The sequence below is a fragment of the Mobula birostris genome, chromosome 22, assembly GCF_030028105.1.
Source record: "Mobula birostris isolate sMobBir1 chromosome 22, sMobBir1.hap1, whole genome shotgun sequence".
Lineage (NCBI taxonomy): Eukaryota > Metazoa > Chordata > Chondrichthyes > Myliobatiformes > Myliobatidae > Mobula > Mobula birostris.
This window is the reverse complement of record NC_092391.1, coordinates 24,904,251-25,152,738: the sequence shown is the minus strand read 5'-3', so window position 1 is coordinate 25,152,738 and position 248,488 is coordinate 24,904,251. Positions and strand designations below refer to the sequence as shown.

General features: G+C 39.0%; 5 protein-coding genes across 14 annotated transcripts; 2 read left to right on the top strand and 3 right to left on the bottom strand.

The window, feature by feature from the left end:
• The first annotated feature begins 6,961 nt into the window (after positions 1-6,961).
• LOC140186288 (uncharacterized) lies at positions 6,962-12,844 on the top strand. The gene is made up of 3 exons (XM_072240369.1): positions 6,962-7,019; positions 7,188-7,589; positions 12,281-12,844. The coding sequence occupies exons 1-3, from the start codon at positions 6,992-6,994 to the stop codon at positions 12,433-12,435; spliced, it is 585 nt and encodes a 194-aa protein (XP_072096470.1). The 5' UTR covers positions 6,962-6,991; the 3' UTR covers positions 12,436-12,844.
• Positions 12,845-13,746: 902 nt separating this feature from the next.
• On the bottom strand, positions 13,747-24,578 carry setb (SET nuclear proto-oncogene b). 2 transcript variants are annotated; one of them, XM_072240366.1, is made up of 8 exons: positions 24,304-24,578; positions 22,649-22,706; positions 21,377-21,519; positions 19,788-19,891; positions 18,788-18,901; positions 17,595-17,765; positions 16,831-16,977; positions 13,747-16,546 (listed from the first exon to the last, which is right to left on the bottom strand). In XM_072240366.1, the coding sequence occupies exons 1-8, from the start codon at positions 24,374-24,376 to the stop codon at positions 16,523-16,525; spliced, it is 834 nt and encodes a 277-aa protein (XP_072096467.1). In that variant the 5' UTR covers positions 24,377-24,578; the 3' UTR covers positions 13,747-16,522. The 2 variants fall into 2 exon arrangements, with proteins under 2 accessions (XP_072096467.1, XP_072096469.1); XM_072240368.1 differs by lacking the exon at positions 24,304-24,578 and adding an exon at positions 23,937-24,044.
• Positions 24,579-24,774: 196 nt separating this feature from the next.
• Positions 24,775-66,251, top strand: dync2i2 (dynein 2 intermediate chain 2). The gene is made up of 8 exons (XM_072240365.1): positions 24,775-25,242; positions 44,811-44,920; positions 49,657-49,814; positions 56,889-56,998; positions 58,043-58,207; positions 59,270-59,496; positions 62,488-62,645; positions 65,202-66,251. Exons 1-8 carry the CDS (start codon positions 24,907-24,909, stop codon positions 65,438-65,440), a joined length of 1,503 nt encoding a protein of 500 aa, XP_072096466.1. The 5' UTR covers positions 24,775-24,906; the 3' UTR covers positions 65,441-66,251.
• Positions 66,252-70,188: 3,937 nt separating this feature from the next.
• Positions 70,189-184,313, bottom strand: sptan1 (spectrin alpha, non-erythrocytic 1). Of its 7 annotated transcripts, none has more exons than XM_072240360.1 (58): positions 184,210-184,313; positions 162,302-162,378; positions 161,347-161,509; positions 159,914-160,039; positions 158,052-158,192; positions 153,805-153,951; positions 152,803-152,936; positions 152,192-152,336; positions 151,626-151,780; positions 150,415-150,550; positions 149,494-149,595; positions 145,542-145,679; positions 143,928-144,038; positions 143,756-143,833; positions 143,220-143,375; positions 142,665-142,869; positions 140,776-140,957; positions 137,950-138,193; positions 136,896-137,018; positions 135,142-135,359; positions 132,161-132,253; positions 131,809-131,943; positions 128,960-129,108; positions 125,964-126,162; positions 124,787-124,885; positions 122,595-122,633; positions 119,747-119,782; positions 117,601-117,648; positions 116,454-116,545; positions 115,141-115,285; positions 114,241-114,422; positions 113,403-113,502; positions 112,361-112,558; positions 109,574-109,720; positions 106,085-106,188; positions 105,064-105,226; positions 104,632-104,646; positions 103,777-103,908; positions 102,788-102,925; positions 96,878-96,982; positions 96,141-96,349; positions 95,827-95,947; positions 94,575-94,696; positions 92,666-92,798; positions 91,277-91,375; positions 90,672-90,831; positions 88,552-88,628; positions 87,060-87,269; positions 85,307-85,603; positions 84,118-84,230; positions 82,992-83,009; positions 82,039-82,101; positions 77,699-77,753; positions 73,869-74,065; positions 73,001-73,054; positions 72,772-72,918; positions 72,123-72,270; positions 70,189-70,497 (listed from the first exon to the last, which is right to left on the bottom strand). In XM_072240360.1, the coding sequence occupies exons 2-58, from the start codon at positions 162,373-162,375 to the stop codon at positions 70,372-70,374; spliced, it is 7,446 nt and encodes a 2,481-aa protein (XP_072096461.1). In that variant the 5' UTR covers positions 162,376-162,378; positions 184,210-184,313; the 3' UTR covers positions 70,189-70,371. The 7 variants fall into 7 exon arrangements, with proteins under 7 accessions (XP_072096461.1, XP_072096462.1, XP_072096459.1 ...); XM_072240361.1 differs by lacking the exon at positions 184,210-184,313 and adding an exon at positions 184,053-184,151; XM_072240358.1 differs by lacking the exon at positions 184,210-184,313 and adding an exon at positions 181,605-181,623.
• Positions 184,314-191,341: 7,028 nt separating this feature from the next.
• Positions 191,342-240,648, bottom strand: gle1 (GLE1 RNA export mediator). 3 transcript variants are annotated; one of them, XM_072240343.1, is made up of 16 exons: positions 240,481-240,648; positions 235,667-235,876; positions 233,626-233,739; positions 224,052-224,200; positions 221,020-221,080; positions 218,723-218,977; positions 216,566-216,779; positions 215,768-215,880; positions 214,548-214,617; positions 209,432-209,574; positions 207,659-207,849; positions 204,365-204,494; positions 201,782-201,886; positions 198,704-198,786; positions 194,708-194,786; positions 191,342-193,083 (listed from the first exon to the last, which is right to left on the bottom strand). In XM_072240343.1, exons 1-16 carry the CDS (start codon positions 240,577-240,579, stop codon positions 193,015-193,017), a joined length of 2,085 nt encoding a protein of 694 aa, XP_072096444.1. In that variant the 5' UTR covers positions 240,580-240,648; the 3' UTR covers positions 191,342-193,014. The 3 variants fall into 3 exon arrangements, with proteins under 3 accessions (XP_072096444.1, XP_072096446.1, XP_072096445.1); XM_072240345.1 differs by having other exon boundaries at positions 194,708-194,771; XM_072240344.1 differs by having other exon boundaries at positions 233,626-233,736.
• Positions 240,649-248,488: the final 7,840 nt, after the last annotated feature.

Below are 248,488 nucleotides of genomic sequence, written 5' to 3'. Positions count from 1 at the left end.
ACTTGTTACCAGACTATCTAATTTTAAATGGATGTCATCAAGGTATAATGCAAGCTGTTTTATTTTCTTTCCAGCATGAATATTTCCAGTATTTTCTGTTTTTTAAAGCCTATGCAGTCGTAATTGAACTGAAGTGAAATGATTCATTACCAAATTGATCTGGAAAAGATGTTAAAAGATCTACATGTTGGGCACACCTTTAAGGAAGGCAAACTGGAAGAGGAACACCGTCTTCAGGGAGTGAGCGTCACCATGAACCGGGAGCTCCTCCGGCATCTCAATAAAACATCCTATGGGATAAATTTACACTTTATGACCCATTCACTCACTATCGAACCAAAACACTGGATGATTATCAGCGCAGATGCCTCAACTCCCAAAGTTAAAGATGAGGCCAAAGGAGGTCATTATTCTGACTGGGGGCGGGGAATTGAAGTCCCAGTTCACAGTTTAATTCCCAGTCTCAGAGACTGGGAGCTACCGTCGGACCAAAGTGGCTGCTAGGGTCGATTTTCAACACCACGGCCGTTCCTGACCTGTTGGCTGTCTCCCGCCATCGTGCCTCAGGTACTGTCTGTTATCCAGCTGCTTCTTACATAATTTTCCCCCTTCAGGCGTTCATTTATTCACATACCAACCAGCTAATTTTTTTTTTGATAAACGTTTTTAAAACCCAGAGCCCGCTAACCGCCTAGCCAGTCCCGCCCAGATTTAAACAGGGGCATCCACGCTTTGTCCGCTCATTGGACAACTTAGTCCCGTGATGGTGTCAGTCATCTTGACCCCGACCAATCAGATTTACAGAAGGCGGCATAAAACGTACCGCCGATCGCATCGCGTTCGCCAGACTGACGCAATATATCGAGTGGTGGGATTGGCACCATTGGGATGGTCAAAATGTGTTTTCTTTTAAAACTTTAAGGACATACAGAGGAGACAAAATTATACCATAAGAACGAGAAGAGGCTAGAGGTATTCAACAGGTCAGGCAACATCCGTGAGGAGACAGTCAACGTTTTTTGGGCAAAGACCTTCCATCAGAATCAAAAACTGAGGATAACCCATAGCGGACTTTAAATTTTGAATGGGGGAGGAGTAGTGAAAATGGAGGAAATATTTGTGATAGATGCGTAGTGAAAATGGAGGAAATATTTGTGATAGATGCAGACCAAAGTTGTCAAGGCACAGTTTAAAAAAAAACAGAAAGGGGAGAGAAAAGGAAAAAAAAATATTGAAACTAAGTACTGTCTTGGCACAATGCTCAATATTAAGACCCTAGGGCTCAGGGGTTCTCAACCTGGTGTCCACGGACCCCTCAGTTTATGGTCCATGGCGTTAAAAAATGTTTGGAACCCCTGCTAGAGCTGTTGAAGGTCAAATACAAAGAAGTCAAATTGGGAGCAGGGTAGTTCCTGAAGGTCCCAGTATCACCTTGGGGACTGTATGGGGGGGGGGGTGTATAAAACAGGTCACCCAATCTGTGTTTGGTATCTCCAATGAAAAAGAGACCACATTGTGGTAGCGAATATGACACCGTAAATTTTAAGGAATACGGACAAATTTTCACTTTACATTCAAGGACATTGAATTTGAATTCCCAGGTAATGGGAAGGAAAGGCACAATAAATGTAGTTACTATATGTGCCAATATTACATGGAACAGTGTCTTAAAAAGGGGAGTAGTTTGTGGAGATGGGAGAGTTGACTTGGGAATCCTGCAGGAAACATAAGGGTACTGAGAGAAGATACGGTTGAAAATCCATCAACTATCTTAGAGAGGAAGCCACGGCTAAGGAAAAAGGAAATAATCATGTACAGGTAATTTTCCTATATCACATTTGGGATCTGAAATGTCAGAACTCTTGTTACCATAACCGTAGCTTGAGAACTCAGAAATATGACATTGATATCACCACCCTGAGTGAAACGAGAAAGGGTGGTGGTGGTGGCCAGTTCACAGAATAAGGTGTTGAGTACACCTTTTGGAAAGGCAAATGTCTTCATGGGATCTATAATCAACAATGGACTACACTGCAACAGAGCAAAGTATCCTGCGAGATAAGTGAGTGTTTCATGACCCTTTCACTCAAACCTACATGGAACCAAAGCACAATGATCATCAGTGCAATGCTCCAACCCCTAAAATTAAAAATGAAGCCAAAGAGGACTTCCATTCTGACCTTGGGGGGGGTGGGGGGAAGCCCCAAGGGCAGATTTTACTTTCAAGGATTGGAAAAGTTGCAACATTCTGGCAAGATGTAATTGGCAAGAACAGAGTAGAGAATGGTAACTCCAACAAGGTCCTGAGAAAGTCAAAGTTGAGTGTCTTGTAATATGTACAAGTAAATGTATCACGACTGCACTGAAAACTTACTTGCAGCTGTATTAGTCTTATAGGATCAGAGGCACAACATTCACAAGGAAAAACATAAATTATACAAGAAAAATTCCCCAGGCAAAGAGGAAAAATGAACATCAATAGAAAACATGGAAGAGTGACGTCGAGGCTGAAGGAATTAGACGATGGGGCACTCCTGGTCCACCACTGAGAAACTGGCTAAGAACAGAGGATAATGGAGACTTGAGGTCATCGATGACATATGCTCCACTGCGAGCTGAAGGCCCAAGAAGAAGAATACAAGAAAAAAAACAATCAGATAACAAAAAATCACCCAAGTCCATTGTAGAGTTGCTATTCTGAGGTAGTGATTAGGGTTGTATGAGTTGCTTCAAGTTGAAGGAAAGTAGATGTTCTTGAACCTGAGACTTCTGGCTTCTGTACATCCTGCCTGATGGTAGCTGTGAGAAGATGACATTGCCTGGATGGAAGAGATCTTTGTTGATAGATGTGGCCTTCTTAATGCAGTACTTCATGTAGATACTTCTGATAGTGGGTGACAATGCAGTATTGGGCTGTGACTACTGCTCTTTGCAGCATCCTACATTCCTGTGAGTTTGAATTTCTATACCAGAACATGATGCAACCAGTCAGGATACTTTAAAGATTACATAGACATTTGCTAATGTTCGGTGACATGCCAAACATCCTTAATCTTCTAAGTAAAGATACTGGCATGCCTTCCATTGAATTGCATCTATGCCCAAAGTTCAAAGTAAATTTGTTATCAAAGCACATATATGTCACCAAATACAACCTGAGATTTATTTTCTTGTGGGCATTCACAGTAAGTCCAAGAAACGCAACAGAATCAATGAAAGTACGTACCCAACAACACGGAAAAACAACCAATGTTCAAAAGACAACAAACTGCAAATACAAAAAGAAAGAAAAAAAGAATAATAAGTAAGTAAATAAATAAGCGATAAATATCAAGAACATGAGATGAAGATTCATTGAAAGTGAGTTCATAGGTTGTGGGAACAGTTCAATGACGGGGTGATTGAAGTTGTCCCCTCTGGTAAAAGAGCCTGATGTTTGAGGGATAATAACTGTTCCCGAACTTGGTGGTGTGTATCCTGAAGCTCCTGTACCTCTATCCCAATGGCAGCAGTGAAAAGAGAGCATGGCCTGGATGCTGGGTCCCTTGATGATGGATGCTCCATGTAGATGTACTCAATGGTGGGGAGGGCTTTACCAGTGATGGACTGGGCTGTATCCACTATTTTTTGTAGGCTTTTCCTTTCAGAGGCATTGGTGTTTCCATACCAGGCCATGATGCAGCCAATCAATATATTCTCCATCGTACATCTATAGAAGTTTGTAAAAGTTTTAGATGACATGCCAAATCTTTGCAAACTTGAAGGAAAGTAGAGGAGCTGCTGTGCATTCTTTGTAATGGCACTTATGTGCTGGACCCAGTACAGTTCATGGAAATGATAACACTGAGGAATTTAAAGTTGCTGACCCTCTCCACCTCTGATTCCCTGATGAGGACTGACTCATGGACCTTCGGTTTCCTCCTCCTGAAGTCAATAATCTTGCTGACGCTGAATTGAATTAAACTGAATTGAATTGAATTGACTTTATTTCTTACATCCTTCAGTAAGAGGTTGTTGTTGTGGCACCACTCAGTCAGATTTTCATTCTCCCTCCTATACAGTATGCTGATTCATCATCACCAATGACAGTGGTGTTGTCAGCAAACTTAAATATGGCATTGGAGCTGTGCTTAGCCTCACAGTATAAAGTGAGTAGAGCAGCCTTGTGGTGCACCTGTGCTAATAGAGATTCTGAAGGAGATCATGTTGCCAACCTGAACTGACCGTGGTCTGCAAATGAGGAAATCGAGGACCCAGTTGCCAAGAAGGTATTGAGGCCTAGGCCTTGAAGCTTATTGATTAATTTTGAGTGGATGATAGTATTGAATGCTGAACTGTAATCAATGAAGAGCGTCCTGATGTATGTATCTTAACTGTCCAGTGTTGAATGAAGAGCCAATCAAATGGCATCTGCTATGGATCTGTTGTGCTGGTAGGCAAATTGGAACAATCCCAGGTCACTTCTCAGGCAGGAGTTGCTATGTTTCATCATTAACCTCTCAAAGCACTTCATCACAGTGGATGTAAGTGCCACTGGATGATAGTCACTGAGGCAGGTTACCACGTATTTCTTAGGCACCAGTATAACTGAAGGGAGCTTGGAGCAGGTGGGTACCTCAGACTGCTGAAGTGAGAGGTTAAATTTATCAGTGAAAATGCAGCCAGCTGATCAGCACAGGTCTTCAGTACTTGGCCAGGTGCCCCATCTGGGCCAGATCCTTTCTGAGGGTTACTCTCCTGAAGGATGCTCTCACATCATTCTTGGAGACTGAAATCACAGGGGGTTGTGGGAGTTTGTGAAGGTGCCTCCATATTTTGACTGTCAAAGTGAGCATAAAAGGAATTGAGTGTATGTGGGAGTGAAACATTGTTGTCACCTATGTCGCTCAGTTTCACTTTGTCGGAGGTGTTAGCATTCAAACCCTGCCACAGCTGTCAAGCATCCTTCAGTAATTCAAATTTGGTCTGGAATTGCTACTTCGCATGCAAGATGGCTTTCTGGAGATTGTACCTGGACTTCTTGTATTTTATTTGGTTGCCAGACCTGAATCCCACTGATCTGGCCCTCAGCAGACTGTGGATCTCATGATTCATCAAGGGTTTCTGGTTGGGGAAGGCTCTGAATAATTTTGTGCAGACCCACTTGTCTATGACTGCCTTAATAAGGTCTGAGACAACCATGGCGTATTTATTCAGATCCACACGAGTTTCTGGCCCCATTCACCAACTTGAAGCAATCCTGTGGTTGCCTCCTGCAACCATCTTTTTGCTTCCTTACTTCTGAAACCTTGCTGTTTAGCCTCTGCCAGTATGCAGGAAGGAGGGAGACAGCCAAGAGATCAGGTTTCCCAAAATGCAGTCTAGAGATCAAACAGTTGGGTTTCCTACTGTAAATGTGGTCAGGATCACGGAGGAGAACTCTCTTGATAAGTAGAGCAATTGGCCACTATTATACGTTCCAGGTTGGAGGAACAAGAGTGTGACAAAACTGCTATGTTCAAGCACCAGAAAGAATTTATCATGAAACACAGGCCCCCAGCTTTTGCCTTCCCTGAATCAACAGTCCAATCCATCCTGTGTATCGAGAAGTCCTCGGGTCTGATCTCCAAATCCAGTATGTCCAGAGTTAGCCATGTCTGCATGAGATGCAGAACGCAGCAATCCCTCATTTCCTTCTGATGCAGCAATCTTGCCCTTATGTCCTCAATCTTGTTCTCCACCAACTGTACACTTGCTAAGGAGACACTGGGCAGAGGAAGTTTTATACCCCAGTGTGTTAGTCTGTCTTGGAGTTCTTCCCTCCTCACTCTCTCCTGGCCATGGTGGTGTACCTTCATCTGCTTAAAGATTCCCAGGATAGGTCATATGATATGTTAATTCCCAGGAACTTAAATGCTGCAAGTATGGTTTTGTAATAACCAGCACCTTTCATTAGGGAGTTCATGGTGTGAGCTCCTCAGTTCAAGTACTGACACCTGTTAGGTTCTAACATTATCCAAGCAAGAAGTATAAATATGTTTATAATATCTTTGCCATGACTGGTACGGATGACTGTTGGACAAAGCTGCTCTATTATATCCAAAATCTCAACAGAAAGGAAAATCAATGTCAATACAATCAATGTGTTAACCTCTTCTTATGTAATACCTCACACACAACCTGTCGAATCCCAGTCAACAGGAGCCACAGAATGACCACAGCCTTTTAACTGCTTGACATTCACCGTACTTGTGAGTTTCTTGACTTACAAACCTCTCACAAAACGTCTTGCCAGACTAGATGCAGGGAGGATTTTTTTTCCTGAGTAAATAGTCTGGGACCAGGGGACAAAATATGAATTTAAGGAGTAGTTCATCTAAGACTAAGAAATTACTTCCTTTAAGTGCAACGGTGAATTCTCTGGATGTTCGGTCATTATGTTCATTCAAAACAGTGATCGATAAATCAAAGGAACAGGAAGGAATATAGGTGTAGTGCTGGAAAATGTCTCTGGCATTGAAGAAGAACCCACATCTTCAATGCCAAGGAAGGCTTGTGGGAGTGGGAGAGGGATAAAGTTCTTCTGCTTCTATTTCTTCTGTTCTCTTGTCCCAACTCTGTTTTAGATACAGGAGCAATATTTCTGAAGAAGGCCAAGGCAGTTTTTTCCTCTGTCCTTTATCTCTCAGCTGAAATCATGATAAAATATATTTTTGATATTATTATACTGTTTATGCAACCTTGATGTGTGCAAAATGGGCGCCCGTTTTCTAAGTTATGAAAGCAGTTAATTGGCTGCAAACTGCAAGATAGAACTGCTAGTGGCTGTAAAAAAAAAGCTCCATATGAATGCCTGTTTCTCTTGAACTGTTCAAAGAAAACAACATATACAACCTTGGAAAGAGTGATATAATTATTGCCATGTGATTTTATCCCAAAAGCAGTAGGTGGATTGGAATCCTCCAACCAGTAGAGGGTGGAGGAGGTAATTGTCTGAGGCTTTTAAAATGCGATGTGTTTTCGCTTTAGGACACTTAAATGTAAGTTGTAAAAAGGCTACAGTTAGTGGGAGGAGAATTAAAACTATTTGCTGCAACGTAGGTCCTAGGGAAACTTTAAATAATTTGCTGCGAAGGCGATTCAAAATATTTATCTTAGAAAGAAGGATTTTCTTGTGGCAGCATTTACTGTTTTTTTTCCCCCATTAGGTGGGCCGAGGTGGGAAGCGGCCTGTAGGATGTGGCTGATGCTGGTGCCACTGCTGCTGGTGTCGGCCTCTGCCGTGAGCGGCCACAACGTCAGCGAAGGGAAGGAAGAGGACTCCAAAGACGAGCTCTTGCTCTGCAGGTCGTGCGGTTACGAGGTAGCTGCCAGTCGGGACCTTAAATTCGTGGCTAGTCCCTTGGCTTTGGCTCTGAAGAACGGCACATTGATCGGAGAGCACAGGGTTCCAGTGCAACTCTTTCAGAACCCACAGGGCTATCGTTTCCAGGTGCTCACTTTCAAGAGAGCCGTTGTCCACAAGCATTGGCCGGCAGATGAACAGTTTTCCTGGTTTCCAGGATACTCTTGGACATTAGCAACGTGTCCCAGATGTCACAGCCACTTAGGCAAGAAGCTTGTGTTTACTTATAGAGCTGTACAGCGCTTTAAAATTATGCAGTTATTAAAAATGTTTTACGTTAATTGGTAATTAATCGGTTGCCGTTATCAGTAGCTATTATTAACGCTATTAATTTTGCACCTGGGCGTACACTTGGTGGTAATGTTCGTTTCTAAATGCCCTTGAGAATGTGGTGTTTTTGTAGGGAGTTTCGGTTGATAGAATTTAAAGAAGCTCTGCCAAATACGAGACATGCTGCCGGAGGTATATGCTGTGCTAATTAAGCGGGTTGTTTCGTTTTGAATTCTGTCCAGTTGCTTGTGATTTCGAATTGCAAGTCTTCCATTAGATTCCTGGTTTTGTTTTAAGGTGTTAAAAGAACGATGAAGATTTGTTCCTGGCAGAACACTCAACATCTGAGCCCACGCTATTTTTCTTGTCCTGTTTAAATTTGTGGGGAATTTTGTTATTTTAGGATGGGATTTCGTTGGAGACAGAAACCATCTCATTCTGTCTATGTAAATATTTCTGAGAGGTAGTATTTGTAAACGTTGAGAGTTTCTAGAGGAGAGAAAGTGTTAGAATAAATGGGGGTTTCTCATTCTGAAAGCATGTTAGTGAAGTGCTTCAAAGATCATGCCTTGACCCACAGTTTATTTATTTTTTAATTTAATGACCCAGAGAAATTTTTCAGGTTTGCTGATGACGCTGTTAACATGCTGATATGATATTTCCATTCTGCAACAGGATACAGACTGAAAGTAAAAACTTGGCAAATTGAGGCTTCAAATGGAATTAAAAACAACTTATTTTGTAAATAAGTGAAATATAGGGAGATCTGGGTGGTTTTCTACATAAATATCAAAATGTTGACATGTAGTGTAGCAGGGAGTTGCAGTTGTACAGGGTGGGGCCACACCTGGAGATTTTGTCTATTTATTTAAATGATATATTTAAAGTAAATAAATATTATACTGGTGTTGAAAGCAGTCCTAAAAAATGTTTACTGGGCTAATTCCTGGATGGACGGGTTGTCCACTGCAAGTTATTTAAATAATTGTGTTTTGAAACATGAGGAATAACATTATTGAAAGACAATTCTAGGGTGGGCATAACAAGATCGATGAGAAATTTACATTAGTGCAAGGGTCTCAAGTGGGTATGATTATACAAAAAGGAGTTATTTAAAGGAATTTCTTGCAGATAGGTGAATCTCTTCCTCAACACTGGAGAGCTATGGAAGTAAGATCATTGATGTTAATTAAAGAGGAGTCAGATATATTTTTGAAAGACTGGGGAATAGCACTGAAGAGGAACTGACATTTGGAGCAACTAATTTTTACATAGACTATAGAACGGTATAGCACTGTACAGGCCCTTGGGCCCATGGTGTTGTGCTGATCCTTTTACCTAATCCAAGATCAATCTAACCCTTTCTTCCCATATAGTCCGCATTTCTCTTTCATTAATGTGCTTATCTAAGAGTCTTTTACTCACTAACCCATCTGGCGCACCCAGAAGAAAGCCATGTCAGTACAGGGAGATTGTACAAGTCCTTACAGACAGCACATTGTATTGAACTTCAATTGCTGGAGCTTTAAGGCATTACTTTAGCTGCTATGCTAAAATGCTGCTATTAATCATATTGAATAGGTGGGCGGGCAGGTTCTTTTTTTAGGAATGTAATTCACATAAAGTTGTCTTTTTTGAGACAGCCTTTGGGATGTGCTTATACTTTGTGGATTATAGATTGCTGATGATGCCAATGTAGGAACCACAGATAGGACGGGTGTTTTTTTTTTTGACATTGTGCTCTTCTGAGAGAAGGAGAATCACAGCCAGTAGAGTTCGTGCCTTGTAGGTCTGGTTACCCAAATCTCTGATGTGTTGAGTTTGCATGTTCTCCCTCTGATCTCATAGGTTTCCTTCCTCATGCCAGAGATGTGAGTTAGTAGGTTAATTGGTCATAGATGGGTTATATAATTAGAACATAGAAAACCTACAGCACAATACAGGCCCTTCGGCCCACAGTGCTGTGCCAAACGTACTTACTTTAGTAATTACATAGGGTTACCCATAGCCTTCTATTTTTCTAAGCTCCATGTACTGAGATTCTGACAGGCTGTATCACTGTCTAGTATTTTGGGGGGGGGGGCGCTACTGCACAGGACCGGAAGAAGCTGCAGAGGGTTGTAAATTTAGTCGGTTCTATCTTGGGTATTGGCTTACTAAGCACCCAGGACAAAAAAAAAGCTACTATTCCCGCTAGAATTATGCAGGTCAGGTCAGGTCAGGAATTCTCAAATTCATTGGCCTTTGACAACCAGTAAAATATGTTTTGTTGTCCAGGAAATAACTGCTCAAATTCCAAGTATGGGCTACAGGAACAGGAATTGCAGATATTACACTGAAAAATTACCCAGCTTTCTACAGGAGACGGAGATTGCTTCTAATTGATGGGAATGTGAGAATAGGTTATGAGGAAAGTTTTTGGGGAATGAAGTTGTTTTGTAAAGTGACAAATAGCTCCTATGTGGTAAGGAAATGAGGAAATATACTTGAATTAGGGATTCAAGGTTGTGGAAACTATCCTGTTTCTTATCCACTTTGGGCCACAGATTCGCAGGAGTGAATAAAGGTGTTGCCTTTTTTCAATAATCCTTTGAATGTATTCTTTAATTTCTTTTTGATTACTTGATAAACTTTTCCTGAGACAAGTCAAAATAGTCTATTTCAAGAGTAGTGCCAGATCTCTGAACTTGTGTAACTGGGGCCATGGTGATGGTGGGGGGGTTTGGTACTTATGTATTTAATTTAGAAACAGTGCAGAATAGGGCCTTCAAGTGGCACAATCAGCAAACCCCTATTTAACCCTAGATCAATTTGTGTTTTTTTGTGAATTGAGGATTTTGTGAAGAAAGTATTGGTAGTATCTTCTCATTGTCTTGAATTTTAAAAGTAATACATATCCCAAGTGTACTGTGTGAAAGGGTTCACAGTTGCCTGATTGAGTTTTGTACCAATTCTGGTCTTGACCTTAAAGTAACTGTTTTCTGAAATGGTTTGCAGTGTATGCTGTATTAAAGGTGATGGTGAATTTCATTGTTTGCCTTTTGGGGTATGGAAGATCTATGTTTATATCTGTAAGTTTTCAAGTTTGCTCATCTCACGTTTCAAGAACGATTTTGTCCAACACTGGCTGCTTGTATATTCTAAGTCTTTGCCCCTGTGAGAGGTAGTAATCCTTGTACCTGCCTAGGGTTAAACTCTGGAAATTCCTCCTCACCTTCTTTGACCCTAAATGAGTCCTGATAAGGGTTTCAGTCCAAAATGTCGACTGTTTATTCCTTTTACATGCTGCTTAGCCTGCTGAGTTCCCTTAGCATTTTGTGTTATTTGTAGTTTTTTTTTTTATGTAGGTCATCACAGAAAAGTACTGGCCCTTCTGCCCCTAATGTTGTGCTGACCTTTAACCTACTAAGATCAATCTAACCCTTCCCTCCTACATAGTCTTTCATGCTTCTATCATCCATGTTCCTACCTGTTTCTTATGTGCCCCTAACTTATTTGCCTCTACCACCACCCCTGACAGGGCATACTACTGACTACCAGCTACTCTGAATAAAACTAACTTCTGACCATTCACCTCTAATTTCCTCATCTAAAAAGTTATGCCTGGTTGTATTAGCCATATCTGCCTGGGAAAAGGTCTCTGGCTGTCCACAGAATATATCCCTCAAGTCACCTCACAACCTCCTTCATTCCAAAGAGAAAAGCCCTAGCTTGCTCAACCTATCTGCATAGGACATGCCCTTTAGTCCAGGCAACATCCTGGTAATCTCCTCTGCACCCTCTCCAGAGCTTCCACATCCTTCCTATAATGAGGTGAGCAGAACTGAACCCAATATTGTGTGATCTAACCAGGGTTTTAAAGAATGGGAATGTTATCTCGCAGCTCTTGAACTCAATCCCTCAACTAATAAAAATGAACACACCATAAACAAGCATCTCAACTTGTGTGGCAACGTTGAGGGATTTATGGACTGGACCTTAAAACCCTTCTATTGCTTCATGGCTAAAAATTATATTTTCCAAGATGAATCACTTCAAACTTTTCTGGGTTGAACTTCATCTGCCACTTCTCAGCTCAACTCAGATCCTGCTGCAACCTACAACCCTCTACCCTATCTACAACTCCACCAGCCTTTGTGTTAGCTGCAAATGTACTAACCACTTCAAATGCATCCTTTACATTTAAAAAAAAATCAGCAGGGGACCCAGAAGATCCCTGCGAACAACACTTGTCACCAACCTCCAAGCAGAATTTACTCATCTACCACCACCCTGTTTCTTCTACACAGCCAAGTTTCCCTAGATATCATACTTTGACTTTATAAATGAGCCTAAAGGGAACCTTACCAAATATCTTACTAGAATTCATATACACCACACAATTTGTTCTACCTTCGTCAATGTGTATTATATTCTCAAAGAATTCAGTCAGGCTCATAAGGCATCACCTGTCTTTCAAATTCATTGTTACCAAGCCACCTTTTATGTTTAGGCCTTGTCCTGGTTTAAACTTTTGTTTATGAAAATGCAAAACATTGGGGAACTCTGTTGTTGCTATTATATAATGTCTTTCTTGGAAAAAGGCTAAGACTAATCACATTTATGGACTGTTTTTGTTTTTATTAGGGTGGTCTTTTCAGCCTGATATCTGGCCTCTGTACATTACAGATGAAGAATTTGAAGAATCTGAAGAGACATTTATTGCCTTGATTATGGACAGACTTCTACAAGAGAACTTTGCTGCTACACTTCTCATGGTGCCCAAGTCTTATCAAAGATAAAATCAATGTTATTTTATAATAAATTTTAATTGTGGAGTAAATTACCTTTCACAGGGTGCATACTCATTATTCAAACATTGATTGTTCAAAATTATCAAAAGTACATATGTCATGTACAACCCTGAGATCCACTGTCTTATGGGCATTCATAGTTAATGCAAACAAAAATATAGAACATGCAGAGTCCTTGAAAGTGAGTCCAGTCCATAGCATATGGGAATAGGTCAGTGAAGCATTGACAACTTTTAATATAATAGCAATGTTTTAAAATCATTGTTTCTGCTTGCCTGCAGGCTCTGGCTTGGAAGTGACACCCTGTGGTGTACTGCTTTATCAAATTTCTATATTTTAAAAAGACTGTCTATTGCATGTGTTTAAGGCTATAAAATAAACAATTATCCTACCACTACCAATGATGGTGATTCAAAATCTTCTGAGTTGAAAATGCCTTCATTTTGTTTCCAATACAGTATCTCCAGTTTTGTCAAATTTTCACTTACTGTAACCTGACAAACACCCAAAAGTTAATGACAGGCAAATAACATTACTGATTTGAACACTTTCTGCATATTTATTAATGGCTTATTAGCTGCCATAGACTTGATTCTGCTTGTGACCTAATTTGAAAGTACATCAGAATCCTCGAGTCCAAAACAAGTCTTTCTAGTATTACCCTTTATTTGGTACTGCAGAGTTCAACTTACTGTTTTTGAATCAACACTAGATATTTAGATAAATTTCAAATGGTATAGTCCCACACCAGAAGTTAGGTAAAGAAGACAGCCAAGGATCAATTCTGGTGAGCCTTTATTCCCTCAAGTCTAGTAGATTTCTATACTATTCCAAGTATGCCTTCGAGGGATTGCCTTACTTGGAACATGGGATATTCAATGTTCAAAACTGAAACCTAAACAAAGTTAACAGGAAGAACATTGCTTGGTGGCACTACGCTGTAAGTTTCTATGATATTCTACATTTTACTCTTACTCTTGTCTTAAAGTCTACAGATTTCAAAATATGGCAGTACATGATTGTACTTTACATCTAAACCAATGCACACCAGTTTCAAGGCATGTGAGATCATTATATCACATTACTTGGGTTTATTTCCTTCATGAATGTGGAGAGATTCCTTGTTTTAACAGCAAAAGCCTATACATAGGCCAATTCCAAAGTAACCAGACTTCAGATACCTCATGAAACAGCAGATCATTACAGTCTAAATCACTCGAAATATTAAACTACTTATAATAGCAATGCTAAAAATCAGATGAATAATCCTTGATACAGTAAAGACAATGTACAGCACTGTGGCAAAACATGTATACAAAGTTTATTGATAACATGACAGATGAGAATCATTTGTTTTAAAAAAACAAGCTTTAAAGATGAAGTCACGACACCTCAGATTGCCACATGAAACAAACCCCAGTACATGGGTGTCTATAAACCAGAGGAACATTCCAAAATATTGTTTAAACACCTTCCTCTCCAGAACATTTAAGCAAAAAGATGGTGCAGCCATGTCCAATGCTAGGACAGATAATGTAAACAAAATTTCTGAAAAATCTAGACAACTCTAGATATCAGTAGATTGTATACCATCTATTATTAAAAGCCCTCAGGACCATCAACTTTTCAGCGCAAGGAACCATATACCTTATGCTTACATTGCTGGTGGTAGAATTATTATCCATTCCTTTAATTTTCCAAATGAAACCAAATGGTGTGATTGGTAACCACAATTATCCATCACCAGTGGAGTAGCAAGACTTCAACAGAAGGACTCTTGGGAATATGGATATCCTTGGTGGAAAAACATGCCAATGAATAATACTTAAGACATACAAAACACCAGCAGAAATCTGATTTGCACCCATGAAACTATCATTAGCTGCTCTGGTTATATTGTAGTCTAGTGGATTACTGAACAGATGTTATGAAGTTTGTTGCAGTACCAATGACTAAGGATATGTAATTTGCAGAATAAATATACAAAGCCAATTTAGGGCACCATTCTGGCTAGATTTAGAACAAGGCAGCATGTGTGCTGTAGCATTATATAATGGCCTATTTTCTAGCTGGTAATGCAAGTGATATTATTTCCCTCAAAAATTAACTGATGAGACTGAAAAATTCCTACTGAGAAAAATCAAATAGGTGGGATAGGATTAATGAAACAATACTTTGGCCACAATGAAAAATGCAATTTAACAAAACTGCATAAATCAGGATTTATGGAATTGGGACAAGTTTATGAAACACAGAACAGCTGTAATCAGAGGTCAACCTTTTCACTGCACAATAGCAATTCAAAATGGTTATAACTCAATACAAAGCAAACTTGACCAGGACAATGGAATAGCAACAGGAATAACAAGTAACTTGAGGTACTTGTATCCTGACTTTTAATAACTGAGCTCCCACTGTTGTAACACTAAAGGACAACTAATCCGAAAGAAAATCAAAATTGAATATTAGCACTTATCACCAGAAACAAAACAATTTAAGAGTGCATCAAATCCAGCGTACAATTTGAATTCAAAAAAATCAAGCCCAATTGAGGTTCAAATAATTATATACAATAATCTATAAACTGGAGCTAATTGCACAGTTGGCATAGTACCCATGGCAGATTCTAGATCAAGAAAACTGTCAGATGCATAACTATTGGCAAGACAACATACAACTTACAAATTTAACTACAAGACAAAAGAAAAATCTTGGAAGAGAAAGACCATTTATTAGCTAACTGTCCAATGCAAAATGTGGTAATCAAACTTGCAATGTAGCATTGGACCCAACTGATTGAAGGAAATGCCAAGTTGTAAACTGATTTGTTTTAGTTACAATCTCGTCTATTAAATACAGAAAAGGTATCTAAATACAAACATATGGGTTGTTTACACATTTTGAACATAAACCAGGCTAGAAACACTAAGTATACAATAGTAGGCCTGAATACATTAATTACCCTTTTTGAGCCTATATTGCATTAAAACAAATTGCAATTTAAATCAGTATCAAATTGCAATTAACACCAAAAAAATAGCACTGGGCCCATGACTTGTTTTCAACTTTGCTCATTTAGACTAAGACTTTCATTACTTGGCTGATTATAACAGAGTAGAGAATTAACGATGCAAAAATTAATTTAGAACCACCACTTTTGAAACAAGCAATTTTTATGGTATTCATTAGATACTACTTCAGATCTATAGAATTTCCTCAAACATTTAAAATAACTATTTATGACCGAAAACAAGCCCTCAAAACATTCCAGGTGAAAAGTAAACTCACCACACACATTTTGTGTACACATTTAGTTTTATTGTAACAAAGCAACTTGTACACTTTTAACGTTTAAAACTGAGCAATTTTCCTTTCCAGTGAAACAAAAAATTACATTAGAGAATGTAGATTCCAATAAGATTCTACAGGTTGTCACCATCTGCTGTGGGGCTCAAATCGATTAATATTTAAAAGTGTTGGCTTTGGTTGCACGGGATGTTGTAAAAATATACAATGCATCAACGTGCTAAGTACAGCCATGTCCTCAAAATACCCAACAAACCCACCCTTTAGAACCCAACCATCTGCATCTACCCCAGGCGCTTCAATCACACCCCAATTTGTTACAAGAGAGAAGGAAACAAGGACGATGGTAACTGCCATTTGTCCACATCACATGGAAACACAGTGTAATCTCTGGGCCAGAACTGGTAAGAAAAAAGCCTATTCAAAATTATCTATGGTCACAGCACAAAAGGTAGAGAGAAGTTCTGGGCTTCCAACAGAGGGAATTTGTCAGTGGTGGGGTTAAAATAAAAAGTAAAAAAAATACAAAGCACATTACTATGGAGGTCTGTGTGCTGATCATCTGGTTAGAGGACAATTCATCAGTTCATGGAAAATGGCAGAAAGAGATTGCCACTGTTGTTTGCGCATGTAACTCATCCCAATTGTGTATATGGTTTAAGGACCTCAGGAGAACAAGGAAACTGAGCACAAAAAGACAGCAACTTGCTCCCAGGGACTAAAGAAAAAAAAAAGTAGGGGGAGGTGGTGAATGTCAACAGCAAACAAATCAGTCATCTTCTCCTTCCTCCTCCTAAAAAGAAAAGGGACAAAGGTCAGTGACAATGTCTAAAATTATTTTCCAAGAACAATTGATAATTGAAAACCACAGGAATCATGCAACAATCAGTAGATATTTAATACTTTTATTTAGAAAATTGACCATAACCTACTTAAAGTTCCTACAAGATACGTTAGCAAGTAATCATATAATGGTTAAATGACACTCAAAATCTGGATTTTGTATTCATTACCCAAACTAGCCTGCCGTATAAAAATTATAGACTGTACATTTCAAACAGAAGCAACTGCTCTAACCTCTGCTTCTTCCCCTTCTTCCTCTTCCTCCTCATCTTCTTCTTCATCTTCATCACCCTCTTCATCAATGTCCTCCAAACCCTCCTCTTCTTCCTCATCTTCATCTTCTTCTTCACCGTCCCCTTCTTCATCTTCCATATCTGGAACCTGGGAACACATCATCATTGTCAATAATGGGGCAACACTGGATGACATGAAGCTACAAAGTGAAATAAAGCAAAGCTGTTGCAGCAAACTTAGATTTCAATAAGTGTATATACTGATAAACAATGAATATTCAAATACCAGCTTACTACTGACATGGGATGGCATTTAATCAGTAAATTCAATCACAAAGGAAACTGGAGAATTTAAGTTTTATCTAGAATATGAAACTAACATCAACTATGGCAACAATTCAGTAAAACAACCCAAACAGCTCTATCCAGGATATTCTTAGTCTGGCCTAGTTGAAAACCTAGATCCTCAACTAACTCAAACAGCTTTCAGCGCATTTAGATAATACAGCAAATGCCAGAATTACAATTGACTACATCCAGTGAATGAAACTAAATTAGCTTCAGAAAAATTAACATAATACCATCCCATGTTCCTAGATAGAAAGTAAATTTAAAATCAATCCAGTCAAAACCAGACCATTTTGGGCCACTTTTGATCAAAAACTAGAACTGAATTTCCTACAACTGCTGATAAAGCTAGACTTCTTAAACGATTAAGAGCAGCAATCAAAACATACAAACTGACAAAAAATAAAATGCACTCACTAAATAGTACTGCAAGGGGTTCGGCCAGATGTCATCCTTGATAACCTCTCCGAGTTCATCTGCACCAGCATCTGAGTGATCAGTAAACCAGGTGAAAAAGCTTTCTGGCTCTTCATGTTGCCGCTTCCTGCCCACTTTGGTTTGTGACTGGCTGGAGCGCTTTGTCAGGTCCTTAAAGGTAACATGAATATATTATAGACAACCCATTGCATTAAGGTCAGCAAGGGAATTTAAAATACAACACTGGCGATACGAAGGAGCTCAGTTATCTCATTATTCTCAAGTGAAAAATTAAGGATAAGTTTAATTCAGCACAATGACAAAGATGTAGAGAAAACCAAAGGGTTTCAACATGAATAATACCACTATATCATATTACAAGATCTGCTCTTAAGCTTTTGTCATGATCTATTATCTGGAAGGGGAAAGAAAAACTGCTGCCATATATTTAAAATCAATACTATAGAAGAGAATAAAAAGTCAAAGCTAAATTTAACAATCTTGAAGACAATTTTGTACCTCTCTAGCAACAATGCTAAAGATTTAAAAATAACTGCTTAGTAAACAGGGAAAAACAGAAAAAAAATCTTATAAGCACTCTACCTAGATACATCTTAGCAACATTAAAATTATAGAATGAAGCAATTACTGATCTAATTTTAAGCTGCTAACAGTAGGAATCCAAAGGCCAAAAGAGCCAATTCTATGCTGTATCTCAATAAATTAAAATTTATTGGACTGGACCTTAAACCGTGAAAATGACAAGTCACATCTCCTGTAGTCTCGGGTAGTATAGAAATGGGAAACATTTTTTAAGCCTGATATTTGCCTTAGACGGTGGCCAATTCCTGAAAATTTTACACTTTGGCTCCATAATACTTTATCTTTCATAAGTTTATTAAATAGTCAATTGTCCTCATCCTAACAGTCTTTCCCTTTAGTTGTAGATGGTAAATGGAACAAGTGTTCCACACCGCGCCCCCCCCCCGCCGCTTTTAAAAAAAAAGGACTTTGACATCATCTTGCAATTAATACAAATCTGGATACTTTCAAAGCCAATAATATGAAAATATTGATCTATTAAATTACTAAAGCATCCATGATAATACAGGAGCACTGTTTCCCTTTTTGCAAGTTTTCCCACCTTTTTTGGCACTGTATGCTGTTAGACTTTATCTATTGGTCAGCCTTACCTTTCCTGGTTTCCATTTGATTTCTGTTGATTTTGAAGATGGATCTCCATTTTCATTCAGATGAAACTCTTTGGACAGAACTTTATTATCAAAGTACGGGTTCTCATCAAAATACTGAAAACAAAAGCCATCTATTAGATTTCTTCCAATGTTAATACAAGAGAAAAATTTTGAACCAAAAGAAAACCGGGGCAAGAGTAAAACAAAAATCACCCTGCACAAAATGATAGCAACTACCCACGAGATGAGTCAAGATTACTTTAAGGAAAAGCTACACAAAAAATTCTAAATATTTGCATCAGCTTTATTGAAACTGCAATTTCACAAAATGTTAGCTGCAAATGCAAATTGGTTTTACTGGGAAAATGTCACATCAACACAGAAAAATCAAATCTGCTTGAACTTGCACAGAAATCATAATTATACATAGCAATTTAAATCTTCTTCCAGTTTTGAACTTACAACAGGCTAAATAACCACTACCTCACTTAGGTCAATTACCCAACTTTTCAGAGCACATAATTAAGCTGAACTTGTCCATCACAACAGTGAATGTGTACCATCACCCCCCCCCCACCCCAAATACCACCCTTTAGAGTTTGTGATTCAGAGCAATCAGACAAAACAGACTGGCCAGCAATGAATGTGAGGTACCAGTGTAGTATTAAACAGGATATCCATATCTCTGGGATCTCTTTGTATCATCCAAGCTCTAGGTATTAATTTATTCCTAACTATAAATCAAATATGGATTTATAACTCCATTCTATTTACAAGTTTAAGAAATATTCATTGGCCGCTAGAGAAATAAGGTTAAATGCATTAAGTACAGCATCTTACTATAAAACAGAGCATAACAATTACAATTGGTAGGTAAAAACACAACATCCACATAGATTGCGTGTTTAAACCATATGCTGTTTCCACACATTATAATAAAGATTTATGTACGTTATGATTATAAACTACAAGTTATTTTACAATTGATTGATATACTTACAAAATCTATTCTATAACCTGATTTGATATCTTCGAATTCTGTCACTTCCACTCTTGTCAGATAATGCAGTGCCTCTTCATCCTCTTCTCCCAGAAGTGCAGATACTGGAAACAAAATAGCAAATTTTAAGTTTAACCCAGTCATAGAATTTATTAATACTTAGTAATAAAGGTATAAAAAACACCATCAAAGGATTTCAGTTCAATGTGAAGTGTCAAAACACTAAGTGGCTCACTTATGAGAAAATAGCAGTATACGTAAGATGCTGAATTCAGAGCACAAAATAAAAAAGGAAACACATTAACATGCATCCATGGACAAAATAATTTGTACATGTCAAAATTCCTCTAATAATTAAGTCAGCAAGTCAGAGGTCCACAATCAACATTTTTCAAATACATCTCTTGGTTGTCACAGATCCTTATTCTACTCAACTACAGGAATTTCCCACAGTACAAATGGACATTGGTGAAAGGCAAATACATTTATTCATACAATTTCAAACACTGTTGGATAAGCAGTAACTGTATTACAAATAATTACATATTAACAATCTAGAGCAATAACGTGTTACATTAAAAACAAAATTAAACTACCCACTTTGCCAAAAAAAGCTGAATTGGGCATCAATTTTAGCTCCCCCCCCCCAACAAAAAGTCTTTGTGAATTAGAAAGGAAATATGATTCCCAGAGATCCTCCCCTTCAGGGATGCAATGGAGCAAGACAGAAGATAAAAATTTCAGCTGTGGAAACCCCCCACTTTGCTATACACCCCAATTTACATATAGACTCAAGCTGCCACCAAATTTTACCGCAGAATTATAAAAATTTTCACAGAATCCTGTCCATGAAGCAAGGTGTTTACTTTATGGGATTGCACCAGGCATTATCAATAATGAGAAAACAATCAATTTTATACAGATACCCACCACAGGAATATTTAGGTGGGTAAAAATTGAATAGGTGATGGATAGATCTACTCTAAATCTTCCCAAATGTTAAAACTGGAATTAAGTTTAGATTTAAAGCAGAAATGAACTTAACTTGTCTTTGTAATTACTACCACATTTAACCCAGTTGTAAAAACAATACATAACAAACTTGGAAAGAGTTGGCATCAAGTTATAATCATTTATTATATGATTCTATGCCAAAGGCCACAAAAAAGCTACAACCTAGCTTGGGAAACAATTTTTGACCACAGAAGCAGCATAATCCACTGAAGCTCTAGCCCCACACAAATACCAAATACTCAGTGCTTCAAATTGTAAGTGCAGTAAGCCACACCATTTTAATTACAATGTGCAATAAACAATGGCTCCCTCCAGGGGTCACCATTAAGGAGAGCCACCTCTTGGCAAGTAATAATAATTACAAAAGCTATAAAGTTCAGTTTATCAACATATCGTAGCCTTAAAGTATTACACTAATTAGACAGTTACAAAGACTATACTGCTCAGTTGAACATAGTACTTTCAGCAAAACATGAAAATTTCATTTTCACAAGACAACCCATCTTCAAATAAATGTCCTATTTAATGACCTTCCAGAGTTTGACCACCAAAATTCACTTCATTTTACTGCTTACCTTGTGGATGGTTGACAAACGTGGTCACCCAAAAATTGGGGATTTTGGCAATGAGTTCTGACCGCTTCTGGAAATATGGCTGGCGTAGCTTGTTGTATTTTTGCTCTACTTTCAAAATTTCCTCACTTGCCTGTTCATTCAGCCTAAGCAAAAATAGGTTTAAAAACAGTCACAATTATTAGTAGCCTATTGAATATTACATTTGAGGCAAAAAGTAAAAAAGACAAAGAGTTCAAGATATACAATTTACCACACTTCTGTTCACAATCCAGCATGCATTGCTAAAGGTCTCTCCAAAAAAAAAGTGAAGCCAGATGAACAATTAGTTGCCAAAATCATAAGTCAACATAAATTATACTGACCTCTTCCAAGACAGCAAATTATCCACTGAAATACAAGCTCTATAACTCTCCTCTCACTTACACCACTACTATTTCACCACTCCCCCCTTGTAACCTTTCAAATGAGTGCTAACTAATAATCCACAAACCTGATTGCCTACTTAAATTGAATATAGCCATATAACCCAAGTTTCTTCATATTGGATTTTTGCTCATTTTAAATAGTAATGTACCAATTTTCCAATTCAGCAAATTGAGAGATGCATTAAAAAATCTCAACTAAAATGCCAAGCAAACTCTAGAAGTATTTGGTTACAAAATGATGGGGTGTTATGTTTAGCTGCAGCCACAGAGTAATAATTAATTCACAACTACAGCGCAGGTCTGCACAAACTTTAGAAGTACAAACAAAATTCAATCAGGGCAAGTAGGGGACTACAGCGAGTTAGCTGTAATGGGCAACTTCAATAAATTTAAAGAGGGCAATTTTTATAAAAAGGGCAACATCAGTTTTTAAACAAGCCAAGCGAATATCTCCCAATAAACTAAAAGATCAAGGCACAATTTTGGATTTGGATCAGAAATTAACTATTCAGAGGGAATCCAAATGTGAAGCTGACCACCTGCAAATAGTGTCAGCATTGAAAAACTCAGAATATCCTTTATAAAACTAAAAATAACTTTAATAAGTACATCTACAATAGCAGCAATTTATTATCAATATGTACAGCAATTCTTTAAAAATCAGCAAAAAATTAAATAAGAGATTTTCTATTAATTTGATAGACTTGAAAGCAATTTTACAAAGTCTCATCATCAGAATCAAATTAAGCAGAGGAAATATTTTCAAACAATGATGCTGTCTGATGCTAAACCAGACATTTGCTCCATGGAGCTAAAATGCAAAGTTACAGAAATTATTTAACCTTACCTGTCTATTTCATTTTGTACTTCATCAATGTGTTCAATGGCTTCCTGTTGCTCTTTTTCTACAAGCAAAGTTTCATGTTTTAAAATTATTTAAATAAAAAAATCACAACATTAGCAAGTATTTTAAAAATCTTAATCGCTTAATAATTCTAAATGATGCAGCTACATGAAAAACTTCTCTGAAAAGCGTCATCTTAAAGCATGCTGCCTTTCAAATACAAGTCAATGCCACACTCAATCTTGTGCTGAAAGCAGTAAACTTCATTATGCATCAAAGGTCATGAACTTATGTTTAAAAAGAATTACATTAAATCTTAGAAAGCAATGGGCAAGCTTCAAAGGAACAAACACTCACTTAATGAACTTCGTAGAAAACATTCCAGAATTTAATAGAAAACCAGAAGTAAATTTAGTTAAATGGCTCTAGATTACCCTCAAGGAATATACTCAACGAGCTCTCTCTATTTATCACACTTCTCAACTAGAACCGGAAAAATTAGCGATAGAACATGGCATTCACAAATAGATGCCCGATTCACATTGCTCCAAAACTCCTCCTCCATCCTAATCGGACCTCAGCTATAACGAATCTAAACCAAGAAACGTCAACAATTCGCCAACGACCCACGTTTCAGTGCCGCTTCCCTTTGTGTTGAATGAACCCCTGCTAAATTACAGGCCGCGTGGTTCCTACCCAAAGGAAGTCACTACTTCGATGGCTCTACAGAACAAAATAAATCAATTGTAACGAAAAACTGCCGAAACATGCATATTATTTACGATAGGTTCATTTGTGCTATCACACGATTTTTACGATTTTGATTTATGTATTCAATTCCCCCGTTTCATAATGGTTGAAATAAAACTCTGGAAATAAATTTGACTTTTAGGCGGATTTTATTTCCGAGAATACGTCTCAGAAGCACACAAACCACCAATTTTAAAAGGAAAATATGCAAGTCTTAAAACCAAAGCGGAGCTCAATAAAATTAATCTCTACAAATACCCCATGTGTGGAGTTATGGTTTGAGTAGTATTGTGGCTTTCCATTTCCGGCGCTCGCGGTTCAAATCACCTTACTCCCAACGAGCAAGAAAAAGCTAATCCCTTTAACACCAGGCCGCGTGGTTAGGCCTCTGTTCCCCAGTCGCCAGTCTCCAACCCACCCCAAGTAATGCAGATACTAGCGGGAGGCAACAGTCGGAACATCGCTCGCAGCACATTGCCCTTGCCGCTCTTGCATTCGCGTGGAGGCGGGAGTGCGTGTGTGGAGAAATGGAGCAACTCACCTCCGGCTGATGAGCAGGCCGCGGCGGCTCCGTTTCTCTTTCCTGGTATCATGGCGGCCGCCTTACACAATGAGGGAGGAGGAGGAGAGATTCTGTCTTTTTTTCTCTCCCTCTGTACGCGAGTTCATAAACATGGCGCCGGAGTGAATGAGTTACCCTCCCGCGCTGTCTTTCAGCTCCTCTCCAGCCTGACCGAGAGGGGGAGCGTGGGACCGCCATTCCGCGCATATATACACACACACACATTAATATTATACATACTCAAACAGGCCTTCACTCAACTCACAGAAGGTTCCAAACACAACTTACACAGCTTTATACACAATACATACATTTAGCAAAAAAAAATCCTGTGTCTCGAAATTACCTGAGGTCTCGTCTGCTCCATCATGGTTCGAGTTCACCTCTTTTTTACTCATCTTTGTCGCTGGGACCGACATCTTGGAAGAAGGAAAGAGGGGGAAATAAAAAAAGGAGGAAAAAAAAGATGAAAAGCTCTGACTCGCGCTTTTTTTTTAATCTTCCCTTGGTTCGGTCTCTTTTCCCCCCTCGAAGGCTCAGTGGGTCTCGCGCCTCTACCACAGTAAAAAAACGCTCGAGCCCAATAGCTCCACACGCACGCGCGCGTACACACCACAAGCGCTCCAAACTACCACGCATGCGCAGTGCGCCGCCCTTGCGCCTACATACCCTTCAGCGTTGCCTTCCATTGGCCAGTCTTGGCGGCGGCCGTGGCGGCGCGAGGGGCCACGGTGACGTCAGGAGGCATTGGGCACCAATTGGACCAGGTCGTCATGGCGACAGGGCGCGCTGATTGGGTCGCGTCGAATATTAGCTCATGCTCTGTGTGACAGAGGGTTCTTTTTTGTGTGTGTGTGGGAGGCGGATGAGTCCTTAGCTCTGAACATTTCGGTTAAGAAATAAACTAAAATCGATTTAGATTCTATTTGGTTTTATAACTTAACGGACCATGTTCACCGATGAGGTACAAGAGGCCGTGTCAGTGGAGTCGCGCTGGAGAAAAGCTCCTGAGCTCTGTGACGCAGTTTGTCAAACAGTGGAGGTTCGGCGTGCCGAAGCCTCAGTGCAGATACGACGTAGCGCGGAGATCAGTACGCAGACAGAGCTGAACGACGGCCGAGAGCTCTCGGTCCTGGATCAGGACATCGAGCCATCGGTTGATTTTCCGCGTCTGGTTCGTTTTCTGCGGCAAGCGGAGCCGATATTGATCAGGGAATTAAAGAAGAACGTCCAAAGCCACGCGTTTGATGGGTTTGAAGTTAACTGGATAGACCAACCACAGACAGTGAGTTGGTGGGAATTTAAATATATCTCAGATATAGTGTTATCTTGCAATATAACTTGTAGCATGTAATTTTGAATTCATTTGTATGATATACACTTTCATATACATACAAATATCAATTCTCATACACCACTCGATGCGCTTAAATAAACGGACTCTATTTGCATGACAGCTGTTGCAAACTTTAACAAGCAAAGCATTTTCTTGGATCGAGACAGATGAAAACAAGAATGCGAAACGATGTTAATGAAACCCTGAATAAGTTATATAGCCTCCGTTTGAGGGGGACTTGCAAACTCGAGAATGCTAATGGATTGTATAATCTTTGACCTATATACCTGGCTTTTGTTTCGTAGTCCTTCATAAATTTAATGTAGTGATAGAACTTCATAAATTTCAATGAGCTTTAGATTTGAAATTAGTAATGGCTTGGATTCAAACGTTGTTTCGTACTTTCTATTCTCTTTCGGTTCCAGAAATACATCCCGACTTTGCTGCTACAAGTTACCCAGCCAGTGAAATAGTTCGTTAATTTCCCTGTAATATCGTGCAAAGTTTTAATCAAAGCCCTTATCCATTAAATTCCGGGAGCTATAACCCTACTTTGCATTAATTTCCGAGAGGGAAAGGTATCATGATTATTCATTAGTACCAGTGCTATTGGTGTGAAATGCACTTTTTCCACTGTCTGTTGATTAGTTTCATTTAGATGGGGAAATATAATCAAATTCATGTTGTCATTTCAATGTTGTGTAATATACTAGTGACACTCGTATTCGTATTCAGTGAATGTGTTCTTGTCCTTGATATGAATGTGCATAATGTGTGGATTAGAAAGTATTTTCTTATATATCACTGCTTGAATATCACAGAAATACACATCTTGAAAGTATTTCATATGTCTTTAATCAGTTATATTCCAGCAAGTCCCTGTATTTGACAGATTTCTGCCTTGTACTTATTGAATGGCTGGTATGAATTTAAGGAGTATTAAACCAACTTCTTCTTTGCCTTCTCAGATTAATGTAAAACAACTTGATGTAGTGATTAATATTTATTCTTGAATTGGCATTTGCTAAAGCAAATAATCTGATCAAATTTAATGTGTAATCTTATAACCATTGGGTTTAGTACTTTCTACATTCTGGTATTGATAACACAAGATAAATTTCATTGGCTGTAAAGAATTTTGGGTGGTGGAGGGTGTGGAAGGTGGATATGTTTTTTCTGGTCTAAATTTAGTAATTCTGACAAGGTATGCAGTGATCTGGGGGTTGAATTCTTGGATTACTGATTGAGAGGTTTGAATTAACAATCTGGACACTGTTCAAATCTCAAAATGGCTTCTGTAGAATTTGTGTTTCAAAATGATGCTGATTTTGGAAAAATAATTTATCTTTTAATGATCATGAAAACCATCAAATTGTTGAAAAATCTGACTGATCTTCTGTAGGAGAAGAAATCTGCCATCCCTATGTAGTTTAACTTCTGCCTGAGGTCAAACTATGATTAAGAATGACTCTGAAATGGACAAGTACAGGTCTCTTGCATTACCACTTCATTTACAGAAAAGGGGGAAAGTTTTATAGATAAACCACCTGGTATAGATCTAGGGATTAAATTTGGGTACAGCAAAGTTGCTTCCAGCTTGCTTGGCTTTGCAAAGCTCTCAAACATCTAGCAAGTTATGTCTAAATTGGGAAAGCTGTTAATCGGACTGGTCAGGCAGTAGGCTGACGTTGTTGCTCATAGGATCACGCAGATGATATCTTGCCGACAGGGTGCCATGATAATCCCTAGGTGCTGGCACTGTGGTATTTAAGACAAAACAAGGATGACCTGCAGACTCCAAATCAAGTACAAGCCTTCTTCTGATTATTATATATAATCTCAGCTGACAAGTCCGTCTCCATTTCCAGTAGATGTGCTTTGATTAGGGACATCAGTGTTCATCACCAAGAGTAGCTTGGAAGCACTAATCAAGTTTTGAAAGACATGGTTGCCAGAACGCGTGAAAAATATTACAGCATCCTCCCCATTCTTCTTATTGCCAGTGCATCTGTCCGTGATAACATTAGTAGAAGTGACCATGGTACAGTCTCTGTGAAGACAAAGTCTCATGACTTCTCAACAGAGACACCATTGTGCTGAATAAGATGCATAGAAAACAGATCTAGCACCTTGAACTGGAGTTCCATGAGGTGTGGCATCAAGAATATTCATTACTATAATGTATAACCCCCATGACTGGCATATCTCTTATCATTACTGTCCAGCCATGGATCAATGTGGAGTGCAGAAGGGCATGACAGGAGCAGCTGCAGGAATACCTACAGATGATGAAATGCCAATCTAATGAGGCTCAAGTATACTGAAGAGTTGCACTGCACTGGACTATGTGATCTTGCAACCGGTGGATGGGATCTAGTTATGAGTAGGTGTGGGCAATTAAATATGAGTAGGAAGAAAAGGCTTCAAGAACCTTATTGATGGTGGGGCTTTGTTTGAGCAAAAGGCAAGGTTGAAAATATTTCATCATGTTGCATAGATAATCCATGGTAGTTTTCTGTTGAGGACCCCACCAGCACAGAAACCAATCCTCAGCGCATTTATTTCTCTCTGTGATATCAAAAAAGACATCTGAAATCATTGACAGAGTGAAGGAGACAATATATTGCCTGTAATGCACCTGACCAAAAAGTAGTGGATATGGCCTAGTCCATCACAGATAAAGCTCTTCCCACCATTGAGCGCATCTACTTGAAGTGTTGTCACAGGAAAGCATTATCCATCATCAGGGACCCCCACCATCCATGCCATGTTCTCTTCACGCTGCTGCCATCAGGAAGAAGGTACGGGAGCCTCAGGACTCTCAGCACCAGGTCCAGGGACAGTTATTACCCCTCAACCATCAGGCTCCTGAACCAGAGAGGATAACTCCACTTGTCCCACAGTGGCAGAAGGAAAGAGGAAAAGGTAGAGTTCCGTTGCAGGTAGTGCCGCTATCTCTTAACTCCAGTGTTATTAATGTAGAGTTTGCACATTCTCCCTGGTGTCTGTGTGGGTTTCTCCCTGGGCTCTGCTTTCCTCACACATCTCAAATATGTGGGGCTCATAGGTTAATTGGCTGTTGTAAAGTACTTGTGTGGGTGGCTGGTTGGAGAACTGGTTATATTAATGGGTATGTGTAAAAGAATAGATTTGCAAGGAAATTATTGGAAAAATGAGATTCTCTGAGAGTCTGCATAGATCTGATGGGCAAAAAGTCTGTCTTTTGGGTCATAAATGAAGGGAACAAAGCAACAGGTGCCAAATGTGATTATTATTGGCACAAGCAATACTCATCTGATTTTCTGGTTGTTTTTATATTTCAAGCATTGTTATTCTTACTTCATGTATATGGCAAACTGTTGACCGACATCTTTTATAAACCTACTGATTTCTATGGTTACCTTGACTATATCTCTTCACACCCCATGTCTTTTATAAAAATGCTATTCCCTTTTCTCAGTTTCTTCGTCTCTGCCACATCTGTTCCCAGCAAGTGACTTTACGTTACAGGACATCAGAGATGTCCTCTTTCTTCAAAGAATAGGGTTTCCCTTCCTCCACCATTGCTGCCCTCACCCATATCTCCTCTATTTCCCAAACATCTGTGCTCACCTCATCTTCCAGTCGCCTTAACGGTGATGAGTTCCTCTTGTCCTTACCTACCACCCCTTGAGCCTCTGCATCCAACTCGTCATGCTCCACAACTTCCGCCATCTCCAAAGGGATGCTACCACCAAACATATCGTAACCTCCCTCCCCCTCCACTTTTCACAAGGATTACTCCCTTTAATGATTCCCTTGTCCATTCATCCCTCCCCACTAATCTCCCTCCAGCACATCACTGCAGGTGGCCAAAGTTCTGTACCTGTCCATTCACCTCCTCCCTCATCTCCATTAAGGGCCTCAATGGTCCTTCCAAGTGAGGCAATCGTTCACCTGCAAATTTGCTGGGGTCATCTATTGTGTCTGGTGCACCAAATGAGGCTTCCTCTGCATTACTGAGATCCATTGTAAATTGGGGAACCACTACGTCAAGCACATCCACTTTATTCACCAAAAGTGGAACGTCCTGGTGGCCTAACTCCAATTCTCTTTCCCCTTCCGATATGTTGGTCCATTGCCTCCCTATGTACCAAAATGAGGCTACTGTCAGGGTAGAGGATCAACTCCTTGTATTTTGTCTGGTCTAGCAACACATTGTATTCTGTCTGGATAGTCTCCAGCCTGATAGCATCTCCTCTTCTTCTGTTCCCCAATCTGGCCTCTTCCCCTGGGTCCCTTTCTCCTGTGGTCCACTCTTCTCTCATATCAGATTCCTTCCTTTCCAGCCCTTATCTTTCCTACCCACCCGACTACACCTATCACCTTCTAGCTAACCCTCTTCCCTTTACCCCATAGGCATCTTCCCACTTCCTTTCCAGTCCTGAAGAAGAGTCTTGGCCTGAAACGTCGACAATTTATTCATTTCTGTAGATGCTGCCTGACCTGCTGAGTCCTCCAGCATTTTTTGTGTGTTGCTTATGTCAAATTATGTTTGGTTTTTATACATTTAAATTTAAAAGGCAAATACATTGAATAGAGTTGAAGCAAAATGTTATTTAATTCACTGTAACTACTGGGAAAAGTAAGCCATACACTTTTGGATATCCTCAGCAATGTTGGATTTTCCCTTCCATTGATTTGGTTTAAATATAACAATGGCCCCACAATATAAGATAAGCAGAATACTTTTGAATGAAAGACCCACAAATACAAATTTCTTTGATGCTTTTGTTTATGAAAATCTGTTTGAAAATTTGATGGGCTGGGACGGCAATGAAAATTTACAAATTTTAACTTCCTTTTAACCCCAAACCACACTTTCTTGTGCTTAAAGTTACATAGGGTACATACAATTCCAGGATTAATTAGATTTTAAAGTTTTATTTCCACTAATTATCTTGTTAAGCACACAAATTCCCCAGTCACGATCCCCTCCATATTCGTCATTGTTGGATTGCTGTTGTATAATAGTGATCTGATAGAAACTAGTCTGGTAAACATTAGCAAATTCATTTGTGGTTGAAGTATCAAAATCTGGTTATCTATTGTTAACATTGTGCATATTTAATCTGATTGACTGTCAGAAGTAACTATAGTTGTCCTCCCTGCAAAAGAATTTGTGCAGTGATGTACTAAGATATCACACACTCAAACAGTACTTTCTGCCAAATCTATCAAAGCAGCAACGTCATTGTGTTTGGTTTTGCAATTTGTTTCCATGGATTGTTTTTTTTTGACACAGTCCCAAACAAATCTGAGGTCAATTTTCAAACATATTTGAACTCCCTGATAGTTATTTGAATGCAACTTCATTCCACTTGCCTCTTCAGTACAATGCAGAATCAGAATCTGGTTTATTACTGACATGTCATTGAATTTATTGTTTTGTGGCAGCAGTACATTGCAATATATAAAACAATTGCTATGAATTACAATAAGAAATTTGTATAAAATAGTGCAAAGAGAGAGAGCAAAACAGTGAGGTGATATTTATGGCCCATTGAGAAATCTGATGATGGAGGGGAAGAAGCTGTTTCTTTTTTTATTAAAAAAAAGTAAATAAATTTGGAATGTGCATCTTCATACTCCCGTACCTTCTCTTTGTTGGCATGTCCTGAATGGTGAGGGTCCCCAGCGAGGCACAAACTTTAGATGTCCTTAACGATGAGATGGTGGACTGTTCATTGGAGCCTCCATACCAATCGGTGATGCAACCTCTCGGAATGCTCCGCACTGTGCATCTGTAGATATTTGCTAGAGTCTTTGGTGATGTAACAAATCTCAAACTCCTAATGAGGCATAGCTGCTGCCTTTGTGATGACATCAATATATTAGGCCCAGGACAGATTTTCTGAGATGTTGGAGCCCAGGGCTTCAAACTTCTCACAACATGCTGGAGGAACTCAGCAGGTCGGGCAGCATCTGTGGAAACGATCAGTCAATGTTTCGGGCCGGAACCCTTCCTCAGGACTGAAGAGGGAAGGGGCAGAGGCCCTATAAACAAGGTGGGGGGAGGGTGGGAAGGAGAAGGCTGGTAGGTGTCAGGTGAAAAACCAGTAAGGGGAAAGGTAAAGGGGTGGGGGAGGGGAAGCAGGAAGATGATAGGCAGGAAAGGTGAAGAAGGAATAGAGGAAAACACGATGGGTAGCAGAAGGAGGTGGAACCATGAGGGAGGTGATAGGCAGCTGGGGGAGGGGACAGAGCGATAGGGGAAGAGAGAGGGAGGGAATTACCGGAAGTTGGAGAATTCTGTGTTCATACCAAAGGGCTGGAGACTACCCAGATGGTATATGAGGTGTTGCTCCTCCAACCTGATCTTCAAAATTCTCACTGCTTTTTTCACTGCTGACACATCAATGAGGGTTGGTGTATATTCTTCTGACCTCCCCTCACTGAAGTTCATGATCAATTGGTTGGTATCACACATCTTGTCATCATTGTCTGAGATTCTGCCAATAACAGTTGTATTATCATTTAGTTTATAGATGGTGTTTGACCTCTACTTAGCCACAAAGTCATGAGGGTAGATGGGTAGAGCATTGGGCTAAGCATGCATCCTTGAAGTGTGCCTGTATTGATTATCAGTGAGGAAGAGGTGTTTTTCTGATCTACACTGACTGTGGTCTCCTGAAAGGAAGTCAAGGATCCAGTTGCAGGGAGAGTACAAAGGCCCAGATTTTGAAGTTTGTTGGTTAGTACTGTGGGGTTGATAAGTGTTGAATGCTGAGCTGAAATAAATATATAGCAGCCTAACCTAGGTGTTGCTGCTGTCCGGGTGGTTCAAATCTGAGTGGAGAGCCAGTGAGATTGCATCTGATGTGCAGTTTATTTGGAGTAGTCATTGGATAAGTGGACTTGTAGTTAAATAAAGTCAAGTTCTTTATGGCTTCATCCGTGATCTTCTCAATGATTTATTTGAAACTCCATTAAGTCTGCACTTGCCTTATTTATTTCAAAAGTGGACCTAGAAGTTTACTTTTTTACCTCCCATTAATTCCTTGAGCAGCCTGGTTTGAAAACGAGGATGGGCATGTCCACACCATTGTTTCATTAAGTGAGCAACAAACTGTGCAAATGCAAATATAAATAACTGAGTATGAAATAGCAAGATAAAGAGTTCTTAATGTGAGACCACTGGTTGTGGGAACACCAGAAATAGAATGAGTGTGGTTATCTAGAAATAAAATGAGCGAGTCCTGAGGCATAAGGATATTATCTTTGCTCATTCCCACAGTCTCTTTCTCCCTGAAGGCAATGTTGGTATTGCAATCTCTGTGATAAAAAGACACTCACTTTTTCTCCACCACTTTTTCTAAGATGGGCTTTAAATGTTATATTTGCATGGTTATTAAGACTACTTGTTTTTACCTCTTTAACTTTGCTGCCTTGTCTTATTTCACCTGTTTCTGAAGTTCTTGACTATAAACCTGTTTGTTCCAATACATTCAACCCCTGTGTAAAATTACAGGCTTATGAATTAGGACCAGAAGTGGACCACTCAGTCTCTTGAGGCTGCTTTACTATTTAATAAGATTATGATTGATCTGATTATACCATGAACTCAGCATTCTCATCTACCCTTGGTACTTCTTAACTGTGTTATCAAAATACACCGTATGTATTAATAATTAATAATCACAGTAATACTCAGCTCTCACGTGTGGCTCCTCGTAGCTGTTTGCATGCGACAGCGGCCACACCCCGGGCAACGGCTTCGACAAGCCAGCTAAACCAGGTGAGGGTAGCCGACGGGTCTCAAACCCTCGGTGAGATAGGGAGTTGTCTATCCCAGCATGTGAAGACAGACTCCGGCGGATTGAGCGGACGAGACCAATGGAAGGTCCAACGGTCAAGAAAGCGGTCTCTGCAAGCGTCGCGGAACGTGTAGAGCAGGACAAGACACAGAAGATGTCCTGGTCATCCACTGCGCCTAATCCCATCTCCAGCCGTCTAGACTCTGTCTTGCCACTGGACCCAGATGGGAATTGGGAAGAGAGAGTGACGCTGACGCTGCGCAACTCTCCCTCGCTTAAATCCAAATCACGCGCTAGTCTCGACACCATCATTATGGTGTCGAGGTCCTCATCGATGTCAACGATGGACGAACAACTATGTACTTCTACCCAAAAATGTTCAAAGACTTGGCTTTCATCAATCTTTGGGGAAGAGTTCCAAACACCTCCAACCCTCTGAGGGGTGGAAAAAATGCCTCCTCTTTCTTATGAGCTATACCTCTCCTATTCCCCCAAGTTGAAACAGTGACTCCACTAACTCATTATTCTGCTACAAGAGAAAACATGCTCTTCATAGCCATCTCATTCAAGATTGCTTAGGATTGTATATGCTTAAATCAAGTACCTTCTCACCTATCGGAATTCCAAGGGAAACTAGCCCAGCCTATTCAAACTTCCCTCTAAGGACGACTTGCCCATTCCAGGTATTTGAATAAACTACTCAAAATTGCCTAGAAAACATTTGCATCCTTCCTTGGATAAGGAGATCAGTACTGTGTATGTTACTTCAAATGTACAGTATTCATGCTAATTGCTTATAAAACTAAAGCACCCTATATTGTTGTGAGGAGAGCTGGATATGGACATTTATTTTGTTGGCTTTCTTAATTGTGTACTTTCTGTACCTGTATATCAGCCTTCAGCAATCAAACACTAACACTTTCAGAATCCTCTGCACCTTTGAGATTTGCAATCCCTGGCGTTTCAATAAAGTGGTTTATTCTACTTCCAAAATGGACTGTTTCACGTTTTCCCAAATATTGCCCAGTCACCTAATCTATCTATATTCCTTGGATGTTTTTATCCAAGTTAGTTATGTAAGTTTAGTAAGTTGAGGCCCTAGCACAAATCGCCATGGCACACTCTATATCTTGCTAATCAGATAAAGACCCATTTATGCTGACTTCCTTGTTAGCGGGCCAATTTTCTATCCATGTCATGTTATTTCCTACACAATGAGCTTTTATTTTCTGCATTATCTTTGATGCAACACTTTATCAATATTTTTTCTGCAAATCCAAGTACTGTTCATCCAGCGGAGTCCCTGTATCCACAGCACATGCTATTTCTTCAAAGGACTCCAATAAACTGGTCAAAAAGATTTTCTTTTCATAAAGCCATTTGCTGCCTCTAATTTTTCCTTTCTGGTCATTTTTATTAATTCTGATGGGGTTTAAGCTTGGTAGAGGCTTGGGAGCCTTAGGATAGAACCAGAATGGAAAGCTAAGCTGGAAACCAAAAGCAAGGGTTTTGGTGAGGAGGTGATTCAGGAAGAAAAAGATTTTTGAAAAGGGCAAAGTTTACAAGCATAAGAGAGACTCAGGGAAAAATAATAAGACAATGAAGGTAAAATGGGGATGTAGAGCAGTGATCCCCAACCACTGGGCCGCGGACCGGTACCGGGCCGCGAGGAAACAATATGATTTGGCGATATGAAACGATATGAGTCAGATGCACCTTTCCTCATTCCCTGTCGCGCCCACTGTTGAACTTTAACGCATGTGAGGTCATCAGTGACCCAAGACGCAAATGACCCAAGATGTGCAAAGGAATGGGTCCGTGACCCATTTGTGAATGTTTCTGGTGAATCTTCCATGTCAGCACGAGAAAAAGATCAACTCCTCAAGCTTGCAAATGATGGTGGTCTGAAAAGTATGTTTGAAATAACATCCCTGCCGGCATTCTGGATCAGAGTCAAGGCTGAATATCCTGAGATAACCACGAAAGTACTGAAAACGTTGCTTCCATTTCCAAAATCATATTGCTGCGAAGCGGGGTTTTCTGCAATGAATGCAACGAAAACTAAATTGCGGAATAGACTGGACATAAGAAACCCCGTTCGAGTATCGCTGTCTCCCCTCAGCCCTCGATAGGACCGTCTCGTTTCAGGGAAACAAGCCCAGGGCTCCCACTGATTCAGCGATATTGGTGTGTTGCAATGATTTTATATCTTCATACGGGGAAAATATGTGCTGTGTGTTTAATATCCAAACATTACTTAAAATGTTATGATGCTATTGACTTATAAGTGACTTATAATTCAGTGGTCCCCAACCTGTGGGCCGTGAAGAATGCAGCGGTACAGCGGTAGCTGGAGCACACCCAGCACATCTTTAAGAAAAAAGCCAAAATAAACAAGCTAATTAATTAACAAACAACAAACAACAGGAATTCTGCAGATGCTGGAAATTCAAGCAACACACATAAAATTTGCTGGTGAACGCAGCAGGCCAGGCAGCATCTGTAGGAAGAGGTGCAGTCGACGTTTCAGGCCGAGACCCTTCATCAGGACTGATGAAGGGTTTCGGCCTGAAACACCGACTGCACCTCTTCCTAGAGATGTCGCCTGGCCTGCTGCGTTCACCAGCAACTTTTAAGCTAATTAATTAGGTGCCGCCCGACACGTAAATGTCGACCCAGATCAGAGGTGATTGCCGATGATCATGTGAGGAAAATTATGTGCTGTGTGTTTAATATTAAATTCGTTAGATAAACCCCTTTAGAAATGAAATTGAGTGTATTAGCCACTTATAAGTGACTTAAAGTTGACTTATCACCTATATTCTGAACACCCCCCACCCCCCGGTCGGCCGGCCCGCAAGAATATTGTCAATATTAAACTGGTCCACGGTGCAAAAAAGGTTGGGGACCCTGCTCTACACCAATTGTATCCAAACTCAGGACTGAGCCTAGGGCTCTGGTATCGTGAGATAGGGGCTTTATTAGCTACAACACTGTTCATGCCAGATTAGGTTAGCATGCTTATTTTTACTGGTGTGCATTTAAACAAAAATTACATATAGTTTAATTTGGTTTACTATGTATAATATGAGCGTGCAGTGTCTGGTACATAGGCTAGTCAGTGAACCATGTGAGAGCATGGTCTGATGGCACGACATTGCATGGGTTTCCTCTGGGTGCTCCAGTTTCCTCCCATAGTCCAAAGATGAATGGGTTGATAGGGTCATTGTAAATTGTCCAGCAATTAGACAAGGGTTATATTGAGGGCTGCTGGGTGGTGTGACTTGAAGGGCTGAAAGGGCCTATTCTGTGCTGCATCTCAATCAAACAAAATAAAGTAGTTAACCAAGCAACAGTAGAGGGAGCATAATGCTGCTAGGTGTATTGTATAGGCCTCTAACACATAGGAGAAATATAGAGTAGCAAATGTGCATACAGACCACTAAGAGCAAATGCTTCGGGTAATTATGGCAACTTTATTCCAGTTTATATTGGAATAATTAATAGTATTTGAGTCTGAGGGTGAAGAATTTCTAAAATGTGTTCAAGGTAATTTTTTGGAGTATTATTCATTCATTTTCTAGTAGACCAGTTTTCTAGTTGCTTTGTTGACTTTTTAAACTCTTGCAATGATTATTTTGTTTTTTGGCTAGCTTTAGTTTGCACTCTTAATTTTCCTTTCTTAATCTTTTAAGTAATTCTTTGATTTTTCTGTATTCAGTCTTTTGATCTATATCTGTCTTTGTGCAACTATATTTCTTTAGTTTAATACCGTAACTTTTTAAGTACTCTTGAAATGTTTCTCTTATTAGAATATTTGATTCTGAAAGATCACTTTCCATGACAGCCACAGCATTAAGATTGACCAATAAACATTCCTGCCCATTTCTAATATGTCCCAAATCTTGTACATTTTGAAAGCCTAAGCTTTCAGATTTGGCATGAACTCTTTCAGATTGAATCTGCAACTCCAATTCTTATGCAGCCCTTTTGGGTCGAGGATGATTTGCTTCCACTCAGGTTATGTGGGTTCTGGGGCAGCTGATGAGCCTTGTGTGGAGTTGGTAGATGTAACCTTAGGTGAAGGTGATGTTTTATCAAGTGAGTAGTTGGACTGTTTTGTAGTTATGCACTTATCCATCATCTTCACTTGGCCTCTGTGTGCTTCTTTTGAAGAAGTATGTGCTGCATTCCCAATTACATATTTTCTTTTTTTAAAAAAATATTTATTTATTTTTTTTGCTCAGTATAACAAAACTTTCAATTTCCAGGTACACTTACATTTACATTTCTTCCCATCACAGATATCAGGTATCAGAACACTTCCAACAAAATATAGACATCACCACAACATCCTATACAAACGCCCTTATTAGTATAGCAGACAGGTTTACATCTATGTACTGCAGAAAAGGTTGCCATGTTTTATGAAAACTATTTATTTTTGAGTGTACCATACATGTCCAAAAGTCCAAAGGAATGTATTCCATGATTAATTTATGCCAACCAGAAAGTCCAGGGGCCTTATCGGATATCCAACAGAGTAAAATGTTCTTCCGCGCACAAAAAGTCAGGATGTTCAAAAGTTTTTTCTGATGTGCATTAATGATACGACTGCTGGGTAAGCCTAAGAGAAAAGACACTGGGTCCATTTCAGGCTCCATCTTCAGAATCTTTTCCATTTCACCCAAAATATCACTCCAGTATGCCTGAAGTTTGGGACAAGTCCAAAAACAGTGGGTGAAAGTTCCAGTATTTACTTTACACTTAGAACACATTGGAGAAACCCCCGTCTTAAATTTTGAGAGACGATCTGGAGTCAGATAGGCTCTGTGCAGAATTTTGAGTTGCAATGCTTTAGTTCTATTACAAACTGAAATCTTCTTTGCATTATCACAGATGTCTTCCTATGTTTCAGCTGTAATTTCTACTCCCAGTTCTTCCTCCCAGACCCTTCCCAGCTGCTCAGCCTCTTCACAAGAACATTCTCTCAGGATACTGTAAAAAGTACTAATAGAGACTTCAGCCTTAGAACGAAACACCCTCTTTTCTATGTCAGAACTATAGAAATCAGTTAACAATGATGTGTTTTTCTGTATATAATCTCTTATGTGAAATAAATGGAAAAAGATCCTTGTTGGATATGTTAAATTTCTGTACTATTTGACTAAAAGACATCATCATTCCTTCATCAAACAAATCTCCTAGATGGAAAATACCCTTAGAAATCCAAAGTTTAAATCCAGAATCCATTATGCCAGGCTGAAAATCTGGACTGCCGGTTATTGGAGTGAAGGGTGATATTTCCGCTGCGTTGCCCTCAATTTGTCGCACCACCCTCCAAGCCCTGACTGTGTTAATTGTTATTGAATTGCGACAATATTCCTTAACTAGTTTCATCTTCTTGAGGAAAAGCAAATTAATAAGAGGGCATTTTGCTTGTGCTGGGGTCCCTGCAAACCCAGTCAACCACATAGGATAAAAAGGAACTTAATAGTTTTTGATGTCTGGAAAATCCAGACTCCCTAGACTACTAGGAAGCTGTAACTTAGACATTTTAATACAGGGTCTTCTGTTGTTCCAGATGAAAGAAACAAACCAGCCATTTATTTTTTTTAAGAATTTGTTGGGTGAAGATGACTGGAATCATTCGTATTGGGTAGAGCAGATGAGGAAGAATGTTCATTTTGAGCAAGGATATTCGGCCAAGCCAAGAAATGGGAAGAGTGCTCCATCGCTCAAGATTCTGTTTGATTTTGTCAAATAACTGTGTAAAGTTAGCTTTGAACAATTGATCAAACGTAGGTGTGATAAATATGCCTAAGTAAACAAAGCCTGTCTGTGACCATTTAAAGGGGAAAACACCCTAGGTGTCAGGTACCTGCTGCAGATTCCCCAGAGGCATAGCCTCTGATTTAGTAAAGTTGATTATATAACCTGAAAAGGTGCTAAATGAACTGATGCATTGTATAGGGTGGTGCACTGATATAGCAGGGTTTGTTAAGAAAATTAGAACATCATCCACATATAATGTAATTTTATGTGACTTTAGTCCTACGTCTGGAGCAGATATTTTGGAGACTCGCCGAATAGCCTCAGCCAATGGCTGGATCACTAGTGTGAAAAGTAGTGGTGATAAAGGGCAGCCCTGCCGGCTGCTCCTCAGAATACTAAAATTATCCCACCTAATACCATTAGTGAGAATCGCAGCCAAAGGGTCATTATAAAGAACCTTCACCCACTTAATAAAATTATTGCCCAAACCAAATCGTTCTAAAGTGAAAAAAAGATACGGCCATTCGACACAATCAAAGGCCTTTTCTGTATCTAAGGAAACCACCATGCCGTCCACTGCCTGTTGCTGACTTGCCTGAATCATATTAAGTAATCTTCTGATATTGTTAGATGATCTACGGCCTTTTACAAAACCCATTTGATCCTCTTTTATGATAAAAGGTGATACAGTTTTTAATTGCAATGCTAAGATTTTAGCTAAGATTTTAAACTCAACATTTAATAATGTAATAGGCCTGTAGGAGGCACAATCTTCAGGACTCTTTCCTTAAGAACTAGGGCAATATTAGCTTCTCTCAATGATGGTGCGAGGAGACCACAATCAAATGCATGATTGAACATGTTTAGCATAGGCTCTGATAATAACCCTGTGAACTCTTTATAGAATTCACTGGTGAGTCCATCTGGACCAGGGGCCGTCCCACTTTGGAGCTATCTCACAGCTTCCTGTATCTCATGTATAGATAACGGAGCATTGAGGAGGGACTCTTGTTTAGAAGAAATGCCTAGGAGATCTAAATTCCTGAAAGAGGACTCCATCCTAAATTGTCCATGATTACATTGGTCGGATTGATACAGTTTAGAATAAAAATTCTTAAACACAACATTAATCATTTTAGAATTACTAGTGAGGGCTCCTGTCCCATCCCTAATTGAAGCAATAGTCTGAGAGGCATTTTTCTTTCTAGCTAAATAAGCCAAATGCCTACCTGGTTTCTCACCATGTTCAAACAATTGTTGTTTAGCAAATGTCAATTTTCTTTTGGCTGCTTGTGTAAGTAAAGAGTTTAGTGTATAGCTTAGGGCTGTGATATTCTGTAACTTGGCTGCAGCAGGCTTATTAATATAATCCTTTTCAGCTGCCGCAAGCCTTGCTTGCACTAGATGCTGCTGTTCCGCAGCTTGTCGCTTCTTACTAGCAGAGTAGGAGATAATTAATCCCCTTGCGGTTTCCCAGAGCATCGATGGACTACTAGCTGATTTGGAAAATAGGAAAATTTTGGATACATAGGAAAATTTTGAATTCGGAAGTAAAGTAGTGTATATATTTATTATCCTTTAGAATAAAAGGATTCAGCCTCCAATGTCTAGATCGTGCTGAATTATCTTTGGGCTTAATATTTAAATATACCGCTGCATGGTCAGAAATAGCAATATTTCCAATTGTGCAGGATACAACTAAATCTAGGAGCATTTTGGTGGTTAGAAAAAGTCTATTCTGGTATAATACTTCTGTGGATTAGAAAAAAAAATGTGAAGTCTTTGTCTGAGGGATGTAACAACCTCCAGACATCCACAAGTCCTAGTTATCCACATAAGCCCATGATTTGTTTGGACTGTGAGGAGAGCAATGGGGGACCACTAGGCACTCTGTCCATCAATGAGTCCATGAGACAATTAAAATCCCCACCTACAATAATGTTTTGTATTGAAAAGCTTGTAAGTTTGGAAAAGGCATTTGTTAGGAATTTGAGAGGGTGAGCTGGAGAGCGGTAAGCATTGAGAATACCATATTCCTCTCCATATATTGAAGCCTTAACAATCACAAATCTCCCATACTTATCCTTAATGCAGTCTAATAACTTAAAAGGTAAGTTTTTCTTAATTAAAATGGGCACCCCCTACTCCTGGTATTAAAAGATGAAAAATAGACTTGATCAAATCCACTCTGCTGTAGTTTTAGATGTTCTTTATCACTTAAATGACTCCCGCAATAACCCTTTACTTTTTCAGGTTTAGTAGGATTTTCTTTCTCTTGATTGGTGAATGACTCCCCTTAACGTTCCAAGTGCACAATTTGAATATATTACTGGGGTCATAACCCTTTATAACAATCATGTGACTCCCGAGGAGAAGAAACCCAATTTAAGGTCAGCTGAGCAGCAATAAGTAAATTTTAAAAAACCCACAAAAAAAAGTGCCAACAATGCAAACAAGAGGACTTGCCCCACACTTAAAGAGGATATCTGAACCTTCTAGCACCCCATATTCTGCCCCACTGCCAATGTGGCATTTAACATAATCAAAAATGAAAACGGCATAATTTATCAATCCACCGATTTGTTACCGTCATATTTAATCTCCTTCAAGCTGCAGCAGCACTGCTAATTTAAACCAATAATGAAACTGTATCAATCAAAACAAACACATTACCCATCCTATAAGATACCTTGCCGTTGAGTAATGAAAAGGTAAAATAAAGCGACCATCGAGCATGTTATCGTCCATAACCAGGGCTACACAATATACTGTATATATTCTTTAGCCCAGTGTGTCCACAAAAGTTTTAGCTTTGCCAGGAGAATCAAGTATCTTGGTGATCCTGTTGTAGGTGATTTTCAGCACCGCTGGGTATAGCATAAGGTACTGGATTCCGGATTCTGTTAGCCGCTTCTTTACCTGGTCAAATTCCTTGCGCTTCTGAATAACAGCTGCCGAAAAATCTTGAAAAAACATAAGCCTGGATCCCTCATATATTAAAGCCTGGGCATCAGTCCCACGGTGCCTCGAAGTCTCCATCACTCTTTGCTAATCACCGAAATTGTAGAACTGCACGAGTCGAGGGCATTGGCTTGGGCCCGGTTTTGGTGCCAGCGTACGGTGAGTATTTTCCATTTTAATGCGTCCAGCCTTCGTTTCCAAATCAAGGAAATTAGGGAGCCAGCCCTCAAAAAAACTTCGCCGGTTGGCTGCCTTCTGAACCTTCAGGTAGACCAATGATTCGTATATTCTTTCTCCTGCCTCTGTTCTCAAGATCATCGATATGGTCAGACAGGCTTTGAACTTGCTTTTCTAGCGCCTGAACGCAGCTTTGGGGCTGATCAGCTACAGTCTCTACCGCGGAGACTCGGCCCTCAGCTTCGGTCGTTCTTGTATCAAGATTTTTAAGCTCCAATGTGTGGTTTTGGAGTGTTGGAGAGAGTGGAGCCAGCTTCTCATCCATTATTTTGGATATGTTCTCTGTAACTTGAATTACTTGACGAAAAGCAAGGTCCAACGTGTTAGCATAGCTAGCAGCAGCTAGATCCTCAGCCCCTGGTGAGCGCTGTGTGCAGTCCATCCTGCCGCCTTTTTAGTGCCTTTCGATGGCATAGGGTTGAAGCAGCTCAAAAAAAAAACTCATCAATGTTCATGTTATTAAATCCGACATTAGAGCATTTAAAAAAATTGAAACAGATAGGTTTATATGCGAAATTATCAGTGTTGCAGTGCTGAGCTCAGCAAAGCAGACTTTTCAGTGCGCCGCCATTCTTGAAACTCCACTTATTTTCTATTTTAAATGATCATGGGATAAGGATTCCCTTGAGTTGAACAAGAGAAAATCTGCAGCTGCTGGAAATCTGAAGAACACACACAAAATGCTGGAGGACCTCAGCAGGCCAGGCAGCATCTATGGAAAAAAGTATAGTCAACGCTTTGGGCTGAAACTCTTCCCGTTGACTGTACTTTTTTTTCCATATATGCTGCCTGGTCTGCTGAGATCCTCCAGCATTTTGTGTGTGTTTCCCATGAGTTCATGTTACGTTTTATTTGATGGGTCATTGAAAACATCTTTAAAATGTTTTCCTCTCTGAAATGTCTTGTGACAGTGCTTGGATGCCTGTTTTGGGAGTTGTGTGTCAGGCATGTGGCTAATGTGTGCTACCCATTTGAAGATCATTAGACCTTGAATGTTGTAGATGTTGGATTGGAAGAGGTGTTGATGTTAGTTGGCTTATTTTTTCCCTAATGAACTTGGATGAATTTGTGGAAATAGCATTGGGGTTATCATGGCGGAGCTATGATCTGCATGGTGTAGCTTGCCATGTTTCCAAAGTATATCAGCAGACAGTGGTGCTACTTGGTAGATTTCAAGCTTTGTGCTGGGTTTAAAGACCTGATGTTTGCGTACATGGCTGTGCACTCAGCACACAAGTTATGGAAACTTGTTGGAGGCAGTGAGATGCCATATTGCATTGAGCAAGATGGTGAAGTAGTTTGGAGCGACGCAGATTTGCTTGACCACAGTCTACACGTAAAAGATCTGTAGTAAACACAAAGAACCGTGGCTTGTATTTTATCATGCAGCAATCACAGATTAAAGATGAATTTCTGAGGACAGGCGGATTTGAGAAGGATTTGCCATGATATCTCTTGGTTCATAAGTGTTGAAGTCAGGTTGAGAAATGCTGTTCTTTGTTTGCTACTTTGAGTTGTTGTGCAGTGATAATGGTGTCTATAGTGTATCTTGAATGGAATCAGCACAGGTAGCAGCTGTGTGGCCACTGGCAGAAGCTGTCTGGTGATGATCCTTGCAATTGTGTTTCCTTTAGAAGGCAATGTAATTGTCCTCTACGATTATAGCAGTCTGATTTGTCTGCTTTACTGAAGATGGTCATGATTATGGCATTCCTTGGTTCTCCTGATGTGTGCTAATCTTTCCAGATGAGGAATATGAAATTAAGTTCATATCAGATGGTCCTATCCGTTAAGGTTTAGAACCTTGTTGTTTAGTTAACATTTGATCATCTTGACCTTTCATCATGCCGGTGTGGTGCAATACCGGGCTAAGTATGTGTAATAGTCCACAGTCAGGACATTTGCATCAAATACAGAGTCTTTTTCGAGGAGTTCCTTGGAAATGCTCTGCCCTGCCTTTGTTTCTCTTATCAAACCAGTCCCAGTGTTAATGCTGAGAATGATTCTGTGCCATATTTAAATCTCTTTAAATCCCAGTACCACCCTCTTTTGCATTGCAAAATTGTCTAATTTGTAATTTAATCCTTCTTGCATTCATCACACACCTTCCATTTTTGTTGTTTCATATCTACCCCACTGTCCCTCTGTATTCTTGATTTGTAATTTTTCCTTGCCCTGAAAGGTGAAATCTGTCCCTTGTCTCAGTGAAGCTATCTGGGTTCTTGAATGTAGCTAGCATTTTTTTTCATATTTGAGTCATTTATAATATTTTGGCTTTGTTGGATAACGCTCCTGGGAAGTCCCTTGTGAAATTTTGCTATTTTAAAGCTTCTGTATAAATTTGCTCCTGAGGTATAAAAGTGATTTAGAATATATGTTTTTTTGGCTCCTATGATAGGATTTCTATGAATCAAGTTTTAGAAGATGCAGTTCCACGCCATGATTTGAGCTCTAGTGTGGCAATAAGAGGCTGGGATACTGCAAAGTATCTGAATGATTTTCAAAATCAAAATAACTATTTTGCAAATACTTGTTTGTAGCTACCTCAGCCAGGATTCTGTTTTATTTATTAACCTCCTGTGAAGTATATTGGCTTTGGAAGGAATGCAAGGGAGATTTTCCAAAATGAAACTAGTTCAATCCTATAATTTGACTGACTAGTGCTGAGTACTGCAAGGTGCCTTAAAATTTGGAAATTTCCTTTTGGTGATTATAAGAGGAAGTTTAATGCTTTAATTTCTGTTCTAGGTTTCATGCTTATATACCCTGCATTATCCAGAAGCCTGTGAGCGACAGCTACATGTTACTGGTGTGTCCTGGAATGCTACTGGCTCTGTTATTGCTTGTTCATATGGCAGGTATTGTAACTATATTTATAATGTTCTTTATGTTGTGTTTTTTTTGTGCTGCATCGGATCCAGAGTAACAATTATTTTGTTCTCCTTTACACTTGTGTACTGGAAATGACATCAAACAATCTTGAATCTGGTTTTTCCCTACGTAGATAGATGTACAGTATTTGTCTTAACTGCTACTGTCCATTGTTACTTGTTTTCATTATTCTTTGGGTTAGGAGGATTCGCTTGTCTCTAATTGTTCTCTTTCCCACTATCAAATGATTAAAACTTCTCATAGTTTTAAGGAAACCGTTGGGTCCTTTGTTGACTCCCTCTTTTCAAGGAATTAGGGATGTAAGCCACCCATTCTTTCCTCATGTGGAATCTCATAATTCTAGCACTTTTTGTTTTCCTTCCCATCTCCATTGGTATACAACCATTTAATGATATAATGATCAGATTTGTAGAGAGGGCACTTACAATTTAGAACTGTGCAAATCTAAAGGATACAAGATTTCTCTATCCTTTAATCTGAGGCTCACGGGAAGCATTAAGTATAATGGGGGGGGGGAAGCTCTGAATTTGTTCATGACAGCAGCAGGAAGTTATGAGAGAAACTATCACATAAGTCTGTGTACCTTTTCATGTAAAAACATGCAAATTACCAAGAAATAGATTATTTTCATAATTAGTGAAGATATTTGTAATAGTTAATTTGAATGTTACTTTATTATTTATATATTTCCCTAAAGTTCTTGGAACTCTTCTGTGAGCAACATTTAATGGGTATCAAAAACTTATACTTTTAAAACATGTTTATCAACTAGAAACTGCAAGGAATATTTTTGTGTCAAAATAGCAGTGTGATAAATTATAGCTAGAGAATTAATAAATGACGGAGGCCACTTAATGAATCTCTCTAGATGCAATCAATTAATGTCATCCCATTGTTTCTTGAATGCCACTCGAAGTTTTGTGTTCTAGCTAGCCCAAGTGGAAGCCTTACTGGATCAAACTGAGCTAACTCTGAACATGAAGTTTCACAGCAAGGATCTTCTGATTACCATCTACAACTCACTCAATTGATAAATTAGCTCTCCATGTGAAACAACAGTTGGAAGAATCATTGAAAGTAGAAGTGCATATAATATATTCTAAATAGGGGACTTTAATTTCCATCAGCAAGAATGACTTAATAGCATCGCCATAGATTATTGTGAAGGATGAAGATGTCAGACTAGGACTGTGACAGGAGGTGAATGTATCAACACAAGTGAAAATGAAGTCAAGTAGGTGTACCCTTGATCTCATCTGTCTGTTACTGCAAGTGACCAAGGCACAGTCCTAGAGGAGATAATGCCCAGTAGGCCAGCTTAGGGTCAATTGCTGTATTTTGGCTTCTGTTTTCTTGTGACTGAGTGTGGCTTCAAGGTGCCTGAGAATCAAAGAGAAAACATTCCATTGGCTAGAATCACATGTTTCAAGGAATACAGTGTGCCCAGGAATCACTGCATGAGTTCCTTAAGAATTTTCTTGGAGCATCCACATTAAGCCTATTTATTTATGATGGGTCTTTTTTCCATCATAAATGGAGATGCTCGCTGAGGGTTTTATTATGTTCAATGCAACTTGCAGCTACTCAGCAAACAGAGCAGTTTCTATATGCTGCAAGATCTAAGCAAAGTTCAAGCATGGACTGATGTGACAAATAGCATTGATGTTAGAAAACTCCCAAATGATGGTCATCTCTAGCAAGAGAGAACTTGACCACCTATCTCAATATTCAATGAATTACCAAGACATTCTATACATACATCAAGAGCACAAGGATAACTGGGGAGAGGGTATAACCAATCAAGGATAAAGGGGGGAACATTTGTTTGGATGAGGAGGATGTGGGTGAGATCCTTAATGAGTGCATTAGTATTTACCAAGGAGAAGGATGTGGAGGATAGGGACATTAGTGCCGAGCATATTGATAATGCTATGACATTTGGAGATAAAGGAGGAAGTAGTGTTGGGATTCTTAAATAGCATTAGGATGGATGTGTTCCCTGATGGAATTGAGAGAGGTAAGAAAGGAGATTGTTGGGTGACCAATAACTTTGTGTCCTCTCTAGCCACAGGTGAGTTCCAGAGGACTGGTAAGTAGCTAATTATTCTATTATTCAGGAAGGAAACCAGGGATAATCCAGGAAAGCATATAGACCAGTGAGTCTGATGTCAGTGGTAAGGAAGTTACCGCAGAGAAATCTTAGGGATAGGATTTATCAGCATTTGGAAAACCATGGCCTAATTAGGGAGAGCCAGCATGGCTTTGTGTAGAGTATGTCGTGACGTAGTTAACTTGATTGCGTTTTATGACAAGATGATGAGCATGATTGAAGAAGGTAGAGCTGTGGATGTTGTCTACATGGATTTTAGTAAGTGTTTGGCAAAGTCCCTCATGAGAGGCTCATCCAGAAGACTAAGATGCTTGGAATCCATGATAAAAGAATAGCAGATAATAGTACATATAGAAAATGAAGGGTTTGGCAGGGAAGGGAAGACTTTAAAAAATGACATAAGGTATACACACAGTGGAGATGGTGGAGCATGGGGTACTGAGGGGAAAAACCTTGAGAGAAGTGGTGAGTTGAATGTACATGACTGAAATCCAGGCTGGGACCAAACAGGGAGACCTGAAAACAGAGTTGGAAGCCACGTGGCACAAGATGGCAATGATGACAAGTAGCAAGAAAGGACACATGGCTGGAGGTGGTGAACCTTGGTAAGGATGTTGTCAAAGGGGAGGAGAGCAGTATAAACAATTGAGAACTTGCAGATCTCCTGTTGAAGAGGCCAAAACTTCAAAGTGGACATACCTTGAAGAGAGTTCAGTTGAGTTGTAAAATCGAGGCCTAAGAGACTGCAGATGCCTGGAGCAAAAAAAAACCCAAACTGATGGAGAAACTCTGGGTTAAATAGCACCTATGGAGGCAAAGGTATTTTTGATGTTTCAAGTCATGAGTTGAAAACTAATCTCCAAATGTTTAACATTTAGTTTGAAATGGTAATCCGCGAGCAAAATAGATTTGGTTTTGCATAAACTACAATTATTGATTGTATCTTTATCACACTCTCATTGTTCTGGAATGGTTCACAAACAGTAAATTCCTTTTGAAGTATTGTTTTTTTTCTGGAAAAGGAGCAGTGAGTTTGCTTCTCAAAAGTGGAAAGGAGATTAAAAAAACAATTTATTTTTGGTGTTGGTTGAAGAAGTGATACTTAAGTAGTGCGATATGGAGAACGTATCTGCCTGTCTAAATTGTTCCTTGCGCTGTTATTGTACTCATAAATACTTACTGCTTCTTCTTAGGTGGCCCCTTGGGATTGAATATGACTTGCTTCCACTCTGGTTCTGTGGGATAACTGATGAGGCCAATGTAGCATCTGCAGACTCTATCACACTTGGGACAGGTGGTGCTTCTATGGGATAGATGGGTGGGTAGCTTACAAGTTGTTGTGCTGCTTCTGCAGCTTATGCTGGGTATCCGTGCACTCCTAATGTGTGGACCTGACGCTAGTAATATTCAAAAGTCTTGTCTCTGAATAGTCATGGGCTAAGGATTCCCAGGAGTTGGTAAAGATGTTGTTTATTCCACGTTTATTTCAGTGGTATTGAAGACATTAGTCATTGCATTAAGTGCCTTTATCACTGTGTTATGATTCAGTCTCAATGGATTTGCTCTTTAGTTGGGTTCAAGTCTTCTAGAAATATCTGAGAACGAAATCAATGTTGACGCCTGACTGTATTCTGACATAATGCATTATTATCAGAGGTGTTGTCTTTCAAATGAGATGTATTAAACTGCCTTTTAACTAGGTGTGAAGAAACAAGTTCATTGTCCTGCTTGCTTCAACTAACATCATTAAAATACTAGATCGTTTTTCTTTAGTTTTGGCCAAATTGTTCACCTTCATTACAACTGTGATTGTGCTTTAAGAGTAATTAGATGCCTGAACAGCACGTGGAAATCCTGAACATTTCTTAGAAAAATTGCTGTATGCAAGCAAGCTTGTTTTATTTCAACTTAATTTGTATATTAACAAGCAATAACAGTTATAAAGAAGTAGGATATTTTTATCTTTGTAGCAATTGTTTCAAATTTAAATAGCAAGAAGTAACAAATACTTCAAAAATAATTGAATAGCTGCTGTAATTGGGGAAAAATGCTACTTTTCATCAGTCATCTCATTTCATGTGTTGTATCATGTTGTTTGTCAGAATAATACCTGTTACGAATCGAACAAAGTCCCATCTCAGCTTGCTTTCTCACTCAGTATTGTAGATCAAGCTGATACTAAACAAATACATTGCTTAGAGTATTCTTCTTTGTACATTGTTCCGAAGTTCCCGGATGATTAATCCAAGTGAACATTATGGATCATGAGAACAATCCATTTCCATGTTACTGCTGATTTCTGTGTTGTCACAAGTGACTTCAACATATCTGCTTGGTACTCTACCGATCCAAATCATAAAGCAGAATAAGAGGGACTGGAGGACACCGCTATTAGATATGCAATACTTCATTTTTTTTGTGCAGTTCATTTGATATACTTTCTAATTTGTGACTGGGTCACCAATTGCCTTTGTATTGTTCCATCAAATATGATGAATATTTGAACCTGTAAGTTTGCATTCTACTTCTGGTGTTAAAGTTCTTTTTGAGCTGCCCAGAATAATAGTTAATGGATATTAAACTTAATTACAGGTTGCAGGATGGTGACTGGAGCACAGAGAAATCTTATGTGTGTACCTGGAATCTGGATCGTAGAGGATTAAACCCAAATCGACCAGACGTTGTGATTTATGTTTCCAGTGCTGTCATGTGTCTAGCATTCCACCCAACTGAGCCTTCGTTGATTGCTGGTATGAATTTAGGCTTTGATTTCTGAAGTTTGCATCTCTATCCTTTATAAGGAGGGGAAGTGAAGCTGGACAATTGACCTCCAAATCTCAGGTGTTATCACAAAATAATCTGCAGATGCTGGGGTCAAAGCAACACTCACAACACGCTGGAGGAACTCAGGAGGTCGGGCAGCATCCGTGGAAACGATGAGTCGACGTTTTGGGCCAGAACCCTTCGTCAGAACTGTAGAGGGAAGGGGCAGAGGCCCTATAAAGAAGGTGTGAGGAGGGTGGGAAGGAGAAGGCTGGTAGGTTCCAGGTGAAAAACCAGTAAGGGGAAAGATAAAGGGGTGGGGGAGGGGAAGCAGGGAGGTGATAGGCAGGAAAGGTGAAGAAGGAATAGGGGAAAGCACAATGGGTAGTAGAAGGATGCAGAACCATGAGGGAGGTGATAGGCAGTTGGAGGAGGGGGCAGAGTGACATAAGGATAGAGGAAGGGAGGGGGAAGGAATTACCGGAAGTTGGAGAATTCTATGATCATACCAAGGGGCTGGAGACTACCTAGATGGTTCCGCCGCCTCCTACTACCCATTGTGTTTTCCCCTATTCCTCCTTCACCTTTCCTGCCTATCACCTCCCTGCTTCCCCTCCCCCACCCCTTTATCTTTCCCCTTACTGGTTTTTCACCTGGAACCTACCAGCCTTCTCCTTCCCACACTCCCCCCACCTTCTTTATAGGGCCTCTGCCCCTTCCCTCTTCAGTCCTGACGAAGGATTCCGGCCCGAAATGTTGACTGATCTTTTCCACAGATGCTGCCCAACCTGCTGGGTTCCTCCAGTGTGTTGTGAATCTCAGGTGTTGAAATGTAGAATGACAAAAGGTTTACGTATATACAGAACCTTATGATGTCCCAAATCCATTGCAGACAATGATGTAATTTTTGAAGTGGATACACTATTATTTAACAGGTCGTCAAGTTCATGCAAGTAGAAATGTGTTCATAATTTCAGATTTATTGGTTTGGGTATATGTGGCCTGAGTGCTGGGGACAATTCCCCTATTCTGAAATACTTTAATAGCAAGGAATCGTAAGCTGAAAGACAGAAATACGTAAATAATACTTCACAGTCATAACTCAGTGTTTGTGCAGAATTGCTCAGTGAAACAATCTACATTATTATAAAAATTTTACGCAGGGCTGGAAATTATGAAGTTTGCCTGTGAACTCCTGAGGCCTGCGATAAAGTAAGGTAGGAATTGAAGTCTCAGGTGCTGTGCAAATCCCAGGTGTGAACTTTATTTAAAATGCATCAATCCCTAGTCACTTTATTGCTTATTGAGGCTTGTGATGGTTAATTGTCTGGTAGTAGTACTGTTAATGAAATCATTTGCTCACATTGACCATTATTGAATTTAGTTTGATTTCCATTGTTGATCAAAGTATATTCTATAATTATTGGATTTTGGCCGGTAATGCAAATTAATCAGAAGCTAAAATTATGTTCTGTGCTCTAGATCTTTTAGGTTGAAGGTTCATGTAATCATTATTTTTTAATTTGCTAAGTAAATTTTGACTTAACGTCTGTTTTCTATTAAATTTTGAATTATGTGGAGGTTTTACATCTGAAGCATTGTGTGCAATTAGTGTAAAATTTTCCAAAAGTACTTGTAATGAGGTGGAGCTAGTGGTTTGGTGCAAATGTAACAGGATAAATTGTAATGAGGCATTGGAAAAGGTATAAACGTATATTTTTGAGTAATTTATGGTTTAGAAAGTGGAACAATATTCTGAGATACTATAAGGATTGTTTTACTGTGCACAACCCAGAATTTGGGGCCCCCTTTTGAAGCTGAGATGAAGAGGAAATTCTTCTCTGAAATATTTCTAAATCTTTGGAATTATCTTCTCCAGACACTTGTATATTTGGGACTTTGTTAGGTAGATTTTTGGTCTATAATGACAAAGGGTGTCACAATTTGGTAGAATAGTATTGAGGGCAAAGATCAGATCATACCAATGATGGAACAGGTTTGAGTGGCTGCAAGGCTATCTATTATGTTTTCTTATTATATGTGTACAGAGTCATGAAGGGTAAAGGATGGATGTGCAAATTGTTGAAAGTACTAGATTGAGCCGATAGGCTGGTCCTGGACTTATTTCATAATTTACTGGCATAATTTACATGTTACTATTTAACTATTTATGGTTCTATTACTATTTGTTATTTATGGTGCAACTGTAACGAAAACCAATTTCCCCCGGGATCAATAAAGTATGACTATGACTATGCATGGATGTAGAACCAAGTGGTCTAAACCAGTATTATACTCTGCATGTGACAACTGTAACTTCAATCTTATCTTCCTTGGAGATTTTCTTGGCATGAAATGTTGCTACTCTCAGGAATCTATGGCACCATGAAAGACCCAGCTAATGTCACCAATAATAACCTCTTCCCAAGTCCTGAAATCCCAATCTGTTGATTTAATTGCATTCATTAAGAGGTATCTGTTGTCGTTTTTTACAGATATGCTCCTAAATCAAAATGTATCCCAGTTTCAGAAAAAGTGATTGTGAATGAGCACTTTCTTGAAGTGAATTTAAATTAAATAAAAATGTTGCTTAAAAATAGAAATGTGTATAATTTATTCCTTGATGTTGCTCAATACGTATAAGCTCAGATTTTGTGGTTAACCATGAGATGATGGCACTTGTTGCTGACTTTGTGGAAACTTGCCCACTAGGATGTAGTAATCTGAGAATTTCCTTTTCCTGTTGTTAGTCTTACTCCCATCGATGACTTCAATCAGGAAATTAAAAAGTTAAAAAAATTAATCTCCTACCATGTGTGTTGGTGTATTAACAATTTAGAGAAAAAACGATAAGCAAATTGGAAAAATTATGGGCAATTATTTAAAAAATAAAGAACAGGATTTAGAGATAATTAGCTGAGTGTTATTAAATTAAAATGTTTTTCAACTTGAATTAAGGCTGTGTAAACTTTCAAAACCTCAGTTGTGTCTCATTTTTGAGCTGTTTTATTATTGGGGAATTTTTAAATAGTCAAAATAACAAACAGTTGAAATTATCTTGAATTAATTGATTGATTAATTAATTAATTAAATGTACTGATGAATCTGTGTAGCTGTGACCTTTTTGGAAGAGCAGATAATCACTGAAAACAGCTTCTGGATTTTTATTTTACCTGTCCTGTGACTCTTGAATTTAATATCCAATTTTCCCTTTTTTTTATTGTGGCTGAGAGCCTTGTCTTTTGCGCAGTACATCCTTGTACTTATATAAAGCTAATGTAATGAAGCATAATTCAAAATAAATTTTGTGTCAAAATACATGTATGTCACCATATACAAACCCTGAGATTCATTTTCTTGTAGGCAATCACAGTAAATGCTAATAACACAATAGAATCAATGAAAGACCACACCCAACAGGGTGGACAACAGCCAATGTACAAATAAAAAAAGCTCAAATGCCTGATGGTTGAGGGGCAATGACTGTTCCTGAACCTGATGGTGCGGGTCCTGAGGCTCCTGTACGTTCTCCATGATAGCAACAGTGAAAGATGTCTGGTGGAGAGTACATTAACTGGTTACACCATGGCATGGTATGGGAACATCAGTGCCCTTGCAAAAGCCTACAAAAAGTAGTGGATATGGCCCAGTCTAGCATGGGTAAAGCCCTCCCACCATTGAGCACACCTTTTTTTTCTTTTGTATCTGTACAGTTTGTTGTTTTTGTTTTTTTTGCAGGTATGTTGTTGTCCATCCTGTGATTGCCACAAGAAAATGAATCTCAGGGTTGTATATGTACTCTGATAATAAATTTACTTCTAACACTGAAGGGAGCGGGGCTTGGATGGTCGGGGTGCTTGATGGATGCTGCTTTCCTGTGGCACTGTTCTATGGTGGGGAGGGCATTTTTCATACAAGGGCATTCATTAGTGTTTCCATACCAGACTATGATTCAACCAGTCAATATACTGTCCACCACACATATATGGAAGTTTTAGCATATATTGAAAATCATAGTGACATGGTCAGCAGTCTTGTTTTATAACCTTCTTAGTTATTAGAGTGATTAGTCTCTTCCACAGTCTTTTATTTCAAAAAACAGTCTTGTGGTATTTAGTATATTTTGCATATTGAAAATTCCGCAAAGCATTGGCAGTAATTATTTCAATATATTAATATTATTTTATTAATGTTATAGAAACATTAGTTACTTGATTTAGAGAGCTTGAAGACACAAAGTTTAAATATGGCATAATACCATACTGTGATTCAATTTGCAGTTCTTGTAGTACATCATTACTCCCACTAGAGGATGCTAGATGGAACAAAATGGCAAATGAGATCAAATGTTTTGTGAACTAAATAACACAGTTTGCATTTCCAGATAAAAATGTCACATCATATCTTTTTATTATGAAACCTGGGAATGGACAGCTTCAACGCTGTGTTAAACAGAATGGCAGACCACAGTACGTGTGCTTGCAACACTGTGTGTCCGACAGAGTGATCAGCAGCACTGGGGCTCCCTTTCTCTTCACCATTTACACCTCAGACTTCAACTACTGCACAGAGTCTTGTCATCTTCAGAAGTTTTGGGATGACTCTGCCATAGTTGGATGCATCAGCAAGGGAGATGAGGTTGAGTACAGGGCTATGGTAGGAAACTTTGTCACATGGTGTAAGCAGAATTATCTGCAGCTTGATGTGAAAAAGACTAAGGAGCTGGTGGTGGACCTGAGGAGAGCTAGGGGACTGGTGACCCCTGTTTCCATCCAGGGGGTAAGTGTGGACATGGTGGAGGATTACAAATACTTGGGAATACGAATTGACAATAAACTGGACTGGTCTAAGAACACTGAGGCTGTATACAAGAAGGGTCAGAGCCGTCTCTATTTCCTGAGGAGACTGAGGTCCTTTAACATCTGCCAGATGATGCTGAGGATGTTCTACGAGTCTGTGGTGGCCAGTGCTATCATGTTTGCTGTTGTGTGCTGGGGCAGCAGGCTGAGGGTAGCAGACACCAACAGAATCAAGAAACTCATTCGTAAGGCCAGTGATGTTGTGGGGATGGAACTGGACTCTCTCATGGTGGTGTCTGAAAAGAGGATGCTGTCTAAGTTGCATGCCATCTTGGTCAATGTCTCCCATCCACTACATATTGTACTGGGTGGGCACAGGAGTACATTCAGCCAGAGACTCATTCCTCCGAGATGCAGCACAGAGTGTCATAGGAAGTCATTCCTGCCTGTGGCCATTAAACTTTACAACTCCTCCCTTGGAGGGTCAGACACCCTGCGCCAATAGGCTGGTCCTGGACTTATTTCATAATTTACTGGCATAATTTACATATTACTATTTAACTATTTATGGTTCTATTGCTATTTATTATTTATGATGCAACTGTAACGAAAACCAATTTCCCCCGGGATCAATAAAGTATGGCTATGAATACAATGTTATTTAAAAAGGAAGATGGTAGCTAAATAATAAATGGGTCTCTTGGAGGACAACACTGAGGAATTAATAGAAAATAGAGAAATGGCAGAGATTCTAAATGGATCAGATTTCACAACAGAAATCAATTTTAAAACACCCCAATATTAATGAATAATTGAAGCTCTGGAGGGAGTCAGACAAAAAAAGTAGTAAGCAAATGTGATTGACAAATCCCCTGGTCCTGAATGCACGCATCCTTTGGTCTTGTAGTTACAGAGATGCTGCAATATTTATTTTAATCTGCCAAAGGTCCACGCTCACGTTCAATGAATTGGAAAGCTGAAAGTATAATGTCACTATTCAAGAAAGGAGGGAGAAAAGAAAAAAATAAAGGCCATATAACATTAAGGGGGAAATGCTGGAATCCATTGTTAAGTTGGTAATAAAAGGAAAATCAGAAGATAATGAAGCAAATTCAACATAATTTTGTGAAAGAGCAATTGTGTTTGACGAATTTGCTGGATGATTTTGAGGAAAGAGTAAAGGGGGAACCAGCAGATTTAATGCATTTAGATTTCATTTAGGCAGTTGACAAGATGCCGCATGGAAGTTACTACACAGTAGAAGAGAATGTGGGATTGTGGTAGTATGCCCTTATGGTTAAGGAACTGATTATCAAACAGGTGGGGGGGCAATAATGAGTCGTGTTAGGATTAGTAGTCAGTAACAAATATCACGGGGATCAGTGGTCAACTATTTATGATCTTTTTAAAGAGTTCGATGAAGGGGTCGAGTGTATTATAGCTGATGATACAAAGACAGTTATGAGGGACACACAAGGAGCGTGAAAAGTGATCTAGGTAAGTGAATGGGTAAGAAGCTTGCAGGTGGCATATAATGAGGGAAAATGTGTATGGCCAGTGCATGAATTACAAAGGTTTACACACAGGTACAAGTAATGAACAATGGTTATTTAATCTTAGCCTTTATTGAAAGTGGCAATGCAATGATTGTTTACAAACTTGCGAAGTTTACAGATTTTCTAAGTGCTGGTGATACAGCACCTGGAGTTATGCTTATAGTTTTCAGTTTCATATTTAGCGAAGGATACATTTGTATTGGAGACAGTACAATGAAGATTTGTTTGGTTGAATCCTGGGATGAGGGTGGTGGCATATGAAGAGATATTGGGCTGATGCACAGAAACTTAGAAGAATGAGAATCTGATTTAAGCATGTACTTGAAGGTTTGATGGATGGATATGAAGGATGTTTCCTCCATTGTAATTATCTAGAATGTGGAGAACAGTTTTGGAATAAGGGGTTGATTGTCAATTCAAGATGGAGATTAAAATGGAATTTCTTCTGAGGGGCTTGACTCCGGGGGGATTGTCTAGAGAGCTGTGGAGGTGGAATCATTGTGCATGTTGAGGTAGAGATTGATAGACATTTGAATAACAAAAGCAGGAGGCATGGGGGAAAACAGACTGTTTCCTCTGAGTCCATCTTAAATCCTCAATTTTTTGGCTGATGTATGAATGCTGCTTGATATTTTGTATTAATAAACTGTAATGTCATATGTGAGGAGAAAGATTATGTTCTAAGTTTATGTGCTGTTTTCTTTAGGTGGACTTTACAATGGAGAAGTTTTAGTATGGAACTGCAGTAAAACTGATGACCCTTTAATTGCTGGATCAGGAATGTCTGAAGATACTCATCGTGAGCCTGTTTATCAGGTAAAAGATGTAGTCTGAGTTGATTTTATTGTCCTTACCATGGTTGGTTTATTACTAATTTGACCATGTTGAAAATCTTCAGGGTGATTGAAGCTAATATTAAAATTCAGTATGTCACTCCTTCTACCCCACCATTTATGCCCTTGGCAAGTTATTTGTGTGATGGGAACTACAATGTGATGCATTTCATGTTTGCAAGATAATGACTTGTTTTAAGGAGCAACTTAAAACAAGAGGAAAAATGCAGAGTTGTAACGGAATGATTTTCTGTTTTTGCATGATTTATTGTTCAGCTACCATGAGTGTGGAGGAGAGAATGGGTAGGAGCAGAATTAGAGGAGCATAGTGATGAGATTGTATGTCTGTAAGCAACATGCTGAGTGAGGCCATGCAGTAATATGAAAATCAGGGTGACATTTTTAAGATTAAAACATTTCTGGACCTGAAACCTAGAAGGTCACTAAGCCACAGGGGCAATGGATGAAGGGGACTTTGTACAGGTTGATTACAATAGTTAGATGAGCTCAGGTTATGGAAGATGGACATAACAACAGTTATGGATGAAAGCATTGTCAATAGATAGGCTGCAAAAACAGAAAATCATTGTTCCTTATTTAATCCTCAACCCATTGCAGTTAGTATATCCTAGTCGTTTCTTTCTTGCTCTGTAGTCTGGTTTGATGCTCTTTCCTTGGTTTTACTTACTATGAGAACTATTTCTCATAGAAATAGTTTGTCAGCCCATAACGCTAGGGCTGAAGAATGCTTCATCTTGAAGAGACGACACTGGCTTTCTTTTAACTCCAGACTCCAGAAGACAATCAGTAGTGCCTATTGTCCAACTACACCTTGTGTGTATCACTGACTGGGTAACAGATTTGAGCGAGTAGAGTATGGGAGAGTCTCACTGCTTTTCATCTAATATTTAAACACCTAAAAGGAGAAGGAACTGTCACATTTTCCAAAGAAACAAATATAGCAGAAAGGGAATGACTAACCTGAGAGTTTTAAGTATAAAAAAATGTCTTTTCTCTTTTAAAACAGGTTCAGTGGAACCAGAGTTTGAGTCACAGTAACAGAATTCAAATTCTGAGTGCGAGTACTGATGGAAAGATTCTCATCTGGGGGATGGATGGCAAAGGTCAACTTGTAGTGCAGGATGGATTTGCTTTTATCGTTCAGCAGATGCCACGCAATGTCAAACTCAAGGTGAGCATTCTTTGTAGCTTGATGTTGTAATAGATGTCCGGGATAGGTCTGAAATTTGAGAACTACTTGCATTCATAGCTATAAGCCTTTCCATTATTCTAATGGAAATACACTGGTAAGGAAACCCAAGACATGCCAATGGCTATTGTCTAGCAAATATTTGCATTTCTTTTATAGTTAACTAGTGTTCAGATCAACATTTGTGAGTTGCTTCTTCATTTCTCTCTTTTAGCCATATGGTTGGCAAGCAGGGTCAAATTGTTTTCATGCTGGAATCCAATTGACTTTCCACAACTGACTGGGAAATCTCAGCCTTGCTAGTATAGGTGATCCAGGTTGTGAAGTTGCTGAAAGTGCGCAGCATTCCAGGCAGGATCCCTGGAGAGAGGATTATTGTTCCAGACAGATTAATTTTACCATGATGATTAGGTCACAGTTAAGACCAGGTGTGTGGGGGGGTTGGTGAGACTGTCCTATATCAAAGTCTACCTTTTGGAGACTATTTGATGAGAATTTTATGTGCATCAGGATCTCCTCTCTAAAAGATCAGGGAATTTTGCTAGCAAAGTTTAAATTTATTTTGAAATGGGCTGAATTTTCAGTGTGGAATGCAGCTTCACTGACTACTCAACAATTCTGGAATCTAAAAACAGAAGTACTGCAAGTGTGTAAAAATAAATAAATAAATTCAAATAAGTCAAATATTCTGGAAGTGGTCAGCAGATTAGGCACCATCATTGAAAAGAGAAACTGATGAGAGACCAAAGGTAGACTTTGATATTGGACAGTCTCACCAACCCCCCCATCATCCCCCACCCCCCAAAACACACACCTGGTCTTAACTATGACCTAATCATCATGGTAAAATTAATCTGTCTGGAACAATAATCCTCTCATGTTAAACTACTTTCATGCTCCTCTGACGTCATTTGATATGATGAGAACTTCCAGCATTCTGCAGTCAGTAATACTATACATAGAAGCTGGAATCGATTAGTTACACTTCCTGTGTGAAGTATTGCTTTGTCTTACAAACTTCTAATATCTCAACTCATTCCCCAGGTTCGTGGGAACACTACTTTTGGTGTGACTGCTCTCTCTTTCTCTCACCTGGACAAGACTGTATTCATTACTGGTGTGGAGGGTGGTTACGTGCTGAAATGTTCAACAGAGGTTCTGACTCGTGCAACGCTGAGCTCCGGTTCTGTTCCATTGAAAGCACCAGCCCAATTTACCTTCTCCCCCCACTGTGGTTCTGTGCATGCTGTTGCCTGCTCACCATTTCACAGGTGTGTATATGAACAATGAAAAGTGGGAGTAGATCAGGAGAAATATAAAAATTGGGAAAATCCCTCTGAAATCTCCCTGTTTAGATTATTAAACAATTCTAAGCGATAGCATGCTAATTAGGAGCAGGTGTCGGCTGTTTGGTCCCTTGAGTTTATTCTTCATTGCCTCCACTCATTGGAACCATCCAACCCCATGCTTAGCAAGAATCTGCTTTACAAATATTCAGTTACTCTGGTTGTAGTGCCCTATGAGTAAGTGGGTTCGGAAGAATTGTGACCCATTTAGAGAAAAATCATCTTGTCTTCATTTTTTTTCCAAACTGACCTGTTATTCTAAATTCTTCCATATCGAACCTGTCAAGACCTCTCTGGATATTATGAGCTTCACTCAAGTCACTTCTTAAGCTAGTGAACTCCAGAACAAACAGGTTTAGGCTTTCCTTCCTTTCCTGCCCATTTCACAGCTTGTGCTAATAATTATTTTTATCTGCTTACACAATATTCCAGATGTGTGTCATCAATATCCTGTATAAGGGAAGCATAATATCTATACTTTTCAATTCTATTCCCCTAACATTAATATAACAGTCTCTTAGTTTTTCTCATACTTGTCTTTTCCGAATCATGCATCAGGTCACCTTGAGCTCCAATCTCTCACCATTTATATTATACGCCCTTTAATTTCTTGTTCTACCAAAATGAATAACTATATACATATTTTCCCACATTATAGTTTGTTTGCCATTTATTTCCCTACTTATTTGACATGCCTACATCTCTTGCAACTTCCTTATGTCTTCTTCAGAACTTATTTTCCTACCTTTCAAATTGCAAGGACAAGCCAAAGAACAACAGGTCAGTGAGACTTATGTCAGTGGTGGCAAAGTTAGTGGAGGCATAGTGAAAGATTGGATGTGCTTGTATTTGAGAAGGGAAGGAGTAATTAGGGATAGTTGGAATGGCTTTGTGTGTGGGAAGTCGTGTCTCACAAATTTGCTTGAAGTGTCCAAGGGAATTGATGAGGGCAGGGTGGTGGGCATTGTCTCTGTGGCTTAGTGGAAGGAGTTGGAGGGTGGTAGTGGAGGGTTGTTTTTTAGACTGAAGACTGTGACCGGTAGTGTGCTGAAGGGATCTCTGTAAAGTCCACTGTTCATCATGTTAATGATTTAGATGAGATTGTAGGTGGCATAGTTTGCAGATGGCACCAGAATGAGTGCTGTAGTGACAGTGAAGAGGATTGTCTTGGGTTACAACAGGATCCGGATCAACTGGGCGGGGGCTGGAGGGTAAAGGACAAAAAAATGGCACCCAGGGAGGCACCTTTGTCAGCTTGGATGAGTTGGGCAGAAGGGCATATTTTCCTGCTGCATAATCCTGACACAGATGTAGCTATGATATAATTTACCAGTTGTACTTTTATGTGCCTCCCCTTCCTGCAAGTTATTTATAAAAATTGTAAAAGGAAAAGGCTGAGATTGTGGTACACCATTTGCCCTTCACGAAAAGATCCAATTTTGTATTGAAAACCAATCATCTATCAAAAGTTATTGCAGAAAATAAAAGCTTAGTGTAGAAGGTAATATAATGACAAGGATATAGTGCTTATCAACGTCTTTTAGAAATCCAGTTGTAGTAATCTGCAGATTTTCTTTTATGTTTTGCGTATGCTGGTTTTTAAATGGACCAAACATTATTTTCCTTTCACTACACTATGCTAACATGGCCAATTATCACACTTCTTTTTCTAAATGGTCTGCAATTACATTTCCAATAGCTTTAATAATAACATGCTCTGTATGAAAGATGCTATGGTAATTATCCTCTTAATTTCCTGCTTTCTGCCTTCCTTTGCAAATAAAAATGTTTGTTATCTTAGAATCCAAAGGATTTTTCACTCAGTCTAGGAAAATTTAGAAATTAAAACTAGTGCAGTAACTTGTCACTTGTCCATCAGCCTGCAACTCCAACAATTTGTACAGGACCATGGCATTACTGTTGATAATTTTCCTGAGTTCTCCTAACTCATGAGTACCATCCTTTTCTGGGATGATTTGTATTCCAGTATACAGTGCAGAATGACGCCAAGTTCCTGTTTAATGCATCTGTCAACTCCTTGGTTTTTCATTATTAATTGCCAAGACTTGTTTTCTGTGGGACCCGCGTTTTCTTTGTTGAGCATCTTTGAAACTATCTGTAAACCCTTTTACTATCTGTTCCTATATTTGTTATTCTTTCTTTACTAATTTTTAAAGTATTCTCTCTTCTGCCTTTGTACAATTGCAAGATTTTCTTAAAATTGCTAATTTATAATCACAAAGGATGGGACCTCTCCTTACAAGTTTGCTTTCTCATTAGCGTTTTACCTTTCCTGCATAAGGCCGTCATTGATAATTCCATACACCTACCTTTTTAAGAAGTGGTAGCCAGACCAGCCAGAAACAAATTTAGTTTTTCCTTGAAGGAATTCAGTTAACTGGTTTAACTATATAAATTGTATGCTGCAGCTCAGTAATGTATTTTTCTTCAGGACCGGGAGGGGAGGGAAGAAACACTTGATACCTGACCTACACATTATTTAACCCTGTACAAATTAAAGTTGTAAACCCCAATTAATTAGGACTAGTAGACTTTCAGGACTCTGCAGCCTTTTTCATTTCGCAGAACTTCAGTGCAGTATTGAAAATTGTTGCACTGCTAGAGATGCAGTTCTGTGGTGTCTGTTAATGGATGTAAAGGTAAAATTTAAAAGAAGAGCTAAGTATTTTTACTTAGTGTCCGGATAAATATTTATTTGTCAATGTACAATAAATCGACAATCTGGATGCTGCTTTTCATTCATTACAGCATGAATGCATATCATTTTTGGGTATTCCGAAATTTTGAATGTGTAGCTGTAAGTTCACATTTCTGGTAAATTAGACTAGTCCAGCACATTAACTGTACATTTGTATATTTAGATAAATGCTTAAGTTTTGAATGTTCTTCTCCCAGAAACCTTTTTCTCACTGCTGGCACTGATGGACATGTTCATCTATACTCCATGTTGCAAGCCAAGCCAATTCTTTCTCTTCAGTTATCTCAAACATACCTCTTCAGTGTTTGCTGGTCTCCAGTCCGACCTCTAGTCTTTGCTGCAGCCACAGGAGAGGGTAAGTGCAGTTACTGTATGATATTTTTAAAACCTTGGGTTTTGTTTTGATGGGAAATTTTAAAGACCTGATTTAAAAAAATGTATCCCTGTGATGCAGAGGACACTGGTCAAGCCTGCATTTACCACCCTGAAGTGAGGAAGCAATTAAGAGTCAATAAAATCAATAAGTTGGGTTGTAGGCCAGATTCGATAAGAAAAGCAGATTTCTTTTCCTGAACCAGCTGTTTTATTTACATGATAACCTGTAAATTTAACCATGGGTGAGTTTAAATTACCCAGCTATGTGTAGGATTTGAACTCCTTTCCCTTGGTGCAAATCCAGTTACTTAAGCAGTCAGCAACTGCATTCTTATAGCATAAGTTCAAGATTAAGTGGCAGAACATGCATTCCTCTTAATGCACAAATTGGTAAGAGAAGCTGTATATATCCAAGAGGGTTTCTTTGAGTCTTTCATGTTACCCTGTGCTCAGTGGATTATTCTAGCCTGTAATCTTAAATATTGTTTTCAAAACTTTCAGCTTGGTTGTCAATCCCTTCATCCTTCACTTTCCTTTCTGTGGCCTTCTCTCGTACTACTACCCTCACATCTCTCTTCTTCCTCCAGTTTTAGTTTTTCATGTGTATTTTGTTCCTCAGCAGCTGTGCCTTGATTTGCTTAGTCTCCAGCCTGAACACTCCCAGTCCTTTCTCCTTGTTCTAAGACTTCCCTGAAATCTGCAATTTTATCAAGCTTTTGATCACCAGCTAATATGTGGGTTGAATCTTTTTTGGCATTGTAGTGTTAAAGTTGCTAAATAAAGGCAAACATTTACTCGCACTGTTAGCTGTAGGATATTTTCTGTGCCCTACGTACATTTTGCAAAGAGCTGGGTGGTTTAGACTGCAGTCAGTGGAAATTTGTCTTCTATCCGGCTTTAACAATGAGAAAGTATTACAAATCAGAATAGGTTATGAAAGAGAAATTAATATTAATCGAATATTTTTGAGGATGTATCTTGTATAATAGATGAGGGAGAACCAGTGGATGTAATGCATTTCAATTTTCAAAACTTTTGGTGGAGTACTGCATAAAAGGTTGGTGTGCTGGGAGGATATGGCCATCATCCTCCACCTGGCCCTAACCCACCTGGACAAAAAAGACACGTACATTCGAATGCTGTTCATAGACTTCAGTTCAGCATTCAACACAATCATCCCTCAGAAACTGATCGGAAAGCTGAACCTACTGGGCCTGAACACCTCCCTCTGCAACTGGATCCTAGACTTCCTAACTGGGAGACCTCAGTCAGTCTGGATTGGAAGCAGCATCTCCAACACCATCACACTGAGCACAGGGGCCCCCCCCGGGCTGTGTGCTCAGTCCACTGCTGTTCACTCTGCTGACCCACAACCGTGCTGCAACACACAGCTCAAACCACATCATCAAGTTCGCCGATGACACGACCGTGGTGGGTCTCATCAGCAAGAACGATGAGTCAGCATACAGAGAGGAGGTGCAGCGGTTAACGGACTGGTGCAGAGCCAACAACCTGTCTCTGACTGTAAACAAAACAAAAGGGATGGTTGTTGACTTCAGGAGGACACGGAACGACCGCTCTCCGCTGAACATCGACGATTCCTCCGTAGAGATCGTTAGGAGCACCAAGTTTCTTGGTGTTCACCTGGCGGAGAATTTCACCTGGTCCCTCAACACCAGCTCCATAGCAAAGAAAGCCCAGCAGCACCTCTACTTTCTGCGAAGGCTGAGAAAAGTCCATCTCCCACCCGCCCCTCCATCCTCACCACATTCTACAGAGGTTGTATTGAGAGCATCCTGAGCAGCTGCATCACTGCCTGGTTCAGAAATTGCACCATCTCGGATCGCAAGACCCTGCAGCGGATAGTGAGGTCAGCTGAGAAGATCATTGGGACCGCTCTTCCCACCATTACAGACATTTACACCACATGCTGCATCCGTAAAGCAAACTGCATTATAAGGGACCCCACGCACCCCTCATACAAACTCTTCTCCCTCCTGCCATCTGGCAAAAGGCACCAAAGTATTCGGGCTGTCACGGCCAGACTATGTAACAGTTTCTTCCCCCAAGCCATCAGACTCCTCAATACCCAGAGCCTGGACTGACACCAACCTACTGCCCTCTACTGTGCCTATTGTCTTGTTTATTATTTATTGTAATGCCTGCACTGTTTTGTGCACTTTATGCTGTCCTGGGTAGGTCTGTAGTCTAGTGTAGTTTAGTGTTGTTTTACGTAGTTCAGTGTAGTTTATGTTTTGTTCATGTAGCACCATGGTCCTGAAAAACGTTGTCTCGTTTTTACTGTGTACTGTACCAGCAGTTATGGTCGAAATGACAATAGAAAGTGACTTGACTTGACTTGACTTGATATGCTAACTCTGAGATGGAAACAGAGCCTCCAAGTTATTCTGTTTCTAATGAATTGTTAAAATTTATATTCAAATTAAAGGTTACTGCCTTATCTCAATATCTTAAATCATTGTGTGAGAGGGATATTTTTAGCCTTAAATAATGAGTGTTCTTTTTATATTTACAGGAACTGTGCTGGTTTGTGATCTTGGTCAGAGCTCTCTGTATCCCTCAATTTCTATTGAACAGTGTGCTGAGAACAAACCAGTTTACTGCCTGGCTTTTAATCCAAAACAACCGCAGCTGCTTGCAGCTGGTAATGCAAAAGGAAGTGTCAAAATCTGGCAGCTGAATGCAGAACTGATGAAGCAACGACCAAGAGAGATGATTTTACTTGAGCAACTTGCTAATGAAGTGGCAGATTGACTGACTGAAGACCTGGTGCAAAGTGCTGGAGAATATTTTCCCCAACTCCAGCATTTCTCGCTTGTACATTATGAACTAATTCAGCATATTTAAATATTTTTAAACATTTTAATATTAGTCTGTAATATTTTTGTAATACAAAGTATTTAAGAACCAGAACTTTTAATTCCTTAGTCTAGTATACACAGGTTGCATCTTGCGAGAAACGGAATCAGCCTGGTAGCAGCTTTCAATTAGCTGTTCCCATCCAGCATTGTGGAGGATTACCCAATCTTCTCTAATCTGCTCAATTTCCACTTGCATGTATATCTACTGAGACAGACACTAAAGAGGTTTTGCAGGGATTTTGAGGCTACTGAGGGTGTGGATCAGGGTAATCAAGATCCCTATTTACCTACATATTTTTCATGAGAAGTAGAACCTAGGAACCCACATTCGTTGCAGCAACTGTAACCTTCCCCCCCCCCCCCCAAAAAAACCCTGCAGTCACCACTGGTGAGGTGGTAAAAAACACTATCTGGCATTATGATGAAAGCAGTACTAGCAACATTTGCTGTCAGTTCATTGTAAAACTGAAAGCAGTTTAACACATTATTTAGTGATCCAGCTCTTCTGTGTGTCGTGCTGCTTTTCAGTTTTTAATTTGATCAGTTTCTCTTGATTGTAATAGTGAAACCTGGACTAAAATACTCATTTTTAAAAAATAATGCTTTTTGACAGGATGAGTTCTAAATTACATTTCAAAGTTCTATTAAGTGATAAGTACAATTGAGAACAAATATCCTTAATATTGTAATTTTCTTGAATTCAAGATGTAATAATTTTTTAAAATTATTAAATACTTGTCCTTATTTGTTTGTGTGTTTTCTAAGCTTGAGCACTTCAATGCATAAAAATAGCAATGATTGTGGTTTTACTGGTTATTTGTGTTTTTCAATCAGATTGGGTGTTATTCAACCACATGACATTGTGATTGCTGGATACGATTGAACATACAACACCACTTACTACAATGATTGCAGTTTTTGTGAGCAGCTTTTGGGAAGTACGTTGCCTTCACTGTTGTCAGGTCTGTTTCTGGTTTGACATTACTTTGGCTTTGTGGGGCAGACTAGTATGCCCACCCAAGTATCCTGACTTGTACTGACTTAAATTTTAATTGATATTTGTTAGTTTTTGTTGAGGGTCTGGGAAGTAGTTGTTCTGACTGAATGATGGAATACTGTAGATTAGGAGCGAGGACGTGACCAGAGAAATTCATGCGTTGATACCTTGGGACTAGAATGATTTATCAGCAACGATCTCAATCATCTTTCTTTGTGCAAGGTATGACTTTAGCGAAGTGGTATTTGCTTGATCCCGTTGAGTTCAGTTTTTGCAGGGCTCCTTGATGCCACACTAAACCAACTGCTGACTTGATACTGCAAGGATTTGTTCTCACCAAGCTACTGGTTCCACATTTTGACCATGGCTCTGAAGTCTAAATTCAAGTGCTGAAGGCAAAACCCAAACTGGAGAAACTAGGTGTTTGACATCACTGACCAGCGTTGGAACTTATAAGGATCCATCCACCTTGATAATCTTGCTTTGGCTTGGTCTGATCTTGAACTGGCTTATCTATTGTAATAACTACATACACAGTGACCACACTCCCCACCAGCCATTTGGCAAACTGCCATGCTGTCTTTCACCAGTGTCTGACATATATAGTTAGTTAATGTAATTTAACAACTTTCAGAAAATAAAATATTTTAGTAAGTTGAAGAGAAATTCATTTTCACAGAGGAATTAAAAGTATTTGGAGCTTGGAGACAGTAACTTCAGTATTTTTGTATAATTCAAAAAAGTGAAATCATGAAATGATTCATCAAATCATGAAAACTAAGTTTGTTTTCGAAACATAGAAAACCTACAGCACCATACAGGTTCTTTGGCCCACAAAGCTGTGCTGAACATGTCCTTACCTTAGAAATTACCTAGTTACCCATAATCCTCTATTTTTCTAAGCTCCATGTACCTATCCAGGAGTCTCTTAAAAGACCCTATCGTATCTGCCTCCACCACCGTTGCCGGCAGCCCATTCCAAGCACTCACCACTCGTGTTTACTTAATCCTGACATCTCCTCTGCCCCTTAAAACTGTGCCCTCCCGTGCTAGCCATTTCAGCCTTGGGGGAAAAAGCCTGACTATCCACACAATCAATGCCTCTCATCATCAATTTTCCTTGGAAATAATAGGTAATTGAATTGACTTTCTTACATCCTTCATAAACCTGAGTAAAAATTTTTACGTTATGTCTCCATCTAAATGTGCAATGTGCAATTGTAATTTATAATATGTACAACAGGATAGTCATTATAACATAGAAATACAGTCGTGTCAGCATGATTTAAGCAGTCTGATGGGCTGGTGGAGGAAGCTGTCCTGGAGCCTGTTGGTTCTGGCTTTTATGCTGCGGTACCATTTCCTGGATGGTAGCAGCTGGAACAGTTTGTGGTTGGGGTGACGGGTCTCCAATGATCCTTTGGGCCCTTTTTACACAGCTGTCTTTGTAAATGTCGTGAGTAGTGGGAAGTTCACAACTACAGATGCGCTGGGCTGTCCGCACCACTCTCTGCAGAGTCTTGTGATTGAGGGAAGTACAGTTCCCTTACCAGGCAGTGATGCAGCCAGTCAGGATGCTCTCAAGCGTGTCCCTATTAAAAAGCTCTTAGAATTTGGGGTGCTATACCAAACTTCATCAGCTGGTATGTACAGACCACATGAGATCCTCAAGTGATACTTATGCCAAGGAACTTTAAAGCTGTTCACCCTCTCAACCCCAGATCCATAGGGGTTATAGGTTGTGTTGATAGTTACTATTTCAATTAATAACATTTATTGAGACCACTGTGTAAAGTGTTGATGTGTTTAAGGCAAGTTATTAATGCAGCAGTAGCACAGGTGTCCCCTGCCTTTCAAACGTTCGCTTTACGAAACCTCGCTGTTACGAAAGACCTACACTAGTTACCTGATTTCGCTAACAGGTGTTTTCACTGTTAAGAAAAAAGGCAGCGCGTGCCCTGAGCAGCCAAGCTCCTCTCCCGGAACGGCATTGCTTAAACAGGTGCCTGTGAGCAGCCGTTAGCAAGATGAGTTCTAAAGTGTCGAAAAGCCTAAAAGAGCTCATAAGGGTGTTACACTTAGCGTAAAACTAGACATAATTGAGCATTTCGATCGTGGTGAACGAAGTAAGGACAAACTGAGTTTGGCTTGTGGAAGTTGACAAAGATGATGGTGAAGAGGTTTTGGCATCCCATGACCAAGAACTGATAGATGAAGAGCTGATACAATTGGAAGAGGAAAGGATAACAATCGAAACCGAATGCAGTAGCGAACGGACCGAAAGTGAAGTCATCCAGGAACTGAATGTGAAGCAACTGCGTGAGATGATAGAAAAATGCGCAAGGCTAGCAGACAAGCATACTGTCATTTTTCAAGCCTTCCACATCAGCCACAGCAGACGACGAACCTCGACCTTCGACACTGAGGCAGACAGACATAGAAGATGACCTGCCTGCCCTGATGGAATCGGACGACAATGAGATGACACCACAGTGTCCCACCACCCCAACCCCCCACCCCCGGGCCACGTACCGATACATTGCCGCGGTAGCCGGGACGCACTCAGCACATCTTTAAGAAAAAAGCCCAAATAGACAAGCTAATTAATTAGGTGTCGCCCGGCACATAAATGTCGGCCCAGATCAGAGGCAATTCCCGATTGCGTCGCCTCTGCTCTGGGCTGACATTTACGTGCTGGGCGGCACCTAATTAATTAGCTTGTAATTTCGGCTTTTTTCTTAAAGATGTGCTGGGTGCGTCCCGGTTGCCGCTGCATTTTCCACGGATCAGTATCGGTCAGCAGCCTGGAGGTTGGGGACCACTGCACCACCCCAGCCTCCGATGACACCGCCTAACACACCATCATCAGTGTGCTCGGCCCTGTCTTCCCAATTCCGGTAAGTGATACTACACTGTACATACATTATTTCTACTTTATATAGGCTGTGTATTTTTATGTGTTATTTGGTATGATTTGGCAGCTTCATAGCTTAAAGGTTACTGGAAGAGAGTGTTTCGGCCAAGAGCGCTTGCGTGAGATTTTTGCTATGGAGAACAGTGCGGCAATGATTGTAGAGAAGTATTTCTATTTTATATAGGCTGTATATTTATCATATCATTCCTGCTTTTACTATATGTTAGTTATTTTAGGTTTTGTGTTATTTGGTATGATTTGGTAGGTTATTTTTTGGGTCTGCAAAAGCTCACAAATTTTTCCCATATAAATAAATGGTAATTGCTTCTTCACTTTATGGCATTCCGGCTTACGACCTGTTTCATAGGAATGCTGTACCTTCGGATGGCGGGGGAAACCTGCATTTGAAATAATTAGGAATTACTGGAATGGGCAGCTTACAAATAAAAAGTCATACAAACACCTGAAATGACATCAGCAATTAATTCTTAAATATGTGAGATGTCAGTGTAAGGTGTTTCAGACAGCCATATTATTCATATTAGCTATCTCTTTCCCACCCCCAGTCCATCTCTGGCCTTACTGATCTTGTACTCTGACATCTGCGTGAATTAGTGGCAGTCTTTCAGCAGAAAATTTATAAGGTCAAACGAAAATTCCAGAGGTGGTACTGAAGAGCACAGCAATAATAAAATTACCTTCCCTAATGAACAATATAACCAGTGTTCAGTTTGAATCAGCAAATGTTTATTATTTTCAGCACACTGCAGTAAGGGGTACAGAGTAAAAAATTTCCAGACGAAACACAAGCACATAGATTAATTGAAGTCTTGCTGCACAGTTCATAGATGCATGGAAATTAGGCAGGGTCATGCAGAGCAGCTGTTAGCAGGTACACCTGGATTGAGAGAGCTTAGTTCACAAACAGTGATCGTGTGAATTCCACGTAGTCGAAGGCTGAAGGAATCTCTCTGCCTTTACTATCTGTATAAGGCTTCATGTGCGAGAGGCAGTAATCAGCCTGCTCCCGTGACAAGTTCTAGAAAGAAAGCAGAAAAATTGTCAACTCAAGAACTCCTCCATGTTTAAGCCAGATTTTTACTAGTATTGTTATTTTTATTAGTATTACTAATATTGTTCTTACAAAAGTCTATATCCAGTACTATGAGGCCAGCCATTGGTTGGAGGTTGATCATTGATACTGTGTCCTAGCTTTCTATGTGCTATGCACGCTGATATTTAAGGCAAGGCAATACAATATGAATAACAAGCTGTTGCCCATGCAGCTGATGAATCCAAAGAATGGTAGAGGCAGGTTGTCACCAGCAGCGTTGTAGGAGTTGGCAGTCAATATTGAATTTAATGTAGGATTGCCTTAGGGACTTCAGCTCCAGATTTTTTCCTCTGGGTTTACTCCCATAGCCCTCCCCATGAGTGAGCACAGCCACAAAGCAGGGGAAGTTTTCCATTCTGCTAGATGAGTTGCCACCCACTGCTAACAAGCCCCATCTGCCCGAAGTGACTGGTTCTAAGGCATCAGTAACCTAACTGCCTTTACCCCTTCTTCTGTCAGTAGAAATAGTTCTGCAGGGCTTAGTAGCTAAGACACACACGAAGGCCAGGAACTGGACCTCATTGCCACAGGCTATTTGAGGTGCTCACAATTGGCAGCATTTAATAGGTAGTGGGAACTTAACCCCATTGCCCCACCCCATGTCTATGACAACCTTAAGGAACCATCCAGCACTAAAGCAATGTGAAATGGTTATATACAGATGTCCAGTACTGAAATCAATATGGCATCCATTATAGCAACCTGTTTTTTTTTTTAAATTTTTTTTGAAGTGCAACTTTGCAAATTCCTCTTGATGTCCATGCTCTAATGATCCACAGTTGTTTTTTTTGTTAGATATGCAGGTAAGAAAGGGATAATGTCCCTTTGTTTAAGAAGGGTGGTGGGAGCAAGCTTGCAAATAGACTGGTGAGCTTACAGTGCTAGGGAACATAGTGAAGATTAAGGGGATATGATTTGTGCTAACTTGGAAGGGAAGGAACTGTTCAGAAGTCGGCATTCTTTTGTGCAAGAAACATTGCCTCACAAACCTAATTATTTTTTAAGGAGTTAGCTAAGAAAATTGGAGTTGGAGCAGTAGATGTGGTTTATATGGACTGCATTAAGACTTCTGACAAGGTTCCAAATGGTAGCCTGGTCAAGGATTGGTGGAATTCTATGTAAGGATATAGAGGAATGTACTGTAATTAAACTGAAAAGCAGTGCAAAGTGGTGGCAGATGGAACTTAATTGCCTGGCAGTGTGAAGTAATAACTTTTGGGAACTTGAATTCTAGTAGGACATAAATACATAGTCTATAAAAGTGGCTCCACATGTGGATGAGGTAATGAAGGCAGTACTTGGTGTGCTTGCCTTCATAGGCTGAAACATCAAGTATAAAAGAGTTGAAAGGTGTAGAAAACATTATTTAGACTGCACCGTGTACAGTTCTGAATATATTACTACCACATCTTCCCTGGAGTATGAAGTGCAGAAGAGATTCATCAGAATCTTGCCTGGTGTGGAGGCTGAGATGGGTATTGTGACCAAAAGGGGCTTGTTTGTGTTGTGCAATTCTACAATTCAATCACAAACCATATCTGTTTCAGTACCTGATATAATTCTTCACGCGTGACAAATGGTTTTCCTTCTGAGCTGAGGGCACGGAAAGCACTCTCAATCTCCTCACTGGACTTAACATTCTCCGTTTCTCTACTGATCATAAAGGCCATGTATTCCTGTAGTGAAACGTATCCATCTCTGCAAATCATATAGAGGAAACATTAAAATGCATGCAAGGAAAATGAACTAAGTTTTTAAAAATCTATTAAACTATGTTAAATGCAAAGTAGGGTAGCTGTAATTGTATTAATATGTATTATATTTTAGAATAACTTGAATTTGAATTGAATAAGTTGAAGTGATTTACTTTAAAGTTCCCATCCAAAAAGCATTTAACTGTCCAGACCAGACATCAAGTACTGACCAATAGTTTGACAGTGACATGCATTGGGAGCAAGCCAGAATGGTTGAAACCCATGGCTGATTCTACTACCAAGAGGGAATTAAAGTTATTTGTAATGTTCCTTCTGCCTATGAACAAGGATAATTAAGATTAGCTACGTCAGGCAGGTCAAAATACAGTTTATTTGCTGCATTGCTCAATCACTCTATTCTAGCCTTTAACAAATTAGTCAAGGCTTATTTCTAGGAAGTTATGGTGTGAATTCTCTACTGCACCAAACTATAGACTCATCTCACCGGTTGGGATCAACAGCATTCAATATAGCTTCAAATTCGGAGTCCTGTTCTCCTTCCTCTACCATTGGCAAATCATAACCCAGAGAGCGCAAGCATGATTTAAATTCCTGATGATTTAGACGTCCTAATTTGTCCTTGTCGAAATGCCTAGGAGAAAAATAGAAATATTTAATGTCACCATAGTAACAACACATTTAAAAATACACAAAATAAACAAGCCAACTCTTACTTGAACATCATACTGAATTCTTTAAGAGCTTCCTCTGTTACACCAGTAGTGTTCCTAAAAATAAGAAGAGAAGCAATCAGTGTAATTTTCATAACAAATTTACACTTCTACTTGCTCATGCAAATTGAAAAGAAAGGCAGGAAAATGTGATGTACTTTTCTACATTCCTATGTTGAGGTACAGATGATCTGACCTCACTTTTCTGCTTAAGTTCTAATGTGATTATGCCAGGCTCCACGACAAGTTTGTAAACCTTACCTTACAATTGTATGTATTATGCGAGAACTGCTTGTTAAAGTAAAGGTTCTATATAAAATTTATTTCCTTTACTATATGCCTTAGAGCCTTTCAGGTTGATTTCTCATTCATTTTCTTCCAAAATAATTGTTGCTGCTTTCACAATCTGATAGGCAGTGATAACCAGTGCATATCAAAGTTTGGGACAGCATTGTGGACCGAAGGGCTTGTTGCTGTGTTGTACTGTTCTGTTCAGATCACCCTCCATCTTTTAGTTAAAACCTTACATTTGTCCTTTGTATAATGTAATATAGAAACAGCTTTCCTTTGCTTAGCTTGTGTTTACACACACATCCTGATAAAGGGTCTCAGCCCAAAGCAAAGACTGTTTACTTTCTTCCATAGACGCTGCCTGACCTGCCAAGTTACTCTAGCGTTTTGTGTGTGTTGCTTTGGATTTCCAACACCTGCAGATTTTTTTTGTGTTTGTGATATTATATATCTTTCACTCCAGCTTCACTAGCCTAACAATGTAGTTAAAATTCTTCTTGCCTGCAGTCCTGTTAGTAAATCTCCACATACTCAAGGACCCCCACGTTCTTCCCAAGTGTTTAGGCTATTTTTTGCTTACCTAGCCTGTATTTGCTGTTCCAGGTTGTGTTGCATTCTCATGCCCAGTTGATCCAGTTGGTCCCATTGCTGTGCCAATCCCACAGTACTGTGCTCTGTGTACTTATTATCCAAGATCAATGCTTCCTCCATTGCTGCCCCAAGGTCTTCAATCTTTTTCAATTGACTTCTCATTGCCCGAATCTCCTGATGCTTTCTCTGTGATTGAACAGATTTGAGAGTCAAGAAACGGGGTCATTTCCATAATATGTAGGAGCAGTATTAGGCCGTTTGGCCTACGAGGTCTGCTCCGCCATTCAATCATGGCTAATCCTTTTTCCCCTTCCACAGCCCCACCCCCTGGCCTACTCCCTGTAACATTTGATGCCATGTCCAATCAAGAACCTATCAATTTCAACTTAATTACACCCAACGACCTGGCCTTCAGAGCTGCCTGTGGTAACAAATTCCAAAAATTCACCATCCTCTGGCTACAGAAATCTCTCTGCATCTCAGTTTTAAATGGACTACCCTATATCCTGTGGTGGTACCCTTTTGTCTTAGACTCCCCCACCATGGGAAACATCTTTTCCACATCTACTCTGTCTAGACCTTTCAACATTCGAAAGGTTTCAATGAGATGCCCCTGCTCATCCTTCTAAATTCCAGTGAGTACAGACCCAGCTATCAAACATTCCTTGTAACATAACCCTTGCATTCCTGGAATCATCCTCGTGAACCTCCTCTGAACCCTCTCCAATGCCAACACATCTTTTCTTAGATGAGGAGCCCAAATCTGTTCACAATACTCAAGGTGAGGCCTCACCAGTACCTTATAAAGCCTCAGCATTACATCCCTGCTCTTGTGTTCTAGACCTCTTGAAATGAATGCTAACATTGCATTTACCTTCCTCACACCAACTCTACCTGCAAGTTAACCTCCCAAGTCCCTTTGCATCTCAGATTTTTGGATTTTCTCCCTGTTAAGAAAACAGTTTGCACATTTATTTCTACTACCAAAGTGCAATTACTATGTATTTTCCAATGTTGTATTTCATTTGCCACTCTTTTGCCTATTCTCCTAATCTGTCTAAGTCCTCTTGCAACCTACCTGTTTTCTCAACACTACCAACCCCTCTACTAATCTTCGTATCATCTGCAAACTTGGCAACAAAGCCATCTATTCCATCATCTAAATCATTGATATACAGCATAAAAAGAAGCGGTTCCAACACCGACCCCTGTGAACACTACCAGTTACTGGCAGCCAACCAGAAAAGAATCCTTTTATTCCCAGTCACTGCCTCCTACTAATCAGCCAATGCTCTAACCAAGCCAGTAACTTTCCTGTGATACCACGGGGCTCTTAACTTGGTAAAGCAGCCGCATGTATGGCATATTTCCCTCCAGGTTCTATTTTGCTCACCAGTTCTTTCTAATACCAGGTCCTCTTGTACCACGATAAAGCCACAAAGTTATTAATGCACGATATTCCAAATGCAAGCCATAAAGAATGCAAAAGAAGTTATGTCTTTTCCCATTATAGTTGGATGCCTACTAAAACTAAAGAACATATAAGATTATTTATTTATTGAGATACAGTGCGGAATAGACCCTTCTGGCCTTTCGAGCTACACCACCCTTGTCTAATCATAGGACAATTTACAACAACCAAATAACCTACCAAGCGGTATGTCTTTGGACAGTGGGAGGAAACTGGAACACCTGCAGAAAGCCCAAGTGGTCACAGGGAGAACATACAAATTCCTTACAGGCAGCAGCGGGAATTGAATGCTGGTCACCAGTACTGTAAAGTGATGTGCTAACCACTACACCACTGTGCTGCCTTACTATACACGATCTCCACCAGAAAAATATACATGGGAATGAATAAAGGGTATTTTCATAATAGAAATAGCAAGTTTTAAAATTAAAACATTTTAGAATTTTAATCAGTGCTCCTTTACACAATGATCTGTAATAAGCCTCCACTTGAGCCTTAGTTGTACACTAAATGATTACCAGACATCCCACCCTGCAAAAACTCATCTCAGGGAGGTAGCACCACCAATTTGCGGGAGACTTCCGGGAGAGGTGGGATGTCTGCAATAGAGTAGCTCCTTAGCAGCTGACCAGCTAGTTTAAATAATGTTAGCTATGCTAATGAACAAATGACACCTGTTAAACTCACCTCAACATGTCTTTTACAGTCTTAACCCACCATGGGCAATAGAAAAGTCATTGTTGAAAACAGTGCAGCGAGCAACACTGTCATTATTTTGACCCCTATTAGGCAGGGGTACACTTTAGTGTAGGCTGGGGTGACGTACGTTTTATATTTGTTTTGGAACATTCTGCCATGGTGCGCTCTCTCTCGGTCGCTCGTGCACTCTCGCTCACTCTCGCGTGCGCTGTCTCTCGTGGTCGACTCGCGCTCTCTCTTGCTTTTCTCTCGCTCGCTCTCAAAAAAATTGATTTCCGTGATATTGTATATAATTTGCGGGCATCAGGGAGCCACCATTAATATGCAGGAGACTCCCGGAAGTTCCGGGAGAGTTGGGATGTTTGTGATTACATTGCTCTGAGGCTTACTTAGCACACTATAATTAGATGCCCAAAGTTCAAAAAGGAAGTCACGATCTTGGAAAAGATGCCAAGGAAATTTACCGGAATGAGATGAGCATTCAAGGATGCATCTCACCCTAACCATGGACGTTTTACTCTCCTCCCATCCGGTAGGCGCTACAGGAGCCTCTGCTCCCGCACCAGCAGGCACAGGAAGAGTTTCTTCCCTGAGGCTGTGACACTGCTGAACCTCTCATCACAGCGCTAAGCAATATTGCATCCGTATTGTACTGTCTCAGTACTTTTATATTTGTGTGCTGTAGCACTTTTTTTATTCACAGTTATTTTGTAAATAACACTATTCTTTGCATTTCTGGTCAGATGCTAACTGTATTTCATTAGCTTTATATCTGTACTCGGCACAATGACAATAAAGTTGAATCTAATCTAATAAGATAGACAGCCTTTGATGTATACATTTATGAACACTGATTACTCTTGATATTAATTTGGTGACATAAAAGACACTTTTAGATAAAGCAAGCAAGGATAAACAATTCCCCCTGAAAACCAACTGGGCAAAAACATCTGGAGGCAGAATGAGAAATTACTTCCAGGTTTCTAAATTTCTGCAAAACACCATTTTGATAGGTGTAATCAGTTCCTTTCTTGAAAAAAAAGATAGGTTTGAAGGGCTCCTTTCAGGGGCTGGGGGTGAAAATCAGAACAGAAGACAGCACAGGCAAGAGTGAAAGGTTTCTTCTGTGATACAAAATTCTGTAAAGATCCACTATAACTAACACAGAAAGACTGCTCCCGCACAGTAAATTCAACGGCTTGGACCTCATCTTCTCTCCTCTAATTTTAAAACACTCTAGGAATCATTCCATATTTTAATGGCATAGTGCCAATAAAATGCTTTCCAATTTGTCATTTTTTTGAGGAATAATCCAGAATCTAACTGTATAGCACTGAACAGGGACTTGATTTGCTGCTGTTGTGTTCCTTTTGTTGTGGTCTATGTTGCTCTGCTGAGCACTGTGGGCATACTATGTTGTCACCGTATGTGGGATATTTGTGTGCACACCCTTAGATGTGTTGGTTGTTAATACACAACGTATTTTACTGTATGTTCTGATGCATACATGATTAATAAATCTTGATTATTCAAATAAGATTTGAAAATGAGGTCTTCAAAGATATTTATGGGAGAGCCATTAACCACTTCCGCCTATTAAAAACAGAGATTCTATTATTCAAAGCTAGAGAGAACAAAGCCCTCCTTACCTTGGTCGCCTCCAACTGTGATTCCAGTGTTCCCGATTCCTCCACCATGCAAGACCTGGTACACAAGTTGAACAAAATTACAAAATGATCTAATGAGAGCATGTTGATTATTCATGTATATTACCTTTTAAATTAAAATTCTAGAAAACATCAAACTCAAAAAGGGTGAATGTGAATTAAAAAAAAAATCACAATTCTGGAAACTCAGCGCAGATTTCAGATCGGTTTCTCAAATAAAAAATAAGTGCTTTCCAGAAAACAGCTTTTGTTTGTAAAGAACTACATATCTGTAGCATTATAAAAGTTCAAGAATCTCATGCCTTATTTAAAAAAAGGACATTTGTTACCTTTCCTGATTTAAAAAGTAAATTAATTTACCAAACGAAATTATGAAAGATCACCTTTATTAAAAGGTGTGCATGAACAAAGATTCAGGCTTGCCACCTGATCTTAAGGCTATGAAATTCAGTTTTGAAAAAATAAATTGCTTTTATTTGTAGGAGGTGACACTAAAATGTCTATTGGTTCACAATCCCATAATCTAGAATGGGAAGCACTGCATTTCACATGTAAAAAAATCTGATACTTTAGTTTGTTTGAATCCACAATGCTCTGTTTTTAAGGTACAAATTTATGGATTGCTAGACTCAACTGCTCTCGTTTCTAATGCAAAATCTTCTGCTCTACAACAGCCTTAGTTTGCATAAACCAAGAAGAAGAGTTTTGCAGCAATATTCAGCTCATTAAATACGAAAGCTGGAAAACCTAAATTAATTAATATGTTACTTACGACAAGCCATTCACCCCACCAGGTCCATGCCAACTCCAGAGCCATTCCATCAGTCCCATTCCTGCCTCCAATTTCCCCCTGCAGATGTGCAACTTATTTTCTCACATGCCCAACAGAGCACATGGTGCATGGCAACAGAGAAATGAATAATTTTTATGTCTTTGCTAGTTAACCACACTAAGGGATATTTTTACTGTAGCCTATTAAACTACCAGCATGCCTTTGGGTCACTGAAGGAAACCAGAGCACCCAGCAGAAGTCATTAGACAGTACATGGAACTCCATAAGCATCTAAGATACGGATCAAACTTGTGGCTCAGGAGCTGTGAGGGAGTAACATCAACATCTGCACTGCACTGGAGCTAAACTCCAGAAACAGAGCACAGAGGCAGTCGGCGTGAAGGATGAGGAGCAAGTATAGAGCTACATTTTTAGCCAGTCAGTTTGGATTGGCAACATCTCCACAATCACCATCAGCACGGGCGCACCACGAAGCTGTCTGCATAGCCCCCTGCTCTACTCACTTTATACTTATGATAGCAAGGCCAAGCACAGCTCCGATGCCATATTTAAATCTGAACAGTAAAACCTACAAAAAATAGTGGATACACCCCAGTCCATCATGGGTAAAGTACTCCCCAACACTGAGCATATCTACAAGGAGCACTGTCACAGGAAAGCAACATCTCAATCATCGAGGGCCCCCACCATCTAGGCCATGCTCTCTTTTACTGCTGCCATCAGGAAGGAGGAACAGGAGTCTCAGGACCCATACCACTAGGTTCAGGAACAGTTATTACCTCTCAACTATCAGGCTCTTGAGTCAGAGCGTATAACTTCACTTACCCCATCACTGAACTATTCCCACAACCTATTGACTCACTTTTAAGGACTCTTCCTTTCACGTTTTCCATATTTATCTATTTACTATTCCATTGTTCTTCTTTTTGTATTTGCTCAGTTTGTTATCTTTTGCATATTGGTTGTTTTTAAGTGTCATGTGTGGTCTTTCATTGGTTTTTGGCATTTACTGTGAATGCCCACAAGAAAATGAATCTCAGCTGTATATGGGACATATATGTACTTTGATAATAAATTTACTTTGAACTTTGAGATCATGGATGGGAAGGAGGAAAAGAACTCTTCAATCTGCAGCAATATAACAGGAATAGTTTCGAGTTAATTTTACGTTCATTCAATGACTGAGTAAAATTAACTGAGCTCTACCAACATAAGTGGAATGAATCAGTTATAAAGAATGTTAAAGTCAGAATGTATCAAAACCATTAGGACAGAAGCCTTTCTCTGTTCTGTATAGATCTTAGCCATGCACTAAACAAAATCAGTAATTAAAGAGCAAGTGGAAATCAGTATTCGAAGGGCATGGAGCATGAGGAACATGGGTAAAAGCCTAGAAGATTATTCTAAATCACAGAATGTGTGTTAATTAACTGAGGCAGAAAATAAAGTGGGCATCATTGTTAAAGAAAATTGCATGTCAGTAAGTATTATGGATATCTACATGTGTGAATTCAGGAATAATTCTGAAGTATACAAATAGATGTTTATAGCTGCAACTCAAACCAGTTTCACAGTTGCTTCTTCAATAAATTAATACTCAGGTAAAATGTTACATCCTGGAATAAAGGCCCATATTAATCAGCAGGAAGATTAATGTTTTATCAGAAAAAACCTAATTAAGATTGTCAAAAAAATGTTGCAGTTCTGTTTCAACATGCCTATGAACTTTAGCCTAGTTTGCATTATAACATGAGAATTCCCCAAGTCAGGCAAATAACAGTTTATTAACATGTAATTAGGTTAACAATCCCTTTGTCAATTAAGTTACACAACTGATGATACCATTTTACTTTTTAAAAGGTAGTCTCCCTCTTTTGGTGATGTCAGAGGATGTTACTGAGGTTCTGCATTTATGATTTGGACTTCGCAATATGGATTTTCTCAGTCTTATGATTTTTATATTCTGTGCTTTTACAAGTTATTTCTTGTTTTTTTGTGCAGGCAAGGGGGTTGGGGTTGATGCTCTTGTTGCATTTTTTGGGGTAGAGGGGGATTAGGAGATTGATGATTGTGTTACTGTTTTGTGTGCTGGGGGTGGGTTTTCTCTTTCTCTTTGAACTGACTTCCATGGTTTTGTTCCGTGGCTATCTGGAGAAGATAAATCTCAGTTGTATACGGCATACACACTTTGATAATAAATGCACCTTTGAACCTTTCAAAATTATTCTCCAAGGAAAGACAATGGGAACCAAAATCATAATTTAAGAGCTACCAAAATAAACAAAAATGTCATATCCATCCATAATGGAGGCATTCCTTCAAAAACTTGATTCTTTCATTATGTCATCATGATTCAGGACCAGCATCTTAACCCATATCCCTGCCCACAAAGTGAATAAGTTCCTATTTCTTACGTTCTGATTAAGTACAGGGGTCATTGAAGCATCGAAAACTTAGAACAAAACCTAAACCTACCAAGCTGAATGTGAGCTGGATTTATAGTCACCAGTTATTCAATGAAGATTATTCAAGAATGGGGTGGGTGGAGATGCAGATCCTCCATGTGCTCGTCTGCATATGGAACACCTGGATAAAATAGTCTCTGAGCTCAAAGATTCAAGTTATGATTGTGTAAGTGAAGGCTCTTCTTTTTTTTGTTTTTAATTATCCATTTCAAAATCTGCCCTCAGGTCTAACCAGTGTGTCAACAGTCTGGGATGAAAAGCCTCGAATCAAATTAGCTCTCATGGGACATGTATGAGATGAAATGGTGGCACAGATGCCATTTTGGGCTCAAAGTTTTTAAAGCATATCCCCGATGATTCTATGAGTGGCTGAAAACACAGGGGCAGTGATACACGATGTTCATTTCTTGCTACATCATGTGATCCCCGACAGTGGCAGAAAACAATTCATAATTTGGACTTGGCATCTGTAAGGAGGGTGTATGTGAGACTGGGTGGTAAGGTCTGAAAACTGAAATCCGTTAGGCTTCCTGAATGCAGTTTAGGTTCGAACATTTGTCAAAATCACCACCTTCCTTCAAGAATAACAAGGGATTGGAAGCACTGTAACACCATCCCTCCTAAATGAACATTAAAGAGTATTTGAATACAATCCACTCATTGGTCAAATAACATGTCAGTAAAATGATGACTATGCTGACCATTTGATGACTTTGTCAAGGAAGAAATCAGTGTCTTGAAGCAAGGAGCAAGATATTTTAAATTTTGATGTTCACACTGAATTTCTGTGACACAGACCCCAAGATCAATTGTACCTCAGGCAAAAGGCAACTGGGATCCATTATCACCAGTTACTCCATGCAATGTTAGACCTGCTCACGATGATAGCAGTGGCATCGTAAAGGGACATCATTTAATTTACCCAAAAAGCCCTACTCTTAAGGGAATTAACAAAAGCTGTGAGCTTATAGCAGTGATGTTAGTATCGGAGGAAAATCCCATTCAGATGGCAAATAGGCAAGTGCGTTGCAAACAACACAGAAAAATGAGGAAGAAAGAAAAACCTTCCAGTCAGATCATCCCCAACTTCATACTGATAGACATGAATGACACGACGATATGCTATGCTATTAGGAAAAAGAAGACAAGATTGAAAAAGAAAGAACACATATATAAATGAGTTTGGAACCGAAGGCTACATTGTAACACAATTTGCACAATGCTCATGTTGAAAAATCAGAAGTACTGTATCAGTTTTACAAATATAATCTCAAAACAAAGACAGTTGGGCTATCTAGTCAGAAAAGTCTATACATCCAAATTCTCTAATAAATGTATTTATGAAAAATATACTTCTGCACACTCCCTGCAGTGACCCAAACTTGTTTTAAATAAGAGTATTGCTCACTCCTCATTCTGGCATTGCCAATTCCCAATTCAGTGAATTAAAAATCCTTGCTGACACACTGCTTCAGTACTTCATCTACCCAACCGCTGTGCAAGCTGCACATCCCACATCTTTGGTCTGAGAATTACAGACATCACTGGACTGACACTCATGCAATAAACAAAAAGGAATCAACATTTTAGGCAAGGAACAATGCTGATGAAAGATTAATCTGAAAAAGTAATTCAGTTTCTCTTTTCAGACTTTCTGCAATATTTAATGGGTTTTGTATCTGCTTTCCAGAATCCATAGCTATCAGATTTGGATCAATATTCTTGCTAAAATTGTTGCATTTTACTCTTAATTGTTACAGGAAATCATTCTTTCAATGCTAAAATAACCTTTCCCTTTTATTAGCAATAACTGTAAATGGTGGGAAAGATCAGATAGCCTTTTTTTTCCCCACTCTTAATGAAATCACTTACACCAATAGGTTTTGGCCTTGGTTTGTTAGTTAAGATTTCCATCATCGTCTCCCACCATAAATCAAAAGAAAGAACACAAAAAGATGGCAACAAGCAACAGGCAGACAAGATCATAGCAAAGTACAATACAAAAAGCAATATTAACCCATCCAGTAGGTATGTCCTGTAGACAGCATCCAAGCATCAGGCAGCAGTAGAGAAGAAGAAATTCCAGGATGGGGCAAGGAGAGGAGAGAACAACAAAATTCATTAATCAGCATAAAATTGCAAATTCATCATAATGCAACAAACATTAGTTACCACCACTTTCAAACATGGCTGCATTATATCACCTATAGAAGCATTTGATAAGCAATCAATATTTTAGAGGCTGGAAGAAATTTTCAAAGAGTTGACCACTGTATCAAGACAGATTTAAAGAGATGCTTAAAAAAAAGGTTAGGTGGAGGGCAGAAGGTTTACAGTAGACAGCTCCGTGGTGGAGCTTGCACAGCCACAAGGATAAAGGACAACATGGCATTATGCATGAAACTTGCAATTCATTGTGACCAAGAAAGTCAAGCAATTGTTTCTTCAAGAATGTTTAAAAGCAAAGATACTTTAAAATAGCAATTGCAACTTACAGTAGAAGGTTCAATAAATCACACAGATAATGTATCTGTCAGGGAGGCCTGCCAATTTAATTCCCAGCTCTAAATGAACCAACTGAGTCCACCATGCAATGTCCGGTCCTGCAATTAGGTTTATCAAATGAAAATGGGACAAATTCAGCCAGGGATCCTTCTCCTGGCCCATGACACCTACTTGAAGGTGTATCACCGCTACTACCAGACAGTGATAGGATGAGATTCCACTCCTGTCTCCTGCCGTCCCTTTTTCCACTAATGACCACATATAGGAATAGAGGTTTATCCTCAAATGCTGTTTCAGCATTTAGTTAGATAATGGGTGACCTTCATCAGGATGTCATCTATCTTCAACATGATTACCAAAATCTATCAGCTTTTTCAACATTTTAAAATAACTCACAACATTAACAGCTTTTTGGAAGCAGTGTTCCAGATCCTCATGGTCTAATTTACATCATCCAGTTCCAACATGAAAGTACTAACTTGTTGGCCTGGACATTCATACAAAAGAATAAAAATGCAATTTATGCAACTTTTAAAAAATTAACTCTTTCCATGCAGGTAGATCAAGTGCTTTATATATTAACACAAACCCTACTGTATAAAGCAGAACAATGTGAGCTTTAAAAAGGAACACCTCACCTTGTTTCCTGCAGCCATTGGTGAAAAGTGTTCGCGTGTTGTGCAAATTCCTGACGTAATTTATCATTCTCTTCTTGGCGCCTCTGTTCTTTCTGCAATTCCATTTCTCGTTCCTGTTAAGGTACCAATAAGATAGCTTTAGTGCTACAATAGGCCAAGGGCAATGTGAGTTACCATTTATTAAACTAAAAAAAATTAACCAGCTGCAAAATATGGCAGTACATCTGTCTCAACAACAAAAAAAATTAGTCAAATCTCGCATCCAAAACAACGGGAGAATCGATATTACAGAAAAATGCATTGACTTTGGATGGAATAAAAACAAAACAGAGGCCAGCAAAGATTCAAATGAAGTTGTTGCTGTTTGGCTCAATTTAACTGAAGTTACAAATGCGGCGGATAGTGCAGAAGTCTATTGGATTCTAAGCAATGATTTTATCGTGCCACTGTCAGAAACAAACCAACTAATTAATTGAAAATATAAATAGTCCCAAATGTAAATACATTTTTCAGCAGAACATTAGCAACTATCAGTTTCGTTGCCTTTCTAGGAACATAAAGCTTTACTCCTAAAAGTAGCAAAAAGAACTTTAACACCTGGAGACCCACTTCTGCACATACATTTGTAGGGCAGCATATTATAGTACGTTCACCTTTACAGTAATCTGTACCAGACATTCCTACCTAACCTGAGATTCACCAATGAGCTTTAACAACATCAAGATTACATGATTAGAAGGTTCACTTTTATCCCTAGTGTAGGACTACCAGAGACCACCTCACCTCCAGCACAGTACCGCCAAAGAGCATTTTACATCCTTTGGATGGCTTACTTCTACGCCAGGAACCTAGCACAAGGGATTAGTCTCAGAATAGGGGGAGCATTACAGAGAAGTGAGACACCCAGACTGGGATGTAGAGAAATTGCTTCACTCTAATTGATATTCATCTTCAGAAGTCCTGGTCAACCACAATGCTGAGTTAAATCAGTAAGCATACTCAAGATAAATTATTCCTTTTTCTTTTTAACTACAGGAATCTATACAAAAGAATAGAGCAAAATAAATGATTTGCCATGTTCTTACTGAACACTGTAATGGAGCAGGTTCAAACGAATCCAAGTGGCCTATACTTGCCCCATTCCCTGATCATTTTCCCTTCCATTATATTTTTAAAGAAAATTGCTCACTTTTATGATTTTCTGCAAGTTTCTCCAAGTTTCCTCCAGTGCTTCCATAGTAAACCAGGTGTAGGGATTAGAAAACATCCGGTAACTCTTGATTTGACGATCAAGCTCAGCCAGTTGGTTAAAGTCAGTTTGAGCTGAGCTCAGAGATGAACGGAAAGCCTCATGAGCTTCACGCAAGGCTTTTATCTCCTCCAGAGAGTTGCATCGCACTGGATCTGTGAGGTCCTCCTCTGCATTCTCAAACCAACTGTTAAAAGCTGAAGCTTTCTTAGCAAAGGTCAAGAAGAGATCTTCAAGCTGTGGAAAAGAAAGAGTATATATCAGTCCCGGTGCAGGATCTGGACCCAAAACATCAACAGTTCTTTCCTCCCTCCCTTACAGATGCTGCTCAACCTACTGAGTTCCTCCAGAGGTTTGTTTCTGCTCCAGTATACAGGAGTGTCAGTAAACAAGCCCTTTAGATAGTAAACATATAGATTGCTCTGATTTCCAACTACACAAAAATACAAGACCATAAGGAAAAATACAAGACCATAAGGCACCACAACCTTGCCGTAGGGTTTGGAGGCCTGCGTGCCTCAGTGACCCAGAGAACTATGTTGGCTGGAGTCAGGGATTTAAGCTTTGGCTCTTGGTAGGTCATCTATGCCAAACAGGGTAAAGGGTAGAGGACAGAGTAAAAGTGGCCAACTGGTCCTCCAGGTTCAGGGATTCAGCTCAGAGCTAACAACACCGACTGGTCAAAAAACAGTTGTTACAAAACCACTAGTGAAGAATCCTTCTACACAGACAGTGAATGAGGACCTCATATCTGCCCTAAATGGCAGCGGCATAACAGGCAGTAAGATATTGATCAACTGTGTCAATGCAAATCAGAACAGAGCTATCCCAAACTAACCTGCCTTTAGTCCAGCATTTGATCTGTGCCATTGCTCTTCGAATACCCATCCAGACACTTATTTCAAAACTTTGCAACAATTACTGCCTCAACTATTCATTCAGGTAGAGTCCTAGACCTCCACCAGCTTCCAGTGAAAAACAGTTTTCTCAATGACCTTCCCAACCTTCTACCAATAACAGCAAAGCTCTGTCCCTTGTCTTTTGATCCTTCAGCTAGGGAAAACAGAATTTCCTCTGCAAACTAATCCCCCTAACATGAAATCTAACAGGAGGCGGATCAAATGGCCTACAGCTAACATGACTTCACTGTGGAAGCAGTTTGATGAAGATGTTAACCAAATTCTGGAGGCAACGGCAAAGGGAGGGGTTGATAGGAAGCTGCAAGCCATGACAACAATTATTGTCAGTATCGCAGAGCTCTCCAAGTACGCAAGACTGGTCAGCAACTATCAGCAAGGTGTCTCCCAGTGGAGGTTGGTTGTAGGGGATTCGTAGCCCATTCTTTAGTTAGAGCCTTCAGCATTTTGGGCATCGAAGGAGAGAGGAAGAGGAGAGCCATCCACAGTACCACCGATGCGGCAGAGAGGGCCTCAAGATGGCTGTGGCTTAAAAGAGGGGAGCCGTGAAGTCATGGAGTCATAAGTAGCTAGCCATCTGGACACAAGCTGGGGTCTGATCAGCCCCAGCTGGGTCACCTGGAGGAGGCTGTATGATGTTGAAAGACCCAAACCACCCGATAATTCCAGGAACATCACTGAAGATGTGTCCAGAAGCATCAATAGATGTATGTACACAGCTACCTAGACCCTTCATAGTATTTATACACAAGTAATTTTACTTTAAGAGTATTTACTTTTCTGTAATGCTCCTGGGCTTCAAGCAGTTTCTTCTTTCTTTCAGCTGAATTGGCCAACAGCTGATTCCATCTTTTCATTAACGAAGCATGACGTGCTTCAATAGCTTTGGACTGAATGTGTTTGGCTGCCAGTAACTGATCCTTTAGAGCTGTAATGTTAGCAATCCCCTCCTGCTGGAAAGCCTGTAGCCCAGCATCAAATGTTTCCTGTGAAAGACAAAAACAAACATTATACCTACCCTTTCCTAATGAAGTTAAAGCTAGTGGTTTATCCAGTTATTAACATCTATGAAGAAACAAAGCACTGAAAGAATCTAGCTTAACAAATTTATATGTTTATATGGATTGTGGTTGGTTAAGATTGCAATCAAAAAGGGAAGAACATGATGCCTTTTGTTAGCCAAACTTATTACCTTCTTAATGGCCAATTCAATTGACAACATCAGAGAAGCGTTTCAAGTACACCCCTTTTTGTTTTTAGGAGATTCCAACAAAAACATGGAAAAATAATCAGAATGGTTTCACCCATAGTAGGTAGCAGTCTTGTCTCTGAGTGTGAAGAGTAGGGGTTGTATCTCATTCTCAAGATTAGAGCATAGAATTTCAGCAGACAATTTATTTCAGTACTGTTGGACACTCCATTTTCAGTCGAGACATTGCCCTCATCATGCAGAATCAAATTTCCATTCACAATTGAAACAGCGGTGAATTCTATACAGCATATTCACCGAAGTTTAGCTCTCAAATTTATTGAACAAAACCAGGTTACTTATCACAATGTTGCTTATGATGCAACATCATACACAAATTGATCACTACAATTCAACATAAGACTGTTTTGCCTCCATAGTAAATCAGTGAGATAAAAGGAGATGATATCTGACCAGATCATTATGATCACTCTTTTGAACCTACTCCTCACTCTTTCCCCAATATCCTGAAATTCTTTATTATTTCTAAAATTTATTCTGCCTTTTTAAAAACCATTCACAAGGAATAAGGTGACCCCTTGTAATGGATTTTCATGCCATCATGGCAACACAGTAAAGATGATCCTATAAAATCTTAATATGGAAAACAGAGAATATTTCAAGCTTACTTATGAAGAGCATGATATAATAAAAAAAATCAAAATGAAAAACTTCTAGAAATCTGCAATAAAAACAGAAACACTCACTCAGCCTGAAATGCTAACTGGTTGTCTTTCCCCACATGTTGTCTGACCTGCTGAGTGTTACAAATACATTTTGGTTTTATTTGGATAATAAAATCATTAAATTTTAAATTTGCCTTTTTATTTGCAAAAGGCTAATTTAAATTTCCTTCATATCCATCTTCATACAAAACTATAGAAAACTCTTCTTTGCTCTACATTTCCTATCTCCTCCTGCCATCCCACACCCCCAACCCAAAAAATGGTCTGGAACCCAGAAGGCCAAAAGTTTATTTAACCACTTGTAATTGGTCAACCAGGGGTAAAGAGAAATACCTGTTTAGTGAGCAATGTTTGTACAGAGGAGAGATCACGTCCATAATCATCTGTCTTCAGACTGTTTTCCTTCTCACCTAAAAAAGAAAAGTATAGTAAACAATATTTCACATGACATTAGCCAAGTGCTTACTCTTTTCCAAATTTTAATATCTCCAAGGTGGCAATGCATTCTGCTGCCTGGATTCTAAGCTATTGAGTACACTTTCTAAACACCCTCTCTTCTTTATGTTCATGAAGTTTTATCTGCTGTCTGCTATTGACTGCTAGAACAGCAAGTTCTAGCAGAAACACTAGTTCTCAAGCTAGAGAAAGAGAAATATTACTTGGCTACTACCTTTCTGAATTTTCATATTTTAATATTTCAACAAATATGGAATCAAGTTTAATGCAGCAATAGTTTGCTAATATTCAACGCCAAGGCTTGAAGAGGACAAACGGTATATCTTTTTGAAACCTGTACTCAAATGTTTATTTTGTAAAAGCCTTAAGACATCTTCACTGCTTGTACTAAGAATTGGGCGTGGTATGTCAAGTTGTAAACTCTTAAAATGACTCACCTGCACCCCCAGACCTCAACGGGTGGCAAGAGAAATGCTGTACAATAATCACTAAAAAAACTGCTCTTTTAACAAATTGAGTGTAGCTCCCACGTAAAATTGAATTAACAATTTCTACATTTTACTTAAAGGTCTTTAGATTACATTAGAACTCTAAACCCTTTTAAAGTAATTCTAACAGACATGAAATCACTAATAATCTGAATAACTCACTTCGGATGACATTAAGAAATCAGCATTCTAAGGCAATTGGTACTTGGGTTGAGTGGATTCCAAGAGACTGATTTTATCAAACTCAAAAATCAGTCATCATTTTTTTTTAAATGTCTCTCAGTTTTCATTGAGTTTTCTTTCTGCAGAGATGACCAAAAGGATTGATGAGGGCAGGGCAGTAGACATCTACGCAGTCTTTAGCAAAGCTTTGACAAGATCCCGCATGGTAAGTAGTTCTAGAAGGGTAGAACACATGGGATCCAGGGTAGGCTAGTAGACCAAATACAAAACTAGCTTGGTGGTGTAGGCAGAGGATGCTCAGAGAAGTGCTGATGCATTTTGAGAAATTAAACCAAGGCAAAATATATGCAGTGAATTACATGCCCTGGGAGGGAGGGGTGTTGTTGAACAGAGAAACTTTGAGGTACAAGTACACATTTTCTGAAAACACCTTCCTCACAGCATGCTTGCCTTCATCAGCCAAGACACTGAGTACAAAAGCTGGGATATCACATTAGAGTTATATGTTGGTTTGTCTGCTCTTGGAGCATTGAGTGCCATTCTGGTTGCCGCACTATAGGAAGAACGTGATTAAGCTGGAGAGGGTGCTGAGAAGTTTCATAAGGATGCCTCCTGGATTGGAGAGCCTGAGTTACAAGATGAGATGGATATCCTGGTTTTAATTTCCCTGGAGTGAAGGAGGACAAGAGGCGTCATGATAAAATTATATAAAATTAGAGAAAGAACCAGTGTCTCTTTCCCTTACTAGGGGAATCTAAATCTAGGTAACATTGTTTAAGTTGAGTGGGTGGAGGTTTAAAAGGGATCTGGGGGAAAAATTCCTAAAAGGGTAGTAGGAATCTGGAAAGAGTTGCCAGGTGAAGTCGGCAATAGCAACAACATCCAAGAATAATGTTTACCATTTAACAGTTTAATTTCCTAACAAATAAAACCATTTTATTTAAAAGATTAGCTTTATCTGTCACATGCACATCGAAATATCGAAACATACTGTGAAAAGCATTGTTTGTATCAAATCAAATCAGCAAGGCTTGTGCTGGTTATCCCGCAAGTGTCACCATATGTTCAGTAGCAGTATAGCCTGCCCAATACTCACTAACCCTAACAGTACGTCTCTGGAACACAGGAGGAAATGGGATCACCTGGAGGAATCCCACGTGGTTCATGGGGAGAAGGTACAAACACATTACAGGCGGCAGTAGGTATTGAACACAGGTTGTTGACTCTGTTAACAGTTGTATGCTAACTGCTACACTACTGTGCTGCCCCTTTATTTACCAACTAACTTTTAATGGCCCGCAAATTCATTATTGCACATAGGCTTACCTATCCATGACTCAACCACATCCGCCTTCCAATTAAACTGCAAGAATGCAGAATTCTCATCCAGCTTTGCTTTCCTCTGAGCAGCTGCTTTCTCCAACTCTGACACCTTTGCTTGCAATCCCTTCATCTTTGCTGTAATATTCTCAACGTAATGATTGTTCTGTTGATAACAGCAAACAGCTTCAGCATAGATTGTTATTTGCTGCACATACAATTATGCACATCTTTACAAACTCTAATATTAAAGCAACTAAAGCAGAGATCACCATATTGGCAAATATTTTGTAAAAGTCAAATATACACAAGTACTCAATGAAATAAACACAATTTATTGAAATACCTTGTATAATCAATTCAATCTTTGCACTGGAGAGTACTTAACAGTGAAGAATGAGAGGGATAAAGTCCTCTATACTGTATGAAGTTAATAAATGGTGTAGAGCATTTATTCAAAAGCTCCAGTTTCAAGTGGTTGAGCAAAAAAGAAAATTCAACAGACCCAAGGACAGAAAGACATGGGTCTTCCACATATGCAGCTAAAAACAAACAAAAATCTACACAATAAGCAATAGAAAATAGGTTCAAGTAAATTTAAAAACTCTTACCTTCTTTACCAACTCCTCACCATTTGCACAAACATCATGCACTCGATCACGGTGAACTGTGAAATCAGTTTCAAATGCTTCATGTTTTTTTAGCAACCCCTGAAAAATGGAAATAAATAAAATTACAAGTCTGCGATAAATACAGAAGACACTGGAGATGCTCAGCATTAAGTACATTTGCAATGCTGCAAGAGGGAAAACACAAAATCTAAGCTCCAGAGACATTGACTTCCTAAGGAGAGATTTACCACATTCAAAGCCATTCCTTGGATCCCCATTTCCAACAAAAATGGGGATACAAACTACTGAAAACCCAATTCCTGGCAAAATAGAAAGCACCGTTAGCGAATATTTTATGGGGGGGGGGGTAGTTGGGGAAAGGAAGTGACACAGGAATTGGATAGGATGGAGACAGAGGATTTGTCTCCATCCATGGTTTAACTCTAGTCCTTCAAAACTTGGTACATCATGAGTTATGACAGGGCAATGCTGGAATCCATAAACTGTTGGTGCCACAATGCAACCCTGTTGATTCTGAATGATACATTCTTTTCATCATTGCAGCCATATAGCTTTAGCTCATCCACAGAGGGCACCTAGAACCCTCCGTGTAAAGCTCTTCTGCTTTGCACATTCAACAGCCAAGACTGAAAATGCATCAACATCAAGGAGGTAGCTAATATAAATATCCCATACTGGATTGGCCACATTCTTTGGATGGATGATGCCCACATTCCCAAGTAACGCTGTACGGGGGACTGGTTACTGGGTCACAACCTGCTGGATATTAGTATCTCACTACAAGTGAGATATGGAGATGGCCAGCATCAACATAAACAACTGGTAGAAACTACCAACTGTCAGGACTACTAAGATTAATATTGGAAGAGCCAACGAAAAATAGAAAACTCAGCTGGCTGAGAATGTCTATAAGGTTACTTGAAAAATTGTTTCCTACTTTACATCTGTGTGAATTCTTTGTGAGTCTGGATAGTACAATAGCTTAACATGCTCTTCAATGACAAGAATCCCCTGGGAATAGGAAGTGCAGAAAAGGGACAGTTCTCACCATACAGCTAGCAATCTTTGTGGAGAACCTTTTAACCCAGTAAGCAGGAAACATCTTCACTTCAAGCACTGATCACAAGTCCTGGGCTTGCAGTAAGAGCAAACTGGACTAGTGCTGCCAGAAGCCCTAGTACATGAGAGCCTCAGAAAGTTGGTGGTAATAGCAACATAAGCATTTCAGGTTCACCACTACGCCTGCCTCATCAGAACAAAACTGAAATTGGTTACACTGACAACATGAAGAGGCTTAACTTAACATTTACATCAGATGCTGTGCAAGTTTTAACAACTAAGTAAACTGGCAAGTCACAAGGTACTGACCTGTACTGCAGCAAGCGTATCTCCATAATCCTCACTCGCCACCAAGTTCAACTTCTCATTGATCCATGCTTCCTCTTCCTCAACATTTGCCACAAACTGCTGATATTCCAAGGATTCTTCCAGACGCTGCCCTCTGCAAAACAAGTGTGTGTTAGTTAAAGTGCTCCGAATCACTGCCATAAAACACAAGTGAAAGACAACTGATTCAAAATGTTAATTGTTCCCCTTTCCACTAATGATGCCAGCCCACCCAAGTCTCCCCAGTTTTATGTCTTCAAATCCATGAAACAGATTATGAAGCATTTATATTATTAATGAGAACTTGCTGTGCTTGTTTTTTGTATTACCTTAGTGGGCACACTGGTTATAAAGCACTTGGAACATAAGACCATTTGACAAGAGAGCAGAATTCGGCCATCCAGCCCGGAGGCTGCTCCTCATTCGATCATGGCTGATTTATTATCCCTCTCAATGCCAACCTCCTGCCTTCTCTCCACAACCTCTGATGCCCTGACTAATCAATAACCTATCAACCCCCGCGTTAAATATATTCAATAACTTGGTCTCGCAGCCATCTGTGGCAATGAATTCCACAGGTTCACTACCACCTGGCTAAAGAAATTCCTCCACATTTCTATTCCAAATGGACACCCCTCAGTTCTGAAGCTGTGCCCTGTGGTTCTAGACTTACCCACAAAAGGAAACATCCTCTCCACATCCACTCTACCCAGACCTTTCAATATTCCATGGGTTTCAATGAGATTCTTCTTCATTCATCTAACTCCATTGAATACAGGCCCATAAAAAACCATCCTATGCCATCATTAGTCTTTTTTTCTCTGAAGCAGCCGAATGATGAAATTATTCATCAGATTTCCATTTCTTTTGTTTCTACTTCAGATTTTTCTTTTCATTTTTGTTTTAAACTGACAATATGAAGAGACTTTGGGGATAATTTAGATATCTAAGGTTTTGGTGACCTTACTCTTGAAAGAGACCCAGCAAGAGATCATTTGTTGGGCAATTTCATCCAGCTTGCTCACAAACCTTGAAACGTGCCCATTATTCTACTGAAACAGCAAGAACCTACTTAGTGCAAATTAAGGTTCTATATTTCAAACCTGAGCATGGAAAATACACACCATTTCTAATATTCCCAGAAGTGGAGGTCCTTAACTTAATGCCCTAGAAAAATGAAGCTTTTTCTGATGAGACAGGAAGAGCAAACAATTCTTTGACCAGCTTTATTAATGTAAAAATTTAAAAAACTGAATCAAAGGCATCTTTTCACAAATGTCTGGTCAAATGTCCCAAGATACTCATCTTTAAGTTGGCTTACTGGAAGTTTGAATACAGGTGAAATAATCACCACCTTGAGGAGAAAGAAAAAATGTAATTTTGGAAATCTGAAGCAGAAACAGAAATTTCTCCAAACAGCTTCTGCAGAGATTAATACTTCAAGCTAGATCCATAAGGATGAAGAAAAATAACTAATCATTTTTATTGATTGAGAAAGGAACAGGAAGGAGAATAAAGCATAAATTTGTCATTAAGTGAAATCACCATGAGACATTTTTCAATTTAAAAGTCAAATACACGTTCTTATTGAATATTCCTCTGATTTGATTTGTCTACATGCTTTGCTATTGTCTTGATGCACCTCTCATTTGTCTTACCAAACTGGATTTTATTCTTTTTTTTTTAAAAAAAAACACATTTAATAACCTCCAGCTGGAAGTAATTCGTATAGCCTGGTCTGAGACAAAAATCTGTTCATTCTATCCACAGATATCAACTGAGCTTGCTGCAATTCACACACTTTGCTTTTTCCATGCACCACCTCTGACCGCAATAGACCAACAGTATTATCATAATTTAACAAAAACTCAGCCCTCAAAAGCTGACATACCGAGCAGCAGCAAATTCCTTCAATTCCTTCCAGTGCGCCACAAACTGCGAAAGTCTCTGCTGAATTTCATCCTTTCCAATGGTATTGTCGTCCGACAGCTTCTTCCCTGTCTCCAGTACAGACTATGGTGAAAGAACAGCCACCATGAACATCCCATCCAGGAATTACTTTTAATGATGGATAGACTTTCCACCTATTCCCAAGTTTAATTACCCAATTTTGAAGAAAAAGCAAAAGTTGATGATAATATTGAGAATTTCTCCTCGTACCTCTCTCAAGAAATGGAAAGCTAGTATAATAACAACATTTTAGAGCATTTAACTGGAAATAGGATTTGGACAGTATCAGTTCACATTGTATAGCAATGGGCTTGAGGACTGATTTAGTTTAGAAAGCATTAAGCTAGTATGCAAGGTTTTGTAACAACACATCATTGGAAATTTTGTCATTTGTGATTATTTAAAAACTTAGTAAATGCTTGTGTTGATACATGTTACGGTCCACATGTTTTTAGTCATAGTCATACTTTATTGATCCCGGGGGAAATTGGTTTTCGTTACAGTTGCACCATAAATAATAAATAGTAATAGAACCATAAATAGTTAAATAAAATCAAATTTAATACTCTACTTTGCGAAAAGCAGCCAATCTGTGCCTTGTGTTCTACTTTTACCATCACTTAAATTTCAGGAGAGGAATATTTAACTTTATGGTAAATCAACTTAAGATTTTGCAAAAATCATACATGAAAGCAATGGCCCAAATTACCATACATCAAGGTAGCCCACTGCCAAAGTAACTCCCTGTTAGGCTCCCATGACTGGCTACCCAAAACAAAGAAAAAAGAAACCACTTCAAAAAGGTTATTAGCAGAAGTAAAGTTTTGGCATGATGGAAGTTAGGAGCTAACAGAATCATGGATACAGATCCATTAGTAAGTAATGTTCAAAAAAGTAGATTGGGGAAAATACTCAAAATGAATAACTGGGGAGTGGAACTAATGAATTGCTCTTTGAAAGAGTCATTTCTCTACAATTGCATATTATGATTCTGACTCAGGATAGCCCACAACTTACAGAACCAGTGTGGGAAAAAGATTAAGGAATATAGTTGTTGTACATCCAGGACTTATCAATCTTTAACTTGGTACAATGGTATATTTGCAAATATTATAACATTTATTAACAAACCAGATCCTTCAGGTTGTCATCTTTGGCAATATGTGCTAGCTAGGTCAATCTGTTATTCAGACCTGGATTGCTGGGTCATGTGCAGCCAGTTCTGCTTCCAGGCGTTTATGTTTCTTCCTCAAGTTCTGCACTCCAGTCAGATCCCGCCCATAATCTTCAGAACTCACAAGCAGTTTCTTCTCTCTTTTCAAATAATAAGAAAATGCACAATCCCACATCAGTTTCACATAATGATGGATTCCAAACTAACTAGATGTAGGATTTCAGGTTTAATTGCACACTCAATTAATTATGGCTGAACACAATTATTTTGCTTAATACGATTTTAATAAAATGCTGTCACTTCTACAGCATTCAAGTGCCCTCCTCCACTCACTTTATCCACGATTCTTCATCATCCAGATCACGGAAGAACTGGTGAAGTCTATGTGATTCATTCAGATTAGCACGACGAGCTATAGCCATATTTCTAATTTTCTGAAACCGACTGTTCACTGCAGCGCGTTTGTCCTTCACCAGAGTGGTGTCAAAGGCATCACTGGACATAAGGCTATCAGCTTGAAGGTTCAAGTCTTTCAGACGGTCCTAAAACAGTCAGTAATGAAACCATTTAGAAAAATGTGCTTGTGATATTATCACACTGAATTATTTCTGCAATGTAGCTAGCTGGATTTTTAAACACACTTAGGCTTTCAGTGTGAGCGCATGCTAGTTTGGCCAAACTAGTATGTGTTCATACTGCAATAATAAGCACTACGAAGTTCTAAATGTTTCAGGTAAATAAAAATGACAAGGACTAAAGGAAAAATGTTTAGACAACTCTTTTAATAAACCAACAATGCTGATTCTATGCACTCCAAGCCAGAAACAACATTTATATTTCTGATAATTTATGACTACAACATAAAACATGTTTTTCCATCCAAATGTGTAATAAATAGTTCAGAGAAGAAAGCTTAACTACCATATTCCCAGGGGATCATAACCCCAAAAGATCCATTAAGAGTTTCACATCTGTGATTCTGCTCAATGTTAATAGTCTCAGGCAGCAAACCAATGATTCTTATTTGCAATTATAGCCTCACTTCCTTAGAGCATACTGTTCATCATTACCTCATGTGCACTAATGTCAGCTTCGAGAAGCTGATGTTTCTTCAGCAGGTTATTTACAGATGCCAGATCCTTCCCATAGTCCTCAGAGGCCAGTAGAGCATCCACCTGTAAATTAATAACACGAAATATGACTCCGTGTCAAGTTTTTAAAATTACAACAAATTTTGACCTTCGTCTGGTCAGGGAGAGTGAGGAGTTGATAGAGAGGAGTTACAGGCAGGTGGTCACACCGGGACCACGGGAGGCAGACAAGTGGGTCACGGTTAGGAGGGGGAAGGGGAAGAGTCAGGTAATAGAGAGTACCTCGGTGGCTGTGCCCCTTAACAATAGGTACTCCTGTTTGAGTACTGTTGGGGAGGGACAGCTTACCTGGGGGAAGCGACAGTGGCCGTGCCTCCGGCACAGAGTCCGGCCCTGTAGCTCAGAAGGGTAGGGAAAGGAAGAGGAGGGCAGTTGTGATAGGGGACTCAATAGTAAGAGGGTCAGATAGGCGATTCTGTGGACGCAGTCCAGAGACCCGGATGGTAGTTTGCTTCCCTGGTGCCAGGGTCCGGGATATTTCTGATCATGTTCAAGATATCCTGAAGTGGGAGGGTGAGGAGCCAGAGGTCGTGGTACATATAAGTACCAATGACATAGGTAGGAAAAGGGAAGAGGTCCTGAAAGGAGAATATAGGGAGCTAGGAAGGGAGCAGAGAAAAAGGACTGCAAAGGTAGTAATCTCGGGATTACTGCCTGTGCCACACGACAGTGAGAGTAGGAATGCGATGAGGTGGAGGATAAATGCGTGGCTGAGGGATTGGAGCAGGAGGCAGGGATTCAACTTTTTGGATCATTGGGACCTCTTTTGGCGCAGGCGTGATCTGTACAAAAAGGACGGGTTACACTTGAATCCTAGGGGGACCAATATCCTGGCAGGGAGATTAGCGAGGGCTACTGAGGTGACTTTAAACTAGAATGGTTGGGGGGTGGGAATCAAATTAAAGAGGCTAGGCGAGAGGAGGTTAGTTCACAACAGGGGGATGGGAACCAGTGCAGAGAGACAGAGGGGTGTAAAGTGAGGGTAGAAGCAAAAAGTAGTAAGGAGAAAAGTAAAAGTGGCAGGCCGACAAATCCAGGGCAAGCATCAAAAAGGGCCACTTTTCAACATAATTGTATAAGGGCTAAGAGAGTTGTAAAAGAGCGCCTGAAGGCTTTGTGTGTCAATGCAAGAAGCATTCGTAACAAGGTGGATGAATTGAAAGTGCAGATTGTTATTAATGATTATGATATAGTTGGGATCACAGAGACATGGCTCCAGGGTGACCAAGGATGGGAGCTCAACGTTCAGGGATATTCAATATTCAGGAGGGATAGACATGAAAGAAAAGGAGGTGGGGTGGCGTTGCTGGTTAAAGATGAGATTAACGCAATAGAAAGGAAGGACATAAGCCGGGAAGATGTGGAATCGATATGGGTAGAGCTGCATAACACTCAGGGGCAGAAAACGCTGGTGGGAGTTGTGTACAGGCCACCTAACAGTAGTAGTGAGGTTGGGGATGGTATTAAACAGGAAATTAGAAATGTGTGCAATAAAGGAACAGCAGTTATAATGGGTGACTTCAATCTACATGTAGATTGGGTGAACCAAATTGGTAAAGGTGCTGAGGAAGAGGATTTCTTGGAATGTATGCAGGATGGTTTTTTGAACTAACATGTCGAGGAACCAACTAGAGAGCAGGCTATTCTAGACTGGGTTTTGAGCAATGAGGAAGGGTTAATTAGCAATCTTGTCGTGAGAGGCCCCTTGGGTAAGAGTGACCATAATATGGTGGAATTCTTCATTAAGATGGAGAGTGACATAGTTAATTCAGAAACAAAGGTTCTGAACTTAAAGAGGGGTAACTTTGAAGGTATGAGACGTGAATTAGCTAAGATAGACTGGCAAATGACACTTAAAGGATTGACGGTGGATATGCAATGGCAAGCATTTAAAGATTGCATGAATGAACTACAACACGAAATTCAGAGTTCAGCAGAGGAGGACAAAGGGCTTAATTAGGAAGGGGAAAAAAGATTATGAGAGAAAACTGGCAGGGAACATAAAAACTGACTGTAAAAGCTTTTATAGATATGTAAAAAGGAAAAGACTGGTAAAGACAAACGTAGGTCCCCTACAGACAGAAACAGGTGAATTGATTATGGGGAGCAAGGACATGGCAGACCAATTGAATAATTACTTTGGTTCTGTCTTCACTAAGGAGGACATAAATAATCTTCCAGAAATAGTAGGGAACAGAGGGTCCAGTGAGATGGAGGAACTGAGCAAAATACATGTTAGTAGAGAAGTGGTGTTAGGTAAATTGAAGGGATTAAAGGCAGATAAATCCCCAGGGCCAGATGGTCTGCATCCCAGAGTGCTTAAGGAAGTAGCCCAAGAAATAGTGGATGCATTAGTGATAATTTTTCAAAACTCGTTAGATTCTGGACTAGTTGCTGAGGATTGGAGGGTGGCCAATGTAACCCCACTTTTTAAAAAAGGAGGGAGAGAGAAACTGGGGAATTACAGACCAGTTAGCCTAACGTCGGTGGTGGGGAAACTGCTGGAGTCAGTTATCAAAGATGTGATAACAGCACATTTGGAAAGCGGTGAAATCATCGGACAAAGTCAGCATGGATTTGTGAAAGGAAAATCATGTCTGACGAATCTCATATAATTTTTTGAGGATGTAACTAGTAGAGTGGATAGGGGAGAACCAGTGGATGTGATATATTTGGATTTTCAAAAGGCTTTTGACAAGTTCCCACACAGGAGATTAGTGTGCAAACTTAAAGCACATGGTATTGGGGGTAAGGTATTGATGTGGATAGAGAATTGGTTAGCAGACAGGAAGCAAAGAGTGGGAATAAACGGGACCTTTTCAGAATGGCAGGCAGTGACTAGTGGGGTACCGCAAGGCTCAGTGCTGGGACCCCAGTTGTTTACAATATATATTAATGATTTGGATGAGGGAATTAAATGCAGCATCTCCAAGTTTGCCGATGACACGAAGCTGGGCGGCAGTGTTAGCTGTGAGGAGGATGCTAAGAGGATGCAGGGTGACTTGGATAGGTTGGGTGAGTGGGCAAATTCATGGCAGATGCAATTTAATGTGGATAAATGTGAAGTTATCCACTTTGGTGGCAAAAATAGGAAAACAGATTATTATCTGAATGGTGGCCGATTAGGAAAAGGGGAGGTGCAATGAGACCTGGGTGTCATTATACACCAGTCATTGAAAGTGGGCATGCAGGTACAGCAGGCGGTGAAAAAGGCGAATGGTATGCTGGCATTTATAGCGAGAGGATTCGAGTACAAGAGCAGGGAGGTACTACTGCAGTTGTACAAGGCCTTGGTGAGACCACACCTGGAGTATTGTGTGCAGTTTTGGTCCCCTAATCTGAGGAAAGACATCTTTGCCATAGAGGGAGTACAAAGAAGGTTCACCAGATTGATTCCTGGCATGGCAGGACTTTCATATGAAGAAAGACTGGATGAACTAGGCTTGTACTCGTTGGAATTTAGAAGATTGAGGGGGGATCTGATTGAAACGTATAAAATCCTAAAGGGATTGGACAGGCTAGATGCAGGGGGATTGTTCCCGATGTTGGGGAAGTCCAGAACAAGGGGTCACAGTTTGAGGATAAGGGGGAAGCCTTTTAGGACTGAGATTAGGAAAAACTTCTTCACACAGAGAATGGTGAATCTGTGGAATTCTCTGCCACAGGAAACAGTTGAGGCCAGTTCATTGGCTATATTTAAGAGGGAGTTAGATATGGCCCTTGTAGCTACGAGGATCAGGGGGTATGAAGGGAAGGCTGGTGCGGGGTTCTGAGTTGGATGATCAGCCATGATCATAATAAATGGCGGTGCAGGCTCGAAGGGCCGAACGGCCTACTCCTGCACCTATTTTCTATGTTTCTATGTTTACAACAGATCCTCCCTGTTAGGATAAGAAACAGCTTCTTTCTCCAGGCCACGAGTTACTGAACTCTCTGCTACCACCTAGATCTCATTACATATGAAGCACCAGTAACATTATACTGTTTACTTTTTAACTTGTGTCATAAATGTACCTTGGCTAAATGTCAATCTTCGGGAATATATTTTATTATTTGTTAATTTATTTGTGGATTTACTTAATATGTTGAGCACGAACTATATGTATTGTGTTGTGCACCTTGGCCCAAGGAACATTGTTTCGTTTGGCTGTATACATATATACGGTTGAATGACAATAAACTTAAACTTGATTTTAATAAAGTGGTATAAACATCTCAGGTGACAGATACAAGGATGTTAGCAATACAAGTTCCAATTGAACAGGTACACATTAAACACAGCACTGCTAAATTATCATCCATAAATTCAACAATGAAACAAATGTGGATTTTTTTTTTCTTAAGACCTTTCACTTTATAGGTTAGGTCTATTAATCAAAGTACATTTTAGATATTAAGTTTCAAACTTTATTGCTAATAAGAATACATAAAATGATCAAAATTACAACAGAAACAAGAGAAAATCTGCAGATGCTGGAAGTCCAAGCAACGCACACAAAATGCTATGGAAAAGAGGCTTGAAATGTTGACTGTTTATTCATTTCCATAGATGCCGACTGACCTGCTGAGTTACTGTTGTGTGTGTGTGTGCGCGTGTGTGTGTCTGTGTCTGTGTGCACGTGCGTGCTGCTGTGGATTTCCAGCATCTGCAGTGTTTCTTGTGTTTAACAGTATGTCATTACCTATTAATGTCACAATATCCAGAAGTACATTGAAGGTTGTGTATGCAAGTCAGTCTTGATATGACAGAAGATTATCCCATTCTTATATCTAAGGCATGTTACCAAGTTGTACTTCTCTTTTATTGTCTGGGCTTATATTAATCACAGTTGGACCAAGACTAAGACTCACATACACTGGTCTAAAACATGATCAATCATAAGAACAGGACTGAGGTTCTCAGTGGCACAAGTACCATACAAGCAGGAACTCTGGCTCTCAATGCAGCACAGCATTAAAATTTGTCAAGCTGCATACACATTTTAAAAACAAAATGCTTTGGCAGGATAGAAATCCATGTCTTTGGTACTGAAGCCACTGAAATCTTTTTCGTAGCAACACACAGATAAAACAGAGTGGTATTCAGTGTGCCTATACTCTTATGTAGATTCTAACTCGACAAAAACATGAGGGCAGCTGCTTTTATTACTTTAACCACACATTTCAGGGATGCAATACTTACTCTTAAGTTGTTCCTTGACACAAACTGCCTAACATGGAAAGGATGTTGAGACCTGGATTTTTTTTTCTCCTCAAACTGATCAATATAAAGGTTGCAAAATGTTGTTGGCTTTCAAAGAACAAGAGAAGCCAAAGCATAGAGGCAACAGGACATGCATCAATTTATTGTAATTTTACAAGTGCAAAATGTTTTTACCCGTGTGTAGTCTATGAATGGAATGGACTAGTTATGCAGTAGCCATCCTTGGGAGATTTGGTGGCCCGTTTATGTACGACTTAAGGGGTATCAATCTGACTCCAACTTCTATAACTGAGAAGTGTAGTACATAAATTCATTCCTCTGTCCCATAATTTTTTTAAAAATCTCTTGTGCCAATCTCACTTTGCTGTAAATGTCTTACCTCTCCTTCCACTATTAGATGCCATGATGAATGTTTCACAATACCCTCCAACTGCATCTCCAAAACACCCAAATCTCGATTTGCATCCCCAAGTAGATCTGAAATCTTCCGGGTCATACAATATATACTTTGCAAGCAAGATTATTTTAATATACGAACAATTGTAGCCATAAGCAAAGCTAATGAAATGAAATTCTCCAAAGGTCAAAATTTTAAAATATGGAGAATATTGCATACATTCACTTACTTCAGACAGCCAGAAGTCAAAGTCTTTGATTCCAGTGTTGAAATTCTGCTGTTTATTAGCCTCTTTCAGCTTCTGACTTTTTTCTGCTGATTTCTGCACCAAATCTCCCCATTGGTTACCGAGAGTTTCCAAACGAGCCTATTAGACAGGATGGCATTCAACCAGTTTAAGTCAATCACTAGGTAATCCTGCCACAGAGAATAATCTTAATCTGTTGATAATACATGGTGTAAATAAGCACCTTTACACCTGTCCGTATGTACACAAACAATGAGCAACAATATGAAACTAGATTTTCTCATGGACAATAAGTATTTCAAGTGAAAAGTACGTTCACAATGTGTTTCCATTCCCCCCCATACATAAGAAACAGCAACGCAGCTTACAGTATTCATGATACCCTTCATAAATGTGTTCTCGTGTGATTAAAAGATTTACATACTATCAGCACAGTACATAACATTTTGAGGTTGGATGCCTGAATACTTCTGCTGGCATAAAATTGAATCTAAACCAAGACTGAACATTCCAAAATTCAGGGCCTGAAATAGGCCACCTCAGGTATACCAGCAGATTTAGAATGTAATGAATCCAATAAATAGTATTGTGTAATTACTTTGATTTTCCTTTGATCCCTCTGTTAATGGCTTCCATTGTAGCAACAAAAAGAGCAGCACATTAAAAAATACCTCAGTGTGAGGGCCCACCGATGTCAGGAGGCAGCAGCAGAGACCGAAAGAATATTAGGCACCATATTTTAGATTGCTGTTGTTTAAAGATAGTGTTAGAATATGTGATTGGAATGTTAAGTACTAGCCTGTCTTTTGCAGAAAAAAATAGAAATTCTGCCTTTCACACCCTACCACACCAACCTCCTCCTCCTCAAGAAACTGGAGCAATTATCTTTATTACTCATCTAGTGATAATGTAGAAGTCAAAATTAACTCTGAGGTCTCATTTTTTTCAAGTCACTTGATTTCTGCAATTACCTGGACCGCATCTTCACTACCAGCACAAGCCCCTCGATCGATCAGTGATTTCCCCATGTCAATGACCCCACGGATTCGATCAGCATTGGCATGAAGCTCAGCTTCAAATGCTTGATGCTTCTGGTGTTTGCTCTGTGGAAGAGTAAAGCAGCAGTCACTACACAAAAAGTCAGGATTCGAAAATTCCTTCTGAGGCCTTTCATCACACCATCTACTACAGAAGTATTCTGCAGTGGCTTTAAACTGGTGCAACTTATTCTGGAAGGACATCAAAAATGGTTTCTTCCTTTAGAACTCTGCAATGTTTCCACTTCACGATTACAGTGCATTTCTAATACATGTTAGAATTTTGAATTATTTTCGTAATTTGCAAAGGCCAAGTGAATTCATGTTGGAGCAGATGCTAACAATGCTGTTAACAGTTTTTATTGTCGAAGTTCAATTTTTACCTCAAAAATAAAGTAAGCTCAACATTGCAACAGCCATAAGGTCTCAGAGGAAATCATTAGGAGAGTAATAAGGTGAACACTGACAAAGACCACACACTAACACAGCCAATCAACAGTTCCTAGCGACAAGAACATTCATTGACTGAATTTCTTTAGTGTTAATTTAAAACTGAATGCCAGCTGATTGAAAGTCAGCAGTACCTTTTATACCAAAGACATACGAATGGACATCATTGCCAAAAGCAACGTTAACACTACATATGTGTCAATTTAAAGACAAGACACTCAGTAAAGCTGCAAGCAGTAAGTGAAAAACATTACGTTTAAAAACACAATCTAACAAATAATGTACTTAAATAAAGACGAGACATAAACCTGAGTTAGACAAAAGCCACTAATCACTTACCAGCAGTTTGGATAGCTAAAAACAGATTAAGAAAAGAGATTACATCAATATTGAATGGTTAGAGAAACAGGCTCAATTTAAATTTCTGTTCACATAACACAAACGAGCCAAAAGATTCTCAGTTCAAAAGATTTGCTGCAAACAAGTAGGTCAGATATCAGTGCTCAGAGCTGAGAGTGCTTTCAAGTATTAAGTCAATGAAGATTAGCAGGTATCGGCCAGAGACCAAGAAACTTTCCCACAAAGTGATACTAGTTTCTTTTTTGGTTTTGAAGGGTAAAATAATAGTCCAGGCAGTCCTAACATATATCTTAGTTGCTCATTTGGTACAGCAGTACCAAACATGCCTAAACAAGTAGCTTGTCCTTTTATCAGGGAATACCAACTTAAAAGCTTGTGTTCAGGAGAAAGAGAAACCATCATTTTAGTTACCTGAATATTAGTGGGATCTTTATAAGATTCATCGGTTGCAGTCTGAAGCTTCTCACTGATCCAAGCCTCAATTTCATCTACATCCCGGCTAAATTGTTGAAGGGTCTGTGATTCCCCAAGCTTTGATCTTTTCTCAATCATCTGAGCTTTCAGGCGGCGCCACCTATCAAGACATTTTAATAATTATGGCAAAAGGCACCAAACACTTGACTTTTGGAGGTTTTACAGTTTCTTTTTGCAAAAAAAATTTTTTTTTGCCTATTTCAAAGATGAGAACAAACAAATAATGGTGACTTAGGGCCTAATTTGCAAATAAAAACAAAACTAGCATGTAGGTATAGCAAGCGATTAGAAAACATTATTATTTATGAGGGAAAATGAATACAAATAGTTATCTTTAGTTATCTGGGGAAACTGATCAGACCGCATTTGTGTACTTTTTTCCCCTTATTCTAAGGATGAAAATACACAGGAACCAGCTCAAGTGATTACTAGACTGATGCCTGCAAAGGGGAGGATGACTTTGATGAGAGATTGGACAAAGTGAGTTATAATCAGATCAACCACTGAAATTGGTAGAGATTCTTCAGTGGCTGAGTGGCAACAGCCACTCCACGTGGTGGTAGCAAGAAAAACAAAATCATGGATGAAGAGCAGAAGTACATTTGGAGATGATGGAATTTACAAGGAGAAAATACAGATAATATTCTGCATTTATCGAGACCAAGCTACTGAGGCACAGAGCTGGACCATTTAAGACAATATATCTTTCAGGAGGAAGCACTATTTGGTCCTGCTATGATTGGAAATTTACCCTCTGTGTGATTCTTGCATTCAGGTTTGCTTAAAATTTAGCAATACAGACTTACTACTGTTCAGCTGTATTACTTATAGATCTAGCTGAACCACATGCCTATCTGTGACAGTACAAATGCAAATACAATGGAGTAAACAATTTCAAGTTTCTCTAAGAAACTCAACTTTTTGACTACAAACAGCCGAAATTGTTTGAATCACTTACCTGTCTAATACCTCATTGCGACGTTTTGAAATATCTTCCTTTGCATAATGTTCAGAACCAATCAGCTGATCAGCAAAGGCTTGCAATGCTGCAATTTTCTCCTCCTATCCCAAGCAGAGAAAAGAAGAATGAGCCAAATTTTTTGGCTGCTTTCAGCTGGGAACTTCCCCCGATCCACACATGGCCACATACTACTCACCAGAACTTGTATGGTTAATCAACAATACTATCACTTTTACTTCGACGATGAAAACAAGCCTCAAGATTTATGTGCCATTTTGACTGCAAATTGAAACCGGATTCTGAAATCATATTTTCTGCTATTAATGACAACTTTTTCTCTTGTAAGCCAAGCATCGTAACTCTATTTCCACTCATTTTTAAATTTATTAATTTGTTGTGTTTGGTTACTGAGGGAGAGTGATTTGAAGGATATTTTTACCTTCTATTGCCTAAAGACATTTAAGTTTTACATCACAATATCTAGATACGTTCGGATCTGCAGATCACAATTACAAAGGCTTCATACTAAATATCCAAACTATCTATATACTACTAAAACTCTCATGCTCTGTCTGTTTGTGACTCCAATTAGCGCAAACGGTGCATTACAGCGGCACTTTTTTTGGCTAAATCAAATTAAAATGCGCTAACTTACTTAATGCAGGCAAAGTTCAGGGTTATATATTCGTATAAAATTGTTCATTCGCCAAAAATCAACAGGCTGGCTTTCACCTGAGACCCGATCGGCCATCATGGAAATCGGGGTGCAAAAGTCCGACGCATGCACATGGCCAGCCTCAGCAGCGACACCTACCGGAGCAGAAGGGCAGGGCAGCTCTATTTTGAGGGTCACATTCTGCTAAACACCATCAGCATGGGACAGATCAAACTGAGACCCATCAATAAGAGATAATTAAATCCTATTGTAACGACGCACTTCGAGACACCCATAAAACCCTTTGCTGCAGTCGAAGGGCAGCGGTGACTATATCACATCCATTTAGGACAGCACGAACCACATTATCAAGAATAATCAGCATCCTTTGGTGTTAGTGCTTCGTATCTCCTATCCAGCATCAGGGTAAAAAAAATGGTCAGCCTAATTATGCCGCGTGGAAAGGGAAGGGGGACATTATGGTCAAGAGACGACGCCAAACCTCGTAGGGAACCGGCAAGGAGAGGGAGAGAACAAGATTTGGATGAGGCCAGGGCCGCTTGACTCCAGGATCAAAGCGTCAGGACAAAAAAAGATGAGAGAAGAAGAGACAGAGGAGGAGAGGCATGCACGTCTCCAGGATCAGAGACAAACAACAAACAGCAGAAGAGATGGAGACGGGGTATGAAAGGGCTGCACATCTCCAGAATGACAACAAGAGGCACGAAGGTAGCAGACCAACACTCACAACATGCTGGAGGAACTCAGCAGGTCGGGCAGCATCCGTGGAAATGATCAGTCAACGTTTCGGGCCGGAACCCTTCGTCAGGACTGAAGAGGGAAGCGGCAGAGGCCCTATAAAGAAGGTGGGGGGAGGGTGGGAAGGAGAAGGCTGGTAGGTGCCAGGTGAAAAACCAGTAAGGGTAAAGATAAAGGGTGGGGAAAGAAGCAGGGAGGGGATAGTCAGGAAAGGTGAAGAAGGAATAGGGGAAAGCACAATGGGTAGTAGAAGGAGGCAGAACCATGAGGGAGGTGACAGGTAGCTGGGGGAGGGGACAGAGTGAAACAGGGATGGGGGAAGGGAGGGGGAGGGAATTACCGGAAGTTGGAGAATTCAATGTTCATGCCCAGGGGCTGGAGACTACCCAGACGGTATATGAGGTGTTGCTCCTCCAACCTGAGTTTAGCCTCATCATGGCAGTAGAGGAGGCCATGTATGGACATATCTGAATGGGAATGTGAAGCGGAGTCGAAGTGGGTGGCAACCGGGAGATCCTGTCTGTTGTGGCGGCCCTGTCTGAAGTGCTCGACGAAGCGGTCCCCCAATCTGTGTCGGGTTTCACCGATGTAGAGGAGGCCGCACCGGATGCAATAGATGACTCCAACAGACTCACAAATGAAGTGCTGCCTCACCTGGAAGGACTGTTTGCGGCCCTGAATGGTGGCAAGAGAGGTGGTGTAGGGACAGGTGTAGCACTTATGCTTACAGGGATAAGTGCCGGGTGGGAGATCCATGGGGAGGGACGTGTGGATCAAGGAGGCGCAGAGGGAACGATCCTTGTGGAAAGCGGAGGGGTGGAGAGGGAAGGTTGTGCTTAGTGGTGGGGTCCTGTTGAAGGTAGTAGAAGTTGTGGAGGATAATGTGCTGGATACGGAGGCTGGTGGGGAGGTAGGTGAGGACAAGGGGAACTCTGTCCCTGCTGTGGTGACGCGAGGATGGGGTGAGGGCCTAAGTGCGGGAAATGGAGGAGATACGAGTGAGGGCATCATTGATGACAGCAGAAGGGAAACCACGATCATTAAAGAAAGAGCACATTTGAGATGTCCTGGATGGCAGATAAGCCAGAAATGATGCCAAAGGTGTCCTTCGTTAAACGAAGAGGAGCCATATTCACTTTGCTACATGTCGTTCTTCGTTAATAAACTGAGGTTTACTACTTCAGTTTCCAAAGCAAAGCGATACCAATAGCATTCAGGAAAATTTAATGTTCATTCTGGTCACATCAGACTGCACTACCCTTCTCTCAAAGGGTGCCCCAAAGGTACACTCCATTGTCTAGTTCTCATTAAAGATGAGTATACTGACAGAATGGTCAAAGACAAATAGTCCTTACTAAGGATGGATCTAGTTCTAACCACTGGGTGTCACTGTATTGATATGAAGGTACAGCCTGCGAATTACCAAAATAGCCAAAATTCCCTGAGCTAATAATATTTCTGTCTGAAGAATCATTACAGTGATCAACAGAACCAGGAGAAGTCAATAAGATAGGAATAGGTCATCTGACCTTCAAAACCATTCTGCCATTCAACAACTATGTACCTAATCTCTCTCAACTACATTTCCCTACTCTGTCTCTGTATAGCTCAATTCACTTAATATCCAGAAATGGACCTATTTCTGCTTTAAATGAATATGGCAAGTAAGTGTCCACAAGCCCCTGGAACAGAGGATTTTAAATATTCATCACTCTCCAAGCAAATGGTCCTTATCTTAACCCAATGAGGCCTGCCCCTTAATTCGTGGCCATGACTCACAGCTCTGAACTCAGGGAAAACAGCTTCTCTCCTTCTATCTGTTGATTCCAAGTGAGATTCAATATTACCTCTCATTCATTTAAGCTCTGGAGAAAAGGTCTCATTCTTTTCTAATTATCAAGAACAATGTTTGACCAATGTTTCAAAATATAATGTAATTTCTAGCCAATTTCTGTTCAAGATATCATGCTTTAAACAAAGTTTAAACATTATACTGATTCCAATTTATTAGCCAAGTAACTGCAAATTAATTAGATAAATTGTCATGATTAGGATTTATTTCCTTATATTACCTGCACAGTAATGGCTTTATCAAAATCTTCGTGTTTCTTGATGAGGGCTTCCACACTGTCCAGGGAATCACCTTTGTCATCACTGGCCAAGAATGCCTCACGTGCTGCCATCCAATTCTCAGCCTGTTCACAGTCACGGTTAAACAACTACCAAAAGGAGAAAAGAACTTTAAGTGCAGCATTTCAGAGAAAGCAAAAAACTAAACACAGCAAACTAGGGATAGAGAAAAGGTTCCAAAAGTGTGTCACCAATTCTCCAACCCAAGCTCCCTTCTCAGTTGGGAGTACAGATCTGATGAATTTATCCAAGAGAACTTGAATATCGCAATATTATTTCTGGAGATACAAATTCATGAATGCTTTTGACAAATTCTCATGTGCACACAGTCTTTAATACTTTTTAATTGTCATAGAATGATGGATAAAATTGGTTATTGGTTATTGTAGAAATGCAGGTCTGAAGGCATTTCCACTTTCAAATAAATCAAGTGTCCTGAAATGACTCCAGCTTTGCTTGTTTTCAAACATATAAAAAAAATCTAATTGCTCATTCTGCTGGCAGTAATTAAAGTGAATGTAATTAAAGTTAGGGCTAGAAAAACCAATAAAGTAGTACAGCACAAAAACAGGCCCTTTGGCCCACCTAGTCCATGCTGAAAAAATTTAACCTGCCTATTCCCACTGACTTGCACCAGGACGATAGCCCTACATATCCCTAATATCCATGTACCTATCGAACTTCTCTTAAACATTGAAATTGAGCTCACATACACTAATTTGTACTGGCAGTTCATTCCACACTCTCGCAACCCTCTGAGTGAAGAAGTTTCCCCTCATGTTCCTCTTAAACTTCTCACCTTTCACCCTTAACCCATGATCTCAGGTTGTACTCTCACCCAAATTCAATGGAAAAAGCCTGCTTGCATTTACCCTATCTATACCCTTCATAATTTTATACAGAAAATTATACAAAAGTTCAGGCATTAAGAGGAAATACTTAACTCAAGCACTAAACAAGCTACTAGAGGACAAGGCGCACCTCAGGGGTGTGCGCTTAGCCCACTGCTCTACTCTGTATACACATGACTGTGTGGCTAGGCATAGCTCAAATATCATCTATAAATTTGCTGATGATACAACCATTGTTGGTAGAATCTCAGGTGGTGACGAGAGGGCGTACGGGAGTGAGATATGCCAACTAGTGGAGTGGTGCCGTAGCAACAACCTGGCACTCAACTTCAGTAAGACGAAAGAGCTGACCGTGGACTCCAGGAAGGGTAAGATGAAGAAACACATACCAATACTTATAGAGGGATCAGAAGTGGAGAGAGTGAGCAGTTTCAAGTTCCTGGGTGTCAATATTTCTGAGGATCGAGTCTGGTCCCAACATATCGATGTAGTTATAAAGAATGCAAGACAGCGGCTATACTTTAGTAGGAGTTTGAAGCGATTTGGTATGTCAACAAATACACTCAAAAACTTCTATAGTTGTACCATGGAGAGCATTCTGACAGGCTGCATCACTGTCTGGTACGGAGGGGCTACTGCACAGGACCAAAAGCAGCACAGTAGGTTGTAAATCTAGTCAGCTCCATCTTGGGTACTAGCCTACCAAGTATCCAGGACATCTTTAGGGAGTGGTGTCTCAGAAAGGTAGCATTCATTATTAAAGACCTCCAGCACCCAGGGATGCCCTTTTCTCACTGTTACCATCAGGTAGGAGGTACAGAAGCCTTAATTACTCAGTGATTTCAGGAACAGTTTCTTCCCCTCTGCCATCTGATTCCTAAGTGGACATTGAATCTTTGGACACTACCTCACTTTTTTCCATTTTTGCACTTTTTAAAATCTATTCAATATACATTGTTTATTGATTATTTTATTTATTTTTTATTCTCTGCTAGATTATGTATTGCATTGAACTGCTGCTGCTAAGTTAACAAATTTCACATCACATGCCAGTGATAATAAACCCGATTCTAATTCAGAAGATACAAATTCAGCAAACATTACAGGGTCAATAACCAGGAAACAAAAATTCACCCTAGGGAAAAAATGGTGGAAGCAGATAAAATGGAAACAATACGCTTCCATACCAACTGTGACCAATAAATACCATCTTCCAGTGTGGTGAATAATAAAAGAATTTCTGAATGCATTCAATAGAGAAGCTGAGTAGCACATTTCATAATTGGTCATCAGCTTGGCTGAACATCCACTTCTCACATTTGTAATCAAATTTTTGCTTTGCTGCTTGATAGAACTTCAAATCCTCAATTTAAATTCCACTTTCTATTCCCCTCATCACAGCTGTCTCTTTTGCATTACTTTTTAACAATGCATCAGTAATATTCATTAATGAATTCCATTTAATAATAAAAACAATCCTATTAAAAATGGATGAATATAAACTGTACAAACTGATTAATCTAAACAATCAGTTTAGCGTACAAACAATCTTCTCCAACTAGATAATGTAATGGCACAGATTGCTTCATACCTCGGTGCAGTGAGAAGCAGTGCACTTGGTGTTAAATCTACAACAATCAAAAGATTCAGGGCAACACACACAAAATGCTGGAGGAACACAGCAGGCCAGGCAGCATTGATGGAAAAGAGTAAGTAGTTGATGTTTCAAGCCGAGACCCTTCATCAAAGGATTCACTTTTTTTTTGCCTTTACTAGCAAAATTCAAATGAAATCTTAGCCACACCACAGTAGCAAAAGCACAAATTTAGTCCATCAGCTACAAGGTAATTCTGTGAAAATATGCTGCAATCTCAATACCTGCAACTCCAGACACTGATCCAACATCATTCTGCGCTGGATCCAGGCTTTCTCCAAATCTGCACGCTCACGCTCCAGGATATCCAATTTCTCCCTAATTTCAGGGCAAGCATAATGTCCACGAGCCAGGAGCTGATGTCCAAACTGTTCAAATGCTTGGAATGTGCCTGCCCTAGCATCAATCTCAGTACGATGTTCCTGTAACAAGGGTTAAGAGTGAGAGAAATAGACATAGTTAAAAGTAGATATTACCTGTATAAAACAGTTTCATAGTTTGGATTTCCTCAAGCAGCATTCCTGCTGCCCAATAGGGGGACAAAAATTGAGCTTGAAATCACCAATTTCAAATCTGATTTTCTATCCACCAAAATAACAAGGCGTCTTGAAACTTGTATTAAGTACACTCAGCATCCAATGAGTGCAACAATACAGAACTTCCTTTAAGAAGAAAGGAATGAACAATCCGAACCATTAGCAAATCATGATTGGATATTTCTCCCAAAAGTATTACTACAGATGTGTTTTGAAAAAAAAAAATCACCAAATGTAGGGAAAAGAATAACTTTTACTACATCTTACTGAATATCAGAATGGGTTACAAGTTGGTACCTTTGCAATACAACACATTCCCTTGCATTGACATTTAAAACTATGACATTAGTGTTTGTGAAGTTAGTAAGATTAATCAAGAGTAATTCTAGACACGTTTACAAGACACTAAGTTAATACTGCTTCCAACATGTCTATGTTGAACAAAAACTCAAAATGGCAAGCAAATCACTGATGATACATTTTTAAACATCTTCATTCAGAAGCAGTATCTGAAGTAGTATTTCATTCAGAAGCAGTATTGGTCGATTTCCAAATCTGGTTTTAAACCCAATAAAAAGTCACCATGCACTAATTAAAGCAGTTATTCTTTGGCTAAAAAGTGGACATTAAAAATTAAACTCTTCTTTTGAATAACAGAATAAAAATATTTCCAATGATTGTCTAACACAATTTAGGGAAATGAATCAGTTTAGATTTTTTTTTAAATCACCTGGTGTCTCTCCAAAAGGGCTTCTGCTCCTGTTACATCCTTGGCGAGTTCCTCTGAAGAAACCAATCCTCTGATTCCATTTATCCAGGACATAAGGTCTCTGGGAAAACAGTAATTGAGTGGGATAACCATAATCTCCAACAGTACTTTGCTCAAAGGAAATTACATAAACTGACATTCTTTTGAATTTATAAGGTTAAGGCAGACATGATCAAGATTTTGAAGAGTAGTAAGGGGAACAAATAAAGTACACAGAAAGAAACCCATTTTTCATTTGTTGGGGGATCTAGCATCAAATAAAACAGGTCATTTTTTAAAGAAATTTTTTCTTTCAGATAACATTTCCAAGCAAGTTGAAACTCTTCCACAAAAGACAATTGATGCTAGGCTTCAATTCTAAAATCAACAGCTTTTTATTAATCTAAGGAAATTTAGAGACAAGTGGCAAAGACAGATATCTGAAGTTGGGTCATATATCAGTCGTCTCACTTTTGAGATGAGTAGATTTGTGGGGCTAAATAGACTATTACTGTTTCTAAAAGTAAAATGATTTGTATTGCTTTCTGGGGACTCAACATCTTGTGCTTGACCTTTTCTCTAAAAAAAATAAGATACATACTATTTTTAGTGCAAAATCATCAATTTTTTTAGTGAGAGTTGGTACTTGGGAAACTCCTGGCAGCAACATGTAAATGCTAGGCAGCAGAAAAGGGAAATCTGTGGCATGATGTGGTTTGGTAGTCGGGTTGTAGTTCCCTCATACATCTATGCACTGGTAACAAGTAACAAAATAATCCTCAATTTGTACTTTGCAGGGAAAGGCAAGTGTGACTGGTACCTGAAATCACTCAAGAAACGCTGCAGGTCATGAGAGTCGTTCAATTTTCCTTTACGCTGGTCAGCACGCTCCACCAGGTTAGTCCAGGCCTGATTTAGTTCTGTGCATTTTTCTTGGACATCTTCAACTGACTCTGGATGAGACTGAATCAATCTGTTTGCAGTTTCTCCCAGGGAATTCACCTATATACAACAATTAAAATTCAGTCAGGTAACATGGAATTAAAAACAGATTTCGGACCAGCATTCAATACATCAGGTGCATCTCTACTGTTGTATGAATTAGTAAATACTGCTTTTCTCTGAACTTAAAATTCTTTAGATTCAATTCTAGCTTTGGTAAAAGTTGCAAATGAATTAGCATTACCCTTTTAAGAAGTCACATTGCTATATTGGAGATAATATACCCTATTACCATGTTGCACCTGTCATGACCCCCTTCCCTAATTTTCCCACGTGGCATATTCTAACATATCATTGATTTTCTTTCACTTGGTGTACACAAAAGGGTAACGAGGAATCATACTGATCTGGCATAGGTTTTATCTTCTGTTCTCAACGGTGCCAGAAGAAATCCATTTGTTTTAGTTGATTCATTATTTCTATAGAATCCTAACTGGACAACTGGATGAAGTTATGTAAAAAAGATTCCAGTATGGAGTTTATTTGATTTTAACTGAGGTCATAATTAAATTCATGCAATTTTGAAAGCTTTTAATCTTGCAAAGCCCATACGTCTTCAAGAGATATAGTTATAAATAGCTCAGCTAAATGCATCCTAGACGTTCAGGCAATTAAATTAATTTTGCCAAATAAGCCCACCATTGAGTAGGACAAAACAAACTACTTTCTAAAAGAATTAAAGACTGTTAATGTTTGACAGACCAAAATTATAGCTCACTTTATCTCCCAGAGCAGCAAGGTCCCGTTCAAATCCTTCATGTTTACGCTGTAGGGCCTGTACGCTTGCTAGGTCATGTCCATAATTATCTGTGTTCAGAGCTTGGTTTTTCTCTTCAATCCATTCCTTGGTTTCATCAGCATCTCTGCACAATATTAAAATAAATATTTTAAACCACAATTAATGACTTACCTATGACTGTGTGGCTAAGTAAGCTCCAACACCATATTCAAGTTTGCCAGTGACACCACTGTTGTGAGCCATATCAAAGATGGTGATGAATCAGCATATAGGAAGGAGGTTGAAAATTTGGCTGAGTTGTGTCATAACAAAAACCTCTCATTCAGTATCAGCAAAGACAAAAACTAACTGTAGACTTCATGAGAGGGAACGAGCGGTCCATGAGTCAATCCGTATCAGAGGATCAGAGGTGAAGCGTGTTAGTAACTTTAAATTGCCAGGTGTCACTATCTCAGAGGACCTGTCCTGGATTCAGCATACGAATCTAATTGCAAAAAAAGCATGACAAGTGTCTCTACTTCCTTAGGAGGCTGCAGAGATTCAGCATGACATCAAAAACCTTGACAAACTTCTAATGTTGTGTAGTGGAAAGTATATTAACTGGCTGCATTACTGCCTGGTATGGGAACACCAATCCTTTGAGCAGAAAATCCTACAAAAGGTAACAGATTCGGCCCGGTACATAAATGGCCAAAGCACTCCCAACCATTAAGCACATCTATATGAAATGCTGATGTAGGAAAGCAGCATCTCTTATCAAAGATCCTCACCACTCTTTTCTCGCTGTTGCCGTCAAGCAGAAGGTACAAGTTTCTCAGGACTCATACCACCAGGTTCAAGAGCAATTACTACCCCTCAACCATCAGGCTCTTGAACAAAAGAGGATAATTATACTCATTTATTGAGATGTTCCCACAACAAATGATCTCACTTTAAGGACTCTTTAGCTTATTATTTCATGCTCTCGTTATTTATTGCTATTTATTTATAGTTGCACTGCAACAGTTTGTTGTCTTCTACGCTCTTGCTCTTACATTGATCCTGTTTTCAGTTACTATTCTATAGATTTGTTGAGTATGTCCACAGGAAAAAGAATCTCAGAGTTGCATGTGGTGATGTGTATGTACTCAGCTAATAAATTTTACTTTGTACCTTGAACCTGTACAGAAATAATTGTCAAGCCAATCTTACTAAATTGAATTGAATTATTAAAAAGAGTTGCAGTTAAAGAAAGAATGCAAATAAAACAGAATTCCGCATTTCAATTCTATTAATTTAACACAGCTACTCACCTATGAAATCTCTGTACCTCATGGGCACTTCCCAAGATCTGGCTGCGCTCCTCAGCCAGTTGTTGCAGTGACTTCCAACGCTCATTCAGATCCTGACAAAAAAAAAACAGAAGGATGCAAATCAACCAAGTCTACACAGAAATATCACTTGAGGATAAATCCTTTCAATAGCTTAAATTAGTAGATTTTTTTTAAGTTCAGGTATCTAGAGGTATTTGGTTTATTTAATTAAAAATTTAATTTCTGCTAAATCTTCCACTCCAATTACAGGAACCCTTGTGCTGAGCATCATTATCGATGGGATTTTCATTTGCTGTAGGAAGTTAAGGAGCAAGAAGATGGTAAGAGGGGATGAGCTGAAGTTTGAGGAAAGCTTCAGGGTACCATAGGAACACAACACAGGAGAGGGACTAAGGTGGGTATAGGTCTCTTAACCCAGTAACAGGCTTCAACTTGCTGGTGAAAACCTAGTTCTATGACTGAGAGCCCATTCTGTTCATGAGAATCATATGTAAGGCAGCACATGAAAGTGATATCAACTGAATATTGATTAAAGTCTCTTGCACCTGCTCACTGGCCACCATTTATTTGAAAAGAATGCACAGACCTAATATCAATATCCTACTTAATGCAGTCTAGTACTTTACCGCAGGACAGTCAGCTACATCATAAAATCATAAACTGTGTAGACTGTGATAATTTCCAGAACCTTACATTTATCATAATCCTTTTCCTAGAAATGCCCTTATACATTTTGCAAAAACTTTTTATTTCTCATGATCTACTACCCCTGAAGTACAGCTACCTCTCAAAGTTGCACAATTAATACACATGCACTGATAAAGCACAAAGATGCAAGGGGTTAACTTAAGACAACAAGATGCAAATTCACTATTTTATAGCATATTAGAATGCATAGCAGTTTAGCTCAATTGAAACAACCGGCGCATGTTCCAAAACCTTTTGCAATATATGACTGGTTTATTACTCGATACAGATGATGAATGAAGAAAGGACACTATTGAAACCTAAATTACAACAGCAATGCACTTCAACAAATGAGTAAAGTACAATGGGAAATCCCAGCACTGCACGTAAAACATGTGAAGAGATAGTGTCAGAAAGTAAAAGATACATCAGTTCTTACCTTGATGGCATTAAAATTAGCCACAGTTTGCATCATCAGTCGGGCAGACTATCGCAACCATGAATCACAGCAGCAGAAAACCAAACCAGTCACGAGCAGTTAGTGAAGAGAAATGTTAAAATTAGAAATACCAATCATCAACAACAATTCATTTAGAACACAGAACAGTATAGTTCGGGTCCTACTACCAATAATGCTGTGCCGACCTTTTGATCTACTCCAAGGTCAATCCGACTCTTCTCTCTCACACAGCCCTTCATTTTTTTAATCCATGTGACTACCTAAGAATCTCTGAAATGTCCCAAATGCATCCACCACACCCAACAGTGTATTCAACGCACTTACCATTCTCTCTGTAAAAAACCTACCTGACATGCCCCTTCCTCATACTTTCGTCCAATCACCTTAAAAGTATGTACTCTCATACTACCCATTACTGTCCTAGGAAAGAGGTGCTGGCTGTCTACTCTAATTATGATATCATCTTGTAGATCTCTATCAAGTCCCCTCTCACCCTTCTTCGCTCCAAAGAGTAAAACCCTAGCTTGCTCAACCTTCAGAACCTCTTTTCTGTGGGTTATATGAGAAAATAATACAAAATGGGAAATGCAGGTTATGCCCAAATCATTAACTCAACTATGTTGAAAATTAAGAGCATTCACAGGCTAAAGTCAAAATGAATCATGAATGACAAGTACTAGGTAAAGGTACACATAAGTGTCAAGATTAGATGGGAATAATGAAACATGTGAAATTGTCCACAAATAAAAGCATTTCAATGGTTTGATTTGCAAAACCAAGTTTAGCAGTTCCTTATTAACGGTTCAATTTAGTTCTTTATTTTTATGTTAGAGGCAAATAGAAGATTCAGGGGTGCTTAAGTTTACGGAACTGCAAGTTGCTGTGTGGTACTTAATCATCAAGTGGTCCTTAATTTTTTTCCATTCTCTCTACATGGCAATTATTTTTGCTGGAAAATACTTCTATGAAAAACACTCAAGAGTTCATTTTTGTACATAAATCTACATGTAGACCAAGTTAACTGCACACTGATGGTATTGGAGTAGAGCTCACTCACACTATCACCAAATGTTCGTCTTTAACAGTGAGGGTCACTACATACTTGTGAACTTGCTCTCCTTCTAACCAAAACACAATTAAAAACATTGTAAATTAACAAAGACTAGACACAAAAGTCTCTCAACATGAACAACTTGTGGTCATAGTCATATAGTACTACAGCACAGAAACAGGACCAAAATGTACTGGTCCCAATGTGTCCCAGTTAACTGGAATCCACTGTATTTGTCACAACCACTCTCTGTAGTAGTATTTAGGACTTACAACTCTATAGAGCGACTTACATATTGACAACCAAGGTGAAAAGGTTGTGTTAAAGGACAAAAGGATTTATTCAAACAAAAATGGATAATGTGCATCCGTGTACAGGATTGTATCACACGAGAAATGAGAAAATTGTTAAAATAATTAGTAAGCAGTTACTGAAAACCCAGTTTTAAAAGCAGTAGTTTGTAGTCATGACTAAAAGAATTACATTTGCCTGAAATACTGCGAAGTATTTTGGGATGATGGTGAAATTCTTATTCATGAAAGAGATATGCTCAATTGAAGAGTTGCTGACTCGCCATGCAAAATTACACTGTCTTCAACTCCTTTTGGAATCTCTGATTCTATCAACAGTTAATGAAAATCAAAATCAGTGAGGAGAACCAGGTTGAAGAATGTCCTGTCAAGCTACAAACAGGAATATCTTCACTTTTAATTTGTCAGTACAGCAACTTATCCTAAAGAAGTAGATCAAAAGACAGCAAAGATGTCAAGATGAAATTTGTCAAGGATATTTCAGGCATTGTAGTCTAGAATATGGAAATAATTTAAGGAAAACATCAATGTACAACTTTCAATGAATGTTTCAAAGAAATTATTAAAGACCAGTACAAAATAAAGGTATCCACTTTTTCCCCCTGAAGTCACTGTAAAATAGCGACCTTGGTCGGGGGCAGAGTATAAAGTGAATGTTAACTAGTAGAACTACAAATACTGGTGGCCTCTGGAAAATGAAAGGGTAGTACAAATCTAGGTTTTTTCAGGCAAATGACACGATTCTTTGAAAGGAAACTCATACCTTCCATGGTGATGACGATTTTGAATCGGCTTCATCCTATGAGGGGAAAAAGGAAAAGAAAAATTACGAGCCTTGTTAGAGAGAAAATACAGTGAATAAACGTCAAGAAATCAGATGCACACAATTTAATTCAGCCATTATATCAATATGGCATGAGGCACGATAGATATATTCAGTATATACAAAATGCTACCTGGCCTCCAGCATTTTGTGTGCGTTGCCTTGGATTTCCAGTATCTGCAGATTTTTCTTGTGTTTGTGGATTGTACATATTCAACATGGATTTAAACATGATAAAATTTACAGTGAATGCTCTCTTTCAACTGGTTTTATCAAATTGCTCCCAGTATAACTTTGATGCAGCATGTGTTAGGATAGCAAATAAACTATACAAACTATTTATACAAATCATCCTCGGCTATTTTCGCACTCGTGGAACAATGGCCTAAGTAATTTAACTTTTGAAGAAGATTACACCAGAACAATTACTTCCTTTGTAAATGAACCTTCATTTGGAAAGTACAAAAAGTTGAGATAAAAAAATAGCAAGTCTCAAAAGGTCAGGCCCAGACTTACTACACTCAAAATGTTACTTAACCAAGTGACAACACAACCACGAATCATCACTGAAATTTAATGCATTACGTGGAGAGGTAGTGGGGAGGAGGTATACAACTCATATCAAAAAGCAAAGCAGTTCAAGTTTCCTTGTGCAAGTAACACTTAGTCTACATGTTGCCTCACATTCATGGCCCACCAAATTACAACACTGGAAGTTGAACTACACAATCCCTTCCATCTCCCCCAATTCTTGCCACAGACATTTCATAAAATCTGTCTTCAACTCCTTAACACACCTACCACCTGTCCTGCCCAAGTTTACGGCTGCAACGAATTAGAATAAGAGGTGGTGGACAGGAAGAAAGTGGGGTCAGGGCAATGACATTTATAAAATGTGGAAGGCAAAATCTTTCCTGGAACAACATGTATAATCAGATGCCCAGTGCTTATGGAATGTGACAATGTGTTTGTGTAAGCATGACTGGTTAAGGTGTAGCTATGGGCTCAAGCTACACCCACAACTTCCTGAGATATCCGATCCATCTCTCATTTCTGACCTACTCAAGCCCTTTCCCATAACTTTTTTTTCCATTCTATTGTTAACTGTATTGGTGCTGCTTTCTACAAGTGTACAGATCTGAAAAAAGTCATGAAGTTGTTGCCAATTTCAAGTATGCCCTCACAGTCCACAGCTTCCACTCCCTTCCTTGACATTTCAATATCCAGGAGATGATTAGTAACCAATATCAATTACAAACCCAGCTCACAGGTTCCTGCAGTTGTTTAGACTATTTATTCTTCCTCCAACCCAGTTTACTGTAAGGTCTTCATTGCATTATCCCAGTGTCCCCATCCACATGGTCAGCTTCCATGACAAGATTTTCCACATTGGCGTCTTTCAGACACCTTCCTTTTTCCTTAAAAATGACATCCTCCAGCATTGTTGAAACTGTTCTCAATCACACCTCAAGAGATATTGCCCCTATCCTTTCAGCACTCCAAAGGGAGTGTTCTATCAATATCTCCCAGGTTCATTCTTCCATCTCCAAACATTTCCGTCCTTGCGACACTTTCCCTTGCATCTTTGGAAATGCAACAGCTGTCTCTTTACTCCTTTTAAAGCTACAATTCACCTATACCTCTTTTATCTGTACTGCATCATGATGTAGTCTCCTCTGCGCAGAAGAGGCCAAAAGCAGATTATGTCAACACTTTGCAAACCAGCTCTGTTCTGACACAAAAGCTGCCTGTGACTTTATCACAAACAAGAGAAAATCTGCAGATGCTGGAAATCCGAGCAACACACACAAAATGCTGGAGAACTCAGCAGGCCAGGCAGCATCTAAGAAAAGATTATAGTCGACGTTTAGGGCCTAAACCCTTCCGCAGAACTTTTTCTGGCTTTTTATGTTTTTGTTAAATTTTGACACATAACAGTTAAGTTCCATATTTGTTCTGGCCAGATTTCCCCCTTACCCCCATCCCATTGTGCTAACCACAACTCTAGTTCCATTCTCCACTATACTCCTGAAGCAAGCCTTAATGCTATAATCTCCCAAGCTCCTAGCACAGACCCTCTGATCGTCCAACATGCACCACCCCAAATGTGTCCTTGATCCCAAATTCACCTCCCCACCACTGAACCCAGTCCTGGACCCCAACCTCATACGCTACAAGCCCAGGCCACAAGACATAGCACAGGTCTCTAACTTCTCTACTAATCGCACTTCCCCAACTAATTAAGAGACTGGATCTGTCCATATTCTCCACCAGCCAATTGTCCCCTAAACCAGGGGTAGGCAACCTTAAGCACAGATGATTTTCTAGCATGCGTTATTCATTAATTTGAGGCAAAACATAACTAGATGTATTTAAATGGATAATTCCCATATTTCAAGTTTTTTTATGGCATTTATCTGGCCCACTGTCCACTCATTAATATGTCATCTGGCCCACAGAGGCAGAAAGGTTGCCGACCCCTGCCCTAAACAATCCCATCATCATAATGTAGAGCTTCAATCATGGGCACACACTCAGAGGCACAGACTTGACCATTCTATGGCCACAGGCCATATTAACATTCATCCTCCATGCAACTGAACTTTGTAGCAAGGAACACATGAACAAAACAGAGTAATGATATATTCACAAAACTTCAAGTATATTAGAACTTCTACACTCAGGCCTTTAAATCTAAAGATCTAAACTGTGCATTTACAGCCAAGATAACAGCTGCATATAATGAATTTTTTTTCTTCATACATTTAACTCATTTAAAGTCTCCTACCTTGGCAACTGCAGGAGCAGCTGATAGAACATTTGCTTCCTGAAGTAGCAACAGGGGGAAAAAAAAATCACAAATAAATAATTAAAAGATTCAAGTCTCCAAATCTACTGGCAATAGACAAAGCTGTTAACATCTAATTTAAACACCAAGATTAATATGATTTATCAGGGTTGGTTTTCTTCTCCCCTGGATTCCAGGGATTTCAGGAATGACAGAGATGGCAGAAAAACAGGAAATGTGAATTCCAATAAAAACAAACGTTGAACAGGAAATACAGAATTAACATTTATTGCCATTCTTTACCAGACTAACTGTGGCAAATGAAAAGCAAACTACAGGTACAAAATTGAGGAAAGCAGAAGCACAGGGTTTTTTCTAGGAAGAGCCAACATTGTAAATGGCTATTGCTAATATATTATAATTTAATTAAAGGTGAAAAAGGGTTAAAAATCTCCAAGCTTGCTGATGGAAGGAGGAAAAGTAAAGAACTGGCCAAATGCAGAAAGATAGAGAGAGGTCTGGTTTTTACCTAATCGGCTTGCACACTGTGGTTAAAAATTCCCCACAAAAGAAATATTATGACATGTTTCAATTAAGTTTTAGGTCTGTAACCCTTGCTCTAAACTTAAATGAAGGCAATTACAGCAGTACATGGGTGGTAGATTAGCAGCAGCAGCAGTCATTTAGACATAGATTATTCATGAATCTCAGTTTACTCTGGTGAAAACGAAAAGCCTGGCCAAAGTTGACATCAAGATGAATGACATACAATTTTGTAAAGATTAGTGGTGGCCAGAAAATTGGGATTTTGTTTTAGAAGGCAGCAAAGAATTGCTAAAATTACAAGAGGAAGAACAAGACAGTAAATTAACAAACAATATAAAATCAAGACAGTAGGCAATTCTAAACTTATAGAAAAAGATGGCAAATAAAATAAACACTGGATTGTCAGATGACAAGGCTGGGGATTTAGAGAAAGAGAGAAAAGGCAGAAACTTCTAAATAATTATTTCAGATCTGTATTTACAATAGAAAACACTAAAAAAGATCCAAAAGATAATAGATAATCAAGGGTCTGCAAGGACGGAGAAAGTTAAAGCTATCTTTTTCACTTAGTAAAGAAGGAATGTCCAGTACACTAATGGGGATTCAAGCTGACAACTCCAATGACTCTACATCCTATTGTCTTCCCGGGATCTTACAGGACGTAGTTGTAGAGATCGTGGATAACCTTGCTGTAATCCTTCCATTCTTGAGTCCCAGAGAATTAGGTAAAGCATGCAAATGGAGCTCCAACATTCAAGAGTGAGGCGGAGAGCAGGAAACCATAGTCAGTTGGTCTAACATCTATTGTTGAGAAAATGCTGGAAACTCTTATCGAGGAGATAAGCACAGGACATTTAGAAAATAATGAGACAATCAAGCTGTGAACATTGTCCTTTGAACAAGAAATCACCTTTGACAAAACTACTAGTGTTCCTTGAAGACGTAACAAATGGGGAGGCTCAGGGAGAACAGTCCTGTATTTCCAGATGGCATTCGATAAGATGCCAAAATTACTGCACAGAGCAGAAGGGCTGCGGAGAAACTTTGCAGGGACAGAATGCTGGCTAACTAACAAAAAAAAGCATGATAAGATTATTTTCAGATTAATAAACAGTAGTACCCTTAACTATAATATAATATTGATGACTTTAGCCAAATATGTTGATATAGATAGATAGACTCGTAAGTTTGAGGAGGGCACAAAAGTGTTTCCAAAAAAAAAAGGATAAAGTTAGATCAAATACATTCTAGATCAGAGGCTCCCAACCTGGGGTCCATGGACCCCTTGGTGAATAAGGATCCATAGCATTAAAAAAAAAGGTTGGACCTCTGTTCTAGACAAAAACCAACAGATTTTTAAGATACAAGCTAGTTAAGGAATATAAAGAGAGAGAAGTGAGATTGAGACCAAAATTGGATCAGCCATTGGAGCAGAAAGCTTAAGGGTCTACCTTTATTCCTGTTATTTTGTGTTTTTGACATGCCAAGTAGCAAGAATCAGAAAGAATAAACAATGGTAAAGTAAACTGAAGACAGAACAGGAGAGGTACTCTGAGTGCTTAGGAAATGATTTTCAGTTTTTAACGTGGTACTCATCTGGCTCAACATCAAGTATTTATTGAGATGTGGATGAAATGCTACATTACCTGAGCTACTTGTACTTCTTCAGCCATCAGACCCTCTGACTCCAGGTCATTTGCCACCTTATTAATATCTTGCAAGCGAGATTCATTAGCTTTCAGATCCTTAAAGATAAATTGCCTAAATTAACAATTCCATCGATTTAAACATATTGATATGCTATAGATATTAATAATGCTACAAGCAGAAAACCAGAGAAATACTGGAACCAGAAAATGTCTTTAGAAGAGAAAGATGCTGATAGTCAAAGTTGGCACATACCATAATAACAGAAAACTGAATTACGGAAACAGAAACCATAATTTGCTCTTGCACGAGCATTGGCAAAAGCAATTTCTTCAAAATACACTTCCCCAATAGTTTTAATGCTCTTCCTTCTATTTGACTGATATGTGTTTGAATTAGGATTTTAATGAACACAAAGGGTATTTTTTCCTCCAAGATTTTTCCCCCCAACATCACTTCTGAAAGTTCTAATTGTGAAAAGGTGCCTATCACTCCAAATGTCACATTATAACAGATTAGCGCATCATAGAGTTTGCCCGCCTGACACCTGGCCCTCTAGGCCTGAGTCGACGTAGTAGTAGTAGTAGTAGTAGTAGTAGAGCTTGAGCCCACCACTGAACTTACTTTATAAGTATACTATTCAAGTGCAGTATCAATATGACAATTCTCAACAGGGGGATGGATTCGCATGGACACAGGTCCTAGATTAAACCCTCATCTGCACCAAGTTAGCAGATAGTTAAAGTGGTAAGGTTAGGAATTCATGCAGGGGGCCCCAGTCCAGAAACTGCATCAGAAGAATAAAACATACGCAGGCGAGGGCTACAACAGGCAATGATGTCACCACCATTTGCTAACTTGCCAAGAATAATGGTGCTACATTTCAGGTAAATAAATGGAAACTGAGAAAGCTTTGAGGGCATACCTGACCATTTAGAATGTTTAGGAAGGATCAGGAAAATTGGCACAAAGAAAGGAGGATGTATAACTTTCCTAAGGCAACTCACGGTTAAAATACAGAGAATAAAATTTGACACAAACTCATAGCCATCCAGTTGATACATTAAGTAGTCATATTTGTAAAAACTATAATAATCATAACCAAGGATATGATACTAAGATTTTCTTTTCTCCTCCACTATCACAATAACACGATAATTCAGAAATAGTGCTTACTTTCTGGAAGTCATCAAACTTCTTCTGTAGTCCTTCCACTTGTTCCAGATCAGACCCCACCTCTTCACTGGTCAATGCTGCCTCTTTCTCATTGATCCACTGCTGCAATTCATTGGCTTCACGGAAAAGCATGAACTTTTTGCAGCTCTTTTCCAGCATGTCCTTGCGCTTTGTGCCTAGTTCCAAAATCGACTGGTATCTGAAAAAGAGATGAGAAACATAGCAAATAATCACTCAACAACAACTGGCAATCTGATCTATTTAAATGGAAGGCAATGACAACACAAACTTCAACCATCTGAACACAGAATTGCTTGCAACAGACAAACCAGGAAAAAAATCCTAAATACATGAAATCTGATAAAGATGACCAAAAGAAAAGAACTGACACATTAGTACTTATGTTTGCATATTATATGTTGAGGCAACATCAAATTTAAGTCACAAGGGGTGTTGTATATAACTACAAGATCAATTCCAGCTTCCTATTACTTCCATCCCCCCCCATTCTCATTATAAATTCCCACAGTTCTGACAAAAGGTTTTTGTCATAAAACATTAACTATTTCTCTTTTCACAGATGCTACTGGACCTGCTGAGTACTTCCAGCTTTTCTCTTTTGGTATCATAAGTACCTTCACAGTGCTATCTCATAATTCTTTGCACTACTATTTCTACTATCCTCCAGTCTGAGCTTCTTAAATATTTTGCAAAAATCACACATTTTGAAAATGCCAAAAGCATTCTTTATGATTACTTACTCAAAAAGTTCATTCAAAGTAGATGCTTTTGGAATTACGATAGGTATATAATAGAGATAATGCATTTATCTAGAGCAAAGTTCAGAGTTTTAAGGAGAGTAACTAAAGTTTTTCATCCCAAATCAACAACAGACATTTGCTTGTTCAATAGCTTTATTAAGGATTGGTCAAGTTTGGTTTTCATTTCCTGTCAGCATGCAAAATGAATACTAACTTTCACTCACTAAGTTCTAACAATTTCACACCATCACACCAGCTTCACAATACTTATAAACAACCTTCACAATACCTACCAGTACTTTTACTGTACAGTGAAGATAAGAATATTAATGTAACAAACAGAATCCAAATAGTTGAATGCTTTGCTAATAACCAGAAAAGTGTGCTATCAGGAGCATTGGCTAGAAATGAATAAATTAATAATCTTAAAAATCCATGCATCCAAAATGATCAGGTTCTCTACCTTTCACACTTCACTTATCAGTTAAAAAGGGAAAAAGATCACCACCCCCATCCATTAAAACTGGCCTACGTAGGTGTCCTACTTCACAGCAATTTGATCCTTCAAGCTAGCAAAATACTTAAAAGATTCATTCAGTGTCCACAATCACTGGCAAAAATGAATGGAAGTGCAGAGAGATCACATCAAGTGAGGAAGAGCCGAGCCTACTCACAATTCCTCCACCTGCTTCATACGGAGCACAACGCTGCCAACTTCCTTAGCTAGCAGAGCCCTGGACAGACAAAGGGAGCAGAGCACAGCATGCATCATTAGTGGATTAACGGCTTAAAGCAGCTGTTGAAGAAAGGAAAATTAGTAGTACATGGTCAGAATCAGCAAGGATCTAGGGAAGATTCCGGATTAATAGCTGCAAGCAGACAAGCAGAAGCTAATGACTGTGGTTTGATTAGTCACAAGCAACTGATCTAGTCAGAAAAAAAGTTAGAACCCATAAAGAAACCATTAAAAGATTAATGCAATTTTCATCAAGAATTCATCATTTCTCTCTCACTCTGAACTGCACCATTAATACCAGTTACCAGGCACTGTCTTTTAACCACTTAGACGGAATATGGCAGCAACTAATCAAATTAGACAGTCGGTAAATCTGAAGTGATTTGGAAGCTACACTGCAGCACAGTTTGCATATTCTTCAAACCTGGGAAAGCTAGAGAGAAATCATGCAGAAATGTGTAAAAATTTGATAAAAGCAGAGTTTATGCATCAAGCATTAGAATGTTTACAGCACAATATGAGGCATCAGCCCTCAGTACATGATCCAAATTTCTGGCCTATACTTGTGAAATAAGCTTCTATTTTCTGAATAGTAATCCGTTTCTCTTTTCACTTCCCTTTTGAGCCACTTTATCTTTCCTTAATATACTTTCTATACACCAATTAAGCTTAAAATGTATCATCAAAATGTGAAGGCCAGAAGGCATTGTATCATGGCAAATGGGTGTTTTGGGAGACAATTGGAATACTGTCCAGGATAATTCATTGCATTGATGCAACACACACCTAAATGGTCAGCAGGCACAGCTGAAAGTATCTGTACTAATAATTCAACATTATGTCTGAAATTATCACACCAGTAACCAGTGGAGCCAAACTATGTTGTGGAACATCAAGAAATTGGAAACAGGAAAACAACAGACCTGAACGCATGCAACAGCCAGAAATTCATTTAATGCTCATGATCAGCATTTGGTGCCAACAGTTGTTTGGGGTGACATACAGTTCAATTAATATACAGAAATAGCCACTTGGACTGTACCCTACGTGCATCCTTAAAACTACAACACATTACAGGTCATCGACTTTTTGCAAGTAGAGAAAGAATTGAAGTGAGAAAGATAAAATATACAAGAAGACAAAGACACCATGTTGAGGAGTCATTCAGGAGGAAATGGAGGCCATTCAGCTCATCAAGTCTGTGCCAGCTTTCTTTTCCAAAGATCTATCCCATGAGTACTACTCTCCTGTTCTTCTAATTTTCATACCGACCCCCATACTCAAAATTTGCCAATCTCAACCAATTCTTCTGATAAGAAATACAAGATGCATATCAGTAAAAAAAATAACAGCAGCCACTACTAACAAAGGTTTGGCAAATCACCATCACAAAACAGAAGTACTAAATCTAACCACCAAAATGCAGAATGTTCAATACTGAATTACTGCTTCTGTAATAAAAAAAAATCAGTGTTAAAATGGCTGGTTTAATTACTTACTGATTTTCTATCTGTTCCTGACGTATTGCAATGCTGCTGGAATCCTCCAGCAAATTCTCACGTGATGCACTCTGTGCTGGGTCCAATTTCTTTACATAGGCAGCAGGAACAAATCCCTGACGATCATTCACTTCCACTTTCCACCAATCCTTCAGAATAAAATGAAGGGCAAACATCAGCAGCTACACATTAAGGTATCCTAGCCCTGAAGGAGGTGATTCTTAACCAAACGAGCTTTAACGACCTTGTCTGTTATGGATGGGACATTGTATTACCCATAAGCCCACATGTCTGAATAAAGCAGTCCCATATTCATTACAAAATTCAGTATAGAATGTACATTGATACAAGTGCTTTTTAAATTCTATAACTGTGAATCCAAAATCAATATGCCCTTGAACAGAAAATCCTACAAAAAGCAGTGGATACGGTCCAGTCCATCACAGGTAAAGACCTCCCCACCACTGAGCACATCCAAACGGAGCATTGTCACAGGAACGCAGTATCCAGAGGACCCCCACCATTCAGGCCAACCTCTGTTCTCACTACTGTCATCAGTAAGGAGGTACAGGAGCCTCAGGACTCACACCACCAGGTTCAGGAACAGTCGTTACCCCTCAGTCATCAGACTCTTGAACCAGAGGGGATAACTTCACTCAACTTCTCTTGCCCCATTACTGAACTGTTCCCATAACCTACTGACTCATTTTCAAAGACTTTTCATCTCATGTTCTGGATATTTACAGTACTGAGCAAGTCTTAGGCACATGTAAAAAAAATTCTGTAAAGGAAAGATGAAATTTAAAGTTTCTAAATATCAAGAAAATTAACATAAAGAGCAGTTAACAGTAAAATACTAAAATCAATATTTGGTGTGACCACCCTTTGCCTTTAAAACTGTACAAATTCTTTTAAGTACACTGTTGCACAGTTTTATAAGAAAATCGGTTGGTTGATTGTTCCAAGCATCTTGGAGAATTCATCACAGCTCCGCAGACTTTGCTTGTCTCAGTTGCTTCCATCTCTCCAGATAACCCCAGACAGTCTCAATGATGTTGAGATCAGGGCCCTGTGGAGACATACCATCTGTTGCAGAAATCGTTGTTCTTCTTTTCACTGAAGATAGTTCTTTATGACCTTGGCTGTACGTTTGGGGTTCAATGAAGCTGGGACCCATCAGAAGCTTCCCTGATAGAATTGCATGATGGATGAAAATCTGCTTGTATTTCTCAGCATTGAGGATTCCATTAATTCTGACCAGATCACCAACTCCATTTGCAGAAATGCAGCCCAAATCTGAAGGGAACCTCCACTATGCTTCACTATTGGCTGCAGACACTCACCCATATAGCACTCTCTAGCTCTTCTATGGACAAACTGCCTCCTGTTTGAGTCAAAATTTCAAATTTTGACTAGTCAGTCCAGAGCACTTGCTGCCATTGTTCAGCACTCCTGTCCTTGCATTTTTATGCGTAAAACTCATTCATAAGGCCAGTGATGTTGTGAACTCATTCCTAAGGCCAGTGATGATGTGGGGATGGAACTGGACTCTCTCACGGTGGTGTCTGAAAAGAGAATGCTGTCTAAGTTGCATGCCATCTTGGTCAATGTCTCCCATCCACTACCTAATGTACTCGGTGGGCACAGGAGTACATTCAGCCAGAGACTCATTCCTCCGAGATGCAGCACAGAGCGTCATAGGAAGTTATTCCTGCCTGTGGCCATCAAACTTTACAACTTCTCCCATGGAGGGTCAGACACCCTGAGCCGATAGGCTGGGTCCTAGACTTGCTTCATAAATTACTGGCATAATTTACATATTACTATTTAACTATTTATGGTTCTATTACTATTTATTATTTATGGTGCAACTGTAACAAAAACCAATTTCCCCCAGGATCAATAAAGTATGACTATGACTATGAGCTGAGTCTCTTGGCTTTATTTCCACTTTGCAGGAATGGCTTTTTGGCAGCAACTCTTCCATGAAGACCAGTTCTGACAAAACTTCTCCAGACTGTAGAGGAGTGTACTTGAGTTCCAGTGGTTTGAGAGTTCAGAGCTGAATACCTTCTGATTTAGAAGGGACGTCAGTTTGATGTAACTCTCATCTGTCTCAGTCAGATCCTGTGGCCAACTTAATGTCCTCAACCTTGTCAGTTTCTTTGTGCTTCTTCAGAAGAGCTTGAACACCACATCCTGAAACTCCTGTCTACCATGAAATTTCTGCTTGGGAGAGACCTTGATGATATAGGATCACCACCTTGTGTCTTGTTGCTATGCTCACTCTTGCCATGGTGTAAGAATTGATCTACAGAGTAATTAAGTTTTTATTTGAAAAGTGGGCTATTACTTAATATTCTATTCTAATATTATTCTTTACTAATATTCTATCCTTCTAATGAAATACAAAAAGTTCTCTGTAATATTAAATTTTTTTTGGAAAATGTATCTTTGGAAATCACAATTTTTCTCCTTTCTACTGACAAACTAATGCCGAAGGCAAAAATAAATACCTAAAACAAAATTTATAAAAAGAATGCCTAAGACTAATGCACAATACTATATTGTTTATTTATTTATTACTTTTTTCTTTTGTATTTTCAGTTTGTTGTCTTTTGCACACTGGTTGTCTATCCTGTTGGGTGCGGTCTTTAACTGATTCTATTATGGTTATGGAATTTGTTGAGTATGCTCACAAGAAAATAAATCTCAGGGTTGTATATGGTAACATACATGTACTTCGTTAATAAATTTACTTTGAACGTGAATGCAATAAATGAAAACACCAACACAGTTTCTTATTAGTTAGTTTTACAACTTCTCAGTCTACCCTGGCATTTTATTACCTTATTAGTGCTGTTTAGCAGGGTAAGAATATCACCCTTTTTCATGGTTACTTCACGAGGACTCTTCTCCTGATAATCATACAAAGCCAAAACCAGCTCTTTTCCAGTTTCATCATCTGAAGGAGCCACTTGTTGCTGAAGAGACAGAAACAATTAGAGACTTACTAATCCACCATGTACTGTATGTGTGTGTGTGTGTGTGTGTGTGTGTGTGTGTATATATTTTTTTTTATTGAACATATTTATTAAAGGAAGTAAATTAGTGGCTAAAAGTCCATAAACATGCTTTAATGTTTAGCAACAAGTATGCAGAAGAATTATTTCAACAACTTAAAAGTATAGAATTTCTTACACGACATGCTTGAGCCTGCTCCTTCAATGCCTGGATGCTGCTACCGTAAGCAATCAGATCAGACATCAAAGCTTCGTGCTTCTTCAATAGGGCCTAGAAAGAAAATTAAAATTCTTTTATAGAACCATTAAAAAATTTTCAGTGCATACGCTGCAGAAATAGGATAATGATTGAAGGCGACAGTCTCTGATAGTTCATCAGATTTACCAAGCAATTAAATGAGGCAAAAAGATTTCACAGTCTAATTTTTAATTACATTAAGTTAATTCTGCAATTCAGGGGGCAAAGGCAGAGGCCAAGCAGGTGTCAATTTGGTCATAAAATGAAGAGCAGATAGGCTTCTCATTCCTGATCTATATACAGAAATTTTGCTGGAGACATTTATGTGGCTTTCAGTTAGAAAGCTTCAGATCTATTTGTAACACTGCCTGAAACTGAACTGCCTGCATTAGGCACAATTTCATTTGAGTAAAACTCTTAGCACTCTTGAAAATGTACTGCAGCGGAGGCAACTTTGATTTTGAATTATAGCACTGATCGATCAGTTACTCATTTCACATCTCACCCAATTTTAACTTCCCATGTTTTCAACTTGTACTGCTCATCAGAAATTAAAGTTATTCAAGGTCAATAAATGATGAAGAAAACTAGATCTTAAATTTACTTTCAATTTACTGATAAATGTTGTTATTGCTACAAAATAAACATTAAATTCTTTTTGGTCACCAGCATAATATTACAAACCAAAATATCTTTTGCTTGAAGAGCACCTTTTGTATCTTTTCATTTTTTAAAAAATCAATCAGTAGTATAGAAAATACATGACTGTTTTGTTCATTAACAACAAGGTGTGCATTAAATATAACAAACAATCCAGTAGTTACCAAGATGCCAGGAGAAGATCAAGGGTTCAGAAAGGTTGTATTCAAATTGCTGGACTGGCATCCAGAGGAAAATGTTTCAAATTCATCCAAAGTGAATGTCTGAACGGGATTGGGGATAGGAATTGCAAACATTGGCCATTGGAAAATTCTGCTTTTTGTGCATGGAGCTGAAGTGCTCAACAAAGTGGCTCGTCAATCAACATTGGGTTTCACCAAAGTAGAGGAGGATACACTGGGGGTACCTGATACAGTAAATGGCCCCAACAGATGCACAGGTGAAGTTTTGCCTCACAGAGAATGACTGTTTGGGGCCCTGAATGGAGGTAAGGGAGGAGGTGAATGAGCACATTTGCAGGGATAAGTGCCGGAAGGGATGAGTGGATAACGAAATCATGGAGGGAGTGATCCCTGTGGAGGCCAGAGAATGAGGGGAAGCAACTATGTTTTTAGTGGTAAGATTCTGTTGAAGATGTCGGAAGCTGCAGAGAATGATGTGCTGGATACGGAGGCTCATGAAGTGGTAGGTGAGGACGAGAAGAACTCTATCGTTGTTAAGGTGTTTGGGAAATGGAGATGTGGGTGAGGACAGGATCAATGGTGGAGGAAAGGAAATCCCATTCTTTGATGTTCCCAAAAGGAAAGCCACATTGTGGGAACAGATGCAGTGGAGAAGAAGGAACTGAGATAAAGGAATGGCATTTTTACAGGAGACAGGGTGAGAAGTTGTTTAGTCAAGATAACCATGGTCACCGGTGGGTTTATAAAGATAACAGTAGTGATGGAGACAGAAAAATGGAGGAAGGGGAGAGGTGTCAGAAATGGACCAGCGAATTTAAGGACAGGTACTTTGAAGGAGGACATCTCTGATGCCAACTCTGATCACCTGCCCTTGAGGCCCCTCCTCCTTTCCCTTCTCTCATGATCCACTCTCTTCTCCCATCAGATCCCTTCTCCTCCAGCCTTTTGCTTTTTCCACTTATCACCACTCAGCTTCTAACTTCATTTCCCTTCCCTTAGCCACCAGACTTCACCTGTCACCTTCAAAGGAAGTTCACATCCAGTGAACAATATTTTAAGGTAACAATCTACAATAAAGATTTGATCAAAAGAATGTTAACAGATACAAAAGGAATAAAGAGCAGTAAGAGGCTATTATGGATTTCATGGTTGATCCTCTACCTCAGTACCCAATTCTTTACATTCCTTCTTCACTTCAGCATGAAAATTTATGTACTCCCACCTTAAATACATTTAATGACTTTACCCCCCCCACTGTATTTTGTGATAAAAAATTCACAAGTTTGCCACAGACTGGTTGAAGGAATTTCTCCTGATCCAAGTTCTGAATTGCATACAAAGTACCTTGAGGTTGTACCCTAATTCTGCACATTTCAGCTATCAAAATCACCTTGCTTATACAAGTTAGTTTAATACAAGGGTTCCAAATTTTTTTTAATGCCGTCGACCATTAGGCAAAGCATCCGTGGACCCCAGGTTGGGAACCCTTGGTCTAAAGATCCCCTATCATTCTTCTAAACTCCAGTGAACATAAGCTTAATCCCTATCTTTTCTCATATGTCAGTCCTATCACTTGGGAATTAGTCCAGTAAACTTCAGCTGTGCTCACTACATTACAAGAGCAACCTTCTTTACATAACCAGTCTAAATCTGCATGTAAAGCTTTTGTCGCAACTGTACAAGGCAATCACATGACCCTGTACAGTCACAATATCCTTGCCTGTACTCAAATCTATAAATGATGACTACCATAGTATATGCCTTCCTAACTGCCTACTATATCTGAATGTTTGCTTTCAGCATCTGGATAAATTAATATCCAAGATCTTGTTATTCTTTATCTTTTCTCAATCTATTGTCAGTCAGATAATAATGTCTGGTTTTTATGAATCAAGTGGATAACTTCATATTTGTCTATATGGCACTGAATGTGCCATGCATTTGCCCACAACCAACTGCCAAGCCACTGTAAAACCCCTTGCATCCCTCACTCAGTGCACATTCCACGACCGCCCTCAAGCTCTGTTGAGCCAAAAAGCTTGTATGACAATCCTTATTCGTGGAATCAAAGAGCCATACCTCTGCAGAATCTTCATCTTTTCCATAGTCAACACTGCCAACAACAGGCTCTTTCTCCCTCATCCAAGACTCTGCCTCATTAGCATCAGCAAAGTACTGTTGAGCCTGCAGTGAATCTTCCAGATCCTGGCGCCTCTGTGCCGCCTTCGCTTTCAAGGAATCCCATTTCTGATTTAAGTCATTTAACTTACTTTTCACATCTTCACTGGCAAAGTGACCTGAGAAAGAATTAAACCAAAAAAAGTTTGTGCAGAAATTTCACAAATAAAACAAATTACTTGCATATTCCACGCACCAGATTTTATTCAAATTCCCTGCCTCGCTTGTGAACTCCTTCTCATATAACGTGCTTCTCTTGAATAACTTCTACAATTCAAATTTCACAATGGACTGTATAAAAAGAGAGGGAAAAAGTCTAAAACATATTGGGGGTTGGCACAAGATACAACCCAATTCTCAAAGCAAAATCATGAAAACTTTTTCAAATGACTCTTTTGTAGCTAAGGAATAAAATTATAACTTTGTAACCAATTCATTTCTCTTAATTGCTTTGTTATACACTCAATCATGAAAAACCCTGTGCCTGGTCCTATTGGTATAAAGACTAAGTCGAAAGACTGTAGTCTTTAGAAATGACCAATCTTGGCAGTAGCAACATTATGTTTTTCACTGGCTTGGATTGTGATTACCATTTTCTTGCAAAGTATTTGTAACAGCAAATCGCCATTTTAACAAAATTGAATAAAATAATTCAATTTAATCTCTTTTTTTTTTTGAAAAACTCCATGCTAAGGAGTTACAAACCTAACCATTCATTTCCTTTTCGAACGCAACAACCATTTGCTCCTTAAAAAAGCTCTTTTATTCTTATCAAGTTTATTCTCCCCTCATGACATTTTCATTTTAATTTTTCTCAATTTTCTTTTCACGTTTTCTGCAATATATGTGAACGAGTAGAGCGATTTATTTAAAAAAATGAAGTGAATTATTTATATTTTACTAAAAATCCTTCCTGCCTGACTGCAACATTGGAAGTCATTTAACCCACTAGGTCCATGCTAGTTTCCAACAGTTCAATGATATTAGTCCCATTTCCCTCCCTCATTTCCCATGAGCTCTTAATGCATTTTTCGTTGAATGTGCATCAACTCCCTTTTGATTTATTTGACTTTTATCAACACCAAGGGATAATTTACAGTTTCTGAGATGTGCGAGAAACCTACTGCATGGGAACAACATGCACATCCACACAGTCAGCACCCAGGTCAAGATTGAATCTAGATCCTGGGAGCAGTGAAGCATCACTACTAATTGCTGCATTATCATGCCGCCCTTGATGATCTGATCTTCCCAGGGTAAGCTGCACCACTGAGATGGAAAGTTACACTTGCTCCTGATGAAGGGTCTCGGCCCAAAATGCCGACTATTTATTCCCATCCATAGATGCTGCCTGACCTGCTGAGCTCCTCCAGCAGATTTCCAGCATTTGCAGTATATTCGTGTCTACATTTGCTCTGGACTGTTTCCCTTCCCCCTCGAGCCCCTCATTCACATGTCCAGGACATAGCTTGAATCCCTTCAACTGACTGCCATCTTATGAATATGCACAACTCAAGTTGATTGATACATCCTACATAAGTAGGAATTAAAAATCTTCACAAACATTGACTTCCATAAATTTTTTTGTAAAAGACAATACCAAAGTTGCACATCAAAAGCAATTACATAGTATTTTTTAAATAAACAATTCTTACCATCTTCAATCATGGTTTGACCTTTCTGAGCCACTGCTTTAATACGTGGCTCATGACCAGCAATCTCTGCCTGGAGGGCCTGGTGCTTTTTAAGCAAGTTCTGTACACCAATCAAATCCTTTCCTGAAACAAAAGATTTAAAAACTGAGCATCAAATCGACTTCCCCAAAAATAATGACTGATGAAAATCAAATGTTATAAACTCTGATATGTGCAGGTCCTAATTTTTAGAACTAATAATCCCATTAGCAGAAGAAATCTCTAAATGTTTCAGAGAATGGTCTAGACACAGGACATCAAGCTCAAGTTAATCTGTCTATGCCAAAACATTTATCACTATTGATAGTAGTAGTCTCTAAGAACAAAGCAGGATAAGAATGGGACAGCAGTTTACAACCACCTGAGGTGCAATACTAGCCCTGCTCAACATTTCCTCATTTAGTTCCACCACTGAAGCCAGGATTAGGGAAGACACCACAACATAATTAAGCAAAAGAGCATAAGAACGTTATCTGGGTCAACTAATGAGAAGAAAATAAATAACAATAAGACTTTTTATAACAAGGAGAAATAAATAACAAGAAGATCTTTTATAACGAGGAGAAAATAAATAGTAAGATTTTTTTTTTACAAAACTTCGCTCACAAAATGTAAACATGACTGACAATACACCCATCCCCAATGGTCCCTGACCTGAGAAAAAACTGGTTAAGAGTCAAATGATGGGTCTGGAATCACTTACGTCTAAGTTGGACAGGGATAGCCGCTACCCTTCCCTAATGGATAGTAATGAACCAGATGCTTAGTTTTTTAAAAAAATGTCAATCCGGTCATTGTTACTAGGCGTTTTTACAATTCCAGATTTATTACTCAAACTCCCCAGCTTAAACAGATGTCTAGAGGAGTGGTTTTAATTTATTCCATGATCTAACTGGTGGGAGGAAATGGGCTCAGGAGGCAGAATAGCCTCCTCTTACTGTTTTGAACAACAATATTCATAGAGGAAATATAATATCCAAAAAAATATAGTTTGAAATATGCCAACTGGCCTGACCTCTATTAGTGGAAGCAGCAATAGGTTCCTTTTCTCGAATCCATGTTTCTTCATCTTCAATGTCACGGAAAAGCTGTTGGAGTCTAAGAGAGTCAGCAAGTTTCTGTTTTCGGGTCACCATCGGGTCTTTCAATGCCTCATAACGACCAACTAAAGTTTCTTGCTTTTTCTTGATGTTGTCAGCATCAAAATGCCCTGCTTCCTGGAACTGCCTGGCTTGGATATTAATCCCATCAATACGGTCCTTCAAGCAAAACAATAAATAAAAGTGAGTCTATTCTTGCATTATACAACAGTTACAATTAGAAGTATTTGTAGCAAAGATTAATGAATGGAAATTACTAAACAAAGCTGCTGGTGCCTTTATTACCTTCTACTGTTACTGCTGGCTCAGCCATCTAATATGGAACCCCACCCAGGGTGACATTTTGTCTTGAAGGTGAAAACTACTTTCCCCACAGAATGATTGCTCCTGATAGCTTGAATAACAAACTCTGAAGTCATCACAAAATGTGGTTGATGCCATTAACAAAGATAATACAGTGCCGGAAAGAGACGCTGACATAAAAGATCCACCATGATCTTATGAAAGAAGGAATAAGCACAAGACGACAAATGGCTGACACCGTCATTTACTTCTTATAACTGTTTGCCATTCCTTTTGATATTATTTGCTTACAAGAGAATAATAACAGATAATAAAAACAGATGGAATGTAGGTTAAACCTATTGATTCTTTCTGGCCATTTTATAAAATTGGACTCATCACTTTCAGGCAACATTCCACAGCACAGACGTTGTTCAAATGTGAACACACAAAAAATAAATACTGCATCTGGTGTTTCTGACAATTCCCCAAAGCAAATGTGCAGAGAGAAAAAGAAGTCAGTCCTAATCCAGTCTCACAGCCAGGGTTGGCAGAGATCGACAAACCAATTCCCCCATCAAATCTTATACAAGAATGCTCTGAAAGGGAGTGGTTCCAGAAGTTGAGCTGAATGGTATCCAATAATCTAGATGTTAATAATAAAGTAGTTCTTGGGAACATATGCATAAAAAGGCAGTGATTAAATATTGAGATAAATTGTACATATGGAAGCCTATTCAAACTTCTTAAAAGCTTTCACTGCAACGAATTTTTGCCTCAAAGGATTTACAAAACTTGGGTTGTAAGAACAAAATTTTGAGATTTGTATGCTTGCGAATTTGCAATTAATACAGCTATTTCCTACAGAAACAGATATGAGCAATGAACTCACAGGAGACCTTACAGTCCCTTATGCTTGAATATCATGGCTGATCTTTTAACTCCATGCCACTTCCTGTCTCAATCATTTTTAAACTAAATAGACAACTGACTCCTACAGCCCCCTTCACTAGCGAATTCCAACGATCCTCCACATTCCTTGGAGCATAGCAAATCATGAAAGGGGATTAGCACAGATTAAATGAACCAGTAAGGACATGGCAGATAGAATACAATGTGGACAAATGCGAAGCAACCTACTACTTGTGGAATAAAAGCAGAAAGGGTTCCAGCTGCTTTTAAAATTGAATCACATTATCTTCTGGAAACAAATAATGTCAAAACAAACAACATGCTTTAGAATAGAAGCAGGAGGACTAGGCAATTTGGCCTCATGCCTATTCCTCATCTTTTAAGATTATAACTGATCTTTTATACAAATACCATTAATGGACAGAAACCTATAATTCACACGAATATTTGTACCCAATACTACGCACTCTAAATTTTGTTCAACAATGACCTGCGAGGTAGCTTATCAAAAGCCTACTAAAAGTCCAAATACACATCAACTGGTTCCTCTATCTATTCTGCCAGTTACAACTCCAAAAATGCTATCATTTACAAATCCTGATTTCCCTTTCATGGACGTTATTTCTTTCTTAATAATAGATTCCATCATTTTCCCTTCTACTGCTGAGGTTAGGCAAGTTATCCATGGTTTCCCCCCTTTCTTAAATTGAAAGGTAGCTTACATTCAATACCTTTCAATCTGTGGAAACTGTCCTTGAATCTACGGAAAAGCAATTAGAACATCCACCATTTCTCAAGATACCATCCAGGGAGCGGGAAGCTGTGATGATTGTACGTTCTAGTATCAATTGTTTGGCGACAATAAAGTATAAAGTACCTTCTTTAAACCCTAGGATGTGTAGGTCATCAGGTCTGGGTTCCCCCCCCCCCCATCTTTCAGACCAATCATCATTCTGAAACATGAGTCTGTTACTACTGTCCTATTTCTGGGAAGTCTTTGTATAAAACATAGTTAAAATGTTTCATTTCTCTCCTATTTCATTATTCTCCAATATAATTTCTCCTGTCTTGGTCTACATTAAGCTCTTTATTTTGCTTTCTGCATATCTCTTGGACTTCATCTGCTTTTATGTTATTTACTAGCCTACTTTCCTGTATTCAGCCTTGATGCTCCTTTGCTGAAGTTCTTTTAGCTCAACAAGATTGAGTGATTAAGTAAATCTCAAAGAACAAAATCCTCGGTTAGATGCCTGGTCTCCACTGAATTAACTAGTCTTGGCTTTGAATCAGGATTAAAGCTGGGAGATAAATTAGCCAAGTTTCCCATTTCCAGCTCTTATTATCAATACCTACATGCACATTGCAGACATCAAGACGGAAGATTGATAGATTAACTATAGTTAGAATGGAACAATGGGCACCTGGATAGAGAATAAAATGGCATCCCATGCTCACAACATTGTATTTCTGCAAGAAATCAACATCCTTAAGCAGATATGACACAGGATACAATGAATTCCAAAGTCAACACTGATAAATTTCCATACCTGGTGTGCTGCAATATCAGCTTCCAGCAGTGCATGTTTCTTCTGCAGATTCTGTACGCTGGTCAGGTCCTTTCCATAATCATCTGAAGAAAGGTGACCTTCAACTTCATACAGCCAGAGTTCAATATCTTCCACATTTCGGTTAAATTGTTGCTGCTGGTTGGCCTCTCGTAGTTTGATACCTGACCATAAACAAAAAAAATAAAGGTCACATTAATGAAACAGTAAATTTAATTATGTTCTACATTCTACCCTATAGTCACAGAACACTACAGCACAGAAACAGGTTCTTCAGAGTCCATGCCAAACTACTATTTCCTATTATGATGGTGAAACCAAACTAGTAACCCAGACAGCTGAGCCAACTATCGAAATAGCTGTGAAATTAAATTCCAGAATATTAATTGAAGTTTAAAATATTTAGTCATAGTGACAATAACAAAATTACCAGATGATGATACAAGCCCTCCAGTTCAGTCATGCTTTCCATGGGAATAAATCTATCAACCTACCCTGTCTAGCCTTAATGAATCAATCACACAGAAATATGGCTCACTCCCTCTGAAATCATCCAACAAGCCACTCAATTGTATTATAACTGATAAAATAAAACACTAAAAAAGATAAAACTTGGGGACAACTTGGCATCTTCCTCTGCAACAAGTGCAGATACTAAAAAATTACTCGAAGTCCAGCAGAACCTATAATTCCTCCTCTATAAAATTCTGGGGACTGACACCTCAATTATGAAAGCTGTCAAAAAAAAAAAAAAAACAAGTTAAGCAACACCTGACAGATATATTCACAAAACCACAATTTAGAGACAATGTGCAAAACCTCTCCATCATAATCCCTGCTTACATCCTCACCCACCAGCCGATCAAACCCACCAGAGACGATAATCAGTGGTACAAAAGTGGAAAGTAGCAGCTCTGAGAAGTCAAGCATAAGCCAAGAAACCACCTTAAGTATCCGTAAAATCAACTAAGGTTGGAGATTTTCCAAAACTCCCTTTTACATATCTACAGCAAAACAGTTACAAAGTAATCTGTAATTGAGCCATTTAAGGTGAAAACTAACTCCAGCCAATTTGGTCTCTCCTATTCCTCTATTCATGTAGCATCCTCAGATTACTCTGCACATCCCCTAGTGCTATCTCTGATGTCCAGGACTATTCATGGTACGTTAGTTGTGGCCTAGTAAGTGATTTATGTGGTTCTGCCATGCTTTTATGTTCTATGTCTTGAAACTGCATCCCCATATGCCTTCAAAATATTTTTATCAAACAATCAGTCCTTCCAGGAATCAGTGGATATACATTGTTAGCCCTTTCAAACTTCCAGTATCGTGTATTTACATCTTGTTTCCAGCATCTCCCCACCTCAGATTTTTCCAGCTTTGATTCCATTTGCTGTTTTTGTGCATACCCAACTAGCCTGCTGACTTCTTCCTGTGAAGCTTTATTCCTTAGAATTAACGATACTGACAATCTTCCTTTCATTGGCAAACTATTCCAAGAAGCGACTGTGTTGCTACAATCGCTCTTAGTCTTTGCTGAATGGGAGGCATTGTCATGGGCTGGGCAGAAAGAAAAAATGGAGCAGGAAAAACCTCAGTGTTCAGACTTCTGATCATCATCCAAATGATCTCTTTCAAAAAACTCTGAATGATTAGACAACACTCAAATAACAGAACAGGACTCAGCAGCATTACAGATTACCCAGACTCACACAAAGAGTGGGCATCAGCAGGTGGTGTGGGAGAACAGCCAGTCTGTACTGTAGTATTGTTAATATTTTCAACATTCTTATTTTTCTGATTTTAACAGTAGGGCTGCTCTTGGCAAAAATAATCACTTGATCTATACAAAACATTTGTTGTTTCCTGACCTTTCATTTCAGTGGCCTCAAGCAGTCTTTTCCACAGAGAGATGACTTCATTCATACGAGCAGACACTTCATCAGAGGCATAGTGATTAGCATCAATCAGTTCCTGTCCAGCTTTCTGCAGAGTGTCAATTCGACTCTGGTTAGCTGAGAGTTCTGCTTCAAAAGCCTGGTGTTTTTGAACCTTTCCTTGCAAGTTGGAGGGATCCTGGATCCAGATCAAAAAGTTAAAGGATATTGAGAACCATGTCAAAAGTTTGTTGTATTGATGTCAATAAACCATGCAGTCATTGAAAACTGAACATACAGCTACTGGAAGCTAACCCTTAACATTAAAAAAAAATCAACTGAGGTTAAGAATTCTATGTAGCAAACCTATTTAAATAGAACATAACTAGATCTAAATTATTTTAAGACCCAGTGGAATTAACCTGCTCCAGAGTGAAGAATGACAGAGCAATGCTGGAGACATTGCTTAATACCCAGACATAAATACTGCTCAGCACAATTTGTATATCTATGGTGTTTACACTTCTGAACAACTGAGTATAATCTCACCTTATGGGCTTCATCAGTGGCAGTTTTCATCTTTTCATTTATCCAGCTCTTTAACTCATCAGAGTCACGGAAAAACTGCTGCAGACTGAACGAGTTCTCTAGTGCGACACGGCGATACATGGCGCGCTCATGGAGGGCATTACGGCGACTCAGCAGCTATAACACAAGATAACAAGAAGATGAGAAACTCATAACAAGTTGTTAAAATTGAAAATGTATTACCAAAAGGTTAACAAAGATAGATACAAAATAAAATTGCTGAACTATGGGAAAATTTAATTGAATGCACTTAACTGGACAGTTCTTTAATAAGCCAATGAGGTAATGTACAAGTTGATGACAGCAGCCTAATTCAGTGGAAAAAGATCTCGATCTCATACATTAGATATGTGTGGTTGTAAGTTAAAGATTTCATTGTTAAAGGTAAGTTGAAACTACATATTCATTGACCTATCACAAGATTTAAAAAATAACTTTCAAGGCACAAAAAAAAGTTAGCACCAATATCTAAAAAGTATAAAGCATCGACAAGTTACCGCATCACGACGTGCTGCAACATCTTCCTTAGCATAATGATCACTCTGAATCAATTTGGTAGCAAATTCTTCCAATGCCTGATCAGAGAAAAATAGAATGGTTATATAAAATAAAAGAACAACTGCATCCCATGAAAATTATCAGGAACTGAAAGAATCCTGCCAATCATACCGTAATTTTCTCTTCTTGAGCACCTAGGGACTTCTCAAAATCTTCGTGCTTTTTCAGGAGTGCTTCTACGCTATCAAGTGAATCTCCCAAGTCTTCATTCAATAAGAAAGCCTAAGCAAGAACAAAGGTTCGAACAAAATAGTCACACCCAAATGAAGATAATTCTTTATTTGTTGCTGCCTCTCGAAAAGGACATTTTAACACATACAAGAGATCTTAGTATTCCAAAATTACTGCTCTAGGCCAGCATTAGAAGACATTACTAGACAATGATGATTTTCCTTTTTTTTTTACTTTTTTGATGGAATGATGATTTTGTTCAGCTGAACTGCATATATAAAATTTGATAAGTAATGGTTTAAGACCTTCTAAAGAGACGGTGAATTTGTTTCATATAAACATGCACCAGTATTACATACTATCCTACAGCTTATGCAAGAGTATTTTTCCAATACTCTGATGCTGAAAAGCTGCATATTTGAAGCTATCAATTCATTATTCTATGATTTTATCTGTAATATGCAGTCAAGGACCATATCTTTAGAATCACCCTTGCTTTTAAAGTGCAGGTGTGATTTAAAATACAGCTGTCAATGTGAAATATGGAGTGAAAATAGCTGAAAGTAAACCACTGATAGGACAGTCAGATGATTCAAAGTGAAAATAATTAAACCATATTTATTCTGCTGTTAATAAAAAGGACACATCTCTGAAGTCTAGATATCTTTGCTTTCAAGGAGTATAACAAGATAGGGTAAACTAAGTTTAAGATACAGGCAATTCAATACTTCATGAAGGCCAGAGTACAGAAAGTACAGGGGTGATTTTAAAGAGCAAATTTGGAGAGTATATGTATGAAAAAAAAAGTAGGAAAATATCAAAGGAAAATACCAGAAAAAATATGAAAAGGAGAAAAAAGAAAAACAATGTCCTACTATGGTCTAAATAGATTGGAGCAAAATAACCTGATGACAGGTTTATTGATTGAAAAGGTGCTTGAGAGGAAATTCCATATAGGGTGCAGTGAAATGAGTTTGCTTTTCCTAGTGTACATTAATGATTCAAATACAAAATGAAGAAGCCACGATCAAGAAATCTGAATATAGATAACAAAACTGGCATTATGACTGAGTGCAAAGAAGAAAGTTTTATACTGCAAGAGTATACCAATGGATTGGTCAGATTTGTTTTTTTTAAATAAAAGTAAATGGAATTGAGTCCAGAGTAATGAATTTGGAAAGACCAAGTAAGCAAATGCAAAGTGGTGAAATATTGAAAAGTGCAGTATAAGAGACCCCTACCTATATGGGATGCTTACTTAACCAAGGTAAAACACAGGTATATTATGTTGAAAATCTGATAATCTAGAAAATTGTTAGCTATAGTGCAGAGTATAATTCTGACCACAACCTTACAAGAAGTGATAGGATCAGACTGTGTATTGAAATGATTGTTGCCAGAGATCTGGATGCTAAGGCAGAGAAGTGATTGGCTTAGCTGCAGTTGATCTTGTAGAATTTAGGCCTAGGCAGAATCAACTGTAAAAATACAAAATTATTTAGCAATAATTATGGGGCATAGATTTAAAAGTGAACAGTAGTTAAGTTAACTTGCCTCCTGTTTGCTCATCCAGTTATCCACCTGCTCAGTGTCGCGGTAGAAGAGCTGTAGGTCCATGCACTGTTCATACTGGTGTCTACGGAGTTCCCACAAATCTAAGAGAGACACCTTTTCTTCAGCTAGAATTTCCAGCTAAGCAATGAAAAATTTACAATCATTAGTTTCAAACGTAAGCAAATTATAGATACCTTTGTCATTTTTGAATTCCAAGAAAACCAGGTTTCACATAACTAATGAAGTATAATTTTCAATTACACACCAAGTTAAAATGAAGATTAGGCATAACAGAATAATACAAAGGCAATTAGATATTTGATCCTGCTCCCTACTCAACACTGAAGAGTCAAACCTGATGCTTTAAAAAGTGAAATGATATATCACGTTGGTAACAATTGTCCAGACATAAACATCTAGCAGTATCATGGCCAGATCAAGATGTCACAGTTTGTCATTCTAGAACTTCACCTCTCCTTTCCTTGAGGCACTAAACTCACTAATTCAAAAACAACTTCGGCCCAGAGCATCTTCCAGTGCATGCGTAGGAAATGCAAAGCCTAAAACGTTATTCTTCCCTTCCCACCCTCCAGGACTTCAAACATTTCTTCTCAGTGAAACAGTTAAGTATTTGTATTTTTCAGATTTTGTTGTAATTGATTTAACTTTGGGGAGATTAAATACCAATTGACTACTCACCAGGGAATATACTTCCAATCATTTGCTAGTATCTGTCCCATGCATTTAAAATTCTCTACTCATCTCTCTATCCTCAGCCTCCTATACAGTTCCAATGCAGTTCAACTCAAACAGAAGAAACAGGATCTATTTCCCCCCCCCCACCCCCGCCCCACCACCAATTTAGGTACATCAGGTTAAAGTTGCTAGGTAGGATTCAATACAAAGCTCAGCAAATTCCATCTTGTCTGTCATCTGACTTCTTCCAGTATTCCCAACTTTACACTTACTTAAATAAACATTTTCAGTCACCAGAATCATTAACTGTTTCAAGTAAAGACAACTAGGAATACCCAGCAGGGCAAGCAGCAGAAGGTGTTTTTTTTTAAATTGAAATGTTAGCTGTTGATCACCAGTTCCTCTTTTCAAATTTTGTTACCAAAGTGCTCATTGATTGTGAAGAGAAAGTTGCATTTAAATAGCACATTTATTTTAGGACATCTTAAAGTACTTTTCACATAACTAATTGCTTTTGAAATAATACAAAGAGGTCAATTAAAAATATTAAACTCACATATGCATTTACATTAAAATGTTTGAGACTTCTTTCAAAGAAACAGCAAGTTCAGAATGAGATACAAGTCATAGCTTATCACTTTCTCATTGGATAGCAAGGAAGCAGTTAAAAAATATTGTCTCCAGGATGATTCAACAAACCTGAAGGCCATCAACCACAATGGTATGTAGGTCTGTATGTATACCTGGAGACAGCAAGCACTTCAATATGTGATGTATAGTTTTTAAAAGCTGTGACTATAACCAATGTCTTGCTGAACTAAAACCCTCACTAATTTTTGTAGATACACCATAGAAAGCATTCTTCTAGGGTGCATCACAACCTGGTATGGAAGTTGTCCTGTCTAAGACCGGAAGAAGCTGCAGAAGATCATGAACACAGCGCAGCACATCACACAAATCAATCTTCCGTCCTTGGACTCACTTTACACTGCACGTTGTCGGAGTAGTGCTGCCAGGATAATCAAGGACAAGACCCACCCAGCCAACACACTTTTCGTCCCTCTTCCCTCCAGGAGAAGGTTCAGGAGCTTGAAGACTCGTACGGCCAGATTTGGGAACAGCTTCTTTCCAACTGTGATAAGACTGTTGAACAGATCGAACATTCAAAAAGTATTATTTTGGCTCCACTGGCCAGATATAATCTGGTGCCTGCTTCAGTCACGGTCTTGCCACTCCCCGTCTCTCCCAGCTTTGGTGTATTCTTCCTTACCATTGAAATCCTCTCAATTCACATCTAACCTGGTCGTGCTCTCCACTCTCAAAATTTTTAATCAATTTCGCTGCCACTATAAGTTCATATCAGCTTCAGTTTTAGGCCTCAGTCATAAAAAACATTTATTTCCTTCCTCCACATTCGATTCAGCGTTCAGACAATAGGGTTTGAACAGTCTTATGCGCATTAAGGATTTGTATACTGATAACATATTTGATAGTTTTGATAACCTGCGCGGTAAGTATTGCCTTCCGCATAATCATTTTTTTTTAAAATACCTGCAGATTCACTACTTAGTCAAGGAAAAACTTCCCTCTTTTCCTGCTATGTTATGGGAAAAACTCACTCTCAGCTTTAACAATAAAGGGCTGATCTCTGAACTATGCTCTCAGCTGATGTCTTTGGGAGTTCAAGATCTAAACAAAACTAAGAGTGGGTGGGAGGATGACCTCGGTGTGGATCTGGCGGAGGAATATTGGGCAAAAGTATTGAATAGGGTTCATTTCTCATCATCATGTGCTAGACTGGGGCTCATACAATTTAAAGTTTTACACAGGGTACATTTAAGTAAAGGCAGACTTGCAGACATATACCCTGGGACAGACGCTGGCTATGACAGGTGTTCCTTCTCTCCGGCTGGTTTAGTACATGCATTTTGGTCATGCCCTCGGCTTGATGACTATTGGGCACTGGTTTTTAAAATTATCAGTGAGGTTTTGGGGGTGACACTGAGACCTTGCCCGTTATAGCCGTATTTGGTGCGGCAGATGATGATTTGGGTTTAAATGCAAGCCAGTCGGATATCATTTCATTTACATCGCTATTGGCCCGTAGGAGAATTTTGCTGGTTTGGAAATCTGCCACTCCCCCAACTGCTGCTGCTTGGTTAGAAGATGTAATGTTTTTTCTGAAATTAGAAAAGATTAAATTCACTTTGAGGGGGCTCTGTGAAAAAGTTCTATTCGAAATAGGGACCTTTCTTATCATATTTTGGGAGTCTTAAGGAATTACGTACTAGTTGAGGGCATTTGATTGTACTTGGGAAGTTGCCTCCCATTTAACACACTTATAAGTTACCTCACAGGGTGGTTGATGAATTGTAAATATGAGTGTATTTTGGATCATCTGACATGTTGCAGATGTGTGTGAGCTGTCGTCTTGAAGTAGTGTGGGGGTATGGTTGTGAAATGTCCCTACTTGTATTTGTGAATTGTTGTGTTGTAAATATATTAGCGGCCGTGATATGTTCGGGGAGGGCGGGTGGGAGGGGAGGTTTGTTTTGGGGGTACGATACTAAAGCAAAATGGAGGAAAATGTAATCCATTATATATTCTGTATTGTGTCATTCCTTCAATAAAAATTTTAAAAAAAAGACTGCTGAACAGATCCTGACCCAGATCTGGGCCGTACCCTCCAAATATCCAGACCTGCCTCTCGGTTTTTTTTTTGCACTACTTTACTTTCCCTTTTCTATTTTCTATTTATGATTTATAATTTAAAATGTTAATTTTTACTATCGATTTGTAATCCAGGGAGCGTGAACCACAAAATCAAATATTGCTGTGATGATTGAACGCTCTAGTATCAACTGTTTGGTGACAGTAAAGTAAACTAAACTAAAAGACCAGTTAGACCAAGATTTATCCACAAGCACCAAAAAGGTAATATGGTACAAGTTGCATGTTGTATTTAGTCACCGAAATTTAGTTTTCCCTTGGTGCGTTTTCATCCAGTCAGACAATGCAAAAATAAATAAATTACAGAAATCATTCGCTTTGACTTTTTAGAAAAGGGAACACAATTACCAATAATCATACCAGCTAACAAGGAATGTTCAGTAAAATTCAAATAATTCCAAAAGGATAAGCATTGCAATTTCTTAATCAGCTTCACATATATAAAAAAAAGTTCCCATCCTTGAAACTGCTTTGTTACCAATACTAAAAGTAGGAAATATTAAGTGTTTCAATCTGGATACAGTACCTTCTCTCGGACTTCATCAGATGCGTAGTGCCCACCAGCAAGGAGGGCCTGTCCTGCTTCGTCAGTGGTCTTGAAACTATCTTCATGAGCATCAATTTCACCCTTAAAGATACCATGTTCAGATATGTAAATTTCAAGTTCTTTTAAGCTCAGGTCATTAAAATGCCATTGAACACTCTTACAATTTGCTTCTATTTATTTTTCCGAGCAATATTGTTATTATTTATGCAGAATTTCTACATCTGCACTGTGAACGGAAGTTCCAATAGATTAAAAAAACCTAAGTTGATCTAGAAATTGCAAGGTTGAAAACAACCTATTCATCTCCAAACTTAATAGCCATATGAGGCGAAAGTAATTCCATTTATGAGTGTTTTACACTTGAATGAACAAGTATTATGACCATTAAAATCAATCAGGCATCGTAACCACTCTGCTGAAACCATACAGAAATGTGGCTCCAGGACAACATTCCATGCACCGTCAATCTTTAGGCTCTGCCACTCAGGGACCTGTGCTATTATTTTGTGACTGTATGTGCTATCACAACTATATGTGCCGTATGTCACTGTATGTACTGTGTTTTGCACGTTGGCCACGGAGGAATGCCGTTTCATTTAGCTGTGTATATGTGTATGTTTGAATGACAATTATACTTGAGCAGATCAATGGCACACTCAGGAAAACTAGAAAATACACAAGAATCGGAAAGTAGTACAATGGTGCTTACATTATGTTAGTCAATATAAAATTAGTGGACAAGGTCATTAGTATGACAACACACTATTATATAACCATCCTTTTAACAACTCATAACTTCTGTTGTGAGTTCTATATTGCATTTTAACCAGATATTTAGATGACCTATCTCTTAACATGTAAGCCTATGTATATAGAATGGGATCAGAAAATTAGAATCACCTTATGTTCCTGATGTCTATCAAGTAATGCCTCAGCTCCAGCCACGTCATTAGCCAATTCATCAGCACTAATGAGAGCCTTCATTTCAGTTACCCAGCTTGTCAGGTCACGGAAATCAGCTAGGAAACGTTGCAGTCTAGAAAAATATAAAATATTGTCTTAAACTTTGGTCACTTTGATAAACAATTTTCCAAATATTGCAGAATGTACTACGAACACAGATAATTTAACCCATCAAGCACTGTACCTATTCAAGTCTTATGATTATGGTACTTGGTTCAAAAATGTTAACTCCCATTCAAAGAAATGACCCTAAGGTTAGCAAGGGAGGAAATGAAAACAAAGCCCAAAGCAAACAGGAAAGATTTTTTATATAATCAGAGGGAAGGAATTCAGGGAAGTTTCCAGAGGTTAGGAAGTCCACAGCTACAAAAGGCAACTGCTGACAATAAGAATGGGAATACACAGGAGACCAGAATTGTAGAGCTCAAGATAAGGCAAGATTAAGTTAGGACAAGATTTGAGGAAGAGGGAGAAAACATAAAAACAAAACCAAATAAAAGAGACTGATATCTCAGCATCACACATCAAAGTTGCTGGTGAACACAGCAGGCCAAGCAGCATCTGTAGGAAGAGGTGCAGTCCACGTTTCAGGCCGAGACCCTTCTGTCCTGACGAAGGGTCTCGGCCTGAAACGTCGACTGCACCTCTTCCTACAGATGCTGCTTGGCCTGCTGCGTTCACCAGCAACTTTGATGTGTGTTGTTTGAATTTCCAGCATCTGCAGAATTCCTGTTGTTTGATATCTCAGCATGATTGTGTGGCCTTTGATAAAAGCAGCGAAGTTTTGAACATGATTAAGACCGCATGGTAGATGATGGGAAACTAGCTTGGAGCATTTTTGAATCATTAAGTTTCGGAGATAAGTAGATATCAGCAGATGCACTAGACCTAGTGCAGCTACATTAATCAACTTGTGTGAGAAATCCACTCACAAATTATTTTATGTTAATATATCACTTTGCCAAGACAATATGAAACTTAGATTTTGAATCAGAAGCATTATTTATGGTTATTACAAATAAAACATTTGCAAGATAAGTTCAATATTAGAATTACAATACCACCTAAATTTTATGCCAATTCTCATTTAACTTTCTTCTACAGTCCTGGTGAAACCATGTATGTAGTCTATTCACTACTGCTTTCACCTGTATGAGTCATCCAGCCTTGTATGCCTTTCTGCTGCCAAGGTGCGGATTCGCTCCCAGTTTTGAATGAGTTCTTCCTGTTTGACCTGGATCTGAGCTGCATTCTGTGGGTGTGACTGTTGCAGACGATCTGCCTCAGAAGTGAGTGCCTTCACCTGTGTATGAAACAGCAAAAAGTTAAAATATCAATCCTAATACAGCTCATGTCTGAGAAATAAAATTATATGTGTCATCAAACAATAGTTAATAAGCTACGTGGCTAATCTCTAAATGCCATTATGAATTTAGGAATTACTGTTCTACACACCAAATGGGATGATTTTTGCATTTATACTCTTACTCTAATAGCGCCAGAAATGAATAAATGGTGTTACCATAGGTCATAGGCACCTACATAAGCAAGATGAGTTCTTTTCATTAGCTGAAACTACCATTACACACTTGAATTTCTTTAAAAGTTTAAACACCATTATTTCTGAAGGTGCTGATAGCCCTTAATGATCATGCAGAAACTATTAAGACACATTAAAAGTGCACATATCTAGTTATCAGCTTTCTCGTATTACCTTATCCTCCAGAGCTGCAAGATCTCTCTCCAAGCCTTCATGTTTACGAAGAAGTGTTTGCACACTAGCCAGGTCACGTCCAAAATCATCTGAAGCCATTAGCTGTTCCTTTTCTTTAATCCAACTAATTGTTTCATCCACATCTCTATGATTTTTTAATAAATATTAATTCAGGAGTTGAAACTTCAAGACTAACAAATGCACCAACTAGCTTTCTTTTATTTCATTCAACATTCAGACAGTATATTACCAAAAGTGCTTTAAAATATATTACAGTCCAAATTATTATAAATATGATGCAAAAGCACAAAAGTACTTGAGAGTTCTTGTTAGTTTAGTGTACAATTTGAAAAATAATTAAGTATGGCATGTAGACATGAAGAAATTTTACCCACAAGGCTTTTAATTTTTCAAAAAGAAAGGGAAGAAATTACTTTTCTGCAGAATCTTGAAACAATGAAGAGTTGAAAATTAAACTGCCTGGTCTTAAAAAATGCATGTTACAATATAAAGCTTCCTTAAAGCAAATCAACAAAGACTGGAATTTGGGAAATTCTCCTCACCATTCAGCAGGCTTTTATTTTCATACCAGATCAAATCAGTTGACCCACCTATTGAAACGTTGTACTTCTGCAGCTCCAAAAAGTTTTCCTTGTCGTTGTAGTACCAGGCCCTTGAGTCTCTGCCAAGCGGTATTCACTTCATCCTGGCGACGGGTGATAAGTGCTAGCTCAGGATGATTCTCCTATAGAAAAATAACAATATGACATTTAACAGATCTCTTTCCACACTGATAGTATTTATATCACCTACCAAAGGAAACACAAAAAATACTAATTGCTCTGTATATATGTTACAGTCTAAAACATAATGGGATAGAATTTCCATATGGGACTTGGATGCAAGTTGAATAACTTTCAGATAAACTGTTAGCTGTAGATAAATGAACTTTGATTTTACCGGATTCAAATTAAAAATAATTATATTCATCAATTTGAAAATTCATTAAAGGAGCAAACAAAAAGTACAATTATAAAAATATTAAACATTATATTGTTACACAAATGTAACAGTAAAATTGGGTTTACAGTTGCACAACAATCAATAATAAGTCTCTGAACAAATAGGATCACCATGTGAGCAAGTACTCACATGAGCAAATTCAAGTGAATGAGACAAGGACCTGAAGAATTTGTTAAAGGAATACAAAAGATATTGTAGAATAGTAATCTCCTACACATAATTAATCAACTGAAATTCAATGTTTTTCTACGTCCCCTCTATTGTTATATTCCAACTTGCAGCCATCTGGCTACAATTCAGAAAACAACAGCTGGTATTTTCCCTCCATCATACCATTAATAATAACCGCATTGATGTGCTTGTCCATATCATCAGTCCATATAAATTCACTTACGAACTGTTCTGAACAAGTTAACCCCAGTACCATCAATGCAGTACTCAGTGCTGTGCCAAGTCTAAAATGCAAATTGCCTACAGCCTTGCTTAGGAACAATTACTCTTTTAATCCATAGTTACAGTGAAAATTTAGCTTCCTAGCAGAAGTGTAGATAAATAGGCAACCCATTCTTAAATGGAAAGCCTTCACAGACCTGCTCCAGTTTTCCAGCTAGTTGGTTAACTTCATTAACACGCTCCTCATGAGCTGCAAGGTCAGTCTGGAATTCCTCAAATTTCTTCTGCAGCACCTCCACGTGCTCCAAGTCCTGGCCAACTTCCTCAGACGTCACAATTGCCTCCTAAAATTGGGAAATAGAACTTAAAATAATTCTTTTGCACTTTAAAATTACATTAAGTACATGTAAAGCAACATTTTGTTTAAATATCAATAAAATTATGTCTCACAAAAACAGTAAGCTCAATCAGTTTTGAAAATCTAAGGCATGTTTTTGTTAATCCTCACTAAGCGAGTCTAGCCTCAGCTTCAATTCAGACAGTCCATCAGGTTATCTTTTGTACAGATCCACAGCAGCAATCAGGATTTGATTTTCATTCCCAATACCAACACTCATGAAACTCCAGGACACTAGTGACATTGCTTTTTAAGTACAGAATGCTACAATTTAGCATATAAAGTAGAATATTAAATTCTAAACTCAAGTCAATAGTCCCAATACTGAAAACAGTCAATTTCCCTTTTTAATGCTCTATTGCATTTTTGTAAAAAAAATCCAATAGAAGAATTGTTATTGAAACAATTTAACCATTATGAATTAAGATAGCAAAGGCTACATTATCCAGCACATATCAGAAACAATATAGAAAAGGAAGTTCTAGGAAGATATAAAGCTGCCACAGGCCCTTTTAGCGGCAAGAAAGAAATCAAATCACCAGAAAGTGGTTAAATCCAACATCACCTACATTAGAAGAATGGAATTAAATCATTTTGGAAATATTTAAAATGGAAAAGATGACCTACTCTCTGAGAATTCAAAAGGAAAAATTTTATCAAATTTGGAATAAATGGATTGAATTTATAACCCCAGAGCGAGCAGACTTTAGATGACTCTCCGAATGGTTTATACTGTTTGTCTATCATGGTAATTGTGTTATCGTAAGCACCCTTGGTTTGAATGTTTACTGTCCTTTTTTTTGGAAAATGTGGAATTAACACAGAGTAAAGAAAAGATCTGGGGAAATTTTGGACCAGAAAGAAATGGACCAGAAGAGATACAGGGAAATTAGTATTCAACCACTATTATTAATATTTTTATAACAACTATTATCATTATTTAGTTTAATACAGTGGAATTACAATTGCACATACACATCTATTTTGAGTGCCTAATTATTTTCTATATTATCTCAATGTGCACTTGTGAATGTACAAGTTAATATAGATTTACTCACATAAAAAATGGCAAAGGTTATATATGAGTGTCCTCATAATCTAATCTAATATGTTAAAAAAGTTTGTGTACTTGTGAATACCTTATCCAAATAAAAATATTTTTTTTTTATAAAAGGAAAAAAAGTTCTACTTGTAGAAAGTTCTGGACTTGTAAAAAGATGGCAACACTATTTATTGAAATACCACAGATCAGAATGATAAATACTACTATCATCACACTTCAGTAGTCCCTTTCAATTCGGTGAAATCATGAACAATTTTTCCCTTTGCAACTTGCATAAGTGCTCACAAAGTACAGGTCTATAATTTCCTTAATTACATCAATGTTGTCCCTTAGAACAAGGGCACAGATGAAGAATGGCATGAGATGTACCACATGCCAATTTACAGGGCTAACAATGGAATTCAGTTGCTGATATTTTCAGACTCAGGTCAAAAATGCATATCATATGTTTGGCCTTTCCCCTATGGAATTTTGTATGTGGGATATGGGAAGAAAAGACACTAAGGAAGCCCCACCAAAGATGCCGCCCAGGGAGACATGCCAGGAAACAACTGCTACAGGACCACAGCCACGGCTGTCAAATTACATTCCAGTACAACACAAAGAATTAATCAACTTGCTTCAGTAAGTTGACATATAGGAGTGAAATAGTTGATGGACCGACAAATGTCAAAACAACTTAGTGATTTAAACAAATATTTCAAGGGAAGAAAGTTGCAGTATCATAGGAACAGAAGTGGTGAACTGGCTAGCTGGATTACTTAGTCAAAACATTAGCATGATCATGATTTGGTGAATATTCTCTTTCCAACATTGATGCTATAAAGTTCCTTCCATCCACTGACTTGCACAGGAGTTTCAGCTCCATTGGTAATCGTGACATGCAGCTTCTTGTTTGGGCATATTACTCTAAGATGGAGAAGCTGCTGCTGCAGTACATAATGGTACAATGTGCTCTCAGTCACTAAGAAAATAACCATTTTAATCTTGTTCAAAGAATGGTAAGTTGTCAAAAACTACTCCTCCTGTCTCTTCTGATATGATAGTATTTTTTGTAAGGTGAAGAGTGATGTAATGGATTCTGATACAAGGGCCCCAAAGCTAAATTCAGCAAGTTACAACAGCATATAGCAAGAATTATCCAAGATAGATTAAGAAACCTTAACTTATGGGACTGTGGTGGATCTACAATGGCTAATGTGGGTGCACAGATTAATTACGACAATTGTTCATTCCCGATTTGGACAAAAATGAAACAGAAGATCCAAGATACAAACTGGTCTGAGAAACCTGTGAACCAGAGGTCAGGGATCAATTTAAAAATCAAATCGAGGATCACAGAAAAAAATAAAGAGAGGGGAAATAGCAAGCTTAGGGAAAACTTAAGACCCAATTATAAAAGCTTTTATGTGAAGAGAAAAAGACCAGTAATGACAAATGTAGGTACCTTGTGGTCAGAAATTGTATAAATACTTTACCTTCACAAAGGAGAACACAAATAACAGGCAGACAGTAGGAGAACACAAATAACAGGCAGACAGTAGGATAACAAAGCAATGGCAAATGGAATTTAATGCTAACAGTACGAGGCGTTGCACTTTGGGAGGACTAATCAGGGTATGAAATGCACAATGAACGGTAAGGCTCTAGACAACACTGAGGAACAGAGGTCATTGTACATCCTAAAATCCCTGAAGGTGGCAGCATAGGTAGATAAAGGTGGGAATGAAGGCATGTGGATACTTTCTTTCGCTAAATGAAGCATAGAATACAAGACCAAGATGATAATAGTGCATTTTATAAAATACTGATTGGGCCGTAGCTGGAATATTGCATACTGCTCTGGTCACCATAACACAGTAATCATGGTGAGTGCACTGGAAAGGGTGCAAAGGAGATTAACCAGGATGTTGCCTGGGATAGATCATTTCAGATATGAGAAGATATTGGATTGGCTATATTTTATCTTGGACTAGAAGAGGCTGATATATACAAAATTATAAAGGTGCACAAATTGGGTAGATAGTAAAAGACTTCCCCATGAAGAAGTTTTAGAAAGGATCTGGGGAAGAACTTTTACAGGCATTAGTTTTTATATTCAAGGAGTCCAAAAAAAATGGCTAAAGAGAACAAGAAACTCTGGGGGGGAGGGGGGACAGGTGAACTGACTCAGAGCTCTTTATCAATTGTAATCATAGCAAATGGTGGAGCAAATTTGAAGGGTTGAACTGTCTGCTCCTTCGAATTTCTGTTTCTAATCACTCATTGTCAGTACAACACTACCTTATGCCAATTTGAACCAAAGAAAGAGTCAAAAATAACCTCAATACTTTAAAATAATACAAATTAAAGAATAACTACTTCATATACATCCCTTAAAAACAGAGATTATACAAATCTGATTTTAAAAATAGCATTTGTCACTAAATATTTAAAAGGATTTTCAACATTTCAATATAAAGACCCATGTGAAAGTGTGAGACTTGTACTTATAATCATTGGTCTATGTTTTTTTCTAGATTCCCAAGAAATAATTAGAACACTTCTAAGATAAATACAGAAATATAAAAAAAGTATACAGATTATTTTGTAAACTGGTTCATTACTGCCACATGTACGAGGTATGGTGAAAAATTTGTTTTGCATACCATTCATATAGATCAATTCATTACAATAGTGCATTGAGGTAATACAAGTTCAATCAAAAGAATGCAGAATAGTGTTATGGTAACAGAAAGTGTAGTGCAGATAAACAATAAGATGCACAATATTTATGCTAGAGGTCTTCATTACAAATCCTGATGCTGGGGCATTGATCTGTTAGCTTTGACTGATTTGAGTAACCTGCCTGCCATTTACAACAGGTGGTAACTGAAGTAGAATAAGAGAGAAAGAATGAATTGCTACATCTTTTCTCCTACCATGACAGGAAGTTTAATATATGAACCAAACTTCAATTCTTATCATTAAAAATAACAACTAACCTTATCATTGATCCAGTCCATGACATCATCACATTCTCGCTGATACTGCACAAGCTTCTGCGTCTGGAGAAGTCGAACCCCCTTCTCCCTCATTTTCTCCAGCAGGCGTGCCCACAGCTGATGAAGCTCCTCTAGTCGGGTCTTGAAAGAAAAATAAAATGTAAAAGGCAAATCAACTTTATTTTAATAGCAGAATAAAACAGTAATTGTTAGGATTTTGACAGTGATAATAGCACAATTCTACACATGAAGCAAGCAGACAATCTAATGTTTTGCACAATACTGTATCTGCCTCACTGTTAATAAGTAATGAGAAGTTACCTTAAAAAGCTACACACTGATTCAGCTAGATTAAGAAAACTTTCTTTCAAAGGAGGCACGTGACTGAAACAAAATTCGGAAGTAAACTCTGATTGCTGTCTGTTGATAATATGTCAAAGGCTTTCCACAACAACGCGACAGAATTCAAACTACAATTTTGTAGTTAAATTCTTTCATGAGTCACACATGCATTCAAAAAAAAATTATCAAACAAGCAGCTTTTACAGCAATTTTATCATGTATTATTACAATTTTGGGAAAATAAATGGTAGAAAACCATTTAACTAATGATTCTATCTAACTAATGCCAAAATACTCAGACTAGAAGACCAACTATGTGATTCTAAGGCATTGAGCTCTTACCAGTAAGAAATAAAGTTCATAATACAGAATGACCGAACCTGATGAATTACACTAATGACAATTTCTTCTCAAATAAGAGAAAATCGCTGCCTATTTATAAAATTAATTCTTTTTGACCACACTGCTTTAAATGAAAAATCAGCCGTCAAAACTAACTTTTAAAGTGAAGCACTGCACCTAGCCATGTTGATGGGTAAAATCCAGCCAAAAAAAAAGACTGTAGTGAGGGATCCCATGTATCGGACAGACAGGTGTTCACTGCCTCTGTTCAAAAAGGTTTGCACTTGTAAAGATTTGTTCAATTGGCACACGTAAGATGACAGTACATTATTTAAAGCCCCTCCCAGTATTATGTTTTCCCACCAGGAGTACATGAAAATATGCTCAAGTGAAGGAAAAACAGTTGTTTCCACTTAGCAGCCATTTTCAGATTAAAGTGGATCCCAAATAGAGACTGAATAATCTTTCTCTGTAAAGTTGAGGTAAACCATTTCAAACCAATGCTAACAGTTTGAGAGGAAACTGATACATGGGCTGTCACCAAAAAAAATCTCAAAGCACTTCAAATGCAAGACAATTTCCTTATGCATGCTGTTTCCAAACAACTATCACTACCATAAATAACACTATTTTAAATAATATGAGTAACATCTTACTAATACAGATGGGTTTATCCAAAGTAGTGCTTGGCTCTTTCACTTCCTGTCAGAAAATATCCCATTACCTGCTTTCCCACCATCAAGGTTGCAGGAGAGGCACTTAGCTAATTACATTCATTGAAGGAAACAGTAAAAGAACTGTGCAGTATCCACTAACTTCAATTAAGAGTGAGCATGAGGAGCAGCATGAGGCAACTCAACACTATTATGAATTGTTCCAACCATCTACAAGAAACATTGATGCTCAATTGAGAAGTGTAATTTATTTATTTATTTTAAAGTCCAAGAAAGTCAAAACATAATTACACTTGGATTACAAGTAAGGAAAGTCAAAACAGAAACACTGCACTACACAGCAAGGGGCACCTACTTCAATGTGAGTACCAATCTGTATTGTGGTTACAACAGGTCGTTGTGTAGTCCGGTAGGGCGTGAAGGACTAAAGATCAACAATGGCAGTTATACTTCTGATTAACAGGACAATGAAATGTCAAACCACACAAGTGGAAAGTTACTTACTCGAATGGTTTCAGTCGCAAAGTGCTCGTTCGCAATCATTTTATTACCGAATTCCTCAAGCTTGATGATGGCACCAGCATTAGCCTGCACTTCAGCCTCAAACGCCTGATGCTTCTGCAGTTTACCCTGCAACATTAAAACAAAACATTGCAATTTTCCTTTCTTCTTTTCTGATGACACCAACTCTTGGTTGGCAACAATTCTATGGCACAAGCAGCATTTTTGCCTGTAAGATCAAGCTTCATTTTTGGAAGAGTAAATAAAAAGATCACTATGATGGATGAGCACACTATGAGGGATATTGTAGCCAATTTTAGTGCTACACTAAGTAGATACTCAAACACATGCACTTACTAGAATAGCACATCTGAAATAACTCCCAATAGAATGTTCAATTAACTAAAGGAATGCAAATGAAAAAGGCATATGTTTGAGTATACAATGTCTCTAATATTCGTTGCAATGCATGCGTGCTCTATTGACAATGATGTGGATTAAAATTCCCCCCAAGGTGGATTAAATGGAGAGAAAAACTATGTAACCAGGAATTTCCAGAAGCTCTACATCCTGCAACTTTTATATTCTTTTGCATTTCCTCTCTAACTGCTCTCATTTATGAATCAACTGTGTCTTTACCTACAGCTTATTCTCATGGCAATCTTTGCTTCATCCCTTCTGATGTCATATCCAGCATTCACCCCCATCCTCTCTGCAACATTCTGATGAAGGGTCTCTGCCTGAAACATCGACAGTTTATTCCTCTCCATCTACGTCACCTGACCTGCTAAGCTAGACACTAGAATGCTACAGTACCGTACAGGCCCTTTGGCCCTCGATGTTGTGCCGACCCATATTTTCCTTTGAAAAGACATACTAAACCCACATTACTCTGTAACCCTCTTATTTTTCTTTCATCCATGTGCCTGTCCAAGAGCTCCTCCAGCATTTTGTGTTACTCTTAAAATTGATTGTTTTCTCCCCTCCTTCCTAGTTGTAACAGAGTCTTCTGCCTGAAATGTTAACCCTTTTAATCTTTCCATAGATGCTGTCTAACAGGAGGACACACAGGTCCTTCAGCCCCCAATGTCTGTGCAGAGTATGACACCATATTAAATAATCCCTTCTGTGATGTGTTGAGTATTTATTTTAGATTTCTCTAATTTACAGGTTTTGAATATTCATCCTAACAGATCACAGTAATTCCTAAAATGGCAATCTGATAAATATCAGAAGAACATAAATAATGTAAGACAATTCCGAAAATTAAAAACAGCATAAATCAAAGAATCAAAGCTAAATTGTCTAGTAATCTCATTCTAGAATAGCTGAAATTGACATAGCAAAGGTTAATTGAAACAGGAATGAAAACAAAACAGACGAAAAAAAATTAATACCTTCACAAAGCTAAAAGAAACAAATGGTCAAAGATGCACCTGCAGATTGCTGGGATCCTTGTAGCTTTCATCTGATGCAATTTGCAGCTTCTCCTGAATCCACTTCTCCAATTCATCTGCATCACGGCGGAAACACTGAAAACTGTAAGAATCTTCTAATTTCTGTCTTCTCAAAAGAGAAAGTTCCTTGAACCGCCGGTACCTAGCACACAAATAATAGAATTGCTAGATTTGGTTCCCCATGGTTTTTTCCTCACTCAGATAAAGCTAAATGCCATACTTTTCAAGACATCCAAACAAAATGAACAAAATTAAAGCCAGTAAAACAGGCACACCAAGCACTGCTTTTAGAAATGAATATCCTATTGATTAAAGCACTTAGAAGCATCTAACCTGATAAGTTTCAAGTGGCAGTTGCAGTGCAAAGCCACTTTGTGGAGCCTATACATACGCAAAAATGCAGATTTTAAAAACAGTCCAGCCATTAAAGTTCACATCTGGCCTTCTAACTACATTGCACACTCTGGAACCTATTTCAAGACTGCAGGGAGGTTTATCAATGAAATTACATGTCAAATTATTCAATTCTGACATCATGATTTTATGAAAAATTTAAACTTTCTCTGGGAATTTAATTTCACATGGTTTACACAACAGTATCTCTCATGCAAAAGTCAGTACGCCAAAACTTCCCATACATGTCACCATGATCTCCAGCCTAACCCAATTTAAACTTAATAAAAGCATAGGAATAATTCATTAGCAGACAGGTTGCAAGTCACTGCAGATAATTCTGGCAGGTCAAGTTTGGCCAGATCTCTCACAAGACGCTACAATGCTATTTTAGTTTGGACCTTAAAATTAGTGCAGATGATAAGTGTCTGCATTGGACCACCTATACACTACCACCTACACTTACATACAAGCTGCCACTACTACAATTTTTCAATGGTAATACAAATGACCACTTTTCCAATATAATTAAGTCTCATACCTGTCTAGCACCTGCTGACGTCTTTCTTGGATGTCATCTGCTGAATCTAGAATTTTCACTCCAGTGGAATCCATTTTCTGTTAAAACAAATTGGTTACAAATTGATTTTTTTTTATTATTAATTTTTTTATTGCAACACCAACAAATTACATTCAATACAACCAGTTGCCAATTACATTTTGACTGTTAAACCCAGCGAACCCCCAACCTCATCACCATCCCCCCTCCACCCCTCTCCCCTCCACCAATCAACTGAATAGTAGTACATACACAGACAAAGCATTCCTATTTTAACAAAAGATCTTTTAAGTTAGATATCAAATTTGTGCACATTATGATTGTGTTTGGTCGTGCATCATTTACTCTTGCTGATGAAAATTCCAGGTAAGAAATGTCCAAAAAGCTCCGGAGCCAGTCAGTAATTGAAATACCGTGGGGAGGTTTCCAACTCTGGACTACAATCTTCTTAGCTGCAGTCAGGCCTCCCAGCCAGATTTTGCATGTTTTTTCCGTAAGGGAAAGGTGAGAGTCATCATTTAGAAGATGTATAGCAGGGTCCGTTGGTAATTGTACCCCTATTAGTTCTGTAAGAGTACTGATAACCTTCCCCCACAAAAAATTGATTTTTAAAATGAATTAATTTCCAAATATGACAATAAAATGAACAAACTTCAATGTACATTTTAACTATATTTAATTCTTTTCCTGCAGTTGAAGTATTTCTCTCACCTACCCCACTTGCCAATAACATTAACTGAGCACGTGGAACCACAGAACAAATCTTCAAATTACAATAAATTGCGCAATATGGAATTATCAAGAGTAGCTTTAAGTCATGACATTGCTATTAATCACATATGTAATAGTCTTTGTAAAGAACCACTGTTGGATTTTGACCTTTATTGTGTCAATTTTCTAATAGTGCCAACTAGTGTTCATGATTGATTGGACAAATGAGGAATTCAGCACATTAAAACCCAGAACCTGAACATTCAAGACCTTACCCAACTAAAAGTCACGAAGTATACTCAAGACTGAAACAGTTAGTAGCACTTCAAAAGTTCTCCTTTAGCAAGAGAGCCACTGATGGGTGGGGACATGACTCAACCTACAGAACCATATCCTCCACAATCTCAGCACCACAATCATGTAGCAAGAGAATAAAAAAAACACCCACCAACTGAAAGTTATCAAGGCTTCTAGGCAAACAAAATCACAGCGGAATATCTCAACATGGTAAAACAGTAATTGTAGAGTAATGCAGCACAGAAGCACGCCTTTCAATCCATGTCTATCCCAGCGATCCAGTACCCATCTACACTGATCCCATTTATCAGAATTTGGTTCCTTATGCTTCTACATTTTTCAAAGTCTTAGAATATTTAATTTTGGAAACAAGTACATGCCATCCTCTACATTGGTGAATCTGGTGCTCCCAATATGGCCTCCGCTACATTGGTGAGACCTGTCATAAATTGGCAGACAGCTTCGTCGAGCACCTCTGTTCCATCTGCCAAAAGCAGAACTTCCCAGTGGCGGAACATTTTAATTCCAATTCTCATTCCTGCTCTGACATGTCAGTCCACAGTCTCGTCTCGTACCACAATCAGGCCACCCTCAGGATGGAGGAGCAACATCTTGGTAGCCTCCAATTTGATAGCATGAATATCAATTTCTCCTTCCGGTAAAATAAAAAAAAATTCTCTACCCCCTCCTTCTATTTCTCACTCTGACCTCTTACCTCTTCTCGCCTCACTTCCCCCAGTACTCCTCTTCCTTCCCTTTCTCCTATGGCCCACTCTCCTCTCCCATCAGATTCCTTTCTCTCCAATACTTTACCTTTCCCACCCAACTGGCTTCACATATCACCTTCTTGCTACCTTCCTTCCCCTCCATCATCTTTTTGTTCTAGTGTCTTCCTCCATTCTTTCCAGTCCCGAAGAAGGGTGTTGGCCCAGAACTTTGACTGTTTGTTCATTTCCATGGATGCTGCCTGACCTGCTGAGTTCCTCTAGCATTTTATGTACGTTATATGTCTTCATTTCCTTCTTGTGCGTTAAGCTTTGCTTTATCTGCCCCACTGATGGTGATAAAGTTTAAGGGAAAGGGGGATTCTCAGATCCCTGTAAACAATTAATTAAGCACTGACTATGTCTGTGACTGCAATGTGTTTGAATAATGTCTCACAGCTGCCTTCTTTGGAGCAAGATGATTAAAGTTCGCTCTGATCTACATAGATGTCTCTGGGCTTTTCACACATTTGACTTTGACAAAAAGCAGTAACTGATGGAAATTAGACAAGAACATTCCTTTCTTAATTAAAGCATAAATTTGACGGATGTTCTTATCTTTGTAATTAAGTTGTGGCTCCAGCAAACCAGGTAGGACATTACTTTCTTTAATTAAGGTGGCTGGAATGTCTAACAAATTGATTATACTTTTGTATCAATAGTCCATTGACTTGACCGGAATAGTTGTCAAACTGATTGTTCTCTGTATCAATAGTCATTGACTTGACCGGAATGATTATCAAACTGATTGTTCTTTTGTATCGGTGGCCTTATAACTTCTGACAATTCTAACATCAGGCAGTGAACTTGTAGAACCGCCGGGGAGATGAGAAAGGTTCTTTCCCTGATGTTGGGTCCAAGTTCACTCGCCAGCTGAGCTCAAAGAAATAAACGGGTGGAAAGATAAGTAACCATCTTTTTGTGCTGTAGTTATTTAATCTACGTTCACAATGGTGCAGCTGGTAAGTAGCCCACCTCGAAGCACTAGGGACCCAAGTTCAATGCTGACCTCCCATGCCATTTATGTGGAGTTTACATATTCACTTGTGACTGTGTGGATTTCCCCCAGGTACTCCAGTTTGCTCCCACATCCCAAAGACTTGCAGGGTGATAGGTTAATTGATTTCCCATAAATTGCCCTTAGCATACAAGCTACTGGTAGATCTGCAGGTGGTATAAAATGAATAAGAATAAAATGGGTCAAGTGGCAAAATGGATGTAAACAGGTGCTTTATGGTCAACATGGATTGGAAGAGTAAATGACCTGTTGCCATGCTGTGTATCCATCAGGCTATTTGTCCAATACTCAAACTAGATCGCAAAAATATTTTTCAGGTAAACATAATGCAGGCCAAAGGGGCTCTGGGTCACACATATACTCTTCCAGAACCAGTAACTTCCTATCTGACCTTGACAAATGAACGAAACCAAATCAGACTGTTTGCAGTCTTTGAATGACACATACATTGCTTACTCCCACCTTCGCATCCAGCTCAGTAAATGTTGTATATTTAAGAAGTATCAAATCCATTTAATAACTGAAACAACATAACTCACAATTCAATGGTGTTAGTTTAGTTTACTTTCCTTTTCCGTTGTCAGAGACCCTTCTGGGCACTTATCTCATCAAAAGTGTCCATTTTGAGCAAATTATTTATTTATTGTGATACAGCATGGAACAGGCCTTTCTGGCCCTTCGAGTCATGGCGCCCAGCAATCCCCTAATTTAATCCTAGCCTAATCACAGAACTTTTTAAAATGACCAATTAACCTACCAACCAGTATGCCTTTGGACTATGGGAGGAAACCCACGAGTTCACAGGGAGAATGTGCAAACTCTATTCAGGCAGTGGTGGGAAATGAATCTGGGTCGCCTGTACTGTAAAGCATTGTGCTAACCACTAAGCTACTGTACATGGAATTTGACATCAGCAAGACAGGAGGACAATGAAAGAGAATGTTCAGGAAAAATGTCCAACAAGTTCAAATGTGCCAGTATTCACAAGGCTATATAAATTACTTAGGAAGGGGCTAACCAGATTTCAAGATAGCAACCAGAACAACATTAACCAAGCAAATTTTTAAAAAAGCCATTTCAATGCACTCTAGTAACTAAGCAAGTTCTAAACTGTTCTCAGTCAACCTTCCTAAAGCTGAAATACAGAGTTTCAAATGTTCATACCCAGTTTCTTGGTTTCTCTCTGCTCATAAATTGTACATTCTCCTGAATGAATATGTAAAATTCACCTGCCATAACCCCAGAACCCCAATGGCTCAGGATATGGCTTCACATGAAGCTTCCTGTACTCCCTCGAATTTCACCATGGCCCAATTTCCCATGCACCCTTTAAACTTATCCGTTTCACTAGAAATTTTATTATACTATGTGATATCTAAAAAAGCAAATTAAGAGTGTATTGGATATTTATAGAAATAGTATACAATGTTCCAGAAAATAAGGCAGTCCAGCATCGAAATCCAAAATATGCCAGATTATTGGAGTTATAGTACACTTAGACATTAGGAAAATACTTGAAATTACAAATACTGGTTTTCAGTGTTGGACTTACACTGCATACATTCCAACAAAATAAGTGCAATAAATTTATAGCTTAAGTTTGAAACACAAAGATGCTGCGGGTCCCAATTTCTGGTTAGTGATGTCAAATACTCATGTCATTATGTCTGGATTAGTTACGAGATTTCAGTTTCAAAACTGAACTTGCATTATCACATTACAGGAAGTAATCGGACTTTCTCAGGTTGGGTGTGCCACAGAGTTAATGTTTGGGCTTATCAGGAGATTGAACTTGGATGAGTGTTTAAAAGAGGTAGGTCTCTGGGCTTACTTTCTAGTGAGTTTCATTTATTAGAAACCTAAAGGTGTGATAGATAATCACAGTCCTGATCCAAGGGGCCTTGTCCTTTTACCAAGCTCAGCATTCTAAGCACAGCAGCTGACACTTCTAAAGATCGAAGTGTTATTTTTGAATAAGTTAAACTTCCAATCAATATTTTATATAGCTGCTTGCCATAAATGGCCAGTTTTCAGTTCTTAATGTAAATAGAAAGGAAAAACTAGTTTGACATTAAAAGGACAGCTTTCAAACAAGCATTTCCTATAGAGCCAAAGACTTGCTGGCCCTACAGTATCTCGGCTAAATGCTCAAAAGGTGCACTGTAAGACAATGGGCTTGTTTCAAAACAGCTGGCTACGTTATTTAGTTCAAAGAAACTTGAAAACCAGATTGATGTTGTCACTTAGCATATCAATAACTGATCTATTAATAAGTTGGAAGATATGTGCACTCGTGGTTCAGCTTAACACCATTAATTGTGGGTACCTGGGATCTCTGTCTCCAGAAGCTTTTAGACCACTTGGGTTAAAAGGCATCTGGAAAAATATCAGGTGCATGAGTCACCCAAGTGGCAGAGAAATGGTACAAATGTAATACAGCAGTTCAGGCTTTTTAGGAATGATCCAGGAACATCAAGAAGAATGACAGAAACAGCGGGTGAATTAGAATCCATTCCTCTACCTTCAATTTTTGTGACGAACAACCAGTTCATCTGCAGCGTGGGGATATGTCTTTTTAGATTACAGGAATTGTACCTGTGTGTTGGAAATCCTTTGTGTTTTAGATATGGTTTGTAACTTGGAAATCTTTTACAAAATGGAAATCCTGTGAATTTTAAATGTCTTTTAAAAATGTTGTTTGGATTTAAATGTGTATCACTGAAAATAAATGAACTAGGTTGAAACTACCTTGTTAGCTGGAACTACCTCTTCCTTGGTAGGAAGGTGGGATCTTCCACTGAAACAGTGGGTATTAGTAGCTAAATTCACAGTGAAGGATAAACAGGGAAGTGAACTAGTCTTGGAAGAGTAGGAAGTTACAGTCTAACCTTGCTTTAGTGAAGGTACATGTGGCTATCTATAATCAGATAGGACTTAAGGTCTTTCTTTGAGTTTAGAACTTTGCAGTCAGCAAACCAAATACCATCACAAAAGAGACACGTTTACAAATTGATAATTAATAATTGGCTTATAAGCTGATTGACAGCAGCCAATAAAAAAATTAGGGTCAAGTAGAGCAGACATTGTAAAAGTGGTCAGTGTTATAGAGTGAAAAGTTTATTCTCAGAAGGTTTTGGTGTGAATAAGTGGAGTTAGTGGCCCAGATGTGGGGAGTGAGAGCAACTCTTTCAAAATAATAGGGCTTCAATATGAAGGCAGAGGCACTGTTTTATATAATGCTGTTGATCCTTAGTCTTTGATTCAATGTGGGAAGAATGGCAGGGCAATGGCCCTCCTGAGAGATATGAGAATTAGGGAACCTTACGGTCTCCCTTTGGGAAGTGCACCCAGATGCAGCTCCTGACAGACTGGGTCAAGGAACCTGGAACTGGATTATTCAAGATTATCTAAAAAGTTGAGGGCTTCATAATCAGCAGGAAAGGGTAAAATCAGGCAGAGCAACAGCGATAGGAGCAAGAGTTAGGGGACAGACATGAGATTCTGTGGCCATAGAAGGATGCCAAGATGATGTGTCAACTCCTGGGTGCTAGGGTGAGGGACATCTCTGAGCAGCTGCAGAAAATTCTTGAGAGGGAGCACAACTGACCAAAGGGCATTGTACCCATTGGTACCAACAACATATACAGAATGAGTATAAGGTAAGAAACTAAAATGCAGGACTTTGACAGTAGTGATCACCAGATTGCACCTGGTGCCATGTGCTAGTGAGTCCTGGAATAGAATACAGGCCAGATGAATGTGTGGCTGAAGAGTTGATGCAGGTAGCAGGGATTTAGGTTCTTGAATCGTCAGAATCTCTTCTGAAGCAGAGGCAACCTGTACAAGGATGGGTTACACTTGAACTAGAGGGGAACTGATATCCTGGCAAGAAAATTTGTTTTTACCACCAAGTGGGTTTAAACTAGATTGGTGGGGGTGGGTGGGAGTCAAACAAAGTCAGTAGGAAGATGGGTTTATGCCACAACCAAAGTGTATAAGCATAGCAGTCAGAATAGCCAGGTTTACATAAAAATACAGATAGGACCACTGCTTGAAGTTGCATCTATTTCAATGCACATTGCCTAACAGATAAAGTGGATTAAATAAGGTGTAGATTGTCTTTAAGCACCAGGATATTGTAGTGATAGCGGCAACATTGTAGCTTACTAGGATACTGATTATTTAGGTCTGATAGAGGAACAGGTAGGAGTGGAGGAGATGTTGCCTTTTATACTAAGGAAGGACATAACAGTGCTTAGAGAGATGATTCCTGAGGGATCATCTAACGAGGACACTTGGGTAAAAATTAGAAATAAGGGATAGTCACCTTGGGAGGAATATTATAGACCCCCCACCCCCCAACAGTCAGCAGGAACTTGAACATAATTGTAAGAAGGGTAGGGTAAAGTTTGTGGGAGATATCAATTTTTTTGTGATCATCTGGGCCATCCAGGGTGCAAACGGCTTGCATGGGGTGGAATTTTGTACAATGCTTTCAAGGCATTTTCTTCACACAATATATGGAAGTATTACTTGGGAAAGAGCAAATCTGGTTCTCCTCTGGGGGAATGACATGGGTGAAGTAACTGAAGCGTCAGCTGGGGAGCAGTCTGGGTCCAGTGACCACAACTATTTTTAGTTTTAAAATAGTTATGAAAGTAATAGACCCACAGGTTAAAGTCTTGAATTGTATCAGGGCCAACTTTGAAAGCATAAATTGACTATTTAAATGGCAAGTCAGAGACTTTTAAAAGGGTCCTATCAAGAATCCAGGCAAAACCTTCCTGTTGAGGTGAATGCTGAACATGGGCAACTGAGACTAGCATGAAGGATGCTGTGATGAGCATGGACCAACTGGGCCGAAGGGCCTGTTTCCAGGCTGTATTACTCTGACTCAAATTCATCTGTTTACAATTTACATCAGCAATTTGGCCCAAGGTCCAAATGCTACAGTGGCATGCAAAAGTTTGAGCACCCCAGTCAAAATTTCTGTTAGTATGAATAGCTAAGCGAGTAAAAGATGACCTGATTTCCAAAAGGCATAAAGTTAAAGATGACGCATTTCTTCAATATTTTAAGAAAGATTACTTTTTCATTTCTATCTTTTACATTTCAAAATAACAAAAAAGGAAAAGGGCCCGAAGCAAATGGTCAGTACTTAGTAACACCCCCTTTGGCAAGTACCACAGCTTGTACAAGCTTTCTGTAGCCAGCTAAGAGTCTTTCAATTCTTGTTAGGGGCATTTTCACCCATTCTTCCTTGCAAAAGGCTTCTAGTTCTGTGAGATTCTTGGGCTCTCTTGCATGCACTGCTCTTTTGAGGTCTATCCACAGAATTTCGATGACTTTTAGGTTGGGGGACTGTGAGGGCCATGGCAAAACCTTCAGCTTGCGCCTCTTGAGGTAGTCCATTGTGGATTTTGAGGTGTGTTTAGGATCATTATTCTGTTGTAGAAGGCATCCTCAGACATCCCACCCTGCAAAAACTCATTTCAGGGAGGTCTCAACCGGAAGTCCCAACCTCAGCAGTCTGTGTCAATGAATTTGTTAATTTTGCAAGACATCAGATTCACAAGTGTTTTGTGAGACAGCTGACTTCTGAATTCTGTCTCACTGTGACATGTTCACAATAGCAGGCATAGTTTTTTTGCTATTTCTGAATCAGGAAACATTTTCCTGAATAACTTGCCTGTGTGCTTACACACCTGGAATGGCAGGTTATGCTCAACGATGAAAGATGTAAAGTATACCTCAGCTCTAGAAACCTTCTCTGTCAGGCTTTGGTTTTCTGCTGAAAAGAACTGTGAAATACTTGAGCAGCCTTCCCTGAACTTAGCCTCCCAAATATGTTGTGGTCCCTAAAAGAAATAAAAGCATAAGGTGTATCCTTATTACAGGTGTGTGTCGCTTAACGTCCATTTGGACAATGTCTGATTGCATATACGTGCAGTCACACACACACTGCCTGCAATAGTCGGGATCAGAACTTACTTTTTTTTACATCGAAATGGGGGATTTTAAATGAGTGATTTAGAAGTTCTGTATCTTCAAGTTCAAGTTTATTGTCATCTGGCTGATTGTCTACAAACGAAACAACCTCTGTCCGGACCACGATGTAGCCACAATACATATACCATGCACACCACATAAAACAATATACTACAATATTATTTAATAAAGTGTAATTCAAAATGCATATAAAGTGCGCAGCACAGGTAAACAGTTTGCTGTCCTAATGACAAGACCTTGGTGGGGACCGGGTATTTATTAAAATCGGTTTTTCTTCTGAAAATGGCTGCACTTAAACCCAGCCCATCGTGGGCTTCAATGTACCTGTAAGTGGAAGTGTTTCAGGGGAAAAAACCCTGAAGAATTTGCTTGCTGCAAGCGCGTTTTTAAAGATGTCTTAGCGGACAATTTTGGAATTTCGCTTCAATTTAAACCCCACTCTAATCCCCTTTAAGACGCCAACGCACCCCGCCCATATAGGACAGCCTTGCATAGTCAGGTTGTCACCGCCAGCCTTGGAAATGTCTTCGCCAGGCTTTTGTACTTCATCACCAACAGTTGTCCAGATGATTCCAGCGTCATTACAGACAGCATTAACTGAACTGATAGGTCTACTTAGCACAAAAAGAGATCAAAAAGGATTCATTCATTTTCTTTCTTTTTTTTTCCCCTCTCCCTCTCTATATAAAAAAAATCGATCTCCGGGACATTGTATGTAATTTGCGGGCATCAGGGAGCCGCTATTGATATGCGGGAGACTCCCCGAACTCCCGGGAGAGGTGGGATGTCCGCATCCTCTTTTCATCTTCAGCTTTTTTTACAGACAGTGTGATGTTTGCTTCCAGAATTTGCTGGTATTTAACTTAATTCATTCTTCCTTCTACCAGTGAAATGTTCCCTGTGCCACTGACTGCAACACAAGCCCAAAGCATGATCGATCCAACCCCCATGCTTAACAGTTGGAGAGGGGCTCTTTTCATGAAATTCTGCACCCTTTTTTCTCCAAACATACCTTTGCTCATTGCAGCCAAAAAGTTCTATTTCAATTTCATCAGTCCACAGGCCTTGTTTCCAAAATGCATCAGGCTTGTTTAGATGTTCCTTTGCGAATTTCTGACGCTGAATTTTGTGGTGAGGGTGCAGGAAAGGTTTTCTTCTGATGACTCTTTCATGAAGGTCACATTTGTGCGGGTGTCGCTGCACAGTAGAACAGTGCACCACCACTCCAGAGTCTGCTAAATCTTCCTGAAGGTCTCTTGCAGTCACACAGGGGTTTTGATTTACCTTTCTAGCAAACCTACGAGCAGTTCTCTCAGAAAGTTTTCTTAGTCTTCCAGACCTCAACTTGACCTCCACTATTCCTGTTAACTGCCATTTCTTAATTACACTACTAACTGAGGAAATGGCTACCTGAAAACGCTTTGCTATCTTCTTATAGCTTTCTCCTGCTTTGTGGGCATCATTTATTTTAATTTTCAGAGCAGCTGCTTAGAGGAGCCCATGGCTGCTGATTGTTGGGACAAGGTTTGAGAAGTCAGGGTTTTTTAAAGCTTTGAAATTTGCATCACCTAGCCTTTCCTAACAATGACTGTGAACAAGCCATAGCCCTAACAAGCTAATTAAGGTCTGAGACCTTGGTAAAAGTTATCCAAGAGCTCAAATCTCTTGGGGTGCCCAAACTTCTGCATGGTGCTCCTTTCCTTTTTTTCACTCTGTAGTTGTACAAAACAAAAATGATACACTAATCTTGCTTAAAATGTTGAAAAGAATGTTTCATCTTTAACTTCATGACTTTTGGAGATCAGTTCATCTTCTACTCACTTAACTATTCACAGTAACAGAAATTTTGACCAGAGGTGCCCAAATTTTTGCATGCCACTATATATTGTCAGGTTTGCAGATGGTACAAAACTAGGCAGGATGAAAAGAGTATTCAAGGTATATAGATAAGCTGAGCTGGCAAGAATATGACAGACTGAATATTACATAGTAAAACTCTTAAATTATCCACTTTTGTCCAAAACCGATGCATATTTTAAATCTTAGGTGTCCAAAGGGACATGAGTGAACATGCAGGTTCAGCACACAATTGGGAAGGCAGGTGATATGTTGGCTTTCAAGCACAAAGTTAAGATGGCTTATTTCAATTATAGAGAGCCTCTGAGACTGCACCCTGAGTATTATGTACAGGATTGTTCTTCTTATCCAAGGAAGAGTATACTAGCCACAAGAATGCAATGAAAACACACGAGACTAGTCCTGGATTGCACTTCAATTTCAAGACTGCTTAACGTCATTTCATGTACACAAGTGTAAAGGAGATGAAATAAATATTAATCTGGATCCGATACAACACAAAAATACATAAAGAACTCATTAAATATAAATACATACGATAGCTTATATACAGACTGATCGTACTGCATGTCCATAAAGTAACTCAAGACATAGGAGTGTTTGTTCATAAGGTGACTGACAGAAAATGATAAAGTAGTGATGGTTGGGGGTGTGGAGGGATGGGTTAGTGGGTGGAGGTATAGATCAGCCTTACTGCTTGGGGAAAGTAACTGTTTTTCAGTCTGGTGGTCCAACTGTGGATGCTGTGTAGCCTCCTCCCTGATGGGGGTGGAACAAACAGTCCATGAGCAGGGTGTGTGGGATTCTTCACTGTTACTGGCCCTTCTCTGGCATTTTTCTGTATATGTGTTCTTGATGGCAGGCAAGGCTGGTGCCAGTGATGCGTTGGACAGTTTTGACTACCAGTTGTAGAGCCTTCTTGTCCGCCACAGTGCAGTTTCCATACCATGCAGTGATGCAGATTGTTAGGATGCTCTCCACTACCAATCTGTAGAATGACTTGAGTAAAGATGTGTTTAGTCCAGCTCTCTTCAGCCTCCTCAGAAAGGAGAGGCATTGGTGAGCTTTCCTGATTATGCAGAATGTGTTCTCGGTCCATGAGAGATTGTGTGAGATGTGCACTCTCAGGAGTTTGAAACTGTTTGCAGTTTCCATTGCTGTGCCCCTTATGTAAAGAGGGGTGTGAGTGGTGCAAGTTCTCCTGAAATCAATAGCTATCTCCTTTGCCTTGTTGACAGTGAGGAAGAAGTTATTTGCCTCATTAAGAAGTCCAACAGTCGTGTAGTTAGACCAAGGAATAGAAATTTGTTCACCAATACCAGTGGGACAATCCTGCTGAATGCCTAAGTGAAATCCAGAAACAACATTCTGACATGTGTCCTTATTTTCTAGGGGTGTCAGTGCCAGGTGCATGGCAGATGCTAAGGCATCTGTCATAGAGCAGTTCTTTTGATAAGCATATTGGTGAGTATCCAATGTGGCAGGAATGGATTTTTTGATTTACGCCACGACCAGCCGTTCAAAGCACTTCCCGATGATCAGCGTTGGTGCCACCAGACAATAGCCGTTTAGTTCTAAATGAAGAGTTATTTGGTACAGGGATGATAGCTGTTTGAAACATGTGGGATAGAAGCCTGAGTGAATGAGGAGTTGAAAATGCCCATGAAGACATCAGTGAGCTGGTTTGTGCAGTTCCCGAGTACTCAGCTTGGAATGTTGTCTGGCCCAGCGACCTTCTTGGGGTGGGGGGGGGGGTTGATTCTCTGTAGAATGTCTCATGTCTGCTACTGTTAGAGAGAGTGGCTGCTCACCTGACAGGAAGGTAGCCTTCATGGCCGACATTGTGATGCATGCCTTGAAGCGTGCACAGAAGTTAGAGAGTCACTAATACAGTCAACACAAACAACTTTTCCTTGCACTGTAAGTAATGTCCTCTACGCCCAGCCACATAAGCTGGGGAAGCCCACCTCTGCATTCAGCCAGGGCATCTGGTTGGGCTGTGAGGTGACCATGATAAAGTTTAAGGGAAAGGAGGATTCTCAAGATCCCTGTAAACAATGGATTCAGTACTGACTATGTCTGTGACTGCAGTGTGTTTGAATAATGTCTCACAGCTGCCTTCTTTGGAGCAAGATGATTAAAGTTTGCTCAGATCTACATAGATATCTCTGGGCTTTTCACACCTTTTGATTTTGACAAAAAGCAGTACCTGATGGAAATTAGACAGAACATTCCTTTCTTAATTAAAGCATAAATTTGACAAATGTTCTTATCTTTGTAATTAAGTTGTGGCTCCAGCAAACCAGGTAGGACATTACTTTCTTTAATTAAGATGGCTGGAGTGTCTAACAAATTGATTGTACTTTTGTATCAGTAGTCCATTAACTTGGCCGGAATAGCTAACAAACTGATTGTTCTTTTGTATCAGTGGCCTTATTACTTCTGAAAATTCTGACATCGGGCAGTGAACTTCTAGAACTGCCGGGGAGATGAGAAAGGGTCTCTCTCTGATGTCGGGTCCAAGTTCACCTGCCAGCTGAGCTCGAAGAAATAAACGGGTGAAAAGATAAGTAACGATCTTTTTGTGCTGTTGTTATTTGATCCAGCAAAGTTGCATTTAGGTTAACTTGATTTAAGTCACCAGCAGTTATGGAGAGACTGTCCGAATGCTGGTTTTGTTGAGAGTTGATTATTCTGTACTGAGGGGAAGGGTGGCAGAGGCTTTGGGATTCTAACACTTTTACTGTCACTCATTCTTTGGGGTACTCTTCTGTTTTAATGTGAAGAGCAAGAATTTCAGGTTGTATATTGTACACATTCTCTGATATTAAATGGAACCATTTGAAAGAGCATTGCAGAAATAGACAGGCCCCCGCTCGTGTACTTAGTTTGAGTATTCGTTTGTAGCTTGCTTAGTTCTGCAGACTGTAACTTGAGAGATTTAATGACATACCTGTTAAATGGGTTACTGAATGTTTAGTATTGTAGTTCTGTATAGTTTAGATGACAACCTTTTTAGCTAGATGCCCGATTTAGTGCTTCACTGTTCATTTATAAATTAATACTTAATATGCTCACTTGCAACCCATGTCTTCTGCTTTACTCACTAGATCCTCAAATCTGTTTCCGTGTTACAGTGGAGCTTTGGTTGACTGAAATCCCCAATTAAAAACTTTGAAACACAATGCAAGAACCAGTGTTGTTGTGTACAAGACAACCAAAGAGAAAGAGCAGCTGCATCCTTTGAACAGGCCAATCAACAACCGACATGGTTGAGCAACCTTCAACCAGAAAATAAGCCAAACCCTCACATGACATCTGCGAATACAGCGCTGCTAAGCTCTTAGGCAAAATTACTTTTAATCTGCTGGCAGCAGAGTTAATAGTGATGCTCAACAGACCAGCAATTCTATGGACACCACAATCTGGCCACAGCGACATAGCCTAAGCGACTCAGTTGAGGAAATGGCAGAAGCGGATGGTGTGAGAAGAAGGAGAACTGTGGCACGAGAGCCAGGACATTAACTAGGCTGAGAGCTAACGCGGCCAGGCCGACGGTACCATCACTTTTCCTGGCCAACTTTCACTCCTTAGAAGATAAAATAGACTTACTGAGGCTGAGAATGAATGCACAAAAAGAGATGAGAACTGCTACATTCTTATTTTCACCAAAACACGGCTAAACAGTAACATGCCCAACTCGGTGTTTCAAATTAATGGGATGAATTTGTTCCACACAGACAGAATTTCCCTGTTGGGGACATCAAAAGGACACTGAATCTGTGTATACATTAACAAAAGTTGGTGCACAAACTCATCTGTAGTAAGCAGTCACTGTTCTGGGACAACTGAACATCTTACAATTAAATGTCGACCACATTACTTGCTCAGGGGAGTTTGTTGTTGTGTTCGTCACTACTGTCTACATTCTCCGGGGTATGAACACCAAACCAAGGATGCACTGGGAGAGCTTTACAGTATCGGGAGCTGGAGAAGCTGCTGCGTCTCTGCACGTCGCCATTTTAGAATCTCAATATTAAATTTGTAAAAGTTACAGAATTAATAACATTGATAATCATTGTTACAATATACTGAACTCCCATTTCCAAGCTACAAATATTATCCCGTAGCCAATACATCTGGTTTCATAAACCACTTAAAGCAAACATATGCACATAACACAGTGCCATAACAAACATTTAATTTGGAAGTAGTTTTCTAACCCCCACCCTGCAAAATAGAGACAGAACATTTTAGCTTCAACAGACTAGCACTTTTTAAATCTCATGACTACCACAAAAGAGGTAGTCCCTTTGTCTGTTCCTAATCATCCAACTGAATCCATTCATTAAATGCCAGCCAGGATTATTAGACGGTGTTAAAAATTACATTCTTACTTGATTAAAGAGGGCATAGTGGTGTCATTTTCAAAATAATTCCCACAGACTGGATACACATATACTGTAATTGATCTATTTATTTATTCTTCCATATTATTTATTGCATTGAACTGCTGCTGCAAAGTTAACAAATTTCACGACACATGCTGGTGATAATAAATCTGATTCTGATTCTAACACAACAGCCAAATCAATATTGCAAATTGAACTGTTTTATGGAAATCTATCTAACCATAAGTTTCTCTAATCTTATACGGTATTCTTGTTAGGGTTGATTTAGATTGTCTTGCCAGTTATTCCAGAATCATTATAAACCATGCGACACACACAAAATGCTGGAGGAACTCAGCAGGCCAGACAGCATCTATGGGGGAAAAAAACTACAATCAACGTTTCAGGCTGAAACCCTTCAGCAGGACCGGAGAGGGAAAAAAGCTGAGGAGTAGATTTAAAAGGTGGGGGGAGGGGAGAGAGAAACACAAAATGATAGGTGAAACTGGGAGGAGGAGGGATGAAGTAAAGAGCTGGGAAGTTGATTGGTAAAAGATACAGCGTTGGAGAAGGGGGAATCTAATAGAAGACAGAAGGCCATGCAAGAAAGGGGGGAAGAACACCAGAGGGAGGCGATGGGCAGGCATTGACTAAAGGTGAGAGGGGAGAAAGGGTATGTGGAATAGTGAAGGATAGGGGAGGGGAGCATTACCAGAAGTTCGAGAAATCAATGTTCCTGCCATCAGGTTGGAGGCCACCCAGACAGAATACAAGGCATTGTTCCTCCAATCCGAGTGTGGCCTCATCTCAACAGTAGAGGAGGCCATAGATTGACATATTGGAATGGGAATGGGAAATGGAATTAAAATGGGTGGCCACGGGGAGATCCTGTTTCTTCTGGTGGATGGAGCATAGGTGCTTGGCAAGGCGGTCTCACAATCTACATCGGGTCTCCAATCTGATGACAGGAACATCAATTTCTCAAACTTCTAGTCATGCACCCCTTCACCATTCCCCATCCTCCTTTCCCTCTCTCACCTCATCTTTTTGCCTCCCCATCATTTCCCTCAGGTGCTCCTCCCCTCCTTTACTTTCTTTCATGGTCTTCCATCTTCTCTTATTAGATTCCCCCTTCTCCAGCCCTGTATCTCTTTCACCAATCAACTTCTCAGCTCTTTACTTCATCCCTCCCCCTCGTGGTTTCACCCATCACCTTGCGTTGCTCTCTCCCCTCCTCCCACCTTTTAAACCTACTCATCTTTTTTCTCCAATCCTGCCAAAGGGTCTTGGCCCGAAATGTCGACTGTACTTATTTTCCCCATAGATGCTGCTTGGCCTGCCGAGTTCCTCCAGCATTTCGTTGTGTTGTTTGGATTTCCAGCATCCGTAGACTTTCTCTTGTTCGTTATAAACCATGTCATTTTACATTATTTATTTACTAAACTCATGTTCCAATATTACAAATCATTCTGTTATATACCTTGCAAAGCCACTGTAGCATCTTTGCAGCATAGATTTGTTATATCATTGAAACAATTGCCGTCTATGTGACAACCAACATCTCTGCCAAACAAACGACGTCAGTTGTAACCTTACACACTACATTGCTGACCCTTCTTCAATACAGAAACATTAAATGAATTTGAAAGAAATGTTCCAGGATATTGCTCTGTAAATGGTTGACTCCCACCTAAGCAACATAATAAATAAGAAAACTACTGAAAATGTTTAATATTTTTTTAAAATAAAAGCTAAAAAGTTAAAACTCCTCTCCAATCTGCACAATCCTCCATTCTAAACCTCAAGAAACTATTTGCTTATGTACAGATGTCAAACACCACGCAAGTGTTTAGGGATATGCCACTCCCATTTGTACTCTGGCCCTGCCTGATAACGCAAATCAGCAACATGCTAGAAAGATCTACCCAAGATGACTAAATTATAAGAAACTGACTAACCAATAGTTAAAACTAGAATGGAATTATTTTTCCCCAGTTTCATTAACAAAAGGTCATTAATTTATGACATTTTAGCAGTTGGCATTAGTGCAGTAGATTATTTAATTTATAACCTTAAGATATTTTCACTCCTGATTTTATTACTGTTATATTTTTGTAATAAGAAAACTGTATAATTATAATCAAATATAACAAAATGAAATGTATAATGCAGCAAATTTCAATAGTGCATTGAAAATATACAGAAAATGTACAAAAAGCACAACCAAGCCAAGATCAATGTACTTGAATTCCTTATGGAAGTTAAAACAATACAAAATATATTATGTAAATTCTTTAAAGCAATCAACTGTTTCTATATTGCCGAGGGATAAAACATACCATCTGCAAATACTAGGTCATCAAATTCCCAAAAGTATCACTCATCAATATCACTTTCACACTTCATCGGACAGCATTCCCATAATAAGTTTAATTCCACAACCAAGATTCAAACATTGGCAAAATATCATTTCCATTTCATGCCATTATTTAAACAGATAAACATTTGCAACAAGAGCTTTTAGAAATCAAGGGAGAATAGGGGCAAGGGCAAAGGCGGGAGGGAAGTTAAATGTAAAATTGGAAAAGCCAGTCTAGCCCGAGTAACTCATTCCTCCTGGTGTCTGAACAGTTTTCAAAGCTTTGGAAAAGTCAGGAAGCAAACCATCTACCTGCCTTTCATGTAGCAAAGACAAGAAAATAAGATGTAGTCAGTGATAGCCAAGTATTTTAAAACTGGTGTTTTTAAAAATCCTGCTCTATTTTAAGACTAAGAAAAAATGGGCTGATTAAACATCAACTTATCCACAGACCAGCTGGGTATCAAGACTGTCCCAATGGGCTGAAATAAATTACAACAAAGTTACAACTGAACTGTTTGCGTATATTGGATGTATTTGGTACACGCTTTTTTTAAATATAAAAGGCAATTAGGATTAAATCCTACATATAACACCTATACCATAAGTTTATTTATAATAATGAGAAACATTAAATTATCAAACAGTGTCTGTACATGCCAATTACTACCTTGTTGTACTTTCCTGAAATGTGTTCAGACTGCAGAATAGTAATGTTCTACACAATGTCCATCTGGTAATCTTTAGATGACAGGGATTTTTTTTTCAGCAACACATTTCCCGAAGTATGCATTTTTAAAAGCTACATCAATCAGTAACCACTACCTGGCATATCAATCTGAAATTAAGTTTGAATGTGTGAGTACACCATATCCTGTTGAGAATTAAATAATTAAAATATATTACTATTTTCAAACATTTAGAGTTTAAACGCAAACAACAGGAATTCTGCAGATGCTGGAAATTCAAGCAACACACGTAAAAGTTGCTGGTGAACGCAGCAGGCCAGGCAGCATCTCTAGGAAGAGGTGCTGCCTGGCCTACTGCGTTCACCAGCAACTTTTATGTGTGTTGTTCAAACATTGAGTGTTGACTTGTAAAATTAGTCAGCTCCATCATGGCACTAGCCTCCGTAGTGTCCAGGACGTCTTCAAGGACAGACGTCTCAAAAAGGCGGCATACATCATTGAGGACCACATCACCCAGGACATGCCCTCTTCATTAGGAATGAGGTACAGGAGCCTGAAGGCACACACCAAGCGATTCAGCAACAGCTTCTTCCCCTCTGCCATCTGATTTCTGAATAGACTTTACACCCATGAACACTACCTCACTATCCTTTTTTTATTTTTACACTACTTATTTAACTATTTAATATATCTACTTACTGTAATTCACATATTATGTATTGCATAGTACTGCTACTACAAAGACAATAAATTTCACAACATATACCAGTACTATTAAACCTGGTTCTGAAATGGAAAAAAAATGACATGATAACCTTTTAGAATATCATTAAGAACTTTATCTAAGGTAGAACTTTGATACTAAGGTCGGATTTGTCAAATTTCCACACATTAACTCTTGCAAAGAAAATGTACAAGTCAGCTGCCAATATTCCAACTGAGAATTTCTGCTATAAATAGTAATCAATTGCAGAAAGGCAGTTAGAAAAAGAGCTCTAAGAGCAAATAAGGATGAAAGTGTGACTTGAAATCATTATGGAAATCAGTTACATCAATCACATGTAAAGTGCGTCTGTAAAAGCATGCTACGTGCATCAGCCAATGTATTGCTCTTCTAGTCACAACCATGTTAATGCAATACACACCAGTTAAATGAAAGCAACCACACATATTCCACACATACACAATACCTGCAGCTTTGTTTTACGGAATGAAGACATGATGATTGGTGCTGTTTGATAAACAGAATATTTACTAAATAATTACAGAACAATTCACGCAAAATAAATTCCATCACTGAAATTAAAAGGCTAATTTTTTTTAAAAAGTCCATAGATCTGTGGGAATTATCACTTGTGCTTATGCAACCAGGTCCAATTCCATGGTGTTAATTTAGTTTAGAAATGGATCTGCTCACTTCAAATTTCTGATAACGAAAACAGTCAGTAACACAGTTTTAGCAACGCTACATTTTATAAATATTCAGCTTTTTTGGAATTAAAAAACAGTAGTTCTGCATTTTTACAAATTTAAAATTAAAATAATCAAATCACTTCCTAATCCAACCTTGTTTGCGTGTTTCCCAGTGACGCAGTATATGAAACACATGCGCTGCAAAGTTTAGTACTAGATTCCAATTACATTATGTTTTGCATAGATCTTTGAAACTTTAAATCAGATCTTTGAGGCATTATTCCAAATTACTAATACCCTCAAAGAAATAATGTGACAATTAGAGCCTGTGCAGTATGAAATACTTTTAATTCTGCCTCCACCCCACATATTGTCTAACAACAAAATCAATGTTATTAATAAAAAGTGAGCAATAAAATCTGGGTCAAATTCTAATAGAGAATCATTCATTCCGCAACAGTGAGGAAAAAAAAATCACAATCTGCTAGATAAGCTGGCATAATTCAGCAAAATTGCAACAGTAACATGACGCAGTTTTAATTACTGTCATCATCTGAATGGCATTCTTGCCATACCACACTTGGACTTTTCACCATTATATAAATTTTAATTATCACCCAACCTAAAAAAAGTTCCTCACTGTATATGTTTGATATACATAATCTCAGCACTGACAGTTCTCTAGAAAGCATAATAGTGTTTCATGAACAAAACAGCTTAGAAGTCCTTTTCATACATCTTCCAAATTTAATCAGAATAGTTAATCCATCTATTATTCTTACAGGATGAATCATTATTTTCACATTAGATTACATATCATCGGTTCATGATTTTATGCAGTTATATACCAACAAATAAATTCATAACATACATGACTGATTACTAAATCTTGAAAATCACACAAAGTTACATCCATAAAATAATCTAGACTGTAAAATTATTGGCAATTTGCTTAATTCTCAAAAAGATCTAAAAGAATTGAGTAAATGCTGGCACATCCATTTTTTTAAAAATGGCAAATTAAGAATAGTTTTCGATGATGCCACATTCTCATAAAAAATTACCTTTACTTGAAGAAAATAAAAATTGTGCTTGATGAATTCATGTTAATTTCAGATAAGTATTTGTATTAAATAAGGTTAAATTAAAGGGCCCCAAGAATAGACATAAAATTCACCTACTTAACACAATTCCTACTTCTACCACCACCCAGTCTTCTCTGATTTTCGAGAATAATACTGTTTCTATTTTTACATTACATTTAGATTTGCATTCACTCATAACAGGCGATGGATGTAGTCAAACCTCATGTGGGGAGGGTGAGATTAAGACCCATCACATTCCACTACTGTGGCTAGAATCACCCTGACATCTGAAAATGAATAACAAACCAGTTTTCAAAACGTTTTACTGTCAATTACCACGGGCTAAAAATTAGCCTTATGTTGAGCCTTATCTTCTCTCAATAAACTCTTGAATTTCACCCTGACCCACCCTTTCTTGGTTTCCAGAAATAAATTCCTGTCATGAATTTTAGGAATGTCATAAAATGAATTAGCTATTTCGAAAGCATTTTTGCTTCTTTTCGGGGTATTTACCAAATTCATTTAATTTGTGTGCTCCTCATTCACTTAACCCAAGCTCATTTACCAAACTATTCGAGAAAATAGATTGTTTTTTCTTCTTTTTCACGCCAACCCACCCTCACGCCCCCACCACCAACGCTTTCCCTGAAGGCAAAATTACACACTGGTGATGAAGACTAACCCTCGACCTAGTCCATCTTTGGGCTGATCCCTCTCATATAAAGTATCTTTACATTCCAGATATTTTCTCTGACCTTACTGCAGTCATAACTGCAGGATACGCACCCCCGCAGCCATTTTACAGCTCATTGTGATTGAAAACCACCAAGACCCAAGAAAAAGCCATGTTCAACATTTTTTAAGCATACCTCTTAACTGTACGTGGCTGCACATAATGAAATGAAAATTCGCAGTCCAGGAAAATAGAAACAATTTAACTAATTTATCTATGACTTTGTTTCAAATACTATAGGGGTTAGACATATACTGTACAATAATTACAGTTCAAATGCATACATTAAAATTCCTACGCTCCCCTAAACCGACAACGTCCGATAACAACCTTGACTAGTAACCTTTCTACCATACAAGTCAAATAAAGTGTAAAAGAATATAAATAAACAGCAATTAGATATTTACCTCAAAAAAAATTAAATGGTTTTCCAACAAACACGATTAAAATTGATGTGGAAAAATATCTAGCAGAATCAATCAAAAGGGGCCTTGCAAATGGATTATTTACTGATATTAAATCGCCGGCACATTCAGTATATTTGCAGATAATTATAAAACATACCAAACCCGTCACTCGATCGCCGATTACTGCAGACTCTCACCCTCCGAGCTCGCTCCGGCCTCTTTTACCGACCACGGTGATGATGTCACCGATCTGCAGCAAGGAAACGAACAGACCCGAGCAGCTTCGGCTAATTTCGGAACGCGGGCGCGGCCCCTGCTTCGGCTAGTTCCGTCATCCGGGTGAGGCACTGACTTCGGCCAGTTCCGTCTCTCAAGCGCGGCACCGTTTCGGTGCTCTCAAGGTCGGGTGGTGTTCGAAAGATGTGGTGTTTGGCTTCAAGTTCAAAGCAAATACACTCTGTATAATCTTGAAAAAATCCACATATCCTTCAAGATACTACTTCGACCGTCACAGATTCTGCTTATTTAACTTCTACTTAAAACATGTTTTAAAGTAATTCATTTTTATTTCGTTCAAATAATGTTGATGACCTCAGCAAGATCGTTTATGTTACCGATTTCTAATTGGCCAGAGAAAGTGATGCCGGAATGCAAAACCTTTGCATGCTTCGAATTGTTTCATTTAAATATGCCATTTATTGCTTTTTTAAGAAGTAGGCGGTGAGCTATTTCTCTTGAGCAGCTGGGTACTCCCACAATAGTATAGTGTGAGAAGTTTAAAGTACAATTGCTAAATTAAAGATTAAATGACATGAAGTGTCCAAGAATATAGTTTTATAGCGATTCTGATGGATGTTAGAAGATGCAGGTTATACTGACGTCTTAAAAAAAAAACAAGCACAAGCGATTATGCAGATGCCGGAATTCAGTGTAACACACACACAAATGCTGGAGGAACTCAGCAGGTCGGGCAGCATCTGAAAGGGAATGAAGAGTCGCTATTGTGGACTGAGACCTTTCATGATGGCAGGTAAAGGCAGACCAGTCCTGATGAAGGGTCTCGGTCCGAAATACCGATTCTATTCCTTCCCATAGACGCTGCCTGACCTAAATTCCTCCAGCATTTTGTGCATGTTGCCGTTAGAAAACAACACGTATTCAGGTCCTGTTTTTCATAATCAGGTCACCCTGAGTATTCTAATAGCTAATGAGGTACATTTTTAAGTGTAGAATCTGATATAATGTATGAAATACTATGGCCAATTTACAGCAAGATCTGACAAGAGGATCACAAGCAGGCGTTAAACCAGAGGGAATTAGTGACCAGAGGACCGGAAAGGAATCCTAACACTAGGAGTTGTATAAAGGAATTCATCCCAGCTGCAGGATTCCCCCCACTAATAAGTCTATCAAGTTGCTCCACACACTCGCCTTCCTTCCATTGTTTTGCCGCATGTTTATACCTTTTAACATCGTCTTAAAACGGATTCTAAGGTTAACTACGTTTCCCCTTTAAGTGGACTTGATTTTTCCCTAAACGCCACACGTAATTCATTCCCAAACCTAATCACGCACCCACTTGCATTGTGCACACTGCGCCAAATATCTGCAGAGGCACAATACCACAGCTGCACCATGGAAGGCACTTTGGGAAATGCAGTTTACAACCTGGCAATTGTTCCAGTTACTCAGCACTTTTTGTCGCCTGTATTGGAATAAAGCGATTATTCCTGAAAGGATTTTCTTTTTCTGATCTTACGAAGGACCTACTATCTAGAAACAAAAAATATTTAACCCCCCCCAGCCAGTTTCCCCAATTAGTACTTGATTATCTCTGTGTATCATCAAGAATGTTTGTTGCTGCTGTAGTCATCATTTCCATCCTCAAAAGCGCAGATTTGATTATTTTCTGTCACTTTCCTCAGATTACACTTCCATGTCGAATTTAGGATACTGAACAACCATATACAATCCAACATCTGCTGTGAACGTGTACCAACCATTCAAAATATTTTTAAAAGTGCAAACTTTTATATCTTAATTTATACTGAATAATTAAGCAGGGTCTAGGATTTTTTGCCTCCAAACTACACCTTGTGGGCAAATACAGTGAAGGCACAGGGGTTAAGAAACTTGGTTACACCAAGTTCAATATTAAATGTACTTCACCATTCTTAGTATTAGGATGTTTGAGTATTGGCAGCAATTTCTCATCTGTACTTAATCACAGCAAATCAATTCAGAAAGCTGCATCACTATCTGCATTTATTTCACCTGTTTTGTACACAAGTCTTACTAACGTACTCTGGTTAGGCACAAGTACCGAATATTGCTGATGAGTAAATGTTTTCATTAAGACAAATGGATGAAGAGCTAATGGAATCACAGGAAAAAGAATAAAAAGCCCACCAGGATCTCCTCCCACTTGCCAGCCCTAACACCACCTCACCCTCTGATCCTTTATCAGAGATCCCACATCATCATCAATACTTTTCACTCCACTACCTCTTCTGACTTCCCTTTCCCCATTCCATTAGGTCCAGACCTTCTCCCCATCACCCTGCTTTGAACCAGCCCCTGCCGTGTCCTCACCAATCTCTGCCACCATTCTTCTCCGACAGTGAGCGAAGGCCCCACCTTGGTACCCCTGCAACGACAACTCGATGAGTTCCAGGTTGGTGCTGAACTTTTCAACTTCAATTAAGGAATCTCATCCCCACTTACTAATGGTCATTTAACCACATCACCAGCATTCCTTACACTTGGCATCCCTTCTGGCCTCTTAACCCCCTTGATCTTTTAATTTCTGATTGCTACTGTGATTTTGACCACCTTGACATCACCACACCCCTCACCTACTCAAATCTTACTCCCTCCAAACTCCAATGTGTATTCCTGTGGCATTTAAAAATGTTGATACAATCACTAACATAAATGTACTGAGTATTTTTTTCCTTTAAGTATACTCTTAACTACCTTAACAGTTACTGCCAATATTTAACCTCTATGCTGCATCAGCCACCACAGTCTCAAACTATATATTTTTTCTGCCACAACGCCTTGATAGGCACATAATTGAAAAGCAATCTGCAGAAACAAGAATAGATCTAACTATCAAAATCTCTGTAAAAGCAATTTTGCTAGAGCTGTGGTTCCTTACCACCAGGACACAAATTCAATGTCAAGTTGGCAAAATCTAGGCAAGGAACTGTCAACACTCACATAAAATGCTTCCATACCTTCAATATCACATAATTACTCACCCTAAATAGGGAACTAAAATAAAACAATAGAGAAAAGATTATCCTATGTTTTTATATCTTTAAACAAAGAACTGTATGTGTCAGCTGTGGTTGTGGACAGCACTCCAGCTCTGAAGGTCATGGGTTCGTATCCTGCGCCAGACATTTGAGAACAGAAGCAAACATTCCAGGGCAGTGTTTAAGAATTACTGCTCTCACTTTTGGATAAGATTTTAAAATTGATTTTTTCCTCTTCCCTCATTTGGATGTGAAATATTCCATGAAAACAAGTGACAGATTTTTCTCTAATACTCTTGCCAACATTTAAAGACAATATTCTATTTATTATGCTAACATGCACAGAAAATTGCTGTGTCCAAATTGATGGCTTGGTTTCTACAAAATTACATAATTGGTGTATAGAACATAGTTCTCCACAGTTTTGTTAAAATTCAAAAGAACCTGGCAATTCAACCAGAGACCAATATGACTCAGCTTGGGTTGAGTGAGTTTCAGGGGGGGGGGGGGAGACTACAAATCATCCAGCTTCAGTACAAATATAAATTATCTCTAATAATTTCATAATAAAACAAATCACTTCCCTTTGTGCTCATGGCTGTATGCTCTCTCCAAAATTGTTTGGTCCATGCACTGGAGATTTGATAGTTAGATCTATTCTTGTTTCTGCAGATTGCTTTTCAATTATGTGCCTATCAAGGCGTTGTGGCAGAAAAAATATATAGTTTGAGACTGTGGTGGCTGATGCAGCATAGAGGTTAAATATTGGCAGTAACTGTTAAGGTAGTTAAGAGTATACTTAAAGGAAAAAAATACTCAGTACATTTATGTCAGTGATTGTATCAACATTTTTAAATGCCACAGGAATACACATTGGAGTTTGGAGGGAGTAAGATTTGAGTAGGTGAGGGGTGTGGTGATGTCAAGGTGGTCAAAATCACAGTAGCAATCAGAAATTAAAAGATCAAGGGGGTTAAGAGGCCAGAAGGGATACCAAGTGTAAGGAATGCTGGTGATGTGGTTAAATGACCATTAGTAAGTGGGGATGAGATTCCTTAATTGAAGTTGAAAAGTTCAGCACCAACCTGGAACTCATCACAACAGAACAGAACAGAGCCTGGAGGAGAGACCTGAACTGGCCAGATAAGTAAGAGTATCCAAGGTCAGGAATCCCAAGGACATTGCTCGCAGTAATGTCTACTGGAACCTATGCTACAGGAGAAGCAGACCTTTCCTGAACAGTCTGCTACACAACTTGAGTCCATTAATACCAAATATATGTGGTGGGATAGTAAAAGATATTCTGCACTGGATTTGGCAAATCAGGTTAGTTTTCAAATTTATAACTGAGCAGACAAAAAATGCAGATGCTGGAAATTCAAGCAACACACATCAAAGTTGCTGGTGAACACAAATATCCCCTTTGCCAATCACCTGTCCAGCTCTTGGCTCCATCCCTCCCCCTCCTGTCTTCTCCTATCATTTTGGATCTCCCCCTCCCCCTCCCACCTTCAAATCTCTTACTAACTCTTCCTTCAGTTAGTCCTGACGAAGGGTCTCGGCCTGAAACATCGACTGTACCTCTTCCTAGAGATGCTGCCTGGCCTGCTGCGTTCACCAGCAACTTTGATGTGTGTTGCTTAGACAAAAAATGCATTTTTATTTCAAAGTAAACTGTACTTACATGGATGAGTCCTTCTAAAATCATTAATAACATAACCTGAAATTATTTATTGCCTTTCAAGTACTTTTAACCTCTAAAATAGAGGTTAAACATGGTTGCTGCTTTTTTTTATATATAAAAGAATCCATTAAAATATTGTTTATGGGTCTTCTGCCATCAACTAAATCAACTCTTTCAATGAAAAATGAAGAAATTAATCTAAAAATTTCTACTTTGCTGGCTCAGCTGAATATTCTCTATACCCAACTGATCAGAAGGTAAACTACAATTAAAATACTCTACAAATCCTAGTTGAGTTCAATTTATGGACTCTTGATTAGCAAGTAACTTGCTTACCTTTCATTCACTGCTTCATTTGTTTCAGATCATTTGCAATAACTGATATATACCAGGCTCTTTGTATGTCCTTTTCTTACTTAAACTCACAGACTCTAATTGATTTGTTCTAAGATGTTTAAAGTACAGCATTTAAATCAAAAGGTGATGCCTCTAAAAGGCAGCATCCACCATTAAGGACCCTCATCACCCAGGACATGCCCTCTTCTCATTGCCACCAACAAGATGGTGGTACAGGAACCTAAAGACACACACTCAATATTATAGAAACAACTTCTTCCCCCGACATCAAATTTCTGAATGGACAATGAATCAATCCATGAACACTATCATACTATTTTTCCCTTAAATTTTTTATTATGTATTGCAATGTACTACTGTCACAAAACAACAAATTTCACAACATATGCCAGCAATAAAAAAAAACCTGATTCTGATATAGTGATCAAAATGCTGAATGTTTAAATAAATGAGATTACAAACCTCCAGATGCAATTAACAACACACAAAATGCTGGCGGAACTTGTCAGACCAGGCAGCATCTATGGAAAAAAAGTACAGTCGACATTTCAGGCAAAGACATTGACTGTACTTTTTTCCACAGATGCTGCCTGACCTGCTGAGTCCCTCCAGCATTTTGTGTGTTGCTTGGATTTCCAGCATCTGCAGATTTTCTCTTGTTTGAGATGCAATTAACAGTCACTTGCCACAAATTAACATGCAATTTACAAAGGTCTTGAAGTGGTGATCAGCTGGAACTCAGCTGATATTTCTCATTCTCCAAAGTAAAAAGGTGGATGGAGTCAACAGTGTTATTGTACTCTCTGGATAAGACCAGAGGATCTCCCTTCTTGTCCTTCTTAACCTGCCTGCAGCTTGGCACAGTTGATTACATCATCCACCCTACATGCCAACAGAACAGGATGATCTATGCCTGCACCATTCTTATCTTGAGCCAGAAAATACTTGCTGCTACTGATCTTTCCCTTAATTTTACCTTTAAACACCTCTCTTACTGTCAATTTGCTTCCTCTCAGCAACATCATCCCAAAACACAGCACCTGCCACAAACATGCATTTAATACCCAGGTTTAACAAATCACAATTTCTATTGTCAGACTGTCTTGACATGTGTAGGGCTGGATCTGCAGAAGTTTCTTCCAACAAGAAAATTAGGGGGAAGGAAAAGCACTTGTCACACCACCATTCTCCATTTACCAACTCACTGGCAACTTTCTGAAAGTAGAGCAAACTACTCAACCTTAGCTTCAGTCCTGACAAAGATGAGTTTGGACTTTCTTTGTGTGTCAGTTTTGGACTGTTCTATTTTCTAACTCTGCATTATCTAACTCTTCCCATTTGAGCTCATCAACTATCAAAACCCTTATTACCTTCACACATGAATGTTTCAATATACTCCTACCCAACTTCCCAACTGCTTTCTATCAGACAGGTCTGCTACATATAATCCAAATTGCATCATTCTAATTATTGGTCAACCATTCTATTTCAATTACATAAAAAGCATTAACTTTAAAACTCAACCTTGTTTTCAGGTTTCACCCCTTCCCATCTGTACAATCTTCTACAGCTCCTCAGATTTATCGGCACGCTTCAAGTTGTCGCCTATTCAGCCATCTTATATTGAAATCGCTCCTTCGTTCAAGCTTTTAATTTTTTTCCCTTAACACATTAAAACCCTAAGTATTTAAACCAAACTTCTGGTACTGTCCCAGTACTTCCACAGTATCAATTATCTGCTTAATAATATTTGTTATACATCTGGGAATAATTTTGCTCTGCTAACATTGTTACATGAAAAGTAGTACTTATTGAATCTTGCATATAGGACAAAAGTTCATTAATTCATATTGAACTACAAAGATGCAAGTCAACAATTCTAAAAAAAATACATAAATTGTGCATTTTAGGAAGGTAACTTTTTCTTGACAAAAATAACACATTCAATATGACAAAGCACTATGAATGAAATCAAGTGGGATAGCATATTCTCATTTGACATTTATTTATGAATGGAAGTCGGGTACAGTATTTCCTCATACAGCAACATTTTCAAAACTATTCCTTGCATTGAAGAAATAGAGACTGGTATCACATGGCTACTTTCCATTTTTTTTAAGATCTAGTTAATCTCAGTTTCCACTACTCAAAAATGCAAAAATGTATCTCTATTTAAATCTTTAAAATGATCTAGTTAAAAAATAATTTTAACTAAAATATTATTAACTTGGAAGAGATAGAGATCTTTAAAATTATAAATGGCTATGAAAAGGAAAGGTAGAAGACTATACTGCTTGTTGAGAAAGAATCCGAAACTGAGGATCTCAAAGTCAAGTCAGTCATCAATACATTTAAGAAACAAAGAACATGATGCAGATGGACAAGGTGAAGTAGAAAGCGAGGACACTCAGGTAAAACATACAAAGGTTGGACTAGATGAGCTAAATAGTCTTTTGATTTGTGACAAATTCTATGCAATCAGAAGTTCAGTATTGACAGCTACATCTGCTAAAGTTTCATTCAGTATGCATTAGGGTAAAAAGAAATTGAAGAATAATCAGTGATAATATTAACTTACCATTTCATTCATCTGGTTTGTTCCAGTGTGCTCCACAAAGTCAGCTTATGTGAGCACAGTGCCACAAACCAGATGAACGAAATCCTTTCTCATTTGCAAGACACTTCCTAAAAGCTTCATTTAAATGCAAGATTGATCGTCCCTCATGTTATACCTGAAGTGACACAACTTCAAAAGTGTTTAAAAAATGTCATTGGAGGAGCAGAAAAAGCTCCTCATCCCCATCTGCCACCGTGCCAAAAAATACTTTCCAGAAGAGAGTATAGATACAATAACGTCATTAAATAACTATTTTCTTTTAAGGAGGGGTTTCCCGACCCAGGGTCCACAGACCCTCTGTTAATGGCAAGGCCTCATGGCATAAAAAGGATTGGATATCCTTGCTTTAAAGGAAGAATGTTTTTGGGGGAAGATTGGAAGATTGATGTAAAACAGCTCTCCCCACCTTTCAAGAGCTAATGGAAAACACAAAAAGTTTGCAAAACAGTATTTAAAAATGTTGCCTTCAAAAATGAACCAATAAAAAAATTCACTAAATCTCAGGCAGTCATGTTACTTAAACATTCACATAAACAATGAAATCATTCATGTATTATTGCACAAGATACCACATAGCTTTTTGGAAAATTAATATGCAGCACCTTAAAGGAAATGATTCCCACAACCTGTCAATATTTTCATGAAACATTTACTGTACCTATCCTTAAATTCTATACTTGATGCAATCTATGAGTAAAGTGGGTGCTGATATTTCATACTATAATAGCCACATGATTTCATGTCACGTTACATAATCAACGCTATCACTAAACGTCAATTATAATACTGTTTCACAAACATTGCTTGCCCTCTTGTCACTTACTATCATTCAGTGGACTACAAAATTTTGAACATTAAGAACAATACAAGCAATGAGGTAACATCAGAAGTGACAAATCAAGTAAAAATGGTTTTTTTTAAATCTACCAATCACTTAAGTTAAACATCAAAAATAATGTTAATATATTAAAATTAAAATAGAAAGTGTTTTAAACTAAAACAAATCAAATTCCCGTGGCTTGTTGATCCAGCCCTTTGCATTGTTCATGACTTCCAGAATGCAGGCTGTAGGTAACCTTTCGGTAAAGGAAAATCTTTTTGTTTCAAGCATTTCTGTAATGCAGACAGGAGAAATAAGACATTTAGAAATAGTGTTGAACAGCACAGAAACACTCCATTCTGCCTACCATATCCTCGTAGACCTTTTCTGCCCATCTGCACTAACCCCATTTGCCTGCACTAGGTCTGCAAACTCGCTTTGCCGAGAGCCCAGAAATTGACAGCAGGGCTGCAACATAAGGACACACAATATCCAGATTCAGCAAACTCGGAGCTGGAGCTTGAACAAGATTTGGGTAATCACACCAACAAACTATGTTCAGGAGCTGCTGTTGTTGCCTCACTATCTAGATTCAATCATGACCTCTGGTCCTTCCTACCATGACCACGTAAGGTTTCTTTTAGATGCTCTGTCTTTTTGCATGCATATCAGTACTGGCTGGTAGGTTAATTGGAAGTGGGAGAGGGGTGATAGGAAAGGAGAGAACAGGTTTCTGGAAAATAAGGGGAACCAGCAGAAATTTGAAAGCCAAAATTTCTGTCATTAGAAATTATAAATATGATACAAACTGGATAAAAGTCAGAGGCAACATTACATGAAAGATTTAGTAAAGACAGCTAAATAATTTCCTTCCTTGCTTATATACAATCAGTTTTAGCCACCCTAAGGTACAAGTATAACTAAAGAAAGATCACAAAACAAGAGTTTTGCAGTGTCCTGTACAGACCTTACAGAAAATGATCATTGTTTTCCATCAGTATTAATGGCAACAAAATTTCTGCTTTTCTAATGCATTTTATTGGCTATGAGTGGTTTGGATTATAAAGCCAAGAAAGGCACTAAATAAAACCAGCATATTTTCACTGAGCAAATGTAGCACAAAACAAGAAGAGGAAAAATATCTGTTCCTTTGCATTGATCCAACAATGAAAGCAGTTTGGGTTAATCATTGCAATGTAAAGTATTATCTGTAAACTTCTGGTACCTTAATTTAATATAGTTCTTGAAAAAAGAGCTTTATTTACCAGACATCCTTCATCAATAACATACAAGATTGACAACTCACATCAAGTAGATTCAGCAGATATTCTGTTTTTTTATTTTTTAATTTGTTTAGAGATACAGCACCGGACAGGCCAATAAGCCACACCACCCAGCAATTCACTTATATGATCCTAGCCTCATCACAGGACAATTTACAATGATCAATTCACCTACTTGGACTAAGTCTTGGACTGTGGGAGGAAATCCACTGGGTCATGGGGAGAACATACAAGCTCATTACAGATGGTGCCTGAATTGAACTCTGAACTCTGACACCCCAAGCTAAAAAAGCATTGTGCTAACTACTATGTTACTTAGTCTCTCTGATCACTCCCTTGCGTGTCTTAAGATGCCAAGCTATTAAGCTCTGAAATTAAACGCCTCCGAACTTCCTTGCTTTAAATTTTGGTAGAAATACTCCTACAAAGTCCTTAGGGACACTTTTCTCCAAAGAAGTTATATTAACTGGAAGTTGTTACTTCTATTTACCTTTTGCTGGCAAGTGTATATTCAAAATGCTTATATGGCAAAAGCAATTTTTTAAACTATAAATGTATGCTGATTGGAAAAGGCCCAGAAAATCATAGGGTAGTTTGAACTGGGAAAACATAGCACAGAGATATGAGGGTTTACCTCTAGGAACTGTCGTAACCGGATCACAGCCCCAACTTGTCCATTGCCTGTAACAGCTTCAATCCTGTGAGAAAAATAACTTTAAAAAGTAATTTATTTTATTTTATTTAGATCTGTTGTATTTTTTAAAATACATACACCCACAGATCTTTTATAATCTCAGTTCACCCCAAAGATCATTAAAATCTTTAGTTTACTAAAAATGTATGAAATATAGCACTTTATTTCCACACAAAAACATCCTAGAAACAAGCAATGTAATAATGCCTTTATCTATTTTTTTTAAGCAATTTTGGTTGAGCAATAAATACACCCAAGTTCAGCTCCAACACCAGACACAAGCTTGCTGACGACACCACAGCAATGGGCTGTGTCAGAGATAGTGATGAATCATCATATATGAGGGAGATTGAAAATCTGGCTGAGTGGTCTAATAACAACATCTCACTCAATGTCAATAAGACCAAGGAACTCATTATAGACTTCAGGAGAGAGAAAAACCAGAGGTCTATGAGCCAGTGATCATCAGAGGTGTAGAGGGTCAGTAATTTTAAAATTCCAAAGTGTCACTATCTCAGAGGAACTGTCCTGGACCTATCATACAAATATAATTGTGAAGAAAGCACAACAGCACCTCTACTTCCTCAGGAGTCTGCGGAGATTCCACATGTCATCGAAAAACTTGGCAAACTTCTATAGATGTGTGGTGGAAAGTGTACTGATTGGCTGCATTACGACCTGGCATGGGAACACCAATACCCTTAACTGTACAAAAGGTAGTGGATTTGGCCCAGTACATCACAGGTAAAACCCTTTCAACCATTGAGCACATCTACATGAAACGTTCTCATAGAAAAGCAGCATCCATCATCAAAAATCCTCACCACCCAGGCAATGCTCATTTCTCACTGCTACATCAGGTAGAAAGTACAAGTGCCTCAGGACTCACATCACCAGGTTCAAGAACAGTTACTAGCCCTCAAACATCAGGCTCGTGAACAAAAGAGATAACTACACTCATTTACGGACTCTTATCTTGTTATTTCACACTCATTATTTATTGCTATTTACTTATATCTACACTTGCACAGCTTGTTGTCCATTGATCCTGTTTACAGTTACTGTTCTATAGATTTGCTAAGTATGCCCACAGAAAAAGAAACTCAGGGCTGTATATGATGACATGCATGCATTCTGATAATAAATTCTACATTGAACTTCTGAACTTTTTAATGGTCCGACTCCCAAGAGTGTAAATGACCTCACTTGGGAAAAGATTAGAACTCCCAGACAGTGGTGCTAATATAAAACTCCCCAGTACTCAAGCCTCCCAGATTGTGATTGTTACTGGAAATCATAAGTTTTTAAATGAAGATGAAAATCAAAAGGCAAAAATAAGTTTGCATTGATGGAATGAATCAAAATTAGAACTATATTAGCACAGGTGAAAGATTTGTATCAAGATAGATTTTCAAATGAAAGAAAATGTGAGAAATCTGATATGTTGTGATGTATATGTAAAAACAACTCAAACACAAATGAGTTAAAATACCAGATAATTTTCTTATATGGGTTTTGGTTCAAGTAGAAATGTTGACAAGATACATAAAGAGTAACATTCATCTTGATTAAGGTTATGGATTCAAATTACACACGAATATGCTATCCAGAATCACATTCCCTGTACATTGCCAATCACATTGGTGTCAGAGGTATTACCTTTCAAATGAGAAGGGGAACTAGATCCTTTTTAACTTCTCAATTGGTCTTTGCAAACCCCAATGCACTTATTTTCACCAGCTAGGAAACTCTGCTGCTTTGGCCCATCACCTTCAACTAAAATCACTGAAAAGACCAATATTACTTTACTGTTTAGGGATGAACCTTTCCATGTATAAACCAGCTACAGGATTTCCTACATACTAGCTAACCACAAAATATTTCAATTGGTTTAAATATACTCTTTGCCTAAATATCGATGACTCCGTAAAATTCCGAATCCTAAAAATTGCTCTAAATGAAGAAATTTCCCACCCAAGACTTAAACGCATAATAGTTCAGAGATGGTGACCCCTTAATGGTGGCCTCCCAACATCTCCCATTATGATCCTGGCAGAGGAATTACAGTAAGCTGAATCAACCATCAGGGTCTAGAATTCACTGTTTGAAATGTCATTGGGGCCAGAAACCTTTATCACATTTATAATGTTCCTGAATGAACATCTGAAGACCCATAACTCGCAGGGCTATAAACCAAGAAATGAGAAGGATTAACCTGAAGTCCATTTTTGGTTGCCATGGCCATAGACCAAAAGGTTTCCTTCTGAAGTACACATTTCTACAAATGTGTAATTTCAGCCCACAAACTGCAATAATAGAAGGTTGCAGCTCATCACCACCGTCTCACAAGCAAATGAGTACGTCAGAAATGCTACCCTATTAGTGACACTAGTTAGAACATATTCTGGACTTAAGGTGTATAGCAAAATATTAACTTCAGCAATTAACTTTAGCTACCAATCTTCAGATCTGAATATGGACAGTAGATTAAATTTAAAATGCAACTCTAAACAATAGGTTCCTAAGAGCCATGAAACACAGCTAGTTGGAAGACCAGACCGTGCTGATTTAAAATTCATGTAATGTGGGTGCAAAGAAGGTGTTAAATTTATACGTAATTCAAAGAGAGCATTGCAGATACAATGTAAACAGAATTGTTCTATGATCTTTAGCATATGTAATGTTGGGTTGAGCAGACTTCTTTCTCTGAAAGGAACGCAACATGATGCCTCCTGTGTTTCTCATCTTGTTGAATAAAGAGATGGCTCAGTATCTACCAGCTACATCTCTCAGGTGACTATGTTCACGTGACAATACCCACAAAATGAGGAAACAATTTATAAAATTGCAACTGATACATGTCATTTCAAAGTGGTATCTGGCAGTCAGTGACAGTATGATAAGAGCATCTATTTTAGTGGAATATTTAGTATCCACAATGAAGTGTTTTTGACAAGATGCAAGTGTTAACCAATATCCAGCTCCAAGTTTATAGCTTGGTTTATAGCCTAAGCTCCAGCTACCTCACAATACTCAAGTTCTAATATTTATTACATTGTTTGATGTAGGTTTGATGAATTTCCATTCCTGATACTTGAAATAAACAAAGCAAATGACATTCCAGTGTGGGAGTGCTTCACTGATGAAAGTGCACGACCACTCTTTGGGAAAGTAAGAGCCTTTGTACAATCATTCTGTCAATACTTACCTGTCACCCAACATTTAAAATTATTAATTACTTCTAGCGGTAAAATTTTGTTGCAGAGTTTTTGGGGAACTGAGTAACAGAAATAGACTGGGAAACCATTGTGGTGTTCTGAGAAAATGGCACCTGCAATTGTGGCTGATCTTTTATCAAATGAGTGGGAAGTAGCCCACAAGGGGGCAAATCATCCATTCCCACAACTTTCTCTATTGCAGTTTTTGACAGGTATTACACAAAGTTGCAGCTTCTTCCTTTACAAGATGACTACTTAAAAAAAAACAGCAAAACATTTTAGCATACTTGTAGATCATGAAAACAAGTATAATCCAGCAAGTCATGAACACAAGAGATTCTGCAGATGCAGAAAATCCAGAGCAACTCAGCCTCTATGGAAATGCATAAACAGTCGATGTTTCAGGCCAAAAGCCTTCATTAAGAGCAGAAATTAAGGGGAAAGATGCCCCAATGAATAAACAATCACCTCCCTTCCTTTTCAGTCCTAATGAAGGGTCTTGGCCTGAATTGTCAAATGTTTATTCATTTCCATAGATGCTGCCTGACCTGCTGGGTTCCTCCAGCATTTTGTGTATAGTACAGCAAATTCTGTTTTCTTGCTAAATTAAGAAATCAAACTTTAACTGTGCTCCTCATAAAGATAGTAGGCTCGTCTTTGTCCATCACATGAAAGGCATGCTGGTGGTAAACATCCACAACCATCACTAGTCCCTTACCTGGAGAAATATTCATTCATGAGCAGTAGGATCATTTTCCAAAACTGGTTCTGATACTTTAACATCAAAGCACGACCACAGACCTATTGGGGAAACAAGTAGCAGTATTAGACTACAAGAGATTCATGGAAATAATAAACTTCTGCACAGAGAATATAGCACTGCAGGCTATAATTCAAATAATCCCACTCAAGCCTCCCCAGTAATGCCTCCTTTCATCATGTAAATTATTACTGCAGATACTTCTGTAAACATATTATAAATATAAATAGAAATAAAAATGCTAAAGTCACTGAGCAAAACAAGAAGTTTCTGTCCAGAGGGAAACAGAGTTAGTGATTAAGATTAAAGAGTTTTCATCAGATTTGGAAATACAGTTGCAAGAAAAAGTTTGTGAATCCTTTGCAATGACCTGGCTTTCTGCATTAATTATTTAGAAAACACAGTCTGATCTTCACCAAAGTCACAATAATAGACAAACACTATCTGCCCAAACTAACAACACACATACAAGTATACTTTTCATGTCTTTATTGAACACATTGCTTAATCATTCACAGCCAAGGCTGGAAAAAGCATGTGAACCCTTGTATTTAATAACTGGTAGAACCTCCTTTAGCAGCAATAACCACCACCAAACATTTTCAGTACAGCTGATCAGACTTGCACAACAGCGAGGAGGAACCTTAGACCATTCCTCCACACAAAACTGCTTCATCAATATTTCTAAGATATCTTGCACCAACAGCCCTCTTTAGGTCATGCCACAGCATCTCAGTTGGGTTAAGGTCTGGACTCTGACTCGGCCATTACAAAACATGATTTTTCTTCTCTTTAAACCATTCTGTTGTTGATTTATTCTTGTGTTTCAGATCATTGTCTTGTTGCATCATCCAACTTCTATTAAGCTTCAGGTGACAGACCGCTACTCTGACATTTTCCTGTAAAATGTCTCGATACAATTTTGAATTCATTGTTCCCCTCAACAACTGCAAACTGTCCAGACCCTGAGGTAGCAAAGAAGCCCCAAACCATGATGCTCCTTCCACCATGCTTCACTGTTGGGATGAGGCTTTGGTGTTGGGATGCAGTGCCTTTTTTCTTCCAAACACAGCATGTACATTTTTGCCAAAAAGTTAAACTTTTATCTCATCTGGCCACAGAACATTGTTCCAGACTGCTGTGGAACATCCAGGTGATCTTTTGCAAACTTGAGATGTGGAGCAATTTTTATATATATATATATATATATATATATATAAAGAGAGCAGTGGTTTCCTCCATGGTGCCCTTCCCTGAACAGCATTCTTGTTCAGTGTTTTTCTTATAGTGGACATATGAACAGAGACTCTTGTAAGTTCTAGAGATTTCTGCAGGTCTACTACAGTTACCCCTGGGTTCTTTTTCAGTTCCTTCCGCATTGCATGTTGTGCTCTTGGTGTGATCTTTGCACAATGCACACACCTATGGAGAGTAACAATGGTACTGAATTTCTTCCATTTGTAGACATTTTCTCTTACTGTGGACTGATGAACACTCAGGTCCTTAGAAATGTTTTTGTAGCCTTTTCTAGCTTCATGTGTCTCTAAAATTCTTTTAAAGTCCTCTGAAAGTTGTTTTGATCAAGGCATGGTGCACATAAACAGATCTTTCTTGAGAACAACTGGATTGGTCAGTAACCTGACTGTGTTTTTTTTTAATAGGGCAGTGCACCTCTACAACCCACACCTCCAATCTCATCTCATTGATTGGAACACCTCATTCCAAATGGGTTTGGTAGAAGGGATAATGTTCACATACTTTCTGGAACCAAGACTGTGATTGTTCAAATGGTGTAATCAATATTGACAAGAAGTATAATTGTTTGGATGTTATTAGTTTAGACAGATTGTGTTTGTCTATTATGGTGACTTGCATGAAGATCAGACCACATTTTATGAGAAATTAATGCAGAAAACCAGGTAATTGCAAAGGGTTCACAAACATTGTCTTGCAACTGTGGTTTGAAACATTTCTTTTTGGATGTGACGATGGAAATGAAAATGGATACGAATAGAGTGAATGGAAAAATCTATGAAAGGACACAAGCAAGAGAGACTGAATGACAAAAGTAGAGACAGTGCCAAGAGTAGTCAAATGCAGAACACAATTATCCAAAATCACAGGAATCTGTAAATTTATATTTATCACCATTCTGAAGCTTGTAAAAGTTTCACAATGCTGATAAATATGTATTGTTTAACTTTATATCAAATGCACAAAGGGATAATATGCTCAGTCAGAAGGTGTGATGTTGTTTCTTGAGCTCACGTTGAGCTTCATTAGCACAGCACAGGAGGGCAAGGACGCAAGTCAAATACCAGAAGTGAGACAGACAATAAAAGAAGAAACTGGAAACTTGGGATCATGTATCATGGCTGAAGCAGTCACCAAATTCGTAAGCATTCTCTCCAAATCAGAGACCACTTCATGAGCAAAGAATACTGGAAGAGAAGTAGCAGTGGATTAAACAACAATACCAAGGGAAAAATACTATAGATGCTGGAAAACTACAACAAAAATACAATAGTAGAAATACCCAGCAAGCAAGGCTGCAATTACGGAGACAGAAATAGAGTTAACCTTTCATCTGCTTTTAAATGATCAAATCTGTTTCTCTGCTTTCTAACCCACCATATCAAGTAGAAATAATTTCTTAATCATTCAAAATACCTTACGTTTTTGATGCCTCTACTACATCTCCCTTCCATTTTTCCAACTCTAAGAAGATTGCCCCACTTCTGTAACATCTCTGCATAACCAAACTTCCTCATCTGCAGTATAATTCTCCAGTCACCTTTGCGCTCTTTCTTAAGCCCTGGTTACTTCTTTCAGTGTGGTATTACAAGCCTCGCTAAAGTTAAGCACAACTTCCTTTGCTTTGTATATTCAAAGTACTAGTCAATGAAAACTTTCCATTTCGCAAATAACATTGAAACAAAACGTGATAAGGGTCTATAATTGTTAACAGTAGTTTTAATAAAAAGCCGAAGTTCAATAAATATCCGATACTTATGTATGATGCAAACAGTGTCAAACCTCCAAGAAGTCAAAGAGTAGTGTAGCAGTTACATCAGCCAGTGGTTCCATGTTTAACATCTGAGCCAGCCAGTGCCAAGCATGATTCAGGCCATGCGGATGTTCCTAAGCAAAGTAAAAACAATGATCAATACTATAATTACATGTCAACTGCAATCATGTGTAAGGCTGAATAAAATAAACTCAGACTATCTTCTCTAGAAAGAAGATTTAATTGTGGTGTTGTTACATGCTCAAGGAGATTTTTTTTTGTGAGAATGCTGTAATGGTCTTTTGGAGGTCACCTGATGTGATTTTCCCGCCGATGTGAGGTCTCTTGATGTCATGTGCCCCGTGACTATATAAGGGTCGACCCAGGTGACACAGTGGGTTTTTGAGTTTGTAGATTTCCAGGTAGAACGTGTTGTGCCTCCGTTTCTGTTGCGTGTTTGTTTTTGTGACGCAGTTTCATTTTTAAAACGGAAGGTGCGTTCTCTTACAAGATATTGCATTTGGACTGGAAGTTTGTGGCTGGAAGTGCCAATTTACTCAATTCCCACAGTTTTGAAGGGAGAGTGAAGAATTCATCGAAGTGAAGGCTTGAGAGAAGTCAGCATCGTTTGGCAGTTTAATAAAGGATCGACCTTATTGAGTCTTCGTTGAAGGGAACCTGCATTGAGATAACTCTTGCAATAGCGCAATGAGTTCATACACAAAGGCTCTCTCTCTCTCTAAAAATATAAGGTCAGTCGATTTAAACTGTTTATTTTCGGCATCTGGAATCCTGTGGACAGAACTGGCAGTAAAGGTGCATCGGTGAAGAAATCCTTCTCCAGAGAAGTCTCTCCCAATTGAATGTGTAAAACTGTTGGACTTTCGAGGTTATCGCTTTAAGAACTATATCTGACTGTATCACTTTAAGAACTGTTTCCGCATTTAACGCTTTAAGAACCAGAGCCGAGTGATGTTGATGAACGGCTGTGTACTTGTTAACCTCCGGTTAAGGTTTTCCTTTGTTTTTTTTCTCCTTATCATTTATATGTGTTTAATAAACGTTTTGTTTTTAGAAAACCTGTCTCGATTAATATTCATTGTTGCCAGTTACGTAATAGTGTCGTACTGGCAATGCACATAGTAAACATCAAGAAAATGGTTTTACTTATGATAGCACACTGCACATACGTATTAAGGCAGAGATGCGCAGTTACACAGAGAAAGGAATAGAATGACATACTGACATAGGTAGAAGAGATAGGAGAAGATTTATGACAAACATGCAAATGACCACCTTCCATGCTATAAATTCTATGTTATAGAACAGTTCAAATTTCACTTGGGTGGTACCAATGGAACTACTTTTCAAAAATACTTAAGAATACAGGAATGTCGCATTAAAGCATTTAAGAAAAACAAATTTATCAAGAAAACTACTGTCTTGGCATCCTAAAAACACTTAAGTCATTCCAAGTGTTAATTTTTGTTTATACATACAAACCATTTTGTATCCATATTCATATATGACACCCCAGCAACTAGTCATTGTCTCCAGTATAGGCAGCCAAGATGACACTAAATTCAATTACATCACATATATTTCATTAGGGGTTTGAGGAGATTTGGAATGTCACCCAAAACATTTGAAAATTTTCAGATGTACTGTGGAAAGCATTCTGATTGGCTGCATCACCATCTGGTATGGATGGGGAGGCTACTGCACAGGATCGAAGCAAGCTGAGGGGAGTTGTAAAACTAGTCAGCTCCAACATAGGCACAAGCCTCTGTAGTATCCAAGACATCTTCAAGGAGCGGTGCCTCAAAAAAGCAGCAACTGTCATTAAGGACCCCCATCACCAAGGACATGCCGTCAGGAAGGAGGTACAGAAGCCTGAAGGCACTCAGTCAGCAATTCAAGAACAGCTTCTTTCCCTCTGCCATCCAATTTCTGAGTGGACATTGAAAGTATGAACACTACCTTAATAATACTCTATTTCTATTTTTGCACTACTTACTATGTATCATTATTGCATTGTACCACTGTCACAAAGTTAACAAATTTGACGACATGCCAATGATATTAAACTTGATTCTGAACTACAAAATGATCAAAACCTCATGTCACAACTAACAGGAATAACAGAGTGGAACGTTTTTCTTCAGAATGAAGAGAGAGAGGAAAAACTTTTTAATTGAATTAACAGAATTAAGTTTTGGCTCACTGAACAAAGAGGCTTAGTACAATTTCATCAGCTTAATGCCACCCATTTCTGGCACATTTGGCATGAGTTCATTCAAGGCATTACTGAACTTAATTACAACAAAGATGGCTTGAATTTAAATTAATTACATTATTTTCCTCCAATGTTTCTAAGTGTCTTTGATTATCAAACATTTGCAAGCAGAAAAGGTCTTAAGAGAGCTTGACAAGAGGCCCCCATGTTAATACCAACAATGAAATTGTAGAAGCACAATTGTAAAAAAGGTTAGTATAGCAATATACAAGCTGGGTCAAATGTAATTTGAACCAATATTCATAAGGATTTCATTCAGGTTTGGATAAACTAACCAGTATTTTCAAAAGAAGTACCATAATATTAGGTTACTTACTCCTTGCTTTGTTCCATAGGGCCATCTTGACAGTATAATGGCTGCATACAGGCGAACCATTCCAGACATCCGTTTTAGAAAGTTGTCCTGCTGCTCAACACAATTTTCTTGCACTCTGTAGCCCAATAACCTTTTAGCAGAGATGAAAGGATTAGACTTTAAAATCTTGCTTTTCCCTCTTGCTGAATACTTATTCTACTGATTCACCTCACCTTCAGAGAAATTAATTTGACTCCTTAAACTCATACTTACAATTAAAGGGAATTTAATAGAAAAACAAGGGGGTTGTGTTACCCAAACTGATTTGCTCTCCACAAATATCATCTGAACTACTGGGTATTCCTCAAATTTTGTCACGTATCAGACTTCCAGTATACCTGTATTTGCTTTGGTGCTAATAGAAACAGCATCTCATAGAAGATCTGAAAATAATAGTTTAGTTCTTCTGACAAACTAATAATAGATTGATGAATTTATTTCAAACTAAACCATGAGAATACATTGAAATTAAATACATTTACTTTTATTGAACATGGGAACAACAGGTAATTCAGTCCCTTATTCCTTTCTTGCCATATAATTAGATCTAACTGATTTGATCAGAAATTTGCTTTCACAAAGCAAACAGACTGAATGAGTTAGAAGTATCTGAATATTGGAAGATCTGTATTACAACCTCAGCAGAGACCAAAAGGTTGTTAAATGGAGAAAAACAGTCTGCAGATGCCAGGAAATTTTCCAAGTAAACAAACTGCTGAGTAACTCAACAAATCAGAGGAAAATCAGACCATCCACTTCCTTCCAGTGATGCTCCTCTGAGTTCTTCCAACAGTGTTTTTTTTAAGTCAAAGATTAGTTCTACAAACAGAAACCAAAAATGCAATCTGCAAGTGGGCTATGTTATAAATGGAACAAAAAAAAATTGCATTTTCATGAATTGTTCATTCGCAGAATGGATGAAGGTGAAGATAAATCCAAACTGCCAATTTCACTACGATCAAGTTTAGTATTCTCATCTCTGAAAATCAATAGATTCAGTCATTCAGCAAAAGATCAAGCCTTTCTGCTAATCAAGTAGCTACGTGCACTCATACTTTTCATTCTTCCTGCATTGCTTTCCACTCCTTCCACGTTCTACAGCAGTGCCCTAGCGACAATATTAAGTGGACAATTAAACTACCCAACTCTACATCTTTGCAATGTGGGAGGTAACTGGAACAACCAGAGGATCCCTATAAGCACACAGAGAACAAGCAAGCCACACACAGTCTGCACCAGAGATCAAGACTGAACCAAGGTTACTGGAACTCTGAAGCAGCAGCTCTATCAGCTGTGCAAATGTGTTACCCCAGAACATGTTTTTAAAAAATTGAGGGATTAATGCTCCAAATTGCTTCCCCTATTATAGCAGTGAGTCTAAAATTTCAATGTGTCTGGATTGACCATCAATTTAGGTCAATATATTTGCAAGGAAATTCAACCTAGGAAGAAGAGAATTCAGAAGAAATAAACATTATGGTGGACTGCACACTGAGATGCAGTGATTTCATTCCTTTCACAAATAACTGTTTTGTAATGTCACTCTTATCCCAGGTCAAGGAGCAGCATTTGAGAGAGAAATGCAGAGCAAAGGAATGAAGAATGGCATCAATCTTAATTTAAATTAAAGCAGCACTGTATCAATACATCTCCACAGCAGTGACATTTTTACAATAATTGTAATTTTTATTGCATATTTCCATAATTTACCAAAGCAATTTAATTTGATTTTTTTTGGAACCTATATTTTTTCCCTCTATGTGGTTCCCCAAGAATCACAGATTATAGATTCAAGTACATTGATTATCAAAGAATATATAAATTATATAACCTTGAGGTTTGTCTGCTTACAGGCAGCCACAAAGTGAGAAACTCAAGAGAACCCAATTTAAAAAGAGATCAACACCCAATGCACAGAGAAAAGAGAAAAAAACCCACAAATCATGCAAACAACAGAAACAAGCACAGCAAACAGAAATGAGCACAGCATTTCGAACCAGATTGGGTCCTTAGATCCAAATCCCCAGAGCAGCCCAGAGTAGGCCTGAAACCTCTGTCTCAATTCATATTAATGGGGCAAATTGCCGCAAAGCGCACAGACACAAAGCACAGCAGCCAGGGCAGTCTCACAGCCTCACGGAGAGAGGAATGAACATTACAGGAAAGTGAGCAAAATTGGCCCAACTCTCACCAGTCCTGACACACTGCCTTTCCAGTCTATCTGGGCTGGTGCTTAAATTGTCCAACAGCGGATCGCACCTCGCATTAGGACCCGGGCCCTGCCACAGTGAAACTGCTCGGAACCTACATCATGGCGCCAAGCCCAAAGCTATTCTCAAACTCTCCAAATCAGTTTGACACTTAGAGCTATCCAACCTCGCACTCAGGTTAGTTGGACGGGCATCAAAACTCCTCTGCCTCGATGACTCCTCTCCAATTCCATCTGTGTCAATTTTGCAATGCAAAAGCATGGCTCATCCCTCAAATTTGCTTCGCCTCCACTCGCCTCTTCATTGCTTGTGGTGATAGTTTATCACAATGTACTTCAAAAAAGATGTTATTAATAATGTTTTTGCTCAAAGTTCTTGCCTTTCAAGGTACCAGAAGGCTGTCACCTGCCTTCAGTACCACCATCTTAAAACGGAATTATAGAATGGCTTTCTTCAGTGGCGTAAAGGAATTTGCATCATAGTACTGTGACATAACCAAAACGAGGTGTCCTTTGAAACTCCCTCCACCCCCACCTTAAACCTACTTCTAGGATGTTACATTTCCATTGGGGTGAGAGAGGGGGGAGACTAAATCTGGCTATCTAACTTGTATATGCTTCCCATTTTTTAAAATTTTCATTATCGATCACTCCTCAGAGAAAACAAATGAAGTTTGTCTAACTTCTCCTTATAGCTAATAAATTTCAATCCAGGCAACATCCTGATGAACCTCTTCTACACCTGCTCCACATCCCTCCTTTGTGACAACCAGAAACAGACACAATACTCCAAATGTGGCCGAACCAAAGTTCTACACAGCTGAAACAGATTGACTTTTAACAAATTATAATACTTAAATAAATATGCTTTTGCAAAATAACAAGTTCAACACAGAAAGGGATTCTGAAGAGAAGATGTCAGACAGCTAATCAAACAAACTTGAAGTTCCAGAACAGCTGCTGCTAATAACCATCTGGTAGAGAGCAGAAATCAGATCAGTTATGCTTGCAGTTTTGCGGGCATATTGTTGTTTTGGGACTTCTACCTTTGGTATTCTTCCTTTGGTAACCCATCTTTCCACGAAGGAAAAAACGGGACTGCATAGGGACACTTTCGGTGCAAGTGGGCCAAGAAAAGATCGCCAACCTTCGGGTGAAACTCCCAGATCCCTGAAGCAACCACTGCTATTGGAAATGCAGCTTCGTGGTGAGATGCAACCTCCTCCTCCCCTTGTTTCTGCAAATAAGAAAAAAGGCAATGTCAAAATTAGAGCAGACATTGTACTTGTGCCTTTCCAATTAAAAATGATAATAATTTATATCTGGTTCAAACAGCACAAAAAATTTGAGACACTTCCTTTTGCAACAGACCACAAAATGAATCCATGTACCGTATTTATAATAGAAGGCAAAGGACTTGCCTATTCTACATTGAATGTAATGCTCGAGAAGATGGTTGAAGAAAATGCAAAAAGCACCCTCCAAACATAAAGGGAATTTGGAAACTACTTGACTAGAACACAAAACACACTCAGTGACCACTTTATTAGTACCCCTGTACCTAATAAAGTGGCCACTGAGTGTATGTTCATGGCCTTCTGCTGCTGTAGCCTGTCCACTTCAAGGCTCCACATATTATGCATTCTGAGATGCTCTTCTGCACAACACTGTTGTAACACATGGTTATTTAAATTAACTGTCGCCTTTGTGTCAGCATGAACCAGTCTGGCCATTCTCCTCTGACTTCCCTCATTAACAAGGTGCTTTCACCCACAAAAAAAGCCATTCCTCTGATATTTTGTTTCTCACACCAATCTCTTTAAACTTTAGAGACTGTTGTGCATGAAAATCCCAGGAGATCAGCAGTTTCTGAGATACTGAAACCACCCCATCTGGCACCAACAGTCATTCCATGGTCAAAGTCACTTTAATCACATTTCTTCCCCCATACTGGTGTTTGATCTGAACAACAACTGAACCTCTTTTAAGCACTGAGTTGCTGCCACAATGAGATGTGCATGTGTACCTAATAAAGTGGCCACTGAATATACATGGCTATTAAGAAAAATAAGAGGCAAGTAGGACTGATTGGTTAGAATTAGTTTTGACCTTCCCTTCTGTGCTGCATTACGATAAATATGGTGGAATGCATGGTAACATTTGATCTTGTCTGTAGCACCTAATTCTCTCAGCACCTCTCTGAAAATTTCACATGCAAAGAACAACTTCATATAATGTAGTTACCTAGGCAACTATGCCTTCCATTTTGCAGATTATATGTTTCTCAAAAATAACAAACAAAATGGTCATTAAATTTTGGCTATAAAGGATAAGAAATAAATGTTGGAAAGGACAACAGAACTTCCAGGCTTGAGAAATAAAGCCCATTGACAACTGGAAGTAATAATATCTATCCATAATCTAAATTAGTGTCCAAAAGTTAATTTTAAGTTAATGAAAAGTTAATGAATAAAAGGGAGAAGATATGGTAAAGGCATGTTCATTCCTACAGAACAAAAAGATCTTCTAGTTGTCACTAATCACACTTCTGATTATTCACTTATTTACTCATTACTCTGTGAAGCTTTACTGTAAATATGTAAACTAGCTGTTATAATTCACCTAAATATAATCTACGTATTTAATTGACAGGGCAGTCCTTTACAATGTCAAGATCATGAAGAGTGCCATAAGAATGCAAATGTTTCTTTCTTTTATTGATGGCAGGCGTAAATTTATTTTATATAGTGCATATTATAGAAAATCCTTGGCTTGACGTTGCAAATTCATATCACAGGCAGTAATTTATAAATGCTCACCACAAACTTTTCTGCCAGCTTGTAACAGACAAAGTCCTGACCTTGTGGGTGATGAGCAATTGACACCAATTTACCACCCGACGATATTTGCTTGCCTAAGAGAAGGTTATTAATCTTATCGAAGATGTCACGCAGATGAGACCCTAGGCAGTGAGGAGAGGAGGGGTACAAAAGAAAACAGAAAATTAGTTTGACACTTATTTTGATATTTCAGGCAAAAAGAGAACCAACATTTGTGCAGTATTTTCAGAAATGTACTTCAACAGAAAAGAATACATCAAAAGGTATTACCTTTATTTCTACATACCATAGGTATGAAAGTCACAGATGCACATTCATTGCAGGAGATAAATAGGTGAAGGACACTTGTTCACCGAATCCATCAATGCTTCCTCATCATCCTCTCAATGAATTAGTTCAGGGGTGGCCAACCTTTTACATTCCATGCATCAATTTTTTCACACACAAGTTCAAATGCGCCATACAACCCTTGTAACCCCACAATTCTCGTAAAAATATGTTAATATGGAACTCACTCATGAAAAAAAATCGCATCTGAACTCATGCGTTGAAAAATTGACGCATGGAATGTAAAAAGTTGGCCACCCCTGAATTAATTGTTTAAATTACCACAGTCTGCACCAGTGCTACTTTAGGTTGAGATCCATTCTTTGCAACCACGAGTGTAAGGGGCTAAACTTTAATAGGAGTTTGAAGAGATTTGGCATGTCAACAAATACACTCAAAAACTTCGATAGTTGTACCATGGAGAGCATTCTGACAGGCTGCATCACTGTCTGGTATGGGGGGTGGGGGGCTAATGCACAGGACTGAAAGAAGCTGCAGGAGGTTGTAAATCTAATCAGCTCCATCTTGGCTACCAGCCTACAAAGCACCCAAGACATCTTTAGGGAGCGGTGTCTCAGAAAAGCAGTGTCCATTATTAAGGACCTCCAGCACCCAGGGCATGCCCTTTTCTCACTGTTACCATCAGGTAGGAGATATAGAAGCCTGAAGGCACACACTCAGTGATTCAGGAACAGCTTCTTCCCCTCTGCCATCCATTTCCTAAATGGACATTGAAGCTTGGACACTACTTCACTTTTTTTTTTAAATACACAGTATTTCTGTTTTTGCACATTTAAAAAAATCTATTCAATGCATGCAATTGACTTACTCGTTTATTTATTATTGTTTTATTTTATTTATTATTACTTTTTCTCTCTCTGGTAGATTACGTATTACATTGAACTGCTGCTGCTAAGTTAACAAATTTCATGTCACATGCCGGTGATAATAAACCTGATTCTGATTCCTCTTGCCCCGATTCCCACAAATTAATCTCAAGGGAAGTCTTATAAAGTAGGAGTCTGAAGCTGCATCTGCAAGGTAGTATTAACATGGAACGCTCAGCAGAAAAACTTAATGACTATGGTTAATGGTGGAGGTATAAATTACAGAGCAAAGCAGACTCCACAGAATAAACGCAAACACGAGGAAATCTGCAGATACTGGAAATTTAAGCAACACATACAAAATGTTAGTGGAATGCAGCAGGCCAGGCAGCATCTATTGGAAGAGGTACAGTTGACATTTCAGGCCGAAACCCTTCGTCAGAGGGTGAAGGGTCTCGGCCCGAAACATCGACTGTACCTCTTCCAACAGATGCTGCCTGGCCTGCTGCGTTCCACCAGCATTTTGTGTATGTCCACAGAATAGAAATGGCTTAAAAGCAGAAAGTAAACAACTGTAATGAAAACTCGCAAGCTGGAAAAATGGAGAAGACAGATTTACATTTAAGTAGCCGCTTGCATATCTTGAGAATGTCCTGAAACAGATGACAGCCAATTTTTAAATTGCAGTCACCACTGAAACTCAAACTTGGCAGTCTTTCCTACACAGAAACATCCTACATATAGCAATGTGATAAATAATGATAGATGTTTTCACTGAAGGATAAATATTAACAAGGACAGAGGAAAACAACCCTGCTTTCAAAACAGTCATAGAATCAGAGCATAGAAACAGGCCATTCAGTCCACCACATAGATGCTGACCAGTAGGCACCAATTGATATCTAAACAATAAGTGATAAACACATCCACCTTCAATTAACATTTAGAACATTGAACACAGAAAACCTACAGCACAATACAGGCCTTTCGGCCCACAATGCTGTGCTGAATATGTACTTACTTTAGAAATTACCTAGGGTCACCCATTGCCCTCTATTTTATTTAAGGGACAGGGTATCAAATGTTTGAATATACAAACATTTGTAGAAAGCAGGACAAATAATTAGATTTCTACATCAGCTTCCACTTCAATTTCCATTTCTCTTTTGATGGTCTTAATCATGACATGCATTTCTATGAGAGCAAAACAGCTTCTCACCTCTTACTCATTCATATAAGAACCAAGAAATAAGTATTAGCAAGCACCAGAGCCAAATCTAATACCAGATATACTGTGTCAGTTTTGACATAATGAGTAGCATTCTTATGAATCAAAAAGCCATAGGTTATAGTCCCATTCCAGTACTCAAGCACATAATCCAGGTGAACATTCTTGCTCCGATACTGCAGTATCAGGAGCCTTTTGGATAAAATATTAAACCCTACCCATATATACAATCCAAGGTCGACATGAAAGATTCCTTGACAAGATATAAAAATTAACTAAATATTCTTCCCAGCATTTATCTGGCCCTTATCATATTGCTATTTATAGGGTGACACTCACAAATGAATACAAATCAATGCACTTCAGAACAAAAACAATACTTTACTGACTATTAAACATTTTAGGGCATTGTGAGATTGCAAAAGCAAAATATTAATCAGGAGTGGGAACCTCACCCCAACAACCACAGAATACATTTTATGTTAAGCGACCTGATAGCACAGAACCAACAATCTAAATTCCAGGTTGAAATGAAAACAAGTGAAAATTGAAGAGATCTCTGCAAATCCAATATTACTCACTGGCTTGAGAATAATAACCATTTTTAGTTTTGGATCTGCTTTCTTCTTTGGTCTCTTGTACCTCTAAACTAATAGCTTGGAGATGTGATACTTATACAGCAACTGAGACAATTCAGATACAACCTGCTATTTCACATGGAGAATACACATCTTAATTCTTGTTGCCATTATGCAGGGCAAGTTTCCAGAACCAGCAAGGGGCTACATTATTGGGCAATCTATTTCAGTGATGTTAATTGAGAGATGGCCCAGGATACAAGAACTTTCAAAATAGTACCAATTCCAAACAAGGCAGCAAATGGGACCTCAAATTAACATTTCATTGAATAGACATTGAGTAGGATTTGACATTGGAACATTTGTCTCCAAATTCTAGAATTGCCTATATATCAACATCCATAAAAGCAGCATTACATCAAGGTGGTGGCTCATGGACAGTAATGACAGCAGTAAATGCTGGATTTGTCAGCCAACCTGCATCCTCAGTAAGTTAAGAAACAAAACACAGCTACTTCTGGCCAGTGCACCTGTACAGAAAATCACTGGTTAATTCAGCCCTCCAGTAGTAAATCAATACTATGGATGGTGGAGATATTAAAAGTGGAATGGTACAAGTTCTCAGTAGGTCTGACAGCTTCTGCAAAAGAAATAAAAATCAACATTCCAGTTGCCAAACCACTACTCACATTTGCTTGGACAGCACAGACCTGTCCTGTTATGATTTCTCTCTCCTCTACGCCCATCTTTTATACTTGCACATGCCCCCATCATCATTTTTATTTGCCTTGCACCAATAACCCCCCTCTTAAAAAAAATCCTACCTTACACTTTACCACAAATGAACCCTCCTGTTCCACACATTATCATGCCACATTCTTTCTTTAGTACTTTAGTTGAAAGTTGTTGTTGCAGTCAAGTCAATTTTTTTTTTTTTTTAAAAAGAAAAATATTGAGGACCAGGTCACTGCAGGCACAACAGAGAATTATTTATCACTGTTTTACCTGACAGGGTATGAGAACCACCTTCCCAAACAGACTGAATTCACGGGAAAGACTGCATTTGGTATTGGGTAGGGGAGTCATGGTGGCATGCTCTTTGAAGGGAATCTGCAGATGATTATCTTTCTTGTTTGCAGAGGGGGTGCTGGCAGTCGCCCAAGTGATTCACTACTATACATCTTATCTTGTACACAAATGTAACAGGTATCATCTATGTGAGAAGGCATGCATTGGCTCCACTTAATTCACTGACTAAAAAAAAAAATTAAAACTGCAGTAAAGTAGAAATAATATATAGCACGCTAAGTTCGAAGAACTGTTTGAGCCTCTGAATGATGAGAATGAAAGAGTTAGGAGGAGAGGTTAAGTAATAGTTTTAAATTACAAGGAGCTTGAAATTCAAAGTTCAAGGTTCAAAGGTTCATTTACTATCAAAGTATACAACTCCAAAATTTTTCTTCTCTGAGTAGCCAAGAAACCAAGAAAGAAAAGAAAGGCAGCACGATCATCAACCCCAAAATCCATCCATCTACACAAAAAACAAATGAAAATGAAACAGGCACATCAAACCCCAAATCTCTCTTGCCACACAAAAAAAAACAAGAAAGATCAGGTGAAAAACACAGAATATATAAAAAAAAAACTAAGACTGAAAAAAAGTCTATAGTCCAAGTCCACATCCAAAACACAGAAAACCTGGGGAACATTCTCTGGGCACAGTGGCAGAGTTTTGCACTTAACTTGTTTTCCCTCTTCCCCAGTTCTGATCAACTTAGTGCAAAACATTAACTTGCCACAGATGCTGCTTCTCCTGGTGTTTTTATTTCAATTTCTGGCAACACTGTATACCCACATCTTCCCCATCCAATCATCTATGACAGGAATAAAATAATCCAAGTGTGATGCAGTTTTCTGGAACCACGCTCCACAAAGATTCATAAACGTCAGTACAGGTGGGAAAAGCAATAGGAGGAAAATACCAAAATCATCAAATAATCAGTAATGGATAATAAGACCAAAATTTATACATGGAGGAATATGGCAGGAGAAATTAAGGGAAGGGGCTAATTATATAAATTATGGAATTATTACATTGAGAAGAAAAATCTCAGGAATAACATTTTTTTATTTACCTGCAATGGAAGAAATCTGACCAACAGGAATGGTTGCTGTCTTCTGAAGATCCATTTTAATCTTCTTAACCTACAAGTGTATAATTTAGGAAATTATAACTAAAATGATAAGGATTATGTAGCATTGCCTTCATATGCTTATTCCCCAATTAAGAATTTTTTTTTTAATTTTGTATTTATTTTTAAGGATGTGATTGCAAGGGCAAGACTAAAATCTATTACCCAAACTCTCACTACACTTGTGAATGTACAGTAAGCCAACTTCTTGAATCTTCTGTTCAATGGATTTCACAATCTGGTTGGGTGGGGAGTTTCATTATTGAGAAGCAACAATAATAAAGGAATTGACATACATTTCTCAGTCAGGATGGTTTGTGATATAGATCCGACCCTACAACTGATGTACTCCCAGGAGCCTGCTGCCCTTTTTCCTAATGAATCAGATTTGTTATCACTGACTCATATGACATGAAATGTATTGCTCTGCAGCAGTACAGTGCAAAGACATAAAATTGCTATAGGAAATATAAAAAAATAGTGTAATAAGAAATAGAGATACTGCTCACGAACCATTCAGAAACTGATGGCAGAGAGGAACAGGCTGTTCCTGAATCAATGAGTGAGGGTCTTCAAGCTCCTGCAACTCTTTCTCCAATGGTTATAATGAGAAGAGGTCAAATCCCAAATGATGAGAGCCCTTAGCAATGGATGCCACCTTCTTGAAGCATCATCTTATTGATGGGGAAGGTTACAGAATTGTCAGATTATTCCAGCTGTATAACTCTACTGCAGATTATACATGATACACTGTCACCACAGTGCTCTAGTGCAAGATTATAGACAGATCCTAGTTGTAGGATACTTACTATGCTGATATTATTTAGTTAGCAATAATTATCTGCTCAAATAAATAGAAGATCATATTACAGAATCAGATATGCCACAATGCAACTGCTTTATGGCCCTACAAAATTCACATCAAATGTAGGAAGGAAAATCAATTGTCCCTTCCAATACTCAAATTTCAATTAGTTGTCACCCACCTGCTACAATCTGCTTCTCTCTCCAACTACAAATGAAATTAGGAACTCAATTCCCTCATAATGCTAATGAGGACAGGTTTCAATTAGAAATTTCAGAATGCAAAAGGGACCGGACTGTGCAGAAGTCACTTGAGAGCAAAAACAAATTACTTCATGAGAAATTGTTATTATTTTTACCTTACTATCCTTGCTGTTGTTAAGATCACTGATGGATGCTGCACATTGATCACAGAAATCCTGCAATCGTTGGTACCACTGCAAAGTGCTTGGATCTGCCTTTATCTGCAGCCCTATAATTGAAAGAAAATGATTGTACAAATTAAATTTTACAGATTGCTTTATCCACCAGTCTTAAAATTCTTTATATATTTGTAATAAGCCAAATACAAATGCACATTCCTAAATTACAAGCAGCATAACCAGTTAGTAAGAAAAGATTTATGTAACAGCCAAGCAGATTCAATTGTTCCTGTCAATCAGAGTGCACAGTGAAAAGACCTCAGTTGAAATGCACAAAGATGCAAAAATGGCTTTCATATTTCAGATTAAATACTTCAGAGACACTGACTCCAATAGGAATATTACGAGACAAATCCAGTTACTAATTGTTGTTGTCTCACTGGCAGTTCTTCTGTGGGCGGCTGAATTTAAACCAAATGAGTTCTAGAAACCCACTTCCTGGATTTTGTCAGTATCACAAGTATCCCTGAACTATAAAGTACATTTCTGTCCCTACCTCAAATTAAAGAATTTTCATCTTCAATTTTTTTTAAATCAATGAGCAATGAGCAATTTTAAATCAATTATCTCAGATAAAAAAGTCAACAGAACAGATTTCTACCTTTAAAAGGAATGCACCTGCAGAATGCTGAAATATGTGACACTTCTGTGCATTTCTCTCTGCATAATCACACTTAGATTACCAACATATGAATTACCAAAATAGATTTCTCACAAATACCAACATCGCAATACCTTCTTTATGACGTGGTTTCTGTTGAGGAGCTGGTGCTACTATTTCATTTTTGATTTCTTGCTTTTTCTGAAGTGCTTTCTCCTCCTCTTCTTTGATCCTCTTCTTCTCCGCTGCTACAGCAGCAATTTTTTCATTCATGGCAGCTATCAGCTCTCTCATTTGCAGTAGAGCTTGCTCTGCATTCAGCATGTCCTCCTGTTGCAGCAAGCCACCCTACAAAGACATAAAATTAGGATTGTAGTTTTTAATATACTTAAATTGCCAACAGCAGGAAAGTAATTTTCTCCCTTTCCTACTCTTGACAATTCTCAAAGTATGTCTCCACTGGCAGAGGCAACCCCACTTTCTACAAGTATCTGTCATTTACTCACACACCAAGGTTTGTCAATGGGCTACTCAGTACATGCATTCGAGCCAAGTTCAATCATGATCTCAATGTTCACAGATTTATGGCTATTACTCTTGAAATCACAACATTCCATTTTGAAATGGTCAATTACCAACTCCCTGATGCAACAGGTCTTTGTGTGAGAGATCTTGATTTAAGCTATCATGCACATCCTGACAACATCCCAAGTGGCTGGCCTTTATTCAGAACTCCCTCAGGTAAGAGTTTTTTTCCACAGAATACAAGCCAATCAACATAATCAAACCCGTGTAGCCCTAAGTTCATTTTGGTGAATTTGTACTTCTCCCTTCACTGAATAACCTCTTTCCAGTGCTGAAACAGATTATAGAACCTTAAATGTAATCTAACTAGAATTTTAGAACTTCCAGTTTTTTTAAAAAATATATATTTCGCATCTGATCTGTGTAGATGTATGCAACCCAGAGAGATGTGATATCTGTAGGAGTAAATGATTTCTAAATTTCTACTATCAATGAGCTACGATCAGGAATAGGAATCATAATCATCACAACAGAAACCAATCAACTATTGGCAAGTGTTATCCTGAAATGTTCAGTGACCTAGAATTCATACTTCATCTTCATTCCCAATATTTAATGCAGAATTTTAAAGTAGTTTTATGTTCTTTTATGAGCAAAATGCTCCAAATTTACATTTGAATGGTAGAAAGGAAACATTAATTCTACCTTACAGAAAGTACAAATTTAGGAGAATAATCTTTTATGCACATTTGTAATAAATTAATCTTCCCCAATCATCAGAAGGTGCTTTACATATCAGGCAAAAGTATTTATGGACTGTGGAACCAAGAAATTAAAGGGATTTATGATACAGGTCAACAATACTTTAACTGAATGTAGAGGAGATTTCAGAGAATGAACAGTCCAAAAAGGCCCTAAAAGAAAACCTCATTAATAAATATATTCAATAACTGTTCTACTGTTCCTCCCAGCTTCAAAAACGTGCATGCTAAAAACAGCTTTAAAAGCCCGCAAATCCAAATTTCAATATATTATATTGCCTTAAAAATCTAATTCTGATAAATTAGAGGAACAGTATAAATACAAGCTATTGAAACATGCATAATGAAAATATGTCTTTGATCTGAAGCAGCTCAAGAGGCTTGGTTAACAGGCTTCAAATAAAACTTAAAAGTCCTTCCCCCCCACCTGCAGCAATACCTTTACTAATTTGGGCTAATAGGAATCAGAAAGTCTCCAGTGATATATTTTTTAAACCAAAGGCTTACAGCAAGTGCAAATACATTTGAACAGTAGGAAGTGGGGTTTGAGTTGGTGAGAAGGAATCAAAACAAGCCTAATCTCATACACATTCAAGTTTCAATGAATACCCAATAGCAGCTACTATCTCCTCACTTCCATCACCCACACAGACAACAAAATTAGCATTTACTACACAGTAGCAGAGGAGGGCAGCCCTAATAACAAAAGGTGACAAAGGCAGTAAGGATCTTAGCTGAGCTAAGAACTCTAATATCAAGGAACAGAGTACAAGAATTTAAAAAAAAACAAAGGAAATATTGTAATCATATAAGACATAACGAAGAGATTGGGCAAACCAAAACAGCATTAATAATGTCATTCACAGAATATATACAAGATGTTTTACTAGTACAGTAGATTCAGAAAACAAAGAAACAGCCAACTTTTTGTTCCATCAGTTCCCACATTTAAATTTAAATCTGATAACTCAGCCAGAACTGGGCTTATTCATGCCATGCACACACCTCTGATGTGAGCTTAATAACTCCCGACACCAGGCTGCACAGCTGATTGCCACGATTACTGTATTCGGAGAGGTCCAGTCCAACCAGTTCCTTCTGTTTTAAGTAGGGCTCAATCTGCAGATTCAGATTTAACACTTCAGCCTGGATGGCATTCAGCCGGCGCAATCGCTCCCGACTTTCTGCTTGCCTCTGACGCTCCAACTCCTTCTGTCGTAGCCGCTGCTGCTCAGCTTCTCGTAGTTTCAGGTTCATATTCTGCATGAAACAGAAGAAAAACAACAATGAAAAACAAAGAATATTCCTCAATCCAAATCTGAAAGGGAAGAACTGGAATTGGTCTCTGCTTTCCGCAGAGATCACTCCCTACGTGACTCCCTTGTCCATTCGTTCCTCTCCACTGATTTCCCTCCTGCCACTTATTCTTGCAAGAGGAACAAGTGCCACACCTGCCCCTACACCTCCTCCCCCACTATCACTCAGGGCCCCAAACAGTTCTTCCATATGAGCTGACACTCACATGTGAGTCTGCTGGGGTCATACACTGTGTCCGGTTTTCCCAGTGCAGCCTCCTGTATATCAGTGATACCCGACATAGATTGGAAGACTGCTTTGCGGAGCACCCACGCTCCATCGACCAGAAAAAGCAGGATCTCCCAGTGGCCACACATTTTAATTCTACTTCCCATTCCCAATCAGATACGCCTATCCATGGCCTCCTCTGCTGTTGTGACGAGGCCACAGTCAGGTTGGAGGAACAACACTTTATATTTCATCTGGGTAGCCTCCAACCTGATGACATGAACATCAGTTTCTCGAACTACCGATAATGACCCCCCCCCCCTTCATCTTTCCCCATCTCCTTTTCCCTCTCTCACCTCATCTCCTTGCCCATCCATCACCTCCCTCTGGTGCTCCTCCCCCCTTTTAATTCTGCCATGGCCTTCTGTCCTCTTCTATCACACTCCCCCTTCTCCAGCCCTGTATCTCTTTCACCAAATAATTTCCTAGCTCTTTACTTCATCCCTCCCGCTTCAGGTTTCACCTATCACCTTGTGTTTCTTTCTCTCTCCTCAGCCCAAAACATTGACTGTACTTTTTTCCCCATAGATGCTGCCTGTCCTGATGAGTTCCTCCAGCATTTTGTGTGTGTTGGTTGAACTGGAATTGGTTTATTATTTTCATATGTATTGAAGTTCAGTGAAAAACTTGGCTTGCATACTGCTTATATAAATCAATTAATTACACATTGCACTGAGGTAGAACAAGGTAAAGCAATAACAATCAGAATAAAGTGCAGCAGCTACAGAGGAAGAATAATACATGTAGACGATAAGGTGCAAGATCATAATGAGGTAATGAAGTTAATAGTTCATCTATCATACTAGGGAACCATTCAATAGTCTATTCAAGGGTAGAAGCTGCCCTTGAGCCTGGCTCTTTTTTTTTAAAATGTTCCGCCTGATGGAGAGGGGACAAGAGAGAATGTTTAGAGCAGAAGGGGTATTTGATCATGCTAGCTGCTTTACTGAAGCAGCAAGAACAAACAGAGTTCATGGAGGGGAAGCTAGTTTCCATCACGCGCTGAGCTGTGAGCACATTTCTCAGCAGGTTCTTGTAGTCACTGGCAGAGCAGGTGCCATGCCAAGCCACAACGCATCCAAATAGATGTTTTCTATGATGCATCGATAAAAATTGGTAAGGATCAACAGGGATAAGCCAAATTTCTTTAGCCTCCTTGAAGAATTAGAGGCACTGGAGAGTTTTCTTTTCTTGATGTCTATACAGTTGGCACCGGGATGCAATATTAGTGATGTTCACTCTTATGATCTCGAAGCTCTCAACCTCGGTACATTGATACAAGATCATAAGATATAAGAGAAGAACTAGGATATTTGGCCCATTGAGTCTGCTCCACTATTTCATCATGACTGATCCATTTTTCCCATCAGCCCCAATCTTCTGCCCTCACCTGTATCCCTTCACGCCCTGATTAATCAAGAATCTATCAACATCTGCCTTAAATATACATAAAAACACAGACCGGAGCAAGTGCATCATCTCCCTTCAAGAAGTCAATGACCAGCTCTTTCGTTTCGACATTGAAGGAAAGGTTGCTGAGATGACACTATATTACTGAGCTCCCCCATCCTCTTCCTGCACTCTGGCTCATCATTATTTGAAATACAGCTCATGACTCTTTCACTCCCCTGGATTTTAAGCACCAATGGCATCCTGCTATTCCATACCAAAAAGGGGCTCACTGACAACTCCACAATGCAGAGTTGTCCACTATTCACCTTTGCTTTGCGCCGGTGCTCTTCCTTTAGCTTTTCTTGACGTCCTTGAGCTTCAAGAGACCTATAAAAGAAACGTACTTTTGATTTCACGCTCCAAATCATTTTGCTTTCTTTCCCCCACAACCTCTCCCAAAAATCAGATGAAAAAGTTTTATATTTGGCTTATATCGGTGTATAACACAAAAGGAAAGCTGTTGCAAAATATCAGGGGGAAGGGAACTAATTGATAGTTCTTTCAAAGACACTGTCACAACGGGCTAAAAGATAGAAAACCTAATACTGAAAGAATATTAAAGTCACTAAACAACTTGAGAAAAAAATGTATTCTTATTTAATTATTCCAATAGCACGCCAAGTTTTTTTTTGGTTGTTTCGTTTAGTAGGAATAAAGTTAAAAAGTTGACAAATTCAGATACAAAATCAGATTAGCCCAAATATCTGCTAAACTAATCAGTGAAATGAAATTACTGAAGCAAATTGTTGCTGCAGAAAGTCCCATTCTTTTTTCCAGAGCACGAGCATGCAATTTGAATGGGTGCTTAGAATAAAGATTTAATTTCAGCAATGTGCATCTTACAATACTTTCATCATTACATAGAACAGTATACCATGAGAACAAGCTCTTCAGCCTATCACGTTGTGCTGAACTAATGAAATTAGTAAGTAAATGCCTAACTAAACTAATACCTTCTGCCTTCACAATGTCCCTATCCTTCCATTCTCTGCACATTCATGTGCTAGGAGTCTCTTACGTATCTATCATATTTGTCTCAACCACACCACTGGCAGCATATTCCAAGCACCCACCACTCTGTGTAAAAAAAAAAGCTTGTTTCACATATCTCTGTTGAACTTATCTGTCTCATCTTAACTGCATACCGACAATTTAGTTACAACTGAAAAAACAAGCTTTCATTTAAATGACAGTCTTCAAGATCTCAGAATGTCCCAAGTTGTTTCACAGCCAAGGAAACATCTTTATAGTGTCATCACTGTATAATGCAGCAAACACAGCAGATTATACTGATTATACAGATCAGAAAAATGGAAACATGTTCATGACTGGCTACTTACAAAGGGAGGTAGGAATGGACTAACAAATTATAGGCTGTTTGGCTTAATATCAGTAGTAAACAAAGTACCAAAATTAAAATTCTGAAGGACAATACAAATCATTTAGCAAGACACAGAATATTCATAGACAGTATGGATTTGAACGGAGTTCAGAGTTTTATTAATTTGATTGAAACAGCAAAGCCAATACAGTACAAGTTGCTCTGATTTTACCACTGGCAAAGTCAAATATGGCAGAATGGCTAGTAAAAGGAAAGCTCCAAGGATGCATGGGAAAGCAGCAGTTGGGATCCATAATTAGGCAGAAATAAAAACCAGAGTAATGGTCCACAAAAATAAATAGAACTCATAGTTCCCCTGCTTTTAAATATAGAAATGTGGCGAGGAAATAAAAATTAGCTAAGTATTAACAGTGAGGTTGTTGTAGGCTTCATTAGTTATCAATGGATTGGTGAGGTAGGCAAGAAATTGGCAAACAATGCAACACAGAAATGTACGGTAATGCATTTGGGGAAGGCAAACAAGGCAAGGGAATACATAGTAAATGTTATGCAATGATAAACAATTTGAAAGAAGATATGGCTCTTAGAAGAGCACATCTATAGCTTCTTGAAAGTACTACGAAACGCACAAAAGGTGATTACATTAGCAGTTAAGACATTTGGAAAGTCCCACTGGCCAGGCTAAAGAATATTACAAAATGCATAAAACTAAGCGTGGTCACAGATACTGGATACATTTCTGGTCACCCCACGCAGAAGATGTGACAGTACCAGACCAGTTACCAGGGGAGTTGCCAGGGCCGAAGAACTTTAATTAACAAGAGAGAGCAGCCTTTGACTCTTCAAGAAAAGGAGGTGTTATTTTCTTGAGGGATGGTTTGAGATGTATACACTTTTTCAGGAGATCCACAGTGTGACTGAGGACCTATTTTCATTAGCTGTGGGAAGAGCGAAGGGACACAGATTTCAGGACAATGGCAGGAAGCAAGCTTTCTTCCATCCAACAAGTGGTGGGATTGGGAATGCACTGTCCAAAAGAATGGGAGTAGGCAGAACCTCTCAAAGTTTAAAAGAGAACCTAAACGAATACTTGCTGCTATATCCTTTAAGATTACAGAACCAAAGCTGGGATATAGGACTAGGCAAAAGAAAACTTTTTGGTCCCAGCACGGATGACCAGAGGGGCCAAATAGCTTCTTTCTATACCATACATTTTTGTTACTGTGATGCAGAATATTGAGTTAAGAAAAATGGTCAGAGCATTAGGACAAATACCTGCATGCTTCTTTAAAATTTACATCAGTCAAGGGCCAGAAAAGCCACTAGTTTAATGCTGCACCAATGGCAGGGCAATAATCTCTCAGTTAAACACAGCAAATGTGGGGTGGCATGGTAGCATAGTGGTTAGCACAACACTTTACAATACCAGCGACTATAAGGAGTTTGTATGTTCTTCCCGTGACCCAAGTGTTTCCTCTGGGAGCTGTAGTTTTCTCCCACAGTTTAAAGATGTCATTGTAAATTGTCCTGTGATTAGGCTAGGATTAAACCAGGGAATTGTTGGGCAGTGTATCTCAAAGGATCAGAAGGGCCTATTCTGTGCAGTATCTCAATAAATAAATATATAAATCATCTTGGATATTGTGTCATGAGGCCAAAATGAAACTATTGTTTCAGAGCTCATCAGGCTACTGAAAATAGCATTGAGAAAAAAAGTAAGTACCAGTTTATTTCTAATTAATTAATTAATTAATTAATTAATTAATTCTAATCTGCAATTTTATCTTTGGCAGATGGTTTAATAAATCCAAAGGGAAGTTTGGGGCAAACATTTCAGTACATGCCACCTTAGGGTTATTCTCATTTATCAACTGTGATTAATTATTGAAAGTTATGGAAAGGGACGTATAGCCATTTGACCAAAGAGATGCATACAAAAGCTTTCAAATTTCTTACCCTTTTTCCATCATATCACGCATCTCCTCAAATTCCTGACGTTGCTTAAGCTCCAGAGATTCTTCGAATCGCTTCATTTGTTCAGTAGACGACTTGGAAAGATCCTGAACAATTTTCTGTTGAAGTTCCTGGCGATGCTTCAGTTCAGTCTAGGAAGAGGTACAAAATGAAATTCCATTAATACTGTATGTCATTATATCCTTGGGGCTTCACCATTAGCAAATTACTTTTGAAGTGAAGTCATTTTTGTTACCCAAAAAAGGCAGTAGCTGAATTCATATATTAAGATTCCACAAACAGATTAGATGATAAGTCTGTTTTTGGAGCTGTTGGTTGCAAAAGGAAGTGTTAGTCAGTTCATTAGGACTGCACATATAATCTCAGTTTTAAATAATATCAATATACAAGGCTGGATACATACCAAGATTTGCAATTACAATTTTTTTAAAGAAAATTTAATTTTGCACTATTTAATAGTGCCTTCAGGTTGATCCTCACCTAGTCCTATGAAAATATTTGACACCAATGTAATTACCGTACATAATTATCCTTTGACCTATGCAGTAATACACTGAAATAAAACGAAAGGAAAAGAATTTTAACAAAGAGGAAGGTCTTGCTCCAAGTAAGAACTGGAATTAGAATGTAAACAAGGTGGGACAGCAGAAACTTGACTGGATGAGGACTACCCAATCAGGAGGGACGGACGACAGGAGTTGAGTATATATACCAGTGGACTTGACATGCCTCGTCATCATCCCTAATGAAGATGGCAGAGTTTGTCATTGAAAACTTCATTAAAATCGGTACCTTTACCTGGCTGGAAGCCCTTGAAGAGCTTATTCATCATATACACGAGGAAAGCACCAAATCCTTTTTTGTTTTTTTTTAAATAATTTTATTAAAGCATTTGTAAACAAGTGATTTCATTTATTAGTTACACACCAATTCAGGTGGAGCACAGATGGCAGCAAAATATAGTGTGCTAATTGGCCTGTTTCAATCCATTCAATGCACTAAGCAATGACACCAAAGATTAGGTGGTTAGAGGTGCCTTTTCCTCATAAATTGAGCAACACATGATGCATTACTGAGCTACATAGACGAGGAAGGTTTGAAAAACTGATTTCAACCATTCATGTAAAATTTCAATGGGGCAATTTATCATGGTGACTTTTGAAACAAAGGAGGGTGGCCAGAAAAGGAAGAACTTCAGTGAGGCATTTATTCTAAACAATACCCAGTGCAGAAACCTCGAAGCATTAGTGACAGATTGGAGTACCAGCACAGGCTAAGCAAGCCAAATAGCATTCCCTTTTGCAATGTCATTCTGTATTGCCCAAAATATAATTAATAAAGTCCCGTATCATTTTATGATATTAGAAATTCTGCCTGTTGACAGTCTGACTTCCTTCAGAAAGGAGGAGAAAAAAATGCAAACATTTTCCTGCTGTACTTTATCCATCTTATCAAAACAAATGTAGAAAATAAGAAAATAAATGCACACAGAATTTGGGAGTGGAATTGAGGAAATCAGTTTGGTAGCCAAAACTATAAATTATTCCAGCTCTTCAGAGCTGGCAAGGTTACAAGGTTCAAATACTTTATGAGGCCTGTTAGAATTAGTTCAGATTTGTTACCAAAGAGCCAAGATGTATTTGGAATGCAATTCAGAATTGCAGTGAAATGGGACCATTTGAATTAATAGCTAGAGGAATGTGAAGCAATTACCAAACAGATTAGAGCAAATGCCTTCATGAATATGCTTCCACTGCAGTTTAAAGTCAATTCATTTTGAAGCAGAACAACAAAAGAGAAAGGAAAAACAGAACCATTTCCTTGCTGGGGTTAGTAAACTCATGGTATAGCTTCCAAACCAAATCTATAAACTTGAGAAATTCAGATTGCCTAAATTGGATAGCCTGAGCTTGATTTGTGTGTATATAGGATGTAACAGTATATAGAATCTTTTTCTTATGGTAGGGGACTTTTAAAAAATAGATGGTATAGGTTTAAGATGAGAGAGAGGAGTTTTAAAGGGGGTTTCAGGAGAAGTTAGTTTTGAAAAAAAAACAGAGTGGTTGATATTACTACCAGAGGAAGTAACGGAGTCAGATTAAGAGCTGTTTATACAGGCACTTGAATAGGCAAGGTACAGAAGTTCACTGACTTTATACGGGCAAATACAATTAATGTAAATGGGCAAAAGATTTGGTACGGATATAGTGAGCAGAAAGGCTCATTCCTGTGATGTCCAACTCCATGAACCTTCTTTTTTATTTTAGGTACCCGTATTTTAGGACCATTTTCCCCATCTTTCTGGTTTAAGATAGCGCTACCAAAGATGTCCGATAGCTTACTGGTAAATCATAAGGCAGGAGCATGAACTAAAAGTATTACTTATAGCATCTTTCATGAAGCAAACTGAGGTGAACCATCGCCACAGGCAGTGAGGAGGCAAGGCTGGTTCAGGGGATGAGCCAAGCAGGAGCACTGCGAGGTGAAACGTGTTCGAGCCACCGGATTCACAGACAGGTTTGTATCGTTACTAGAGAAGGAGTGAGCAATTTGGAGAGGAGTAGATGCAGAAGAGTTCTGATGTTTGTGCACCTAACCCAGGTGCAAGGTTGGATCGCTCCAAGTGCCGAGCCGATTTAGTGAGATCGAGAACGGCTTCCGGCTGGACAGCACAAGCGTATCGGGGCGCCAAGATCCAGGCCCCATAATGTGGCACTACTCAGAGCTTGGATAACTTAAATGCTAGCACAGGTGGATTAGAAGCCTGAGTGTCAGATACAGAGGTGAGGATCAGGCTGATTTCACCTACTCCCTCCTGAATATTCATTCCTTTCTCCCTGGCTCCAGAGGCTGTGAAATAAGCCAGTTGCTATGCGTTCCTGCCCCACTGGTGCGAAAACTGGAGACCGAGGTTTGGCTTGGGCCTATTCAGGCTGCTCCAGGAACGGATCTGAGATTCAATGGTTTAGGATGCCATTGGCTTGCTTCCATCATTTGCACAGTGTTCCCTCCCCCACTTTCTCTGCACAGTGGTTTTTGGTCTTTTTTTTAAATTGGGTAATTCGAGTTTCTTGCTTTGTGGCTGCCTATAAACACACAAATTTCAAGGTGTACAATTTATACATTCTTTGATAATAAATGTGTGAGTCTTTGAATCTATGCTGCTCATAATTTTATAAACCTCTGAAATCATCACTCAGGGCCCTATACACCAGTGAGAACAATCCCATAGCCTATTCAGTGTATTCTTGAAACTAAAGTCCTCCATTCCAGTCAACATCCTGATCAATCTCTTCTGCATTAAACCTAACTCCACCATGTCCTTTCCATTGTGTGGTCAGTACTGAACATAATATTCCAAGTGTGTGGTAACCAATGTCTTGTACAGCTACAAAGTGACATCCCAACTCCTATACACAATAACCCTACTTTCAAAAGCAAGTTTCTTCATTACTCTATCCACTTGTGTCACCATTTTCAGACAGCTATGACTTGCGTAATAAAGTTCAGCTTTACAATCAGAATAAGGTTTATTATCACTGACATATATCGTGAAACACATTGTTCTGTGGCAGAAGTGTACTGTTGAAGACAAATTACAAAATAAATAAATGGTGCAAAAGATGAATAATGAGGTAACGTTACGATGGTAGAAGGGAAAAAGCTGTTCTTAAAACTTTGAGTACGAGACCAGGCTCTTGTACCTTCTCTCTGATGGCAGGAAAGAGAAGAGGGCATGTGTTGGATGGCAAGGGCCCTTAATGATGGACGCTGCCTTCTTGAGGCAACACCACTCGAAAATGTCCTCGATGGGAGGGAGGGTTGTGCCCATGATGGAACTGACCCGAGTCTACTACAACCCTCTGCAGCCTTTTGCAATCCTGTAAGCAAACTTCTGTACATCAATGCTTCTAAAGACCCTGCTGTGTACTGTACATGTACCGTCAGTATTAGACAAACGTGTTACCTCACATCTGTCTCTATTAAATTTCATCTGCCACTGCTCCGCCTAACCATATAGCTGATCTATATCCCTCAGGTATCCCAAGGCAACCATCCGCACCACTTCTAATTCCACCAGTCAAGTCATTTATAATTTATCAAGCAGGCTTATTTATTGAGAGTCATCAGGAGACTTATTTATCAAACCACAGGCATTCATATCCAAGACATGATAGTCTAGGCGGGAGAAGACAGCGGCGCGACACAGCGCACGCGGCCGTTCCGAATTGATATCGATATGTGTAACTAGAGGCCGTGCATCAATCCAGATTTGATGGGGGGACAGCCGTGAAGCACAGAGGAACATCTGGAGAAATTTCTGAAATGCCTGCTTTGTTGCCGCTGCTACTGTGCGATCGAGAATCTCCGGAGACGAAGGCCTCAAATCCTTGGCTTTGCGTATCACCTGTTGCCGGGGCTGGGGTCAAAACGCTCAGTAGAGATGGTGCTCGGTGCATTGGTCGGAGGCTTGGAGTTTTTCGGACGGACTCAGAGTCGGATTGTGGTCGGATGCTTCCAGGGTGCTGCATTGGCAAGTTTGCGGCGCTGGAGGTTTACCGTCTGCGTGAGATGATGGGACTTTCGAGAGACTCTGAGATTTTTACTGTGCCATGGTCTGTTCTTATCAAATTACGGTATTGCTTTGCACTGTTGTAACTGTATGTATAATTATGTGGTTTTTGTTAGTTTTTAGGTCGGTTTGTCATGTGTTTTCGTGATATCATTCTGGAAAAATATTTTTATCATTTCTTAATGCATGCATTACTAAATGACAATAAAAGGGGACTGCGTGTCCTCATAATCATAATAATAGTCAACAACAGTCCCAGCACCAATCCCTGTTGTACACCACTGGTCACAGAATTAACAGTCAGACAAACAACCCTCTGCCACTACCCTGTGCCTTCTATTATCAAGCCAACCTTGGATTCCATGTGTTCTAACTTTCTGGATTAGCCTCCCACACAGGACATTGTCAACAGCCCTGCTAAAGTTCATGTATACCACATCAATCACATTATCTTCATCATGGATGGGCAATCAGCCCACCGCTCCATTCTCTTTGCACTCGTGACCATGTGGCTAGGGACAGCTCAAACATCAATTACAAATATGCAGATGATACCACTGCTGGTGGTAGAACTTCAGAAAGCAAAGGGGAGGCATACAGGAGTGAGGTAGATCAGCTAGTTGAATGGTATCAACTTCACACTTAACATTAGCAAGACCAGCGAACAGATTGTGGACTTCAGGAAGAGAAAGTCTGGAGAATACACACCAGTTCTCATTAAGGGGTCAGCAGTGCAAAGGTGAGCAGCTTCAAGCTCCTGGGCATCAACATCTCAGAGGACCTATCTCGGGCCCAATAGTGATGCAATGACAAAGGAGGCATGCCAGTCCCTGTACCAATGACAAAGACGCATGTCAGTCCCAGTTTCCTTGCTGCACTACCCTATGGCTTTGAGATTTCTCATCTCAGACTCATGCAAATTTCTATAGATGTACACGGAGAGCATTAGGACTGGTTGCATCACAGGTAGGTAAGGAGGCTCCAGTGCACAAGATCACAAGAGGCTACTGAGGATCGTAGACTCAGCCAACTGCATCAGAGGCACAATCCTCCCCACCATCGAAGACATCTTCAAGTGATGGTGCCTCAAGAAGGGAGCATTCATCACTAAAGACCCTCACTAGCAGGAGGCCCCTCTTCTCATAACAACCACAAGGTATAGCAGCCTTAAGACCCACACTCAAACTTTTCAGAAACAGCTTCTTCCCCTCCACCAGATTCCTGCACAGTTTAGGAACATTAAATTGTTATTCTTCTTTTTGCACAATTTATTTATTCACTGTTTTATAATAACTTTACATCTTTGCAATGTACTGCTACTGCAAAACAATTTCATGATACATAACCATGATAATAAACCACATATTGATCCTAAAAATTAATTAGAACAGTTTCTCCCATAGTATGTAACCAGCAGTCTTGCTCTCTGAGCACAAAGGGTGGGAGTTGTATCTCATTCTCAAGATTAGAGCACAGAAGTTTGGCTGATACTTTACTTCACTATTGTTGGAGATTCTATTTTCAAATGAGACATTTCCCCCTTCATGCAGACACAAAACCCCATTCATTCTATAGAATGAGCAGTAAACTCTCCAATAAATGTTTTCACTGAAGTTTAACTCTCAACTCTGTTGAACAACAAAAAAATTTCACCTGGTCAACTATTGAGATGCTGCTTATGCTGGAATATCATACACAAAATGACCACTATGGCCTTTATATTGTAATGATGACCATACTCAAAAGTATATTGGCAAAGCACTTTAGGACAACCAAATTTGAAGACTACAGAATTTTCTTTTCAAGAGTGAATTCTACATGATCCATGTACACATTCCAATACTTACCACTATGTGGTGCTTCACCTTTGTATTGACCTTTTGGGAGCCATTAATTGACGACTTTTACAACTTGAAATTTTTTTTTCAGTAATTGATTATAATGTTCCTGAGTTATTTTAATGCAAGAGACTCTGAAATTATCAAACAAGTAAAAACCAATGTTTGACCAAAATTCAAGTGAATTAGAAACTTGTTGAATGGGGCTGGCTGGTGGCGCAACGACATCGGCGCCGGGCCCGAGAGCAGAGGTTCCCGGGTTCAAAACCTGTCAGGTCCACTCCTGAGTACGCTTTCCATCCATGCCAGGTTGAGTGTCGAGATCATAAAATAAAAAGGGAAAATACTGCGCAAATGTCTGTGTGAGGCATGGCGTGCCACACAGTCTCTCTCTCTCTCACTCCGCGCCTTGTAAAAGCCATGAAAAAGACATCATCACAGACGCATGCACGGACACGCAGACGCACGCGCACAGACGCGCACACACACGCCAAAAAAAAAAAGAAACTTGTTGACTGACAGTGAATTAAAATCTAAACACTATATTTTCTCATAAAACACAACACGCATCAGGAAAGCAGTGATCTTCTAGCTGCAGTTTACCAAACACAACCCCAATTTCACTTCTGAGCTCCTGGGTGAAGGCTTTAGAGGGTACCATTGCACACCGGTGCCAATCATAAAAGCTCCCAAGATGAATCCCAATTCCAGATTCAAACTATTTAAACAGTGTGCATCTATCTTCAATCAGTGAGATAACGAGATGAAAGAGGGAATCACAAAACACAGGTTACCTGGGCAGATCTTGGGTAGAGCTATCCAACGTATCCTACTCATTTTATTCCCCAGTATACTGCAATTCTTTATTCTGTCAAACATTTATTCAGTCGCTTTTAAAGTTCTTCACAAAGAGCAAAGTGACCCCCTGTGATGGGTTTTCATGCCATCATGAAGACATACTAAAGATAATGTTATAAAATTTGAATATTGAAAAAGTAGAATATTTGAGGCCAATTTATGAATCAGAATCAGGTTTACTATCATTGACAAGTCATGAAATTTTGTTGTTTTGCTGCAATAACTTGCAAGATAAAAATTATTGCAAGTTACTAAAATAAATAGGCAAAAGACAAATAAAGTTCATGGACCATTCAGAAATCTGATGGCAGAGTGGAAGCTGTACTAAAAACACTGAGTGTGAGCCCTCAGACTCCTGTACCTCCTCCCTGATAGCGGCAATGCAGTGGGCACGTCCCGCATGGTGAGGGTCTTTAATGACAGACACTGCCTTCTTGAGGCTCTGCCACTTGAAGCTGTCCTTGATGGCGGGGAAGGTTGTGCCCACGAGAGAACTGTCTGAGTCTACAACCCTCTGCAGCCTCTTTTCATCCTGTGCATTGGAGGCTCCGCACTAGGCTGCAATGCATTCAGTCAGAACACTCTCCACTGTACATCTGTAGAAGTTTGCACAAGTCTTTGGTGACATACCAAATCTCCTCCAGCTGCGAATTAAGTAGAGCTGCTTGCACGCCTCCTTCGCGATGCATCAATCTGTTCGGCTGGGGATATATCCTCAGAACTGCTGACACCCAGCAACCTGAAGCTTCTTGCCCTTTCTGCTGCTGACCCCGCAGTGAGGACTGGTGTGTGTTTTCCCGACCTCCCCTCACTGAAGTCAACCATCAATTTCTTCGGTTTAAAGACATGGAGTGTGAGGTTGTTGCTTTGGCACCATTCATCCAGTCGATCTCACTCTTGTACACCTCCTTGTCACCATCTGAGACTCTGTCAACATTAGTGTCAACAGCAAATTTTAGAGATGTAATTTGAGCTATGCCTAGCCACAGTCGTGAGAGTAGAGAACAGAGCAGTGGGCTAAACACACATCCTTGAGCTGTGCCTGTGTTGTCTGTTGGTGAGGAGGAGATGTTATTACCAATCCACACTGACTATAGTCTCCCAATAAGAAAATCAATTGCAGAGAGGTAGAGGCCCAGGTTTCGAAGCTTGTTGATTAATACTAAGGGACTGATAGCATTGATTGCCAAGCTGTAATCAATCAACAGTAGCCTGACGAGGTATTACTGTCATCTAGGTGGTCCAAAGCAGATAGGAGAGTCAGCAAGATCGCTTCTGCTGTAGACCTGTTACAGCAGTCGGCAAATTGCCACGGATCCAGGTTCTCTCTCCGGTAGAAGTTAACTCAAGCCATGACCAACTTCTCAAAGCAGTTCAGTACAATAGATGTGATTGCTACTGTGCAATCGTCATTGAGGCAGCTCACCTGCTCTTCATTAATCACAGCAGCGGCCCAAGAAGAGTAAGACATTTTTTATTTTTTTAAATCAAATGCTAGAAATCTGAAATAAAAGAACAAATTGCTAACACTCAACACTCACCCTGAAGCATTAATGGTTTGTCTTTTCACGTGCCATCAGACCTATTAAGTGCTTCCATTATATTTTGCTTTTATTTGAACCAAGACAATTGTGGTTCAATTAGTAAAAAAAACCAAACTTACAGCTCTTCCTTTGATACCAATTTCCTCTTACAAAACTACTGAAACTCATCTTTGCTCCAACTGAACATATAGATTTAGATAATTCTAGGTGTGGGGAATGTGTCAACAAATTACTGGCCCATTCCTCACACCCAGAATTGCATTACCAGACATTGTGCAATGAAGATTATTTTGCTCAATATGCAGTGTCTGAGAGAACTGTTGGGATTCAATCTCACAAATATTTTTCTAGCACTAAGCATTCCAGACAAAAACAATACCTATTACACAAAGGACTTCTTGCCTGCAAACCCCACCAGAATGACAAAATAGCCCCAAGCAAATGCTAGTCATGGAAAATGTTAAGATTCATGAATTTTTAGAGAAGCAAAAATGGGAATCGGAAAGTTGAAGCAGAATAACAGTCAGAATCTTATTAAAAGACAAAAAACATCAAAGATAATAATGACCTATACCCCTTTCGATGTTTTTGGTCTGATATTCATTGGTACCCCAAGACTCCAGAAATGAACTGCTTCAATGACCCAGCAGCATTCCCAGTTATGGCAGACCACCTGCTGCACTACTCATCCAAATATCCAGCATCTTAAAGCACAAGCAATACTTTTACTTTCTACTTCTCACCTGGCTTTTAAATCTATGGAATCCTTCGTACACTTTAACATAACCTTCAATCTCAGTGGCTTCTGGTGAAAGCAGCAGCAGTGTACGTTCTGGAGTTAATTCCTGCACCAACTGCTAAAAATAGAAGGAGAAACTAAATGATGATAGAGCATATTGTTCTAACTGAACTTTTTATATAGCATCTTTAACATATTAAAACATTCCAAGGTAATTCACAGAAATGTCATTAAACAAAATTCGACACTCAGCACTTCAAAGTGAGACTTTATGACGGCTTGGCAAATACTTGGATAAAGAGGAAATTCAAGCAGCAGCTTAAAGAGAGAAACTGAATCAAAGAGTAAAAACTAAGGCAGCTGAAAGCAGAGCTGCCAACAATAAGCCAATCAAAATTACATCCGTGCAAGAAGCTCTCATTGATCTTTGGAATGCAAGAGGTCACAGAGTAGAGTAGGTCAAAGTATAAAAGATTTGAAAACAAGGACAGAACTTCAAAAATAAAGTATTGTGGAGCAGAACCTTCAACAAAAAGGAGTGATTCATGAAATGGAATTGATTTGAGCTAGGATACATCAGAATTATAGATAGGCTCAAAGTTTATGCAGTGGAAGAGGTGAAGCTCAGTAGGGTCAGCATAAGGAACAATGTCGTACACGGATAAAAAATGCAATTTTAAAAGGTGGTCCTAATGTTACACAAAAAGTAGCATTTTAAAAGGCAAACCACAATCTTAAGCTTCATGGACAAATTAATTTTTGACTAAGAGTTTGCTTTAAAATTTACAGGTTTTTTTAAAAAGTGCAGATAATTTAGAAAAAAATACTTGTTTAAGTTTACAAGGCAGTTTATTCACATTATAGAAGTACAATGTAGAGGAGTGATCGAATACCAAGGCTTTGGTGCAAGATGAAGACTTGACCACAGAAACATTAGACCAGCAAGGGAATGTGAAGATTAAAAAGAAATCAGGCAGCACTGTTCCTAGTGTTCCAAACTGGTTGCTTTGCCCTTACAAGCATGAGCATAAACAATTATTCCAAAATAGCACTTAACAGAGGGAAAGAGAAAGTTTTTTTTTAGACTGGAAGTTCAATCCCCTCAGAGAGAAAGTATGAGAGAGAAGAGTTCAGATCCAAGGCCAAATGCTTCCTCTCAGGGTCCACAGAACAGAATCCAAGATAGTTTTCTTACCCTAGTAACTAGCTATAATTCAGGATAGGCAGCAAGTTACCAAACAGATGCAGTTTAAAATAGTGCATGATGCCCAAATATTGTAAGAGCCAAGGTCACAAACCCTCTAAGAATACCACTGGGTCTCCAGAAACCAAATGTACCTGTCCACTTTCTAAATTTATTATTTAGAGATACAGTGTGGAACAGGCCCTTCCAGGCCACCTAGCTGCACCCAGCAACCCATCAGTTTAAACCAGGCCTAGTCACAGGACAGTTTACAATGACCAGTTAACCTACTAACCAATACATGTCTGGACTGTGGGAGAAAACCCAAGCGCACATGGGGAGAACGTACAAACTTTATAACAGAGCTCACCGGAACTAAACTCTAAACTCCAACACTCCGAGCTGTATTACTGTAGCACTAACTACTATATTACCATTGCACCCTTTCTACAATGCACCCTAGAAAGTATCTGGACACATCACAGCTTGACATGGCAATCGGTCTGTCCGTGACAGCGAGAAACTGCAGAGACTGTGGACACAGCTCAGCAAGTCATAGAAACCAGCCACCACTCCATGGATTCAGTCTACATTTGTCACTGCATCAGTAAAGCAACCAGCATATTCAAATAGTACAGGAAGACCTGATGCTTTGGCAATGAATGACATAAAAAGAAATCTTGGCAAGAAATCACAGAATGCAGTGCTTGTGGCAAGACAAGAGAAAGCCCTGAATTTTTAAGAGGCTGGTAATATGGTAAAAGTACATTTAAAAATGTCAGCAAGGAACCATACCACAGTACCTGTTTATCTTTAATTACCAAAAATAATGAACAATAAACACTAATGAACAGGGACAAACCTGCAAATTATTATTATTATTGTCTTCTGTTTGTGGCTCTGGAGAAGGTACAGACTTCTCTGGCAATTGGCTGTTTCCAGCAAGACCCTGGATCAGAGGTGTCAAATTCTCCGTGGTGTTAGATTGCGCCTCCGGTTGGGAGAAACGGTCCAGTATCCAGGCTGAGGTTACTGAAAGCTTGGGTGTCGACTGGCATTGTTCCAAAATATCCTAGAAAAACAGTACACTGAATGACATAAAACTTAAAAACTATGAAATAACTTGTTCTACTGGAGATGTTTATCCAAATGCATAATGCTCTTTAAGACATTTTTACTTAACCTACTTAATCCTTTTAAAATAGGTGATTCTCCTTCACCTTTGTGCCCACAACACCGCTTTATTAGGATTACAACAAAAATAAGTACTTTCTTGCTGTTTACATTTACACTGAATTGGTTAATAAGCATTATATTCATTTTCTGATACAGGTCTCAATCCAAAACATTGACTACCCCTTTGCCTCCATAGATACTGCCCGACCACGTGTTCCTTCAGCATTTTGTTTTTTATTGCAAAAGATCAGCATCTGTATTGTCACATCTACATTGCTATCCTAATTTACTATACACAAGTATATAGAAGGCATCCTTGATACATTTTGTTTTAGGTGTTTATTTTTCGTCTCCTGCATTTCCAAGCATTCATTTTCCAGAAAATTAAATGTTGAGAGAAATTTTTGTATTTTTGTGAAAGTAGCATATTAAGTAATGGACCACTTTTCAAATTAAAAAAACTGATTACTTTGTAGGTATATAGCCCAGTGCATCATTAAACAAAGATAACAAACAGATCTGTAAAATAATAAATTAAATGATTAACTGAACAGAAATGGGTGTAGAAGGGATCAAACTGGGCAAAGGACAAGCAAACTAAAAGAGGAGGGAGGGGCAGATGTGTCACAGTTTAACCTTCAAATCATTAATTCTTACACCACGGCAAGAGTGAGCATAGCAACACTTTTGACACAAATTGGTCATTCTGCATCAGCAAGGTCTCTCCTAAGCAGAAATTTCACAGCAGACAGGAGTTTCAAGATGAAACTCCTGAAGAAGCATAAAGAAATGGGCAAGTCTGAGGGCCAGAAACTCAAGTGGTCGGCCACAAAACTGAGTGCAGCAGACAAAAGATACATCAAACTGATGTCCCTTCCAAATTGGAAGTCCAACACTGCTATCAGCCCTGAACTCACAGAAACCACTGGAACCCAAGTACACCCTCTACAGCCCAGAGACGTCTTGTCAAAGTGGTCTTCATGGAAAAGTTGCCACCAAAAAGCCATCAGCCCCAAGTGGAAACAAAGGAAGGAGGCTCACCTACACACAAAAACAGAAGGACTGGGGTGCTGAACAATAGCCGCAAATACTCTGGACAGATGAGTCAAAAATTGAAAATTTTGGCTCAAACAGGAAGCAGCTTGTCCATAGAAGAGCTGGAAAGTGCTAGATGGATGAGTTTCTGCAACCAAAATGAAGCATGGCAGAGGTTCCCTGCAGATTTGGGGCTGCGTTTCTGCAAATAGAGTTGGTGATCTGGTCAGAATTAATGGAAACCTCAATGCTGAGAAGTACAAGCAGATTCTCATCCATCATGCAACATCATCAGGGAGGCGACTGATTAGTCCCAACGTCATTCTGCAGGACAATCACCCCAAACACACGGCCAAGATCATAAAGAACCATCTTCAGCAGGCGGAAAGAACAAGGAGTTCTACAACAGATGGTATGGCCTCCACACATCCCTGATTGCAACATCATCGAGGCTGTCTGTGATTACCGGGAGAGACAAAATCAAACAAGACTGCAAGTTCTCCAAGATGCACAGAACAACCTACCAGCTGTTTGTCTTAAAAAACTGCACACCAGTGTATCTAAAAGAATTGATGAGTTTTAAAGGCAAAGGGTGGTCACACCAAATATTAATTTGATTTTTTTTTATTGTTTACTCAGCATCAGAATCAGGTTTAATATCACTGGCATATATAGAGAAATTTGTTGTTATGCTGCAACTGCTCTTTATAGTAATTTTTTTGATAACTAGAAACTTTTCTTCCCATTATTTTTGAAAGCATCATCACCTTACAGAATTTTTCTTACATTTGCCCCAGATTTTGGCACAGTACTATAGATATCAATATCACACAGAACACAATAAAATTAGAGCAATTGTCAGCCAATCAGCCCCTAAATCTTCTTAATATGCGGTTGAGAGCTTTAAGTTCCAAAGAGTGAATATCACCGGTCCTGGTCCGGTCACACCACGCAAAAAAGTCCACCAGCTTACCAATGCCTCTGGTTCCTTTGAAGACAAATAAAAAAAAAGGCCTGCTCCTATTGGCCCTCACCAATTTCTAAATGGACCAATAAGATAAAGTATCTTATCTGGACGCATCACAGATTGATATGGCAATTGCTCCGTCCATGACCACCAGAAAGTTCAGCAAGTCATAGAAACCAGCCTCCACTCCATAGATTCTGTCTACTCTTCTCACTACCACAGTAAGACAACCAGCATATTCAAAGACTCCACACTGGATGTTCTCTCTTCTCCACCTTCCCACTGGGCAGAAGATACAAAAGCCTGAAAGCACATACTATCAGGCCCAAGGACAGCATCTTCATAAAGAGTTTCCTAGTATAATACAACAGACTCGACTTTACAATCTATCTTAGTCTGACCTTTGGACCTTAATTGCCTACCTGCGCCTACTTCCTTTGTAACTATCACTTTATTCAGCATTTTGTTATTGTTTTATCCTGCACTACCCCAATGTACTTTGGTAATGAATTGATCTATAGGATAATTGATATACAGACAATTTTTTCACCATACCTTGCTACATGCGACAATAATAAACCAATCTAACCTATCGTGGCTAAAATGTGCCCTAAACTATTCCAGGCCTCATCTCCTTTTCTGTGCCAGTTCCCTGACCTCTAAAAGCAAAAGCTCCAAATGACCCAGCCTCCAGGGTAGAATATTCCAAAGATGAACAACTCCCTGTGAAAAGTTCCAACACACCTCAGTTTTAAGTGCTTAATCTTGTAACTATAACATGAATCTCTACAAGCTTATGTCTGTGAGTGATACAAGTAGTAGTTCAGAGTTACCGAGATACAGTCACAAACATATTCAAACAGTACAAATATTGAAATTGAGGCTTTTAGGCTTTTAAGGACCCCACCCACACCCCAACAACACAGATTAACAAGGTAAGGGTGGTGGACAAATGAGGCAATGAACTGATAAAGGTGGAGCCAGATAAAGGTTCTGAATAAATTGTTTCAAGAATATGGAGGTGATTGATGTTGGAAGCAAACAGAAAATGTTAACAACATCACATGGGTTGAAGTTATGTTGACTGAAGTGAAATTTCCCCCTAACAGAATCATGTTTTAAAAGAAAGCAAGGTAGCTCAAAAGAGAGAGAGACAGGGATGGCAGATGCTTAAGTGGTGGTGGAATTCAGCAGACAGGATGCATCTGTGGAGGAAAGTAGGCAGTCAGTATTGCAGAGCATCAAGAAAGATCACCTCTGTCCCAGGATACTGACGGACTTTTACCGCTGTACCATTGAGAGCATACTCACCAACTGCATCTCAGTGTGGTACGGCAATTGTCCTGTATCGGACCGCAAAGCACTCCAGCGTATGGTGAAAACTGCCCAGCGGATTATCGGCACCCAATTGCCCACCATTGAGAACATCTACCATAAACACTGCCTGGGCAGGGTGAAAAGCATTATCAAGGATGCATCTCGCCCTAATCATGGACTTTTTACTCTCCTCCCATCCGGTAGGTGTCACAGGAGCCTCCACTCCTGCACCAGCAGGCACAGAAAGAGCTTCTTCCCTGAGGCTGTGACCCTGCTGAACCTCACATCACAGCGCTAAGCAGTATTGCATCCGTATTGTACTGTCTGAGTACTCTTATATTTGTGTGCTGTAGCACTTACTTTTTATTCACAGTTATTTTATAAATAACACTATTCTTTGCATTTCTGGTCAAACGCTAACTGCATTTCATTGGCTTGTATCTGTACTCCGCATAATAACAATAAAGTTGAATTTAATCTAATTTAAATTGAGACTTTTACGGACCAGGTGCCCATTCTCGACCCTGGAAGTCAAATTTCTAATTCGTTCCATAGATGTTGCCAGTCCCACTGTGTTCCTCAACCCAAAAGAGAGGTGGCAAAGTAAAATCAACTGGGGAATGGGTACAACGGTGGTGGTGGTGGTGAAATAACCATGGAAATTCAGAAGGGAATAGGAAGAAGACACCCAAGTACAGGGAAATGGAACAAAAAATGCTGGAAACACTTAGCAGGTCGGCACGTCTGTGCAGAAAGAAACAGAGCTGAAATGTCTAGTTAAAGACTGAACAGAGTCCCCAAACTGAACAATTGTCTGTATTTTTCCCCCACAGGCCCGCCATCCTGAGTACTTCCAGCAATATCTGTTTATATTTCAATTCAGTTTGTGAGTATCTACACTTTTTTATTATTTCCAAAAAAGGGGGAAATGGGATCAAGGAAAAAACACAGAAAATCTGAGTTCTGGATAAAGAACCCGCATGACTTCTGCCACTAAGATTTCTGACCTCCAACTATATTGTTTTTCTTGCCCCAGACTTTGGGGACAGGAGGAGGGGCCCCGACTCGTTTCTGGACTGAGGAAGAAGGGGAGAACTTGGTGGCTTGAGGCCGGGCAGTTTTGAACCTTGCAACGCAGGCTCCAGACCCACTCGCCCACTAGCCCGACGCGCCAGACTCACGTCTCCCTCCTCCAGCCAGCTCGTATCGTAGCTCAGCCGCCCTTTCTTCGACTGGCGCAGCGCTTCCAGGGTCTCCCATCGTTTATCCTCCGCCGGCATAACCTTTCAGTAAAGAAAATGTGAAAACCCGCCTTAACCTGACCAACAAAATAAGCCGGACTATCAATCACTTCCTGTTCCGGGTCATGACCCACTCACCAATCGCTATGGAGACTAGGTAGCACAGGCTGGGCGTAGGAAAGGGAAACAACTTTATTTCTATGAAGAGTGTGGAATCTTTGTAGACGTAAAGATACAGTAGGATTGTAAGGAGAGTTGTTAATGGTAGTAATGATCTTTCAAGAATTACTAGATTTGGGAATGGTTCCAGAGGGCCGGGAAATAGTAAATATCACTCAACTCTTTAAAAAGAGAGGGAGGCAAAAGAAATGAAATTATAGGTCAGTTAGTCTGGCTTCAGTGGTTGGGAAGATGTTAGGGTCCATCCTTAAGGTTGAGATTTCAGGGTACAAGGAGACACATGACAAAACAGGCCAAAATCAGCGTGGTTTCCTTAAGGGGAAATTTTGACTGACAAATCTGTTGAAATTTTTTGAGAAAATACAGGCAGGATAGACAAAAGAAAATTGATGGATGTTATTTACCTAGACCTTAAATAGGCCTTTAACAAATTGCCACACACGAGACTGCTAAACAATATAAGATCACATGGATAATATACCAGCATGGATAGAAGATAGACTGGCAGGGGGCAAAGAGTGGCCTTTTCAGGTTGGTTGCTGGTAACTACCAGTGTTTCACAGGGGTCTGTGTTGGAAATGCTTCTTTTCATATTATATGCCAATGATTTGGATGATAGAATTGATAGCTTTGTGGCCAAGTTCGCACATGATACAAAGATAGGTGGAATGGCAGGTAGTGTTGTGAGAAAGCAGAGAGTCTGCAGAAGGACTTAGACAGATTAGGAGAATGGGCAAAGAAGCGGCAGATGAAATATGGTGTTGGGAAATGTATAGTCATGCACTTTGGTACAAGGAATCATGGTGTAGACTATTTTCTAAACAGCAAGGAAAATTCAGAAATCAGAGGTGCAGAGGGACATGAGAGTCCCTAAAGGTTAACTTGCAAGTTGAGGCAGGCAAATGCAATGTTAGCATTCATTTTGAGAGGACTAGAATATAAAGGTAAGGATGTTTTAAAGGTTGAAGTTTCATGCTAATTGGTCAAACCGCACTTGCACTATTATGAGCAGATTTAGGCCCCTTACTTAAGAAAAGATGTGCCAGCCTTGGAAAGAAGCTCCACATGGGATTCACAAGCATGATTCTGAGAATGAAAGGGTAAATGTATGAGAGGAGTTTGGGCTCTGGGCCTGTACTCACTGGAGTTTAGAAGAATGAGGGGGAATTTCATTGAAACCTAGCAAATATTGAAAGGCCTAAATAGAGAGGATGTAGAGAGGTTATTTCCTATAGTGGGAGAGTCTAGGACCAGAGCGCACAGCCTCAGAATAGAGGGACATCCCTTTAGAACAGAGATGAGGAGGAACTTATTTAGCCAGAAGGTAATAAATCTCTGGAATTCATTGCCGCAGACGGCAGTGGGGGCCAAGTCATTGGGTATATTTAAAACAGAGGTTGACAGATTCTTCATTAGTAAGAGTATCAAAAGTTATGGGCTGAAGAGAGGAGAATGGGATTGAGAGAGATAATAAATAAGCCATAATTTATTATTCTATGTCTTATGGTCTTAAAATTGTATAAATTTTGATATACATATTTTCCTCTAGCATTGACTTTAATGAAACTCAAGGCTGTGGAAAAGCTGCAGACAAAATTTATTAAGATGGTAACAATTTTTTTTTAAAATAAAAGTTCAGGTGCTTGTTTTATAGTTTCTTGCATTGTTTCAACCCTATCCCTGCAATCGCCACCACATAAGATTGAAAAACAGACCCAAAGAGCCCACAGGGAGATGTCATCTTAACCACCTTGCTTTGCATTAAGGGCCTATTTTAGAATCAAGGAATTATAAAGTGCATCAGCATAAAACAGGGCCTTCAACCCATCTAGTCTGTGCTGACTTGGTCTTCTATCTAGACCCATCCACCCGCACCTGGGACATACCACTCCTTACCCCTCTCATCCATGTACCTACCCAAACTTAAATGTTAACAATCAATCCTGAGCCTACCACTTCTACTCTTGAGTGAAGAAGTTCTCCCTCAGATTCTCCTTAAATGGTTCACCTTTCATCCTAAAACCATGACCTCTAGATCCAATCTCACCTAACCTAAGCGGGAAAGAGGCTGCCTGCATCAAAGCAAAGTCACAGCAAAATTTCAGATCTTGCCTCGAATTGTAAAAGGATTGCTCCTGAACTTCTAGTTATGATATGATTATGAAGACACGTAGTCCTCTTTTATTGTCATTCAGTAATGCATGCATTAAGAAATGATACATTATTTCCTCCGGTGTGATATCACAAAACACAGGACAAACCAAGACTGAAAAAAACTGGCAAAACCACATAATTATAACGTATAGTTACAAACAGTGTAACAATACCATAACTTGATGAAGAAGTCCGTGAGCACAGTAAAGTTCAAAGTTTCTCAAATGTCCCACATCTCAAGCAGGCGGGAGAAGGAAGAAAAAAATCTCCCTGCCATGCCGACCACAATCCGACTCTTAAGTCATCAGAAAACTTCGAGCTCTGATCAGTTCTCTGACACCGAGTACTGAGCGCCATCTCTGTCAGAACGATTCGACCTCCTTCTTGGTGGCCAAAAGCAGGCAAGGCCGGGGATTTTGAGGCCTACCCTCCAAAAGATTCCCGACCACAGCAGCGAATGGGCGTTTCAGAAATTTCTCCAGATGTTCCTCTGTGCTTTCACGTCCATTCTCCATCAAATCAGAATTGTCCACGGCCCCTATTTAACAGATATGATACCATTTTTCCCTTAAATCTAAGCAGAGGGGATTAATTCCTTAGGGATAGATGTTGTGCCTTGTAGCATTCTCAAAGATTTTCCCCAGCTGCAGAGGCTAGAGTGTTAAGCAGGAAAAGCCATCACTTAATGAACCTTTATTCATTGATTAATGGAATTTTGTGTTTCAGTTCTTTGAACAGGGGGGTCACATTTATTAATTTGCCTGATTTGTATGTGGAACTGAAGAAATTCCAATAAACCTCACTGAGACAGTGGTGCAAGAGAGAGTCAAGTGCACCTAAGTTCCTGGGAGTTCATGTCACGGATGACCTTACCTGGTCCCTTAATATCACCCCCTGAACAAGAAGACATAGCAGTGCTTCCACTTCCTTTGGAGATTCCAAGGCTCCCCCAACCTCAGTTTAACTGCATTTTCCAGGAGCACCATTGAGAGCACCCTTACAAGCTGCAACTCCATCTGGTATGGGTGCAGCCAAGCATTGGACCGGAAGTCCCCACAAAGGACTGTGAGAACAACTGAGAGGATCATAGTGGTCTCCCTACCATCCATCGGGGATATTTATCAGCAGCGCTGCATATGCAGGGCCCTTAGTATTATTGAGGATCCCACCCATCTATCCAGCATCCTCTTTGACTTACTACCATCAGGCAGGAGACAATGATACATAAAAACAACAATGGTCAGGATGGGAAACAGCTTCTTCCCTCAGGCCATCAGGCTTCTGAACTCCCCCTGGCATCGCCTGCATGGTGTGACTGGTTGATCCATTATGTACCTTACAATATCTAATTTATGCCCTTTAGTTTGTTATTTATGTGTGACTCATCTATAGATTTTATCCTTACCTTCAGAAGTAATTGTGTTATGTGTACTACTGTGCTTTACATCCTGGTTCGAAGAAGTATCTCACTTGTGTATATATTATATGGTTATATATGAAATATTCATGTATATAGTTAAATGACAATAAACTTGACTTGACTTGCTCCCTCACAACTTTGGACACTGGTATTTAATCCCAACTTTGGGTACTGTCTATGAGGAGCCTCTATACACTCAGCAATTCAGGAACAGCTTCTTCCCCTCTGCCATCTGTTTCCTAAATGGATATTGAACCCGTGAACACTACCTCACTTTTTTTTAATACATATACATATTATTTCTGTTTTTTGCACAATTTTTAATCTATTCAATATACATATACTGTACTTGATGTAGTTATTTATTAATTATTATTATTTTATTACCTTTTACTTCTTCTAGATTATGTATTGCATTGAACTGCTGCTACTAAGTTAACAAATTTTACGACACATGCCAGTGAAAATAAACCTGATTCTGATTCTCCACTTGACAATGTAGATTTCTTCCCACATCCCAAAGGTACATTATAATCCATGTATTATTGATTACAGCTGATTGTTGTAAAATACTCCTGGTGTTGATTGATGGGAAAATAAATCAAAAGGTAGTTGATAAGTATGGGTGAGAAAGAATAATTTGTAGGGATACAGATGGAGATGAAGAGGGGAATTGGACAAATAGTCCTATGTGAAGCAGCATGGACAGATAGAACAAATGGCTGCCTCAATGGTTGAAAAATATTTCTTTGCACCTTATTGTCTGCCTTCTCTGCACTTTTTCCATAACTGTAACACTTTATTCTGTACTCTGTGACTGTTTTATCTTGCACTGTTGTAATAAGTTGATCTGTATGAACTGTACCACAGTGGATGTGACAATAATAAACAAATTTATTAATTTACTCACTGACAACCAATTGACCTTAATTGGAAATTTAGACACAGAAACAGTTACTCCCCCCAAGCCCGTCAGGCTGATCAACTCCTTCACCCATTAACCCACCTCACTAAATCCCCAACACCACTACGTCCACATCAGCCACTTTATCATTCCCTGGAAGAGTCACCTTACATTCAGATACTCCTGCACCTAGCATCACCTTTATGTGAATTAGAGCTGCGGCTCGATAACCTTCAACTCATATGGGAAACTGAGGAGATGATAGATAGGAGCTACAGGGAGGCAGTCATCCCGTAGGTTGCAGAAGGCAGGTAAATGGTTGACTGTCAGGAGAGGGAAGGGAATTTGGCAGCCAGTATAGAGTATCCTGTGGCCGTTCTCCTCACTAATAAGTATACCGTTTTGGATACTGTTGAGGGAAACAACTAATGGGGGGGGGGATGAGCCCTACCAAACAGGTCTCTGGCATTGTATCTGGTGCTGTGGCTCAGAAAGGAAAGAGGGAGACAAAGACTGCAGTAGTGATAAGGGATTTCATGGTTAGAGGAGTAAACATGAGATTCTGTGGACACGATAGACACCTGAATGGTATGTTGCCATCCAAGGTCAGGGACATCTCAGATCAAGTCCACGACATTCTGGGGAGTGGGGAGGGTGGTTGAGCAGCCAGAAGTCTTGGTACGTATTGGCACCAATGACATAGGTAGAAAAAGCAACAAGATCCTAAAGAGAGAATTTAGGGAGCTAGGTAGAAAGCTGAATGGCAGGATCTCTGGATTGCTGCCTGTGCCATGCACGAGTGAGGGTAAGAATAGGATGTTTAGCAGATGAATGTGTGGCTGAGAAACTGGTGCAGGGGGCAGGGTTTTAGATTTCTGGATCATTGGGATCTCTCCCGGGGAAGGTATGACCTGTACAAAAGGGAGCTACCTGATGGGGACCTTGCAAGCCGGTGTGCTGGAGCTGTTCGGGAGGATTTAAACTAATTTGGCAGGGGGGTGGGAGCTGGAGTGACAGGGCTGAGGATGGGGCAGTTGGTTTACAAACAGAGGCAGCATGTAGTGAGACTGTCAGGAAGGACAGGCAGATGACAGGGCAAAATTGCAGTCAGTGGGATAAGTTGCAGTGTGAAAAGTGGACAAAATCGAAAATCAGTGACAAATACAGGACTGGAGGTGTTCTATTTGAATGCACACTGTATATAGAATAAGGTAGATGATCTTGTAGCACAGTTAGAAATTGGCAGGTATGATGTTGTGGGCATCACTGAAAGAAAATTACAGTTGGAAGCTTGACATCCAAGCATACCCACTGTATCAAAAGAACAGGCAGGTAAGCAGAAGGGCTGGCATGGCTCTGCTGGTAAAAAATGAAACCAAATCCTTAGAGTGAGGTGGCATAGGATCAGAAGATGTAGAGTCCTTGTGGGTAGAGTTAAGAAACTGCAAGGGTAAAAAGACCCTGTTCTATACAGGCCCCTGAACAGTAGCCTGGATGCGGGCTACAGATTACAATGTGAGATAGAAAAGGTATGTCCAAAGGGTAATGTTACAATAGTCATGGGGGTTTCAATATGCAACCAAATTGGAAAAATCAGATGGGCACTGGATCCCAAAAGAGAATTTATAGAATGCCTGCAGGATGGCTTTTTAGAGCACCTTGTGGTTGAGTTCACTAGGGAAAAGGCTATTGTGGATTGGGTGTAGTGTAATGAACTAGATTTGATTAGGGAGTTTAAGGAATAGGAATCCTTAGGAGGCAGTGATCATAATATGATAGAATTCACCCTGCAATTTGAGAGGGAGAAGCTAAAGTCACATGTGTCAGTAATGCAGTGGGGTAAAGGGAATAACAGATGCTTGAGAAAGGAGCTGGCCAAAGTTGACTGGATGGGGACACTAATGAGGATGACAGCAGGGTAGCAAAGGCTAGAGTTTCTGTGAGCAATTTGGAAGGTGCCGGATAGACACATCCCAAAGAAGAAGTATTCTGAAGGCAGGATGACACAACTGTGGCTGACAAAGGGAGTCAAAGCAAACATAAAAACAGAAGAGGGGGCATATAATAGAGCAAAAATTAGTGGGAAATTAGAGGATTGGGATACTTTTAGAAACCAACAGAAAGAAACTAAAAAAAAAACATAAGAGGAGATAAATGAAATATGAAGTTAAGCTAGCCAACAACATGAAAGAGGATACCAAACATTTTTTTCAGTTAAGTAAAGAGTAAAACAGAAATGAAAGTAGACATTGGGCCACTGGAAAATGATGCCGGTGGGGTAGTAATGTTGGACAAAGAAACAGCAGATGAACTGAAAACATATTTTGCATCAGTCCTCTCTGTGGAAAATACTAGCATTATGCTGGAAGTTTGAGAGAGAGAGACATCCATTCAGAACAGAGATGAGGAGGAATTTCTTTAGCCAGAGGGTGGTGAATCTATGGAATTCATTGCCATAGTTAGCTGTGGAGGCCAGATCATTGAGTATATTTAAGGCAGAGGTTGATAGGATTAGTCAGGGCATGAAGGGTTACGGGGAGAAACAGGAGAATGGGCTTGAGGAGGAAATGGGTCAGCCATGGTGAAGTGGTGGAGCAGACTCGATGGGCCGAATAGCCTAATTCTCCTCCTATGTCTTATGTACATACAGACGATGTGTATAAGATAATCTTACACATATACAGCCTCACTCAACAGTTACTTGTACATTGTGTTTTATAGGACTCCATATATATATACACACTCGTGTATAGTGCCCCAGTTAAGAACATGCCATGTTCTGGCGCCTTAAAACCAGTGCTTCGGGTGGATGGAGCTTGTCAGCCTGGGAAGACAGTCCATCTAAGAGAGGGAAAACTCTCTAATTTCAAACCTCCGCTGCCTTGCGGCCATACCCACTCATGGGAAAGGCTTCGGGAGTAAACCCAGAGGACAAATCCGGAGCTGGAGTCCTTAAGGCAGTCCAACGTTGCCTTCAACCTCATTCTGGCAACTCCTGCGACGACACCGATGCCAAGCTGTATCGGCCCTTGCCCTTCCCTTGGACAACATCGGTGGCGTGGAGAGGGGAGACTTGCTGCTTGGGCAACTGCCAGTCAACCTTGCCCAGGCCTGCGCCCTGGAGAACTTCCAGGCGCAGATCCGTGGTCTCGCAAGACTAACGGATGCCACCACTGTTGTGTTATAAAGTGTTTCATTTTCTGCAGCTCTTCTATAAAACGCAGCGTGTTCTGTTAATTAAGTATCACAGTTCAGTATTTTGGTTTCTGCTAAGATAAGGAATGTGGTGT

What these genes read in the sequence shown, in the direction of transcription:
- LOC140186288 (XM_072240369.1), top strand. Translation starts at nt 6,992, where the DNA reads ATGTGTTTTCGCTTTAGGACACTTAAAT. An exon ending in TCGCTTTAGGACACTTAAAT is followed by an intron (nt 7,020 to 7,187) that starts GTAAGTTGTAAA and finishes TTCCCCCATTAG; the next exon opens with GTGGGCCGAGGTGGGAAGCG. An exon ending in CAGATGTCACAGCCACTTAG is followed by an intron (nt 7,590 to 12,280) that starts GCAAGAAGCTTG and finishes TGTTTTTATTAG; the next exon opens with GGTGGTCTTTTCAGCCTGAT.
- sptan1 (XM_072240360.1), bottom strand. Translation starts at nt 162,375, where the DNA reads ATGGATTCCACTGGAGTGAAAATTCTAGATTCAGCAGATGACATCCAA. An exon ending in AAGATGAAGATTCTGCAGAG is followed by an intron (nt 132,254 to 135,141) that starts GTATGGCTCTTT and finishes TTTTCTTTCTAG; the next exon opens with GCCCTATTGAAGAAGCACGA. An exon ending in AATCGTCATCACCATGGAAG is followed by an intron (nt 117,649 to 119,746) that starts GTATGAGTTTCC and finishes TGGTTGCGATAG; the next exon opens with TCTGCCCGACTGATGATGCA.
- setb (XM_072240366.1), bottom strand. Translation starts at nt 24,376, where the DNA reads ATGTCGGTCCCAGCGACAAAGATGAGTAAAAAAGAGGTGAACTCGAAC. An exon ending in CAGGTTATAGAATAGATTTT is followed by an intron (nt 18,902 to 19,787) that starts GTAAGTATATCA and finishes TTTTGTTTTCAG; the next exon opens with TATTTTGATGAGAACCCGTA. An exon ending in AAGAAGGGGAAGAAGCAGAG is followed by an intron (nt 16,547 to 16,830) that starts GTTAGAGCAGTT and finishes TTTTCTTTTTAG; the next exon opens with GAGGAGGAAGGAGAAGATGA.
- gle1 (XM_072240343.1), bottom strand. Translation starts at nt 240,579, where the DNA reads ATGCCGGCGGAGGATAAACGATGGGAGACCCTGGAAGCGCTGCGCCAG. An exon ending in AGCACCGGCGCAAAGCAAAG is followed by an intron (nt 218,978 to 221,019) that starts GTGAATAGTGGA and finishes TGTTTCATGCAG; the next exon opens with AATATGAACCTGAAACTACG. An exon ending in GAAACCACGTCATAAAGAAG is followed by an intron (nt 215,881 to 216,565) that starts GTATTGCGATGT and finishes TTTCAATTATAG; the next exon opens with GGCTGCAGATAAAGGCAGAT.
- dync2i2 (XM_072240365.1), top strand. Translation starts at nt 24,907, where the DNA reads ATGTTCACCGATGAGGTACAAGAGGCCGTGTCAGTGGAGTCGCGCTGG. An exon ending in ATTGCTTGTTCATATGGCAG is followed by an intron (nt 44,921 to 49,656) that starts GTATTGTAACTA and finishes ACTTAATTACAG; the next exon opens with GTTGCAGGATGGTGACTGGA. An exon ending in TGAGCCTTCGTTGATTGCTG is followed by an intron (nt 49,815 to 56,888) that starts GTATGAATTTAG and finishes TGTTTTCTTTAG; the next exon opens with GTGGACTTTACAATGGAGAA.